Here is a 288,358-nt window from a genome sequence, read left to right on the forward strand (position 1 = left end):
TGTCTAATCAATGCGTCACATCCTGGCTGCCCCGTTCAGACTAATGTATTATTACTTCCTTCCTCCATCCATTAAACAAAAAAGGTATTAATAGTCAGAGAAAAGCCCTCACGACTCAGTTTCTTCAAGAAAATAAGAAGTCCAGAAATCAACCAGATCCCAGTGCTCAATTTTTTAATAGATTGGCTGAATATTGAGAGTGATAAAGGTGCATAATACTGGTTTCTCTGAAATAGTGAGACCATACAGGCGAGGAGGACGACAACACTATTGAGGTTAAGTGCGCATTTCCCGGCTCTGCAGCGCATCTTCAATCTTTACTTCTTTGTTATTCATTTCTATATCCCATTGTTATGCGATTTTCAGAAATCAACCAGATCTCAGTGCTGTTTTGTGTTTCATATATTGGTTGAACACATTGAGACATAAAGAGAGTGATAAAGGCGCAGCTACTAGCCTCAGGCCTGGTAGGTACCATGAGAAGAGGACCACAATATTAAAGTTAAGTGCGCATTCCCAAGCTCTGCAACACATCTTCAATCTTTACTTCATTGTTATTCATTTCTATAATATTCCATGGCTTCCTCCTCAACATCCACCTCACATAGCGTCAACAACGACTATGTATATGATATTTTTTTAAATCATAGGGGTCCCGACGTCAAAAAAACCTTTGCCACCGATCTGTACAACAGCCTTTGCAAACATGAGTTGCAGGTATTTTTAGATGACCCGGAATTGCGCCCGGGAGATGGTATAAGCCCTCAACTTGAAAGCGCCATCAAAACATCCTCTGTGCATATAGCGATCCTGTCTCCTGGCTATGCGGATTCAAAATGGTGCCTCGATGAACTGGTACTGATGGTGGAATGTATGTCAAAGTATAAGTCCACCATCATCCCCGTCTTCTACGGTGTCAAGCCTGAAGAACTACGATGGGTGAAGGCCGGAAAGGGCGTCTACGGTCAAGCCCTACGAAAGCTTCAAGAGAAAAAAAATAATGATGGTCGACGACGACACGACATGGATACTATTGAAAAATGGAAGAATGCTCTCGCTGAAGTTGCGGGTATATCAGGTTTTGACAGAAACAAGTATAAAAGGTGAGTAGAACATGACCATCCTTTCATGTAAATCTTGACATTTAATTCCTTGAGTTGATAACTAGATGGCACCATATATAGACATTTCTGCGTTGTGAAAGAGGCTGACTTAGAGTCATTTATTATTATTGGTTTGTACTTCATTTTCAAAGGGTTATGAGAGAGGTGAAGATGATTTTCGTTTAAATGGTGGCAATACGCACTTCTATAATAAAAGATCAATAAAATCTTTGTTCTCTTGGAAAGATAAATAACAAACCAACAAAGATGAAATTTAGAAAATTGTCAGAGTTATACTGATATGGTAGCCAAAGCATGGTAGGATACTGATAACCTGAACGGCCAAAACTGCATAGCTTCTGGCTTCAATTAGTTACTAACCTTCCATGCTTTATGAAGGAGAGGCAATCGGGAGATTTCGTGATTAAAACTTCTAAGGGTTGCAGATGGCCCATGGATATACGCAGCTTCATTTATTTCTAATTAGGGCTAATGACGTAAATTCAATTGTTTATAAATTCTTCTTCCGTTCATGCCTCCCTTGGTTTTCACAGTGCTTGCATTTTCTTTTTTTAGATTTTTAGCTCTGCCCTTTTAGTTGAATGTGACTATCCTTTGCTAAATCACTGTTTATATTTGGTTTCTTTTATTGTTTAAGTGGGAAGACAGGTGTCTTGCAGTGCCTTGAGGCGGTCTTTGAACTCTGCAACCTTCCCTTCGTATTCAAAGAAGAACAGCTCCTCGAAGACGTCGTGGAAGCAGTGCTGAAAAAAGTTAAAATAACGCTGCATGTGTCAGAATATCCAACAGGCTTGCAAGAAAAATTAAAAGATTTTGAAACCACAATACCATTGCAGCAGGGCGTTGGGAAGGTTATAGTTACCGGAATTGTCGGCCTTGGAGGGGTTGGCAAAACCACCCTAGCGAAAGAATTATTTAATATTCAAAGATCAAAATACAAGCGATTTTGCATTTTAGAAGATATCAGAGCCAATCCTTTAACTACCTTGCAGAAATACCTTCTAAAGGACTTAACCCAGAAGAAGGACGAGGAAATACGCAGCATTAATCAAGGTAAAGGAAAGCTCCGAAGGCTTCTTCCATCTTCTGATTGTCTCATTATTTTAGATGATGTAGATAATATTGAGCAGCTGGAGGCATTACTTTATCCAGCGAAGGATGCCCTTAAAAGCAGTAGCTTAATTTTAGTGACATCTCGCAATAAGGATGTTCTCACAGGATCAGACATCCCCGAGTCCTCCATTTACACGCTAAGAGGTCTGGATCCACAGCACTCCAAACAGCTCTTTTGCTTGCATGCATTCCGCCAGCATCATCCTACTGCGGGATTTGACATAGTGGTTAACAAGTGTTTGGATTCCTGCCGTGGATTACCATTATCTATTAAAGTGCTTGCCTCGCTTTTTCGTGGAAAAATTGATTTAAATCATTGGGAAGCACAATTACGCAAAATATCCTACATGCTTCCTGATGATATACAAGGCAGGCTAAAAATTAGCTACGACGGTCTGGATGAAGAGGAAAAGAAGATGTTCTTAGACATTGCCTGCTTCTTCAGAGGAGAAGACAGAGACAGAGTCATTACAATATGGAATGGATCTGGCTGGGAACGGTCGCTGGGTCTTTGGAAGCTGGAAAAGAGATGCTTGGTGGAAGTGGACAGTGAAAACTGTTTGAGAATGCATGACCACGTTAGAGATATGGGTAGATCTCTGGCGGCGAAGGAACCTCCTGATGGTGAGCTTCGGCTTTGGAACCCAACTGACAACCTTTTTCATAAGCTTTCCGGCCAATTACCTGTAAGTATTTTGAAGTGTTTTCGACAGATTTCCAATTAGCGTCCTGTTATCAAAATTCTGTCTGCTTAGTTTTGAATTCCTAAAACTTTGCAAGAATGAATCTTGTTTCTAACAGCTCCTAACAGCTCCTAGTGAACAATTCAGGTTCGTGGAATTAACCTGGTTGGTGAAAATGAGGATGAACCATCTGTCGAAAACTTCGAACAATCTTTCGAAAACCTTGCAGAGCCTGCTCGCACTCGTTTATTGAGTAATATGAGCGGGTTGCAGTTGCTTAAGGCCCAAGGGTGAAGGTTATTCTGTTGAACGCCTATTCAATGTTTGCCACCAGTTACCAAACCTAATATATTTGGACTGGCTGAACTGTCCCTACTCCTCCTTCCCTTCCTCGATTTCAACAAAGAATTTAAGAGTTTTACGTATTATTGGAAATTCTTTGGAAACACTATGGCAACACGAATCTCAGGTATTCTTCTTAAATTTCTATTTCTTGTTTTTTCTTCAAATTGTAAATATTTACTGCATTTAAGAATTGTCTTCCTCTTAACACACTGCCTGTGACATTTACAGTATTTGACGTACTTTAATAATGTATGTGAACAATGCAGGTACCTCTGCAGCTGAGGGGATTGTGGATTCACGCTCCCCTTCTAAATGTTCCAGATTTCATTGGGAAACTGCAGCATCTGGAAATATTTGTAGTGTCCTACAGTCTTCTTCTTGAAAGTTTGCCAGATTCGGTTGGGAACCTCGCAGGCCTCCAATATCTGGGCTTGACGGGCTGCTCCGCTCTGCAGACTCTTCCGGACTCGGTTGGGAACTTAGCAGGCCTCCAACATCTGGAATTGCACAGCTGCTCCGCTCTGCAGACTCTTCCGGACTCGTTTGGGAACCTAGCAGGCCTCCAACATCTGGACTTGCACGGCTGCTCCGCTCTGCACACTCTTCTGGACTCGTTTGGGAACCTAGCAGGCCTCCAACATCTGGACTTGAGCTGGTGTCACGCTCTCCAGACGCTTCCGGACTCTGTTGGGAACCTAGCAGGCCTCCAACATCTTCGCTTGACCAAGTGCCACCCTCTGCAGACGCTTCCGGACTCGGTTGGGAACCTAGCAGGCCTCCAACATCTGGATTTGAGCTGGTGCCTCGCTCTACAGACGCTTCCGGACTCGGTTGGGAACCTAGCAGGCCTCCAACATCTGGATTTGAGCTGGTGCCAAGCTCTGCAGACGCTTCCGGACTCGGTTGGGAACCTAGTAGGCCTCCAACATCTGGATTTGAGCTGGTGCTTCGCTCTGCAGACGCTTCCGGACTCGGTTGGGAACCTACCAGGCCTCCAACATCTGGATTTGAGCTGGTGCCAAGCTCTGGAGACGCTTCCGGACTCGGTTGGGAACCTAACAGGCCTCCAACATCTGCGCTTGACCTCTGCAGAGGCTTCCGGACTCGGTTGGGAACCTAGCAGGCCTCCAACATCTGCGCTTGAGCTACTGCCACGCTCTGCAGACGCTTCCGGACTCTGTTGCGAACCTAGCAGGCCTCCAACATCTGGACTTGAGCTGGTGCCACGCTCTGCAGACTCTTCCGGACTGGGTTGGGAACCTAGCAGGCCTCCAACATCTGGACTTGAGCGGGTTCTGCAGACGCTTCCGGACTGGGTTGGGAACCTAGCAGGCCTCCAACATCTGGACTTGTACGGGTGCCACGCTCTGCAGACGCTTCCCGACTGGGTTGGGAACCTAGCAGGCCTCCAACATCTGAACTTGCGCGGGTGCTTCGCTCTGCGGACGCTTCCGGACTCGGTTGGAAACCTAGCAGGCCTCCAACATCTGGACATGAGCTGGTGTTCCATTCAGACGCTTCCGGACTCGGTTGGGAACCTAGCATGCCTCCAACATCTGGGCTTGAGGTACTGCGGCGCTCTGCAGACGCTTCCGGACTCAGTCGGGAATTTGAGAAGCCTCCGAAGTCTTGTCCTGTCTCACTGCTACGCTCTGCAAAGGCTCCCAGACTCGATTGGCAACCTAAGGAGCCTCCAAACTCTTCGGTTGGCCGGTTGTTCCAGTTTAGAGATGGTGCCCAATGTTGAGCATTTGGGTTCGTTGAAGTATCTTAATGTGTCTCGATGTTTCAATCTGCGATGGCATGGGAAAATAGTAAGGCAGCTGCGCCAACGCCTGGGAGAAGGCTCTGTTAAAAAAAGATTGCAAAAAGATTGGAGTGATGGAGAAGAAGAAGATTGGAGTGATGGAGAAGGATTTATTGAAGAAGGATGGCAAGAAGTTTCCAGTGATGGAGAAGGTTTCAATGAAGAAATAGATTTCAGTGAAGAAAGCGGGTATCCGGGAGACGAAAGGAGTGGTACAATATAACAGCACTTTCAGAATGACAATCGTGGTCTGGTGGCTACAGTGCAGTTTATATTATCAAAGAAATTTATAAGGTTTATATATCTGGAGAACAAAGTTTTTGATTAGAGATTTTTATCGAGGACGAATTATATATTTGCAGAACTAAATCTTTTTTAAAGGTTTAAAGATATAGAGTGATATTATAAAATTTCTTTGAATGAGTTTTATATTAAATTGATGTAAATTCATTTAACACAAATTTATCGAGACTTTTACATTAAATTTATGTAAATTCATTTAATAGAAATTTATGTTAAAATTTATTAAAGATTATTAAAAATACAGAAGAAGAAATTAATTTACTTTTAACTTCTTAAGTGTTTAAATTTTTTTAATATAAAATTAAAATATTTTTTTATATGTTTGATTTTTGTTTGATGAATAAATTTTATTTAAAAAATTTATTAAAATTATATATTTACTAAATTAATTTAAAAACAAAAACTATTAAAAAATTATATAAAAGCAATGAAATTTTATTATATTAAAATATTAAAAAAAGTTTAATAATTTAAAATTTTCCATCTTTAAAAATTTTAATTATACACTTACTAAAATATTATATAAAAATAATAAAATTCTATTATATTAAAATATTAAAAAAAATTAATAATTTGAAATTCCCAATCTTTAAAATTTTTAATTATACACTTACTAAAATATTATATAAAAATAATAAAATTCTATTATATTAAAATATTAAAAAAACTTAATAATTTGAAATTCTGAAAATTCTTAATCATATTCTAAGGGCTTATCATTTTAAAATTTAACTTTATTGTGTACATTTTTCAAATATAAAAAAAATAAAATCTAAAACATTTTAAGCTTCAAATTTTTCAAATATAAAAAAAATAAAATCTAAAACATTTTAGGCTTCAATACATTTTTATAAAATGTGTTTTATTTAAAAATTAATTTATTTTCATTTTGTAAATATAAAAGTCTATAATTGAAATATATATATATATATATATATATATATATATATATATATAAAGTTTTTTTTATGATTGATTCATTCATTAGTATATTTTTATTTTTATTTTACTTATTTATTTTTAATTTTTCTATTTTTTTAACTCTATATTCTAGACATTTATAAATAACATCTTTAACTTACATAAATCTATATACTTTTAGGCATTTACAACCCTCATCAAAAAGCATCTACATACAAATAACCATTAACCAACTAAATAATAATATTGCTATAAAGTAACCCTTCATTGCTTGTCATTTATACCTATTTTTATAAATAAGGAGAAACAAATTAGAGAGTGGGTATGCAAAATACTAAGGAAACTTTTTATTTTATATGCAATTTCTCACAAGTGGGAGTCATATTTGTTGATAGTCATTGAGAGTTGAATATTCTATAAATTCAAGTATTTTCAATTTTTTTATAAAAATATTGATGACAATAAATTTAATTAAATTTTTATTTTTATTTAATTAAACTCCATTTTTATATAAATATGTAGAGAAGCAAATTCATAAAATATCATATATAATTTATTATTTATTCATAAAATATTTAATAAAAATAGATTGTATAATAAAAAAATTATATTTAATTTCTCAATCTATCTTTCATTTTGTAAGTTTAATCTAATTAATTTTCAAAATTAAATTAATCATATTAATTTCATATATATATATATATATATATATATGCATGCATGCATGCATGCATGCTGTTAAAAATTGTGTTTACCTTGCACCTAGGGTTTCTTTTGCTGTCATGCTATTTTAGTCTAGTGAAGTTGTGAGTTGTGTTTGTAAATTATTAATTTCTTTATCCCAATTTCGTGAATGGATCTTTGAGCAATTTTGTCAACATCACTCCCATATATTATTGTGTGTTTACTTATGCCTTTCATTTCTCTAGGCTTGCACTTCATATTTGCTGATTTTTTTTGTTGGTGTGTTGTTAAACAATCTCAATGGTTGGGCCTTCCACATCAAATGTGGAAGCCCTTGGTTCAACAAGTGAGAAGAAATGCAAAATTGTCAAAAGGGCGAGTTCCAACTCCACTCTAGATATGAAACACTCTATGGAAAAATCGAACATCAAAAATTCGATGCAAAAAGGATTAATTAATGATTTCACTAGCCTTTGGTCTAGCCCCAATATTGTTCAAGAATTGACCCCTAAGAATTGCATCAATCAAAACTTTATTTCTATTATTACTGCAAAAAAAAACTTTTTTATATATTTTTTATCTATAAAATGCAGTGGATATTTCATTGAATAGTTCGTCTCAACATATTTGATAAAATATATTAAAATCGAAAATGTATACTATGAGGTTTTATTTTTCTTAGATTTCTAAATTTATTAATTTAATAAATCTAGAACAACGAAAAATACGGAAAATAGAGGACAGTGAAAAGTAAACATCAACAAACCACAATGAACATAAGATATGCTTTGGGAAATCCTTTTAGGAGAAAAATTAGTTGGAAGGTGAGGTTGCTTTGCTCTCTCTTCCTCTAAATGGAAATGGTGCAAATACAAAGTAGTGAGACCTACGGCCAGTGGGCTGCTACAAAACAAAACCCTCTGTTATGCGCTCTCTCTCTATCCACTCTTAGCAACTTTTTTCAACTATGGAACATAATGCACTTGAATAGAATGGAACCCTGTTTCCTCCTAGTGGCATGGTTATAACATAGCTTGGTAGCCAACTAGTGGTTAAGTTTGAGTGCTTTGAACTCTTAAGTAAAGTTACAATATCGACCCTTCTAGATTTCTCTTCATCATGTTCACGTGTCTAGTGCATTTTCTATGAATAATAGGGCTTGGTGTGGCATCCTCTCAAATTATGGTGGTTCATCATGATAGGTGAACTTTGGGAGGCATAACTCTTGCATGCAAACTCTAATTAACGACTTTTGTAGATAGTTGGAAACTTTTGTGTTGTATAATAACACTAGTGGATGGAGTGCTTAAGGGGAAAAGTTTTTCTCCACAAAAAACATCATTAAAGGCCTCACACTGGCCCTAGAAGGTTCAAGGCCCCAGTTCTCCAAATTGGGCCTTACCGCTAAAACTGCTCATGTAAGTTGATTTCTCTAATTTTCCACTCTATAAGCATTGAGATTGATAAAAACCAATGCAACGATCCAATCCACACCGATTTTTATTTGAAAATATAGAATAAAGGGACTCTATCTTTAGAACTCGTTCCTATTCTATGGGTTGCAGGGGAATAGGGGAATGTGTTTATTTCAATGGACTTTAGACTTTAACCCAGATATAGAAATCACGTTTGCTCCTATTTGGATCAAACTCCCACACCTCCCTATTAGCTTTGGGACCTCAATTCCTTCAAATTATTGGAGAGAAGTTGGGGTGTTATATAATTTACATTGAACCTATAGGAAATTTTTTTACATGTGCTAGAATTTGTGTGGAAATGGACTTTCAACCGAGAGTGTCTTAGGCTGAATTTGGATGACCAGAGTTACTACATGCCCTAATTATGAGCAAGTTAGTTTTAAATGTAACATGAGTGTGGACATTTTTTAAAATGTTACTTAAAATCCCAAGAAATTCACCATCCTTGAAGTAGAGTTCAAAAAAAATTTCAACCTCTCAAAATAATATTGAGCAAGGTGCACTCAAACAAGTAAGAAGAAAGCATAATTGACAATAGCCTTGGTGGGACTCAACTTGATAACCAATCTCATGTACACTTATCCAATCCCTCCAATAATGTATTTGGATCTCTGACAATGAAGAAGAGGTTGAGAAAGATCATTTAAAGAATAACTTAGAGCCTCGCTGAGGGTGTCTTTCAAAGGAACAAAAGATTTTAAAAATTGGAGCTTCTAATGATACCCATATTGAGCAATGTGCACCTTCTTAGGTGAAGGGATCTATTCCATAAATAGAGAGTATGGATCCACTTCTGAAGGATAATATAGTTACCAACTTAATGAGAATTTTTATCTCAAAATGAGAACACTAGGTCAACAAATCTAGATTAAAAAATCAAAATTGACTCTAAAATTGGCACTTGAAATTTATTTACTATTTTTTTATTTATAAATTTACTGAAAAAATAAATTAATAAAAAAAAAAGGAAAAAAATGATCTGACATTTCCTGATTCATCACAATATATTTTTTGGTTGACTTTTCGAGCTAGCCACTGTGGCTCATCATCAAGACATAGATAAGAAATATGGTCTAGTTTAGAAAGATAAATAGGAGAGAGATGCAAGGTCAAAGAGTGGAAAATACACGTTAGGTTAGATAAAAGTTAGAGATAAATTTAATTCATTAATAAAATTGTAAGAACATGATTCAAACGATCATATTTATTAAAAATTATAAAAAAAATAATATATATGTGTGTGTATATAGATATGGATTATATCAACAAATTGTAATCAAAAGTGTATATATATATAGATATAATAAAATAAAATGTGTAAAAATACATTAGTAATAATATCTTTAATATAAGGAGATCCATAAACAAAAGAAATTAAAATGGCCAAAAGTATATAATAATTAATAGAAGGATATATATATATATATATATATATATATATATATATATATATATATATATAATCAATTCTTACATTATAAAAGAAATAATTAAAGATATCAAGTTCAAAAGAAAATTAGTAACACTAGGGAATTATTATTACAATAATGAGGGTTACAAAAATAATAGGTAATATATATATATATATATAAATTTAGTTAATATAAATTTATGTTAAAATTCATTCAAGATTATTAAAAATACTCAAGAAGAAATTAAATAACTTTTAACTCTTTGGAAGTGTTAAAAATATTTTTTTTAATATAAAATTAAAATATTTTTTTATATGTTTGATTTTTTTGAATAAATTTAATTATTATTTTACAAATAAATTTTATTTTAAAAATTTACATAAAATTTATTAAAATTATATATTTACTAAATTAATTTAAAAACAAAAAATATTTAAATATTATATAAAAGCAATGAAATTCTATTATCTTAAAGTATTTAAAAAAAATTAATAATTTAAAATTCTCAATTTTTTAAAATTTTAATTATACACTTACTAAAATATTATATAAAAACAATAAAATTCTATTATATTAAAATATTAAAAAAACTTAATTATTTGAAATTCTCAAAATTCTTAATCATATTGGAAGTGCTTATCATTTTAAAATTTTAAACTTTAATGTGTACATTTTTCAAATATAAAAAAAATAAAATTGAAAGTATTTTAGGCTTCAATATGTTTATTGAAAGTATTTTAGACTTCAATATGTTTTCATAAAATGTGCTTTATTTAAAAATTAATTTATTATCATTTTGTAAATATAAAGTCTATAAAAGTCTATAATTGAAAGTCATATATATATTTATAAATAATTTTTTTTTATATATCAAATTATATATTTATTTATTGGAATTAAATACGTTTTCCATATATATATATATATATAATTTTTTTAAAGTATAAATATTATTTTTTTATATATAAAATTCTATATTTATTTATTATAATTAAATACATTTTTCAAATAAATATATAATTGTTTAATTTTTATTTTATTCATTCATGAGTATATTTTTATTTTTATTTATTTATTTTTAATTTTCTATTTATTTATTAATTTTATTTTATTTTATTTATTTTTTAACTTTATATTTTATACATTTATAAATAACATCTCTAAGTTACATAAATCAATATACTTCTAAGCATTTACAACACTCATCAAAGCATCTACATACAAATAACCCTTAACCAACTAAATAATAATATTGCTATAAAGTGACCCTTCATTGCTTGTCATTTATACCTATTTTTATAAATAAGGTGAAACAAAAGAAAGTGGGTATGCAAAATACTAAGGAAACTTTTATTTTATATGCAATTTCTCATGAGTAGGAGTCATATTTGTTGATAGTCATTGAGAGTTGAATATTCTATAAATTTATGTATTTTTAATTTTTAATTTTTTTTTTTTTTTAAATATTGATGACAATAAATTTAATTAAAATTTTATTTTTATTTAATTGAAATCCATTTCTATATAAATATGTAGAAAAAAAAGTCATAAAATATTATATATAAATTATTATTTATTCATACAATATTTAATAAAAATAGATTGTATAATAAAAAAATTATATTTAATTTCTCAATATATTTTTCATTTTGTAAGTTTAATTTGATTAATTTTTAAAACTAAATTAATCATATTAATCTCTCTCTCTCTCTCAGTATATATATATATATATATATATATATATATATATATATATATATATATATATATATATATATATATATATATATATATATATATATATATTGTTTATGTTGTATCTAAGGTTTCTCTTGTTGTTATGCTATTTTAGTCTAGTGAAATTGTGAGTTGCGTTTGTAAATTATTAATTTCTTCATCCTAATTTCATGAATGGATCTTTGAGCAATTTTGTCAACATCAAACTCTCATATATTATTGTGTGTTTACTTATGCCTTTCATTTCTCTAGGCTTGCACTTCATATTTGTCGCGATTTTTGTGTTGGTGTGTTGTTAAACAATCTCAATGGTTCAACAAGTGAAAAGAAATGCAAAATTGTCAAAAGGGCGAGTTCCAACTCCACTCTAGATATGAAACACTCCATGGAAAAGCTGAACATCAAAAATTCCATGGAGAGAGGATTAATTAATGATTTCACTAGCCTTTGGTCTAGCCCCAATATTGTTCAAGAATGGACCTTGAAGAAGTGCATCAATCAAAACATTATTTCTATTATTACTGCAAAAAAACCATATATATATATATATATATTTCATCTATAAAATGCAGTGGATATTCCATTGGATAGTTCGTCTCAACATATTTGATAAAATATATTAAAATTCGAAAATCTATACTATGAGGGTTTATTTTTCTTACATTTCTAAATTTATTAATTTAATAAATCTAAAACAACGAAAAATATGGAAAATAGAGGACAATGAAAAGTAAACATCAACAAACCACAATGAACATAAGATATGCTTTGGGAAATCCTTTTATGAGAAAAATTAGTTGGAAGGTGAGGTTGCTTTGCTCTGTCTTCCTCTAAATGGAAATGGTGCAAATACAAAGTAGTGAGACCTATGGCCCGTGGGATGCTACAAAACAAAACCCTCTATTATGCTCTCTCTCTTTATCCACTCTTAGCAACTCTTTTCAACTATGGAACAGAATGCACTTGAATAGAATGGAATCCTGTTTCCTCCTAGTGGCATGGTTATAACATAGCTTGGTAGCCAACTAGTGGTTAAGTTTGACTCCTTTGAACTCTTAAATAAAGTTACAATATCGACCCTTCTAGATTCCTCTTCATCGTGTTCACGTGTCTAGTGCCTTTTCTATGAATAATAGGGCATGGTGTGGCATCCTCTCGTTCATCCCGATAGGTGAACTTTGGGAGGCATAACTCTTGCATGCAAACTCTAATTAACGACTTTTGTAGATAGTTGGAAAGTTCTATGTTGTATAATAACACTAGTCGATGGAGTGCTTATGAGGAAAGTTTTACTCCCCAAAAAACATCATTAAAGGCCTCACACTAGCTCTAAAAGGTTCAAGGCCCCAATTCTCCAATTGGGCCTTACCACTAAAAATGCTCATGTAAGTTGATTTCTCTAATTTTCCACTATATAAGCATTGAGATGGATAAAAACCAATCTAACAATCTTACACTTTCTGGTTAATTATCATTAGTTTTCTTGAATTTTCAATGATTAAATATAATTTTGACATGATTTTCTAATGATGGTTTGGCTAATTTCATTTGTCACAGGGTTCCATTGCCGAAATTCCTCACAAGTCAATTAAACTAGCTACTACATGTTAAGTACGAAATGTAGAATTCTTGTAGGTGAAAATATCAAATTTGTCAAAATTCATCACCAACAAGAAGCTATGTTCAAACAATTTTAAGTACATAATTAGTGCCTGCGTAAGTAGAGAATCGTTGAACAGTTTCCGTTCTGGACGGTTTTGGGTCCACGTGGAGGAAAACGATTAGATGAATTTCTTTATGCTAAACATGGAAATGGTTCCTCCATCCATGCAATGATCAAGATGAACCCAACCATCACCCATTTGAAGGATGATCTCCAGAAGATTGCATGTGACCTCCTTTAGCATGCTGTTGTATTTTCTTTTTATAGTCAAATAGTTATGCTTTGTTTTCATTGATAACTCTATATAAAATTGATTTTCTCTGCATGAACGCTGGTGGCAACGGGTTGTAGCAATTAGAAGGGTTGTATGTAATATTGTTTACGTTATGAATACAATGGAAGTTGTGTTGAAGTTTGCTTAAATGCATGATTGTTGAACCATAACACAAAAATCTGATTCTGCACTCCATCTGCTGTAAGTATTAATGTGTTCCTGATTTTAAAAGAGTATTGCATTAATTTAAACTTTTTCCGAGAGTAGAAAAGGCCCAACACACCCTGGGAACAAGTTCTACAGTTAATATAGATAATAGGAATTACATTTGATCAATAGTTAGAAGTGTGAAGGTTGCTTAAGAAAGTTACTACTTAGATATCAGAATTAATATCTTTATTTTGTACTTAAAACCTCTACTATGTTTCGTAGATCTGAACCGAATGTGATAGATCTCATTCCTCAATCATCAAAAGACAAGCCAGGAGTGTATCGAGTGATGCTTTCTAATGCATGAATGATTCCATAGCCTAGAATGTTTGAGAATATCCTTAATCTAGAAACATACATGGGTTAATTACCATATCATAAGATTAACATCGAATTTGGTTTTGTGCTATGTTGTTTTCTATTCAAGATCGAGTTTTGTAACATTATGCCTATGTGAGGAATGCTCATGAGTAGTGAAATAAATATCAGTCGTAGTTGAGTTCGATGGTTCTGGAACTTAGCATGATTAGAATAAGATTGAATTGAAGTTGAAGTGTAAATATTTTTGTGAAAGGTTTCTTGAGTTTGGTTATAATAGCTTTCGTTTAGCATAGGGTTTGGATTTTTGAATTGAATATGTAACACAGTCAGCGTGGAAAATTGAATGAGGGTTGTGTGCTTAGATCTTTTAGAACGCTTGCAAAGTAGATTGTTTATTGATTGACTTCATATGACCTGGGATTTGGGCAAGATCTAAACGTAGGGATTTTTTTTTGAAAGCATTTGCTAATTAGATCTCATAATTCTGATTCTTTACTCAAGGATGTAATTTGTTTTCTTGAAATTAAATAGATGTATCATCTCCAACTCGTTGCAAGCTAATGAATGGTGTTGATCAATGATTTTATTGCATGAATAATCCCTTTGTTACAGGTTTACGATTGGAATACTTAAAGGTGCTTCTTAATTGGATAAACAAGAGATCGATAACTCTATTTATTTTAGATATGAGTTGAAATCAATTCCGAACCTTATTGATTCACTATTATTTCTTGTAACATTGTGTTTTGGAAATCAAGTATTTGAAAACAATGCAACGAGACCATTAAATCATTGTTTGGAGTTGTAGTTTAGTTTTGAAATTCATTATAATTGTAATTAGTTATTGGTAGAATCATTAGTCAATGTGCTTATGTTTGAATGATTTCTTGAGTTTGATTAAACTAATCTAAGGATAAAGTAGTTTCTTACTTTGCGGTCTTTTAGATATGAAAGCATGTCAATTAGAATCTTGGTTTACTTAGCTTCCTTTGAAGCAATTGCAGAGTGATGCCATAGAAGTTAGTTTGAATGTTTATTTGATTTGTTTTATGCATCCCGGGAATTAGATTAGTTGAAGTCTTGTTTGTCCATTGTCTTAGTTTAAGATCATTTGAATGAGAGTGAATTTTATTGGAATTAAGATTTAGCATAAGTTTGGTATCATTTTAAATTAATCTTGATTGATTTAAGATTCTTGTACTTAGATTAAATAGATCTTATTATTTAGATTGAGATTTCCATTTAGATTAAAATCATTTGAATAGTAATTTGTATTGCTTGGTTTATGATTAATTAGAGTTAGTTTCGTTTGAACAGTGATTGGTATTGCTTGAGCATGTTTTTATCAATGGATTAGTTTCAAATTAGGAATAGGAATTCTGTACTTAATTTAGGAATAGATTTCAAATTTCATGATGTTAGTTTAGATTAGACGAGGCGCTCTAATCCTGTGTTACATGCTCTTGTGCCTCGAAGCTTACGAGTCTCAGATTAATGATTTAATGTTGGAATTATAACAACATCTATCTCCCCAACACGTATGACATGCATGGCCAAACTAGTGAAGAAATCATACATGCAACTTGGTATAACTGCAAGAAAATCTGATGTAGTTGCTGATGCCAATGCCTTCTTGTGCTTTCCTATTCTTCCTTTGCCTTCTTGCTTCAAGAATCTAAGTATGCCACACCCTCCAAGAGTGCTCGAAGAGAACTCTAAGTATCCAAGAGTATGAGGAGAGAGAAAATGAGAGAGCTCCAACACTGAACTGACCAAGACTTAGCACTGACCAAGCTTGCCCACTAATCCTCAAAAGCATTTTTATTAATGAGGCCTCTATTTTCTTCATTTTCTATCATTTTCCATTATTTTCCTCCTCACATGCAACCTGTGACTGTCACGCGGAATCAGTCAATAGTGCGGACACAACCGACCTTCCTAGAAGTCTAAGACATTCTAATGACAAACAAAACAAACGAGAGCAATCCTTCTCTAAATATGTATTGCAATATGAGAAATCAAGTGTGTGGCTCTTACCTCTAACCAAACGCTGTTGTAGTAGCTCAGCTTCGTTGATCCGGATGAGCTCCTCCTTTTCTCCAAAACCTGCATTCACCAACAGTCAAACCATTAAATAGCACTTGATTATAACATAAAACAAAGCATATTCAACATATAGACCAAGGAGTACATGAAATAACTCATAAATAACAAGTTATTGAGAAGAATGGACTCATTTGCATTAATAGGTAACAGAAAGAACAATTACAACCTGAGCCTTGGTGTTGTGCAAGTTCCTTCCAGGGTCCTTCAAGAGTTCTCCTTTACTTTGACAAAGCTCACCCACTTCCAAATAGAACAAGCAAAGATGGCAATCTCTCCTCACAAGCTTCTAAATGGGAGTCCTAATTCCTGCAGCATCTACCCTTAGAAATGTGTAGCTTTCAACCTCTTCTCCTTCTGGCCCAATGCCTGTATTTATAGTGCTCAAGAGGAAGTTAATCAGGTCCACCATCAATGGGATAATCCCCTCTTTGGATGGGATAGCTCCCTTATTGATGGGATAAGTTCCTCTTTGGTAGGAGTGCATGAACCATCTGGAGGCGCTCAATACACGTCGAACAACATTCTAGAATGCTATAGAAATGACCACAAGTAACTTTTTAAAGATGAAACTTGCGCATTTTGACCTTTACAGGAGGATGCACCTGCCCCTTTACATACAGAGCGTCCAAAGACGCAGCTTTTGTGAACATTGGGTGCGTCCCCGCAGGTAAGGTTGAGAGAACCTGCGTCCCCAGAGATAAATACATTTATAAAGACTTTCTCTCTCTTTTGAAGTTTGACATGGAGAGCAGAGGCATAAGACTTGCCTAAGAGGACAGAATGATTGTTGATAGAGCCATACTAACTGTAAATAGTCATGGTGACATTTTTTAGTGTAACAGATTGCCCCCTAAAGTGCGAAGCCTGTAGTAGATTAGGGTTTTGTAAATCTAGGAAGGGTGAAGCGCTTTATCATTTCAAGGATTATCTCGTGGAGAGCCTGGTCAGAACCTGCAATTTTCAACACAAAATACATGTATAAGATTATATCATCACTGAGGTAGGCATTCCCATACTCAGATCAAAACTTTAACTAACAGACTAACTACTCTGATACAGGAATGATCTCGTAGTACATCATAATCATAGACTTTTGTAGACACAGTATGGGCGCAGCCATCTGTTTATGATTAGTCTACTTAGATAATGAATACAAAACTCCTCGCAGCCTGGATGGTGGAAACTAGATCCAGGGTCTTCATTTCTGCTTCTCGAATTGGTACGATTCTAGCCATGTGAATAAATGAGTTGATGTCGAACATGGTAGAAACCACTTGATTACCAGTCGATGATGTAAACTGTTAACAAGCGTGAGAGAGACCACCAGTAATGTCAATGGTTCTCAAAGTACCCAGTACAATCCATGAGATGTGAATGAATGAGTTGATGTCGAACATTTCACGGAATCCTTCGATCGAAAGTCGATGATGTAAACTGACGTCAAAGGCGAGAAACCTGCCATTGATGCATGCAGACTTCAAGGTACTGACGATTTCTAAGTCATCTCTCTAGATAATGTGCTGATGTCGATAGAAAGCGACTCGTTGCAGGCAAGCCTGCAACACGAAATCATTGTTCAAGTTGAAGAAATGTTGCTGTAAAGAATGACTCAGGGATGGTCAAATGGATGACAAGTATTTTGCAGATGAAAGTTTTGTTTGCAGACCTCTTGAACACATAACGACACGACAGATGGCTTGGTGATAAACGACTCAAAGTTAATCCCCGGAACCCGGCTGAAGACTTTCAAAGTGGTTTGATCAACTGTGAGGTAAAGGATTTCCCAACCCAGGTGAATGAAAAGTGTCGTGTCCAAGAGTGGTAATAAAGTTTCTTCTGAAACAAAAGATAACAAATGGGCTCATTCTTCTCTCTTTTCCCCCACCATTTCTGGCAAGTACCTCTTTATTTTTAACAAGCTTGAGGAGGATAACATATGCTTGATTATAAGCTCATCCTTCGGATGAGTCCAACCTAGTTTTGATTCGAACCCTAGGAAGGAGTGGTTCGTTCCTGTTTGTAATTGAACAGGTCCTTTACTGTGAAATTTTAACGAGTCCAGTATAGGGATAACTCGGCGTTTTTCAATTTTAGAGAGTCTGAAAAACTTAAGAAGACTCCAAGTTGAACTTTTTCGTAGATTTGTGTCCCTCAAGCCCGAAAAAGTATAAAATAATACCTGGGGGAACCGCTTGATCTTGCGACCAAGGAGTACTTTCATGATTAGTGCCACTGACCTGAAAAGTAAAAAGCGATCAAGGACACGTCGTTTTATTTCCATATCGAGTTTGAAACGACAAAAACCCGGCAATCTTTTCCTGATTTTACGGTCAGAAAAGAGCTATAAGGGGACCGTCTTTTAATTCCGTTTTAACGAGTGTAAAAGAAACGCTCGACAATCTTTTCATATTTTAGGAGTCAGAAAAGAGCTTAAAAGATGACTCTGATATTTTGGTTCGTGAAAAATGACAATTTTCCTTCTAAATCCCTTTGTCCTGCACAAAAACGACACATTACTCATACCTGTTTAAGATAGGCAAAAATGCATTGAAAAATATCCTTCCATGGTGAAAAATGAACAAACCTAGCATTCATCCATCCAAAAAACCTATAAAAAGACCTTTTACCATGTCATTTTTACCATTTCACTGTTGAGGTTGAACAAAGGGCTTTTGGCAAGAAACTTCCCGTGGTCGCTGCGGAGAATCCGACCGTCAGAATCGAACGCCGTCTCTTCCAGGTACTTTACAACATCCCCCTCTTCATTTTCATCCGTTTCAAAGTTTGTTTTAAGTTTTAATTTTGATTTTTGGGGGGTTTGGGGGTTTCAAAGTGCGCTCTGCGGGGGACGCAGGTGCCCTTCGGGTGACCTGCGTCCCCCGACTTTTTCCTGTACAGGAAAAAGGTCAGGGGACGCATCCCACCTTCAGGCCAGCTGCGTCCCGACGCTCTGTGTCCTGAACGCGGGGTGCGTCCCCCGTGCAAAGCGGAATTTTGAAACCCCAACTCCCCAACCAACCATTTAAAATTTCCCAAATGATTTCTAAACTTTGTTTGCTGGTGTGTAGGGCACTCACCATGTTGGATTGGAGAGAAAGAGAGCACGAGGACGTTGATTTAGCCGCAATTGAACATCAACCTTCCATTGATGCCCTAAAAGCATGCGGGTTATATAAATACTGGGCCATACCTGGCATGAGGGCTCAGGTGAGATTCTTGGAATGGCTGGTTGAGAGATGGAACGTTCACGAGCAATGCTTTTACATCGGAGGGCACCAGCTCGAGATAGAGCCCTCTGACATATACTTTCTCACTGGCTTGCCAAATAGAGGCGAGCAACTCAATCTAGCCGGGGCTAGGCCGGGTGGCCAATCCCTTGCTAGTCTCCGGGCAGATTGGTGCACACCCAATGCACACCATGCGAAAGGCGTGGAAATCAAACACATCTCTCTGCGTGAACTCAAAGTGATAGCTTTCACGGTTACCAGGATTTGCGGTGCAGCTGCTTTACATATTGCCTCCGGGTCCCAAATGCGGATGGCGATTGACTGTTACCAAGGCACCATTTTCAACTGGTGTGATGCTGTGTCGGCTAATATGAAGAGCCAACTAACTAAGGTAAAGAACGGACAACTAAAGACCTTTGGATATGGGCCTCTAGTTGTGAGCTTTTCCTTAGAGAGAGTTCCGATGCTGATCCCTCATCAACTCACTGTTGATATCTTGGGTCCTCGGGAGCCAAAGCTGATTCGATGGGTTACGGTGATGGCCCGGCATCCTGACGAGGGCGCGGCGGTTGTTCGATTCTCTGATAGTTATTTTCACTGGTTAGAGGACCAGGTTTTTTCGATCCAGGACTTTCCGTATGCCGGAGTAGATTTTCGAGGTGATCCGGACATGGTTCTTCCACAGGGAGAACAATGGGATGACATAGGTACTTTATTTTTCACGAATTTTCAAATTATATGTATTTTTTTTTTGTTTTTTATATATATCGTCTTAAAACTGACAATACAAATGTTTAAAATGCAGATGTTGGTCCACAGCGCCCAGCCAACCTCCGGCCTTTTGAGAGGAGACATCCAGTTGCACCGGTACCGGCTCCACAGGATGCGGCTGCAGAGTCACTAGCTGAGTTGGAGCATGATCTAGAGCGTCTGACGGCGGATATGCCTGAGACTACTATAGATGATATTCCTATCAGACTTCAGCGTTTTGTAGTTGCAGTCCCTGGGCCGTTTAGGAGATTTTTGTGTAAGGTAGCCCATGCAGTGGTGTCGTATAGGGAGCACCACCAGTGATTGGCTAGTCACTTTGTAGACACATGTGACATTTTTGACTTTTTGTACTTATCATTTTGCTGATCATAAGGTGTTTTTCAACCTATGATCGAAGACGATGTATATTTTTTGACACACTTCTATCTATATATATATCACTATTACCGGCTTATCTTGTTTAACATATGTGATGAAATGTTTTTAAATTTACTTGCATGATTATTGTAAATGTCTGTCCAACATTCGAGAAGCAATTGCATCTGCTAATGTATTTAAAGACCTTGGAATATGCTGATATTCAATGTAATCAAATTCACGTTCCAAAAGACGCACTCTCAAAAATAACCTTAATAACACAGGATTTCTAATGGCATATACTCTATTAAGCTGTAATACAACAAGTTCAGAATCTAACCTCACTATCAAACGTCGAATTCCAAATGAAATAGATTCGGATAATAATTCAACCACTGCACTGTATTCTGCAATGTTGTTCGTTGTTTGACCGAGGCTTACCCCATGCATAGAAACTAACTCGTCAGAGGGCGAATAGATAACCCAAGCTGCGGAAGAGATATTCCGTGTACTACGACAAGCACCATCAGCAAATCCGATGTATGTTTGGAGAGGCGTCGACATCTGCAATATCAAGAGTAAAACCAAGATAAGCCAGAATAACGACGAAACACACTCTCTAAGCTAAGCACACTGACTAAACTAACAAACATACTAGCTAGAAAGAAAACCTAACCTAACTAAAAATTCTCCATACCCATCATTTAAGCATAATACCTCTTTAGGTAAAGTCCATTTCTGGGTTTACCCAAAGAGTCCCCATCAAAATCAACCAGCTCATAAGCCCCTTTTGCTAGCTTTCGCTTTACAATGTAGGGTCCATGCCACATAGGAACGAATTTTCCAGCACCTAGCTTATCGTTAGCTTGATCATATAATAGCACTAGGTCTCCCTCCGAAAAACTTCGAGGAGTCACATTTCTATCATACTGAGCTTTCATTCGGTTTGCGTGAGTCTCGATTGCCAATGCAGCGTCACGTCGAGTCTCATCTAATTTAGCTAAGTATAATAAACGTTTCTCCTCTTCGGAAGTAGCTGGAAGTAATTCGACAGCCATTTGAAGTGATGGGATTTCGCATTCAATGGGTAACATAGCTTCCAAGCCATAAACTAGCTGGAAAGGAGTGAACCCTGTTGAAGTTTTCACTGAAGTTCGATATGCCCATAGCGCTGAAAATAACATGTTGTGCCAATTCGACCGATGAATGCCAATGATTCGTCGGATCATGATAACGAGAACTTTGTTGATAGACTCAACCAAACCGTTGGCTTGTGGATAATAAGGAGTAGAGCTATCGTGGCGCAAACCAAGCTGGCTTGTAAGCTCAGTCATCATGATGTTTCGAAAATGGCTCCCATGGTCAGTAATGATTGCTTGTGGGACACCAAACCTAGTTATAATATGATTGAATACGAAAACTGCAGCTGTTTTGCCGCTTGCGTCGAATGTAGGCATCGCCTCGGCCCATTTAGTAAAATAATCAACCGCGAGGATGATATACGCATGCCCCCCGGCCGAGTGAGGGTTACAAGTAATAAAATCGATACCCCATTTGGCGAATGGACCAACGGCAATTATAGGGTGGAGAGGAGCAGGTGGTGCGCGCATCTTTCGATCAAACACTTGGCAGTTGTGGCACTTCCGGACTGCAATGATACAATCTTTAAACATAGATGGCCAGAAGTAACCAGCGCGCAACACCTTCTGAGCTGTGGCATACCCAGACATATGACCGCCACATGCTCCAGAGTGACAATCATTCAAAACCCTCTCAGCCTCTTCATGAGTTAAACAACGTCGAAAAACTAAGTCTGCCCCCCGGCGATAAAGTGTATCTCCAATAATTTTGTATTGCTGGGATTGAAACCGAATTTTTCGACGTTCCGTCTTTGAAGCTTCAGGCCGAAAGGTTTGGGTTTGGAGATAGATGATTATATCCCCGTACCACGGATCTAAAGTGCTGATAAGAAACAAAGATTCGTCCGCAATGGGCTCCTCTGCCACAGTTTCTGTGTCAGCACACGGGAAATCACACATCAATTCCGCAAAAACTAAGGATTTCTTAGACTTGGACTTCTCGAACTCTTGCAGGATAACGATCCATTTAGAGTACTTGCCCCCTAGCAATTGTTTTGTCAAAATGTAAATCATAGGGTTGCAATCCGAAATGACTGTAGTTTTACGGAGAAGAATGTAGTGACGAAAACGCTGGACAGCTTGAACGGCTGCCAGGGCCAATTTCTCCACATGCGAATATTTTAGCTCAGTGGGATTTAAGGTCCTACTAAGATAATATATCACATGTTCCGCTCCGAATTCATCTTCTTGAACTAACACCATTCCAATGGTGGAATGCGAAGCTGCGAGGTATAAGAAGTAGTCCTGGTTGTAGTTGGGAGGATGCAACAACGGTGCATGGGTCAACGCGTGTTTAAGTGCATCAAAAGATTGTTGGGCAATCTCGTCCCAAAAGAATTGAGCGTTCTGTTTCAACAACCGTGTAAAACCTTTAGTGACCTCGGCGTAGTTTGGGATGAATCGGCGTAAAAAGTTCGCTTTCCCTTGCAAACTTTGGAGTTGGCGCAAACTCGAAGGAGGAGGCAATTTGATGATAGCTTCAACCTTCGAGGGATCGACACGAATGCCGGCTTTTGAAACAACAAATCCCAGCAATCGACCTGTCTCTATACAGAAAACACACTTGTGGGGATTCAACCGAATACGATAATGCCTACACCTCATGAAGATTGCTCGTAAGTGGACAAGGTGATCAGCTCGATGTAAGGAATGAGCAGGCAAATCATCGAGATACGGTTGCACAATGTGCTTGATGTCATGAAATGCGTAAGACATCGCCCGTTGAAAAGTGGCTCCGGCATTCTTAAGCCCAAAAGGTAATTTGCAATAAGCAAATGTCCCCCATGGACAAATGAATGTCGTTTTTGGTTGGTCAGCAGGTAGAATATTGATTTGATTATAGCCCGAAAAACCATCCATAAAGGAAAACATTTCACTTCCAGCACAATCATCAATAATTTGATCGATATAAGGCGTAGGATAGTTGTCTTTTGGACAAGCTCGATTTATATCCCTATAGTCGATACAGATTCTTATTGTTCCTTGTTTCTTGTTGACCGGAACAATATTCGATACCCAATCCGTTAACGGGATCAGATAAATGAAACCTGCTTTCAACAGCTTTTCGACTTCTGCTTTAATCGCAGCCGCTTTCCGAGGGTGAATCTGGCGCAACCGTTGCCGGACGGGTTTAGCATCCGGGTAGGTCTTTATTTCATGAACAACAATGGCAGGTCGATTCCCGGCATTTCCTCGTAAGACCAGGCAAACACATCGCGGAATTCTTGGAATAGGGCCTTGTAAGTTTGGATTTCATCTTCTATACATGCGGCACCTATATGAATGTTCTCCTCAATTCCGGGCTTCACTGAAATATCAATGGGAATAGTAAGAGAAATATTCCCTAAATTCAACTCTGAATCAGAATGTTTCGTTGGATCCTGAGCGTCCTTGACATATTCAGCGGTAAAGATAGATGAAAAATCATTTTCAAAAGCATCATCCTTAGGTAAAAACGAAGATCTGTGATGGAGATCTTCCCATGGTAGATCGTCTACACTTAGAATTTCGCGAAGTTGTTCGTCAGATGACACGACTTCGGGAAACGCTATCCGTTCTAAGGTTGATGTGAAAAGTGATTCTCCACTGACCACATTCATTTGGTCGACCTTGGTTGAACGCGAGTCGGTAAAAGACATGACAGCTTCATAAGCAATTTCATATGGACTCAAAGGCATAGCATCACCGAATGAGTCTATCTCAGATTCAGATGGAACGATCCAAGGATCATCATAAATAGTGTTTTCTGATGTAATCATATGAATTGATGCAAACGAAGGGTCCGCGTTGATTGGAGGGAAAGGAAAAGTTCCCAGTAAACCGGAATCTTTAACTAAACCTACACCAACATCCCTATAAGGGATTGTCGTCTTACCGACATGCTGGATACTCTCTGAAGAGGCTGGGTCGGATGAAAAGTATGTCAGCTGATCAATCGTCACGATCTTACCGTTATGTGGAAACTTGATTACTCTGAAGACCGATGACATCACCGCTGTCATAGCATATGACCAACTTCGACCCAAAAGAAGGTTGTAGTCTAGAGGGGCATCAACCACTTCCACATCCAGACTAACGGTTTTACCTTCTACCCCTATAGGAAATTCCTGTAGAATACCAAACGGACGGAACCCACGGCCATCAAAGGCCTTAAGGATGGTCGGGGATTGGTTCAGTGAAGGAGAACCAAGCGATCTCCAACACTGAATTGACATAATACACGTAGAAGCTCCTTCATCAATCACAATCCGATGAATAGGTCTGTTTTTGACTATCACTGGAATCTGGAAAGCCATCTGATGAGGGAGACGCGGTGTACTATTTTCTAGATCGAAGATCATTAGGTTCGGGTCCTGAATATCAACAGCTCCTATAGCCGACAAAAGTAATTTTCGTTGTGCTGGGCATGACTGCAGCACTTCTAAAGCCGACATTGCTGAGGGTGAAACAGCTAAATCCTCAACAATGTTGTAATTCTGGGCTGCTCTCGCATGTGGATTGAAAGCAGACCTTCGAAGTACACCCTTGGCGGGCGGTTTGATTACTAAGTCCGGGTTAGGTTTTTCGATCTGTAGCAGATCGGGACCAGGAGCTGAGGTTGACGGAATAGAATGAGAAGATTCTGCTTCCTTACCATCAACAGGAGCCTTACTACCATAATCTTGCGATCGAGTCGCAATCCTTACATGAGACACCATCAAAATGGGTTCTTCACTGGCAGTCGAGGAAGAACCTATCATCTTACTCTCCTGCTTTGGAAAAGGATCTTTCAATACGGCAGGAGCGGAAGAACCTTTGACTATTTTCGCAACCTCGGCCCGATGCGGGCAATCTCTTGTAAAATGATCTTCTTCACAAATAAGACAAGGATATCGAGGTTTGCGTTTTTCGTCATTGGTTTCCGACTTTTCTGTTTTCTCCTTTGGAGTCTTATCAGCTTTAGCCTTCTTCTTTCCTTTCTTCTTTCCACCGTTTTTGGATTTGGCCGTAGATGACTCCACGGCATGAATATCGGCGGAAAGTTCAGGAGAAGACTCTCCTGTCGGGGAATCGGGCAAGGTGATTATAGGAGTAGTAGAATTCTTGGAAGATTTCTTCTTACTCTTTGTGTTCACCGTACCAATCATACCATCAGCAGCATGAGATCCCGAAGGAGCAGCAACGATTTGATTTGATTTTGGAAGATCTGGAATCTTCTCGTGTAACGTACCCGATTGAGTATAAACTAAGTCAAGATACTGGGCTTGAGCAATGACTTGCTCCTCAGTAACTACTCCGGCCTTAGCTACATCTTCAGTAATCTTCGGCAATAATGATTTGACAAACCATTCAGCTAAGATTTGGTCCGGAATAAAAACTTTCACTAGCCTTCTTCGACGTCTCCACTCATGAATGTGATCAGAAATATACGTGGACGTCGATTGTTTTAGTGAAGTTAATAACTCTGTGCCGTTATCGTATCTGACCGGCAACTGAAAGTGAGTTAAGAACGAGGTGGCTAACTGGCTAAAATTGTAAAAAGAGGCCCGTGGTAACTCAATGTACCACTTGGCCGCGAGACCAATGAGTGTACGCTGGAAAAGATGTAAACGGATCGAATCATCCAAGATAGAATTTGAAGCACACCAGAGGTGGTAAGTCATCACGTGATTTGATGGATCCTCTCCAGACTTACCTTCGAACTTGGGTATATCGCTGGGCAACTTATTGGGCATTGGCGGCCAGAGCGAAAGATAATTTATTGGATCGTTCGTTAGGCGCGTCAAGTCGGGTAAATCCAAAGTTGCAATAAACGGCAATTGCCGGTTAGGATCTCTAAAACTCTGAGTCACAAGACCAGCTCCAGGAGGAGGATACCCAGGATAACTTGGAACAGGAATCGCATTCAGGATATTATATCCTCCTGGAAAACCAGGATTAACCGGACCGTACTGGGGTTGCTGAGGTTGTTGATAAGTATACCCAGGATACGGTTGATACTGGTAAACCGGTTGTTGGACAGCAGGCCCGTATTGGTACTGTCCCTGGTTCTGTTGATACGTATACTGTGGTTGAGTTGTTACAACAGTACTTAAACCAGGTTTCCCTACAGGCATCTGGACCGTGGTTTGAACCGTGGATCCAGACAACGGTACGGATGTCTGAGGGGTGGTTGCAGGTACAGTAGAAACCGGAGCTGTCGATACTCCAGAAGTAAGCGTGGTAGATGTTGCGGTAGTTGCAGCAGCCATTTGAGATGGAGTACTAGGTGCGATTGGCAGCTGAGTAACTACCGAAGTTACAGAAGTTTGAACGCTTGACTGGACAGGTTGCGGTTGCTGGGGTTGACCAGAAACTACAGGTTGTCCAGTTTGAGGTAACGACTGTATACTTGGCTGCAACACCGGTTGACCTTGCGAAGGATTCCACACTATCATTCCGGGATATTGACCCATAACAGGTTGAGGATACTGAGATCCATAACCGGATTGAGGATAGGATTGATAATTGAAAGGTGCAGTTCCCATACCTTGAACATATGACTGACCGTGAGGCGGTTGATAACCTTGACTCGAGTATTGACCTTGAGGTTGATAACCTGGAGGTAAATACTGATACTGGGGTTGACCTTGACCTTGAGGTTGATACCCTTGAGGTTGATACCCTTGGGGTTGATACCCTTGAGGTACATACTGATACTGAGGTTGACCTTGGGGCACATATTGAGGCTGGGGTTGGCCTTGAGGCATGTATTGCACCATAGGTACATACTAACCTTGAGGCTGCCCCCCAGACGCAATTTGTGTACCTTGAGGTTGCCCCCCAGGTGTTAATTGAGGCTGCCCCCCAGGCGGAAATTGACCACCTTGAGGTTGGGAAACGGGAACTGAACCTGACATCATGTAAATGTCTCCTACACCCAATGGTATATTACCATTGTTTCCAGCTAATAACCCATGATCAATGGGTTGAGGAGATGCTCCCGCAAAGGTACCAGAAAGTGATTGATACCCAGTAGGAACAGAAGGACCACCATACAAGAAAATTTCAGGAGATGGAGTAGACACGGACGACGAACTAGACATATTTACAGGAGTATAAATACCTCCGGATGGATAAGGAGTACGAGGTGGAGAAAAACCTATCACTGAGTTGTCTAAATAACTGGTTAACGAAAGGTACCAAGTAGTACTCCTAGGTGGACTGTAAAAGATAGATTCACGCTCTCTTAAGTCAAGAGTAGGTTGATCTTCAAGATCAGGGCCTACTTCCTCTTCTGGAATAAGCTCTTCAATAGCTATCAAACCAGAAGGAAGATTTTCGGTTATGACTCTTTCAATCCTAGGTGAATCAGGAACACTAGAAGTCGGAGTAACAGGCTCAGATATTTCAGGTTGTTCGCCTAAATCACTGGTAGACGAAAAACTACCAACCAGTTCAGAAACTGCAACAGCTTCAGGATTGTAACCTGTCTCTAAACCTTGGTAATCCGGATGGACTACCAATGAAGACTCTCCTTCTTCAGGTGAACCTACTCTACTGCCACTAGGAGGAGTTACAAGGACTTTTAAACCTTCTAGATTACTGGGCTCGTCTCGAGGAGGTTCACCCCGAAGTCTACGGGATCTTCTCAACAATTCGGCCACAGAAACAACTTCAGGAGACTGGCCCCGAAGTCTACGGGACTGTCTCGGTAATTCCGCCACAGCTAAAAACTTTTAACTACTACACACGAAAACAAAGTTAAATTTCAAATCAAACCTCCTAAAGTCTCTAAAGAACCAAACAAATTTGAATCACACGCCTAAAGAATCTAGGGCGTCAAACCAAGCACAAACAGTAGCCTTCCAGACCGAAAGCGCTAGTTGGTGATGAAACCCAACATCGCCGGATTCAGTACAGAAGTGGCGGGTGGAACAGTTACCCCGGCAACCTGCTTAATGAATAGACCGGCACAAGTTCCTCCACTTTAACCGTCTCGAGTGAAGTGAACCCCCCGGAAAATCCAAGTGAGTCTAGCCGACGTCTGCTCCAGGTACAGTGGGATCTTCCCTCCACCATCACCTCGGTAGAATCCTAAAGATAATGGTCACTAAGGTTACCAACCGCAACAAATGCACCTGGGGGAACAGTCTAAACTCCGACAGCACGCAAGGGCAGAGTATCAAGCTCAATCCCCTTGCCGGTTCCTTGACAACAATCCAAGGTTTACCGACAAGTGACCCCTGGCTCCTCGACAATGGTTAATCCGAGGTTTACCGTTTGTAATACGTGCGTGTCTAGCGTCGTTCCCAACGAGGGAGGATTGATCCCCTCACTGGTTCGGACACGAGCTCGTGCTTCTCCTTTAAGAGGAGCTTTCCCAGAGTACAAATGAGACAATTGGATTTATTCTATCACAAGATAAGCTACTTGTTTGGTTTTGTTGTCTTGGAGAGTTAATTACTCTCCTACTCCAAGACACTAGCCTGATCTAAATTGGTGTTTCAGAGCCCTAGTAAATAAAAGTTACTACGTTGATTTTACTTTAAGCGTTAATTTTATGGTTTTTCCTTAAAGACAAAAGGTAGCGGAAGTGAAACCAATGGTGTGTAGACTCGACTCAATCCACTACAAAAATGCACTTAAGATGATTTACACTACTTTCCTTTTTCAATGAAATTCCTAACTAAGAGAGTTGAGAGATGCAAATTTTATAAAAAACAACTTTCTTAGTAAAGACAATCAAAGAAACAATTCTCTTTTCTTTCCAAGCATACAAACATGACCACTCCTTACGTGCACGAAAAACTCTTTTTCTTTCAAAACTCTTCAATGCTACTTGAAACAAAACTTTTCAAAGGAGATGTTTTTGTATTTTCTCTTTTTAATAAAGCATATAAACCTATTTTAACAAAAATCAATCTCAAAAGCTATGAAATCTATGAAAACTTGACTCACAAGCAAATCAAAAGGGAAATTACTCTAAGCAAACCTAACAAGGCAAAAGCTCACAAAGATGATTCTAGGTTGTTTTACTTGACCAAAATCAAATCAAGGACCAGCTAATGCAGAATCAAAAGACTAGTCAAAACAAAACTCAAATCTTTTTGTTCTTTTTGTAAAATGGAATTCAAGACTTAATCAACAAGCACTTCGAAATTTGCCCAAAGAGACAATTCAATGGTAAGCTGCTCTCACAGGAAGACTTTATGACAGGTTTGACTTCTAAGAAGGCTGACAAAACCAGAGAGATCTAAGGCTTGACAACCTCTACCGCCAAAGTCACTACAAGACCTTCTCAAAAATCAAACCCTAGGGCTTAAACTTCTATGAAATCCACTAAAACACTCAATGCTATCAAAACAAGTTCAGGTGAAGATCTTTGACAAGAGACCAATGGATCTGGGCAGTAAAAACTAAGAAAAAGCAAAATCTAAGAGAAAAAATGCAAAAAATGGAATTTTTTCAAATTTTAGCAGGGGACGCAGGCGACCCGTTAAGACAGGTGCGGGCCCGCTCTGTGCACACAGCGACAGTGCGTCCAGGGACGCACTGTGCAATACTCAGAGGGTGCGTCCTACTGGAAAATTCAAGAAAAACCAAAATAAATCTAACCCTAAGCTAACCCACCCAAAGACAAAGTCACAGAGCCAAAGACCAGAAAAATAAAGCAATTTTCTCAGAGCAAAGTTCATACAAAGGAAAAGACTTTCACATCAATGGATTCCCCAGCGGAGTCGCCAATTTGTCACACGGAATCAGTCAATAGTGCGGACACAACCGACCTTCCTAGAAGTCTAAGACATTCTAATGACAAACAAAACAAACGAGAGCAATCCTTCTCTAAATATGTATTGCAATATGAGAAATCAAGTGTGTGGCTCTTACCTCTAACCAAACGCTGTTGTAGTAGCTCAACTTCGTTGATCCGGATGAGCTCCTCCTTTTCTCCAAAACCTGCATTCACCAACAGTCAAACCATTAAATAGCACCTGATTATAACATAAAACAAAGCATATTCAACATATAGACCAAGGAGTACATGAAATAACTCATAAATAACAAGTTATTGAGAAGAATGGACTCATTTGCATTAATAGGTAACAGAAAGAACAATTACAACCTGAGCCTTGGTGTTGTGCAAGTTCCTTCCAGGGTCCTTCAAGAGTTCTCCTTTACTTTGACAAAGCTCACCCACTTCCAAATAGAACAAGCAAAGATGGCAATCTCTCCTCACAAGCTTCTAAATGGGAGTCCTAATTCCTGCAGCATCTACCCTTAGAAATGTGTAGCTTTCAACCTCTTCTCCTTCTGGCCCAATGCCTGTATTTATAGTGCTCAAGAGGAAGTTAATCAGGTCCACCATCAATGGGATAATCCCCTCTTTGGATGGGATAGCTCCCTTATTGATGGGATAAGTTCCTCTTTCGTAGGAGTGCATGAACCATCTGGAGGCGCTCAATACACGTCGAACAACCTTCTAGAATGCTCTAGAAATGACCACAAGTAACTTTTTAAAGATGAAACTTGCGCATTTTGACCTTTACAGGAGGACGCACCTGCCCCTTTACATACAGAGCGTCCAAAGACGCAGCTTTTGTGAACATTGGGTGCGTCCTCGCAGGTAAGGTTGAGAGAACCTGCGTCCCCAGAGATAAATACATTTATAAAGACTTTCTCTCTCTTTTGAAGTTTGACATGGAGAGCAGAGGCATAAGACTTGCCTAAGAGGACAGCATGACTGTTGATAGAGCCATACTAACTGTAAATAGTCATGGTGACATTTTTTAGTGTAACAGTGACCTTTCACCTTTCTTTTCTCCTAATTTCCATTATTTTCATAAATAAAATGCTAATAAATGCCTAATGCCTTTCCATTAGGGTGTCACTTTATCTAGCTCAACTCACATTTCTCGACAAACGTTTCTACCCTAACAAGGGTCTCAACTTTTCTTTACATTTTTTTAGTGTGTAGTGTTATTCATCCTTAATACAACATCTTTGGTTTATATACCAAACAACAACTTTGTCCCCATTATTGTCAATCCTCCTCAATCTCAACATTTGCTCCAATTTAGGTTGCATTTTTTATGTGGTGTCTTTGACTTATGCTAGTAATATTTCATTCATGTTAGATTTTATGGCTTGGACATTGAACCAACTAGCTTGCAACAACATCATTGATTATATTTTTACAAAATCATACCAAGAAACATCCATTCTCACTTGTAATTTCATGAATATAATAGATGATCCATCAATTTCCTTCCATTTGATCATGTTTGAAAACCTCTATAACTCCTAAACATACTCCACATACAATGCATTCAATTCTTCATACTAATACAATCATTTCCTTGTAAAATTTTCAATGAATCATTTCTTTATACAAATCTACCTCTTTAATTAATTTTTAAGAAAATAAATTACATTACAACTACATTGTCAAAATATAAAACGAAATTAATAAATTACATTATAACTACAATGTCAATTTTCTCCAAACTTGTTAGTCATCTCATTTACAAAAGGTTAATGCCCAAACCTATCTATGAAACACCACTATAAATTTCAATTGTAACATACATCAAAGGCATCATAAGACACACACACATATATTCAATTGTAACATATATCAAAAGCTACAATCAAAAGCATCATAAGACAACACACACACACACACACATATATAATCCTCAAAAACATATATGAGGTTTATCCTTGAAAATTGGGTGAAAAACATATATGATGTTTATCCTCGAAAAGTGGGTGATTAAAATACCCGTTTGACATAGAGGAAAGGACTTGGAAACGAAGTTGTTTTTAGTGCGACTTTTTGGATTTTCCGGTGCTGGAATCTCGCGGAAAAATTTGAGTTGAAATCTTGATTTGTGTTATTTAAACTCGTTTTTTGACTGTATATATGGATTCAACACCCTGAAAAACCCTTAGGGCACATCGATTGTGCAGGGGCTACCCATCAAACTTGTGATTTCGATAAATTCCTGGGAGATTTTAGAGAAATTAGATGGGAAAAACCTACTGGAAAGGCTTCCAAAAAATAGCACTAAAAACAACTGACTTGGGAACCACTTTGGCTTTAAATACGAATAAAGGTTCTCTTGGTTAATTGAGAATAGAAGTTTACCCTTTATGAGTTATTTTTTAAAATATGTTTTAATTTTAAAAAAGGTAGTTTTTTTAATAATTTAAAATGTAATTGTTTTTTTAAATAATATATATATTATTTTTCCCGGATGCGGGTGTTGACATGGCGCGGTAGGCAGGTGTCGGAAGGGGCTCGTCACATGGGCAGATGTAAGCCCAGACGAGCCACGACACACCATCGCGCAGAGGCATTAAATGTGATGGGAGGCTCCGCAAACTCAGCTTCAATGCTGGTTTTATGGCTGGTTCAGAGGGCATTCATTGTGCAGCTCAGTTCGAGGCAAATGGCGCTCGTTATCTACGCTCCCCTGGTCGCCTGGATTCATTCCTGCAAGAATTCCGAGCAGACGTTGGCAGAGGAGGAACATTCCCTGGTTCAGAGCACAAATTCTCAGTGGGATTCTGGTCCGAAGGTTAATTTGACGATGCAACGTGAGAGGCTCAGGATGAGCAGTCGCAGGGGAGGTTCTAGGGGCCGCTCTGCCACCCAGCGCCCAAGCAATTCGCCCTCCTCCTCGGCAGAAATTGCTTATGAGCATATCAGAGGCTCAAATAGACCTGTTGGACGCGGAACTGTGCAAGGATGGGGAGAAATTCCCGAGTGCGGGCATCTGGAGCATCCGGCTGTTCGTTATCGAATTCCTTGCACGCTGGAAAATAATACTCTTATCGTTTCAGTCATGGTAGAACATTGCAATAATCACAGAGGACCTCTGGACAATTTGGGCGTGCCCGTGGTTGATATGCAGGTTCCAGCAGTCGATATGAGGAGGCCTACCAGAGCTGACTCACCCCCAGCAACTCCAGCGGAGGAAGCTGGCCCTAGTGAGTCGGTTCAGCGGACGCTGTGCTCAGAAATGGGGGTCTCGCAAAAGCTCAAAGGGCAAGCGAAGGATGTGGAGGTCTCGCAGAAGCTCAAAGGACCGGCGAAGGAGGAGCCCCATACGACTGATGAGGACTAATTCCGCTGTCAATCTGTCTACCGTTGCCAGGAAAGCAATTCTCTGTTTGCCTCTCAAGTTCTCTGTCTATTTACAGCTCTCTTTGTCAATCTGTCTAAGTGTTATCCATGTCGGATTATGTGTCCACCGTGTCAGTCAATGCGTCCATTGTGTCGGTTTGTCAATCCACCGTGTCAGTTCACATGTCCATTGTGGCGGTTTACAAGCTTACTGTGTCGATCCAATTTTGTAATGATGCTACTCAGAAGGGTCTTTCATGGAGACAATCTTGCTGGAAATGTAGGGCCACGGCCCTGGTGTAATTTTGGATGTAATTTTTGTTTTTTGTAATATAAATTAGCCTAGTCTTACAGAGAAAAATATATATATATATATATATATATATATATATATATTATTTTAAAATAACATTATTTATTTAACAAATTATTTAAATTGATTATAATTTTAAATTATTATTATTATGTACTAGAAGCGCATTTCAACTTAATATAGATTAGATGTTGTAATATCATGTCTTGTAAATATTTTCACTTGGTCAAATTATAGACAAATAAAAATAAAATAAAATAAAATAATAAAAAACACAAATCAATGCATAATTAGAAGTATAAAAATAAAAAAATAAAATCAATAATTATAATTTTAACACATAAAATTTATAATGTTAAATTACACTGTTGAATTCTTTAAAATTTTATGGCTTTTCTCATAGTATTTTCCTTTAATGTAGCCTATTTAAAAGCATAAAAGTCTAATAAATTTTCCAATAAAAATAATTAGTGTCCTTAAAATTCCTCAAAATATAATGATTTGCTTTATTTTCTTTAAATCTTATATATAATTTCATTTACATTATGAAATTATTATAGAATTTTATAATTTGCAAATGATATTGTTTATCCATTTTTTTCCACGCTATTATATTTGTTGTCTATTGTATAAATGGTTATGGCAGGGCCTAACATTTTTCTATGGAGTGTGCTAAGATCTTCTAAACTATGTTATTCAAACATAAAGTTCAAAAATCATAAAAAAAATAAGAAAATCAGATTGTTTTATATTGCAAGTTTTCTTTAAATATCTGTGTAAAATTCTTACCAAATTTTTTCCATTAACGTTTGCTAATATTATTTTACAAGCTGCTCTCTCCAACCATTTGCATTGTAAGGTGAGTAGCATTAATCACAATTCGTTGAATCAAAATTTGGTAAAAAAAAATTGTAAATCGTTTTAGTTTTGGGATAATTTTTTAAGGTAATTATGTAGAGTGTTTCACAGTGTAATATGGATTAGATATTGTAGTGGTTCTTTAGAGTTAAATCAGGCAATATTAAATATAAAAAATTAATAACACTTATAAAGAGATGTTATCATGAAATGTTAAGATATAATGTTAGTTAAATTATAAAAGTTAAATAAAGAGTTAAATGGGTTGGTTGTAGGCTTTAGGTTTTCAAAATCAAGTTTGATTAAGGATCAAGACCTTTGGCATATCTAGAAGCAGTGTGAATATTCATTTTATGAGTATTATCACTATCACAATTTATACATAGAACAAATAATACAGGCTAAAAGGCCTTAATTTTTTGTATAAACACTTCACATAAAAGATGCATTGAATCCTACCATCCATATGTAGTTTTTTCATCAATTTTTGTAGTAATATTATCTATATAGCTTTTTTTGAAAATTCTAAAGTAAAGTAGGAAAAATATATTAAGAAGAAGCATGCTAGCTCAAAGCATAGTCACTCAAAACTTTCTCTTGAAATACACCTTAAGGGTGTATATGCATAATGTAATTTTGAATCATTTTATAAATGAATGAAAATTAAAGTTTTAAGAAAAAAATATTTAAAAGAAGCTAAAAATAATAATAAAAAAAGAAAGCTAAATTTAATTTGTTATATTTGTTTTTATGAATAAAATTACATTTTTAAAAAATAAATAAATAAAAAATTTAATCAAATTGAAAACAATTTAAATAATAATTTTCAACTTTATTTTTAAATTTAATTAATAACCATATACAAATTTAATACTTTACACACACACATATATATATGTTAGGTATGTCAAGTAGTGAAATTCTTAGCAAAATTGATTTTGTATGACTCAGAGGCCCAAAACCCAGAAGCATTTTAGTTGGAGTGAGAGGTTGTCTCTTTAGAGACCACTAGTTTGTCATTCAAAGTGACACTAGTCTAGATTCATTTTAACTCTTGATCTACTAAAAACTAAAAATAATCAAAGTGTATTGAGATGCAAATCTCTTTTAAAATGAAAATAGATTTGATTTAAAGTTGATCCCTCTATACATCTACAAATTTAATGATAACTAAAAATATAATAACATTTTTTTAGAAAAGTCATTAAAATTTTATTTGTTGACTTTTGACATCGTAATATTAAATGACTTGTGAACATGGAAGTATGTCCAAATACATGATGACAAGATAGGTCAAATCGGTGTGACTCTCTTCTTTTTCCAGGAAAATGAAACCACTTTCTTTACAACTTGTGAACATTGTGGCATCCAAGAACGTGAAGCTATCATTACATTATTGGAGTGACAAGGAAATTACTAAGAACTATCATTACTGCATTGACTAAGAAAATGCCCATGAAATTTGCTCAATTCTTTATGTATAATCACAATGCATCCGTATATGGTTGGTGGCAAGATTCGTAGATATCTGGGCGGTGACATTATTAAAAATTTATTTAATTATTTAAAAATGGAGGGGGAGGAGGAATTATTTTGATGGTCAAAAATGCGGTAATTTTTTTTTTTTAAATCTTGTAGAGAAAGTTCTTGAATCGTGTTTTTGATGGTGGAAATGGATTTAGCACCATAAAAAACCTTTCAGACACCTAAAATTTTGAAATTTAACAACTATAACTTGGATTGACAAAAATCGTTGCCAAATTTTCCCTAAATATACCAAGAATTTCTATAACCTTCTTAGCAATTCCTCCTGCTAAACTACGGCCTTAAAAATTGCCCACAACTTAGACTAAATGCATTATATCTAATCAATGTGTCATACCTGGTAGTGGAAAGAATTGAAAATGCATCGGGAAGTAGTTGCCTAAGAATTTATGCTAAATGCTTTATGTTAAATCACAATACATCAGTAGTATGTGGTTGGTAAAGATTTGATAATAAATAAGGAGAAATTGCCCGGAACTTCTGCTAAATGCTTTACGTCTAATCAATGCATCACATCCAAGACTCGAAAAAGCAGTGGCCAAGGACTCTTGGCTGCCCCGTTCAGACTAATGTATTATTACTTCCTTCCTTCCATCCATTAAACAAAAAAGGGTATTAATAGTCAGAGAAAAGCCCTCACGACTCAGTGTCTTCAAGAAAATAAGAAGTCCAGAAATCAACCAGATCCCAGTGCTCAATTTTTTAATAGATTGGCTAAATATTGGCCGAATATTGAAAGTGATAAAGGTGCATAATACTATATCCATGTAGCCTCAAATTCCTGGTAGTGTATCTCAATCCATAGTCGATTGTGCCACAAAGATATCTCAAGAGATTCTTAGCAGCAATCCAATGTATCTGATGAGGCTCGACCATAAATTGACTCAACGTATTCGCTGCGAAGCATATGTCAGGATGAGAGTTTACCATGAACATCAGGGCCCCCACAAGTTGTCTATATTTGGAAGGTTTTCCGATTCGGGCCCAACAACACTTCCACATAGCTTCTTGAAGTTGAGTTCCATCGGAGTAGACACAAACTTGCAATCCACCATCCCACATCTCTCGAGCAACTTCACAATGTATTTTCCTTGAGAAAGGAAAATCTGGCTTAGCTTTTGCCAAACTTCTAAGCCTAGGAAGTAGTGCATCAGACCTAGGTCCTTCATCTCGAACTCGGAAGCCAACCCCCTCTTGCATTGATAAATGAGAGGGTTTGCACCTCTTAGAAAGAGATCATCTACATAAAGGACCAGAATGAGAGGCACATCCTTTTCAACTTTGAAATATAGGTTAGGATCAACTTCGCTCCTTGTATATCCTAGCTTCATAAGATAGCTATCAATCCTCTCATACCTAGCCCTGGGGGCTTGCTTCAACCCATAGAGGGCTTTCTTCAACCTGCACACATGTGTCCTTCGATCTTGTACTTCAAATCCCTTAGGTTGTTCTACGTAGACTTCCTCCTTAAGCGAACCATGCAAGAAAGTACTCTTAACATCCATTTGGTGTAGGCTCCATCCTTGAGAGGCAACAAGGGCAAAAATGGATCAGATAGTGGTATATCGGGCAACAGGTGCAAATATCTCGTCATAGTCCACTCCTTATTTTTAAGAAAATCCCCAAGCAATGAACCTGGCCTTGTATTTTTCAACACTCCCATTAGCTCCATGTTTGATTTTGTAAAGCCATTTCGAAGTGACCACAAACTTGTCCTTGGGTCAAGGAACCACATCCCAGACATCATTCTTCATTATTGATTCGTACTCCTCATTCATCGCATCCTTCCATACTTGGTGTTTCACGGCTTCTTCGAACGTACAAGGCTCAGATTGAACAATGGTACTCATAGCAGCTAAGTACCCTTGATACCTTCTCGACTTCCTACTTTCAAGAAATGTCCCTCTTGGAGCAATTTGTCTTTCAACATCTTCGAGAGTGTCTTTGAGCCACAAATGTCTTTTCCTTGAGGTAGAGGGTTCACCAGGAGGTGGATCAATGGGATCCATCAGGCCTTCAACATTGGGCATCGGTTCATCTGTCGGATATTCATCTTGCTCTCCTGCAACATCATCATTATCCTTCCTTGGGATAGGGAGATCTCTTGCTTTCCCAAGGGAAGAATCTTCATTGAAAGTGACATCATGGCTTATTTCAACTTCTCTTTGACCAGGAACATAGATTCTATATGCCTTCGAATTTTCACCGTAGCCTACAAATGTTCCTTTCTTCCCAGATGCTTCTAACTTGTTTCTTTTCTCTTTAGGCACATGAAAATACACGGGACAACCAAATATTAAAAAATTAGAAACATCAGGTATCATACGATTGAAAACTTCTTCAGATGTCTTGAAATCCAATGCTTGATGTCGGCTTCTATTTTGAACATATACGACAGTGTTGGCAGCTTCTCACCATAAGAACTTTGGTAGGCCTTGGTCATGAAGCATGGCATGGGTGGCTTCTATGATGGTTCATTTCTTCCTTTCAACAACTCCATTTTTCTCAGGAGTATATGGAGTGGTGGTCTCCCTCTTAATGCCAGCCTCTCTACAAAAGTCATTGAAATCATTTGATTCATATTCAGTTCCATTATCGGTCCTCAATATTTTGATCTTTTTCCCTGTTTGATTTTCAACCAAGGCTTTGAAGGAATTGAACCATTTGAACATTTCATCCTTCGTCAAGAAATAGATCCATGTTTTGCAAGAGAAGTCATCCACAAAAATTGCATAGTATAAGTATCCTCCTAATGATGTTACGGGCAACATACCAGATAGATCAGAATGGACCAATTGAAGAATGTCAGTAGTTTGACTTTCACTTGAAGGGAATGGTCCCCTTTTAAGTTTCCCAGTTGCACAACCCTGACAAACACCTTCATGATCTATGTTGAAATTGGGCATACCTGTGACCATCTTCCTTCATTACCCGTGACCGAAGATTTGTTCACCTTCATTACAAAGGTGAGATTTGTAAGGCATTGTAATGAAGGTGAGAAAATATTCGGTGCCATAATTTGGATTGAAGAGAAGTATCACAAGTCAAAGCTCCCAAAGGACTTCCTCCAACTTGATAGAGACCTTCAACCCTAAATCCAAGTGTAAATGCATCTTTTGGGTTTCTTTGCCAAATACATACCTTTCCTTCAATGAATGCTACCTTGAAGCCTTTATCTTCCATTGCAAAAATAGACACCAAGTTCTTCTTCAAATCGGATACATACAATACTTCTTGTAGATGAAGAGTTTGACCTTGATTTAAGTGAAGAGTGACAGTCCCTATTCCTTTCATGGGGTGGGTGGCATTGTCTCCAAGTGTGATCTCCAAATTAGTCCTCTTTTCAATCAAATTTGAGAGGGCCTCCTTGTACCCAGTGAAGTGCCTTGAGGCTCCACCATCAATCAACCAATGATCCAAAGTATCCGTAGGGTGGAAATAAGATTAAAATTTCTTTTATTTTTCTACAACATTAGTTTCCTCATACTTGGAATTCCTTGTCCTTTTGGGAGGTCGACCATTACCATATCCAGTAGTGGGAGCATTCCTCTTTCCTTTATTTTTGAACATGTTGTTCCTTTGATTGCCATTGCCTTTGAAATTGTTGTGATTGTTGTTGTTGTTTTCGTCATCCTGTGGAGTATCCTTCTTGTGAGGACACTCTCTAGCATAGTGGCCAAACCTATTGCAATTGTAGCACCTTCCTTTTCTTCATTCTTTTAATCTCAACTTGAATCCTTGACTTTGTCTCTTTGGCTCGATCGAGGTTGGATGCCCCTTGGGAAGTTTAATTCCCCCAAAGTGGCTTCCATCCTCAACCCCTCCCCATGAGGTTTGAACTTGTGACCTGGAGGGAAATAAATCCCACTGAAACTAACTAGTCTACATGTGACAACCCCAAATTATTCTTTTCACCATATAAGATTGTAAAATTTGAAAGATAAAAATACAGAGGCAAAGGGAAACTGATTCCAGGGTGGGGGGGGTGTTAGGGGAATAATTGATTTCTTCTATCAAGCCATGAATATTGACACATGAAAAGCAAAAAGGACAGGTTATATGGTGATGATTGGATTACAAGATTGGGTAGGCCAACCAATGATGACAAGGCTAACAACCTTAAAAGAAAATATGAAACTATACTATAATTTGGCCTCATATGATTGGTGGAAAATTTTCTGGGCCAGCAAGGAAAAAACCAACCAAAAAGGATGACAAAAAGACAAATAAACAAAAGGGAGACGGGTTGAGGAAAGGCCAGAGAAGAGAAGACATAAAGAAGGGGAGGGAGTTTCCATTCGAAAAGAAGGAACTCTAGTTACCAGAACTCTGGAATTCGGCTGCTCGGTCTTTTCCCTTGAGTAGTCCTCGCAAGCTTGGGAATTAGGCTCAGGGGTGATGGTTGGGAGGAAAAACTTAGACCCGACTTCCACTGCCATTTTTGTATTGCGATAAGTATCCCTTTGGTTTGTCACAATTGTAAATCTAGGTATTCTCTATAGTGCATCAAATGTGTAAGTTTCCAGTTAGTAACAATATGTTGCTTGCAACCTCCTGCACCTATCAAATTTAGAGGAAACGGATCTCTATCATTGCATTGTAAATTGTGTTCTCTGCGCGTTCCACATTCGCCAACTTTTATTGATTGTGCGTTCACTTTGATTGTTACCCTTTTGATTAATATGCATCATGCACACAACTATCTAGAACATTTGTCCCTATGTCACACAGGGTAATTTCCTGTGGCTATCAACTAAAATTCTTATCATATAGGAATCTAAAATCCTATGATTTGTTTCCTCCCAAATTTTTTTATTGATTTTTAACCAATGAACCTGTGGAGGGAGCTGCGTTTCTAGAGAAACCAGACATAGACCGATAGGTCAAATACAAAATGATAGGGCCATTCTTTTGATTTGAATGAACAATGGCCATTAGCATTCAAATTTAACTTGGTTAATATGGAATCCTTAATGTGGATTCCCTTGGGCAAGCATATCGTGGCAAAGTAAGGAGCAACTGGTATCAAGAGTCAACAATGCTCATGTTTTTCCCTCACTTCTTCTTCTACCCTCAGGAGCATGCAAATGAGGGTCGTTTAGAGTCAACAATGCTCATGTTTTTCCTACGGGCCATGTGACTACATACCCTCACAGCGGCAGTTGAACCTCTTTCTTCTCATCTTGCTTCATCATCAAATTATGTGAAATTTGTGGAGATGTCCAAGAATGGCAACTTGATACCACTCTACCGCTGCATATTTTCAGATCACCTAAAACTAGTGCTTGCTTATTGGTGCTTGGTAAGCCAAGATGGTAGAGACACCCCGAATTTATTATTCGAGTTTATGGGGCAAGGGTAGTTGGGTGCCAATGTGGTACAATTTCTACGTTTGCATTTTCTTCTTTACCGCATTCCTATACACCTAGTTGAAAATTGGATAAGATAGAAATGAAACCATAACCTAGCCCTGGCCATTGGGATTTTCTACTAATAAGCCACATGGCAGGGCACCCATAAGGCTCCGGTGTAGAAGCGTAGATCGCCACATTCAACACAATCCCTTATGTAGGCTTTTACCGACGCTTGGTGTGATACCTTGATAGGCTAGGAGTGGAACATAGGATGTCGTTGTTACCACATTTGTCATCTTATCATGTTTGTGAAGCTGTTGTGAGAGCATCTCATGTGAAGCATATGATTTGTTATTATTGAAAGTCTAGGATCTGCACCAACATTTGGAATGTGCTTTTCAATTCCAAAGGTGATTTGTGATTATTTAGCCCTATTTTATTTGGTCGGTGAGATTGTTATTTCTTCTAGCTATATGAATGTGACTTAGAAAAAGGACACAAGAATCACATATTTCCTGAACCTCAGAAAAAGTTACGGAAGTTTCTCTAAATCTGATTTAAAGTTTTATCCAACTATTGGGTGTTAACTCGAGTGCTTTTTGGATGGGTATATTATTTGTGCCATTGAGTTAAAATGGTGTTTGAAGCTTTATAAGAAGCTAATGTACATATTGCCATTTACACAATATGGGTGTAGGTGTCATAAATGATTAAAATATTTGTTTTCAAGCGATTTTTGCTTTCAAAATTTGAGTAGAAAAAGGTTAAATGTGTAATCGAACGCAACGCATGCCTAACTTGCTATGGTTATGTTAACATGACATCTACAAAGGATTTGACTTAAGTTATAACAAGACATTTTAGTTTGATTTGCTGACATGAATGGACTTGCTATGGTTATGATAACATGCCATCTAAGGAGGATTTGAATTAAGTTATAACAACACATTTTAGTTTGATTTGCTGGCATGAATGCTCCCGCTCTTAGTCAAGTTGGCTCTTTTGAGAAATCAATGCAAGTAGATTAGGGTTTGATTCCTCTTTCTTGATAATTACTTGTGAGTTATGTTGGCTTATTTACTCTTTTATTATCTTATCTTTCATCAAGCAATTACCATATTATGTGTGTATGAAGATCACAAAAACACGAGACACAAGATGTAGGCACTATGCTAGGGCAAAACCCCTCTCAAGGGGAAAACCCAATCAAAAATTATTTTCCTTCAATAGTTTTTCTTTGAGACTCTTCAACCTAGACAAAAACCAAACCTTCCCTCCACACAAAGTCAACCCTTCCAGATATTCGACCCCTTTGCAACAACACTTCCACCCCAGCAGCTTCGACTATGCAAAAACTTATGACATCAGGCAACAACTGGCAACAACAACACTTGGAAGACTTCGATATCCCAAAATAGGGCACGAAAGAGAGAGTAGCACCAAAACTTTGATTTCTTCCTTCTCCTTAGCCTTGACCCAACTCACACTTCCTTTGACTTCCTTGACCCACTTCGCACTTTTCCCAGCTTCACTAGAGATATCGAACTTGCTTGAGATGAGATGCTGCAAATGAATTCAATCTCCTTCTATTTATAGGCTCTAGGTGAGGTCGAATTGGTGTCCCTTAGACCGACTTGATCTCCTTTAGGCCGACTTGACATAAATCATATTTGACTCAATAATAAACCTTTTTACATGATTTCAAAGCCCAAGAAGGGTCTCTTTAAATGTACAATGAATCTATTGACTTAATATTAATCCTTGGAGTCCACAATGGGGACTTTGACTAATATAATGATGACCCAAGCATGAAACCATGCTTTAGTAAGTCATTGATACAATATTTTTTTTCTTTATTCTTTTGATAAGTACATTACATGATGACTCGAATACATTAATTAAGATCGAATCTAGCTACATTTTCCAACACTCCCTCTTAACTAGGGAGATATTCCTAATATACAAATATAATGGAAGATCTAAAACTATCTGAACAATGAAGAGTTTAGGCATTGCAATGCCATTGACTAGATTCCTCACCATGGCAATTTATCCATTGGTCTCTCAACAATTTAGGCACCGCAATGGCATGAACTAGATTCCTGACCAGGGCAATCTATCCAAGTGGGACTAAGGTGGATTAAAGCTTTTAACCTCTCTAGGTACCATCAGGCTTACCTGCCACCCACCAATCCAGTGACCTAGGTGCGTATTCGAGGTCAGAGCTCTATGACCAACGACCCTCCCTACTTTGGGACCTAGACATCAACACAAAGTGTCGACCAAATGTCCTCCCAGGCAATGCTACACTTGCAAAGCCTCAACAAATCTCCTCCAATCTCTTATCATTAATATAATCAACAATATCTACTAGACCAAGCATGTTTCTTAGATATTCAAACTCCTTTTTAGGAAGAGACTTTTTTAGTATGTCTGCTACCTATTCATCTGTTGAGACATCATCCAACTTCACGATCCCATCATGCACCAAGTTCCTATTAAAGTGGAACTTATTTTTGATATGCTTCGTTCTAGCATGAAACATGGGATCTCCAGACATTTAAATACAACTTTGATTATCACAATTAATCATTGTAGCACCCAAAGACTTCTCGAACAAATCTGTGAGAAGCTTCCTTAACCAAACAACCTCCTTTCCCTACTTCACATGCAACCACATATTTCGCCTCAGCGCTACTTAAAGCAATGGGATCTTACTTTCTACTCATCCATGAGATCATAGCAGCTCCCAGACTAAAACATCCTCTGGTAGTGCTCCTTCCATTGGTCTCACTGCCACCCCAGTCAAAATTTGTGAAGCCAATTAGCTTGACTTCCTTACTATCATAATTCAAGCAGTGATGTATAGTGCCATGAAGATACCTCAATATATGTTTAGCAGCTGCTATCTAGTAATCATGACGAGGCTCTAACTAAAATTTATTAAGAATGTTTACTGCTAAACATATATTTGGCCTAGTATTTATTAGATACATTAGGGAGCCCACCAATTGACGATAGGAGGTAGGATCCACGAGACTTGAGTCAGAGCCCCTCAACTGCTTGAGATTGTTGATCATAGGAGTAGTCATAGGCTTGGAATCCATCATCCCAAATTTCTGCAACAACTCGATGATGTACTTTCCTTGCCCCAAATATATCTCCCCACGTTTCTGCCATACTTATAGAACCATGGAGTAGTGCATCAATCCTAGATCCTTCATCTCAAATTCAGCTGCCAACATCTTCTTGCATTCTTGAATTCTTATCTCCACACCTGTGATGAATAGATCATCCACATATAGTAGAATAATGATGGGCTTATTATTCATGACCTTGATGTAGAGATTTGGATCAACATAACTTTTTACAAACCCAATTCTAAGGAGATATGCATTCGTTTTTGCATACCATGCCCTACGTGCTTGCTTCAAACTATATAGGGCCTTCTTGAGTCTACAAACATGAGGTCCTTGCTATTAACTTCAAAGCCTTCGAGTTGTTCGATATGCACTTCCTCATTAATGGTACCATTTAGAAATGCGGTCTTCACATCCATTTGATGGATATTCCAACCCGTTGTAGCAACCAATGAAACCAAAGATCTAATGGTAGTGTTCCTTGCTGTGGGTGCAAAGGTTTCTTCATAATCAATGCCTTCCTTTTGAGAGAAACCGCTTGCAACGAATCTAGCTTTGTACTTGTCTAGACTTCCATCAATAGCATGTTTGATCTTATAGATCCATTTGGAGGTGACAACTGATTTGTGACTAGGTCTAGGAACGATTTCCCAAACCCCATTCTTCATAATGGATTGATACTCTTCTTGCATCACTTTCTTCCAAACCTCTTGATGAGCAACTTCCTTGAATGTAGATGGTTCAACTTCAATTAACTTTGTCATATATGCAACATAACCAGAATATCTCTTCGGTCTTTTACTTTCCCTGAAGGTTCCTTTTGCAGCTTCATGTCCTTCAACGTCTTCTAATGTAGCTTTTAACCAATTTTGCCTTTTCCTTGTGGTTGGGAAATGACCACAGGTTGAATAGGCTCACTTGGTCCTTCTTCTTCTTCTTCTTGACTTGTAGTAGGGTTTTCATGATGATCTTCTTCTTCTTCAAATATTGGAATTTCTTCGTCATCAAAATCAATAGGAATATCCTTTGATTTCTTGTAGGTTTGATTTTCATCGAATATGACATCCCTGCTTACTTCAATATGTCCTTCCTTCTTTACTATAGATACTATATGCTTTTGAGGAGAGACTATATCCAAGGAATATTCCCTTGATACTTGTGGAATCCAACTTCTTTCGCTTGTCCTTTGGAATATGGATGTATGCTGGACTTCCAAAGATTTGGAGGTGATCCACATTTGGTTTCTTTCTCATGAATACTTCTTCTGGTGTTATGTTATGAAGACTTCTATGATGAATTATGTTTTGAATGTACACGACTGTCAGCGCTGCTTCTGCCCATAAGAATTTTGGTAGGTCTTGATCAAGGAGCATTATTCGAATGCCTTCTTCAATTGACTTGTTCTTCCTTTTTTACTGTAGATACTATATGCTTTTGAGGAGAGACTATATCCAAGGAATATTCCCTTGATACTTGTGGAATCCAACTTCTTTCGCTTGCCCTTTGGAATATGGATGTATGCTGGACTTCCAAAGATTCGAAGGTGATCCAAATTTGGTTTCTTTCCCGTGAATACTTCTTTAGGTGTTATGTTATTAAGACTTCTATGATGACTTCTGTTTTGTATGTACATGGTTGTCATTGCTGCTTCTCCCCATAAGAATTTCGGTAGGTCTTAATCAAGGAGCATTGTTCGAATGCCTTCTTCAATTGACTTGTTCTTCCTTTCAGCCCCTCCATTTTGTTTAGGATAATAGGGAACAATGAGCTCCCTCCTTATTCCTGCTTCCTTACAATATGCAATCAATTCTTTTGAAGTGTATTTCCCACCATTGGCAGACCTTAGAGTTTTTATCTTTCTTTCGGTTAGGGTTTCCACTTTGGATCTAAACTCCTTGAACTTTTCAAAAACTCCATCTTTCGTTTTGAGAAGGTAGAGCCATGTCTTTCTAGAATGGTCATCAATGAATGTTACATAGTAGAGATCAATGTTGCACTAATCGTTATTGGGATAATATCCGCGCGAGGAAAAAATCGTAATAATTGGGAAAAAATCGGTAATAATCAGGAAAAAATCATTTGGTACAAAAATATTCATTTTTCTTCAATTTTTTTAATATCTAAACCATCTACAACATAAAATAAATACATTGACACATAAATATGATAAAATAACTAATATATAAGATGTTTAATATCATTTCTACTGCTAAAATAACACATAACAGTGAATCATGTCCTGAATAGTAAGCCCTGACTCCTAAGTCCCAAATCAACCTCAAAATATCAACAAAAAATATAATAATGTATCTCATATCATGAGTCATAATGTCATATACAATGAAATGAACCAAATAACTAAAGTCTAATACTACTGATTTCCTTTGCCCCTCTAGATGTAGATGTCGGTGGAGTTGGCAGGCCGTAGTAGACTATGGAGTCTGCTGTGCTCTAGAAGCTGAAGAACTAGGAGCTACAGGAGGTAGACCACGTCCTCTACTTGTGACAGGGGTAGCTTGGGTCACCTCCTCCTCCTCAAATATTTATTTATTTATTTTTATTTTTCCACGATTTTTTCGAAAAAATTGCCTATAAAAAAGGTCCGAGTACTACTCGCGATTTTATCTTTTTGCTGAAAAAATCGCAAAAAAACGATAATATTGCGATTTTAACAACACTGGTAGAGATGACCTCCAAGTGATTTGTCAGACATGCGCCCACACACATCAGAATGAATGAGGTCTAATATCTCTTTAGACCTAGTTTCACTATTTAGAAATGGCTTTCTTGTATGTTTTCCCAAAGAGCATCCCTTACACACACCTTCATGATCTAAATTCATATTGGGGATGCCACGAACCATTTGACTAAGAGTAGGGATAACCTTGTAATGTAGATGACCATACATCCTATGCCATAGCTCAATGGGATTGATCTCCATGTGAACCAAAGCTTGAGGAGGTGGTGTAATAACTCTATAAAGGCTTCCTTCACGAACTCTATTAACCCTAGCTTTATCAATACTAGAGTATTTTCCCCAAACCAATACTTTTACATCAACAAAAGCAACTCTATCCCCTTTATCTTCTAAGAAATAAATAGGAAGCAAATTCTTTTTCAGACCTCGAACATATAGTATGTTGTTGAGGTGCAACTTCGATCCATTTTCTAGCTTCAACGATGTTGATCCCAGGCCTCTAACATCATAGCTTTTGTTGTCACCCAATTCCATTGCATGAGAAGATGGATCCTTTGATAGTGTATGAAGTTGTTTACTTTATCCTCTCATGTGCCTTGATGCTTCACTATCAATGGTCCATGCATTGTCATCACTAAGAGAACTTGTAAGAACAATGAACAACCCTTGACTTTTGACCTTGTTGAATAAGTAGTGGATGACCTTCTTGATCCAGCTTCCAGCAGTGTTGATACCCATTCTCGTGTAGTTTATCAAAGAGGGAGAATCCATGTTCATTCCTTTTGAGCCAACAAAGTGATTTTTCAACCTTTCTTGACCTTAGCTCTGATTCCATGTTGAGAAACCAATGCAAGTAGATTAGGGTTTGATTCCTCTTTCTTGATAACTACTTGTGAGTTATTTTGGCTTCTTTTACTACTTTATTATCTTATCTTTCATCAAACAATTACCATATTATGTGTGTATGAAGATCACAAAAACAAAAGAAACAAGATACAAGCATTATGCCAGAGCAAAACCCCTCTCAAGGGGAAAACCCAGTCAAAAATTCTCTTCCTTCAATATTTTTTCTTTGAGACTCTTCAACCTAGACAAAGACCAAACCTTCCATCCATACCAAGTCATCCCTTCTAGATCTTCGACCCCTTTGCAGCAACACTTCTACCCTAGCAACTTCGACTATGTAGCAACTTATGACATCAGGCAGCAATTGGCAGCAACAACACTTGGAATACTTCGATCTCCCAAACTAGGGCACGAGAGAGAGGGAGTAGCACTAAAAATTCAATTTCTTCCTTCTCCTTAGCTTTGACCCAACTCGCACTTCCTTTGACTTCCTTGATCCACTTCGCACTTTTCCCAGCTTCATTAGAGATATCGAACTTGCTTGAGATGAGATGATCCAAATGAATTTGATCTCCTTCTATTTATAGGCTCCAGATGAGGTCGAATTGGTGTCCCTTAGGCCAACTTGATCTCCTTTAGGCTGACTTGATGTGGAGGTTACATAAATCATATTTGAATCAATAATAAACTTGTTTACATGATTTCAAAGCCCAAGAAGGGTCCCTTTAAATATACAATGACTCTATTGACTCAATATGAATCCTAGGAGTCCATAATGGGGACTTTGTCTAATATAATGATGACCCAATCATGAAACCCATGCTTTAATAAGTCATTGATACAATATTTTTTTTTCTTTATTCTTTTGATAAGTACATTACAAGATTACTCAAATACATTAATGAAGACCTAACCTACTTACATTTTCCAACAGGATCGTCCATAATTATGTCTGGTATTGAGTTCATGCATTCAACAGGCCTCTCATGCAGTGGATTCTTGTGTGGGCTTTGGCAGGCAACCCTTGGACAATTCTATGGGTATTGTGGTTTCCCTAACTCCAAGAATGTTCCTGGAGCTTAGATGGGTTCCTTGAATGCTGCTCTAATGAAACTATTAAGTGTTGTAGGAATATCCTTTCTTCTGCTCTGGTTTGTGTGCCCTTGGCTACTTTAACCAAAGATTGATGTCAATTGCAATTAGGTACTTGGCGTCCTGGTGCCATTCATGCATTGCCTTCACAAATTTGTTCTGGGTTGCCAATTGGACCTCCAGTTGTGTTGTATTAATTGCTTGCTCATATTTTGGCTCTTGAGTCAAGTGCATTGATTCAGTGTGCTTTAGTGACTGGAAGTGTGCAGGGTTGGGCTGCTTTGAAGAATGATCAATTGTTGTAGAAAACTCAGTTAGTTGGTTTAAGCATTGTTATAGCTTTTATTATAAAACATAATATATATATATATATATATATATATATATATATATAGATATATATATATATATATATATATATATATATTTCACTGGCTTGACAGGGAAATTTTGTTGGTTTGAATATCAAGTAGCAAAGGTGCATTCTCTGAGTATGTTGATGACATAGGCAGACTATGGCAGTGTTGCACTTATTGAAATCCATTAGACTTAACAGTTTTAGGATTTCAGGATTGGTAGGGTTGCAGCATTTCCTCTTGATTCTATGATGCATGATTGTATAAAAATGACATTTAAGAATATATTAAAAAAAATAAAAAATTTCAAGAGGGTGTGTTACAAGTGGTATCAGAGCTCTCAGGTTCAACACTTGGGCCTAATGGGTTCTATTGGGAAAATAGATGACCAAGACCAGTGATATACCAAAGTTTCGTACCCCAAGGTGTAGTCACTGCCATTGTCAGGTATGGGTCTACCTTGTTCAAGCTTTCTCGTTGCCAAACCAAATTTGATTTAAAATTGTTTTGTCATGTAGACAAAAAAAGGAAAAAAAATTCCTACTGCCAATTTACTAAGAAACATGGGAAAATGCCCTTGTTACAGTTGCATTTTAGGTGAATTTAGACACTTTTAACCCTCCATAGGATAGGGTCTTGCATTAAATTTTTCCATTTCTCCTATTCGTAATAATTGTTTATCTTGCAAACCATGATTTCTTCTTTTCCTTAGTTATCATTATTGTAACATTCGTCTAGGATGGAAATTCCAAGAAAGCACTATGCAAAGCTATTGTTCAAGGTTTTGGATGATGTGGTCAAGAGAATGGCCAAGCGTGGGAAGATGAAGGAAATTCTTAAGGGCAGGAAGGTCAATGGAAGAATCAGAATGGTCACTAGTCTGAAAGGACGAAATGAAATCTAGTTCCTTGATCTATACATTAGAATCTACAAGGGAATCACTATCAATATTAATATCATTACGATCATTAAATTCTAGAATGAAATCCCAAAATGTAGGTTCTATACATTCCTCTTGGATCATGGATTTGACAAATTGATCCAGCAGATGCATGGTTTTGGGCTGACTTCTCATTTGGACACTTTATGTCTGATCCCAAAATTTGATACAAATAAAACAATGACTCTTCTTGTGTGGAGAAGATCTCTTTTGAAAAAAGCCATAATTTCTTTTAGAAAATGATCTTTGTTCCTGGAAAGTCTTATAACAATGACAATCTTGATAACCTTTCTTTTTCTAGGGCTTGGGATGCGAATGGCAACAATAGTTATAGGATTCTGGCATAATATTATAGGGAGTAAGCGTAAACCATTTATTTTGCTTTTTCAAGACTTTCTGTAATCAATGATCTTTACGCATTTCTAGCAAAAATGTTTAAATTTTTAGATGTACCATAGCAAGAGGCATACTACCAATGTCAAGGCCTTTATGTTACAACCTTGCTTCCATGAGATCCAGAATACGGTAGGGCCAGGATTTCAGATATCTTAATATACAGAGTCGGAAGGATCTTGAATTTCATACAACAAATTTTGCATTATGCATATGTGTATTTGAATTGCAAGTTACATAATCACTGAATAAGAAACATGTTCAAAGCATGCGATTTATTATCATTTTCTATTATGTATAATTCACTGCTAACTACATTGATCAAATCCCTACAAGGATGTGAATTGGTTAGTATAAATAATCTACTCAAATCTCCTAACTTAAACCACCAGTTGGTTAGGTAGGACCATGGGCAACAAATTCCTTAGTGAATCTCAGAATTTCCTCTTGTATTGATAATCTATCATGAGATGAAGCTTGTTGAGTTTTGGCTCTTTACCCAGACTTCCCATCCATTCAAGGTTTTCTTGATTTCTTGGTGACTTCTGCAATCAAGGTCAGTTATCGGACAAGCATCAGAGGGGAAGTTATAGTGGTCTCTAGTGGAGTTCTAGGACAATTTTGACAACCAAATTACCGGCAGCAACAGGATATGATATAGTTCTGGATATTCTTTCTTCTTACTGCTTTTAGCATCTTGAACAACTATAATTATATTTATCTCTTTTTTAATGGCCTCATATGTAGAGGAATTGATTCATATTCTCTCTTTTATTTCATTTATTATTCTTTTCAATTTGTTAGTTACTCCCTAGAGCATTACTCCGACCTTCTATTCTTTGAAAGCACTGAAGGAAATTGCCTCTAATGTATCCAGATACAAAGATTTATGCTCTACTATCTTCCTTTTTCCTTTTCATCATAAGAGGTGGGTTTCTTAGTCATGAGGGGTTTATTTGGATTATGGAGAGAAGGATTAAAAAATAACAGTGGGAAAATTTCCAAGAGTCTTATGTACAGTCAAAAGGTTATGTTACATTACTTGTATTAAACCAAAATACCGAGTTTGATCAGTCCATGGTTGACAACAAGATAGTGGTCGCTAGTCTTGCCTAAGATACTTCATCCCTTCCATGATGGGTTTCTAAAAGTCCTTTCAAAATTCAGTAGTAATGGATTATGTACAATTGATTTACATATCACATTACAAGATTTCATCTACAATCTTGTCATCAAGCATGAAGATGTTTTTTTGATGCATTTTTGGTGTAATCCTTAGAAGGGGATGCTAGATCTTGGTCCAACAATTTGTCCACCAACATCATCTCTACTTGGCAACAATCTCATGATTTGTTCCTATATCACTGAGGAGAGGAAGGATCCTTTTTAGTGATTGATGGATTTTAGTTCTTTGAAAAAGGAACAGAACCAAACAGTCTTTAGATGCTTCTTCTTTGAAAATAATTCTTGAACCAGTAGGACTCCTTCAAGCTGCTCCCTATTCCTCTGAAAGGGATAGTCTCTTAGCATCACTGGACAACATTTGCACATGAAATGTCTCATAACTCTTGTAAAGGTGTCATCTCAAGCTTCCAGATCTTGGATGTCCCTTGAACTATTGGACAACAATCCCCACATGCGTGTCTTGTAACAAGTGGTATCAGGTGCATATGGTCCACTCTCTCATTTGATGCACCTTTCTATCTAGTCTACCTATCAAAAAATAAAAAAAAACTGGATAATTTCTGAAGAAAGCACCAAGGATAAGGTCTTAAAAAAGTACAATAGGTGAGATGTTTTTATTCACAAATACCTCCTCGAGTAGGGTGCCATCTATGGCAACTAGAAAAGAGGGAAATTAATGGAAATAGTTTCCTCATGCTAGGTGCCCCAACTGGTCAATAATAGAAACTTGCTTGGTGGTCAAGCAATCTCTAAATACCCAAAATAGAAGTGCTTTTGTCATAAAAGAGCACTTAATGGGTATATGGGTGCCTTCTTGTTGCTATTTTTAGGTGTGAAGACCTGATTTTGACCCGATTTTACACTTTCTTGAAATCATTTGAAATTACTAGGTTTTATTTTCCATCATTCTATGACCCTCTCTGTGTATATCACTTCTAATAATGGGAAGTCTAAAAATAAAGTTTATTTGTGCACAACCAAAAATTACACCAATGATCTTCTCCAAAGAGGGCACTTGAATGGTGAAGCAAATGTGGATTTTTATCTGGAGTATCGAATTTCAAGCAAGGGTTTTACCCTTTTCGCTGTTTTGGCAAAGGTTCAATGGCCATGCTTTCACAGTCCAATTGTCCAAGTTTTCCTATTTTGGTCTTTTATAAAGATCAATTTAATATTCTTTAAAAAAGAGGATGTAAACTTTGATCAATAGCGAAGACATATCAGAACAGGCAAAGCTCATATCCTATCACAAGTATATTTATGTACAACATTGCAGGTGCAAAAATAAAAATAAAAGATTTGAACGAGGGCAAAAAAACTAAAACTCTAGAGTCTTTCTTTATGGTGTGATTTGAAAATGGCCATGTTCCAAGAGAAGTGATAGGGTGCCTTCTTAGGAGACAACAAAAGTTGTCATGTCATTTTATTGGAGACACTTGAATTAATGCTCTTTTGATCATGGTTGGATCTGATCTAAGTGAGATTTATTGTTATCATTTTATGAACACCTTGGTTTGGTGTTTTGGTGAACTAGGATTTATATTACATGTAAAAAAAGTGTTAAGTCTTATCAAGATTAGGCCACCAGGTGCTGTGAAAAACCTAGTACTGTAAGAGACCTCATGATATCAGGGAGGAAAATTCCCTTAGTGCCTCAAATGCAATATATGAGTGACAAGAAGAATGTCTAGCTAGAGTGACTCTGCTTGTTTATGAGATATTAAATTGGTTGTGGTTTACTATTACTCTGTTCTGGGCAATTTTCCTTGCTTAAGCTCCATTAACATATGTTATTACAGTGGTTAGTATAGCTCTGCCCGTGGTATTCCCTTATTTCATTCTAGTAAGTTATGCCCTCTCTAACCACTGTGTAAGACTGTGACTATTGGAAAGAAGATGCTACAATAAGTATATTTTGGCTTTCTTACCTGGATAGTAAGAGGAAATTGTGACAACATAGCTTCCCTTAATGTTGCACCGTCATAATGTATAACCTGTGTGTGAGTGTTTAATACCATGTGCCATATTACCATGACATTTGGGTAATTGGGACTTATTATTTCGTTACAGTGAATTACCACACACTGTGGACATGCAAGCTCAAATGCTGTCTCATCTTAATCTGTTGTTACTTCATCATGATACACTTTCGGTTGTGTTGTCCTTGCATTGAGCATGAAGTCATGTGTAATTCTAATGTTGGGCATAGAATTCTGTTGGAGATGGGTTGTCCTTGATTATTAGCAGTCCTTATTTTACTAACAGGCATAACGAATTGTCACAGTGGTGTGTTGGTTAAAAAAAGAAAGTGTAAATGGAATATGATATGACATCATAGTAGGCTAATTGAGTCCATAGAAATGATGGACAACAAAATGGTTTTGTTAGGAGTCATTCTTGTAGCAGAATGATGGAGACACGTGGTATAATGAGGAAAAGATACATAGGTGGAGCAAGTGCTTTGGACTCTTGTCGTGCATCAGGTGAAGCTCAAACAGAGTTCCAAAGTCCGGTATCGATTTGGGGGTGGAGGTATACACCTCTGGATGCCCTTATCCTTTATGTGTGCATGCATATGTCATACTTGTGCAAATGTGTATACGTGTCATGTGTGTTTGCGCGGTGTAAGTGGCATCATGTTATGTGTATGTGGTATTTGTATATGTGTTTGTTACTTGTCTGGGCTCGTAAATTATATATGTTTCTAGGTGGAGGTGGGATCTCTAGATCCCCAATATTTTTGCCGACAAAACACTATTTGGGTTGCTAGTGACTACTTGGTTTGGTAGTGCCCATAGTCGCAAATGGGGCTTTCAGGTTGGAGACATAAGTCTTTGGATTCCCTTGAGGGTGGAGGTGTCGACCTTTGTATTCCCTCGTCGCTGATTTGAGGGTGGAGGTGAGCCTTTGGATTCCCTTATTGTTGATTTCATGGTGGAGACATAAGTCTCTGGATTTGCTTGAGGGTGGAGGTGTCGACCTTTGGATTCCCTTGTTGATGATTTGAGGGTGGAGGTGTCAACTTTTGGATTCCCTTCTTGTTGATTTCAGGGTGGAGACATAAGTCTTTGGATTCCCTTGAGGGTGGAGGTGTCAACCTTTGGATTCCCTTGTTGCTGTAAAATATATATGTTTCTAGGTGGAGGTGGGATCTCTGGATCCCCAATATTTTTGTCGACAAAAAACTACCTGGGTTGCTAGTGACTACCTAGTTTGGTAGTGCCCATAGTCACGAATGGGCTTTCAGGGTGGAGACATAAGTCTTTGGATTCCCTTGAGGGTGGAGGTGTCGACCTTTGTATTCCCTCGTCGCCGATTTGAGGGTGGAGGTGAGCCTTTGGATTCCCTTATTGTTGATTTCATGGTGGAGACATAAGTCTCTGGATTCGCTTGACGGTGGAGGTGTCGACCTTTGGATTCCCTTGTTGCTGATTTGAGGGTGGAGGTGTCAACTTTTGGATTCCCTTCTTGTTGATTTCAAGGTGGAGACATATGTCTTTGGATTCCCTTGAGGGTGGAGGTGTCAACCTCTGGATTCCCTTATTGCTGTTTTGAGGGTGGAGGTGTCAACCTCTAGATTCCCTTCTTGTTGATTTCATGGTGGAGACTTAAGTCTTTGGATTCCCTTGAGGGTGGAGGTGTCGACCTGTGGATGCTCTTGTTGCTGATTTGAGGGTTGATGTGTCAACCTCTGGATTCCCTTATTGATTTTAGGGTGGAGATACAAGTCTTCGGATTCCCTTGAGGGTGGAGGTGTTAATCTTTGGATTCCCTTGTTGTTGATTTAAGGTGGAGGTGTCAACCTATGGATTCCCTTATTGCTGATTCAGATGATTGATCCGGGGTGGAGGTGAAAGCCTTTGGATTCCATTGTTTTGGTAGAAGGTGGAGGTGGGACACCTCTGGACTCTCTCGACAGACTGATGGATTAGAAAAAAAGGTATAATCTAAAATTTTGGCAATTTCCTATGATGAATCTCATGAGAGGTTGTATGCCATGTTATAGGAAAGTATGGGAAATTGCCCAGACCAGATGGAATCACAACAACATGCAAAAGCCAAAGGTTTTAGGAACATGGCCATTGTGGGACACCAACATCAATGGTGCCAACTGATTTCAATAATCATACGATCAATGGTTGATGGTATTGAGTTTGGGATATGCCTTAGTTTTGAGATCCCCCTGATGGTATTGAGGTAGGGATATGCCTTAGTTTTGAGATCCCCTTGATGCAAGGAAGCACAGAAGGAGGGGTGATTGGATTGCCCAAAGTAGAGAAGGGAAGGTCGGAAAATAAATTGGTTTTGGTCATGAGCATAGCTGGGTGGGATCAGAAGCACATTGGAGGTGTACCCATAAACAATGAGCTAGGAATTGTTCGTTGAAGGAACAAATACAAGATGAATTGAAGTGCAAAATGGGGCCATTGGAAATATGGCTGAATTTATAAAATGATTACTGAGTGGCTGGGTGAACCATGATGCATGTAACATGTGATGTAAAGTTGGAATGAACAATATATATAAAGTTCCATATTAACTATATTGTTTTTACTAAACAAGTCCTTTATATATGGTCATTGAACATCGAAGACGGTGTTCCCCCAAGGGGGAGGGGTTTGTGACAACCCCAAATTATTCTTTTTCCACCATATAAGATCGTAAAATTTGAAAGTTAAAAATATAGGCATAAGGGCTAAGGCAAGGGACACTGATTCCAGAGCTGAGGCGGGGTGCTAGGGGAATAATTGATTTCTTCTATCAAGCCATGAATATTGACACATGGCAAGCAAAAAGGGCAGGTTGTATGATGATGATTGGCTTACAAGATTGGGCAGACGAACCAATGACGACAAGGCTAACAAACTTAAAAGAAAATCTGAAACTAAACTATAATTTTGGCTTCATATGATTGGTGGAAAAAATTCTGGGCTAGCAAGGCAAAAACCAACCAAAAAGGATGACAAGAAAACAACTAAAAAAAGGGAGAGGTTGAGGAGAGCCCAGGGAAGAGAACACGTAAAGAAGGGGAGGGAGTTTCCATTTGGAAAGAAGAAACTCCAGTTACCAGAACTCAAGAATTCTGCCACTGGGTCTTTTCCCTTGAGTAGACCTTGCAAGCCCGGGAATTAGGCAGGGGGTGACGGTTGGGTTGCAACCATCTATGGTTGGGAGTAAAACCTTAGTCTCGACTTTAGTTGCCATTTTTGTATTAAGATAAGTATTCCTTTGCTTTGTTGCAACTATAAATCTAGGTATTGTCCGTAGTGCGTCAGATGTGTAAGTTTCCAGTTAGTAATAATATGTTACCTGCAACCTCCTGCACCTGTTAAAGTTAGAGGAAACTGATATCTATTATTGCATTGTAAATTTTGTTCTCTGCACGATCCACATGTGCTAACTTTTATTGATCGTGCATCCACTTCGATTGTTACCATTTTGATTGAATATGCATCATGCACACAACTGTCTAGAACATCCGTCCCTATGTCACACAGGATAATTTCCTGTGGTTGTCAACTAAAATTCTTATCATATAGGAATCTGCAATCCTATGATTTGTTTCCTCCCAAATTTTGTTACTGATTTTTAACCAACGAACCCGTGGAGGGAGTTGCGTTTCCAGAGAAACCAGACATAGACCGACAGGCGAAATACAAAATGATAGGGCCATTCTTTTGATTTGAATGAACAGTGGCCATTAGCATTCACATTTAACCTGGTTAATATGGAATGCTTAATGTAGATTCCCCTGGGCAAGCATATCATGGCAGAGTAAGGAGCAGCAGTATCAAATCTCTTTTTCCCTTCACTTCTTCTTCTTCCACCCTTAGGAGCAGGCAAATGAAGGTCGTTTAGAGTCAACAATGCTCATGTTTTTCCTAAGGGCCATGTGACCGCATACCCTCACAACGACGGCTGAACCTCTTTCTTCTCATGTTGCTTCATTATCAAATTATGTGAAATTTGTGGAGATGTCTAAGAATGGGAATCTAATACCACTCTCCCGCTGCATATTTTCGGATCACCTAACACTAGTGCTTGCTTATCGGTGCTTGGTAAGCTATAATATGGTAGAGACGCCTCGAGTTTCTTATTCGAGTCTATGGGGCAAGGGCAGATGGGTGCCAATGTGGTACAATTTCTACGTTTTCATTTTCTTCTTTACCACATTCATATACACCTAGTTGAAAACTGGATAAGATAGGAATGAAACCAATAACCTAGCCCTGGCCATTGGGCTTTTCTACCATTCAGCCACATGGTAGGGCACTCATAAGGCTCCAGTGTAAAAGCGTAGATCACCACATCCAACACAGTCCCTCATGCAGGCTTTGACCAATGCCTGGCATGATACCTTGATAGGTTAAGAGTGGAACATAGGATGTCGTTGTTACCACATTTGTCATCTCATCATGTTTTTGAAGCTGTTGTGGGAGCATCTCATGTGAAGCATATGATTTGTTATTATTGAAAGTCTAGAATCTGCACCAACATTTGGAATGTGCTTTTCAACTCCAAAGGTGATTTGTGATGATTTAGCCCTCTTTTATTTGGTTGGTGACACTGTTATTTCTTTTAGCTATATGAATGTGACTTATAGGAACAAGGACACAAGAATCACATATTTCCTGAACCTTAGAAAAAATTCTGGAAGTTTATCTAAATCCGATTTAAAGTTTTATCCAACTATTAGGTGCTAACTCGAGTGCTTTCTGGATGGGTATATGATTTGTGCCATTGAGCTAAAATGGTGTTTGAAGCTTTATGAGAAGCTATTATAGATATCGCCATTTACACAATATGAGTGAAAATGTCATAAATGATTAAAATATTTGTTTTCAAGTGATTTTTTGTTTTTTGTTTTTTGTTTTTTGTTTTGTTTGTTTGTTTTTATTTATTTATTTTTATTTTGTTTAGAATTTGAGTAGAAAAGGTTAAATATGTAATCAAACGCAGTGCAAACCTAACTTGCTATGGGTATGTTAACATGACACCTATGGAGGATTTGAATTAAGTTATAAAGGTTAAATATGTAATCAAACGCAGCGCATGCCTAACTTGCTATGGTTATGTTAACATGACATCTATGGAGGATTTGACTTAAGTTATAACAACGCGTTTTAGTTTGATTTGCTGGCATGAATGGACTTGCTATGGTTATGCTAACATGACATCTAAAGAGGATTTGACTTAAGTTATAACAACACATTTTAGTTTGATTTGCTAGCATGAATGGACTTGCTATGAATATGCTAACATGACATCTAAAGAGGATTTGACTTAAGTTATAACAACACATTTTAGTTTGATTTGTTGGCATGAATGCTCCTGCTCTTAGTCAAGTTGGCTCCTCCATAATTATGTCTGGCATTGAGTTCGTGCATTCAGCGAGCCTCTCATGCAGTGGATTTTTGTGTGGGCTTTGACAGGCAACCCCTGGACAATTATATGGCTATTGTGGTTTCCTTGACTCCTAGAATGTTCCTGGAGCTTAGCTGGGTTCCTTGAATGCTGCTCTAATGAAACTATTAAGTGTTGTGGGAATATCCTTTCTTCTACACTGGTTTGTGTGCCCTTGGCTACTTTAACCAAAGTTTGATGTCAATTGCAATCGGGTACCTAGTGTCTTGGTGCAATTAATGCATTGACTTCCCAAATTTGTTCTCGGTTTCCAATTAGACCTCCCTGCTCATATTTTGGCTCTTGAATCAAGTGCATTGATTCAGTCTACTTTAGTCAATGGAATTGTGCAGGGGTGGGCTGCTCTGAAGAATGATCAATTGCAATAGAAAACTTTGTTAGTTGGTTTAAGCACGGTTATAGCTTATATATACATATACATATACATATACATATACATATACATATATATATACATATATATATATATATATATATATATATATATATATATATATATATATATATATATATATATATATATATATATATATATATATATATAGATATATACATGTATATATACATGTATATATATACATGTATATATACATGTATATATACATGTATATATATACATGTATATATACATGTAGATATACATGTATATATAGATATACATATATATATACATATACATATACATATAGATACATATATATATATATATATATATATATATATATATATATATATATATATACATATATACATATATACATATATATATATATATATATATCTATATATATATATATATATATATATATATATATATATATATATTTCACTGGCTTGATAGGGAAATTTTGTTGGTTTGAATATCAAGTGGCAATGGTGAATTCTTATAGTATGTTGATAACATAGGCAAACTATGGCAGTGTTGCACTTATTGAAATCCATTAGACTTAATAGTTTTAGGATTTCAGTATTGGTAGGGTTGCAACATTTCCACTTGATTCTGTGATGCATGATGATGATTGTATAAATCTGACATTTAAGAATAATTTTTTTTCAAGAGGGTGTGTTACACTACACCTAATGGGTAAGAGGATATATCATTAAGCATGTCAATAGGATAGACATTGGTCATACCCATTCTAACCAAACTCAAATACGCATAATGTTAAGGGTAGATAATTGCTCAATTGCCCATTTAAGCTTAACATTACCACACATGACCTATATATTAAAGGAGTGATTACCACCTTGCAAAGCAAGGCTAAGAAGATCAAATAGGTACAATAAAAGATAGGTCTCTAATGGAGGAGTATAGGACATCTAAAAAGATTACTCCATGGCATGTCACTTAATTGGAGCCATATTTTTTGTTTTTTTTTATCTCTCTGCTCTTAATTCAAAATCACAACTCTGACACATTCCTGAAAAGCATACTTGTCCATATAATAACGTAAAAGAAACTGCAAACTATATTTGCATAGTGTTGTGTAGGGGGGTGGGGGGAATGTGTTTAAAATCCAAACCTTGCAACCTTTAGAATAAAATATTAGAAACCCTCGATTGATTAAGGAAGGGAAAGCATAAGTGGCTCTTTAACCACCAAAATGGGTAACCATTAGGAGAAATCTTTTCTCTAATTCCTGAGAGATAGCTGGCCATCCCTCTGACAACCACCCCTAGTCAATGACATGGCATTATATCTCAACCACTTGCATCAGCCCTATGTTTCTCACCCATCCAACGAGAGCACATGGATGAATGTGGGCTTCCTCTCAAAATGTACTTCAATCATCTTGCAATAGAGTGCTTATGCTTATTTGTTTTTGGAAATTTGATATGGATTATTGGGTGATCTCAAAGAAGGAAGGGTTTTGACCATGATCTTGTTCTCTTACCTTAAACGGGGGGTAAATCTTTGATCCTAGTTTAGTGGGACCTCTCTTAATGGCCTAGTGGGTATAGAAGGGGCCCCTTCATCCATCTATCTCTATGGCATACATGTCACTTTCCATCATAGATTACAAGCTCTTATCTCACCTCCATTCTTCGGGTTCAACTAACCATTGGTTCTTTGGGATTTGGCATCCCATACATCCACATACTTGGGTAGGGTCTGGAAACTTTGCCCTAGGATGTTGATGTAGCTAAAATAAATGGAAAGAGCATATCACGACCACCACAAACTAAAGGAAATAAAATCAAAATGCAAAAGGTGCCTTGGGACATACAACTTAGCATGTGGGTAAGAGCATGGCATGAGCTCTATCTCACTCATATGGCCCTTACTTGGTTCTTGAACACATGTTTGCCCCATTACATCAAAAGAAGGAACCCTTGCATGTCCCAACTTCGATGAATGATGAGTTTCCTCATCATTAAGGGGTAATGCAACTGTTATATCATTCAAAGCAAGCTCTAACCCTTGAGCTATGAGCAATAATGCAAAAAAAAATCATGAAAAAGTAAAAGGCACACAAGAGGGGTGGAAAAACAAAGGCCGAGTTGGTAGCTCATGCATCCATGATTGCTCCCTCCTCACATCTATACACTCAGGATGTGGATTATCCATTAGTCGGTCCCTTTAAGCATGACACTTGGCCATGAAGTAATGTCCTCTCTTTCTAACACCTATCAATTGAAGGGTGGACTGAGGAAACATTACTTCCCTTTAGGGGCTGGAAACTCTTAATAGGGTTGTTCTTTAGGCACTCCTACCTAGGGAGAAAACACCACTGCGAGTTCAAAGCTCTGATTTTGGAAGGGGATCTTTATATGAAGTACTAAGTAGCCCATGACACTCAAGCTTGGTTCACTTAGATGCAATAACGATCATTGTCTTTGATGACTAGTTGCTTTCACTAGACTCTTTGTTGTGTTTGCCACGTGGTTCAACCCATGTCCTAGGCACCTTACCCATGGGTACCCAGGCTATTAAAGAGGCATATTGGCACTATCAAGTGAAGCATTGAGACTCCTCGACCTCCCAACAACACCAACATATCACTCATGTATGCTATGCCACTTTGCACTGGATTTGATGTTTCTTTAGGATGTCACACTTGGACCCAGCATGCCCCCAGGTTGGCCTTAGCACCTTATGAGGGATGGTAGTTGATTCAGGGCCTAGATGAGGATGCTCTCACCTTCAAAGACTTTGGAGGGCTAGTAGCACCTAGAAATCCCTCAATGTTAGAGCAGAGATGGACACTTTTGACTGTTGGAGATCCATCGAGATCATTTTGTGGTGCCCCAGCTGGATTTTGGGACCACAGGGAGCCATTGGGGCGGATTTGAGGGCCAACCCTTAAATCATGATTTTCACATGCTTCTACATGGCAATTGGCACCTCCTAGCACTAGAACATGGCATTTGGTGACCTTTCTATACATGAATTCAAACCTAGAAAGCTAACAACTCACATGTGTGGGCTCGTTTTTGCACTTTCTATCGAAAATCTAGTGCATTGGCTTGTAACCGAAGGATTTCTTATGATTTAACTTGTTTGTAGGGGCTTTTAGGCTAATATTATGATTCATCCTCCTAAAAATAGAGGAGAGTACTTTCCATTTCAATCATCATCACTTGGACTAATTCAACTTCTATTGGAGAATTTCGACCTCTTTGTATCTTGGCAAGATGTGATCTACAGAATACTTTGTATATTGGAGCTATTTTCTAATTTCTTGTCTTTGGAGAAGTTATCTTGGATCAATGATGGATTATTCATGCATTTCATGATGCAAATGAGCTTTGTTGTTGAAGAATATTTCATTTAAAGTCTAATGTATGGAATGTAATGGTTATCAAGGGTTTTTCTATTGCACCATTGATTATTGAAGATAAATTGCATAGAATCTAGATAGCCTCTTTACATGCATTACTCATATATGGAATGTGAATGGTAATCCCCTCGGTAAACTCTTGTTGTAGCTTTCCCAATTGCCTTTGATCCCTCATAAAGATAATAGTTAGGATTTTGTTGCTAGGGCATCAAAATATCCTTATTCCTTTGCAAGATCTAGCTAATATTAAGCATCCATAGACTCACCATCAACCTAAGCACTCGGCAGTAGCCTTGTCTAGTTGGCGATCAACTTAAATTTTATCCACTAATTGAATTTTGTCTTCTCTCTCTTCTTAAATTCGACCCTCTTAAGGATAAGCGACCTCAGCTAGGGCTTAGTGCGAATTGTTCTAGGAAGGAAAATTTTGGCATTGGAAGGATTCAACATCAAGAGTAAAAGTGGTTGCCTTAAAATCATTCCTCTTGGTGGCTAAGCTCTCCTTGTTTCTCCATAATTTCTTTTTCCCTAGCTATTTTTCCATAGGAAAAACCCTAGTTTGGCTAAGCTTCAACTTGAGGGCTTCTTGAAGGTTTCATGCATCTTTCCCTTGATATTATTCATTGTTGGAAACTTTTTCTTAGCACCTTGACCTTGGGCCATTCCATTTCATGTGCTATCACCCAAGCCCTAGGTCTAGTGTGCCCTAATTAGGCTTTTCTAGAGGATGTGAATTGCCTTATGACCCTTGTTTGTGCCCTATTCCTAAGTGGGAAGCCTATTGTGTTGCCTTGCACCTCTAAACTTAGAATAGCCCTTAGGTGACCTATATACTAGGACTCCTCCCATTGGTGAAAATCCATAAAGAGTAGGGGGTATTGGCTGTGGTGACAGAGGGCCTTTACCCCATTGTTGTCACTTGGTCTAGTGTTTGTCTTATTGGGTGCCCCTCTACAAGACTTGCTAGATTTTGTTGCAACATGGCCTAACTACAAAAAGAGAGGAGGAAGGGAGTAAACTTGCTCTTTGGTTATTCAAGCAAGCAAGAGCCAAGTGAAGAAAAGGAAGAAGACACTAGGGTACTTGTCAAAATATGAGTTTAATATTATCTAGGAAAAAAATTCAAGCTTAATACATCTAGGTAAATGAAATAACAATTAGATAAGTCAAAAAAATTTCCACCCAATTATACTATGTGATGTAGATAAAATCTCAATGAATCAAAACAAAAGGAAGAAAAGGTCATGATAGAGAAGCTACTTGAGAAAAGTCGGAATGGTAACACCTATTGAAGACTTGCAATCATTGAGCCTCCCACCATGCTCCAAAGCAAGGTTTTTTTGGTAGATTACTTGCAAAGTGATTCCAGATAATTTCAATATGAGCAATAACAAGTTATGTCTATCAAACAATTAAGAAAACAACATTACCAAAAGATATATAAAGTTGGCCCTCAACTATGAGATGACCCCTATACATCAATGGTAAATATAAATAGCCTATGAAAGAAAAAAACAAACATAACTACTAAATGCCATTAGTATAAAAACCAAAAAAAAAGTGACAAAATTGTGAACTAGTAGCAAGAGGTAAAGGGTGTGATACCTACATTCAATTATACACATCATGAGGGAAAAATATGTTGCCTTCACATTGGCCATGTGTTGGCCACATCAAGGTGAACTTGCAACTAAGAATTCCAAAGATTATGCATAGAAAATGTGCAAATCCCTTGAGCATAAAAGATAAGAGGCTTTAATGTCCACTTCTTAAGTAGGAGAGGGTAGATAAGGTGAAAGAGAGAAAAGACAAAATATGAGGAAGAACCATGAGACAAGGAGAGGGGTGATGTTGGCATGGCCACACAAGGTATCCATAGAGCCACAGTTCTACAAGACATTTTAACCAAGTCCATTATTTGGGAAAGTGATAAAGGAGAGATGATGATGAGTGATCACTGTTGGAACTGTTACCCCTCATTTCAGAAGGGGTGCATATGCACGATTTTTTTTTGGCAGCAACATTTTAAGCCCAAGGAATGCAAGTCTAAAACTCTGTAAATCCCTATGGGATGATGACTATGTGAGAGTGTGTCTGATATCCCCGATGGTGGATGGTCATGGCCGGTCCTCTTGGCCTCATATTCATGGTACTTGGTTTTGGTGGGTGGTAACTCCTTGCCTTGATGGACATTTTATTGTTCAATGCTGCTATAGAGTTATTATAGAGGTGGACCCATTAGGACTCGTGATTTATTGGAACACTTAATGTCTGGTGTTGTAAAGGTGTTCCCTTATTGTACTTTTACTCTCATTTCCCCTTAATCTCAATGCACCTATTTGTTCCCCACATGGTTCTCTTAGACTCTTATGGAGTCTATAGGAATTTTTTGGCCATGGTGTATTCATCATGTCATAATTTTTCAGCATGGCGGTCTCACATTTTCCAATATCTTGTGTTTCCCAAAGTATTTTACGAATCCCAATTCATAGGTTCTTGAGGGTCAATCCCATTGAACGAATGACAACAAAACTTGAAGGATGGATGTGAAATTAGGGGAATGATGAAGAGTGGTAAGTATGGAGTGGTTATGGACATGCTACTTTAATCTAAGTTTCCAAGTAGCATCTCTCCTATAACCCTAAGCTATTAGAAAGGGTCCCATTGGATTAGGGTTAAAAAAATCCCCCTGGTAAGGTGAGAGAACAAGCTTATTGTCAAGATTTGTCAATCATCCATATCACCCCTTTATCCATGTTAGAATGCCCAAAATATTAAGTAAAAGCACATGACTGCAAAATGGTTAAAATACTAGGTGAGTGGCGACCCATTCTCCTTCAAGAGGAATGTTGTATGGTGAGAGGTGTCTAGCCAGTGCAAATGGTGGAGGAATATGGCATATCACTAGGCTAGATCCATCTTAACTTTGAATCTGTCAAACATTGAGAGGGATCAAATCTCTCGAGGTGCAAACCTTTCCTCAAGTTTTGCACTCAAAAAAGTCATTTGCACGTTGAGAGATTTGATCCTGCTCGACGCTTGATAGAACCGAAGTTAAGATGGATCTAGGCTGCTTTAATTACTCTCTATTATTAATCCCTATTCCACTAATAATCCCTATCCCACACAGATTATAGTTTTGTTTTTGCACAAAAGTCAATAAGTTTTGACTTTAAATTAATTTGTTTTCCTTTCAAAACATAGTCAAAATTTGGTTAAATATATGGATTATTCCAAATTTTTTTCATACTAAAAAATATTTTTGTAAATTTATAATTTTACTCATTAAATTTTGAATTGGTTAAGAATATTGTGATGTGAATTTATTTCCTTGGTGTGGGCCAATTTATTTTCATTCTTTATAATAATTAAAAATTAATTTAAACAAGCAAATTGCTACAGATTATATTACCTACTAGTGTAGACAGTGCAGATCATAGCAAACACCATAGATTGTCAAAGTTACTACAGTAGATGCATCAACTACAGATTGTTGGGTCACTGCAATCGATGCATCATCTTGCCTCTAGCGTGACAATGGAGTGGCAACTTGCATGCACATGTTTAAATCACATCCTTCTATAACCCAAGGTTCCACGTCATCTTTTCGTTCCCAATGGATTTGAATTATAAACCCAACATTCGTGCTGCTGCTGCCAACTGCATCTGCACTGCAACTCTGCTCCAACTACTGCTGCTACCTTCTGCAACAACTGCAACAGAAAAACATCCAAAATATTGAACCAACTGTGTTTTGTATGATGCATCTGTCGTTTGAGTGCTGACTGCTGCTAGCCTTTGCATTGTCACTGAAGTCCCTACACTGCTGTTGACTCTGCTTTGTGCCAACTGCACTGTTACCAACACTAGCTCTGCGCTGCTCAGTATCTGACTGCTACTAGCCATTGCATCTGTCACTCTGGCACCTGACTGCACCACCTGACACTGGTCCATCTTGCTATTGCCGACTATGGGCTCCCGTAGCAATGTCTTGATCTAAGAGCTGGACTCCTCAAGGATCTTGCGCATCTGTGGTTCTTTTGAACTACAATACTAGATCACCCGAACTCTCCCCTTGAGGTATCTGGACAATCATGGAAAACTCCTCCTCGATCTTTGCGGTTGCAGCTTGTGGATCATGTTTCTCGTCCTTGTCCTTCTTGAGAGGACAATGCATAGCATAGTGACCAAATTCACCGCATCAGAAACATTTGATCTTTGAGACGTCCTTCTTCTGCCTTCGCTACTCCTGCTGCCCCTTAGATGCAAGGGTTGCATTCTCCTCCTCCTCCTTGGGCTTCGTCCCACTGCTGCTACTGCCATCAAGTTTGCACTTGACTAAGTCTCGCCTCATCTCTTCCTGTTGAAGAGCGGCCCACATCCCTTCCCAATCCGACAATTTCTCTCTTCCCATGATACTTTGGAATATAATTTTAACGTAAGGTTTTCGTCTATACTGTCCGGACGTATCAATTGAACTTAAGATATTAAGTGCTATGACTATAGTTATGTGGTCAACATTTGACTATCACATTGTTTTTCGGGTTATTCAACGGTTTTGTCAATGGTGCCCGATGTAGAAGCCAACAACAGCAATGCAACAAGACCTTTGCTATAGTCCCCCCATACCGGTGTAGTGAACGACCACAATTGTATAGTCTATGAAGGTCAAGGTGAAGATACCCTGGACGATTGCTGAGCCATATTTTTTTCCTACGTAACAATATTGTCCTTTAATCGACTGAAATATTTGTTTCGAATCGATTTATCCTTTTTTCACGTCTTCAAGGTAGTATGATCTTGTTAATGGGTGTGAGGTTTTAGACTTCCCAAGAACTTTGACACAGAATAAAGGGAAATGTTATATTGAGGTTCACAATTTTAGGGTTTATTATTCATGGTTGTTGCTGCTATAAAATTAACCAAGGGCGAACATGTATGTGTATGATTAATTTGTTGCCCTGTATATTTGTTATTCATTTCCTCTCATGGTTTATTTGTGATCTGATATATAATATTACTTTGTGCAGTGAATGAATATAGTTGTAGTGTCTAAGATGGTGCAACGTATGTGTTGTTGCTCCACATCACAAGCACACCCCCACACAATGTGCCTTGTAGAGGAGGTGCATAAGGCCGAGCAGACTAGCATACTGACCCTTCAACCAATCAACCATCGTGCTAACATACACCATTATTGCGTTACAGACACTGGGATTTTGAGGGTTCAATATGTTTAGACATGCTTAGATTCCTTTTCCAAAAAATTTACATCTTATGAAAATATTTCTTGTATTACTCATAGTAGAAATACATCTAGTTTATAAAATTTATATTTTTTTGAGATATAGCAGAGAATATAACATGACTCGAACTAAGTTGCATGACAGGCTCATACCTTCAAACTCTCTAGTTTAAATTCTATTAGAAATCTAATATTATATTGTATATGTAGTGCAAGCAACTTGTTCCATTGAGCATGAATACATGAAATACAAAATGGACTCTCCACTTTTATATAATAGTGTTAAGGAAAGGTGTATTTCTTATGGCGATTAATTATTGCGTTCGACTCCTTAGTTTAATTGATATAATTATTCTAATACCTTATTTTGTATCTGTTGTAGATGGCTTGTTTTGATGAGCACGAACAAGTGGAATACAAAAGAGGGTGTCCATTGTTATAAATCAAACTCCAGGAGAGGTGCGTTTTCTATTATGAATAATTATTGGTTTTGAAATATGTTTACCATTATTAATTGTGTGTATATTTTAACCTTATTCAACCCACTTTTTTTCCTTTCAGCTGAAGACAACACATTGTAGGAGAGATGATGTGCAAAGGGGATATTTGCAATTTTTCTTTGTTCTCGGCTAGATGTTTTGTTTCCTGAGTTTGAGCATGGCCATGCTTTCAGTTGTGCTTATTTTCCTTTGTTTTTTCTTTTTGGCTCATTTTTTGTAGTTTGGTCTTGGTTTCATTTGTTGGGTTTGTTGTACTCGCTATCCTTTTATTTCCTTTTTTTTTTTTACGTTTTTTGTAGTTTGGTTTTGGTTTCATTTGTTGGGTGTGCAAAAGGAAATGAAGGAAGCAGACAGAGAAAGAAAAGAAGGAAGCAAATAGAGAAAATGGAGGCTATTGTTCAAAAATGAAGGTGAGTTAACATACCTATATGCAGTGCATTTCACTTAAAAGTATGTTTTTCTAATTTTTGGCTCCACTTGTTTGTTATTCAATTTATTACGTGTTATCTATGCTCTCATAATAAACTATAATTATCTTCTTTATGTAGTGAACGATTGCAATTGTTTGAGTCTAAAATCTCGAACACAAACACACTCAAATATGACAACACTTCTACTTTGCACAATGAAATAACATACGTCAATGAATCAACTAGTGCACATGGCAATTTTTTACTTTTTAAACCCTCTAGTTGTCATATTACAAACTATAATACAACAGTCTTAGGGCTTACGTACTAGGGATCATGGCCCTTACATACAACCCTGATGTAAGGACACAACTAGGGCTTGGTGTCAACTACTATGACCACCAATGTAGCCTAAACAAAGTACACTAGACCTACTCGTTGACAACACACACTATAGCCCTTTCAGTGCTCGTACCTTGAACACATCTGGCGGGTCCTGTTGCCTCCCAATTTGCTGATCAATGCACTTGCATCTTCAGTTTCCACTATCAGTAATCACAATTCCTTTTGTGTCACTGAAGTTTAGCTCACGGATCTGCCCACTAGTAGCCTTCTAGCTCGATTAAGAGGTTTGCTCCTTGGGTCTTCTGGATATGCCCTCTTGTCAACCATATGGCTCCTTTCTTAAACTGAATTAGTCCTCCACTACTTTGTCTCCTAACAGCCCATTGATTCCTTTCATGAACATTGTACTTGAGGTCTTCTAGACTACCCAATTGTCAACGTCCTGGATGCTCCAGGATGCTACTCGTAGGTCACCCCAGATGTAGCCCTCTTGATTGCCCTTTCATCCTTCAAATATCAACCCTTAGGGCTTCCAAAATTACCCATACACAATCAACACCATGAATAATCTAGGATTTCCAAGACAATTGTTTCTTTTGCAATTTGAGTCCTTAAATTTTTCATATCTAGGGCTATTCCAAACAACCCACCAACAGTGATAAGATGCATTCTAAAGGGATTCAAAAATTATCCATACACAGTGAACACCATGACTAATCTAGGACTTCCAAGAATTTCTTTTCTTTTGCAATTTGTCTCCTTGAGTTTTCCAAATCTAGGGCTATTCCAAACAACCCACCAACAATGATAAGATGCATTCTATATCACTGTTCTTAGGGCTAATTACAACTGTTGTTCAAACATTTGAACAAACCTTCCCTTTTCCTTTGCTACGTCACCCTTGTCATTGTCTTTCCTTCTCAAACTTCTACCCACAACAAAGTGTCATTTGCCTCCATTTCTAGGGTCTCGACCCACTTCATTCATCACAGATTTGGGCTATTCTTTCACCGAGATTTGGATAGACCATAGGATGGCTCTTTGCATAGGAAGAAGCCCTAACTGTGGCATGTCAAAATTGTTGTCCAAAACCTCATGGACAACCCTCCAACCTTAGCAATCTATCTCCTTGAGGATGATACCACTTAACCTTCAAGCAACCATGGTTTGGTCATTTTCTTGACTGATATCCTAAGCCTTGCTACAGATCTTTGCGACCGCAAATCTAGGGTTACCTTAGACCTGCGGTACCCTTCTTCCAGCCATGTACTTGTTGCATTGGTCATCTAAGGCATGCGACGTTACTCCAACTTTCCTCCAATCCTCATGACATACCAAAACAACCTTATTCTAGGTGTTTTGGCCCTCTAATAAGGTACAAGACTCTACGATTAGATCACAGAAGTACCTCTGCTATTAGCCTAGAAATTTCAACCCTTTTCCATAAGTCTCTTCCACTACTTGGATGCAAAAATGCCCATAGAAACCCTCACCAAACTTAGCCAACATCCTCCTTGAACCTAAAATAGAGCATGAGACAAAAAGACAAACATGAAACCCTTCTTCTTGCTCTTCATCTAGCTCAGCTTCCTGAGGTATGCGGCCTGCTTGGATCAATCCTCACTTGAGAAGAATTGCACTTGTTGAATAATCAAACGATTTTCACAACTTCCCTTCTTATAGTTTTCTTACGAGGGTATACTTTGCCGTCAAATGGTGTCTTTCCAAGCCTAGGTCGACTTGAAGCTTCTAGACAAACCCCAACTATCTTAAGGAAAATTAATTTCTTCATTTGATCAAGACCCTTCATCGTAGCCTTAGGTCACCCTTGCTCCTCTAAGGGTTTTCCACTTGCAACAATGAATAAATAATAATTCCTTTTCTTGATCTCACACCCACACCTTGGGTACAAATTCCCAATGCTTGGGTTCTTTGCCCAAAAAAGGGAAAACCCTTTTGTGGTGCAAACTCACACAAACCCAAGCATAGGTGGTCTGAGCGTGATGACTTCTCCATCAGTAGAGATCAAGTCTTGTAGAAGCATTTTCATATTAAATTATGTAATAATGGTAAATAATAAATTACACTTAGGCGTTTAACTTTATGTTATATTTTTGCTTTATGTCTTATTGATCAATCCCACATTCATAAAGTGTATTGACTCAGTGTTAATGAAACCTATATAACAAAGTGTTTGTTGTCTTATTATGTACACCGAATACAAAGAACTCTTTCGATTTATTTCTTGGCTTTCTCTATGCTCGTGTTTTCTTTATATGGTATTAATGCGAGGTTATCGAGCCATGGAACTATGAGAGTGTGAAGAGTCGAGGGACTCTTGCCGACAGTGAAGGATCGAGGGATCACCATCATAGCACCGTGGAGAACCAAAATATTTTTTGTCAATCGAGTGATTTTGAGGTTTTAAAACTAGTCATATGGAATTGTACGGAACAACAGTGAATTCTTGTGTTGTTATTTTTTTTGTACAAATAGCTGCCATTTTCCTGCTATCAAACAGTTGCCGTACAACCATCAAACAACTGCGAAGCAGCCATACGGTCGTACAGTCTGTAATTTTTTAAACTGCTTGCTTTAGTTTTCAGAATTAAGGGTCATTTTCGAAATGAAGGTTAATTTTTGAAATTGAAGGTCAATTTTCGAAATTAAATCTGAATTGAGCTGTTTTTTTATTCGAAATTAGATTGTAATCTTCGAATTTTCACCGCAATTTGTCCAAATTGGGTATCAATTTTTTGAAAAAGAGTTAATTTTTGAAATTGAAGGTCAATTTTCGAAATTAAATCTGAATTGAGCTGTTTTTTATTCGAGATTAGATTGTAATCTTCGAATTTGCACCACAATTTGTCCAAATTAGGTATCAAGTTTTTGAAAAAGAGTCAGGTTGTCACATAACCACTCTTAGGTCTGGTAATGGTGGAGAATTTTGTTGCAAAGAATTCCAAATATTTTGTTCTAAGCATGGCATAAAGAGACAATACACCACACCCTACACTCTACAACATAATGTAGTAGTTGAAAGAAGAAATTGCACCATCGCGAAGATGGCCAGATATATGTTGTAGAACATGTATGTTCCACATAGGTTTTCGGCTGAAGCAGTATTCACATTAGTTTACTTGCTGAATAGATCTCCAACGATGCCGGTAAAGAAGACACCAAAGGAAGCATGGTCTGGTAGAAAGCCTAAAGTGAGTCATTTGGAAGTCTTGGATCTACTGTGTATAGTTGGATTTCAGCTCAGAAAAGAACCAAGTTAGATCCAAAGAGAAAGAAACTGGTGCTTACAGGGTAAGATGACACTCACAAGGCTTACAGGTTGGCTGATCTAGCCACTCATCAGGTGATCTTCAGCAAAGATGTTGTTATTGATTGTGGAAATTTCTAAATCTAGCAAATCAAAAATCCTACTGGAGTAAACTAATTTGCATTACCTACTTGTGTTATTCATTTTAACAAGTTATTTTCATAATTATTCAGAAAATATTAATGCAAATACACTGTAGCCTACACCAATATACAGATTAAGTACTGAAAAATAAATGAGACAACCACACAAAGGACACACTTATTTTTGGAGTAAATGTCCTCGAAAAAACCCAATACGGGAAAACCGGTGCAACAACTCTGAGGGTTTTCTATTATTAAGTAGTAGTTCTGAATACAAATGCTGGTTGCCCTCCTGGCAAACCAGTAACAAAGAAATACAATGGCAGAAAATCTAAGTGAGTTTTACCTCACTTTACCCGGTAGATTTCGGTTGATCCGACAACAAAACTGGGTAGCCCCGACTACTTCTGGGCTGGCCTTGCGTCAACCCAACAGGCTCTGTGTCAGCTCTTCTGCCCATTGCGTTAGCTTTCCTGGCTATTTTGACTGTTCCCGACAATTCTGACTTTTTGTGTGGAAGGCATCTTTCTCCTCTGCGCTGGCCCTTTTGGGTTTGCATCATGGCTGCGTGGGCCCAAACTGGTCCAACTTCAGTCCTCTTGGCTACTGCGCTGCCTCCACAAGCTTCTCTCCACCTCTCTGTCGGTTTTCTCGAACTATCCCTAACCCTCAGCTGCAAGATCTCCCCAATCGATTTTCCTTCTGACCTCAGAAAATTGATTTCCTCAATCTCTCTGTGTGTGTTCTCCAACTGACCCCAAGCCTTCCTTTATACTTTTCCTGTTGAGAAATCAACGGTCGTTATCTAATCTCTAATCAACGACTAAGATTAAATTAGACTTGATCCTCGTCACTTAGAAGATTCTCACCCATATTTACATTAATTCACTTTAATTATTTTAATTTCCTAAGTTTTAACTTAGACACAATTAAAAATAAATAATTAGCTGAATAACATGCACTCCGGGTGGAATTTCTCCAAACGATTTCTTGGTCTTGGAGATCTCATGTGTTCTAGCCCCTCCACAAAATTTCAGAGCTAGAGCACATCCGATGCTACAGAAAAATCAACATTGATGAAGATATTGGACCTTTCCAATCTTCTTCTGAGTCTCGAATTACCAAACACCTAGAGGTACCAACAGATTCAGGTATCAGGCTTCAGGCAGCTCCACCTGAAGGGGGGAAGATGAGACTCATAGTTCAGTGATTTCTACTCCTGACAGTTCGATTCATCATTCAGATGATATTCCTATAGGAAGCCCAAGTCATGGTGGCAATACTGATTTGGGTGGGGTAGATCCCAAGACAAGACCAAAATGGTGGCACAACACCATTGGTGATGTTCGGATGGGAGAAATGATCGAGGGAGGATCATCCAGAGGAAAGAGCATACAAAAACCATTTGTGGTTAACTTTTCTCTTATGGCTAACCTACAGGAAATCTATGAGCCACAACACTTTGAGGAGGAAAAAGGAAGACCTAAATGGGAGAAAGCCATGGCATCTGAACATGAGAGTTTGCTGAAAAATCAAACTTGGGATCCCACATCTCTTCCACCAGGGAAGAAACCCATAGGTTGCAAATGAGTCTACAAGGTCAAGTACAAAGCAAATGGTACACTTGACAAATACAAAGCACAATTGGTTGTAGAAGGATTCTCTCAGTGAGAAGGCATCGACTATGAGGAAACCTTTGCTCCCACAACAAAGATGAGGACCATTCATCTTGTTTTAGCCATGGCAGCACAGTTTGGCCGGAAATTCCATCAAATGGACGTGAAAAGTGCCTTCCCCAATGGAGATTTGCAAGAAGAAGTCTACATGCAACAACCACAAGGGTTTCAGGTTTCTAGAAAGGAGCATTTGGTCTGTCGACTGAAGAAGGCTCTATATGGCTTGAAGTAGACACCTCGAGTGTGGTACATTGAGATTGACAGATGTTTGGATGAACAGGGGTTCCAGCGGAGTCCTTTAGATTCCAACATGTATGTCAAAGAGTTGGTAATGATATCATCCTTCTGGTTATATATGTAGATGATATCATTGTCACAGGTAGTGAATAAAAGGCTATAGAGCAGATCAAAAATAATATAAGAAAAGCTTTTGACATGACTGATCTAGATCTCCTGCACTACTATTTAGGTGTAGAAGTCTGGCAAAAAGGTAGCAACATCTTCATATCATAATCAAAATATGCCACAGGTTTGTTGGATAAATTCAGAATGACAGATTGCAAAATCTCATCTACACCTATGGAGAAAGGGTTGAAACTTTTACCCCAAACAGACTCTAAGGAAGTTAATGAGTCCATATATAGGCAACTAGTGGGGAGCTTGATATATCTTACAACCACTAGACCTGACTTATGTTTTGCTGTGAGCTACATTTCCAGGTTCATGACAACGCCAAAAGTAGAACACTGGACCGCAACAAAACGAGTTCTGATATATGTGAAAGGGACACTTGACTTTGGCATTCTGTATAACAGAAGCAAATAATCTAGGTTGAGTGGACATACAGATTTAGATTAGGCAGGTTTTGTTGATGACAGAAAATCCACTTATGGATATGTCTTTAGCCTTGGCACAGGTGTAGTCACATGAACCTGCAAGAAATAACATGCAGTGGCCCTTTCCTTAATAGAAGCAGAATATCACGGAGCAGTGAAAGGAGCATGCAAGGTAGTTTGTCTTAGGAGGATGCTTTTAGATATGCACATGCAACAAACCGAGCCAACACCCCTCTTTCGCGACAATCAAGGGGTGATGAAACTTGCCAAAAATCCAGTCTTCCATGAGCGATCAAGACATATTGATATACACTGCCATTTCATCAGACAACTTGTGGAAGATGGATCAATTTAGCTGCAGTACTCTCCTACAAAAGATCAAACTGCAAACATTCTTACCAAGCCTTTGGGTCTTGAAAAATATGTAGAGTTTCGGGATAAGCTTGGTGTAGTTAGTAAATCGACCATTAAGGGAGGGTATTAAATTATGTAATAATGGTTAATAATAAATTAGACTTAGCCATTTAACATTATGTTATATTTTTGCTTTATGTCTTATTGATCAATCCCACATTCATAAAGTGGATTGACTCAGTGTTAATGTAACCTATATAAGAAAGTGTTTGCTCTCTTATTATGTGCACCGAATACAAAGAACTCTTTCGAGTAATTTCTTGGCTTTCTCTATGCTCGTGTTTTCTTTATATTTCGTTGCTAGAATGGATCTGAGATATGCTGAGAAGCTTCATTGATACTTTTCTCTCGAAGATCTCTTTGAGGTTGTCTCTGATTTCTGCAGTGAAACTTGCCAAAAATCCAGTCTTCCATGAGTGATCAAGACATATTGATATACACTGCCATTTGATCAGACAACTTGTAGAAGATGGATCAATTTAGCTGTAGTACTCTCCCACAAAAGGGCAAACTGCAAACATTCTTACCAAGCCTTTGGGTCTTGAAAAATATGTAGAGTTTCGGGATAATCTTGGTGCAGTTAGTAAATTGACCATTAAGCGAGGGTATTAAATTATGTAATAATGGTTAATAATAAATTAGACTTAGCCATTTAACTTTATGTTATATTTTTGCTTTATGTCTTATTGATCAATCCCACATTCATAAAGTGGATTGACTCAGTGTTAATGTAACCTATATATGAAAGTGTTTGCTCTCTTATTATGTACACCGAATACAAAGAACTCTTTCGAGTTATTTCTTGGCTTTCTCTATGCTCGTGTTTTCTTTATATTTCATTGCTGGAATGGATCTGAGATATGCTGAGAAGCTTCATTGATACTTTTCTCCCGAAGAACTCTTTGAGGTCGTCTCTGATTTCTGCAGTGAAATCATTTAAGTCCAAAACATTTTTCTATATCACCACAACCCCTTTAATTTTGTGTTGTGTAGATGTAAACATAATGATGTAACCGTTGATTTCTAGTAGCATCACATGTGCTCTATGTCTCAAATTTTGTAGGGAGGTTTGGGCACATGTATTCCAAAGAACTCAGAAATCGTTTTGGGAAATTCTGCCTAGAAACAGTTGTATTAAAATAATTAATTATTTTTAATGGGACCCTAAGTCTAAACTTAGGAAAATAAAATAATTTAAGGGTATTAATATAAACTGTGGGTGTAACTTCTAGAAGATGATGAGGATCAAGCATAAATGATCTTAGCCATTGATTAGCTACTAATATGGGCCGTTGAGTGTCAATGAGGAGATTATTTAAGGAGGCTTGAGGGTCACTTGGAAAGACACACAAAGAGTTTAGAGAATCAATTTTTTGAAGCAAAGCAGAGGAGTTGTTGGGAGAATTTCAATAGTGAGCTGTTGTAGTGAGGGGCAGGGATAGTTGGGTTGGAATATCTTCTCTAGGACCCAGGATACGCAGCAGAGAGAGGCATAGAGACACCAGAAGGGTTGACGGTGGGCCAGAAGGGCCCACACAGAGCTTGATGTTGAGCCAGAAGGGCTCACGCAGAGACAACGTAGTCATCTAGAGCAGAAGTCCGAGTTCTGAAGAGGAGCTGACATTTCTGAGTCGAGAGTGCCAGAAACTACTCCAGAAGGCAAGACATTTCCCAATTGAGCTGACGCAGAGCCAACGCAGAGATAGCTAGGGACAATTGGTTTAGCTGCCAGAACAACTGGGAATTGCCGGTTAGGGTGAGGTAATCTCACTAAATTTTTCTGCTATTTTATTATCTCTGTAATTGGATTGTCGCAAGGGCATCCAGAGTTGTATTCAGAAACTATTGCTTAATAATATAAAACCCTCAGAGCTGCTGCACTGGTTTTCGTGCATTGGGTTTTTCCGGGGACATATTGTCCAAAAAATACTGTGTCACTTTTGTGTATCTTTCTTTATTGTTCTGTTCTTGTTTTGGGCAAATTAATTAATTAAGTGAAGGCTATAGTTGTATTAGCTTCAATATTTGTTGTAGGAAGCAGTAAACAATTTGTTTCAGTAATTAACAAAAAGGAGAAGTCTAATCGGTTGTTGCAGTAGTAGATTCAAGTGGGATTCTCGAATTTTCACAGTAACCAAACAACTATGCGCTTTATGCATATGCCTGCTAGCAGAATGGAAGAGATTGTAGGTCAATGTCTGCATACAAATATAAAATGGAATTATTTTTATAGTTGTGGAATGAACAAATAAAGAAGTCATGATAGGTATGAGAAGACCACCTTTGTACTAGAATTATTTGAGCTAAAAACAATCACCAACCTAGAGTTTGTATAAGCGACATTAGCGTCGGGAAAAGCTTGTGAAGAAGATAACAATTTTCTTGTATGGAAACTCATTAACCAAAATATGCGCAAGTGTCCTATTTTATGAGATTCATTTTGTCTGATTTGGTAACTAGCAGTGTTAGCAAGGTGTACGAGAGCTATATTGCCAAGCAACATAAGGAAACCAATGTTTTCTGCAATGGTTCTCCTCACATGGATGGGTGGCCTAATCTTGTTGTAGGCTCCAAATATGGTTGAAATCACCACCCAACCTACCCACTGCTCCATGGTTCTTTTGTTTTCATCAGACACAACAAACCGTAAGTTACCATGATTGACAAAACTATTGTATATAGTTGTCAACCTGTCACTCCTATGTGACACTGCAAAAATATGTGTTGAATTCCTAGACCGAAAAGTGCAAAGAGTGATTGCTCTCATACCCAAAGGAATTTATTTCTTTTCAAATAATTTCCCTATGCTAATATTAAATATAAAGCTAAATATATATTCCCATCCAATCCACATAGGATCATCACCAATGGGATTTATATCAAACTCAATGACCAAATGTTTCTCCAATTTTCAGATAGACAATATTACACCTTTAGTGGCCAAAAGAACCTGAAGAACATTGTGAGTACAATTATAGAAAATATAGTGGGTACCAATGTTTTAAAACTCCGACTCTGACTCCGACTTGGCCAAGGGTCGACTCCGACTCCGACTCCGACTCGGTATCGACTCGGTTAGCTCGATTTCGATGACTCGGTCGTTGTAGAAAATACATTAAATATTTATTTTTTTATTATAAAAAACATAATTTTAAAGATTTTCATTCATGTTTCCAGACACACAGCATTAGAATATAGATAGAAGACAACATATGATCAAAGTAGGCTCATGAATATATCCATTATATTGAAATGGCACCTAGTGCACTGTCCAATACATACATGATGATGATATAGAGATCAAAACAAAAACACATAACCAAGGAGGCTAGAAATGGCGTTATCCTCCAAAATAGATTGTAAGTCGTCAAGGAACTAATACAAGGGTCCAAGAGTGTTCCTCACTCCAAGAAAGTCCCAAAGTACATGTGTACATCTTCAAAAGGTGCATGCTCCACCATGATTTCATCTCAGAGAGACCCTATGTCACCCTTTTCAAGCATGTGAGTGACATGGCACCCCTAAGGGTAAGCATTAACATCAAAGAGGGATGTGCTAGCCCTCCTAAGTCATCTCAATGATAACCATCCTCATCCGTGCTTTGGAAGAAGGCACCATCCACCAAAACAGGGTCAAGGCCAGCTAGGGGGCATCTTCAGTCCATTTGGGCATATCATCAAATAGTCCAACATCCAAGCTTTTAAGTTTAGTGTTTTAGCCTTTGGAGGCTCATCAAGGGGTGTAGCATCACATGGAATCAAGTCAAGGCTCGATGCTCATCTTTGGAGGGCCAAGGTTGGGGCCAAAAATTTAGGTTTGCTTTAAGAAAGGGGCGAAGAACCTATTGGAAGGTTTTGAAGAAGAATGAAGCTATCCCTTAAGGAATCTCTACTACATATGTGATAACACCTAAACAGACCTCTCAAGATCAAACGAGATAAACTTATTTAGGGACAAAAATCATTAAAGTATCATAGTGAAAACTTCGGAGTCCCCAAAAAGCAAAAAAAAAAAAAAAATCGTTGTTTTTTAGTTCACGGGCCGCTGTCATCCAACTCGGCTGAGTAGGCTCAGACTCGGCTGAGCTGACCGAGTTATTACTAATCCTGTCGAGTTGTTAGACAACTCGGCCGGCTCGGTAATAACCTAGCAGACCAAACCATTTCACTAAACTTATTTAGGGACAAGAAACCATTAAAGTATCATAGTGAAAACTTTGGAGTCCCCCAAAAGCAAAAAAATAAAAAAATTGTTGTTTTTTAGTTCACGGGCCGCTGTCATCCAACCCGGCCGAGTAGGCTCAGACTCGGCCGAGCTAGCCGAGTTATTACCGAGTCAGCCAAGTTGTTAGACAACTCGGTCGACTCGGTAATAACCTGGCCGACCAAACCAGTTGACTGGCCGAGTCGACCCGCTGAGTCCTTGACTCGGACCAACTCGGCTGAATTGGTTTCGAGCTAGCCGAATCTTAAAACATTGGTGGGTACTATCAAATATGACCAAATCTCCTTTTTTCCTAGTAGCTTTGTTGATGTGTGCTCATGATTGCAGATTGTAAGAGAAAACCCTCTTTAACTGCTCCAAAACAGGGAACACCTTGACCTTATTCTTGACTTTCATCTAAAATACATAAATTTGTTATCAGATCGATATTTACATATATTTCCAAAACTTCTACATGTGAGCTTGAAACTTCAAGCTACTGATGCAATATAATAAGTTAGATCTCCATGGCTTGACCTTATGTAAATGTGTTGTTGAAGTAACAAATGTTTTTCCTAGAAGTTCTAGCTTGAAACTAGTAACCCTTTACCCTTGACATATTACAGGCAATTGAAAATCCCTGAGATCACCTAGAAGTATCGAGCAATTGAAGAAGCCTTGAAATCACTTAGAGGGTATCAAGAACCATCTACAAACCATAAGCATTAGTGATAGTCATAAAATTGGGTTTGGCAGGCACTGCAATAACAAATTGTCTTGTCACTATGAATCTCTAAAACAAACAACCAAAATGTTGGCCTTCACACAAGTATGCAAAAGATTATTCATTCAAATGACTATGACATGACTATATTGAATTACTCTAAACAACTTGATAAATGGATAGCTTCAAGGCTAAGTTGCACGGAACGAGGAAACGGGTATGAGTTTCCGAAACGGGAAGCGATACGAAACGCGACCTCCCCAAATTTTGGAAACGGGGAAACGTGAATCTATATATATATATATATATATATATATATATATATGCAATCATAAAGCATAAATGATACATTATAATTTATTACACTTAAACATTAAGATTTAATTTACATCACATTTACTCATGAATGATCACATAATGAAAATAAAAATATCGGAATATCCAAAAGCAACCCTTATTATATATCCAAATCTCAAAATCAGCCTTTATTTATATTAATATATGAGGCTGCAAGTACAATAAAGACTATAAGGCTGCAAGAGAGAGATCCAAATCAGGATTTTCTGCATCCACGTCCCATTCTTTAGAAGGACCACTGTTGTATTGGGAGTCTCCTCCTACATAGTCGAACGACCTTAGTGCTCTTGATTAAATACAAGTTTCATACCCTAGTACCCTACATGATCTTGATTATTGGGAGTTTCCCCTGCATAGAGGGCTTGGTTCTCTTGATTAAATACAAGTTCCATACCCTAGTACATGATAAAATCCAATGGAAACATTGCAATCCCCCTAATCTTGAAATCCTAAAAAACAGATAAGTCTGCTGGATTTTGAGTGAGATCTAAAATTCTACTTTCTCCATATGAAATCCAGTGAGGGTGAAACCACTCTCAAACATCCTGAGTCATTTCATGGTAATGTTAAAAATTTAAGTAAAAGGATGAAAATGAAAAATAAAGGAGAATATCACTTTTGCTTTAAGAATTTAACATTACCATGAACTACATATGCCTCATACTTTCTGATGAACTGCATATCAACACTAGGGCAAAAATTCACTTTTATAACTTTAGACACGCATCTAGAAGCAACTAGAAGTCACCAACATACCCTAAAAATAAATAAAAATAAAAATAAAAAAAGACACAAGTTAATGAGGAAACGTGGGTTGTACGACCGTGAAACGCATTTTTGGCCATACTGGCCACGTTTCCATTTCGGGAAACGTGGCAGTACGACCAGAAACGTGTTTCACAGACGTACCAAATGCGTTTCCACGTTTTGTACCAGTTTCCGTACGGAAATGAACCTCTGTACCACGTTTCCTGCAACATAGCTTCAAGGCTATCTTAGCTAACCCTTGTGACAAGTTCTTAGAGTAAGTCCGCTTCATTTTCTATTTCAAAAGCTCTCTTTGGAGATAGGGCTCCCACCATGGGAATTCAATGTGTTGTGGTCAAAATGCTGACTAAAATAATTAAAGGCATTTGTTGAATTCAATGTGTTAAGGTATAAATATAGACTGAAACAATTAAAGCGCATTTGTTGGTGTGTAGTAAGTTATATTTACTACAATCCATCAAAATTATGGATACATGAAATACAAAATGGATTATCCCCCTTTATATAACAAAACTCAAAAAAAAGTATGTTTCATATTATGATTAATTATTGCATTCAATCCTCCAGTTTAAATTGTATATTGATTTTAATATCTTATTATGTATTTGTTGTAGATGTCTTGTTCTGGTGAGCACGAGTAAGTGGAATACAAAATAGATTATTTATCATTATATAACAAACTCTAGATGAGGTGTGTTTGCTATTATGAATAATTATTGGTTTTATAATATGCTCACCATTACTATCTATGTGTGGATTTTAATTTTATTCACCCCAATTTTTTTCCTTTCAATTGAGGAGAGGACACTGCAGTAAAGATAATGTGCAAAGGGGAAGTTTGTAATTTTTGTTTTTTATTGTCTACATGTTTTGTTTTTGTTGAGTTTGAGCATAGTCATGCTTTTTGTTGTACTCATTTAGCTTTGTTTTACATTTTTTTCTCATTTCTTGTAGTTTGTTCTTGGTTTTGTTTATTGGATGTGCAATAGGAAAGGAAGGCAACAAGGAGAGAAAATCAAAGAGATAAGATGGAGCTTATCATTCATAAATGAAGGTGAATCACCTTAACTATATGCAGTGCATTTCACTCACTGTTATCTTTCTCTCATTTGTGAATCCATTTGCTTGCTTTTCAATTTTTATTATGTTTTATATGTTGTCTCACACTCAACTATATCGATCTGCTTTGTGTAGTGAGTGACCATAATTGTATAGTATATGAAGGTCAAGGTGAAGATACCCTAGACATTCTACCAACGCAGCTTGGACTATTGGTAAGCCATAGCTTTTTCCTACATAAGAATATTGTCCTTTAATTGACTAAAATATTTTTTTTTTGTGAATCAATTTATCCTTTTGTAATGCCTTCAGGGTAGTATGATCTTGTTAATGGGTGTGAGGTTTGATATTTTCCAAGAACTTCGACACAAAATAAAGTGAAATGTTATATTGAGGTTCACAATTTCAAGGCTTATTGTTCATGGTTGTTGTTGCTATAACATTAGCCAAGGGCAAACAGGTATGTGTATGATTAATTTGTCATTTTGTATATTTGTTATTCATTTTCTCTCGTGGTTTATTTGTGATCTGATATATAATATTACTTTGCGCAGTGAGTGATTATAGTTGCAGTATCTAAGATGGTGCATCATATTTGTTCTTGCTCCACATTACATGCACACCTCCACGTAACGTGCCTTGTGGAGGAGGTGGGTAAGGACGAACAAACAAGCATACTGAACTTTCAACCAATCAACCATCGTGCTAACATACAACACTACTAGCTTGTGGACCTTGGGATTTTGGGTGTTCAATATGTTAAATATGCTTAGATTCCTTTTTCGAAAAATTTACATCTTATGAAAACATTGTTTGTATTACTTGTAGTAGAAGTAAATCTAGTTTATAAAATTTATATTTTTTTTCAGAGTTAGCACCAAATATAACTGGAATCGAACTATGTTGCATGACAAGCTCATACATTTAAACTCTCTAGTTTAAATTCTATTGGAAATCTAATATTTTATTGTATATCTAGTCCAAAGGGCTTGTTCCATTGAGGATGAATACATGAAATACAAAATGGACTCTCCCATTTTATATAATAGTCTTAAGGAAAGGTGTGTTTCTTATGACGATTGGTTATTGCATTCAACTCTTTAGTTTAACTTATATAATGATTCTAATATCTTATTTTGTATCTGTTGTAGATGGCTTGTTTTGATGAGCACGAACAAGTGGAATACAAAAGAGAGTGTCCATCGTTATAAAACAAACTCTAGGGGAGGTGCGTTTTCTATTATGAATAATTATTGGTTTTGAAATATGCTTACCATTACTAATTGTGTGTATATTTTAACATTATTCAACCCACTTTTTTTCCTTTCAGCAGAGGAGAGCACATTGTAGGAGAGATGATGTGCAAAGGGGATATTTGCAATTTTCTTTGTTCTTGTCTGCATGTTTTGTTTTCTGAGTTTGAGCATGGCCATGCTTTGAGTTGTACTTATTTTCCTTCTTTTTGTTGTCTCATTATTTGTAGTTTTGTTGTGGTTTCATTTGTTGGGTTTGTTGTCCTCGCTTTCCTTTGTTTTCTTTTTTTCACGTTTTTTGTAGTTTGGTCTTGGTTGCATTTGTTGGGTGTGCAAAAGGAAATAAAGGAAGCGAACAGAAAAAATTGAGGTTATTCTTCATAAATGAAGGTGAGTTAACATACCTATATGTAGTACATTTCACTTAAAAGTATCTTTTGCTAATTTGTGGCTCCACTTGTTTGTTATTCAATTTATTATGTGTTATCTATGCTCTCATAACCAACTATAATGATCTTATTTATCTAGTGAACGACTACAATTGTATAATCTACAAAGGTCAAGTGGTGAAGATACACTAGAAATTCTTCAAACTTGGCACAATGGATGAGTGAGCCATACCTTTCTCCTACAAAATACTATTGTCCTTTAATACACTGGAATATTTGCTTTTTCTACAACGATTTATGCTTTTGTTCTGGTGAGCACGAGTTGTGGAATACAAAATGGAGTGTTTATCATTATATAACAAACTCTAGAGGAGGTGTGTTCGCTATTATGAATAATTATTGTTTTTTTAAATATGCTTACCATTACTATCTATGTTTGGATTTTAATGTTACTCACCCCACTTTTTTTCCTTTCAGCTGAGGAGAGGATACTGCAGTCGAGATAATGTGCAAGGGGGAAATTTGATATTTTTGTTTGTTATTGTCTACATGTTTTTTTTTTGTTGAGTTTGAGCATAGTCATGCTTTTTGTTGTACTTGTTTAGCTTCGTTTTATATTTTTTTCTCATTTCTTGTAGTTTGGTATTGGTTTTGTTTATTGGATGTGCAATAGGAAAGGAAGGCAACAAGGAGAGAAAATAAAAGAGATAAGATGGAGCTTATCATTCATAAATGAAGGTGAATCACCTTAACTATATGCAATGCATTTCACTCATAATTATCTTTCGCTCATTTGTGAATCCATTTGCTTGCCTTTCAATTTATAATATGTTTTATATGTGGTCTCACACAACTATATCAATCTAAATTGTGTAGTGAGCCACCACAATTGTATAGTCTATGAAGGTCAAGGTGAAGATACCCTAGACATTCTACCAACACAACTTGGATGATTAGTAAGCCATATCTTTTTCCTACATAAGAATATTGTCCTTTAATCAACTGAAATATTTGTTTTTTGCGAGTCGATTTATCCTTTTGTCATGCCTTCAGGGTAGTAGGATCTTGTTAATGGGTGTGAGGTTTGAGATTTTCCAAGAACTTTGACACAAAAAGAGGGAAATGCTATATTGGGGTTCACAATTTCAAGGCTTATTGTTCATGGTTGTTGCTGATATAACATTAGCCAAGGGTGAACATGTATGTGTATGATTAATTTGTCGCTTTGTATATTTGTTATTCATTTTCTCTTGTGGTTTATTTGTGATCTCATATATAATATTACTTTGTGCAGTGAATGGCTATAGTTACAGTGTCTAAGATGGTGCAGCATATGTTTTCTTGCTCCACATCACATGCACACCCCCACACAACGTGCCTTGTAGAGGAGGTGGGTAAGGTTGAGCAGACAAGCATACTGACCCTTCAACCAATCAACCATCGTGCTAACATACAACACTACTGCCCTGTGGACCTTGGGATTCTTGACGTTCAATATGTTACGATATGTTTAAATTTGTTTCCCGAAAAATTTAAATCTTATGAAAACATTGTTTCTATTACTTGTAGTAGAAGTACATCTAGTTTATAAAATTTATATTTTTTTGAGATATAGCACAACATATAACTAGATTCGAACTAAGTTGCATGACAGACTCATACCTTCAAACTCTCTAGTTTAAATTCTATTAGAAATCTAATATGTTATTGTATATCTAGTGCAAATGGCTTGTTCCATTGAGCATGAATACATGAAATACAAAATGGACTCTCCCCTTCTATATAATATTCTTAAGGAAAGCTGTGTCTCTTATGAGGATTAATTATTACGTTTGACTCTTTAGTTAAACTTATATAATGTTTCTAATATCTTATTTTGTATTTGTTTTAGATGGCTTGTTTTGATGAGCATGAACAAGTGGAATACAAAAGAGAGTGGCGACCGTTATAAAACAAACTCTAGGGCAGGTGCGTTTTCTATTATGAATAATTATTTGTTTTGAAATATGTTTATCATTACTAATTGTGTGTATATTTTAAGCTTATTCAACCCACTTTCCTTTTAGCCGAGAGCAACACATTGTAGGAGAGGTGATGTGCAAAGGGGATATTTGCAAATTTTTTTTGTTCTTGGTTGAATGTTTTGTTTTCTGAGTTTGAGCATGGCCATGCTTTGAGTTATGGTATACATACAAATTGAAACAATTAAAGTGCATTTGTTGGTGTGTAGTAAGTTATATTTACTACCAATGTTGCACGAAGCGGGGGCGAAGCGGAAGCGTTTTTTTAGAAGCGGGGACACGGAAGCGTCATTTTCCAAAAATCTAGGAAGCGAAGCGTCCGCGGAAGCGTCTGCTATATATATATATATATTTATATTTATATTTTTTTGCATTTATACTCAAAACAAACATCCCAAATACCAAATTAATTGTAGAAGACATGAAAACATGCATATTTTCGCATAAATCAAGATAGATATAACATCCATTGTACATTAATGATTAATTATTCGAGCATCAACCATTTAGATGCATCAACCATCTAGAATCTAGATTCTTCTCCTCTTGTCTAGCCTTTGCCTCTACCTCGATTGTCTAGGGATATTAGTAAGCATTGCCCAATTTTGATCAAACTACCTAATTCAAGACTTAAAATATGGTAGAAAAAGCTTAACATGCTTGATCGATGATTTTGACTTGATTGAAAGGTAATTTTTTGCTAAGGGCGTGCCGCGTGACAAAGGAGTTCAACAATTAACACCACCAACACTAGGGTACATATAGGGCTTGGTGCTCTTGATTAAATGCTAATCGCATACCTTCATACTTGATATAATCTAATGAAATGCCACAATCCCATTGATCCTGATTTTCTGAAAACTGTTAAGTCTGCTGAATTTTGAATAGGTAATGAAATTCTATTTTCTGCATATGAAGTCCAATGAGGCTGGAACCACTCTCAAACATCCTGAGTCATTTCATGGTAATGTTAAAAATTTAAGTAAAATGATGAAAATGAAAAATAAAGGAGAATGCCACTTTTACTTTAAGAATTTAACATTACCATGAGGGAGCATCTGCTATATTTATATTTTTTTTTGCCTTCATTCGTCACCCTAACCCAAGGTGGACCCACCCCTAACAAGCAAACTCACCTAAAATAAAATAAAAAAATGAAAAAAAAAACTATTTTCTAAATGCTTTTCCGGAAGCATACAGAAGCGTACGGGAAGCGTACGCTTCCTCCTCCGAAGCGCCACGCTTCCGACGCCTGAAGCGCCGTACGAAGCACGCTTCGGCGCTTCAGAAGTGGCGCTTCTGTACCACGCTTCCGAATTTTCTAGGAAGCGGCAAAAAATTCGGAAGCAACGCTTCCGAATTTTGGAAGCGCGCTTCCGGCCAAGCTTCCTAGGCGCTTCTGTACGGGACGCGCTTCGGGGCTTGGAACCATGGGGTGGGGGGGGGGCGCGCTTCGTGCAACATTGTTCACTACAATCCATGAAAATTATGGATACATGAAATACAAAATGGATTATCCCCCTTTATATAAAAAAACTCAAAAACAAGTATGTTTCATATTATGATTAATTATTGCATTCAATTCTCCAGTTGAAATTGTATATTGATTTCAATATCTTATTATGTATTTGTTGTAGATATCTTGTTCTGGAGAGCACGAGTAAGTGGAATACAAAATGGAGTGTTTATCATTATATAACAAACTCTAGAGGGGGTGTGTTTACTATTAAGAATAATTATTGGTTTTTTAATATGCTTACCATTACTATCTATAATTGCATTTTAATGTTATTCACCCAAGTCGTTTTCCTTTTAGGTGAGAAGAGGACACTGCAGTAGAGATAATGTGCAAGGGCGAAGTTTGCAATTTTTGTTTGGTATTGTCTACATGTTTTGTTTTTGTTGAGTTTGAGCATAGTCATGCTTTTTGTTGTACTTGTTTAGCTTTGTTTTACATTTTTTTCTCATTTCTTGTAGTTTGGTCTTGGTTTTGTTTATTGGATGTGCAATAGGAAAGGAAGGCAACAAGGAGAGAAAATCAAAGAGATAAGATGGAGGTTATCATTCATAAATGAAGGTGAATCACCTTAACTATGTGCAATTCATTTCACCCACAATTATATTTCGCACATTTGTGAATCCATTTGCTTGCTTTTCATTTTATAATATGTTTTATATGTGGTCTCACACTCAACTATATCGATTTGGTTGTGTAGTGAGCGACCACAATTGTATAGTCTATGAAGGTCAAGGTGAAGATACCCTAGACATTCTGCCAACATAGCTTGGACGATTGGTAAGCCATATTTCTTTCCTACATAAGAATATTGTCCTTTAATCGACTGAAATATTTGTTTCTTGCGGATCGATTTATCCTTTTTTCATGTCTTCAGGGTAGTATGATTTGTTTAATGGGTGCGATGCTTGAGAGTTTCCAAGAACTTCGACATAGAATAAAGGAAATGCTATATTGAGGTTCATAATTTCAAGGCTTATTGTTCATGGTTGTTGCTGCTATAACATTAACCAAGGGCAAACAGGTACGCTTTGTATATTTTTTATTCATTTTCTCTTGTCGTTTATTTGTGATCTCATATATAATATTAGCTTGTCCAGTTAGTGACTATAGTTGCAGTGTCTAATATGGTGCAACATATGTGTCCTTGCTCCACATCATGTGCACACCCCCACCCAACGTGCCTTGTAGAGGAGGTGGGTAAGGTCAAGTAGACAAGCATATTGACCCTTCAACCATTCAACCATCGTGCTAACATGCAACTACTGCCTTGTGGACCTTGGGATTTTGGGTGTTCAATATGTTTAGATATGCTTAGATTCATTTTCCGAAAAATTTACATCTTATGAAAACATTGTTTGTATTACTTGTTGTAGAAGTACATCTAGTTTATAAAATTTATATTTTTTTGAGATATAATACATAATATAACTGGACTTGAACTAAGTTGCATGACAAGCTTCTACCTTCAAACTCTCTAGTTTAAATTCTATTAGAAATTTAATATTTTATTTCGTATCTAGTGAAAATGGCTTGTTCCATTGAGCATGATTACATGAAATACAAAATGGACTCTCCCCCTTTATATAATATTCTTAAGGGAAGGTATGTTTCTTATGACGATTAATTATTGCGTTCGACTCTTTAGTTTAACTTATATAACGATTCTAATATCTTATTTTGTATCTGTTATAGATGGCTTGTTTTGATGAGCACGAACAACTGAAATACAAAAGAGAGTGTCCATCGTTATAAAAGAACTCTAGGGGAGGTGTGTTTTCTATTATGAATAATTATTGGTTTTGAAATATGTTTACCATTACTAATTGTGTGTTTATTTTAACCTTATTCAACCCACTTTTTTTCCTTTCAGCAGAGGACAACACATTGTAGGAGAGATGATGTGCAATGGGGATATTTGCAATTTTTCTTTCTTCTTGTTTGGATGATTTGTTTTCTGAGTTTGAGCATGGCCATGCTTTGAGTTGTGGTTTTTTTCCTTTGTTTTTTTTTTGGCTCATTTTTTGTAGTTTGGTCTTGGTTTCATTTGTTGTACTCGCTTTCCTTTGTTTTCCTTTTTTTCTCCTTTTTTGTGTTTGGGCTTGGTTTCATTTGTTGGGTGTGCAAAAGGAAATGAAGGAAGCAGACAAAAAAAGAAATGAAGGAAGCAGATAGAGAAAATGGAGGTTATTGTTCATAAATGAAGGTGAGTTAACATACATATATGCAGTGCATTTCACTTAAAAGTATCTTTTGCTAATTTGTCGCTCCACTTTTTTGTTATTAAATTTATTATGTGTTATCTTATGCTTTTATAATCAACTATAATGATCTTCTTTATGTAGTGAACGATTACAATTGTATAATCTACAAAGGTCAAGTGGTGAAGATACACTAGAAATAATACAAACTTGGCACAAAGGATTAGTAAGCCATACTTTTCTCCTTCAAAATACTATTTTCCTTTAATACACTGAAATATTTGCTTTTTGCACAACTTTTATCCTTTTGTAAAGGTTTCGAGGTAGTATGATCTTATTCATGTGTGAGAGATTCAAGAATTTTTCCTAAAACTTTGATATGAAAAAAATAGAAAAGTTATACTTGAGGTTCACATTTTTAGTGCTTATTTTTCATGATTGTTGCTAGATATTATTAGCCAAGGGAGTACAGGTATGCGTATGCTTAATTCAAGTGTAAGCTTGTTGATTTTTCCACGACACCCAAGAATCTGGTTTTACTCTAAAATCACGAACACAAACACACTCAAATGCAACTACACTTCTAATTTGGATAATGAAATAACATACATCAGTGAATCAACTAGTGCGCACGACAATTTTTTACTTTGTGAACCCTCTACTTGTTATATTACAAACTATAATACAATTGTTTTAGGGCTCACATACTCGGGATTATGGCCCTTACATACAGCCTTGATATAAGGTAACAATTAGGGCTTGGTGTCAACTGTTATGACCACCAATCTACCCTAAACAAAGTACACTTGACCTACTTGTTGACAACACATACTATAGCCCTTTTAGTCCACGTACCTTGAACACAACTGGTAGATCCTGTTGCCGCCCAATCTACTGATCAGTGCACTTGCATCAAAAGTTTCCACTATGAATGATCACAATTCTTTTTGTGGTGCTGAACTTTGGCTCACGGATCTGCCCACTAGCAACCTTCTATCTCCATTAAGAGGTTTGCTCCTTGGGTATTCTGGATATGCCCTCTTGTAAACCACATGGTTCCTTTCATAAGCTGAAGTAGGTGTCCACTACTCTGCCTCGTAACAACCCATTGATTCCTTTCATGATCATTGTACTTGAGGTCTTCTAGACTACCCACTTGCCAACGTCCTAGATGCTCTAGAATGGTAGCCCTAGGCCACCCCAGATCTAGCCCTCTCAACTGCTTTTTCATCCTTCAAAGCTCAACCCTTAGGGCTTCCAAAATTACCCATACACACTCAACACCATGACTACTCTAGGACTTCCAAGATTGTCGTTTCTTCTGCAATTTGTCTCCTTAAATTGTCTAGATCTAGGGCTCTTCCAAACAACCCACCAAAAATGATAAAATGCATTCTAAAGGATTCAAAATTACCCATACCCAATGCACACCATGACTTGTCTAGGTTTTCCAACACTTTTGTTTCTTTTGCAATTTTGTCTCCTTAAATTGTCCAGATCTAGGGCTATTCCAAACAACCCATCAACAGTGATAAGATGCATTCTGTACCAATATTTTTAGGTCTAATTACAACTATTGTTCAAACATTTGAACAAACTGCAAAAATTCCTGAATCTAACACATTGGAAACCCCTATTGCAATTTTTGGTTTACTATCTCCTACTTGTTCTTTACATTAACAAGTTATTTAATTGCATAAACATCGAAGTAAACACAAATGTAACCTTCACAGATATACAGATCATGCACTAAAATAAACAGAGACAATCACAAAAGGGACTCCGTTATTTGGACAATCGTCCTCGGAAAAACCCGACACGGGAAAACTAGTGCAACATATAGAGGGTTTGTATTATTAAGAAAATTTGTGAATACAACTAGGGTGCCAAAATTGGATCAACCTTTAGAGAATATCCTTGGCAGTAGTTCCTCTCTCCGAAGACAGATATTCTAGCAAATCAGTGACTGGATGATCAACCCCACAGTGACTTTGACTGTTCCTTGTGCTGGATAGTGAAAGCTGCTCCGAGCACTGCTCTGGAACTTCGTCACCCTCTCCCGGCTCAGGATCTGCTGATCGACTTCCAGTATGTCCTGCATAATCTCCCAACGCTACCTCTGAGGCCTTCTACGTCCTCTGTTTTGGCTCCTTAAACCTCTGCGTCAACCCTTCTTGGGCATGTGCTAACTCTTCCGACACTCCACTGCCTCTCTGCTATGTATTCTTCAGCCTTGGATCGAAATCCCTTGTTGAACTGCCCCTCACTGCAACTGATCTCTAACTCGATTTCTTCAGCAAACCTAGCCCCAGAAAATCGAATTCTTGATCTCTCTTGGTGTATCTCTAACTAACCCTTAAGCCTCCTCTTATACTTTTCCTGTTGACGATTCAACGGTCGAGATTCAGTCCCTAATCAACGGCTAAGATTAGAACTGGCTTGATCCTCGTCACTTAGAACTTTCTCACCCATTTTATATTAATACACATTAATATTTTTATTCTCCCAAGTTTAGACTTAGGAACCTATTAAAAATATTAATTATTTTAATATCTCTTCATTTGGTTGGAATTTCTCCAAACGATTCTTGGGTCTTGGAGATTTCATGTGCCTTAGCCTCTCCACCAAATTTCATGGCTAGAGCACATCTGATGCTACCAAAAATCAACACTTCCTCTTAGCAAGGAATGTGCTCTAGTAATGATTCACCATAGAAGCATCACACTGATCCTCCACATCGGTCCTTTTCATTGATGCTAGGCCTGCGACGTCACATCCACTGCACTGCTGCTTTTTGTATTGCTGTCCGTGACACTGCCACTGCCACTGCTACATCTGTACTACAACTCCCTCTGAAAACGTTGCATCATGCTACCCATAACACTGCCACTGCTAACGATTGCACTACAACTCATTTACCAAGAAGTAAGTAACTGACTTCACCCAAAAATTGACAACCCGGTCAGTCTGGAAGCCTCTTGATGCTGATGCTACCTCTGCTGCTAACATGTGCTCCCTCTGCTGCAACATTTTCTATGCATCTCACATTGCTGCAACCTCCACTGCGCTGCTACAGAATTATGCACTCTAGTACTACCTTGTCGCTCCATCACACCCTGCTCTACTTGACACCTGTCATCATGCTACTGTCGTTAAGGGCTCCCGTCACCGTATGTGATCCAAAAGTTTGGGCAACTCAAGGATCCTGCCCCACTTCTGTAGTCCTCTCGACTACATCTCTATGTCTCCCCACCTCTTCTCTAGAGGTGCATTTGCACTCATGGCACAATTGTCATCAGTCTCGACATCCTTCTCCACCTTGGCTGCAGCAGCCTTTGAGTCGGAAGCTTCTCCCTTGCCTTTCTTCCTGGGGCATTGAGAGGCATAATGTTGTAACTCTCCATAGTTGAAGCACTTTACCTTGGAGATATCTTTCTTCTTCCTCTTCTGAATCCCTTGTTGTCTCGCATATGCTAAAGTTGCATCCTCCTCCTCTTTATTGATTCGAACTCCCTTATTGCAACTCCCTGCCTTGGTCAACCTCCTAATCTCTTCCTGTCAAAGAGTTGCCCACATCTCCTCCCAATTGCGGAGATTCACTCTGCCCAAAATGCTTTGGACAAACATCTTTGAGTCCTCAGAGACTGCATTCAGAGCAGTCCTGACCATAAACTCTGGATCCGGTGCAGACCCCACAGAAGTAAGCTGGTCGTGAACTCCTTGCAACCTAAGAATGAACATATCTATCTCCTCTCCTTTTTGCATCTGATATGACCTCAATTGATTCTCTAATAACATCTTCGGCTACATGGAAGAGCCCTAGTATAAGGTGGTCAGCGTCTGCCACATCTCCCTCGCTGTGTTCTTCTCAGCAATATGTGGTATGACATGATCCTTGACCTCTTCTAGAATCATGCATTTTGCCTTCTCCTCGGCCTTCTCATACTTCTCAATGCTCATTTGCATTAGGGCCAACTGGGACAACAACTGTTTTCAAGGCATAGACCTTGATGCAATGTTTATTTAGGATTGCCAGGATCCTGGCCTTCAAGATGACAAAATTGGAAGCCCCATCCAATCTGTCTTGATCCCTCAATCCGTTCACTACCATCTCTGCTCCTTTTCTCTAGACTCCCTCTGATTCTTGATTTCCCTCTTGGAAATCCTCTCGCCAACTGTCGAATCACTTCTCTCCAATCCTCCTCTGCCGTTGCAACCCGGATCTAGATTTCTTGGCTAGAAATTTGTCGAGGTAGTGCTTCAGTCTACCTTGGTTTAGTCTCCTTAGATACAGTTCTGCACTCATAGAAACATCGTCCCACCAGCTCCACAAATCAAAATCTGCTCAGCTCCCTTAGCCCTGACAACTGGAGAATCTGAGCCCTTCTGGCTCTGTGCAATCACAGTGAGAGCTGGATCAGGTACTCCTGGCCACTGCGTCAATACTTCTTGACTAAGAAGGATGACTTGGCACTACGTAGGCTTGATCTGCTCCCCCTTCGCCTCTGCGTTGGCCTAGATAGCTGACGCAAATACTGCGTGGGCTCCTCCCAGCTACTGCGTCACCCTTACCTGGCTCAGAGTGCTGACGCAAGAATTACGTAAGCCTCTGCGTCTCCTTCTTTGCACTGTGTCCCTCCTTCTTCGTTTCTCACTCTGGAACAACGCTGTCTCTCGTGACAGCTGCTTCTTTGTGACAAATTCTTGGATTTTCTCGGTTGATGTCTTCAGTCGCCTCTGATTTGCAATTTCTTTGATGCCATGTGAAAATTCCTTAATCTAACACATCAAAAACCCCTACTGTGATTTCTGGTTTGCTATCTCCTACTTGTTCTTTACATTAACAAATTATTTAATTGCATAAACATCAAAGTAAACACAAATGCAACATTCACAAATATACAGATCATGCACTGAAATAAACTGAGACAATCACACAAGGGACACCATTATTTTTGGACAATCATCCCTAGAAAAACTCAATGTAGGAAAACTAATGCAACATATAGAGGGTTTGTTTTATTAAGCAGATTCGTGAAAAAAACTAGGGTGGCAGAAATGGCTCACCCTTCAGAGAATATCCTTGGTAGTAGTACCTCTCTCCGGAGACAGATATTCTGGCAAATCAGCAACCGGATGATCAACCCCACAGTGACCGATCGTTCCTTGTGCTGGACAATGAAAGTTGCTCCAAGCACTCCTCTGGAATTGCGTCACCCTCTCCCGGCTCAGGAGTTGCTGATCAGCTCCCAGTCTGCCACATAGAATCTCCCAGCGCTGCCTCTATGGCTTCTGCGTCAGTCTTTATGGCTTCTGCGTCAGAATCTATGGGCCTCTCCGTCCTTTGCGTTGGCTCCTCAGGCCTTTGCATCAACCCTTCTTGGGGCTGCCTGAATCTTTCGACACTTCATTGCCTCTATGCTATGTATTCTTCAGCCTTGGATCGAAATCCCTTGCTGAAAAGCCCTAGACTGCAACTGATCTCTAACTCGATTTACTTAGATAACCAAGCCCTAGAAAATCAAATTCTTGATCTCTCTCGGTGTATCTCTAACTGACCCTCAAGCCTCCTCTTATACTTTTCATGTTGACGATGCAACGACTGAGATTAAGTCCCTAATCAACGACTAAGATTAGAACTGTCTTGATCCTCATCACTTAGAACTTTCTCACCCATTTTATATTAATACACATTAATATTTTTATTTTCCTAAGTTTGGACTTAGGAACCTATTAAAAATATTAATTATTTTAATATCCCTTCATTCGGGTGGAATATCTCCAAACTATTTCTGGGTCTCAGAGATCTCATGTGCCTTAGACTCTCCACCAAATTTCATGGCTAGAGCACATCCGATGCTACCAAAAATTGACACAAACCTTCTCTTTTCCTTTACTACATCACCCTTGTCATTGTCTTTCCATCTCAAACTTCTACCCACAAAGACTTATCTGCCTCCCTTTCTAGGGTCTTGACACTCTTCATTCATCACAGATCAGGGCTATTTTTTCATTGAGATTTGGACAGACCATAGGATGGCTCTCTGCATAGGAAGAAGCCCTAACTAGGGCATATCAAAATTGTTGTCCAAAACCTCATGTACAACCCTCCAACCTTAGTAATTTATCTTCTTAAAGACGGTACCACTTAGCCCCCAAGCAACCACAGTTTGGTCATTTTTTTAACTGATATCCTAAGACTTGCTACAGATCTTTGAGGCCCCAAGTCTAGGGTTACCTCAGACTTGTGGTACCCTTCTTCCAATCCTGTACTTGTTGCATTGGTCCTCTAAGTCATGCAATGTTACTCCAACTTTCCTTTTTGCCCAGTAGATATGTTGATGTGTGTTCATGACTGCAAACTATAAGAGAAAACCCTCTTTAATTGCTCCAAAACAGGGAACAACTTGACCTTATGCTTGACTTTCATCTAAAATATAGAAATTCGTTATAAGATCGATATTTACATATCTTTCCAAAACTTCTACATGTGAATTTGAAACGACTAGCTACTAATGCAATTTGATAAGTTATAAATCTCCATAGCTCGCCTTATGTACACAAATCCGCTATTTAAATAAGAAGTTTTTGTATCAACATACGTTTTTCCCAGAAGTTCTAGCTTGAAACTAGCAACCCTTTCCCCTTGACATATGACAGGGAATTGAAAAATCCCTAAGATCACGTAGATGTATTGAGCAATTGAAGAAGCCCTGAGATCACCTTGAAGGTATCAAGAACCATCCGCAAACCATAAGCATTAGTGATATTCATAGGATTTGGTTTGGCAGGCATTGCAATAACAAATCGTCTCCTCACTATGAATCTCTAAAACAAACAACGAAAATGCTAGCCTTCACACAAATACGCAAAAGATTATTCATTTAAATTACTATGACGTGTCTATATTGCATTACTCAAAACAATTTGATATATGGATAGCTTCAAGGCTATATTAGATAACCCTTGTCACAAGTTCTTAGAGTAAGTCTGCTTGATTTTCTGTTTCAAAATCCGTGTCTCTCTCGTCTCTGGAGAGAGGGCTACCACCATGGTAATTCAATGTGTTATGGCATAAATACAAACTGAAACAATTAAAGCGCATTTGTTGGTGTGTAGTAAATTATATTTACTACAATTCATCAAAATTATGGATACATGAAATACAAAATGGATTATCCCCCTTTATATAACAAAACTCAAAGACAAGTATGTTTCATATTATGATTAGTTATTGCATTCAATTCTCCAGTTTAAATTGTATATTGATTTTAATATCTTATTATATTTTTTTTGTAGATGTCTTGTTCTAGTGAGCACGAGTAAGTGGAATACAAAATGGAGTGTCCATCATTATATAACAAACTCTAGAGGAGGTGTGTTTGCTATTATGAATAATTATTGGTTTTTTAATATGCTTACCATTACTCTCTATGTTTGGATTTTAATGTTATTCACCCCACTTTTTTTCCTTTCAGGTGAGAAGAGGACATTGCAGTAGAGATAATGTGCAAGGGGGGAGTTTGCAATTTTTGTTTGTTATTGTCTACATGTTTTGTTTGTTGAGTTTGAGCATAGTCATGCTTTTTGTTGTACATGTTTAGCTTTGTTTTACATTTTTTTCTCATTTCTTGTAGTTTGGTCTTGGATTTGTTTATTGGATGTGCAATAGGAATGGAAAGCAACAAGGAGAGAAAATCAAAGAGATAAGATGGAGCATATCATTTCAAAGGCAGCAAGGAGAGAAAATCAAAGAGATAAGATGGATCTTATCATTTCATAAATGAAGGTCAATCACCTTAACTATATGCAATGTATTTTACTCACAATTATCTTTCGCTCATTTGTGAATCCATTTGCTTGCTTTTCAATTTATTATGTTTTATATGTGATCTCACACTCAATTATATCGATCTGCTTTGTGTAGTGAGCGACCACAATTGTAAAGTCTATGAAGGTCAAGGTGAAGGTACCCTAGACATTTTACCAACACAACTTGGACGATTTTCAAGCCATATTTCTTTCCTACATAAGAATATTGTCTTTTAATTGACTGAAATATTTGTTTTTTGCGGATTGATTTATCCTTTTGTCATGCCTTCAGGGTAGTATGATCTTGTAAATGGGTGTGAGGTTTGAGATTTTCCAAGGACTTTGACACACAATAAAGGGAAATGCGATATTGAGGTTCACAATTTCTGGGCTTATTTTTCATGGTTGTTGCTGCGATAACATTAGCTAACGCCGAACAGGTATGTGTATGATTATTTTGTCACTTTGTATATTTGTTATTCATTTTCTCTTGTGTTTTATTTGTGATCTCATATATAATATTACTTTGTGCAATGAGTGACTATAGTTTCAGTATCTCAGATGGTGTAGCGTATGTGTTCTTACTCCACATCACATGCACACCCCCACACAACGTGCCTTGTAGAGGAGGTGGGTAAGGTCGAGCAAACAAGTATACTAACCCTTCAACTTATTAACCATCGTGCTAACATACAATTATTGCTTTAGATATGCTTAGATTGCTATTCCGAAAAATTACATCTTATGAAAACATTGTTTTTACTACTTGTAGTAAAATTATATGTGGTTTATACAATTTATATTTTTTTGAGATAGAGCACAAAATATAACTGGACTCGAACTAAGTTGCATGACAAGCTCATACCTTCAAACTCTCTAGTTTAAATTCTTTTAGAAATCTAATATTTTATTGTATATCTAGTGCAAATGGCTTGTTCCATTGAGCATGAATACATGAAACAAAAAATGGACTCTCCCCTTTTATATTATAGTGTTAAGGAAATATGTGTTTCTTATGACGATTAATTATTGCGTTCGATTCTTTAGTTTAACTTATATAACAATTCTAATATCTTATTTTGTATCTATTGTAGATGGCTTTTTTTGATAAGCACGAACAAGTGGAATACAAAAGGGTGCCCATTGTTATAAAAAAAACTCTAGGGGAGGTGTGTTTTCTATTATGAATAATTTCTGGTTTTGAAATATGTTTACCATTACTAATTATGTGTATATTTTAACCTTATTCAACCCACTTTTTTTCCTTTCAGCAGAGGACAACACATTGTAGGAGAGATGATGTGCAAAGGGGATATTTGCAATTTTTTTTCTTGTTTTGTTTTCTGAGTTTGAGCATGGCCATGCTTTGAGTTGTGCTTTATTTTCCTTTGTTTTTTTTTTTTTTATCTCATTTTTTGTAGTTTGGTCTTGGTTTCATTTTTTGGGTTTGTTGTACTCGCTTTCCTTTGTTTTCCTTTGTTTTATCATTTCTTGTAGTTTGGTCTTGGTTTCATTTGTTGGGTGTGAAAAAGGAAATGAAGGAAGCAGACAGAGAAAATGGAGGTTATTGTTCATAAATAAAGGTGAGTTAACATACCTATATGCGGTGCATTTCACTTAAAAGTATCTTTTGCGAATTTGTGGCTCCACTTGTTTGTTATTCAATTTATTATGTGTTATCTATGTTTTCATAAACAATTATAATGATGTTATTTATGTAGTGAACCACTGCAATTTTATAATCTACAAAGGTCAAGTTGTGTATAAATTACAAAGGTCAAGTGGTGAAGATACACTAGAAATTCTACAAACTTGGCACAAAGGATGGGTGAGCCATACTTTTCTCTAAAAAATACTATTGTCCTTTAATACACTAGAATATTTTCTTTTTGCACAACGATTTATCCTTTTGTATTGGTTTTGAGGTAGTATGATCTTATTCATGTGTGTGAGATTCAAGAATTTTAACTAAAACTTTGATATGAAAGATATATAAAAGTTAAACTTGAGGTTCACATCTTTAGTGCTTATTTTTCATGATTGTTGCTAAGATAATATTAGCCAAGGGAGGGCAAGTATGTGTATGCTTAATTCAAGCGTAAGCTTGTTGATTTTTCCACTACACTCGAGAATCTAGTTTGACTCTAAGATCAGGAACACAAACACACTCAAATGTGACAACACTTCTACTTTGCACAATGAAATAATATAAATTAGTTAATCGTCTAGTGCGCATGACAATTTTTTACTTTCTAATCCCTCTACTTGTTTACAATCATGTTAGGGCTCACGTACTAGGGATCATGGCCCTTACATACAACCCTGATGTAAGGACGCAAATAGGCATTGGTGTCAACTGCTATGAACACCAATCCACCCTAAACAATGTACACTTGACCTACTTGTTGACAACATGCACTATAGCCCTTTTTTTCCACATACCTTGAATACATCTGGCAGATACTGTTGCCGCCAAATTTGATGATCAGTGCACTTGCATCTTCAGTTGCAACTATGAATGATCACAACTCCTTGTGTCATTGAACTTTGGATCACAGATCTGCCCACTAGCAGTTGTCTAGCTCCATTAAGAGGTTTGCTCCTTAGGTCTTCTAGATATGCCCTCTTGTCAACCATATGGCTCCTTTCATAAGCTGAACTAGGTGTCCACTACTCTGCCTCCTAACAACCATTGATTCCTTTCATGAACATTGAACTTCCAATCTTCTAGACTACCCAATTGTCAAAGTCTTGGATGCTGCAGAATGGTACTCCTAGGCCACCCCAGATCTAGCCCTCTCGGCTGCCCTTTCATCCTTCAAAGCTCAACACTTAGGGCTTCCAAGATTTTTGTTTCTTCTGCAATTTGTCTCAAATTTTCTAGATCTAGGGCTATTCCAAACAAGCTACAGACAGTGATAACATGCATTCTAAAGGGATCCCAAAATTACCCATACACAGTGAACACCATGACTAATCTAGGGCTTCCAAGACTTTTGTTTCTTTTGCAATTTGTCTCCTTAAAGTGTCCAAATCTAGGGCTATTCCAAACAACCCACCAATAGTGATAGAATGCATTATATATTACTGTTCTTAGGGCTAATTACCATTGTTGTTCAAACATTTTAACAAACCTTCTCATTTGCTTTACTACATCACCCTTGTCGTTGTCTTTCCATCTCAAACTTGTACCCACAACAAAGAGTTATATGCTCCCTTTCTAGGGTCTCAACACTCTTTATTCATCACAGATCGAGGTTATTCTTTCACTGAGATTTGGATAGACTGCAGGATGGCTCTCTACATAGGAAGAAACCCTAACTAGGGCATATCAAAATTGTTGTCCAAAACCTCATGGACAACCCTCCAACCTTAGCAATCTATCTTCTTGAGGACGCTACCACTTAGTCCCAAAGCACCCATAATTTGGTAATTTTTTTCACTGATATCCTAAGCCTTGCTACAGATCTCTGAGGCCCCAAATCTAGGGTTACCTCAGACTTGCGATACCCTTCTTCCGGCCCTGTACTTGTTGCATTGGTCCTCTAAGGCATGCGGTGTTACTCCAAATTTCATCCAATCCTCACGACATACTAAAACAACCTTATTCTAGGTGTTTTGGCCCTCTAATGAGGTACATGACTTTGTGGCTAGATCATAGAAGTACAACTGCTATTAGCCCAAAAATTTCAACCCTTTTCCACAAGTCTCTTCCACTACTTGGATGCACAGACTTGCCCATTGGAACCATCACCAAACTCAGCCAAAATCCTCCTTGAACCTAAAGCAGAGCATGAAACAAAAAAACAAACACGAAACCCTTCTTCTTGCTCTTTATCTAGCTCTGCTTCCTTAGGTATGCAACCTCCTTGGATCAATCCTCACTTGAGAAGAATTTTAGTTATTTGATAATCAAATGAGTTTCACAACTTCCCTTCTTATTGTTTTCTCATGAGGGTAGACTTTGCCCTCAAATGGTGCCTTTCCAAGCCTATGCCGACTTGAAGCTTCTAGAAAAATCCCAACTAACTTAAGGAAAATTAATTTCTTTATTTGATCAAGACCCTCCATCGTAGCCTTAGTTTACCCTTTCTCCTCTAAGGGTTCTCCACTTGCAACAATGAATGAATAATAATTCCTTTTCTTGATTTCACACCTACACCTTGGGTACAAAATCCCAATGCTTGGGTTATTTGCTTAATAAAGGGCAAACCCTTTTGTGGTGCAAATTCACACAAACCCAATCATAGGTGGTCTGACAGCGATGACTCCTCCATCAATAGAGATCCAGTCTTATAGAAGCACATTTCACTTAACTTTGCACTTTCATTACTGGAATGGATCTGAGATATGCTGAGAAGCTTCATTGATACTTTTCTCCCAAAGAACTCTTTGAGATTGTCTCCAATGTCTGCAGTGAAATCACTTAAATCCAAAAATTTTTCTATATCACCGCAACCCCTTTAATTTTGTGTCATGTAGATGTAAACATAATGTTGTAGCCAAACCACTGTGCGGCCTTATATATTGTTGGGTGTTTCAATCGCTTATGCCTGCTAGCAAAATTGAAGAGATTGGAGGTCAATGTCTGCATACAAATATAAAACAAAATGATTTTTATAGTCGTGGAACGAACAAAGAAAGAAGTCTCGATAGGTATGAAAAGACCACCTTTTTACTGGAGTTATTTAAGCTAAAAACAATCACCAGCCCAGAGTTTGTATAAGCGACATTAGCGTCGGGAAAAACTTGTGAAGAAGATAACAATTTTCTTGTATCTGAACTCATTGACCAAAACTAAGTGAGAAAGTCCTATTTTATGAGATTCATTTTGTTTGATTTGATAACTAGAAAGGTTAGCAAGGTGTACGAGAGCTATATTTCTCACAAAAATAAGGGAAACAATGTTTTCTACAATAATTCTCCTCACATGCATGGCTGGCCTAATCTTCTTGTAGGCTGCAAATATCGTTGAAATCGCCACCCAACCTATGCACTGCTCCATGGCCCTTTTGTTTTAATTAGACACAACAAACCGTAAGTTACCATGATTGGCAAAGCTATTGTATATAGTTGTTAGCCTGTCACTCCTATGTGACACTGCAAAAAATATGGGTTGAATTCTTCGACCGAAAGTGCGAAGACTAATTGCTTTCATACCCAAAGGAATTTATTTCTTTTTAAACTATTTTCCCTCTTCTCATATTAAATATAAAGCTAAATATATCCCCATCCAATCCACATAGGGTCATCACCATTGGGATTTATATCAAACTCAATGACCAAATGTTTCTTTTTAAACTATTTTCCCTCTGCTCATATTAAATATAAAGCTAAATATATGCCCATCCAATCCACATATGATCATCACCATTGGTATTTATATCAAAATGAATGACCAAATGTTTCTCCAATTTCCAGGTCAACAATATTAACTGTTCAGTGGCCAAAAATTCCTAAAGAACATTGTGTCTATGATTATAAAAAATCCAGATGGTACTATCAAATATGAGTAAATCTCTTTTTTGCCCAGTGGATTTGTTGATGCGTGCTCATGACTACAGACTATAAAAGAAACCCTCTTTAACTACTCCAAAACATGGAACAACTTGACCTTATGCTTGACTTTCATTTAAAATACAAAAATTCGTTATAAGATCGATATTTACATATCTTTCCAAAATTTTGAATGTGAGCTTGAAACGACTAGCTACTGATGCAATTTGATAAGTTATAAATCTCCATATCCCAACATTATATACACAAATCCGCTATTTAAATAAGAAGTTTTTGAAGCAACAGATGTTTTTCCTAGAAGTTCTAGCTTGAAACTAACAACCCTTTCCCCTTGACATATGACAGGCAATTGAGAAATCCCTAAGATCACATAGATGTATCGAGCAATTGAAGAAGCATTGAGATCACCTTGAAGGTATCAAGGACCATCCGCAAATCATAAGCATTAGTGATAGTCATAGAATTGGGTTTGGTAGATACTGCAATAAGAAATCGTCTCCTCACTAAAAATCTCTAAAACAAACAGCCAAAATGTTGGCCTTCACACAAATACACAAAAGATTATTCATTCAAATTACTATGACATGAGTATATTGCATTAGTCAAAACAATTTGATATATGGATACCTTCAAGCCTATCTTAGCTAACCCTTGTCAAAAGTACTTAGAGTAAGTCTGCCTGATTTTCTGTTTCAAAAGTCCTCTCTCTCTCTCCTCTCTGGAGAGAGGGCTCCCACAATGGGAATTCAATGTGTTATGTATAAATACAAACTGAAACAATTAAAGTGCATTTGTTGGTGTGTAGTAAGTTATATTTACTACAATACATCAAAATTATGGATACATGAAATACAAAATGGATTATCCCCCTTTATATAGAAAAACTCAATGACAAGTATGTTTCATATCATCATTAATTATTGCATTCAATTCTCTAGTTTAAATTGTATATTGATTTTAATATCTTATTATGTATTTTTTGTAGATGTCTTGTTCTCGTGAGCACAAGTAAGTGGAATAAAAAATGGAGTGTTTATCATTATATAACAAACTCTAGAGCAGGTGTGTTTGCTATTATGAATAATTATTGGTTTTTTTAATCTGCTTACCATTACTATCTATGTTTGGATTTTAATGTTATTCACCCCACTTTTTCCTTTCAGGTGAGGAGAGGACACTACAATAGAGATAATGTGCAAAGGGGAAGTTTGCAATTTTTGTTTGTTATTGTCTACATGTTTTGTTTTGTTGAGTTTGAGGATAGTCATGCTTTTTGTTGTACATGTTTAGCTTTGTTTTACATTTGTTTCTCATTTCTTGTAGTTTGGTCTTGGAATTGTTTATTGGATGTGCAATAGGAAAGGAAGGAAACAAGGAGAGAAAATCAAAGATATAAGATGGAGCATATCATTTCATAGGCAACAAGGAGAGAAAATCAAAGAGATAAGATGGAGCTTATCATTCATAAATGAAGGTGAATCACCTTAACTATATGCAATGCATTTCACTCACAATTATCTTTCACTCATTTGTGAATCCATTTGCTTGCTTTTCAATTTATTATGTTTTATATGTGGTCTCACACTCAACTATATCAATTTTCTTTTTGTAGTGAGTGACCACAATTGTATAGTCTATGAAGGTCAAGGTGAAGATACCCTAGACATTCAACCAACACTGTATAGTCAATGAAGGTCAAGGTGAAGATACCCTAGACATTCTACCAACACAACTTGGACGATTGGTGAGCCATATTTTTTTCCTACATAAGAATATTGTCCTTTAATCGACTGAAATATTTGTTTTTTGCGAATCGATTTATCCTTTTGTCATGGCTTTAGGGTAGTATGATCTTGTTAATGGGTGTGAGGTTTGAGATTTTCCAATAACTTTGACATAGAATAAAGGGAAATGTTATATTGAGGTTCATAATTTCAGGGCTTATTGTTCATGGTTGTTGCTGCTATAACATTAGCCAAGGGCGAACAGGTATGTGTATGATTAATTTATCACTCTGTATATTTGTTATTCATTTTCTCTCGTGGTTTATTTGTGATCTCATATATAATATTACTTTGTGCAGTGAGTGACTATAGTTGCAATGTCTAAGATGGTGTAGCGTATGTGTTCTTGCTCCACATCACATGCACACCCCCACACAACGTGCCTTGTAGAGGAGGTGGGTAAGGTTGAGCAGACAAGTATACTAACCCTTCAACCAATCAACCATCGTGCTAACATAAAATTATTGCCTTGTGGACCCTGGGATTTTGGGTGTTCAATATGTTTAGATATGCTTAGATTGCTTTCCTGAAAAAATTACATCTTATGAAAACATTGTTTTTATTACTTGTAGTAAAAGTATATCTGGTTTATAAATTTTATATTTTTTTGAGATAGAGCACAAAATATAACTGAACTCGAACTAAGTCGCATGACAAGCTCATACCTTCAAACTCTCTAGTTTAAATTTTATTAGAAATCTAATATTTTGTTGTATATCTAGTGCAAAGGGCTTGTTCCCTTGAGCATGAATACATGAAATACAAAATGGACTCTCCCCTTTTATATAGTAGTCTTAAGGAAAGGTGTGTTTCTTATGACAATTAATTATTGCGTTTGACTCTTTAGTTTAACTTATATAACGATTCTAATATCTTATTTTGTATATGTTGTAGATGGCTTGTTTTGATGAGTACGAACAAGTGGGGAATACAAAAGAGTGTAATTGGTATGAAACAAACTCTAGGGGAGGTGCGTTTTCTATTATGAATAATTTTTTGTTTTGAAATGTGTTTACCATTATTAATTGTGTGTGTATTTTAACCTTATTCAACCCACTTTTTTTCCTTTCAGCAGAGGACAACACATTACAGGAGAGATGGCCTGCAAAGGGGATATTAGCAATTTTTATTTCTTCTTGTTTGGATGTTTTGTTTTCTGAGTTTGAGCATGGCCATGCTTTGAGTTGTGCTTTTTTTCCTTTGTATTTTTTTTAGCTCATTTTTTGTAGTTTGGTCTTGGTTTTATTTGTTGGGTTTGTTGTATTAGCTTTCCTTTGTTTTCTCATTTTTTGTAGTTTGGTCTTGGTTTCATTTGTTGGGTGTGCAAAAGGAAATGAAGGAAGTAGACAAAGAAAGAAATGAAGGAAGCAGACATAGAAAATGGAGGTTATTGTTCATAAATGAAGGTGAGTTAACATACCTATATGTAATGCATTTCACTTGAAAGTATCTTTTGCTAATTTGTGGCTCCACCTGTTTTTTATTTAGTTTATTATGTGTTATCTATGCTCTCATAATCAACTATAATGATCTTATTTATGTAGTGAACCACTACAATTGTATAATCTACAAAGGTCAAGTGGTGAAGATACACTAGAAATTCTACAAACTTGGCACAAAGGATGGGTGAGCCATACTTTTCTCCTACAAAATACAATTATCCTTTAATACACTGGAACATTTGCTTTTTGCACAACGATTTATCCTTTGGTAATGGTTTCAAGGTAGTATTATCTTATTCATGTGTGTGAGATTCACGATTTTTTCCTAAATCTTTGATATGAACGAAATAGAAAAGTTATACTTGAGGTCCACATCTTTAGTGCTTATTTTTCATGATTGTTGCCAAGATAATATTAGCCAAGGAAGGGCAGGTATATGTATGCTTAATTCAAGCGTAAGGTTGTTGATTTTTCCACGACACTCGAGAATCTTGTTTGATTCTAAAATCACGAACATAAACACACTCAAATGTGACAACACTTCTACTTTGCACAATGAAATTACATACATCAGTGAATCAACTAGTGCACATGACAATTTTTTACTTTTTAAACCCTCTACTATCAATGATCTCAACTCCTTTTGTGTCACTGAACTTTGGCTCATTGATCTACCCACTAGCAGCGTTCGAGCTCCATTAAGAGGTTTTCTCCCTTGGTCTTCTGGATATGCCTGCTTGTCAACCATATGACTCCTTTCATAGGTTGAACTAGGGCTCCACTACTCTGCCTCCTAACGACCAATCGATTCCTTTCATGAACATTGTACTTGAGGTCTTCTAGACTACCCACTTGTCAACGTTCTGGATGCTCCAGAATGCTACTCCTAGGTCACCCTAGATCTAGCCGTCTCAACTGCCCTTTCATCCTTCAAAGCTTAACCCTTAGGGTTGTTGAAAAATGTGTAACTAGGTTTGGTCTTCTTTAATATTAAATGTATTCTTGTGAAATATAAAATGAAATTTTTTTATTATTGAAGCATGGATTTCATGCTCAAGTCCTTTTATTTTATAGGTCAAGCACCCATTGAGTGTTTCTAGGGTTTAAGAGTCATTGTCATATATATTGAAGACCCAATGGGCACGTTGTTTCATGTAAAGAAAAATTGTTTTTGTCTTTAAAGTGTTGAAATTCCCTCAAAGATCAAGTCGGCCTACATGAAGAGCCACATCTACCCTTGAAGAGGGCTATATATAGAGACAAACTCGTCCTCCATTAAATACTCACTCACATCTCATTCTATGCGAAGAAGAGGACTAAGAGAAGTCGAAGAAGACAAATGAAAAGGAAGTCGAAGGAAGTCGAAGTGCTTGGGCTAGTTATATCTCTCCCACGTGAAAGTCGAAGCTAGGGTTGATACGCTAGAGCTATCTTTGGTTCGATCTTGAAGGAAAGAGAGAAAATAAGTGAAGCGAAGGTGTCTTAGGGTGTCTCACTAGCCCTAAGTCTCAAGAAGAGGCATGCGAAGGGAAGAGGAGTCTATACAAAGAAGATCGAAGTCTCTAAGAAGAGCAACAATAGTTGCAGCAGTTGCCGGGAGACAACATTTCGGATCTACAGTAGGAGGTCGAAGTTCTTGCAGTAGGAGGCTGAATTGATCTTGATCTTGGAGGGTATTTGTCTAAGTCACTAGGTCATGGTATTCATCAATTGAAGGATCTATAAGAAGAGAAAATATTTGAGGGTTTTCCCCTCAATAGGAGGGGTTGTTGCCCTGGCTTGCAGCCTATATACTGTGTCACTGTTCTTATTGTTTTTGTAGTTGTTTGATGTATCTCACATTGTGATAATAAGTAACAAAGCTAACAAGGTAAAACATAACACAAACAATTATCAATTTAAAAGAGAATTAACATACTCACTGCCCTATTGAATTCTCAACATGGTATCAAAGCTAAGGTCATCTAATGGCATCATGAAGATCTCCTCTACAACAAAGAAGTTCATCAAGAAGATTGCAAGCCATCTCAAGAAAGGTAAAAAGGAAGCATGGAGTTTTCTATTCTCTTTGGCACATTCCAAGATTAAGACATTTGGGTAATTGATAGTGGTTCATCAAGGCACATGAATAACCATTCCAATCAATTGAAGAACTTATCAAAAGGAAAATTTGCTTATTCAGTGGAAGTTGGAGATAACAAGAGCTATCTTGTGAAAGGCATTGGATCAACCTCCATAAAGCTAGAAGATGGAAGCAACATTCACCTCAACAACATTCTATTTGTCCCAGGTTTACACAAGAATTTACCTTCCCATTTCAAGTCTAGAAGAAAAGGGTGATAGAGTAGCTTTCATGGATGGTAAGGCCGTTGTATGGAGTAAAGACTTAAGTATAGATCAAGCTAAAGTCATTGGAATTCGAGAAGGAAGAATTTACAGACTAATGTCTCTTGTGGCCCAAGCCCTAGTTCACATTGAAATTAGCCCATGTGAACTTTGGCATAGAAGATTTGGGCATTTACATTTCAAAATCCTTCCAACTCTTAGTTCCAAAGTAGATGACATTTTGAATCTAAAATAAGATCATGAAGGAGTTTGTAAGCGATGTGCAATAGGCAAAAATACCAAGAGACCATTTGGAAGCAGTGCTTCACAGTCAAAAGAAATCTTGGATCTCATTCACTCCGATGTATGTGGCCCTATGACTCCTAAATCTCTTGGAGGTCATCTATATTATGTCACATTCATCGATGATCATTCAAGAAAAACCTGGGTTTACTTAATGAAAACCAAGGACGAAGTATTTCCAAAATTTCAAGAATTCAAAGCTGAAGTGGAAAACCTTACAGGAAAAATAATCAAGATATTAAGATCTGATAATGGAGGAGAATATACATCCAAAGAAATTATAGAATTCTATAAGGAGTCTGGGATTAAGAGGGAGTTGATAGTCCCATACAATCTCGAGAAAAATGGAGTTGCAGAATGGAAGAATAGATCCATTGAATAAAGTGTGAAAGCAATTTTACACGATCAAGATCTTCCTAAGTTCATGTGGTGAGAAGCCATGAAGACCGCTGTTTAAATTCAGAATCGAAGTCCCCACAGATCTCTAGACAACAAAACTTTGGAAGAAGTGTTCATTGAAAAGAAGCCATCTGTAGATCATCTTCGGATCTTTGGGTGTCCTGTATATATCCACATACCCAAGGATAAAAGAAAGAAGTTGGATCCTTCAAGAATGAAGGGAACATTTGTTGGGTACAACAACTCATCAAAAGCTTATAGGATCTACATGAAAGATGGACATCACATAGAAGTCAATCGTGATGTCATATTTGATGAAAGCATAGCTTTCAAGAAATCAAAGGAACTTTCCATAGACTCTGATGATGAAGAACTTCCCGTAATTGAAGAGGAAGTGGATATGGGAGAAGAAGAATCACACCATGAATAAGAAGGTCCTAGTGAACCCGTTCACACTGTGGTTATTCCTAAGACAAGAAAAAGACCTAATTGGTTAAAATCTACTCTACTTGATGCAGAATGTCATGAGGCAGCGAAAGGATCATTAAGAGAAAGTAAGAAACCCAAAAGATATTTTGGGTATGCTGCATACTTGACAAAACTAATAGAAGTAGAACCATCCACTTTTGAAGAGGCTATAAATAATAAAGAATGGAAGGATGCCGTGAATGAAGAGTATCAATCTATAATGAAGAATGGAGTCTGGGAGATTGTACTTAGGCCCGAAGAAAAATCTGTGGTTACTACCAAGTGGATCTATAAAATCAAACATGCAGCAGATGGAAGTATAGATAAATATAAAGTAAGATTTATGGCTAGAGGCTTCTCTCAACTTGAAGGCATCGACTATGAAGAGACATTTTCTCCAACAACAAGATATACAACGATTTGATCATTAGTCTCTCTGGCAGGATGGGATGGAACATCCACCAAATTGATGTCAACATTGTTTTTCTAAATGGCACAATAGATGAAGAAGTCTATATAGAACAACCCTTGGGATTCAAAGTTAAAGATAGGAAGGCATATGTTTGCAGATTGAAGAAAACATTATATGGCCTTAAGCAAGCACCAAGGGCATGGTATGCTAGAATGGATGCATACCTACAAAGAATAAGCTTCACAAAAGGTTCTGCTGATTCAAACCTTTATATTAAGGTTGTAGATGGAGAGCCTATAGTCATTCTTCTGTATGTAGATGATCTTCTCTTGATAGGTGTAGAAGGCTGAATTGAAGAATGTAAGAAGCAACTAGTAGCAGAATTTGATATGAAGGATCTTGGGCTGATGCATTAATATATGGGACTAGAAGTCTCGCAAGGATCTGATGAAGTCTATTTGGTTCAGGGGAAGTACATGATGAAGACGTTGAAAAGGTTTGACATGATGGATTGCAAACCTATGACCACTTCGATGATCACAAACTTGAAAAGACTAAGGAGTTCTGAATCTAGCCCTATGGATCCTTCCAAGTATAGACAACTTATTGGCTCATTGATGTACTTGGTGAATACTCGAATAGACATATGTTTTGTAGTAAATGTTCTCAGTCAATTCCAAGTGGAGCCGAAGCATGATCATTGGGTAGCAACAAAACATATTATGAGATATCTGTGAGGAACCATCCACTATTGTCTGAAGTATGATAGAAGGAATGACGTTCAACTGATTGGATATACAGATTGCGATTGGGGAGGCAGTGAGCAAGATGGAAGAAGCACTACGGGAGAATGTTTCAGTTTGGGATACTCCATGGTCTCATGGATGAGAAGAATGCAAGACACAGTTGCTTTGAGTAGTGCTGAGGCTGAATATGTTGCAGCTTGTGAAGTAAGCAGAGAAGCAATATGGTTGAGGAAGCTGTTATCTGACCTGTTTGAAGGACTAATGGACCCTACAATGATACTTTATGATGACACCAATTGTATATGTTTGTCTAAGGATCCATTGTTTCATGGAAAGACAAAGCATATAAACAACAAGTATCACTACATTTGAGAGTTAGTACAAAATGGTGTGCTGCAATTACAATATATCTCTACTAATGAGTAGGTAGCTGACATACTGACAAATTCACTTCCCAACAAGAAGCTTGTATACTTGAGAGACAAGCTTGGGTTGGTTGATGTATCATCCCTAATTGAGAGGGAGAGATAGCCACTATGTTCTTGTCTTCAATTGAGAAGAAAGAATGGAGGATTGGGTAACCATCTGACATTCGATACTCTTTGATAATGAGGTAGAGCATTTAAAATAAGAGTAGTCGTGAACCGATATTCTTTGAGGATTAGCTACCCAAGATAAGAATAGTCCAATGAAGGTCATACTCGTTGAACACCCGGGTGGAGTATGTTCCTTGAGAGATAAAGATTATGGTGTTTATACATCATTGGTCTTGCCAACATTGTGCTTTGATCTTGTGGAGAGATAAAGTTATTAGTCAAGGACTTGCTATGTTACAATGCTGGTTAAATATGATGCTAGATAGATGGGTTACCAATCCGAACCTTTTTATGAGATCTCTTCAGATTGAGAATGACCATGTACCTCTTATGAATACCTCCCTAGTTAAGAGGGAGTTGAAAAATGTGTAACTAGGTTCGGTCTTCATAAATATGAAATGTATTCTTGTAAAATATAAAATGAAAAGAAATTATATTGAAGCATGGGTTTCATGCTCAAGTCGTTTCATTTTATAGGTCAAGCACACATTGAGTGCTTCTAGGGTTTAAAAGTCATTGTCATATATATTGAAGACCCTATGGGTACATTGTATCATGTAAATAAATTTTATTTTTGTCCTTAAATGTCAAAATGCCCTCCAAGATCTAGTCGACCTAGAAGCTATCAAGTCGGCCTACATGAAGAGCCACATCTACCCTTGAAGAGGCCTATATATAGAGAGGAACTCATCCTCCATTAGACACTCACTCACATCTCATTCTATGAGAAGAAGAGGACCAAGAGAAGACAAAGAAGAAGGATGAAAAGGAAGTCGAAGTGCTTGGGCTAGTTCTCTCTCCCACGTGAAAGTCAAAGCTAGGGTTTCTGCGCTGGAGTTGTCTTTGGTTCAATCTTGAACGAAAGAGAAAAAAGAATTCAAGCGAATGTTTCTTATGGTGTCTCACTAGCCCTAAGTCTCAAGAAGAGGCGGCAAGCCAAGGAAAAAGGAGGCTATACGAAGAATATCGAAGTCTCTAAGAAGAGCAATAGTAGTTGTAGCAATTGTCAAGAGATAGAATTTCCTATCTACAGTAGGAGGTCAAAGATTTTGCAGTAGGAGGCCGAGTTGATATTGATCTTGGAGGGTATTTGTCTAAGTCACTAGGTCATGGTATTTGTTAATTGAAGGATTTATAAGAAGAGAAACGATTTAAGGGTTTTCCCCTCAAGAGGAGGGGTTTTGGCCTTGGCTTGCAGCCTATATACTATGTCACTCTTCTTATTGTTTTGGTAGTTGTTTGATGTATCTCACATTGTAATAATAAGTAACAAAGCTGACAAGGTAAAACATAACACAAACAATTATCAAGTTAAAAGAGAATTAACATACTCATCGCCCTATTGAATTCTCAACATGGGCTTCCAAAATTACCCATACGCACTCAACACCATGCCTAATCGAGGACTTCCAAGGTTGTAGTTTCTTCTGCAATTTGTCTCCTTAAATTGTCAAGATCTAGGGCAATTCCAAACAACCCACCAACAATGATAAGATGCATTCTAAAGGGATTCCAAAATTACGCGTACATAGTGAACACCATGACTAATCCTGGGCTTCCAAGACTTTTGTTTCTTCTGTAATTTGTCTCCTTAAATTGTCCAAATCTAGGGCTATTCCAAACAACCCACCAACAGTGATATGATGCATTCTATATCATTGTTCTTAGGGCTAATTACAATTGTTGTTCAAACCTTCTCTTTTCCTTTACTACATCACCCTTGTCATTCTCTTTCCATCTCAAACTTCTACCCACAACAAAGAGTTATATGCCTCCCTTTCTAGGGTCTCGACCCTCTTCATTCATCACAAATCTGGGCTATTCTTTCACTGAGATTTGGATAGACCATAGGATAGCTCTTTGCATAGGAAGAAGCCCTAACTAGGGCATATCAAAATTGTTGTCCAAAACCTCATGGATGACCCTCCAACCTTAGCAATCTATCTTATTGAGGACGCTGCCACTTAGCCTCCAAGCAACCACGGTTTGGTCATTTTCTTGACTGATATCCTAAGCCTTGGTACATATCTTTGCGGTCCCAAATCTAGGGTACCTCAGACCTGCAATACCCTTCTTCCAGCCCTGTACTTGTTGCATTGGTCCTCTAAGGCATGTGACGTTGCTCCACAAGTCTCTTCCACTACTTGGATGCACAGACTCGCCCACTGAAACCCTCACCAAACTCAACCAACATCCTCCTTGAAGCTAAATCAGAGCATGACACCAAAAGACAAACATGAAACCCTTCTTCTTGCTCTTTATCTAGATCAACTTCCTGAGGTTACACACTGCTCCATGGCCCTTTTAACACGAAACCCTTCTTGCTCTTTATCTAGATCGGCTTCCTGAGGTTACACACTGCTTCATCGCTATTTTGTTTTCATCAGACACAACAAACCGTAAGGTACTATCATTGGCAAAGTTGTTGCATACGTCTGTCACTCTTATGTGACACTGCAAAAATATATGCGTTGAATTCTCAGACCGAAAAGTGCGTAGACTGATTGCTTTCATACCCAAATGAATTTCTTTCTTATCAAATAATTTTGCCTCTGCTCATATTACATATAAAGCTAAATATATGCCCATCCAATCCACATAGGATAATCACCAATGGGATTTATATCAAACTCAATGACCAAATGTTTCTCCAATTTCCAGATAGACAATATTAACCCTTTAGTGGCCAAAATAACTTGAAGAACATTGTGACTACAATTATAGAAAATCCAGTGGACACTATCAAATATGACGAAATCTCCTTTTTGCGCAGTAGCTTTGTTGATGCGTGCTCATGATTGCAAACTGTAAGAGAAAACCCTCTTTAAATGCTCCAAAATAGGGAACAACTTGACCTTATGCTTGACTTTCATCTAAAATACAAAAGTTCGTTATAAGATCGATATTTACATATCTTTCCAAAACTTCTACATGTGAGCTTGAAACGACTAGCTACTGATGCAATTTAATAAGTTATAAATCTCCATAGCTCGACCTTATGTACACAAATCTGCTATCTAAATAAGAAGTTTTTGAAGCAACAAATGTTTTTCCCAAAAGTTCTAGCTTAAAACTAGTAACCCTTTCCCCTTGACATATGACAAGCAATTGAAAATCCCTGAGATCACCTAGAAGTATCGAGCAATTGAAGAAGCCCTGAGATCACCTAGAAGGTATCAAGAACCATCCGCAAACCATAAGCATTAGTGATAGTCATAGAATTGGGTTTGGCAGGCACTGCAATAACAAATCATCTCCTCACTATGAATCTCTAAAACAAACAACCAAAATGGTGGCATTTACATAAGTATGCAAAAGATTATTCATTCAAATTACTATGACATGACTATATTGAATTACTCAAACAATTTGATATATGGATAGCTTAAAGGCTAATTTAGCTAACGCTTATCACAAGTTCTTAGAGTAAGTTTGCTTGATTTTCTATTTCAAAAGCCCTCTCTCTCTAAAATAATTAAAGGCATTGGTTGAATTCAATGTGTTATGGTATAAATACAAACTGAAACAATTAAAGCACATTTGTTGGTGTGTAGTAAGTTATATTTGCTACAATCCATCAAAATTATGGATACATGAAATACAAAATGGATTATCCCCCTTTATATAACAAAACTCAAAAACAAGTATGTTTCATATTATGATTAATTATTGCATTCAATCCTCCAGTTTAAATTGTATATTGATTTTAATATCTTATTATGTATTTGTTGTAGATGTCTTGTTCTGGTGAGCACGAGTAAGTGGAATACAAAATAGATTATTTATCATTATATAACAAACTCTAGATGAGGTGTGTTTGCTATTATGAATAATTATTGGTTTTATAATATGCTCACCATTACTATCTATGTGTGGATTTTAATTTTATTCACCCCAATTTTTTTCCTTTCAATTGAGGAGAGGACACTACGATAGAGATAATGTGCAAAGGGGAAGTTTGCAATTTTTGTTTGTTATTGTCTACATGTTTTGTTTTCACTGAGTTTGAGCATAGTCAGGCTTTTTGTTGTACAAGTTTAGCTTTGTTTTACATTTTTTTCCTCATTTCTTGTAGTTTGGTCTTGGATTTGTTCATTGGTCGTGCAATAGGAAAGGAAGGCAGCAAGGAGAGAAAATCAAAGAGATGAAATGGAGCATATCATTTCAAAAGTAGCAAGGAGAGAAAATCAAAGAGATAAGATGGAGCTTATCATTTCATAAATGAAGGTCAATCACCTTAACTATATGCAATGCATTACACTCAAAATTATCTTTCGCTCATTTGTGAATCCATTTGCTTGCTTTTCAATTTATTTTGTTTTATATGTGGTCTCACACTCAACTATATCGGCTTGCTTTGTGTAGTGAGCGACCACAATTGTATAGCTTATGAAGGTCAAGGTGAGGATACCATAGACATTCTACCAACACAGCTTGTACGATTGGTAAGCCATATTTTTTCCTACATAAGAATATTGTCCTTTAATCCACTGAAATATTTGTTTTTTGTGGATCAATTTATAATCTTATCCTTTTGTCATGCCTTCAGGGTAATAGGATCTTGTTAATGGGTGTGAAGCTTGAGATTTTCCAAGAACTTCAACACAGAATAAAGGGAAATGCTATATTGAGGTTCACAATTTTAGGTCTTATTGTTCATGGTTGTTGCTACTATAACATTAGCCAAGGGTGAACATGTATGTGTATGATTAATTTGTCACTCTATATATTTGTTATTCGTTTTCTCTCGTGGTTTATTTGTGATCTGATATATAATATTACTTTGTGCAATGAGTGACTGTAGTTTCAGTATCTAAGATGGTGCAGCGTATGTGTTCTTGCTCCACATCACATGCACACCTCCACATAATGTGCCTTGTAGAGGAGGTGGGTAAGGTCGAGTAGAAAAGTATACTGACCCTTCAACCAATCAACCATCGTGCTAACATACAATTACTGCCTTGTTGACCCTAGGATTTTGGGTGTTCAATATGTTTAGATATGCTTAGATTGTTTTTCCGAAAAAAATTATATGTTATGAAAACATTGTTTTTATTACTTGTAGTAAAAGTATATATGGTTTATAAAATTTATATTTTTTTGAGATATAGCACAAAATATAGCTGGATTCGAACTAATTTGCATGACAAGATCATACCTTCAAACTCTCTAGTTTAAATTCTATTATAAATCTAATATTTTATTGTATATCTAGTGCAAATGGCTTGTTCCCTTGAGCATGAATACATGAAATACAAAATGGGCTCTCCACTTTTATATTATAGTCTTAAGGAAAGGTGTGTTTCTTATGACGATTAATTATTGTGTTCGACTCTTAAGTTTAACTTATATAACAATTCTAATATTTTTTTTTTTTTATCTTTTGTAGATGGCTTGTTTTGATGAGCACGAACAAGTGGAATACAAAAGAGTGTCCATCGTTATAAAACAAACTCTAGGGGAGGTGCGTTTTCTATTATGAATAATTATTGGTTTCAAATATGTTTACCATTACTATGTGTGTGTATATTTTAACCTTATTCAACCCACTTTTTTTCCTTTCAACATAGGACAACACATTGCAGGAGAGATGGTGTGCAAAGGGGATATTTGCAATTTTTCTTTCTACTTGTTTGGATGTTTTGTTTTCTCAGTTTGAGCATGGCCATGCTTTGAGTCGTGCTTTTTGACCTTTGTTTTTTTTGGGCTCATTTTTTGTAGTTTGGTCTTGGTTTCCTTTGTTGGGTGTGCAAAAGGAAATGAAGGAAGAAAACCGAGAAAGAAATGAAGGAAGCAAACATAGAACATGGAGGTTATTGTTCATAAATGAAGGTGAGTTAACATACCTATATGCAGAGCATTTCACTTAAAAGTATCTTTTGCTAATTTTTGGCTCCACTTGCTTGTTATTCAATTTATTTTGTGTTATCTATGCTTTCATAATCAACTATAATGATGTTATTTAGGTAATGAACCACTACAATTGTATAATCTACAAAGGTCAAGTGGTGAAGATACACTAGAAATTCTACAAACTTGGCGCAAAGAATGGGTGAGTGTTACACTAAAAAATGTCACCATGACTATTTACAGTTAGTATGGCTCAATCAACAGTCATGCTACCCTCTTAGGCAAGTCTTATGCCTCTGCTATCCATCTCAAACTCAAAGAAGAGAGAAAGTCTTGTAAAAAATGTGTTTATCTCTGGGGACGCAGGTTCTCTCAAGCCTTACCTGCGGGGACGCTCACAATGTTCACAAAAACTGCGTCCTTGGACGCTCTGTATGTTAAGGGACAGGTGCGTCCTTCTGTAAAAGGCAAAATGCGCAAGTTTCATCTTTAAAAAGTTACTTGTGGTTACTTCTAGAACTTTCTAGAGGTCGGTTTGATGAAATGGATGCGCCTCCAGTTGGTTCATGTATCCCTATTAAGGAGGAACTTATCCCATCAATAAGGGAGCTATCCCACCCAAAGAGGGGGATTATCCCATTGATGGTGGACCTCAATAACCTCTTTACAGCACTATAAATAAAGGCATTGAGCCAGAAGGAGGGGAGGTTGAAAGCTATAGATTTCTAAGGGTAAATGCTGTCGAAATAGAGACTCCCATTTAGAAGCTTGTGAGGAGAGATTGCCATCTTTACTTGTTCTACTTGGAAGTGGGGTGAGCTTTGTCAAAGTAGAGGAAAATCTTGAAGGACCCTTGGGAGGAACTTGCACAACACCAAGACACTCAGGTTGTAATTGTTTCTCTTGTTACCTTTAATGCAAATTAGTCCATTCTTCTCAATAACTTGTTGTTTATGAGTTATTTCATGTGTTTCTTGGTCTACATGTTGAATATGCTTTGTTTTATGTTATAATCAGGTGCTATTTAATGGTTTGACTGTTGGTGATTACAGGTTTTGGAGAAAAGGAGGAGCTCATCTGGATCAACAAAGCTTGGACTTCAACAACAGCGTTTGGACAAAGGTAAGAGCCACGTACTTGATATCTCATATAATAATGCATGTTTAGAGAAGGATAGCTCTACTTTGTTTTGTTTGTCACTAGAGAGTCTTAGGCTCCTAGGGAGGTTGATAGTGTCCGCATTGTTAACTTTTTCCGCCTGACAGTGAGCCATACTTTTCTCCTACAAAACACAATTGTCCTTTAATACACTGGAATATTTGCTTTTTGCACAACAATTTATCCTTTGGCAATGGTTTCAAGGTAGTATTATTCATTTTAGGAATAATACTATGCACGAAAGTCCTATTTTATGATATTTAAAAAATCCCAATGCTTGGGTTCTTTGTTTACGAAAGGACAAACCCTTTTGTGGTGCAAAATCACATAAACCCAAGCATAGGTGGTCTGACAATGATGACTCCTCCATCAGCAAAGATCTAGTCTTATAGAAGCACATTTCACTTAATTTTGCACTTTCATTGTTGGAATGGATCTGAGGTACGCCGAGAAGCTTAATTGATACTTTTCTCCCAAAGAACTCTTTGAGATCGTCTCTATTGTCTGCAGTGAAATCATTTAAATCCAAAACATTTTTATATATCACCGCAACCCCTTTAATTTTGTGTTGTGTAGATGCAAACATAATGTTGTAGCCAAACAATTGTGCAGCTTTAAATATCATTGGGTGTTTCAATCGCTTATGCGTGTTAGCAGAATTGAAGAGAATAGAGGTCAATGTTTGCATACAAATTTAAAACGGAATGATTTTTATAGTCGTGGAACTTGAAAAGAAAGAAGTCTCGATAGGTATGAGAAGACCACCTTTGTACTGGAGTTCTTTAAGCTAAACACAATCACTAGCCCAGAGTTTGTATAAGCAACATTAGTGTCGGGAAAAACTTGTGAAGAAGATAACAATTTTCTTGTATGGGAACTCATTGAGCAAAACTATGCGCGAAAGTCCTATTTTATGATATTCATTTTGTCTGATATGGTAACTAGCAAGGTTAGCAAGTTGTATGAGAGCTATATTTCCAACAAACATAAGGAAACCAATGTTTCTTGCAGTGATTCTCCTCACATGCATGGCTGGCCTAATCTTCTTGTAGGCTGCAAATATCGTTGAAATCACCACACAACCTACGCACTGCTCCATGGCCCTTTTGTTTTAATCAGACACAACAAACCATAAGTTACCATGATTGGCACAACTATTTTATATAGTTGTTAGCGTGTCACTCCTATGTGACACTGAAAAAATATGGGTTGAATTCTTAGACAGAAAAGTGCGAAGACTAATTGCTTTCATACCCAAAGGAATTTCTTTCTTTAACTATTTTCCCTCTGCTCATATTAAATATAAAGCTAAATATATGCCCATCCAATGCACATATGATCATTACCATTGGGATTTATATCAAACTCAATGACCAAATGTTTCTCCAATTTCCAAGTAGACAATATTAACCCTTCAGTGGCCAAAAATACCTAAAGAACATTGTGTCTACGATTATAAAAAATCCAGATGGTACTATCAAATATGACTAAATCTCCTTTTTTCCCAGTAGATATGTTGATGTGTGTTGATGACTGCAGACTATAAGAGAAAACCCTCTTTAATTGCTCCAAAACAGGGAACAACTTGACCTTATGCTTGACTTTCATCTAAAATACAGAAATTCATTATAAGATCGATATTTACATATCTTTCCAAAACTTCTACATGTGAATTTGAAACGACTAGCTACTGATGCAATTTGATAAGTTATAAATCTCCATAGCTCGACCTTATGTACACAAATCCTCTATTTAAATAAGAAGTTTTTGTAGCAACATATGTTTTACCCAGAAGTTCTCGCTTGAAACTAGCAACCCTTTCCCCTTGACATATGACAGGGAATTGAAAAATCCCTAAGATCACGTAGATGTATTGAGAAATTGAAGAAGCCCTGAGATCACCTTGAAGGTATCAAGAACCATCCGCAAACCATAAGCATTAGTGATAGTCATAGAATTTGGTTTGGCAGGCATTGCAATAACAAATCGTCTCCTCACTATGAATCTCTAAAACAAACAACGAAAATGCTGGGCTTCACACAAATACGCAGAAGATTATTCATTTAAATTACTATGACGTGTCTATATTGCATTATCAAAACAATTTGATATATGGATAGCTTCAAGGCTATATTAGATAACCCTTGTCACAAGTTCTTAGAGTAAGTCTGCTTGATTTTCTATTTCAAAATCCGTGTCTCTCTCGTCTCTAGAGAGAGGGCTACCACCATGGTAATTCAATGTGTTATGGCATAAATACAAACTGAAACAATTAAAGCGCATTTGTTGGTGTGTAGTAAATTATATTTACTACAATTCATCAAAATGATGGATACATGAAATACAAAATGGATTATCCCCCTTTATATAACAAAACTCAAAGACAAGTATGTTTCATATTATGATTAGTTATTGCATTCAATTCTCCAATTTAAATTGTATATTGATTTTAATATCTTATTATATATTTTTTGTAGATGTCTTGTGCTAGTGAGCACGAGTAAGTGGAATAAAAAATGGAGTGTTCAACATTATATAACAAACTCTAGAGGAGGTGTGTTTACTATTATGAATAATTATTGGTTTTTTAATATGCTTACCATTACTATCTATGTTTGGATTTTAATGTTATTCACCCCACTTTTTTTCCTTTCAGGTGAGGAGAGGACATTGCAGTAGAGATAATGTGCAAGGGGGAAGTTTGCAATTTTTGTTTGTTATTGTCTACATGTTTTGTTTGTTGAGTTTGAGCATATTCATGTTTTTTGTTGTACATGTTTAGCTTTGTTTTACATTTTTTTCTCATTTCTTGTAGTTTGGTCTTGGATTTGTTTATTGGATGTGCAATAGGAATGGAAGGCAACAAGGAGAGAAAATCAAAGAGATAAGATGGAGAATATCATTTCAAAGGCAGCAAGGAGAGAAAATCAAAGAGATAAGATGGAGCTTATCATTTCATAAATGAAGGTCAATCACCTTAACTATATGCAATGAATTTTACTCACAATTATCTTTCGCTCATTTGTGAATCCATTTGCTTGCTTTTCAATTTATTATGTTTTATATGTGATCTCACACTCAATTATATCGATCTGCTTTGTGTAGTGAGCGACCACAATTGTATAGTCTATGAAGTTCAAGGTGAAGGTACCCTAGACATTTTACCAACGCAGCTTGGATGATTGTCAAGCCATATTTCTTTCCTACATAAGAATATTGTCTTTTAATTAACTGAAATATTTGTTTTTTGCAGATTGATTTATCCTTTTGTCATGCCTTCAGGGTAGTATGATCTTGTAAATGGGTGTGAGGTTTGAGATTTTCCAAGGACTTCGACACACAATAAAGGGAAATGCGATATTGAGGTTCACAATTTCTGGGCTTATTTTTCATGGTTGTTGCTGCGATAACATTAGCTAACGCCGAACAGGTATGTGTATGATTATTTTGTCGCTATGTATATTTGTTATTCATTTTCTCTTGTGTTTTATTTGTGATCTCATATATAATATTACTTTGTGCAATGAGTGACTATAGTTGCAGTATCTCAGATGGTGTAGCGTATGTGTTCTTGCTCCACATCACATGCACATCCCCACACAACGTGCCTTGTAGAGGAGGTGGGTAAGGTTGAGCAGACAAGTATACTAACCCTTCAACTTATTAACCTTCGTGCTAACATATAATTATTGCTTTAGATATGCTTAGATTGCTATTCCGAAAAAATTACATCTTATGAAAACATTGTTTTTATTACTTGTAGTAAAATTATATGTGGTTTATAAAATTTCTATTTTTTGAGATAGAGCACAAAATATAACTGGACTCGAACTAAGTTGCATGACAAGCTCATACCTTCAAACTCTCTAGTTTAAATTCTGTTAGAAATCTAATATTTTATTGTATATCTAGTGCAAATGGCTTGTTCCATTGAGCATGAATACATGAAACACATAATGGACTCTCCCCTTTTATATAATAGTCTTAAGGAAAGGTGTGTTTCTTATGACGATTAATTATTGCGTTCGACTTTTTAGTTTAACTTATATAACTATTCTGATATCTTATTTTATATATGTTGTAGATGACTTGTTTTGATGAAAAGTCTTATACAAAAGAGTGTCCATCGTTATAAAACAAACTCTAGGGGAGGTGTGTTTTCTATTATGAATAATTATTGGTTTTGAAATATGTTTACCTTTACTAATTGTGTGTATATTTTAACCTTATTCAACCAACCTTTTTCCTTTTAGCAGAGGACAACACATTGTAGGAGAGATGGTGTGCAAAGGGGATATTTGCAATTTTTCTTCTTGTTTTGATGTTTGTTTTCTGAGTTTGAGCATGGACATGCTTTGAGTTTTGCTTTTTTTGCTTTTTTTTGGCTCATTTTTTGTAGTTTGGTCTTGGGTTCATTTGTTGGGTTTGTTGTACTCGATTTCCTTTGTTTCCCTTTTTTTCTCGTTTTTTGTAGTTTGGTCTTGGTTTCATTTTTTGGGTGTGCAAAAGGAAATGAAGGAAGCAGACAGAGAAAATGGAGGTTATTGTTCATAAATGAAGGTGAGTTAACATACCTATATGCAATGCATTTCACTTGAAAGTATATTTTGTTAATTTGTGGCTCCACCTATTTGTTATTCAATTTATTATGTGCTATCTATGTTCTCATAATCAGCTATAATCATCTTATTTATGTAGTGAACCAGTACAATTGTATAATCTACAAAGGTCAAGTGGTGAAGATACACTAGAAATTCTACAAACTTGGCACAAAGGATGGGTGAGCCATACTTTTCTCCTACAAAATACTATTGTCCTTTAATAAACAAGAATATTTGCTTTTTGCACAACAGTTTATCCTTTTGTAATGGTTTTGAGGTAGTTTAATCTTATTCATGTGTGTGAGATTCAAGATTTTTTCCTAAAACTTTGATATGAAAGAAATAGGAAAGTTATACTTGAGGTTCACATCTTTAGTGCTTATTTTTCATGATTGTTGCTAAGATAATATTAGCCAAGGGAGGGAAAGTATGTGTATGCTTAATTCAAGTGTAAGCTTGTTGATTTTTCCACTACACTCGAGACTCTGGTTTGACTCTAAAATCACGAAGACAAACACACTCAAATGCGAAAACACTTCTACTTTGCACTATGAAATAATATACATCAATGAATCAACTAGTGCGCGTGATAATTTTTTACTTTCTAAACCCTCTACTTGATTACAACGGTGTTAGGGCTCACATAATAAGGATCATGGCCCTTACATAAAACCTTGACATAAGGACACAACTAAGACTTGGTGTCAACTGCTATGACCACCAATCTACCCTAAACAAAGTACACTTGACCTACTTGTTGACAACACGCACTATAGCCCTTTTAGTCCACGTACCTTGAACACATCTGGCAGATCCTGTTGCCGCCCAATCTGTTGATCAGTGCACTTGCATCATTAGTTTCCACTATGAATGATCACAACTCGTTTTTTGTCATTCAACTTTGGCTCACGGATCTGCCCACTAGCAACCTTCTAGCTCCATTAAGACGTTTGCTCCTTGGATCTTCTAGATATGCCCTCTTGTCAACCATATGGCTCCTTTCATAAGCTGAACTAGGTGAACACTACTTTGCCTCCTAACAGCCCATTGATTCCTTTCATGAACATTGTACTTGGTCTTCTAGACTACCCACTTGTCAACGTCTTGGATGCTCGATAATGGTACTCCTAGGCCACCCCAGAACTAGCCCTTGGGGCTTCCAAGATTGTCGTTTCTTTTGCAATTTGTCTCCTTAAATTTTCCAGATCTAGGGCTATTCGAAACAACCCAACAATAGTGATAAGATGCTTTCTAAAGGGATTCCAAAATTACCCATATAGAGTGAACACCATGACTATGCTAGGGCTTCCAAGGCTTTTGTTTCTTTTGGAATTTGTCTCCTTAAATTGTCCAGATCTAGGGCTATTCCAAACAATCCATTAACAATGACAAGATGCATTCTATATCACTGTTCTTAGGACTAATTACAGCTATTGTTCAAACATTTGAACAATCCTTCTCTTTTCCTTTACTACATCACCATCGTCATTATCTTTCCATCTCAAACTTCTACCCACAACAAAGAGTTATCTGCTCCCTTTCTAGGGTCTTGACACTCTTCATTCATCACAGATCTGGGTTGTTCTTTCACTGAGATTTGGACAGACCATAGGATGGCTCTCTGCATAGAAAGAAACCCTAACTAGGGCATATCAAAATTGTTGTCCAAAACCTCATGGACAACCCTCCAACCTTAGCAATCTATCTTCTTGAGGACGCTACCACTTAGCGCCCAAGCAACCACAGTTTGGTCATTTTTTTTACTGATATCCTAAGCCTTGCTACAGATCTCTCAAGCCCCAAATCTAGGGTTACCTCAGACCTGCGGTACCCTTCTTCCATCCTTGTACTTGTTGCATTGGTCCTCTAAGGCATGTGTCATGGCTCCTTACTCCAACTTTCCTCCAATCCTCACGACATACCAAAACAACCTTATTCTAAGTGTTTTGGCCCCCTAATGAGCTACAGGACTGCGGCTAGATCGTAGAAGTATCACTGCTATTAGCCCAGAACTTTCGACCCTTTTCCATAAGTTCCTTCCACTACTTGGATGCACAGACTTGCCCATTGAAACCCTCAACAAACTCAACCAACATCCTCCTTGAACCTAAAGTAGAGCATGAGACAAAAAGACAAACACAAAACGCTTATTCTTGCTCTTTATCTAACTCTGCTTCCTAAGGTATGTAGGCTCCTTGGATCAATCCTCACTTGAGAAGAATTGCACTTATTGGATAATCAAATGAGTTTCACAACTTCCCTTCTTATTGTTTTCTCATGAGGGTAGAATTTGCCCTTAAATTGCATGTTTCCAAGCCTAGGCCGACTTGAAGCTTCTAGACAAACCCCAACTAACTTAAGGAAAATTAATTTCGTTATTTGATCAAGACCCTTCATCGTATCCTTAGGTCACCCTTTTTCCTCTAAGGGTTCTCCACTTGCAACAATGAATAAATAATAATTCCTTTTCTTGATTTCACACCCACACTTTGGGTACAAAATCCCAATGCTTGGGTTCTTTGCCCACAACAGGGCAAACCCTTTTGTGGTGCAAACTCACACAAACCCAAGCATAGGTGGTCTGACAGCGATGACTCCTCCATCAGTAGAGATCCAGTCTTATAGAATCACATTTCACTTAACTTTGCACTTTCATTGCTGGAATGGATCTGAGATACGCTAAGAAGCTTCATTGATACTTTTCTCCCAAAGAACTCTTTGAGATCTTCTCTAATGTTTGTAGTGAAATAATTTAAATCCAAAACATTTTTCTATATCACCGCAACCCCTTTAATTTGTGTTGTGTAGATGTAAACATAACGTTGTAGCCAAACAACTATGCTACTTTATATATTGTTGGCTGTTTCAATTGCTTATTATTCTAGCAGAATTGAAGAGATTGGAATATAAAATGGAATGATTTTTATAGTCATGGAATGAAAAAAGAAACAAGTCTCGATAGGTATGACAAGACCACTTTTGTATTGGAGTTATTTAAGCTAAACACAATCACCAACCCAGAATTTGTATAAGTGACATTAGCGTTGGGAAAAACTTGTCAAGAAGATAACAATTTTGTTGTATGGCAACTCATTGACCAAAACTATGTGCGAAAGTCCTATTTTATGAGATTCATTTTGGTTGGTTTGGTAACTATTAAGGTTAGCAAGATGTACGAAAGGTATATTTCCCACAAACATAAGGAAACCAATGTTTTCTGCAGTGATTCTCCTCACATGCATGGCTGGCCTAATCTTGTTGTAGGTTCCAAATATCGTTGAAATCACCACCCACCTATGCACTGCTCCATGGCCCTTTTGTTTTCATCAGACACAACAAAATGTAAGTTACCATGATTGGCAAAGTTATTGTATATAGTTGTTACCTTGTCACTATTATGTGACACTCCAAATAATATGGGTTGAATACCTAGACTGAAAAGTGCGAAGACTAATTGCTTTCATACCCAAAGGAATTTCTTTCTTTTCAAATTATTTTCTCTTTTCTCATATCAAATATGACGAAATCTCCTTTTTTCCTAGTAGATATGTTGATGTGTGCTCATGACTGCAGACTATAAGAGAAAACCCTATTTAACTGCTCCAAAACAGGGAACAACTTGACCTTACGCTTGACTTTCATCTAAAATATAGAAATTTGTTATAAGATCGATATTTACATATCTTTCCAAAACGTCTACATGTGAGCTTGAAATGACTAGCTACTGATGCAATTTGATAAGTTATAAATTTCCATAGCTCGACCTTATGTACACAAATCCGCTATTTAAATAAGAAGTTTTTGTAGCAACATATGGTTTTCCCAGAGGTTCTAGCTTGAAACTAGCAACCCTTTCCCCTCGACATATGACAGGGAATTGAAAAATCCCTAAGATCACGTGGATGTATTGAGCAATTGAAGAAGCCCTGAGATCACCTTGAAGGTATCAAGAACCATCCGCAAACCATAAGCCTTAGTGATAGTCATAGAATTGGGTTTGGCAGGCATTGCAATAACAAATCGTCTCCTTACTATGAATCTCTAAAACAAACAACGAAAATGTTGGCCTTCACACAAATACGTATAAGATTATTCATTCAAATTACTATAACGTGACTATATTGCATTACTCAAAACAATTTGATACATTGATAGCTTCAAGGCTATCTTAGCTAACCCTTGTCACAAGTTCTTAGAGTAAGTTTGCTTGATTTTCTGTTTCAAAAGCCCTCTCTCTCTCCTCTCACAAGAGAGAGCTCCCACCATGGGAATTTAATGTGTTATGGTATAAATACAAACTGAAACAATTAAAGCGCATTTTTTGGTGTGTAGTAAGTTATATTTACTACAATCCATCAAAATTATGGATACATGAAATACAAAATGGATTATCCCCCTTTATATAAAAAAACTCAAAGACAAGTATGTTTCATATTATGATTAATTATTGCATTCAATTCTCCAGTTTAAATTGTATATTGATTTTAATATCTTATTATGTATTTTTTGTGGATTTCTTGTTCTGGTGAGCACAAGTAAGTGGAATACAAAATGGAGTGTTTACCTTTATATAATAAACTCTAGAGGAGGTGTGTTTGTTATTATGACTAATTATTGGTTTTTTAATATGCTTACCATTACTATCTATGTTTGGATTTTAATGTTATTCACCCCACTTGTTTTCCTTTCAGGTGAGGAGAGGAGACTACAGTAGAGATAATGTGCAAAAGGGAAGTTTGCAATTTTTTTTGTTATTGTCTACATGTTTTGTTTTTGTTGAGTTTGAGCATAGTCATGCTTTTTGTTGTACATGTTTAGCTTTGTTTTACATTTTTTTTCTCATTTTTTTAGTTTGGTCTTGAATTTTTTTATTGGATGTGCAATAGGAAAGGAAGGCAACAAGGAGAGAAAATCAAAGAGATAAGATGGAGCATATCATTTCATAAGGCAGGAAGGAGAGAAAATCAAAGAGATAAGATGGAGCATATCATTTCATAGGCAACAAGGGGAGAAAATCAAAGAGATAAGATGGAGGTTATCATTTCATACATGAAGTTCAATCACCTTAACTATATGCAATTCATTTCACTCACAATTATCTTTCGCTTATTTGTGAATCCATTTGCTTTCTTTTCAATTTATTATGTTTTATATGTGGTCTCACGCTCAACTATATCGATCTGCTTTGTGTAGTGAGCGACCACAATTGTATAGTCTATGATGGTCAAGGTGAAAATACCCTAGACATTTTACCAACGCAGCTTGGACGATTAATAAGTCATATTTTTTTCCTACATAAGAATATTGTCCTTTAATCGACTAAAATATTTGTTTATTGCGATTTGATTTATCCTTTTGTCATGCCTTTAGGGTAGTATGATCTTGTTAATGGGTGTGAGGTTTGAGATTGTCTAGGAACTTTGACACAGAATAAAGGGAAATGCTATATTGAGGTTCACAATTTCAAGGCTTATTGTTCATGGTTGTTGCTGATATAACATTAGCCAAGGGCGAACAGGTATCTGTATGATTATTTGTTATTTTGTATATTTGTTATTCATTTTCTCTTGTGGTTTGTTTGTGATCTCATATATAATATTACTTTGTGTAGTGAGTGACTATAGTTGCAGTGTCTAAGATGGTGCAGCATATGTGTTCTTGCTCCACATCACATGCACACCCCCACACAACGTGCCTTGTAGAGGAGGTGGGTAAGGTCAAGCAGACAAGTATACTAACCCTTCAACCTATCAACCATTGTGTAACATACAATTACTGCCTTGTGGACTATGGGATTTTGTGTGTTCAATATGTTTAGATATGCTTAGATTGCTTTTCCGAAAAAATTACATCTTATGAAAACTTTGTTTTTATTACTTATAGTAGAAGTATATCTGGTTTATAAAATTTATATTCTTTTGACATATAGCACAAAATATAACTAGACTCGAACTTAAGTTGCATGACAAGCTCATACCTTCAAACCCTCTAGTTTAAATTCTATTATAAATCTAATATTTTATTGTATATCTAGTGCAAATGGCTTGTTCCATTGAGCATGAATACATGAAATACAAAATGGACTCTCCCCTTTTATATAATAGTCTTAAAGAAAGGTGTGTTTCTTATGACGATTAATTATTGCGTTCGACTCTTTATTTTCACTTATATAACGATTCTAATATCTTATTTTGTATCTATTGCAGTGGCTTGTTTTGATGAGCATGAACAAGTGGAATACAAAAGAGTGTCCATCGTTATTAACAAACTCTAGAAGAGGTGCGTTTTCTATTATGAATAATTATTGGTTTTGAAATATGTTTACCATTACTAATTGTGTGTATATTTTAACCTTATTCAAACCACTTTTTTCCTTTCAGCAAAGGACAATACATTTCCGGAGAGATGGTGTGCAAAGGGGATATTTACAATTTTTCCTTTTTTTTGGATGTTTTGTTTTCTGAGTTTGAGTATGGCCATGCTTTGAGTTGTTCTTTTTTTTCTTTTTCCTTTTTTCTTGGCTCATTTTTTTTAGTTTGGTCTTGGTTTCATTTGTTGGGTTTGTTGTACTCGCTTTCTTTTGTTTTCCTTTGTTTTCTCGTTTTTTGTAGTTTGGTCTTGGTTTCATTTGTTGGGTGCGCAAATGGAAATGAAGGATGCAGACAGAGAAAGAAATGAAGGAAGCAGACAGAGAAAATGGAGGTTATTCTTCATAAATGAAAGTGAGTTAACATACCTATATGCAATGCATTTCACTTAAAAGTATCTTTTGCTAATTTGTGGCTACACTTGTTTGTTATTCAATTTATTATGTGTTATCTATCCTCTCATAATCAACTATAATGATCTTATTTATGTAGTGAACCACTACAATTGTATAATCTACAAAGTGGTGAAGATACACTAGAAATTCTACAAACTTGGCACAAAGGATGGGTGAGCCATACTTTTCTCCTACAAAATACTATTGTCCTTTAATACACTGGAATATTTACTTTTTGCACAACGGTTTATCCTTTTGTAATGGTTTCAAGGTAGTATGATCTTATTCATGTGTGTGAGATTCAAGAATTTTTCCTAAAACTTTGGTATGAAAGAAATAGAAAAGTTAAACTGGAGGTTCACATCTTTAGTGCTTATTTTTCATGATTGTTGCTTAGATAATATTAGCCAAGGGAGGGCAGGTATGTGTATGCTTAATTCAAGCGTAAGCTTGTTGATTTTTCCACTACACTCAAGAATCTGGTTTGACTCTAAAATTAAGAACACAAACACACTATTTTAAGTTGCTATGAGAATATAATTCGAATTTAATTCACAGTTTAATTCAAGAACAAATTAAACTGAAATTTCATGTTGCCATTTCTCAACACTCCCTCTCAATAAGAAGGGGATTATCAACTACCTCGACCCTGTCTCTATGAAACTCGAATTTACATCTTGACAATGCCTTTGTCAAGATGTTAGCATCTTGCTCTTCTGTGGGAATGTAATCTAACGACATGATCCACCTCAATACACAACCTCTGAGATGATGATACCAGATATCAATATGCTTGGACAAATCATGAAAGACTGGATTTTCAGAGAGTTTGATACAACTTTGATTATCACAATAAATCACTGTCGGATCCATCTGCTGACCAAACAAACCAACTAGGATCTTCCTCATCCAGATAGCCTCACGTGTTACCTGACTTGTAGCCATGTACTCTTCCTCTGCCGAACTGAGTGCAACCGATCTCTGTTTCCTGCTATACCAAGAAACTGTCGCTGACCCAATACTGAAGATCCCTCCTGATGTGCTCTTCCTGTCGAATTGACTCCCTTCCCAATTTGCGTCGGTGAAGCCTCGAAGCTTCATTCCCTCTGCCCGTCTGTACCACAACCCAAATGAGTAGTACCTCTGAGGTATCTCAATACATGCTCTGTCGCCTTCCAAGAAAACTTGGTAGGCCTAACCATCGCTTGACTAAGTTGGTTAACTGCATAGCACATATCCAGTCGTGTGTTCGCTAAGTACATGAGTGAACTCGCAAGCTACATGTAAATAGTAGCTTCCACTACATCCTCTGAAGTAGCATCCTCCTTCCTCCAGTTACCAGTTAGAGGAGTCTCGATGGGTTTACTGCTCTCCATGCAGGATCTCTTGAGTATCTTGTTGGCATACTTGCCTTGAGATATAAACAAATCCCAATCTCCCTGCCTTGCCTCCATGCCAAGAAAGTAATGCATGAGCCCCATGTCCTTCATCTCAAACTCTCTTGCAAGGTCCTCCTTACAATATTTGATGAGCTTCTCATCACCTTTCAATGTATAATCATCTACATAAAGTACAGTGATCAACAACTTACCTTCCACCACTATGTGATATAGGTTCGCATTTGCTTCACTCTTCGTGAAGCCCAACCCAGTGAAGTAGCTATCAATCCTGGTGTACAAACCACGGGTTTCTTGTTTCAGCCCATACAACGCTCTCTTGAGTCGGAACACATGCGACTCATGGTCCAAAGTTTCAAAACCTTAGGGTTGTTCTATGTACACCTCTTCCTCAATCATGCCATTGTGGAAGGTAGTCTTCACATCCATCTAATGGATCTTCCAACCCATCTGTGCTGATAGTGCTAAAATAGATCTGATTGACGAGTACCTTGCAACAGGACAAAAGGTCTCATTATAGTCAATCCCCTCTACCTCTGAAAAGCCACAGGCCGCAAATCTGGCCTTATGCTTCTCCACACTACCATCTGCATCTTGCTTTACCTTGTAAAGCCAACGGGAGCTCACAACTAACTTGTCCTCTAGTCTCGGGAGCACATCTCAAACACTGTTTCGAACTATGGAGTCATACTCCTTCACCATCGGATCAACCCAAACCAGCTGCTGCAGTGCTTCCTAAAAGGAAGATGGCTCTGTCACAACACATGCACCCATAAGTGCCATGTATCCAATTTACCTCTCTAGGTGACCTCCTCTGTCTACGCTGAGAAGAGGGTGCTCCCACATTCTCTTGTGCATCATCCAACAATCTGTCAGCCTCTCTAGTGCACTTTCTTCCCTCTCTGGAAGACTCTACCTGAGTGGATGTCTCCACTCTCTGAACCTCTGCATGTGGCTGCTCCACATCAATCTGAGGTCCCTCAACCTTAGGAGCTAAAAGCTCCTCATCCGCATGTAGCTCAAGCTCCCTCTCAAGGGATACTCGCATGGCCTTCTCCTCATCGAACCTGATATCCCTGCGAACCACTGTCATCCAACTGGTTGGCATGTACACCCGATAGTTGTGGGGTGTATCAGTGTACCCCACAAAGATCCCCAACTCTGTTGTTGGCTCAAGCTTCTTCCGTGTATCTTTGGTCACATGGCAATAAACCGATGACCGAAAAATCCTGAAGTGACCAACATCTGGCCTCTTACAAGAATAAGCCTCCTCTGGTGTCTTCATCTCTAGTATCTGATGTGGGCTACGGTTCTGAACATAAACAGTGGTGTTGCATGCTTCAGCCCACAAGTGTAGTGGTAGGCCCTGATCATGCAACATCGACCTTTTTTCCCCTATTATGCTCCTGATCTTCTTCTTGACAACCCAATTTTGTTGAGGGTTATGGGGTGTCGTCAACTCTTGTTTAATCCCTTCCGCTGCACAGAAGTTCTTAAATTCATTGGAGACATACTCACCACCATTATCACTCCATATAGCTTTAACCTTCTTGCCAAATTCTTTCTTTACTAATGCTTTGAACTCACAAAACTTTATGAAAGTTTGATCCTTTTTTTGCATAAAAAATACCCAACATTTATGAGAATAGTCATAAACAAATATAACATAATGCCTGTGTTTGGTCGTGGATGCTGTTGAGAATGGTCCACACACATATGAATGGACCCTCTCCAGAATAGACTGTGCTTGTCTGTCTTCGTCTCCAAAGGAAGACTTGGTGTATTTTCCCAAAATACAACCCTTGCATGTATCAACTTGCTCAAGTATACCTTTGAGAAGACAGGTAGAGATTTGTTGCAATATCTTCAAAGCCCCATGATGCAAGTGGCCCAATCGCCTGTGCTACAACTCGCTGATGTCTCGGCTCCACATATTTTCCTCTTTTGAACTCAAAGCAACACAATCCTCTACTTATATCTTATAGAGATTCTAAACTCGAATCCCTATCTTCTTAACTTGACCCATGGCTATGTGTCGAAAGAACGCCTTTCTTTCCTTTCAAAAAGATCTCATCATAGCCTCTATCCTCAAGCATGGCAATGAATACCAAGTTCTTCGTCAATCCGAGTACATGCATAACATTATTCAAGGTGAGTGGAGTCATATGCTCCTTTTGAAAAGTAATAGTGCCCACACCAATAACACTATCCAGAAAAATAAGATGAAATTACAATGCTTGTTCTCTCTAGAGCATTCCCAACACTCAGCAATTTCAATCTCCAACTCATAAGCAAGCCCAAGGCCAAATCTTAGCCTCTTCACAAGCTCTCCAAGTCTCTATTCCAATCGTAATTCCTATGGAGGATAGCTTGTATTTAAAGGGAAATAAAGCCTCTAAAAATTGCACGATCCCTCAAGGATCAGTTCCTGAATGCATGCACTATCAGTGCAAATCAAAAAAATATAAAACAAATAGTACACTATCCCTGCACTTTAGTCTCAATTGGGTCTTTCTCAGAATCGACATGCATGAGTTTCTGATGAGTAAATATTTAGTTTATTAGAGTAGCACTAGTGGAGTTCATTAGTGACACCATTGATTGTTAACTCACTATTAGTTCTCTCAATCAGTTTGAGAACTAATTTAACTGAACTGACTCATGAAACTAAGTCTTCTATTTTACAACTTACAATTAACTCATAACTGATTCCTACTAAGTAGGGAGAACATACACATGACGACAGAAAGACTTCCAACTCGAATTTCCTATGTTAAGTTTATTAAACTTAATTTAACTATTTTAAGTTGCTATGAGAATAGAATTCGAATTTAATTCACAATTTAATTCAAAGACAAATTAAACTGGAATTTCTTGTTGCCATTTCTCAACACGTACCTTGAACACATCTAGCAGATCTTGTTGCCGCCCAATCTGTTGATCAATGCACTTGCATCTCCAGTTGCCACTATCAATGATCACAACTCCTTTTGTTTCATTGAACTTTAGCTCACAGATCTTCCCACTAACAGCCTTCTAGCTCAATTAAGAGGTTTGCTCCTTGGGTCTTCTATATATGCCCTCTTGTCAACCATATGGCTCCCTTCATAAGTTGAACTAGGTGTCCACTACTCTGCTTCCTAACAGCCCATTGATTACTTTCATGAACATTGTACTTGAGGTCTTCTAGACTACCCACTTGTCAACATCTTGGATGCTTCAGAATGGTACTCCTAGGCCACCCCAGATCTAGCCCTCTCGGCTGCCCTTTCATCCTTCAAAGCTCAACCCTTAGGGCTTCCAAGATTGTTGTTTCTTCTGCAATTTGTCTCCTTAAATTTTCCAGATCTAGGTTTATTCCAAACAACCCACCAACAATGATAAGATGCATTCTAAAGGGATTCCAAAATTACCCATACACAGTGAACACCATTTCTAATCTAGGGCTTCCAAGACTTTCGTTTCTTTTGCAATTTTTTCCTTAAATTGTCGAGATCTAGGGCTATTCCAAACAACCCATCAACAGTGATAAGATGCATTCGATATCACTATTCTTAGGGCTAATTACAATTGTTGTTTAAACATTTGAACAAGCCTTCTCTTTTCCTTTACTACATCACCCTTGTCATTGTCTTTCCATCTCAAACTTCTAACCGCAACAAAGAGTTATCTGCTCCATTATTATGGTCTCGATACTCTTCATTCATCACAGATCTGGGTTATTCATTCACTGAGATTTGGACAGACCATAGGATGGCTCTCTACATAGGAAGAAACCCTAACTAGGGCATATCAAAATTGTTGTCCAAAACCTCATGGACAACCGTCCAACCTTAATAATCTATCTTCTTGAGGATGCTACCACTTAGCCCCCAAGCAAAAACAGTTTGGTCATTTTTTTCACTGATATCCTAAGCCTTGCTACAGACCTCTGAGGCCCCAAATCTAGGGTCACCTCAGACCTGCGGTACCCTTCTTCCAGCCCTGTACCTGTTGCATTGGTCCTTTAAGGCATGCGGCGTTACTCCAACTTTCCTCCAATCCTCACGGCATACCAAAACAACCTTATTCTAGGCATTTTGGCCCTCTAATAAGGTACAAGACTTTGCAGGTGGATCATAGAAGTACCACTGCCATTAGCCTAGAACTTTCGACCCTTTTCCACAAGTCTCTTCCACTACTTGGATGCATAGACTTCCCCACTAAAACCCTCACCAAACTCAACCAACATCCTCCTTGAACCTAAAGCAGAGCATGAGACAAAAATATAAACACGGAACCCTTCTTCTTGCTCTTTATCTAGCTCGGCTTCCTGAGGTATGCAGCCTCCTTGGATCAATCCTCACTTGAGAAGACTTGCACTTGTTGGATAATCAAATGAGTTTCACAACTTCCCTTCTTATTGTTTTCTCATGAGGGTAGACTTTGCCCTCAAAAGGCGTCTCTCCAAGCCTAGGCCGACTTGAAGCTTCTAGACAAACCCTTGCTCCTCTAAGGGTTCTCCACTTGCAACAATGAATAAATAATAATTCCTTTTCTTGATTTCACACCCACACCCTGGGTACAAAATCTCAATGCTTGGGTTCTTTGCCCACATGGTGCAAACTCACACAAACCCAAGCATAGGTGGTTTGATAGTGGTGACTCCTCCATCAATAGAGATCCAGTCTTGTAGAAGCACATTTCACTTAACTTTGCACTTTCATTGTTGGAATGGATTTGAGATATGTTGAGAAGCTTCATTGATACTTTTCTCCCAAAGAACTCTTTGAGATCATCTCTTATGTCTTCAGTGAAATCATTTAAATCCAAAACATTTTTCGATATCACCGCAACCCCTTTAATTTTGTGTTGTGTAGATGTAAACATGATGTTGTAGGCAAACAACTGTGCGACTTTATACATTGTTGGGTGTTTCAATCGCTTATGCCTGCTAGCATAATGGAAGAGATTGGAGGTCAATGTCTGCATACAAATATAAAACGGAATGATTTTTATAGTCGTGGAACGAACAAAGAAAGAAGTCACGATAGGTATGAGAAGACCACCTTTGTACTGGAGTTCTTTAAACTAAAAACAATCACCAGCCCAAAGTTTGTACAAGCGACATTAGAGTTTGGAAAACTTGTGAAGAAGATAATAGTTTTCTTGTATGGCAACTCATTGACCAAAACTATGCACGAAAGTCCTATTTTATGAGATTCATTTTGTCTAATTTGGTAACTAGCAAGGTTAGCAATGTGTACGAGAGCTATATTTCCCACAAACATAAGGAAATCAATATTTTCTGCATTGATTCTCCTAACATGCATTGTTTGCCTAATCTTGTTGTAGGCTCCAAATATCGTTGAAAGCACCACCTCGTGTGTGCAATGCTCCATGGCCCTTTTGTTTCCATCAGACACAACAAACCGTAAGTTACCTTGATTGGAAAAGCTATTGTATATAGTTGTCACCCTATCACTTCTATATGATGCTACAAAAAATATGCGTTGAATTCCTTGACCGAAAAGTGCGAAGACTAATTGCTTTCATACCCAAAGGAATTTCTTTCTTATCAAATCATTTCCGTCTGCTCATATTAAATATAAAGTTAAATATATGCCCATCCAATCCACATAGGATCATCACCAATGGGATTTATATCAAACTCAATGACCAAATGTTTCTCCAATTTCCAGATAGACAATATTACCCCTTCAGTGGCCAAAAGAACTTAAAGAACATTGTGACTACAATTATAGAAAATCCAATGGGTACTATCAAATATGACCAAATCTCCTTTTTGCCCAGTAGCTTTGTTGATTCGTGCTCATTACTATAGACTTCAAGAGAAAACCTTCTTTAATTGCTCCAAAGCAGGAAACAACTTGACCTTATGCTTGACTTTCATCTAAAATACAAAAGTTCGTTATAAGATTGATATTTACATATCTTTCCAAAACTTCTACATGTGAGCTTGAAATGACTAGCTACTGATGCAATTTAATAAGTTATAAATCTCCATAGCTCGACCTTATGTACACAAATCCGTTATCTAAATAAGTTGTTGAAGCAACAGATGTTTTTCCCAGAAGTTCTAGGTTGAAACTAGTAACCCTTTCCCCTTGACATATGACAGGCAATTGAAAAATCCTCGGGATCACCTAGAAGTATCAAGCAATTGAAGAAGCCTTGAGATCACCTTCAAGGTGTCAAGAACCATCTGCAAACCATAAGCATTAGTGATAATCATAGAATTAGGTTTGGCAGGCACTGCAATAAAAAATTGTCTCCTCACTATGAATATCTAAAACAAACAACCAAAATGTTGGCCTTCACACAAGTACGCAGAAGATTATTCATTCAAATTACTATGACATGACTATATTGAATTACTCTAAACAATTTGATATGTGGATAGCTTCAAGGCTATCTTAGCTAACCCTTGTCACAAGTTCTTAGAGTAAGTCTGCTTGATTTTCTATTTCAAAAGCCCTCTCTCTGGAGAGAGGGCTCCCATCATGGGAATTCAATGTGTTATGGTCGAATTTCTGACTAAAATAATTAAAGGCATCTGTTGAATTCAATGTGTTATGGTGTAAATACAGACTGAAACAATTAAATTGCATTTGTTGATGTGTAGTAAGTTATATTTACTACAATCCATCAAAATTGTGGATACATGAAATACAAAATGGATTATCCCCCTTTATATAACAAAACTCAAAGCCAAGTATGTTTCATATTATGATTAATTATTGCATTCAATCCTCCAGTTTAAATTGTATATTGATTTTAATATCTTATTATGTATTTGTTATAGATGTCTTGTTGTGGTGAGCACGAGTAAGTGGAATACAAAATAGATTATTTATCATTATATAACAAACTCTAGATGAGATGTGTTTGCTATTATGAATAATCATTGGTTTTTTAATATGCTTACCATTTCTATCTTGGTTTGGATTTTAATGTTATTCACCCCACTTTTTTTCGTTTCAGGTGAGGAGAGGACACCACAGTAGAGATAATGTGCAAAGGGGAAGTTTGCATTTTTTGTTTGTTATTGTCTACATGTTTTGTTTTTGTTGAGTTTGAGCATAGGCATGCTTTTTGTTGTACTCCTTTAGCTTTGTTTTACATTTTTTTCTCATTTCTTGTAGTTTGGTCTTCTATTTGTTTATTGGATGTGCAATAGGAAAGGACGGCAACAAGTAGAGAAATCAAAGAGATAATATGGAGCTTCTCATTCCATAAATGAAGGTGAATCACCCTAACTATATGCAATGCATTTAACTCACAATTATCTTTCGCTCATTTGTGAATCCATTTGCTTGCTTTTCAATTTATTATATGTTTTATATGTGGTCTCACACTCAACTATATCGATCTGCTTTGTGTAGTGAGCGACCACAACTGTGTAGTCTATGAAGGTCAAGGTGAAGATATCCTAGACATTCTACTAATGCAGCTTGGATGATTGGTAAGCCATATTTTTTCCTACATAAGAATATTGTCCTTTAATCGACTAAAATATTTGTTTTTTGTGAATCAATTTATCCTTTTGTCATGCCTTCAAGGTAGTATGATCTTGTTAATGGATGTGGGGTTTGAGATTTTCCAAGGACATTGACACAGAATGATTATAGTTGTAGTGTCTCAGATGGTGCAGTGTATGTGTTCTTTCTCCACGTCACATGCACACCCCCAGACAACATGCCTTGTAGAGGAGGTGGGTAAGGTCGAGAAGACAAGTATACTAACCCTTCAACCAATCAACCATCGTGCTAACATATAATCACTGCCTTGTGGACCCGGGGATTTTGGGTGTTCAATATGTTTAGATATGCTTAGATTCCTTTTCTGAAAAATTTACATCTTATGAAAATATTGTTTGTATTACTTGTAGTAGTACATTTAGATTATAAAAATTATATTTTTTTGAGATATAGCACAGAATATAACTAGACTTGAACTAAGTTGCATGACAAGCTCATACCTTCAAACTTGCTACTTTAAATTCTATTAGAAATCTAATATTTTATTTTATATCTAGTGCAAATGGCTTGTTCCATTGAGCATGAATACATGAAATACAAAATTGACTCTCCCCTTTTATATAATAGTCTTAAGGAAAGGTGTGTTTCTTATGACGATTAATTATTGCATTTGACTCTTTAGTTTAACTTATATAATGATTCTAATATCTTATTTTGTATTTGTTGTAGATGGCTTGTTTTGATGAGCACGAACAAGTGGAATACAAAAGAGAGTGTCCATAGTTATAAAACAAATCTAGGGCAGGTGCGTTTTCTTTTATGAATAATTATTGGTTTTGAAATATGTTTACCATTACTAATTGTATGCATATTTTAACCTTATTCAACCCACTTTTTTTCCTTTCAGCAGAGGACAACACATTATAAGAGAGATGATGTGCAAAGGGGATATTTGCAAAAAGAATTTGTTCTTATTTGGATGTTTTGTTTTCTGAGTTTGAGCATGGCCATGCTTTGAGTTGTACTTTTTTTTTTCCGTTGTTTTTTTTGGCTCAAGTTTTGTAGTTTGGTCTTGGTTTCATTTGTTGGGTGTGCAAAAGGAAATGAAGGAAGCAGACAGAGAAAATGGAGGTTATTGTTCATAAATGAAGGTGAGTTAACATACCTATATGCAATGCATTTCACTTAAAAGTATCTTTTGCTAATTTGTGGCTCCACTTGTTTGTTATTTTATTTATTATGTGTTATCTATGCTCTCATAATCAACTATAATGATCTTCTTAATGTAGTGAACGACTACAATTGTATAATCTACAAAGGTCAACTAGTGAAGATACACTAGAAATTCTACAAACTTGACAAAAAGGATGGGTGAGCCATACTTTTATCCTACAAAATACTATTGTCCTTTAATGCACTAGAATATTTGCCTTTTGCACAACGATTTATCCTAAAACTTTGATATGAAATAAATAGAAAAGTTATACTTGAGGTTCTCATCCTTATTGCTTATTTTTCATGATTGTGGCTAAGATAATATTAGCCAAGGGAGGTTAGGTATGTGTATGCTTAATTCAAGCGTAAGCTTGTTGATTTTTTCACGACACTCAAGAATTTGGTTTGAGTCTAAAATCACGAACAAAAACACACTCAAATGCGACAACACTTCTACTTTGCATAATGAAATAAAACACATCAGTGAATCAACTAGTGTGCATGATAATTTTTAACTTTTTAAACCCTCTACTTGTTATATTACAAACTATAATACAACAATCTTAGGGCTCTCGTACTAGGGATCATGGCCCTTAAATACAACCCTGATACAAGGACACAACTAAGGCTTGGTGTCAACTACTATGACCACCAATCTACCCTAAACAAAGTATGCTTGAACTACTTGTTGACAAAACACTCTATAGCCCTTCCTGTCCATGTACCTTGAACACATTTGGTGGGTCCTTTTTGCCTCCCAATTTGTTGATCACTGCACTAGCATCTTTAGCTACCACTGTCAATGATCACAACTCCTTTTGTGTCACCGAACTTTGGCTCACGGATATGCCCACTAGCAGCCTTCTAGCTCCATTAAGAAGTCTGCTCCTTGGGTCTTTTGGATATGCCTTCTTGTCAACCATATGGCTCCTTTCATAAGTTGAACTAGGGCTCCATTACTCTGCCTCCTAACAGCCCATTGATTTCTATCACGAACACAGTACTTGAGGTCTTCTAGACTACCCACTTGTCAACGTCCTAGATGCTCCAGAATGCTACACCTAGGTCACACCAGATCTAGCTCTCTTGGCTGCCCTTTCATCCTTCAAAGCTCAACCCTTATGGCTTCCAAAAATACCCATACACAGTCAACACCATGACTAATCTAGGGCTTCCATGACTACTCTGGGGCTTCCAAGACTGCCCTTTCTTCTACAATTTGTCTCCTTAAATTGTTTAGATCTAGGGCTATTCCAAACAACCCACCAAAAGTGATAAGATGCTTTTTAAAAGGATTCCAAAATTACCCATACATAGTCAACACCATGACTAATCTAGGGCTTCTAAGACAACCCTTTCTTCTGCAATTTGTCTCCTTCAATTTTCGAGATCTAGGGCTTTTCCAAACAAGCCACCAATAGTGATAATGTGTGTTCTATATCCATGTTCTTAGGGCTAATTACAATTGTTTTTCAAACCTTTGAACAAACCTTCTCTTTTCCTTTACTACATCACCCTTTTCGTTGTCCTTACATCTCAAACTTCTACCCTCAACAAAGAGTCATTTGCCTCCCTTCCTAGGGTCTCGACCCTCTTCATTCAGCACAGATTTGGGTTATTCTTTCACTGAGATTTGGACAGACCATAGGATGGCTCTCTGCATAGGAAGAAACCCTAACTAGGGCATATCAAAATTGTTGTCCAAAACCTCATGGACAACCCTCCAACCTTAGAAATCTATCTTCTTGAGGACGCTACCACTTAGCCCCCAAGCAACCATAATTTGGTCATTTTTTTCACTGATATCCTAAGCCTTGCTACAGATCTTTGAGGCCCCAAATCTAGGGTTACTTCAGAGCTGCAATACCCTTCTTCCAGCCATGTACTTTTGCATTGGTCCTTTAAGGCAAGCAGTGTTACTCCAACTTTCCTCCAATCATCACGACATACCAAAACAACCTTATTCTAGGTGTTTTGGCCCTCTAATAAGGTACAAGACTTTATGGTTAGATCACAGATGTGCCACTGCTATTAGCCCAGAACTTTCGGCCCTTTTCCACAAGTCTCTTCCACTACTTGGATGCATAGACTTTCCCATTGAAACCCTCACCAAACTCAGCCAACATCCTCCTTGAAATTTTCCTCCAATCCTCACGACATACCAAAACAACCTTATTCTAGGTGTTTTGGCCCTCTAATAAGGTACAGTACTTTATGGTTAGATCACAGATGTGCCACTGCTATTAGCCCAGAACTTTCGGCCCTTTTCCACAAGTCTCTTCCAGTACTTGGATGCATAGACTTTCCCATTGAAACCCTCACCAAACTCAACCAACATCCTCCTTGAACTTGAACCAGAGCATGAGAAAAAAAGACAAACGACTCCCTGAGGTATGCGGCCTCCTTGGATCCATCCTCACTTGAGAAGAATTGCAATTGTTGGATAATCAAATGAGTTTCACAACTTCCTTTCTTATAGTTTTCTCATGAGGTTAGAATTTGCTCTCAAATCGTGTCTTTCCAAGCCTAGGCCGACTTGAAGTTTCTAGACAAACCCCAACTAACTTAAGGAAAATTAATTTCTTCATTTGATCAAGACCCTTCATCGTAGCCTTAGGTCGTTCGCCACAATGAATAAATAATAATTTCTTTTCTTGATTTCACACTCACACCTTGGGTACAAAATCCCAATGCTTGGGTTCTTTGCCCACAAAAGGGCAAACCCTTTTCTGGTGAAAACTCACACAAACCCAAGCATAGGTGGTCTGACAGTGATGACTCCTTCATCTGTAGAGATCTAGTCTTGTAGAAGCACATTTCACTTAACTTTGCACTTCCATTGCTGGAACATATCTTAGATATGTTGAGAAGCTTCAATGATACTTTTCTCCCAAAGGACTCTTTGAGATCGTTTCTGATGTAAATCCAAAACATTTTTCTATATCACCGCAACCCCTTTAATTTTGTATTGTGTATATGTAAACATGATGTTGCAGCCAAACAACTGTGCGGATTTATACATCATTAGGTGTTTCAATCGCTTATTCCTGCTAGCGGAATGGAAGAGATTGGAGGTCAATGTCGTCATACAAATATTAAACTAGATGATTTTTATAGTTGTGTAGTGAACAAAGAAAGAAATCACGATAGGTAACAGAAGACCACCTTTGTATTGGAGTTCTTTAAGCTAAAAACAATCTCAAGTGAAAAATAATCACCAACACATAGTTTGTATAAGCGACATTAGCGTTAGGAAAAAATTGTGAAGAAGATAACAATTTTTTTGTATGAACTCATGGACCAAAACTATGCGCCAAAGTCCTATTTTATGAGATTCATTTTGTCTGATTTGGTAACTAGCAAGGTGTACAAGAGCTATTGCACCCACAAACATAAGGAAACCAATGTTTTCTGCAGTGATTCTCCTCACATGCATGGGTGGCCTTATCTTGTTGTAGGCTCCAAATATCGTTGAAATCACCACAATTATAGCCTCATGCAAAAATGAAACCAAAATGTTGGGAAACTTATAGCCAGATTTGCTTTTTCTCTTACTCAAGTTTAAATTAAAGGTTGAATGTTGGTTTTTCTCAAAACAATGGTGGGCGTGTACTTGCCAAATGACTAGTATTGGTCTTGCAAATGTAGTCTTGGGAGGATCCCAATTCTCTTTCAACATTTTTCTTCATCATTTCCATCTTTTTGTCCATCTATTTTATGCTTGATTTACTCTATCAACAATTGGTGGTGGATGTTGAGAGCAGTTGCATTTTCTTCAATTTTTTAGTTGTAGTACTCTCTATGTTAGCATCCAAGTAGACCCATAAACCTTCCACAACCCTCTCAAAACAATGGTGGGCTTGTACTTGCCAAATGACTAGTATTGTTCTTGCAATTGCAGTCTTGGGAGGATCCCAATTCTCTTTCAACATTTTTCTTCATCCTTTCCATCTTTTTGTCCATCTATTTTATGCTTGATTTACTCTATCAACAATTAGTGGTGGATGTTGAGAGCAGTTGCAATTTCTTCAATTTTTGAGTTGTAGTACTCTCTATATTAGCATCCAAGTAGACCCATAAACCTTCCAAAACCCTCTCTCGAGTCTTGAGGTTTTGGACATCCCAAAGAAGGCTTAAATGCGTTGATAGTCTTTTTGGAGGCATAAGTGTTGAAGTGAAAAGAAAAATTTTTCAAACACCAAGCAAAATTGTGCCAAAATCAAACTTGGCCTAGAGAATGTTGACAAAGACATTGTTGGTGGGAAGTGGCCTCTGATTCATGTAGAATCAAAGGAAAATTTCTAATACAGAATAGCAAGATAAAAAGGAAAGAAAAAAGAGCTAAAGCAAATTAGCAAATACCCTTATCAAACTTAAAGGTGCTTGAAGATATTTCGTTGTATGTGATACATGGAAAACATCTTGGATGAAAGCCATCATCCTTCACGATGGCCATGATAATCCAAACTAGTCAATTTATTGCTCGTGTCATGTTATGAGGGCTCAGATGCCCTAAGCAATAAAGTTTGAGTATCTAGCGTAATTTGCTAATTGACCTCAACATTATAACCTTGGGCCATTTGAGTAAATATTGTATGATCAAAGAAAATTAATTGATACTTTTCATCCCCTGATAATATAATGTAATTTGCTAATTGAACTCAACATTTTAACCTTGGACCACTTAGAGTAAATATTATAATCAAAGAAAATTAACAAGGCCTTGCATCTTTGAGTTGCTTGGAATGTTTAATGTTTTTAGGTATAACATTGTTATTAGTTGGCATTTTTACATATTGCCCTCTTCATTTTTGAGTGGGGCAAGAACTCTCAATCAGGGTTCAAATGTTATGAGCATGGGTTTCCATCCTCTGTTGCTAATTGAACTAAACATTATAACCTTGGGCCACTTGAGTAAATATTATATAATCAAAGAAAATTAACAAGGCCTTGCATCTTTGAGTAGCTTGGAATGTTTAATGTTTTTAGGTATAATATTGTTATTAGTTGGCATTTTTACATATTTCCCTCTTCATTTTCGATTGAGAGGCAAGAACTCTCAATCAGTGTTCAATTGTTATGAGCATGGGTTTCCATCCTCTGGCAGCGAACAATCCTGCCAGGTGATTTCAAATTCCATTCAATACAATTCTTTATTTAAATAAATTCCTGAAGTTAATTTGGAAGATGTACCTTTTATCTTTATATATATGAGGTTCAAATAATTTAAATAAATTGAGTTAATTTGGAAGATGTACCTTCTATCTTTATAAATATGTTTACACTAACTAGTGGTTCAAATTTGGATCGCTTGCTTTGTCAGTTAGTTGGAACAAATGTTGGTGACATTGCAATTTGGGGAGTGGCATCTCAGCAAAAATTAGCCTGCAGGACCTTTAAGGGTTGGGAAATTTTTGCCTGTTTGATTCCCATGCAGGTAGATGTTTTTTTCATAAATTAGTTCTCTACAATTTGGGTAGTGGCATCTCAACAAAAATTATCCTGCAGGACCTTTATGAATTGATCATGAAAAGATTTTAGAATCTTTACTAGAGTTGATCATTAGCATTGGCCTTAGGTAAACTCTTATACATATTTTGTTATGTTTTCTTAAGTTGCTCTTGTGAAAAATCCAGTTGGGCCTTAGGTAAACTCTTAATATATATTTGGTTATGTTTTATTAAGTTGCTCTTCTGAAAAATCCAGTTGTATCAATGAATTGTTGTATTTTAGCCAAAATTGGGCCGTCCTGGCTAACTTAATCTATACTCTATATTCATTAATAAGATGTTTTGATATCATTTCCTTCTTTATACAACAATGTGAATGATTTGTAATAATGCCATCTACAAATGCCTCTGGCCTCTTTGCATTTTTTATTAGGCTCTTTTCTGAAATATATAATCATTTGTATTTTTTATTAGGCTCTTCTCCTGTGGAACAAGTAAAGTTGGTGATTTATACTTGGTTGAGTGAAATGAAAGTGAGGGAACAATCAAGCGGACATATTCTAGTTTTAGGAAGCGTTCCTTAGGTGTTGTGCAATTTGATACAACCAAGAATAGATTCTTGGCAGTTGATGATGAATTTCAAATAATGTTTTGGGACATGGATAACACCAATATCCTCAACAATTGATGTTGAGGGCAGTTTGGTAAGAAGTTATTTTTGAAGACGAGGATGGTTTTTTTTCAAAGTTTGAGAGAGTGATTTTCAGAGAGAGAAAGAAAGAAAAAAAAAAAATCTCATCAAGTTTTCTTGATCACGTCTCAATGCATAATCTTTGCTTTATTTCCAAAAAGCTCCAGGCTAGTCCTCACCTTCGTTTCAGTTAAGATGGTTCCCTGTTGGCAGTCACAACGAATGACAATGGCATAAAGATCTTAGCCAACGCAGAGGGATTTCGCTTAATTTGCATGCTGGAGAGTAGATCCTTTGAGGGAACGAGGGTGCCACCAGAGACAATGGAAACAAAGGTAAATTGCTTCTTCCATGCACATTTACTATGTACATGAACTGCTAATTAATGGCAAAGTTGGAAAAGTTTAAACTCTAACTAGATCATTTTTACTATGCAGACTTCAATTGTGAATGCCATGCCTCCTGCAGTCACTGCCCCTGGTTCTCTTAGCAGTGCTATAGAACGTTCGGGCAAACTTCCAGCTGCATTGTCAAATGACCTATTTTGTATAAGAGCTTTCTCCTATAATTGTTTCTTTAGAATCTAGCGTATTTGTCTAGCCAAGCCATATTCAGTTTAGTTGGTTACATATATCTTATCATTTTCTAAACTTTCACTCCAGAGTCCAGATATTGTTGCTTTCAACTTTCCATATAGCATAGGATTTTGTTCTTTTCCCCTTTCAAATGTTCTATTAGCCATTATTTTGGCATATCTTTAATAGGAATAGGATGATATGATCAATGAATTCTAACAATTATCTGACCCTCTAGACAACATGTGTGCAGAGTAGTTAGGAGTATAGACAGCAGTCGGACCCCAGATCTTCTAGAGGAGGTCACAGACAAGAGAAAGAACTGGAAATTGACTGAAATCACTGATTCGGGTCAGTGCAGGTCTCTCAGGTTGCCTGACACAATGCATGCGAGCAAGGTATGCAATCGTCCTTTTATTATTAAAAAAAAAAAAACATTAAAGGCTGACATTACAACTTTATGTGCTACAAATTCTGTCCATACTGATCGAAACAAGTAGTGTGCTATTTCTTGCAGGTGGTAAAATTGATATACACCAATTCCGGTGTTGTTGTTCTAGCTCTGACATCCAATACTCTCCATAAGCTATGGAAATGCCCGCGGAGTGACGGGAATCCATCCAGAAAGGTGGGGTTCTTTAGTAGTTTTTGTTTGTTTCCTTTTTATTTTAGCTTGTTTTATTTATTTATTTGTTTATTGTAATTTGGATATATAATTTGCAGCTTTATTTTTTATGTTGTAATGGGGTTCTTTAGTAGTTTTTTGTTTGTTTCCTTTTTATTTTAGCTTGTTTTATTTATTTATTTGTTTATTATAATTTGGATATATAATTTGCAGCTGTATTTTTTTATGTAGTAATGGGGTTCTTTAGTAGTTGTTGTTTGTTTTCTTTTTATTTTAGCTTGTTTTAATTATTTATTTGTTTATTATAATTTTGGATATATAATTTGCAGCTCTATTTTTTATGTAGTAATGGGGTTCTTTAGTAGTTGTTGTTTGTTTCCTTTTTATTTTAGCTTGTTTTATTTATTTATTTATTATAATTTTGGATATATAATTTGCAGATGTATTTTTATGTAGTAATGATTGACGAGTAACTGAGAGCTAGTATTTTGTTCCACCGTCTACTGCGAGTATTCCACCCCAAGCAGCCAGCTATTGTGATTGTCATGACATTGGCCATACAAATCCAGAAGAAGACGCCGCTTGTATAGCTTAGAATGATTCCTTTATGATGTCTACTTCCGGTGGCAAGGTCTCCTTATTCAATATGATGACATTTAAGGTAAGAGAGCCTTTTACGTAAAGAGCAGTTTCATTTCAATGTTTCCGATGATATATATAATTTCAGTTTTGATATTTTGGTCTGCTTAGGGTTTATTATCTAATGTCTCACCTTTAACTTTCAAATTATGGGCGTAACGGGTTAACTTCAGGATCACTCTAGGTTCTTGTGTAATGTTCCTCGCTATAGGTTAAGAATTCAAAGGCTCCCAATTTATCTAAATCACTGGTTTCATGGGATACTAATTAATGATTCATTGCAGGTCATGACAACTTAGCCACATTTATGGCTGTCCACCCTCAGCACCTGCACAATAACATCATTGCAATTGGCATGGAGGATTCATCAATTCAAATATACGATGTTTGAGTTGATGAGGTGCTGCCTGTGAATGTATCTTTGAATTTAAAATACTTATATTTTTCTTCATTGTGTCGTTTTATCAAAAATGACCTAAGTGGCATGCTTTGAACTTGCTGCAATTTTTATAGGTAACAACAAAGCTCAAAGGCCACCGAAAGAAAATCAGGCCTGACTTTTTCACATGTTTTGAATGTGTTGGTATCTTTTGGAGCTGATGCCCAGGTATATGGTTTCTCTTATTATTATATGTAGTCTGACTCCGTGATGTTCACTTTAAAGTTCACATAAATTTACCGAGTAGAAATGTTCATGTACTCACAACCACGTCTTTTGGCAGTTATGGGGCATAGATGGTGGGACAAGCGAAAGTCAAAAGTTGTACCAGTACAGCCAGGAAGATCATCACTACCAGTGGGGATACAAGAGTACAGTTTCATAACATCAAATTCATTTGCTGGTTGTGCAAGAGAGCCAGATTGCAATATATACTGCTTCCAAGTTGGAGCGCTTGAGCTATGTAATTACTTGTAAGCGGTGTTGAATTCAAACATAGACAGTTATATAATGTCACCTACCTTATGCATCTGATTGGATGACCTTGTTACATGGTTGCATTGCAGTGGTCTCCTCATGATTCCCTATCTGTTCTTATTTCAAAGTGCTATATACTCATGTGACAACGTCCTAGTTTATGTGAGCTTCTGTGATGGTGCAGTTGGAGTATTTGATGCAGAAAGCTTGAGGCTTCACTGTGGCATTGCACCCGCTGCATATTATTCATTTACCATCGGGAATGAACAGGTAAATGAGCTCCTTCATTCTGTCATGGTTGATACATCTGTTTTTCAGATTTGACTTTTGACAAGGCATATTATGATTTAATTTATTGTTTGGTTATTCATGCAGTAGTAATGCCTATCCTCTAGTCGCTGCATCATTGCATCAGATCCGAACCGAATCGATTTTCTCTTAGAATAAGAGATGGAGGAGTTCTTGTTATTGAGCCTTCAGAGTAAGAAGGGAAGTGGGGTGTTAGTGATAATGGAACTGTCGGGTCAAATCCAACATTAATTAACCAAGGTTCGGAACCCCACCCGCAAGGTAGTTCAATGGAAACATAAGAACAATTTGAAGTACACTGTACTACTTCGTGTCTATCGACTCTTTATTTACAAGAATACCATGAATCATGGTAGGGTCTTGCCAGTGAAATGCCTCACTTGTGTTCAGTTGTTGAGGCATTCTACCAAGATTGTAATTTTCATCCGATATTGTTCAGCACTGTAGATGGAGGTTAAGCAATTGTAAATGATACCTAAATGAGTATCTAGGTGCAATCCTGGTCAGTATATTCTTTATAGGTCGTGTAAAAATTTTGAAGTCTGTCATTAGAGCATAATTCATGAATGTTCTTTCCGAGGGTTTCTCAGTGTCTATCTTTGAAACCCTTTTTTGAACCATATGAGTTTTTTTCATCTGTTCATGTGCATTCGGACCAACGTGGTTTATGCGGAAGCTTTGTCATTGTCTATTTCCTTTCAGACCACTCTATCTGGAAAAAGAAACCACTCCCATCAGCCCACCAACCCGCTAGCGATAAAAGCAGCACGAGGTACAGGAGACATATGATCAGCCCAGCAATCGAAAGAGGTCAATAGGTCGGGCAGCTATAGGTCTTCACGATATTATATGATCCTACAACTAGGCTTATAGCGATACATTTTCATCACCTGTGCAAGCCTGATTAGCCAACCAGGCTCACGAGGTTTCATTTTGGTGAACAATCAGACCAGCAGTATGGGTTGCTGGTGGTTCTCGATCTTGAACTGTAGGTGTGCTGCCTGCGGGAATATTATATTTATTAACAGAATCAGCATTTTAGCATTTTTGGGTTGAATGCCATTGGAACTCAGATTGAAGTAATGAAAACATTAATTATGCACGAGTTTCTGCAATGGACTTAACGAACTTTTTTCTTGTTTGATGACTATTGTTTACTATTGTTTAAACATATTGCTTTTGTAATTGACTCAACGAACTCTCTTGTTTGATGACTATTGTTTAATCATATTTACACATATCTACGGAAAGCAGGAATCTTTCAGGTGATGGGATAATGCTCATATAGCAAGAATCTTTCAGTTGATGGGATAATGCTAATATTTTTCATTGTTACAGCCTTTGTGTTTAGATAGCAAGAATCTTTCAGTTGATGGGATAATGCTAATATTTTTCATTGTTGCAGCCTTTGTGTTTAGTTTTTGATGGACTCTCTGAGGGGAGAGATCCTTCGCAAGTTGTAATGTGTCTTGTAATATCTCACATTTTGGATAAATTGTAAAAGTTGTAATGTGTCTTGTAATATCTCACATAGAGATCCTTCCTTCGCAAGTTGTAATGTGTCTTATAATATCTCACAATTTGGATATCAGTTTAATAGGAGGCTTCATTTATACCAATGCCATTGGTAGTTGGGTTTTATCTTACTTGCATGCGCATGCGCTTTTCAGTTGATGGGATAATGTTCATATTTTTCATTGTTGCAGTCTTTGTGTTTTGCTTTTGATGGACTCTCCAAAGGGAAAGATCCTTCCTTCGCAAGTTGTAATGTGTCTTGTAATATCTCACATTTTGGATATCACTTTAATAGGAGGCTTTTTGGATATCACTGGATATCACTTTAATAGGAGGCTTCATTTAAGCCGATGCCATTGGTAGTTTGGGTTTTATCTTATTGATATCAGTTTAATAGGAGGCTTCATTTAAGCCGACGCCATTGGTAGTTTGGGTTTTATCTTATTTACCAGTCTTGACAATAGTTTGGGTTATCACTTTAATAGGAGGCTTTTTGGATATCACTGGATATCACTTTAATAGGAGGCTTCATTTAAGCCGATGCCATTGGTAGTTTGGGTTTTATCTTATTGATATCAGTTTAATAGGAGGCTTCATTTAAGCCGACGCCATTGGTAGTTTGGGTTTTATCTTATTTACCAGTCTTGACAATAGTTTGGGTTTTATCTTATTTACCAGTCTTGACAAAAGTTACTTTCAAATTTAAAAGTCGTTCCAACTTGAAGCTTTAATTCCCTGCATGTTTCATTGTTTCCTCTTCGAAGTTGTAATGTGTCTTGTAATATCTCACATTTTGGATATCAGTTTAGTTCGGAGTACAAAGGACTCGAAGTAGAAGGTGGCTCGGCTAAGAATAAGCAGAATAAGGTGAAGCAGGGCTATGCTGGATATCCGGGTTCGACGATTGATGCTCGGACCGATCCCCCAGTGGGAGTCATGGAATGAAATAACTCTCTTCCTTGCCTGGCTATGAAACTAGTTACTTGAACTGCTGCTTTTTCATTGGTCTAGCCCATCTCCAACTACCTGGTTCAGGATGGCACGAGGAGATGCTGGTTAAGCTAGTTTGCTCTCCGCGCTGGGGCTTGCTGGTTAAGCTCCTTGCGGATGGATAACTATAGTCGACGGATGCTGGCCTAACTTTCGAAAGGCTGTTTGGAGACAGGATTGATGCTCGGACCGTGGGTGCCATCCTTGATAACTACTTGACCGGGATGAGAGTCAAACCCTAAAAGGGTTACAAGGTTCAAAATCCATTGGCATAAAAAATCAATATGGAAGGGGAAAAGGCATTTCGGGCCCTGCCAAAAAACTTGATCCAAGCAAGACTGATGACATCCTGTAGCTGATTCAAGATTCTATGGCGTCCCAAACACGCGACGAATGAATGGGATCTTGCTAAAGACGCAGCGGGTCAGGCAACACAGGGTCTGCCTCATCTTTCCATAATGGCGACTGAAAATTGTGAAATAAATAACCCCTTTTGATGCTCTGGAGTTCATTATGACACGGTAAGCACCTTATTGAAGGCCCGCTAAGTTCAAAATCCACTTGGAAACCTGCCGATGAACATCATTAAAGGATATCATCATCAGTCTATGCAGATGGGTTCAGCCATTACTGTATCATGATTAGCAGGCTTGCTGACCTTCTATAGAGAAAGGTTCAAATCACATCGTATAAGACGGAATGACGTTGAGGATAGGAGTTGAGGATAGGAGGCTTCATTTATGCCAATGCAATTATCTTATTCACAAGACTCGACAAATGCATGAATTCTAGTCGCTTTAAAATTTAAAAGTCGTTCCAACTTGAAGCTTTAATACCATCTTGCACGTTTAAAAGTCGTTCCAACTTGAAGCTTTAATACCATCTTGCATGTTTGTTATGGGACATTGTTTCTTCTAGAAGTTGTAATTTGTAATGTGTCTTGTAATATCCCATATTTTGGATCAGTTTAATAGGATCAGTTTAATTGGAGGCTTCATTTATGCCAATGCCATTGGTCGTTGGGTTTTATCTTATCCACAATACTTCACAAATTTATGAATTCTAGTTGCTTTAAAATTTAAGAGTCGTTCCAACTTTGAAGCTTTAATACCATTTGCATGTTAAAAGTCGCTCCTTAAGTTTTAATACCATCAATATAGGTTTGGTAATACCATCAATATAGGTTTGATAGGAGGTTTCATTTATGCCAATGCCATTGGTAGTTGTGTTTTATCTTATCCACAATACTTCACAAATTTATGAGTTTTATCTTATCCAACTTTCCAACTTTGAAGCTTTAATACCATTTGCATGCTAAAAGTCGCTCCCTGAAGTTTTAATACCATCAATATCAAAGTTTTAATACCATCAATATAGGTTTGATAGGAGGCTTCATTTATGCCAATGCCATTGGTAGTTGGGTTTTATCTTATCCACAATACTTCACAAATTTATGGGTTTTATCTTATTCACAATACTTCACAAATTTATGAATTCTAGTTGCTTTAAAATTTAAGAGTCGTTCCAACTTTGAAGCTTTAATACCATTTGCATGTTAAAAGTCGCTCCTTGAATCGAGATGTTGCAGGTAATATCATATCCTCTCAATATTCTCCAGAACAAGAGGCTATAAAAAATTTCAAGAGCCATTATATGGACCGAGACCATGACTTACTTTCTCAGTCAGCATTTATCTCTCACATTCCAAAGATGTTTTTGGTGGGGGATAATGATATTTTGGGTCGGCCCATCACTAAAGAGGAGCTGATAGAGACTATGAGAGAAAGTGCTCAAGACAAGAGCCTTTTAATACCATCAATCGTTCCAACTTTGAAGCTTTAATACCATTTGCATGTTAAAAGTCGCTCCTTGAAGTTTTAATACCATCAATAGGTTTGCTATGGGACATTGTTTCTTCTTCAAAGTTGTAATGTGTCTTGTACTATCTCACATTTTCTTCAAAGTTGTAATGTGTCTTGTAATATCTCACATTTTCAAAGTTAGTTGTAATGTGTCTTGTAATATCTCACATTTTCAAAGTTAGTTGTAATGTGTCTTGTAATATCTCACATTTTGGATATCAATAGGAGTAATATATCTATAATTGCAGAGTTGAAGTAGATCCAAACGTTGCAGAGGGTATCTCGAAAGTAGATTCGAATTGAGGTTCATAAGATTAATGTAATAACTTTTGACCATAGTTTCTAGTATGAATACTGGATCCAATATGATGATCCCTATGATTTATAGTGAAATATTTTATTCTTTCCTTGTTGGAGTTCGGGCCTCATATATCCATCGAACTATCTTTTCTTTTCTTTCACGAAGTTTTGTTATAGCATCTATAATAGCCTCTGGTTCAGGTGGGCAATCTGGCGAATAGACAACCACAGGAATTAACTTATCTACTTTGCGAACGGTACTATAATAATCTGTACCAAACATTTCTCTGTGATAGTACATGCTCTAGGGCAACTACATATTTTGGTTCAACATTTGAAATCTCACTACAGAAGGATCCTTTTTCATGGTCATAGTCCCCGCTGTTATAATGAGGTAAGCTCGTCTAGGTCCAGATCTTGGTACCGGACCGTAACGATCGGAGTCGAATCACGAATCTATTAATGAAGCGAATTTGATGAAACCACAATTAATACTGTAAAGGAGTGTTCATAAACTGGAGAGTCTGGCCCAATTCATTCGACAGATCGTTTGGGGTAGTTTAAATATCTGGATTCAAAATTGTTTGATTGAGTAAAGGTAACTTCATAGGATTCATCATTGGCTTTATGTCATTTTGTACTTCCCTCCCCCACTCGGAAATTAAGGACCATTCCAATGTTCCTCTTCGCCACGCATGGACTGAACCAACGATGAAAATAAGCACGAGAATTGAAGCTCCTATAAATGCAGATATACCCTGTATACTAGAACTCATAGCCCATAGAGAAAGGGAGACTGTTCCAACATCAAGAACAACAAGAACTGGAGCGAACATATAATGATCTTAGATCGGATCCAAGTATCTTCCCTTTGGTTCGATACTTGATTCGTAACTAGTAGTCTGGTTCTTGACCAATGGGAGCCAAAGCTCTGGAAATAAAGGATGCAAGAATAGGTACGAATTATCCAGCCAGAAAACCCTTTTTAAATTTGAATCAATTTTTACTTACAGTCATAATTTATTCAAGAATGAATTTGGAGATCAAATCATTAGACAGCCAGGGCTTATTCACTTACGATATTTGGCCACTTATCAAAAAGGTCTAATTAATCACGGGTTCAATCCATTTTGTTTAGCAGAAAGATGGGTATTCCTTGCTTTTTGTCAGAAGATTACCTCTTCACAAATATTGTGTCAAACCAACCCCACATTTCATGGAAAACCTTTCTCACTCCACTCAGGATCATTACTTTCCAAAGGGATTTTACTGATAGGTCCTATGGGAACTGGCCGATCCTATTTGGTCAAAAGTCTAGCAGCAGACTCATATGTTCCTTTAATAAGATCCCAGGATATATGTGCGTGGATATTAGTGACTGCTAATATCTCACATTTTGGATATCAGTTTAATAAGAAGCATTTATGCCAATGCCATTCGTAGTTGGGTTTTATGTTATTCACGAATTCTAGCTGCTTTAAAATTTAAAATTCTTTCCAACTTGAAGCTATGGGACGTTGTTTCTTCTTCTCCACTTGTTAAACCGCTTTATATCATGATACACGAAATAATGTCAAAATTTTAAAAACCACTTTATATCATGATACACGAAATAATGTCAAAAATTTAAAAACCACTTTATATCATGATACACGAAATAATGTCAAAAATTTAAAAACCATTCAAATGGGAGATTTTGATTTACTACATTGTTTCTTTTTCTTCACTTGTCAAGCCCTGCCTTATAGCATACTCAACTTTGTTTCTTGACACTCACAATAGAAATAATGTCTTTTTGCTTCACTTGTCAAGCCCTGCCTTATAGCATACTCAACTTTGTTTCTTGACACTGACAATAGAAATAATGTCTTTTTGCTTCACTTGTCAAGCCCTGCCTTATAGCATACTCAACTTTGTTTCTTGACACTCACAATAGAAATAATGTCTTTTTGCTTCACTTGTCAAGCCCTGCCTTATAGCATACTCAACTTTGTTTCTTGACTCTTTGTTTCTTGACACTTACAATAGAAATAATGTCCTTTGCTTAGTGACCCCTTTAGTGGGTAGATGCACACGTAATCTTAATCCACTTTGTTTTTTGACACACTCCAAATGGAAAAATTTCCTTGTGCTTAGTCAGTGAATTGTGCTTAGTCAGTCAACCCCTTTAGTGGGTGGATGTTCTAAGAGATTTAGACACGTAATCTTAATCAACTTTGTTTCTTGAAACACTCCAAATGGAAATAATGTCCTTGTGCTCAGTAACCCGCTGTGCTCAGTCAATCACCCCTTTAGTGGGTGGATGTTCTAAGAGATTTAGACACATAATCTTAATTTCTTAACACACTCCAAATGGAAATAATGTCCTTGTGCTCAGTAACCCCTTTAGCAGGTGGATGTTCTAAGAGATTTAGATACGTAATCTTAATCAACTTTGTTTTTTGACACTCCAAATGGAATGTCCTTGTGCTCAGTCACCCTCCCTTTAGTTGGTGGATGTTGTAAGAGATTTAGACATGATTTTAATTGATGAAAAATTGATTATTTATTGATATGAAGTCTTAATAGATTAAACATTGATTACTTATTTATAGAGTTTATCAAGGTTTTTTATTGCTCATAAAATTCCTCTGAAATATGGAAAAGCAAAAGAAAAGCTCAATTTCATCATGAATTACAACTCATATTTAATGAACATTGATTTTTATTTCATTGGGATTTTATTCACAACCCTAAGGGCTACATTCTTGTCTTTTTTAATCATTTTTTCACATGTACCTTCAATAGTATTCAAATAATGTCATGCAAGTTTTTAGAATATTTAGAGTTGATGTTTTTAGAATATTTAGAGTGGATGTGCTAGTGTTATAATTAATTTTTATGAAGCAAAAATTTTGTGAAGATAGCGAGAGATGCTTATAGAAATTGGAAAATTTGTTTTAAATCCCTTCTTCCAATGTAAAGAAGGGATTGCAAACTTGTTTTACATAATGGATAGAGCAATGCATAACAAAATGATAAAATCGTCGATGTTCACTTTGTCTTTCTTGTTATGCGGACACATTTTTCCATAACAATTTTCAACATGATAAAATTGTCAATGTTCGCTTTCTCTTTCTTGTTATGCACACACATTTTTTCATTGTTTTTACAAATTGTTTGTCTAATTAAAACCAACTTTCTATGCCTATCAAGACATATCAAGACATCTTTAAATAACAAAAAGATATATCTCTTTTAATATCTCATTTACTGTCCAAAAATTCAATTATAATTATATATGAAATTTATAGATTTATGCCTATCAAGACATATCAAGACATCTTTAAATAACAAAAAGATATATCTCTTTTAATATCTCATTTACTGTCCAAAAATTCAATTATAATTGTATATGAAATTTATAGATTTATGCCTATCAAGACATATCAAGACATCTTTAAATAACAAAAAGATGTATCTCTTTTAATATCTCATTTACTATCCAAAAATTCAATTATAATTATATATGAAATTTATAGATTTAAACCATTATAAGACATTTTTAAATAATAAAAATATATAATATTTCGTCTATTGGTCCAAAAATTCAATTATAATTATATATAAAATTTATAGATTTAAAACATTATAACAATTTATAAAAGGTACAATATCTACTTTTTATATAATATCTCATTTCATCCTTAAATAATATAAAGATATAATAAAAATTCGATTATAATTATATATAAAATTTATAGTTTTAAAACATTATAACAATTTATAAAAAGTATAATATCTACCTTTTTATATAATATCTTGTTTCATCTTTAAATAAAATATCTCGTTTCATCTTTCATCTTTAAATAATAGAAAGATATAATAACTTATTTCATCTTTAAATAATAGAAAGATACAATATCTTGTTTTATCTCTAAATAATAGAAAGATTTAATATCTCTTTTCATCATTAAATAAGAGAAAAAATCATCAAGAGTTTAAAAGTTCATAAAATCATGTCTCTTTTCATACAAATAAAATGAAATGTAGAATTTATGAAATGTATAAAAAGTATGTCTCTTTTCATACATCTTTAAATAATAATAGAAAGAAATCATCAAGAGTTTAAAAGTTCATAAAATCATGTCTCTTTTTATACAAATAAAATCAAATGTAGAATTTATGAAATGTATAAAAAGTATGTCTCTTTTCATACATCTTTAAATAATAGAAAGATATAATATCTTGTTGCATCCTAAAACGTAACAATAATATTGTAATTGAGACATAATATTAGTTCTTTTCTTCTTTTATTACTTAGAATTACTTCATACTTGTATTATAAAATTAAACATTCAATTGCAATGTTTTAATTTGTCATAAAATTAAACATTCAATTGCAACGTTTTAATTTGTCATAATGTTTTGCAATGTTTTAATTTGTCATCTTTTTTTATTGCTTGTATCCTGAAACCTAGCAATAATATTATAATTGAGACATAATATTAGTTCCTTTTTTCCTTTTTTCTTTTATTACTTAGAACTACTTTATACTTGTATTATAAAATTAAACTATAATTGAGACATAATATTAATCCTTTTTTCCTTTTTTCTTTTAATAGTTAGAATTACTTCATACTTGTATTATAAAATTAAATCTTCAATTGCAATGTTTTAATTCGTCATAATGTTTAACATATAATAAAGAGCATCTTATGTGTATTATAAAATTAAACCTTCAATTGCAATGTTTTAATTCGTCATAATGTTTAACATATAATAAAGAGCATCTTACTTGAAAGAATCAAGTCTATAGATATCAAGTCTATAGATTATATTATTAGACTTGAATTGAGCTATCAAGTCAACACTATGCTTAGACTTGAATAGAAGTAGAATTATAAAAATGGACATTTCATTTCTTCAAAAGAAAATTCAACTAATATTATTAGACCTGTTATATTATTATTTTATTAGACTTGAATGGAAGTAAAATTATAAAAATGGAAATTTCATTTCTTCAAAGGAAAATTCAAGTTAATAATTTTTATTGAGGTGTTAATAATTTTTATTGAGGTGACATTTTCATATATGCACTTTGTGGATGCTAAAAAATTGTTTTTATATGCAAAATAATCACCCATTCACAAAACAAAAATTGGGTTGTAAAAGCCCATATTATTTCATTTCTTCAAAGGAAAGTTCAAGTTAATAATTTTCATTAGGTAAAAATTACATTTTTACATATTTACATTGTGGATGCTTTAAAATTTGTTTTTATATGCAAAATAATCACCCATTCACAAAACAAAAATTTTAAAAAGTCCACAAAATAAACATATATCATCTCATAAATAATACATCATCAAAATCCAACTATTTGGAACATCAAAATTTCACTGAGAATGTAACCAAAAAAACTAATAATATTAAGAAGCTTGAGAAGCCAGAAGTATTTTATGTATGTTTACTAGTACTTTGTGTCTTTGCTAATTGCTCTTAGATCTTCAAGTCCCCATCTCCTATTCAGCACCAACTTTGGAAAAAGCATCTACAATAGATAGTATGTCTACTAGTATTTTGTGTCTACTAATTGCTATTAGATCTTCCAAGTCCCCATCTCCTATTTAGTACCAACCTTGGAAAACACATTTGCAGTAGATAGAGTACTTTCTACATCTCCTATTTAGCACCAACCTTGGAAAACACATTTGCAATAGATAGAGTACTTTCTCTGTAGAAAAGAGCACATGAAATTTAATCAAAAGAAAGCTTTAACCTAAAAAATAAGCAACAATCTGTGAATGTGACATTTCAAGTATTTTGTGTCTACTAATTGCTCTTAGATCTTCCAAGTTCCCATCTCCTATTCAGCACCAACCTTGGAAAAAGCATTTGCAATAGATAGAGTACTTTCTCTGTAGAAATGAGCACGTGAAATTTAATCAAAAGAAAGATTTAACCTCAAAATTTCCTCAAAATAAGCAACAATTTGTGAGTGTGACATTTCAATGTTAACACTATTAATATTTTAATTTCAAAAATTTATATTTATTAAAATAAAAATAATAATAAAAAAATATAATGAATCTAATTTATATAATTAATCTTAAAATTAAAATAAAAAAGTGAATTGAAGCACATATAATTTATATAATTAATCTTAATATTAAAATGTTACATTAAATTTTAAAATGTTTACAACACTATTGACATTTGTAATCTCAAAAATTTTACAATAACGATTACTTATTAATCAAAATTAATCTTGGTATTAAAGTAAAATAGGGTGGATTGAAGCCGCCTCTAATTTATATAATTAATTTTAATATTAAAATAAAAAGGTCAATTGAACAACATATAATTTATATAATTATAAATTTCGTAAAGTTCAATATTTGAGGAAATAAGTTTCATAAAATCATAAAATAGGATAAGAATGATAATCGACTGGATTAGCGGGAAAATGGGGTATTGAATTGTTGTATATCTGCGTAATAAAACTAATCTCCTCTATTTTTGTACGTGTGCGGCCCGTACTGCGCCGCCGACGGTATGGAAGTCTCGAAACCCTCCCAGCACCCGCCGGCCAAGCTCCTCCCTTAGATTTTTGTGAGCAGGATACATAATGGTGCAGTTATTAGCCCGTAAATTTGTTTCTCAGTCAAAACATTATGTCCCATCTCATATTTGTGATGAATTACATGGTATCTGGTTGCGCTCACCAGCAGCCACCGGAATCGATCTGAAATGCATGCGCTGACGAGTTGGAACGGATTTGAGATGTGCCATGCTGCAGTCTCAAATTTTCCCACATGGTGCATCTTCCACCGATGTGGCACATCCCGTGGAGCCATAGCCGATGTGGCGCCTTCGTGTGGATCCTTAACCACTGCCTCGACCAGATCTGACGATCTACATTTAGCGAGATCCGACGGTCAGTATTTGGAGAGATTCGACTGCACAGATCTGCCGCATCCTACGGTCCAGATCTGACTAGATCTGACGGCCCAGATCTTCAATATCTAACGGTTCAGATTGGACGAGATCCAACGGCTCAGATCTGTCGAAATCTGACGGCCCAAATTTTCCAGATCCAATGGACCATATTTATCAGATCCGACGGACCAGATCTGGTGTGATTCGATGGCTCAGATCTTTCCAAATCTGACGGCTCAAATCTTTCGAAATCTAACGGCCCAAATTTTCAAGATCCAACGGACCATATTTATCAGATCCGACGGACCAGATCTGGCGTGATTCGATGGCTCAGATCTTTCGAAATCTAACGGCCCAAATTGTCCAGATCCAATGGACCATATTTATCAGATATGGCGTGGTTCGATGGCTCAGATCTTTCGAAATCTAACGGTCTAGATTTGTCGAGATCCGACAGCCCAGATCTGGTGTTATTCGACGGCTCATATCTTCCATATCTAACGGTCTAGATTTTCCGAGATTCGACAGTTCAGATCTTCCATATCTAACGGTCTAGATTTTCCGAGATTCGACGGCCCAGATTGGCCGATATCTGACGGTCCAGATCTGACAATATCCGACGACTCAGATATGACTAAATCGGACGGCCCAGATCTATCTAGATCCGACGGTCCAGATTGGCAAAATCCGACAGCCCAGATTGGCGAAATCCGATGGCCCAAATTTGGTTAGATCGACGGCTGAGATATGTCAAATCCGACGGCCCAGATCTGGCGAGATTTGACGGTTCAGATCTCCCAGATCTAACGGCCTATATAGGCTGAGATCAAATGGTCCAGATTTTCCAGATCTAACGGCTGGAATATGTTAGATCCGACGGCCCAAATCTGCCAGATCTAACGGTCTAGATTGGCTGTCAGATCCGACGGCCCAGATTGGCCCAGATTCGCCAGATCTAACGGCCCAGATTGGCTGAGATCCGACGGCCCAAATCCGCCAGATCTAACGGTCCAGATTGGCTGAGATCCAACGGCCCAAATCCGCCAGACCTAACAACCCAGATTCGCTGAGATCCGATGGCCCAAATCTGCCAGATCTAATGGCCCAGATTGGCTGAGATCCAACGGCCCAAATCCGCCAGATCTAACGGCCCAGATTGGCTGAGATCCAACGGCCCAAATCCGCTAGATCTAACGGCCCAGATTGGCTGAGATCCGACAGCCCAAATCCGGCAGATCTAACGGCCCAGATTGGCTGAGATCCGACGGCCCAGATCTGCCAGATCTAACGACCCAGATTGACCGAGATCCAACGGCCTAGATCTGTCAAGATCTTACGGCTTAGATTTTCCAGATCTAACAGATATAAATAAGTTATGCGCTGAAAGATTATCATCCAATAAGTTATCAACGGATAGGTTCTCATCCTATAAGTTATCATCCAGAGCTTATCGTATTATAACTTCTCAACTTATCTTCAGAGAACTTATCGTATTATAACTTCTAGAAGTTATCGGCAGATAACCTATCAGATTATAACTTATCGTATTATAACTTTTAGAACTTATCGGAAGATAAGTTATCAAATTAGAACTTATCGTATTATAACTTCTAAAACTTATTGGCAGATAACTTATCGTATTATAACTTCTAAGACTTATCGGAAGATAAGTTATCTGATTATAACTTATCGTATATAGTTTCTCTAACTTATCTGAAGATAAGTTATCAAATTATAACTTATCGTATTATAACTTCAGTAACTTATCGGAAAATAAGCTATCAGCTGATAAGAGATGTAAAGACAGGTTATTGGGAGATACGTTATCTATTGAGACCTTATCATATGATAATTTAATAACTGGTCGGTAGATAATCTATCAGCTGATAATTGCTACACGGATAGATAAGTTATTGGTAGACGCGTTATCTGTCTATAGGCTATCATCACATAAGTGCTCGAAAATAAGTTATCGCAAATAAGTAATCCAGAGGAGTTATCTGCCTGTAAGTTCTGTACGGATAAATTATGAGATACCACATCGCATTCCACCTTTCACAAGCATTAAGTTATTAACATTACAGCGAACCTTTACTTACGCCAGGTTGGGAGACGATCGGCCCTTGATCCAACGGATATATCCGCCTGTCCTGTGCACACTGGGCCATTCGATCTGTGCCAACTGGGCCATTGTTACTCTGCCACTTGGCAGTGCATGGACATGGAATCTGGCCATTCTACTGCGCACATCTGGGCATTCATCACACTGCAATCCATATGAAGTGACCTCGTCCATGCCAAAGCACTCCCTACCAAGGCACCTGGGTTGTCGCAACTTACTTTGACAAGTCAACGGAAGTCCATCAACAATATCCGCATCCCACCACTCAACATAATGTTGCGCACTGAGTTCTCCACCTGAATTCCCATTTTTCCACCCCAAGCTACAATAATCCACAACTCCTTCTCTGAACATTTTTCTCCATGTCTTATAAGGCATACCTAGCCAACTCTCTTGGCAACAAAGTTGCTTCCTGTAATATCTTCACAACTCCCTCTTAGAGTTGACACGTGTGCATCTCAGATCCAACTTCTCTTCGAAGTAGCTCTGACACCATGTTAGATATCCACGCACCCTAGGTATGGTTTATGCCTTAGCTAGGAAACATAAACACACTAGCAGTTCCTAACTTTAAACAATTTTGCATAGCAAAATATACTAGCAATTAGATCAATGATAGTACACTATTTTATGCAAAAAACTTGTTTCTTACAATTCCATTGACAAGAAAACTCATGGGGCTCTTCTACCAAAGACAATGGCCCTCTATATCACAATACAATGCCAAATATGATGTCAAGTCCTTTTGACCAATAACCTAGGGCTAAGATTATCCTCTAAGCCTTTCCTTCCCTCATAAAGACACCTATAATACTCTAGATACTTAGTTGTAGCAAAGTAGGGCTTTTACCAACCCACATTAGATTACTCAAACACAAATCAGCTTACCTGGGCATGATCCTTTAGCCCATGGTCCTCTTGTTGTAGCTTTCTTGGGCCCTATGCCAACTCCCTTAGGCCTTTGACCCCTTTACTAGCATATTGCCTACTCCTTAACCTTCAACTAACCCTATTCCCTGCTACAACGGCCTTAATTAGCTCATTTTATACCTTAGCCTCCTATTTTTACCTTACACAAACCAGTGGATGCCTCCCTGAGCCCAACAAGTTGCTACAATGGCCCTCCTCCTTGTGTGTTATTGCTGGTTTGTTTAGACCTGCAACCTATCCCTTGGTTGCGGCCTCACTTCAAGTTGCCAGCGGTCTACACAAAACTTTTGTCTAGCCATTTCCAACCAACATAACCTTAAGCAAAGTGGGCCTTGTCCACAAATCTATCCTTCTTCAGTTGTAGCTCCTTTTGTTGCCTTGGCTAAGCCACTGGTAGCCTTAATCCTTATAAGAAGAATGCTCCTTCAGCCCCATTGCCTTTGTATTTATACTTTTCCAAGTAATGTCTCTTGGCCTTACTAGCTGACCTGTGCCAACTTGACACCTCAAGCTGATAATAATTAAATTATGGCTATAAATGTTTTCCTCGGGTTCAAAGCCCACTCACTTTGGGTCCAAAACCCCCAACTTGGGTGCAAAGCCCATTAAGCAAACCAGAATTTCCTTGAGGGCTTTTACAACCGGAAATACCTTTCGAACTACCAATATTACAACATGGATAAGACCAACCTAGTCAATATTCATGATTTATTTCTAGGTTTGGTTAAGGCTCGCTTAGTTGGTTCATAATCCCACTTGGGTAAAACACAATACTATTGTGTATATATACATAGCTCTCATTTGTGATTTCACAAATCTTGTGACCATTCTTTATAAAAGTGATTTGGCCAATGGGCACCATAAAATGTTTCCCCCTCTTGTGATTGGGTTATTTCTCTTTATCTCATGCTGCTCTTGGGTTATTTTTCTCTCTAGCCAGTGCTGCTTTTCTTTCTCTTTACTCCAGATTTACCATTTAGTGCTTGCTTCCATTCAATCCTTTCTCACTCCTATGAATTATCCGCTGGGACACCACAATCATAGTTTGAATTTAAAATAGATAAGCATGGAACTTAGCTATGTTCACTTGCTGTCTATTTCTAACCACAGTAATATATGGTCAATTTTTAACTGACATTAACTGTGATCAAGAGTAGGGATATATACAAGTACATATACACATACCATTTTTAGAATTCTTTGTAACAAGGTGCATATATTTATTCTCTTTATATATTTTAACATTCACACAGGCATACATATAGGAATATGTGCCTATACCAACACATAACACTCAAGAAAGGAAACCACCAAATTACCAAAAAAATTGAAACTGCTCTGCTTAGATCACAGAATATTCTCAAATTTTAGACTGCATTTTTAAACAGGAAGGACTTGAATAAGTAGCTAATCTCCAGAAATTGGTCAAGAATTCTGCTTGGATGCATTGTTCTTGGATTCATTCTACTCATAGCTCTGGTGTTCAACGAGAAATGACTTATTCTCGTGCAGATTCCTAAATTTCTATTCACCTGAATTATATCTTTAAGGATCTTTTTGTTGTTCTAAGAGTTGTACCATACAGACTGAATAGTTTGATGTTGCTCAAGCAATGTCACAACTTGCCAGAATAAGCTGGGTTATACATTTAGGAATCCACACAAATAAACCCTTAGTTGTCGAAGTGTCTTTAAGATCCCGCTTATTCATTTAAACTAAATAACTTAACTATTACTATTATTATTATGAACAAAATTTAGAGAGTTAAAGCTTACAAAGCCTTGCTTCAATCAAGCTCTGATATGAGCTGCACATCCTTTAAGAAGAAACAACATTGCCCTAGGGTTGTCCATCTTCCAAAACCCGTTTATTAGTTCACATCATTTATATGAAAAAGTTATCTACATTCCTATGATCAAGAGTAAGATCATTTATATTCTGAAGAGGCAAACAATTGAACTCTGAATAGTCCCGTTATGAACCTCCCTAAGGTATGTATATTGATGTATTCACGTTAAAGTTCTTATGCATTTTGCTATAACGTTCATGTAGTATCTTTTCAGGAACTTAAAGATTTAGTTATGTTCCACTCTTTTTCAGCAGGCCTCTAATGATTTTGTCAAGGATTAGGTGAGGTCGATGCCATCAAGGAAGATTTGCAAGTTCAAGGAGAAAGGAAAGCAAAAATTCATGCCCAAAAGTGCATGCACATTCCTCATGAGAATCATTTAAAAACCTGAGGAAAAGAAGGCCAACCCTTGTCAGCATGAGCATTCCCACTAAGATAACAAAGGTCATCTTCGTCCTGTAATATATTTTCTAGGTAAAATTCTCACGAATGCATTCTATAAAGTTCAGACTTCAGACACAGATCTTGTTAAGTCTGAAAAGTAATTACCATGGCATAAGATAGTCGATTTATCAACCTGGGTGCCAAAATAATGTGTTAGATTTAAATTATGTGTGAAAAATTTAACTGCAGTTCATCATGATCTTTTTTCTATCAAAGATTATATACAACTTTAACAACAATCAGTTTCAATCAATCACGATCAACTTTCAGCTGTAGTTAAAGTCAACATGGTTAACATATACCATATGGTCAATTAGTTAACTGCAGTTCAACAGAAGTAGAAGTGCATGTGTATGGATGCCTTTTTCTTTATGGCATGATGTATTTTGGATATATTTTTATACATTTATACAAAGATATCTACACACACACACACACACACACACACACACATATATATATCGAGAGAGAGAGGGGGAGAGAGAGATTACAACCATGATATTTTTTGGTTTGCTAATTTGTCTGTGACTTGCAGGACTGGCCTTTGACTGAAAAACCACGACCCAAGGGTATTTAAGCCATCAAAACCCCTGGGGATTGCACCCATCCTGGGCCAGACCAACCCTTGAATGGCTGGATTATTTGTACCCACGGGGTTTCAAACCCGTGACCTTAACACAAGGAGTGCCTTAATAAAACACCATCACCAACTATTCTACATCTTAGGGATATAATGATGATGCACGTCATGGGAAAAGAAAACATCAAATTACGGAAAATTTTGGAAGAAATTCTTCTTGGATTGGAGAGCATTACCATTGATCAAATGTTAGACTTCATTACCAAATCCTTAGAAATTGAACAAGAGTTCTGCTTGGACATCTTGCCATTCTTGCAATATATACAAGTCACTTATAGCGCTGAATTTGAAGGAGAAAGTGCTTGTGCACTTCCACAAACTTTTTTCTCCCAAGTTCAATTTTTTCAGGAACTGCTTATTGTTTTGATAGGTCACCATACCAAATAAATGAATTGATGTGGACAAGCCACATTACAACTTAACATAGCAAGTTGAGCAATATCTTTAAGCACAACCATAACAACAAGGAGAAAGTGCTTGTGCACTTCCACAAACTTTTTTCTCCCAAGTTCAATTTTTTCAGGAACTGCTATTTGTTCTGATAGGTCACCAAACCAAATAAATGAATTGATGTGGACAAGCCACATTACAACTTAACATAGCAAGTTGAGCAATATCTTTAAGCACAACCATAACAACCAGTTGTTTTATGTCATTAAATACCACAATTTTTTCAATTAAAATCCAAAGTACAGTTAGCTATTACTATTTAGTATTAACTTTCAGTTTTCCAATTCATAAATTTTAGAATGTTACGCACAATAGGCTTCACCTGAATCAAGATTTAATATGACCTTGTCAAATACCAGAACTCCTGAACAGGTTGCTGTTCTTGGGATTTACGTCACTCATAGCTCTGTGTTTGAAGGAGAGACTATGAACTTCCACAAACTTTTTTTCACCTGAGTTCAATCTTTTAGAAACTGTTTAATTGTTCTAAGAGTTGATCGCACGAAATACATGACTTGCCCTCTAAGTGTGCACATCATTTTCACAGGAATCACGAGTCAAACTCATCGACTCATGAGTTCAACTTGGACTGGGCTGGAAAAGAGTTAGACTCACGAGTCAAACTATCCTCCCCAATTGCTTTCCTGAGTTTTTTCCAATACAGTATCTTGTGCTTGTGTACTTCTTTATAGTTGTGTATGTGTGTTCCTTACTATTTGTGTCCTTGTTAGGTTTCTCCCGAGCTTTTGCAAAGTTTTTCCAGATCTGAGTTAAACTCTTGACTCTTCTGCCTCACCGAGTTCTTCCTGACTCCAAGTTTGGTAACTTTCATGCACAAGTCTGCATGTGCTACATGTAAAACACATCAATATTGTACACTTGGTACTGACGCATTACATTGAGATGCCCAGGTTCATGGGTGCATCAAAACACAAACATGCACATCAAAGTTGCATGGAATCTCTAGTATGGGGGCATTCTAGTATCAAGGGTACTAGAAATGTCTAGTACCCCAGGTTCATGGGTGCATCAAAACAAACACATGCAAATCAAAGTTGCATGGAGTCTCTTGTATGGGAACATTTCTAGTACCCGAGTACTAGACATTTCTAGAGATGGGGTACCTTGTACAAACCTCCAAAATAGGCTATGCCAAGTGCAGGTATGTACATCAACATTTTACACTTAATGGTGCAATGAATCTCAATTGACCAAACTCATGGTTGCATCAAAACACACACACAAACACATCAAACTTGCAATGAATCTCAGGTATGGAGGACATCTTTAGTACAAGAACTACCAAGTACAAACCCTGAAAAATAGAGCATGCCAAGAGTGGGTGTTTTTGTGTGTGCACACACACATGTTAGCTTGGTTGGTTTGTTAACATATGCCAAAGATGCAGTCTGATATGAGATCACAAGATCCATTCCCATCCAAGTCCTCTGAGATTACCATCTGCTCATTCGAGCTACTGGTTAAAACTTAATACCAACCTCCATCTAGGACTCTGGGGAAGTGGCTGAAATTCTGTGAGCTTATTTCTTTGGTTATATATATATATATATATATATATATAAAATGAAGCTTGAAATGAATGCCAACAACAAGACAATGGTTTGTGTTACATAAAATCATTGTAGGTTGCGAGAATATGGTACCTACAACAGAAAGCTGCCCAAAACTAAAAATTGAAGCCCATGGCAGCGAAATGGTGCCCACATACCAAAATGTAGATACCCACTGCATACAATCACTGTCCACAACAAGAAGATGAAGCTACATGACAAAAAAGGGATGGAAACAGAAAGAAAATGGTGTCCATGCTGTCCACAACAAGGAGCCAGAACAGAAACTAACTAGTTCTTGCAATTGCAAATAAGCACCCCAAGCTCCAAATTGGGGCCCAGAAGTGGTTTTCACCAGTCACCAAATGACAAACAATGTTGCTGCATTTTTCATCTCCATGCTTTGAGATCAACACAAAAATATTTTGGGCCTTGTTAACCATCATATTTGCTCCATGCAAACTAGAGGGTTAATATTTGCTTGAAAGGATTGGTGTACTTATACAAGGTTGGTTCCTTGTAAAAATTAATTTATTTGAAAAGGTTGGAGCCTGATTTTGTAAAAGACGACTGGAATCTACACTATTGTTTTCAATAATAAAATTACTTTTTCTTTTGGCATAAATTATGCTTCTAAATAAGGAAAATCTTAACTGGCTAATAAACAATTGAAAAAAATATTGATTCACACCCCCCCCCTCAAGAGTCGATTCCTTCAAGCATAGCTTAATAGTTGGAAGGTAGATCCTAGAAACACAAATGGCAAAGTCAAAAAGGAAAACCTCCAAACCCTTTGAATATATATCCTCCTCAATAATGCAATCAAATGTCAATCAGGTTGGCAAAGCTCCCTTGTTCGATGGAACAAACTATGTGTCATGGAGCAAAAGAATGTAGTTCTATGTGGGTCAATGTTCTTCGGCCAAAAACCTCTGGGAAAAGCTACATAAGCTTTATGGAGAATTTGTCTTTATGACTGTTGATCCAAAACCAAAGTATGTGGAACAAGAACAAAAAAAATGATTAGGAATCAAAGGAGATAGATGAAAACACCAAAAGCATAAGAGACTAAGTAGAAAACAAATTCATAAAATATTATATATAAATTATTATTTATTCATACAATATTTAATAAAAATAGATTGTATAATAAAAAAATTATATTTAATTTCTCAATATATTTTTCATTTTGTAAGTTTAATTTGATTAATTTTTAAAACTAAATTAATCATATTAATCTCTCTCTCTCTCTCTCTCTCTCTCTCTCTCTCTCTCTCTCTCTATATATATATATATATATATATATAGTTTATGTTGTATCTAAGGTTTCTTTTGTTGTTATGCTATTTTAGTCTAGTGAAATTGTGAGTTGTGTTTGTAAATTATTAATTTCTTCATCCTAATTTCATGAATGGATCTTTGAGCAATTTTGTCAACATCAGACTCTCATATATTATTGTGTGTTTACTTATGCCTTTCATTTCTCTAGGCTTGCACTTCATATTTGTCACGATTTTTGTGTTGGTGTGTTGTTAAACAATCTCAATGATTCAACAAGTGAAAAGAAATGCAAAATTTTCAAAAGGGCGAGTTCCAACTCCACTCTAGATATGAAACACTCTATGGAAAAGTTGAACATAAAAAATTCCATGGAGAGAGGATTAATTAATGATTTCACTAGCCTCTGGTCTAGCCCCAATATTGTTCAAGAATGGACCTTGAAGAATTGCATCAATCAAAACTTTATTTCTATTATTACTGCAAAAAAACATTTATGTATATTTTTTATCTATAAAATGCGGTGGATATTCCATTGGATAGTTCGTCTCAACATATTTGATAAAATATATTAAAATTCGAAAATCTATACTATGAGGGTTTATTTTTCTTACATTTCTAAATTTATTAATTTAATAAATCTAGAATAACGAAAAATACGGAAAATAGAGGACAATGAAAAGTAAACATCAACAAACCACAATGAACATAAGATATGCTTTGGGAAATCCTTTTATGAGAAAAATTAGTTGGAAGGTGAGGTTGCTTTGCTCTGTCTTCCTCTAAATGGAAATGGTGCAAATACAAAGTAGTGAGACCTATGGCCCGTGGGATGCTACAAAACAAAACCCTCTATTATGCTCTCTCTCTTGATCCACTCTTGGCAACTCTTTTCAACTATGGAACAGAATGCACTTGAATAGAATGGAACCCTGTTTCCTCCTAGTGGCATGGTTATAACATAGCTTGGTAGCCAACTAGTGGTTAAGTTTGACTCCTTTGAACTCTTAAATAAAGTTACAATATCGACCCTTCTAGATTCCTCTTCATCGTGTTCACGTGTCTAGTGCCTTTTCTATGAATAATAGGGCATGGTGTGGCACCCTCTCGAATTATGGTGGTTCATCCCGATAGGTGAACTTTGGGAGGCATAACTCTTGCATGCAAACTCTAATTAACGACTTTTGTAGATAGTTGGAAAGTTCTATGTTGTATAATAACACTAGTGGATGGAGTGCTTATGAGGAAAGTTTTACTCCCCAAAAAACATCATTGAAGGCCTCACACTAGCCCTAAAAGGTTCAAGGCCCCAATTCTCCAATTGGGCCTTACCAATAAAAGTGCTCATGTAAGTTGATTTCTCTAATTTTCCACTATATAAGCATTGAGATGGATAAAAACCAATCTAACAATCTTACACTTTTTGGTTAATTATCATTAGTTTTCTTGAATTTTCAATGATTAAATATAATTTTGACATGATTTTCTAATGATGGTTTGGCTAATTTCATTTGTCATAGGGTTCCATTGCCGAAATTCCTCACAAGTAAATTAAACTAGCTACTACATGCTAAGTATGAAATGTAGAATTCTTGTAGGTGAAAATATCAAATTTGTCAAAATTCATCACCAACAAGAAGTTATGTTCAAACAATTTTAAGTACATAATTAGTGCCTGCGTAAGTAGAGAATCGTTGAACGGTTTCGGTTCTGGACGGTTTTGGGTCCACGTGGAGGAAAACGATTTGATGAATTTATTTATGCTAAACATGGAAATAGTTCCTCCATCCATGCAATGATCAAGATGAACCCAACCATCACCCATTTGAAGGATCTCCAGAAGATTGCATGTGACCTCCTTTAGCATGCTGTTGTATTTTCTTTTTATAGTCAAATAGTTATGCTTTGTTTTCATTGATAACTCTATATAAAATTGATTTTCTCTGCATGAACGTTGGTGGCAACGGGTTGTAGCAATTAGAAGGGTTGTATGTAATATTGTTTATGTTATGAATACAATGGAAGTTGTGTTGAAGTTTGCTTAAATGCATGATTGTTGAACCATAACACAAAACTCTGATTCTGCACTCCATCTGCTGTAAGTATTAATGTGTTCCTGATTTTAAAAGAGTATTGCATTAATTTAAACTTTTTCCGAGAGTAGAAAAGGCCCAACACACCCTGGGAACAAGTTCTGCGGTTAATATAGATAATAGGAATTACATTTGATCAATAGTTAGAAGTGTGAAGGTTGCTTAAGAAAGTTACTACTTAGATATCACAATTAATATCTTTATTTTGTACATAAAACCTCTACTATGTTTCGTAGATCTAAACCGAATGTGATAGATCTCATTCCTCAATCATCAAAAGACAAGCAAGGAGTGTATCGAGTGATGCTTTCTAATGCATGAATGATTCCATAGCCTAGAATGTTTGAGAATATCCTTAATCTAGAAACATACATGGGTTAATTACCATATGATAAGATTAACATCGAATTTGGTTTTGTGCTATGTTGTTTTCTATTCAAGATCGAGTTTTGTAACATTATGCCTATGTGAGGAATGCTCAGGAGTAGTGAAATAAATATCAGTTGTAGTTGAGTTCGATGGTTCTGGAACTTAGCATGATTAGAATAAGATTGAATTGAAGTTGAAGTGTAAATCTTTTTGTGAAAGGTTTCTTGAGTTTGGTTATAATAGCTTTCGTTTAGCATAGGGTTTGGATTTTTGAATTGAATATGTAACACAGTCAGCGTGGAAAATTGAATGAGGGTTGTGTGCTTAGATCTTTTAGAACGCTTGCAAAGTAGATTGTTTATTAATTGACTTCATATGACCTGGGATTTGGGCAAGCTCTAAACGTAGGGATTTTATTTTGAAAGCATTTGCTAATTAGATCTCATAATTCTGATTCTTTACTCAAGGATGTAATTTGTTTTCTTGAAATTAAATAGATGTATCATCTCCAACTCGTTGTGAGCTAATGAATGGTGTTGATTAATGATTTTATTTCACGAATAATCCCTCTATTACAGGTTTACGATTGTAATACTTAAAGGTGCTTCTTAATTGGATAAACAAGAGATCGATAACTCTATTTATTTTAGATATGAATTGAAATCAATTCCGAACCTTATTGATTCACTATTATTTCTTGTAACATTGTGTTTTGGAAATCAAGTATTTGAAAACAATGCAACGAGACCATTAAATCGTTGTTTGGAGTTGTAGTTTAGTTTTGAAATTCATTATAATTGTAATTAGTTATTGGTAGAATCATTAGTCAATGTGCTTATGTTTGAATGATTTCTTGAGTTTGATTAAACTAATCTAAGGATAAAGTAGTTTCTTACTTTGCAGTCTTTTAGATATGAAAGCATGTCAATTAGAATCTTGGTTTAGTTAGCTTCCTTTGAAGCAATTGCAGAGTGATGCCATAGAAGTTAGATTGAATGTTTATTTGATTTGTTTTATGCATCCCGGAATTAGATTAGTTGAAGTCTTGTTTGTCCATTGTCTTAGTTTAAGATCATTTGAATGAGAGTGAATTTTGTTGGAATTAAGATATAGCATAAGTTTGGTATCATTTTAAATTAATCTTGATTGATTTAAGATTCTTCTACTTAGATTAAATAGATCTTATTATTTAGATTGAGATTTCCATTTAGATTAAAATCGTTTGAATAGTAATTTGTATCGCTTGATTTATGATTAATTAGAGTTAGTTTCGTTTGAACAGTGATTGGTATTGCTTGATCATGTTTTTATCAATGGATTAGTTTCAAATTAGGAATAGGAATTCTGTACTTAATTTAGGAATAGATTTCAAATTTCATGATGTTAGTTTAGATTAGACGAGGCGCTCTAATCCTGCGTTACATGCTCTTGTGCCTTGAAGCTTACGAGTCTCGGATTAATGATTTAATGTTGGAATTATAACAACATCTATCTCCCCAACACATATGCCATGCATGGCCAAACTAGTGAAGAAATCATACATGCAACTTGGTATAACTGCAAGAAAATCTGATGTAGTTGCTGATGCCAATGCCTTTTTGTGCTTTCTTATTCTTCCTTTGCCTTCTTGCTTCAAGAATCTAAGTATGCCACACCCTCCAAGAGTGCTCGAAGAGAACTCTAAGTATCCAAGAGTATGAGGAGAGAGAAAATGAGAGAGCTCCAACACTGAACTGACCAAGACTTAGCACTGACCAAGCTTTCCCACTAATCCTCAAAAGCATTTTTATTAATGAGGCCTCTATTTTCTTCATTTTCTATCATTTTACATTATTTTCCTCCTCACATGCAACATGTGACCTTTCACCTTTCTTTTCTCCTAATTTCCATTATTTTCATAAATAAAATGCTAATAAATGCCTAATGCCTTTCCATTAGGGTGTCACTTTATCTAGCTCAACTCACATTTCTCGACAAACGTTTCTACCCTAACAAGGGTCTCAACTTTTCTTTAAATTTTTAGAGAGTGTAGTGTTGTTCATCCTTAATTCAACATCTTTGGTTTACATACCAAACAACAACTTTGTCTGCATTATTGTCAATCCTCCTCAATCTCATCATTTTCTTCAATTTAGGTTGCATTTTTTATGTGGTGTCTTTGACTTATGCTAGTAATATTTCATTCATGTTAGACTTTATGGCTTGGACATTGAACCAACTAGCTTGCAACATCATTGATTATATTTTTAGAAAATCATACCAAGAAACATCCATTCTCACTTGTAATTTCATGAATATAATAGATGATCCATCAATTTCCTTCCATTTGATCATGTTTGAAAACCTCTATAACTCCTAAACATACTCCACATACAATGCATTCAATTCTTCATACTAATACAATCATTTCCTTTCAAAATTTTCAATGAATCATCTATTTATACAAATCTACCTCTTTAAATAATTTTTAAGAAAATAAATTACATTGCAACTACATTGTCAAAATATAAAACGAAATTAATAAATTACGTTATAACTACAATGTCAATTTTCTCCAAACTTGTTAGTCGTCTCATTTACAAAAGGTTAATGCCCAAACCTATCTATGAAACACCACTATAAATTTCAATTGTAACATACATCAAATGCATCATAAGACACACACACATATATTCAATTGTAACATATATCAAAAGCTACAATCAAAAGCATCATAAGACAACACACACACACACATATATAATCCTCAAAAACATATATGAGGTTTATCCTTGAAAATTGGGTGAAAAACATATATGATGTTTATCCTCGAAAAGTGGGTGATTAAAATACCCGTTTGACATAGAGGAAAGGACTAGGAAACGAAGTTGTTTTTAGTGCGACTTTTTGGATTCTCTGGTGTTGGAATCTAGCGGGAAAATTTGAGTTGAAATCTTGATTTGTGTTATTTAAACTGGTTTTTTGACTGTATATATGGATTCAACACCCTGAAAAGCCCTTAGGGCACATCGATTGTGCAGGGGCTACCTATCAAACTTGTGATTTCGATAAATTCCTGCGAGATTTTAGAGAAATTAGACGGGAAAAACCTACTGGAAAGGCTTCCAAAAAATAGCACTAAAAACAACTGACTTGGGAACCACTTTGGCTTTAAATACGAATAAAGGTTCTCCTGGTTAATTGAGAATAGAAGTTTACCCTTTATGAGTTAGTTTTTAAAATATGTTTTAATTTTAAAAAGGTAGTTTTTTTAATAATTTAAAATGTAATTGTTTTTTTAAATAATATATATATTATTTTAAAATAACATTGTTTATTTAACAAATTATTTAAATTGATTATAATTTTAAATTATTGTTATCTACTAGAAGCTCATTTCAACTTAATATAGATTAGATGTTGTAGTATCATGTCTTGTAAATATTTTCACTTGGTCAAATTATAGACAAATAAAAATAAAATAAAATAAAATAATAAAAAAACACAAATCAATGCATAATTAGAAGTATAAAAAAAAAAATAAAAAATTAATAATTATAATTTTAACACATAAAATTTATAATGTTAAATTACATTATTGAATTCTTTAAAATTTTATGGCTTTTCTCATAGTATTTTTCTTTAATGTAGCCTATTTAAAAGCATAAAAGTCTAATAAATTTTCCAATAAAAATAATTAGTGTCCTTAAAATTCCTCAAAATATAATGATTTGCTTTATTTTCTTTAAATCTTATATATAATTTCATTTACATTATGAAATTATTATAGAATTTTATAATTTGCAAATGATATTGTTTATCCATTTTTTTCCACGCTATTATATTTGTTGTCTATTGTATCAATGGTTTGCTTTATTTTCTTTAAATCTTATATATAATTTCATTTACATTATGAAATTATTATAGAATTTTATAATTTGCAAATGATATTGTTTATCCATTTTTTTCCACGCTATTATATTTGTTGTCTATTGTATCAATGGTTATGGCAGGGCCTAACATTTTTCTATGGAGTGTGTTAAGATCTTCTAAACTATGTTATTCAAACATAAAGTTCAAAAATCATAAAAAAAAATAAGAAAATCAGATTGTTTTATATTGCAAGTTTTCTTTAAATATCTGTGTAAAATTCTTACCAAATTCTTTCCATTAATGTTGGCTAATATTATTTTACAAGCTGCTCTCTCCAGCCATTTGCATTGTAAGGTGAGTAGCATTAATCACAATTTGTTGAATCAAAATTTGGTAAAAAAAAATTGTAAATCGTTTTAGTTTTGGGATAATTTTTTAAGGTAATTATGTAGAGGGTTTCACACTTTAATATGGATTAGATATTGTAGTGGTTCTTTAGAGTTAAATCAGGCAATATTAAATATAAAAATTAATAACACTTATAAAGAGATGTTATCATGAAATGTTAAGATATAATGTTAGTTAAATTATAAAAGTTAAATAAAGAGTTAAATGGGTTGGTTGTAGGTTTTAGGCTTTCAAAATCAAGTTTGATTAAGGATCAAGACCTTTGGCATATCTAGAAGTAGTGTGAATATTCTTTGTATGAGTATTATTACTATCACAGTTTATACTAGAACAAATAATACAGGCTAAAAGGCCTTAATGTTTTGTATAAACACTTCACATAAAAGATGCATTGAATCCTACAATCCATATGCAGTTTTTCATCAATTTTTGTAGTAATATTATCTATATAGTTTTTTTTTTCTGAAAATTCTAAAGTAAAGTAGGAAAAATATATTAAGAAGAAGCATGCTAGGTCAAAGTATAGTCACTCAAAACTTTTCTTGAAATAAGCCTTAAGGGTGTATATGCATAATGTAATTTTGAATTATTTTATAAATGAATGAGAATTAGGGTTTTAAGAAAAAAATATTTTGAAAAAGCTAAAAATAATAAAAAAGAAAGCCAAATTTAATTTGTTATATTTGTTTTTATGAATAAAATTACATTTTTAAAAAATAAATAAATAAAAAATTTAATCAAATTGAAAACAATTTAAATAATAATTTTCAAAACTTTATTTTTAAATTTAATTAATAACCATATACAAATTTAATACTTTACACACACACATATATATGTTATGTATGTTAAGTAGTGAAATTCTTAGTAAAATTGATTTTGTATGACGAGGCATTTTAGTTGGAGTGAGAGGTTGTCTCTTTAGCACCACTAGCGTGTCATTCAAAGTGACACTAGTCTAGATTCATTTTAACTCTTGATCTACTAAAAACTAAAATTGACACTAGTCTAGATTCATTTTAACTCTTGATCTACTAAAAACCAAAAATAATCAAAGTCTATTAAGATGCAATTTTTTTTAAAAATAAAAAGAAATTTGATTTAAATTTGATTCCTCTATATTTTAAAAGAGATTTGATTTAAATTAGATTCGTCTATACATTCACAAATTTAAAATTAAAGAGATTTGATTTAAATTTGATTCGTCTATACATTCACAAATTTAAAATTAACAATGTTCAATAGTAACTTAAAAATAAAATAACATTTTTTTTTTAAATCATTAAAATTTTATTTGCTGACTTTTTGCATCATAGCACTCAGTGACTTGTGAACATGAAAATCCCATAGCTTTTGTGAACATTCAAGTATGTCCACATACGACAAATACATGATGACACGATAGGTCAAATCGATGTGACTGTTCTTTTTCCAGGAAAATGAAACCACTTTCTTTACCACTTGTGACCATTGGGCATCCAAGAACGTGAAGCTATCATTACATTATTGGAGTGACAAAGAAATTACTAAGAACTATCAGTACTGCACTGACTAAGAAATTGCCCACGAAATTTGCTCAATGCTTTATGTTTAATCACAATGCATCCGTATATGGTTGGTGGCAAGATTCGTAGATATCTGGGCGGTGGCATGATTAAAAAATTATTTAATTATTAAAGAATTGCCAACAACTTGGACTAAATGCTTTATGTCTAATCAATGCGCCATACCTGGTAGTGGGAGGAATTGAAAATGCATTCGGGAAGAAGTTGCGTAAGAATTTCTCTAAATGCTTTATGTTTAATTCAGTGTTCCACGGGGACTAAATGCTTTATATCTAATCAATGCGTCATACCTGGTAGTGGAAAGAGTTGAAAATGCGTTGGGAAGTAGTTGCCTAAGAATTTCTGCTAAATGCTTTATGTTAAATCACAATACATCAGTGGTATGTGGTTGGTAAAGATTTGATAATAAATAAGGACAAATTGCCCGGAACTTCTGCTAAATGCTTTACGTCTAATCAATGCGTCACATCCAAGACTCGAAAAAACAGTGGCCAAGGACTCCTGGCTGCCCCGTTCAGACTAATGTATTATTACTTCCTTCCTTCCATCCATTAAACAAAAAAGGTATTAATAGTCAGAGAAAAGCCCTCACGACTCAGTTTCTTCGAGAAAATAAGAAGTCCAGATTGCTCAATTTTTTAATAGATTGGCTGAATATTGAGAGTGATAAAGGTGCATGATACTGGTTTCTGAAATAGTGAGACCATACAGGCGAGGAGGACGACAACACTATTGAGGTTAAGTGCGCATTTCCCGGCTCTGCAGCGCATCTTCAATCTTTACTTCTTTGTTATTCATTTCTATATCCCATTGTTATGCGATTTTCAGAAATCAACCAGATCTCAGTGCTGTTTTGTGTTTCATATTGGTTGAACACATTGAAGTATTGAGACATAAAGAGAGTGATAAAGGCGCAGCTACTAGCCTGGTAGGTACTATGAGAAGAGGACCACAATATTAAGGTTAAGTGCGCATTCCCAAGCTCTGCAACACATCTTCAATCTTTACTTCATTGTTATTCATTTCTATAATATCCCATGGCTTCCTCCTCAACATCCACCTCACATAGCGTCAACAACGACTATGTATATGATATTTTTTTAAATCATAGGGGTCCCGACGTCAAAAAAACCTTTGCCACCGATCTGTACAACAGCCTTTGCAAACATGAGTTGCAGGTATTTTTAGATGACCCGGAATTGCGCCCGGGAGATAGTATAAACCCTCAACTTGAAAGCGCCATCAAAACATCCTCTGTGCATATAGCGATCCTGTCTCCTGGCTATGCGGATTCAAAATGGTGCCTCGATGAACTGGTAATGATGGTGGAATGTATGTTAAAGCATAAGTCCACCATCATCCCGGTCTTCTACGGTGTCAAGCCTGAAGAAGTACGATGGGTGAAGGCCGGAAAGGGCGTCTACGGTCAAGCCCTACTAAAGCTTCAAGAGAAAAAAAATAATGATGGTCGACAACGACACGACATGGATACTATTGAAAAATGGAAGAATGCTCTCGCTGAAGTTGCGGGTATATCAGGTTTTGACAGAAAGAAGTATAACAGGTGAGTAGAACATGACCATCCTTTCATGTAAATCTTGACATTTAATTCCTTGAATTGATAACTAGATGGCACCATATATAGACATTTCTGCGTTGTGAAAGAGGCCGACTTAGAGTCATTTATTATTATTGGTTTGTACTTCATTTTCAAAGGGTTATGAGAGAGGTGAAGATGATTTTCGTTTAAATGGTGGCAATACGCACTTCTATAATAAGATCAATAAAATCTTTGTTCTCTTGGAAAGATAAATAACAAACCACCAAAGATGAAATTTAGAAAATTGTCAGAGTTATACTGATATGGTAGCCAAAGCATGGTAGGATACTGATAACCTGAAAGGCCAAAACTGCATAGCTTCTGGCTTCAATTAGTTACTAACCTTCCATGCTTTATGAAGGAGAGGCAATCGGGAGATTTCGTGATTAAAACTTCTAAGGGTTGCAGATGGCCCATGGATATACGCAGCTTCATTTATTTCTAATTAGGGCTAATGACGTAAATTCAATTGTTTATAAATTCTTCTTTCCGTTCATGCCTCCCTTGGTTTTCACAGTGCTTGCATTTTCTTTTTTTAGATTTTTAGCTCTGCCCTTTTGGTTGAATGTGACTATCCTTTGCTAAATCACTGTTTATATTTGGTTTCTTTTATTGTTTAAGTGGGAAGACAGGTGTCTTGCAGTGCCTTGAGGCGGTCTTTGAGGCGGGTTGTAGCAATTAGAAGGGTTGTATGTAATATTGTTTACGTTATGAATGCAATGGAAGTTGTGTTGAAGTTTGCTTAAATGCATGATTGTTGAACCATAACACAAAAATCTGATTCTGCACTCCATCTGCTGTAAGTATTAATGTGTTCCTGATTTTAAAAGAGTATTGCATTAATTTAAACTTTTTCCGAGAGTAGAAAAGGCCCAACACACCCTGGGAACAAGTTCTGCAGTTAATATAGATAATAGGAATTACATTTGATCAATAGTTAGAAGTGTGAAGGTTGCTTAAGAAAGTTACTACTTAGATATCAGAATTAATATCTTTATTTTGTACTTAAAACCTCTACTATGTTTCGTAGATCTAAACCGAATGTGATAGATCTCATTCCTCAATCATCAAAAGACAAGCAAGGAGTGTTTCGAGTGATGCTTTCTAATGCATGAATGATTCCATAGCCTAGAATGTTTGAGAATATCCTTAATCTAGAAACATACATGGGTTAATTACCATAACATAAGATTAACATCGAATTTGGTTTTGTGCTATGTTGTTTTCTATTCAAGATCGAGTTTTGTAACATTATGCCTATGTGAGGAATGCTCAGGAGTAGTGAAATAAATATCAGTTGTAGTTGAGTTCGATGGTTCTGGGATTTAGCATGATTAGAATAAGATTGAATTGAAGTTGAAGTGTAAATCTTTTTTGTGAAAGGTTTCTTGAGTTTGGTTATAATAGCTTTCGTTTAGCATAGGGTTTGGATTTTTGAATTGAATATGTAACACAGTCAGCGTGGAAAATTGAATGAGGGTTGTGTGCTTAGATCTTTTAGAACGCTTGTAAAGTAGATTGTTTATTGATTGACTTCATATGACCTGGGATTTGGGCAAGATCTAAACGTAGGGATTTTATTTTGAAAGCATTTGATAATTAGATCTCATAATTCTGATTCTTTACTCAAGGACGTAATTTGTTTTCTTGAAATTAAATAGATGTATCATCTCCAACTCGTTGCGAGCTAATGAATGGTGTTGATCAATGATTTTATTGCACGAATAATCCCTTTATTACATGTTTACGATTGTAATACTTAAAGGTGCTTCTTAATTGGATAAACAAGAGATCGATAACTCTATTTATTTTAGATATGAATTGAAATCAATTCCGAACCTTATTGATTCACTATTATTTCTTGTAACATTGTGTTGTGGAAATCAAGTATTTGAAAACAATGCAACGAGACCTTTAAATCATTGTTTGCAGTTGTAGTTTAGTTTTGAAATTCATTATAATTGTAATTAGTTATTGGTAGAATCATTAGTCAATGTGCTTATGTTTGAATGATTTCTTGAGTTTGATTAAACTAATCTAAGGATAAAGTAGTTTCTTACTTTGCAGTCTTTTAGATATGAAAGCATGTCAATTAGAATCTTGGTTTACTTAGCTTCCTTTGAAGCAATTGCAGAGTGATGCCATAGAAGTTAGATTGAATGTTTATTTGATTTGTTTTATGCATCCCGGGAATTAGATTAGTTGAAGTCTTGTTTGTCCATTGTCTTAGTTTAAGATCATTTGAATGAGAGTGAATTTTGTTGGAATTAAGATATAGCATAAGTTTGGTATCATTTTAAATTAATCTTGATTGATTTAAGATTCTTCTACTTAGATTAAATAGATCTTATTATTTAGATTGAGATTTCCATTTAGATTAAAATCGTTTGAATAGTAATTTGTATCGCTTGATTTATGATTAATTAGAGTTAGTTTCGTTTGAACAGTGATTGGTATTGCTTGAGCATGTTTTTATCAATGGATTAGTTTCAAATTAGGAATAGGAATTCTGTACTTAATTTAGGAATAGATTTCAAATTTCATGATGTTAGTTTAGATTAGACGAGGCGCTCTGATCCTGCGTTACATGCTCTTGTGCCTTCTTACGAGTCTCAGCTTAATGATTTAATGTTGGAATTATAACAACATCTATCTCCCCAACACATATGCCATGCATGGCCAAACTAGTGAAGAAATCATACATGCAACTTGGTATAACTGCAAGAAAATCTGATGTAGTTGCTGATGCCAATGCCTTTTTGTGCTTTCCTATTCTTCCTTTGCCTTCTTGCTTCAAGAATCTAAGTATGCCACACCCTCCAAGAGTGCTCGAAGAGAACTCTAAGTATCCAAGAGTATGAGGAGAGAGAAAATGAGAGAGCTCCAACACTGAACTGACCAAGACTTAGCACTGACCAAGCTTGCCCACTAATCCTCAAAAGCATTTTTATTAATGAGGCCTCTATTTTCTTCATTTTCTATCATTTTACATTATTTTCCTCCTCACATGCAACCTGTGACCTTTCACCTTTCTTTTCTCCTAATTTCCATTATTTTCATAAATAAAATGCTAATAAATGCCTAATGCCTTTCCATTAGGGTGTCACTTTATCTAGCTCAACTCACATTTCTCGACAAACGTTTCTACCCTAACAAGGGTCTCAACTTTTCTTTAAATTTTTAGAGAGTGTAGTGTTGTTCATCCTTAATTCAACATCTTTGGTTTACATACCAAACAACAACTTTGTCTGCATTATTGTCAATCCTCCTCAATCTCAACATTTTCTTCAATTTAGGTTGCATTTTTTATGTGGTGTCTTTGACTTATGCTAGTAATATTTCATTCATGTTAGACTTTATGGCTTGGACATTGAACCAACTAGCTTGCAACATCATTGATTATATTTTTAGAAAATCATACCAAGAAACATCCATTCTTGTTGGAAATACTACTGAGAGGGAGAGGGGGGGGGGGGGGGGGGGGGGGGGGGAAATCTTTTTCATTTCCATATTCAGATTCATATATGCTACTTCCACAACTTCTTATGATTCAGTTAGTGGATCCTTAATAAGTGCATTAGAACATTATCAACCATATTAACAGTAAACAAGTGCAGTGAAATAGAACAAATCATCACAGATAAGCCACACACATGAACACCATGATATAAGGTGGAAACCCAATGTGGGAGAAAACCACCTGCTGCAAGTCATCTTAGTCTTCTTCTTAATAAGAAAATCTTTTTACAATATTTCTGTACTGGTGCAGTCTTATACTAGTACGCAGGCTTCTATCTGCAGAGAGCTACAACCCCCATAGTTCTTGTACTAGTTCTTGTATAAACACTTCATATAAAAGATGCAGTGAATCCTACAATCCATATGCAGTTTTTTCATCAATTTTTGTAGTAATATTATCTAAAATATATTAAGAAGAAGCATGCTAGGTCAAAGTACAGTCACTCAAAACTTTATCTTGAAATAGGCCTTAAGGGTGTATATGCATAATGTAATTTTGAATAATTTTATAAATGAACGAAAATTAGGGTTTTAAGAAAAAAATATTTAAAAAAAGCTAAAAATAATAAAAAAGAAAGCTAAATTTAATTTGTTATATTTGTTTTTATGAATAAAATTACATTTTTAAAAAATAAATAAATAAAAATTTAATCAAATTGAAAACAATTTAAATAATAATTTTCAAAACTTTAATTCTAAATTTAATTAATAACCATATACAAATTTAATACTTTACACACACATATATGTTATGTATGTTAAGTAGTGAAATTCTTATCAAAATTGATTTTGTATGACTCAGAGGCCCAGACCCAGAGGCATTTTAGTTGGAGTGAGAGATTGTCTCTTTAGGGACCACTAGCGTGTCATTCAAAGTGACACTAGTCTAGATTTATTTTAACTCTTGATCTACTAAAAACTAAAAATAATCAAAGTCTATTAAGATGCAATTTTTTTTTTAAATGAAAAAAAATTTGATTTAAATTTGATCCCTCTATATTGAGATTTGATTTGATTTAAATTTGATCTATCTATACATTCACAAATTTAAGAGATTTGATTTAAATTTGATCCGTCTATACATTCCCAAATTTAAAATTAACAATGTTCAATAATAATTTAAAAAAATAATTTTTCCAGGAAAATAAAACTACTTTCTTTACAACTTGCGACCATTGTGGCATCCAAGAACGTGAAGCTATCATTACTATCATTACTGCACTGATAAGAAAGTGCCCACGAAATTTGCTCAATGCTTTATGTTTAATCACAATGCATCCCTATATGGTTGGTGGCAAGATTCGTAGATATCTTGACATTTAATTATAGACATTTCTGCGTTGTGAAAGAGGCTGACTTAGAGTCATTTATTATTATTGGTTTGTACTTCATTTTCAAAGGGTTATGAGAGAGGTGAAGATGATTTTCGTTTAAATGGTGGCAATACGCACTTCCTGTAATAAGATCAATAAAATCTTTGTTCTCTTGGAAAGATAAATAACAAACACACAAAGATGAAATTTAGAAAATTGTCAGAGTTATGCTGATATGGTAGCCAAAGCATGGTAGGATACTGATAACCTGAAAGGCCAAAACTGCATAGCTTCTGGCTTCAATTAGTTACTAACCTTCCATGCTTTAAGAAGGAGAGGCAATCTGGAGATTTCGTGATTAAAACTTCTAAGTGTTGCAGATGGCCCATGGATATACGCAGCTTCATTTATTAAATTATTTCTAATTAGGGCTAATGACGTAAATTCAATTGTTTATAAGTTCTTCTTTTCGTTCATGCCTCCCTTGGTTTTCACAGTGCTTGCATTTTCTTTTTTTAGATTTTTAGCTCTGCCCTTTTAATTGAATGTGACTATCCTTTGCTAAATCACTGTTTATATTTGGTTTCTTTTATTGTTTAAGTGGGAAGACAGGTGTCTTGCAGTGCCTTGAGGCGGTCTTTGAACTCTGCAACCCTCCCTTCGTATTCAAAGAAGAACAGCTCCTCGAAGACGTCGTGGAAGCAGTGCTGAAAAAAGTTAAAATAACGCTGCATGTGTCAGAATATCCAACAGGCTTGCAAGAAAAATTAAAAGATTTTGGTACCACAATACCATTGCAGCAGGACGTTGGGAAGGTTATAGTTACCGGAATTGTCGGCCTTGGAGGGGTTGGCAAAACCACCCTAGCGAAAGAGTTCTTTAATAGTCAAAGATCAAAATACAAGCGATTTTGCATTTTAGAAGATATCAGAGACAATCCTTTAACTACCTTGCAGAAATACCTTCTAAAGGACTTAACCCAGAAGAAGGACGAGGAAATACGCAGCATTAATGAAGGTAAAGGAAAGCTCCGAAGGCTTCTTCCATCTTCTGATTGTCTCATTATTTTAGATGATGTAGATAATATTGAGCAGCTGGAGGCACTACTTTATCCAGCGAAGGATGCCCTTAAAAGCAGTAGCTTAATTTTAGTGACATCTCGCAATAAGGATGTTCTCGCAGGATCAGACATCCCCGAGTCCTCCATTTACACGCTAAGAGGTCTGGATCCACAGCATTCCAAACAGCTCTTTTGCTTGCATGCATTCCGCCAGCATCATCCTCCTGCGGGATTTGACATAGTGGTTAACAAGTGTTTGGATTCCTGCCTTGGATTACCATTATCTATTAAAGTGCTTGCCTCGCTTTTTCGTGGAAACAATGATTTAAATCATTGGGAAGCACAATTACGCAAAATCTCCTACATGCTTCCTGATGATATACAAGGCAGGCTAAAAATTAGCTACGACGGTCTGGATGAAGAGGAAAAGAAGATATTCTTAGACATTGCCTGCTTCTTCAGAGGAGAAGACAGAGACAGAGTCATTAGAATATGGAATGGATCTCGCTGGGAAGGGTCGCTAGGTCTTTGGAAGCTGGAAAAGAGATGCTTGGTGGAAGTGGACAGTGAAAACCGTTTGAGAATGCATGACCACGTTAGAGATATGGGTAGATCTCTGGCGGCGAAGGAACCTCCTGATGGTGAGCTTCGGCTTTGGAACCCAACTGACAACCTTTTTCATAAGCTTTCCGGCCAATTCCCTGTAAGTATTTTGAAGTGTTTTCGACAGATTTCCAATTAGCGTCCTGTTATCAAAATTGTGTCTGGTTAGTTTTGAATTCCTAAAACTTTGCAAGAATGAATCTTGTTTCTAACAGCTCCTAACAGCTCCTAGTGAACAATTCAGGTTCGTGGAATTAACCTGGTTGATGAAAATGAGGATGAACCATCTGTCGAAAACTTCGAACAATCTTTCGAAAACCTTGCAGAGCCTGCTCGCACTCGTTTATTGAGTAATATGAGCGGGTTGCAGTTGCTTAAGGCTAAAGGTTATTCTGTTGAACGCCTATTCAATGTTTGCCACCAGTTACCAAACCTAATATATTTGGACTGGCTGAACTGTCCCTACTCCTCCTTCCCTTCCTCGATTTCAACAAAGAATTTAAGAGTTTTACATATTATTGGAAATTTTTTGAAAACACTATGGCAACACGAATCTCAGGTATTCTTCTTAAATTTCTATTTCTTGTTTTTTCTTCAAATTGTAAATATTTACTGCATTTAAGAATTGTCTTCCTCTAACACACTGCCTGTGACATTTACAGTCTTTGACGTCCTTTAATAATGTATGTGAACAATGCAGGTACCTCTGCAGCTGAGGGAATTGTGGATTAAGGCTCCCCTTCTAAATGTTCCAGATTTCATTGGGAACCTGCAGCATCTGGAAATATTTGTAGTGTCCCAGAGTCGTCATCTTGAAAGTTTGCCAGATTCGGTTGGGAACCTAGCAGGCCTCCAACATCTGGGCTTGATGCGCTGCTCCGCTCTGCAGACTCTTCCGGACTCGGTTGGGAACCTAGCAGGCCTCCAACATCTGGCCTTGAGGGGCTGCTCCGCACTGCAGACGCTTCCGGACTCGGTTGGAAACCTAGCAGGCCTCCAACATCTGGACTTGCACGGCTGCTCCGCTCTGCACACTCTTCCGGACTCGTTTGGGAACCTAGCAGGCCTCCAACATCTGGACTTGAGCTGGTGTCACGCTCTCCAGACGCTTCCGGACTCTGTTGGGAACCTAGCAGGCCTCCAACATCTGGACCTGAGCTGGTGGGGCGCTCTGCAGAAGCTTCCGGACTCGGTTGGGAACCTAGCAGGCCTCCAACATCTGGACTTGAGCTGGTGCGACGCTCTGCAGACGCTTCCGGACTCGGTTGGGAACCTAGCAGGCCTCCAACATCTGGCCTTGCGCGGGTGCCACGCTCTGCAGACGCTTCCGGACTCGGTTGGGAACCTAGCAGGCCTCCAACATCTGGACTTGAGCCAGTGCACGGCTCTGCAGACGCTTCCGGACTCGGTTGGGAACCTAGCAGGCCTCCAACATCTGGACTTGAGCCGGTGCCACGCTCTGCAGATGCTTCCTGACTCGGTTGGGAACCTAGCAGGGCTCCATAATCTGTACTTGGGCGGTTGCCACGCTCTGCGGACGCTTCCGGACTCGGTTGGGAACCTAGCAGGGCTCCAACTTCTGGACTTGGGCGGGTGCCACGCTCTGCGGACGCTTCCGGACTCGGTTGGGAACCTAACAGGCCTCCAACATCTGGACTTGAAGGCCTGCTCCGCTCTGCAGACGCTTCCCGACTCAGTCGGGAAGTTGAGAAGCCTCCAAAGTCTTGTCCTGTCTCAGTGCTCCGCTCTGCAAAGGCTCCCAGACTCGATTGGCAACCTAACGAGCCTCCAAATTCTTCTGTTGGCCGGTTGTTCCAATTTAGAGATGGTGCCCAATGTTGAGCATTTAGGTTCGTTGATGTATCTTGATGTATCTCAATGTTCCAAACTGCAATGGGATGCGGAAATAGTAGAGCAGCTGCGCCAACGCCTGGGAGAAGGCTCTGTTAAAGAATGATTGCAAGAAGATTGCAGTGATGGAGAAGGATTTATTGAAGAAGGATGGCAAGAAGTTTCCAGTGATGGATAAGGTTCCAATGAAGAAATAGATTTCAGTGAAGAAAGATTGCAAGAAGATTGCGGTGATGGAGAAGGTTCCAATGAAGAAATAGATTTTCAGTGAAGAAAGATTGCAGTGATGGAGAAGAAGGATTTATTGAAGAAGGATGGCAAGAAGTTTCCAGTGATGGAGAAGGTTTCAATGAAATAATAGATTTCAGTGACGAAAGCGGGTATCCGGGAGACGAAAGGAGTGGTACAATATAACAGCACTTTCAGAATGTCAATCGTGGTCTGGTGGCTACAGTGCAGTTTATATTATCAAAGAAATTTATTAAGGTTTATATATCTGGAGAACAAAGTTTTTGATTAAAGATTATTATCGAGGACGAATTATGTATTTGGAGAACTAAACCTTTTTTAAAGGTTTAAAGATATAAAGTGATATTATAAAATTTCTTTGAATGAGTTTTATATTAAATTGATGTAAATTCATTTAACACAAATTTATTGAGACTTTTACATTAAATTTATGTAAATTCATTTAATAGAAATTTATGTTAAAAATTATTAAAGATTATTAAAAATACAGAAGAAGAAATTAATTTACTTTTAACTTTTTGGAAGTGTTTAAAATATTTTTTTAATATAAAATTAAAATAATTTTTTTATATGTTTGATTTTTCTTTGATAAATAAATTTTATTTAAAAAATTTATTAAAATTATATATTTACTGAATTAATTTAAAAACAAAAACTATTTAAAAATTATATAAAAGAAATGAAATTTTATTATATTAAAATATTAAAAAAATTAATAATTTAAAATTTTCCATCTTTAAAATTTTTAATTATACACTTACTAAAATATTATATAAAAATAAAAAAATTCTATTATATTAAAATATTAAAAAAAATTAATAATTTGAAATTCTCAATCTTTAAAATTTTTAATTATACACTTACTAAAATATTATATAAAAATAATAAAATTTTATTATATTAAAATATTAAAAAAACTTAATAATTTGAAATTCTGAAAATTCTTAATCATATTTTAAGTGCTTATCATTTTAAAATTTAAACTTTATTGTGTACATTTTTCAAAAAAAAAAAAAAACTAAAGCATGTTAGGCTTCAATATATTTTATAAAATATGTTTTGTTTAAAAATTAATTTATTTTCATTTTGCAAATATAAAAGTTTATAATTGAAAGCTATATATATATATATATATATCTATCAATAAAGTTTTTTTATGATTGATTCATTCATTACCATATTTTTATTTTTATTTTATTTATTTATTTTTAATTTTTCTATTTTTTTTAACTTTATATTCTAGACATTTATAAATAACATCTTTAACTTACATAAACAAATCAATATACTTCTAGGCATTTACAACCCTATATATATCTATCAATAAAGTTTTTTTTGATGATTGATTCATTCATTAGTATATTTTTATTTTTATTTTATTTATTTATTTTTAATTTTTCTATTTTTTTTTAACTTTATATTCTAGACATTTATAAATAACATCTTTAACTTACATAAATAAATCAATATACTTCTAGGCATTTACAACCCTCATCAAAGCATCTACATACAAATAACCATTAACCAACTAAATAATAATATTGCTATAAAGTAACCCTTCATTGCTTGTCATTTATACCTATTTTTATAAATAAGGAGAAACAAATTAGAGGGTGGGTATGCAAAATACTAAGGAAACTTTTTATTTTATATGCAATTTCTCACAAGTGGGAATCATATTTGTTGATAGTCATTGAGAGTTGAATTTCTATAAATTCAAGTATTTTCAATTTTTTTTATAAAAATATTGATGACAATAAATTTAATTAAATTTTTATTTTTATTTAATTAAACTCCATTTTTATATAAATATGTAGAGAAGCAAATTCCATAAAATATCATATATAATTTATTATTTATTCATAAAATATTTAATAAAAGTAGATTGTATAATAAAAAAAAATTATATTTAATTTCTCAATATATCTTTCATTTTGTAGTTTAATCTAATTAATTTTCAAAATTAAATTAATCATATTAATTTCAATTTTATATATATATGCGGTTAAAAATTGTGTTTAAGTTGCACCTAGGGTTTCTTTTGTTGTCATGCTATTTTAGTCTAGTGAAGTTGTGAGTTGTGTTTGTAAATTATTAATTTCTTTATCCCAATTTCATGAATGGATCTTTGAGCAATTTTGTCAACATCACTCCCATATATTATTTTGTGTTTACTTATGCCTTTCATTTCTCTAGGCTTGCACTTCATATTTGCTGAGTTTTTTTGTTGGTGTGTTGTTAAACAATCTCAATGGTTGGGCCTTCCACATCAAATGTGGAAGCCCTTGGTTCAACAAGTGAGAAGAAATGCTTTTATTTAAAAATTATATAAAAGCAATGAAATTTTATTATATTAAAATATTAAAAATAACTTAATAATTTAAAATTTTCCATCTTTAAAATTTTTAATTATACACTTACTAAAATATTATATAAAAATAATAAAATTCTATTATATTATATTAAAATATTAAAAAAATTAATAATTTGAAATTCCCAACTTTAAAATTTTTTAATTACACACTTACTAAAATATTATATAAAAATAATAAAATTCTATTATATTAAAATATTAAAAAAACTTACTAAAATATTATATAAAAATAATAAAATTCTATTATATTAAAATATTAAAAAAACTTAATAATTTGAAATTCTGAAAATTCTTAATCATATTCTAAGTGTTTATCATTTTAAAATTTAAACTTTTTTGTGTACACTTTTCAAATATAAAAAAAAAATAAAATCTAAAGAATTTTAGGCTTCAATATGTTTTTATAAAATGTGTTTTATTTAAAAATTAATTTATTTTCATTTTACAAATATAAAAGTCTATAATTGAAAGTTATATATATATATATCTATCAATAAAGGTTTTTTATAATTGATTCATTAATAGAGTTCAGGCTTCTGTGATCCATATCAAGTTAAGAAAGATTCTTCGGCGAAAATCACATGGAATATCATTTGTCGACGCGTTTCGAACCAACTAGTGTGGTTCATCGTCAGGACAAGTTGAAGAAACAGATCCAGCTTAGCATGATAAATAGTCTGAGTTAAACTTTTTTGTGTACACTTTTCAAATATAAAAAAAAAAATAAAATCTAAAGAATTTTAGGCTTCAATATGTTTTTATAAAATGTGTTTTATTTAAAAATTAATTTATTTTCATTTTACAAATATAAAAGTCTATAATTGAAAGCTATATATATATTTATCAATAAAGTTTTTTTATAATTGATTCATTAATAGAGCTCAGGCTTCTGTGATCCATATCAAGTTAAGAAAGATTCTTCTGCGAAAATCACATGGAATATCATTTGTCGACGCGTTTCGAACCAACTATTGTGGTTCATCGTCAGAACAAGTTGAAGCTAAGCTTACGTAAATCAATATACTTCTATGCATTTACAACCCTCATCAAAGCATCTACATACAAATAACCATTAACCAACTAAATAATAACATTGCTATAAAGTAACCCTTCATTGCTTGTCCTTTATACCTATTTTTATAAATAAGGAGAAACAAATTAGAGAGTGGGTATGCAAAATACTAAGGAAACTTTTTATTTTATATGCAATTTCCCACAAATGGGAGTCATATTTGTTGATAGTCATTGAGAGTTGAATATTCTATAAATTCAAGTATTTTCAATTTTTTTTATAAAAATATCGATGATAATAAATTTAATTAAAATTTTATTTTTATTTAATTAAACTCCATTTTTATATAAATATGTAGAGAAGCAAATTCATAAAATATCATATATAATTTATTCATAAAATATTTAATAAAAATAGATTGTATAATAAAAAAATTATATTTAATTTCTCAATATATCTTTCATTTTGTAAGTTTAATCTAATTAATTTTCAAAATTAAATTAATCATATTAATTTCATATATATATATATATATATATATATATATATATATATATATATATGCGGTTAGAAATTGTGTTTACGTTGCACCTAGGGTTTCTTTTGTTGTCATGCTATTTTAGTCTAGTGAAGTTGTGAGTTGTGTTTGCAAATTATTAATTTCTTTATCCCAATTTCATGAATGGATCTTTGAGCAATTTTGTCAACATCACTCCCATATATTATTGTGTGTTTACTTATGCCTTTCATTTCTCTAGGCTTGCACTTCATATTTGCTGAGTTTTTTTGTTGGTGTGTTGTTAAACAATCTCAATGGTTGGGCCTTCCACATCAAATGTGGAAGCCCTTGGTTTAACAAGTGAGAAGAAATGCAAATTGTCAAAAGGGCGAGTTCCAACTCCACTCTAGATATGAAACACTCTATGGAAAAATCAAACATCAAAAATTCGATGCAAAAATGATTAATTAATGATTTCACTAGCCTTTGGTCTAGCTCCAATATTGTTCAGGAATTGACCCCTAAGAATTGCATCAATCAAAACTTTATTTCTATTATTACTGCAATATATATATATATATATATATATATATATTTTATCTATAAAATGCAGTGGATATTTCATTGAATAGTTCGTCTCAACATATTTGATAAAATATATTAAAATCGAAAATGTATACTATGAGGTTTTATTTTTCATAGATTTCTAAATTTATTAATTTAATAAATCTAGAACAACGAAAAATACGAAAAATAGAGGACAGTGAAAAGTAAACATGGACAAACCACAATGAACATAAGATATGCTTTGGGAAATCCTTTTAGGAGAAAAATTAGTTGGAAGGTGAGATTGCTTTGCTCTTTCTTCTTCTAAATGGAAATGGTGCAAATACAAAGTAGTGAGACCTACGGCCAGTGGGCTGCTACAAAACAAAACCCTCTGTTATGCTCTCTCTCTCTATCCACTCTTAGTAACTTTTTTCAACTATGGAACAAATGCACTTGAATAGAATGGAACCCTGTTTCCTCCTAGTGGCATGGTTATAACATAGCTTGGTAGCCTACTAGTGGTTAAGTTTGAGTGCTTTGAACTCTTAAGTAAAGTTACAATATCGACCCTTCTAGATTTCTCTTCATCATGTTCACGTGTCTAGTGCCTTTTCTATGAATAATAGGGCTTGGTGTGGCATCCTCTCAAATTATGGTGGTTCATCACGATAGGTGAATTTTGGGAGGCATAACTCTTGCATGCAAACTCTAATTAACGACTTTTGTAGATAGTTGGAAACTTCTGTGTTGTATAATAACACTAGTGGATGGAGTGCTTAAGGGGAAAAGTTTTACTCCACAAAAAACATCATTAAAGGCCTCACACTGGCCCTAGAAGGTTCAAGGCCCCAATTCTCCAAATTGGGCCTTACCGCTAAAACTGCTCATGTAAGTTGATTTCTCTAATTTTCCACTCTATAAGCATTGAGATTGATAAAAACCAATGCAACGATCCAATCCACATCGATTTTTATTTGAAAATATAGAATAAAGGGACTCTATCTTTAGAACTCGTTCCTATTCTATGGGTTGCAGGGGAATAGGGGAATGTATTTATTTCAATGGACTTTAGACTTTAACCCAGATATAGAAATCACGTTTGCTCCTATTTGGATCAAACTCCCACACCTCCCTACTATCTTTGGGACCTTGATTCCTTCAAATTATTGGAGACAAGTTGGGGTGTTACATAATTTACATTGAACCTATGGGAATTTTTTTTACATGTGCTAGAATTTGTGTGGAAATGGACTTTCAACCGAGAGTGTCTGAGGCAATTTAACTGAATTTGGATGACCAGAGTTATCTACAGGCCCTAATTATGAGCAAGTTATTTTTAAATGTAACATGAGTGTGGACATTTTTTAAAATGTTACTTAAAATCCCAAGAAATTCACCATCCTTGAAGTAGAGTTCAAAAAAAATTTCAACCTCACAAAATAATATTGAGCAAGGTGCACTCAAACAAGTAAGAAGAAAGCATAATTGACAATAGCCTTGGTGGGACTCAACCTGATAACCAATCTCATGTACACTTATCCAATCCCTCCAATAATATATTTGGATCTCTGACAATGAAGAAGAGGTTGAGAAAGATCATTTAAAGAATAACTTAGAGCCTAGTTGAGGGTGTCTTTCAAAGGAACAAAAGATTTTAAAAATTGTAGCTTCTAATGATACCCATATTGAGCAATGTGCACCTTCTTAGGTGAAGGGATCTATTCCATAAATAGAGTATGGATTCACTTCTGAAGGATAATATAGTTACCAACTTAATGAGAATTTTTATCTCAAAATGAGAACACTAGGTCAACAAATCTAGATTAAAAAATCAAAATTGACTCTAAAATTAGCACTTGAAATTTATTTACTATTTTTTTTTATAAATTTATTGAAAAATAAATTAATAAAAAAAAAAGGAAAAAAATGATCTGATATTTTCTGATTCATCACAATATATTTTCTGGTTGACGTTTCGAGCTAGCAACTGTGGCTCATCATCAAGACATAGATAAGAAATATGGTCTAGTTTAGAAAGATAAATAGGAGAGAGATGCAAGGTCAAAGAGTGGAAAATAGACGTTAGGTTAGATAAAAGTTAGAGATAAATTTAATTCATTAATAAAATTGTAAGAACATGATTCAAATGATCATATTTATTAAAAATTATAAAAAAAATAATGTATATGTGTGTGTATATAGATATGGATTATATCAACAAATTGTAATCAAAAGTGTATATATATATATATATATATATATATAATAAAATAAAATGTGTAAAAATACATTAGTAATAATATCTTTAATATAAAGAGATCGAGAAACAAAAAAAATTAAAATGGCCAAAAGTATATAATAATTAATATATATATATATATATATATATATATATATATATAAATAAAAAAATCAATTTTTACATTATAAAAGAAATAATTAAAGATATTAAGTTCAAAAGAAAATTAGTAACACTAGGGAATTATTATTACAATAATGAGGGTTACAAAAATAATAGGTAATATATATATATATATATATATATATATATATATTAAAATTCATTTAATATAAATTTATGTTAAAATTCATTCAAGATTATTAAAAATACACAAGAAGAAATCAAATAACTTGGAAGTGTTAAAAATATTTTTTTAATATAAAATTAGAATATTTTTTTATATGTTTGATTTTTTTAATAAATTTAATTATTATTTTACAAATAAATTTTATTTTAAAAATTTACATAAAATTTATTAAAATGATATATTTACTAAATTAATTTAAAAACAAAAAATATTTAAAAATTATATAAAAGCAATGAAATTCTATTATCTTAAAGTATTTAAAAAAAATTAATAATTTAAAATTCCCAATTTTTAAAAATTTTAATTATACACTTACTAAAATATTATATAAAAACAATAAAATTCTATTATATTAAAATATTAAAAAAACTTAATAATTTGAAATTCTCAAAATTCTTAATCATATTGGAAGTGCTTATCATTTTAAAATTTAAACTTTAATGTGTACATTTTTCAAATATAAAAAAATAAAATTGAAAGTATTTTAGGCTTCAATATGTTTTCATAAAATGTGTTTTATTTAAAAATTAATTTATTATCATTTTGTAAATATAAAAGTCTATAATTCAAAGCCATATATATATATATATATATATATATAAATAAATTTATATATATATCAAATTATATATTTATTTATTGGAATTAAATACGTTTTCCCCATATATATATAATTTTTTTAAAATATAAATATTATTTTTTATATATAAAATTTTATATTTATTTATTATAATTAAGTACATTTTTCAAATAAATATATAATTGTTTGATTGTTATTTTATTCATTCATCGGTGTATTTTTATTTTTATTTATTTATTTTTAATTTTTCTATTTATTTATTAATTTTATTTTATTTTAACTTTATATTGTATACATTTATAAATAACAACTCTAACTTACATAAATCAATATACTTCTAAGCATTTACAACACTCTTCAAAGCATCTACATACAAATAACCCTTAACTAACTAAATAATAATATTGCTATAAAGTGACCCTTCATTGCTTGTTATTTATACCTATTTTTATAAATAAGGTGAAACAAAAGAGAGTGGGTATGCAAAATACTAAGGAAACTTTTATTTTATATGCAATTTCTCATGAGTAGGAGTCATATTTGTTGATAGTCATTGAGAGTTGAATATTCTATAAATTTAAGTATTTTGAATTTATTTATTTATTTTTTAAAATATTGATGACAATAAATTTAATTAAAATTTCATTTTCATTTAGTTGAAATTCATTTCTATATAAATATGTAGAAAACAAATTCATAAAATATTATATATAAATTATTATTTATTCATAAAATATTTAATAAAAATAGATTGTATAATAAAAAAATTATATTTATTTCTCAATATATTTTTCATTTTGTAAGTTTAATCTGATTAATTTTTAAAACTAAATTAATCACATAAATATATATATATATATATATATATATATATATATATATATATATATATATATATATATATATATATAGTTAGTTAGTTAGTTTATGTTGTATCTAAGGTTTCTTTTGTTGTTATGCTATTTTAGTCTAGTGAAATTGTGAGTTGCGTTTGTAAATTATTAATTTCTTCATCCTAATTTCATGAATGGATCTTTGAGCAATTTTGTCAACATCAGACTCCCATATATTATTGTGTGTTTACTTATGCCTTTCATTTCTCTAGGCTTGCACTTCATATTTGTTGCGATTTTTGTGTTGGTGTGTTGTTAAACAATCTCAATGGTTCAACAAGTGAAAAGAAATGCAAAATTGTCAAAAGGGCAAGTTCCAACTCCACTCTAGATATGAAACACTCTATGGAAAAGTTGAACATAAAAAATTCCATGGAGAGAGGATTAATTAATGATTTCACTAGCCTTTGGTCTAGCCCCAATATTGTTCAAGAATGGACCCTGAAGAATTGCATCAATCAAAACTTTATTTCTATTATTACTGCAAAAAAAAACATTTATATATATATTTTTTATCTATAAAATGCAGTGGATATTTCATTGGATAGTTCGTCTCAACATATTTGATAAAATATATTAAAATTCGAAAATCTATACTATGATGGTTTATTTTTCTTACATTTCTAAATTTATTAATTTAATAAATCTAGAACAACAAAAAATACGGAAAATAGAGGACAATGAAAAGTAAACATCAACAAACCACAATGAACATACGATATGCTTTGGGAAATCCTTTTATGAGAAAAATTAGTTGGAAGGTGAGGTTGCTTTGCTCTCTCTTCCTCTAAATGGAAATGGTGCAAATACAAAGTAGTGATCGACTTATGGCCCGTGGGACGCTGCAAAACAAAACCCTCTATTATGCTCTCTCTCTTTATCCACTCTTAGCAACTCTTTTCAACTATGGAACAGAATGCACTTGAATAGAATGGAACCCTGTTTCCTCCTAGTGGCATGGTTATAACATAGCTTGGTAGCCAACTAGTGGTTAAGTTTGACTCCTTTGAACTCTTAAGTAAAGTTACAATATCGACCCTTATAGATTCCTCTTCATCGTGTTCACGTGTCTAGTGCCTTTTCTATGAATAATAGGGCATGGTGTGGCATCCTCTCGAATTATGGTGGTTCATCCCAATAGGTGAACTTTGGGAGGCATAACTCTTGCATGCAAACTCTAATTAACGACTTTTGTAGATAGTTGGAAAGTTCTATGTTGTATAATAACACTAGTGGATGGAGTGCTTATGAGGAAAGATTTACTCCCCAAAAAACATCATTAAAGGCCTCACACTGGCCCTAAAAGTTTCAAGGCCCCAATTCTCCAAATTGGGCCTTACCACTAAAAATGCTCATGTAAGTTGATTTCTCTAATTTTCCACTATATAAGCATTGAGATGGATAAAAACAAATCTAACAATCTTACACTTTGTGGTTAATTATCATTAGTCTTCTTGAATTTTCAATGATTAAATATAATTTTGACATGATTTTCTAATGATGGTTTGGCTAAGTTCATTTGTCACAGGGTTCCATTGTCGAAATTCCTCACAAGTCAATTAAACTAGCTACTACAAGTTAAGTACGAAATGTAGAATTCTTGTAGGTGAAAATATCAAATTTGTGATCAAATGGGAAAGAATCTTGAAATTCTAAGACTTGGAGCTTGTTCAAAATACCCTCATTCATGTAACCCGAAAACCGTTTGTCAAAATTCATCACCAACAAGAAGTTATGTTCAAAACAATTTTAAGTACATAATTAGTGCCTGCGTAAGTAGAGAATCGTTGAACGGTTTTGGGTCCACGTGGAGGAAAACGATTTGATGAATTTCTTTATGCTAAACATGGAAACGGTTCCTCCATCCATGCAATGATCAAGATGAACCCAACCATCACCCATTTGAAGGATCTCTAGAAGATTGCATGCGACCTCCTTTAGCCTGTTGTTGTATTTTCTTTTTATAGTCAAATAGTTATGCTTTGTTTTCATCGACAGCTCTGTATAAAATCGATTCTCTCTGCATGAACGCTGGTGGCAATAGGCTGTAGCAATCAGAAGGATTGTATGTAATATTGTTTATGTTATGAATACAATGGAAGTTGTGTTGAAGTTTGCTTAAATGCATGATTGTTGAACCATAACACAAAACTCTGATTCTGCACTCAATCTGCTGTAAGTATTAATGTGTTCCTGATTTTTAAAAGAGTATTGCATTAATTTAAACTTGTTCCGAGAGTAGAAAAGGCCCAATACACCCTGGGAACAAGTTTTGCAGTTAATATAGATAATAGGAATTACATTTGATCAATAGTTAGAAGTGTGAAGGTTGCTTAAGAAAGTTACTACTTAGATCTCAGAATCATTATCTTTATTTTGTACTTAAAACCTCTACTATGTTTCGTAGATCTGAACCAAATGTGATAGATCTCATTCCTCAATCATCAAAAGACCAGCAAGGATTGTATTGAGTGATGCTTTCTAATGCATGAATGATTTCATAGCGTAGAATGTTTGAGAATATCCTTAATCTGGAAACATACAGGGGTTAATTACCATATCATAAGATTAACATCGAAATTGGTTTTATGCTATGTTGTTTTCTATTCAAGACCGAGTTTTGTAACATTATGCCTATGTGAGGAATGCTCAGGAGTAGTGAAATAAATATTGGTTGTAGTTGAGTTCGATGGTTCTGGAACTTAGCATGATTAGAATAAGATTGAATTGAAGTTGAAGTGTAATTCTTTTTGTGAAAGGTTTCTTGAGTTTGGTTATAATAGCTTTTGTTTAGCACAGGGTTTGGATTTTTGAATTGAATATGTAACACAGTTAGTGTGGAAAATTGAATGAGGGTTGTGTGCTTAGATCTTTTAGAATGCTTGCAAAGTAGATTGATTATTGATTGACTTCATATGAACTGGGATATAGGCAAGATCTAAAAGTAGGGATTTTATTTTGGAAGCATTTGCTAATTAGATCTCATAATTCTGATTCTTTACTCAAGGATGTAATTTGTTTTCTTGAAATTAAATAGACGTATCATCTCCAACTCGTTACAAGCTAATGAATGGGGTTGATCAATGATTTTATTGCATGAATAATCCCTTTATTACAGGTTTACGATTGTAACACTTAAAGGTGCTTCTTAATTGGATAAACAAGAGATAGATAACTATATTTATTTTAGATATGAATTGAAATCAATTCCGTACCTTATGGATTCACTATTATTTCTCATAATATTGTGTTTTGGAAATCAAGTATTTGAAAACAATGCAAGGAGACCATCAAATCATTGTTTGGAGTTGTAGTTTAGTTTTGAAATTCATTATAATTGTAATTAGTTATTGGTAGAATCATTAGTCAATGTGCTTATGTTTGAATGATTTCTTGAGTTTGATTAAACTAATCTAAGGATAAAGTAGTTTCTTACTTTGCAGTCTTTTAGATATGAAAGCATGTCAATTAGAATCTTGGTTTACTTAGCCTCCTTTGAAGCAATTGTAGAGTGATGCCATAGAAGTCAGTTTGAATGTTTATTTGATTTGTTTTATGCATCCCGGGAATTAGATTAGTTGAAGTCTTGTTTGTCCATTGTCTTAGTTTAAGATCATTTGAATGAGAGTGAATTTTGTTGGAATTAAGATTTAGCATAAGTTTGGTATCATTTTAAATTAATCTTGATTGATTTAAGATTCTTGTACTTAGATTAAATAGATCTTATTATTTAGATTGAGATTTCCATTTAGATTAAAATCGTTTGAATAGTAATTTGTATCACTTGATTTATGATTAATTAGAGTTAGTTTCGTTTGAACAATGATTGGTATTGCTTGAGCATGTTTTTATCAATGGATTAGTTTCAAATTAGGAATATATTTCAGATTTCATGATGTTAGTTTAGATTAGACGCTCTGATCCTGCGTTACATGCGCTTGTGCCTCGAAGCTTACGAGTCTTGGATTAATGGTTTAATGTTGGAATTATAACACATATCTATCTCCCCAACACATATGCCATGCATGTCCAAACTAGTGAAGAAATCATACATGCAACTTGGTACCTGCAAGAAAATCTGATGTAGTTGCTGATGCCAATGCCTTCTTGTGGTTTCCCACTCTTCCTTTGCCTTCTTGCTTCAAGAATCTAAGTATGCCACACCCTCCAAGAGTGCTCAAAGAGAACTCTAAGTATGCAAGAGTAAGAGAGAGAGAAAATGAGAGAGCTCCAACACTGAACTGACCAAGACTTAGCACTGACCAAGCTTGCCCACTAATCCTCAAAAGCCTTTTTATTAATGATGCCTCTATTTTCTTCATTTTCTATCATTTTCCATTATTTTCCTTCATTTTCCTCCTCACATGCAACCTGTGACCTTTCACCTTCCTTTTCTCCTAATTTCCATTATTTTCATAAATAAAATGCTAATAAATGCCTAATGCCTTTCCATTAGGGTGTCACTTTATCTAGCTCAACTCACATTTCTCGACAAATGTTTCTACCCTAACAAGGGTCTCAACTTTTCTTTAAATTTTTAGAGTGTGTAGTGTTGTTCATCCTTAATGCAACATCTTTGGTTTACATACCAAACAACAACTTTTTCTGCATTATCGTCAATCCTCCTCAATCTCAACATTTTCTCCAATTTAGGTTGCATTTTTTATGTGGTGTCTTTGACTTATGCTAGTAATATTTCATTCATGTTAGATTTTATGGCTTGGACATTGAACCAACTAACTTGCAACATCATTGATTATATTTTTACAAAATCATACCAAGAAACATCCATTCTCACTTGTAATTTCATGAATATAATAGATGATCCATCAATTTCCTTCCATTTGATCATGTTTGAAAACCTCTATAACTCCTAAACATACTCCACATACAATGCATTCAATTCTTCATACTAATACAATCATTTCCTTGCAAAATTTTCAATGAATCATCTATTTATACAAATCTACCTCTTTAATTATTTTTTAAGAAAATAAATTACATTACAACTACATTGTCCAAATATAAAACGAAATTAATAAATTACGTTATAACTACAATGTCAATTTTCTCCAAACTTGTTAGTCGTCTCATTTACAAAAGGTTAATGCCCAAACCTATCTATGAAACACCACTATGAATTTCAATTGTAACATACATCAAATGCATCATAAGACACACACACATATATTCAATTGTAACATATATCAAAAGCTACAATCAAAAGCATCATAAGACAACACACACACACACACACATATTCAATTGTCACATATATCAAAAGCTACAATCAAAAGCATCATAAGACAACACACACACACACACACATATATAATCCTCAAAAACATATATGAGGTTTATCCTTGAAAATTGAGTGAAAAACATATATGATGTTTATCCTCGAAAAGTGGGTGATTAAAATACCTGTTTGACATAGAGGAAAGGACTTGGAAACTAAGTTGTTTTTAGTACGAATTTTTGGATTTTCCGGTGCTGGAATCTCGCGGAAAAATTTGAGGTGAAATCTTGATTTGTGTTATTTAAACTGGTTTTTTGACTGTATATATGGATTCAGCCCCCTGAAAAACCCTTAGGGCACATCGATTGTGCAGGGGCTACCTATCAAACTTGTGATTTTGTGATTTCGGTAAATTCATGCGAGATTTTAAAGAAATTAGATGGGAAAAACCTACTGGAAAATCTTCCAAAAAATCGCACTAAAAACAACTGACTTGGGAACCACTTTGGCTTTAAATACGAATAAAGGTTCTCTTGGTTAATTGAGAATAGAAGTTTACCCTTTATTTGTAAAGTCGTTAAGTTTATTGTATGAGTTAGTTTTTAAAATATGGTTTAATTTTAAAAAAGGTAGTTTTCTACTAACTTAAAATGCAATTGTTTTTTTAAATAATATATATATATATATATATATATATATATATATATATATATATATATATATATATATATATATATATTTTAAAATTAAATTATTTATTTAATAAATTATTTAAATTGATTATAATTTTAAATTACTACTATTATGTACTAGAAGCGCATTTCAACTTAGTATAGATTAGATGTTGTAATATCATGTCTTGTAAATATTTTCACTGGGTCAAATTATAGACAAATAAAAATAAAATAAAATAAAATAATAAAAAAAAACAAATCAATGAATAATTAAAAGTATAAAAATAAAAAAATAAAATTAATAATTATAATTTTAACATATAAAATTTATAAAGTTAAATTACACTGTTGAATTCTTTAAAATTTTATGGCTTTTCTCATAGTATTCTTCTTTGATGTAACCTATTTAAAAGCATAAAAATCTAATAAATTTTCCAATAAAAATAATTAGTGTCTTTAAAATTCCTCAAAATATAATGATTTTCTTTATTTTCTTTAAAATCTTATATATGATTTCGTTTACATTATGAAATTATTATAGAATTTTATAATTTCCAAATGATATTGTTTATCTATTTTTTTCCACGCTATTATGTTTGTTGTCTATTATATCAATAGTTATGGCAGGGCCTAACGTTTTTCTATGGAGTGTGCTAAGATCTTCTAAACTATGTTATTCAAACATAAAGTTCAAAAATCATCCAAAAAAATAAGAAAATCAGATTGTTTTATATTGCAAGTTCTCTTTAAATATCTGTGTAAAATTCTTACCAAATTCTTTCTATTAACGTATGCTAATATTATTTTACAAGCTGCTCTCTCGAAACATTTGCATTGTAAGGTGAGTAGCATTAATCACAATTTGTTGAATCAAAATTTGGTAAAAAAAATTGTAAATCGTTTTAGTTTTGGGATAATTTTTTAAGGTAATTATGTAGAGTGTTTCACAGTTTAATATGGATTAGATATTGTAGTGGTTTTCTAGAGTTAAATCAGGCAATATTAAATATAAAAAATTAATAACACCTATAAAAAGATGTTATCATGAAATGTCAAGATATAATGTTAGTTAAATTATAAAAGTTAAATAAAGAGTTAAATGGGTTGGTTGTAGGCTTTAGGCTTTCAAAATCAAGTTTGATTATGGATCAAGACCTTTGGCATATCTAGAAGTAGTGTGAATATTCTTCGTATGAGTATTATTACTATCACAGTTTATACTAGAACAAATAATATAGGCTAAAAGGCCTTAATTTTTTTTTATAAACACTTCACATAAAAGATGCATTGAATCCTACAATCCATATGTAGTTTTTTCATCAATTTTTGTAGTAATATTATCTATATAGCTTTTTTTGAAAATTCTAAAGTAAAGTAGGAAAAATATATTAAGAAGAAGCATGCTAGCTCAAAGCACAATCACTCAAAACTTTCTCTTGAAATACACCTTAAGGGTGTATATGCATAATTGAATTATTTTATAAATGAATGAAAATTAAAGTTTTAAGAAAAAATATTTAAAAGAAGCTAAAAATAATAATAAAAAAAGAAAGCTAAATTTAATTTGTTATATTTGTTTTTATGAATAAAATTACATTTTTAAAAAATAAATAAATAAAAAATTTAATCAAATTGAAAACAATTTAAATAATATTTTTCAAAACTTTATTTTTAAATTTAATTAATAACCATATACAAATTTAATACTTTACACACACACATATATATATGTTAGGTATGTCAAGTAGTGAAATTCTTAGCAAAATTGATTTTGTATGACTCAGAGGCCCAAAACCCAAAAGCATTTTAGTTGGAGTGAGAGGTTGTCTCTTTAGAGACCACTAGTTTGTCATTCAAAGTGACACTAGTCTAGATTCATTTTAACTCTTGATCTACTAAAAACTAAAAAAAATCAAATCTATTGAGATGCAAATCTCTTTTAAAATGAAAAGAGATTTGATTTAAATTTGATCCCTCTATACATCTACAAATTTAATGATAACTAAAAATATAATAACATTTTTTTTAAAAAGTCATTAAAATTTTATTTGCTGACTTTTGACATCGTAATATTCAATGACTTGTGAACATGGAAGTATGTCCAAATACATGATGACAAGATAGGTCAAATCGGTGTGACTCTCTTCTTTTTCCAGGAAAATGAAACCACTTTCTTTACAACTTGTGAACATTGTGGCATCCAAGAACGTGAAGCTATCATTACATTATTGGAGTGACAAGGAAATTACTAAGAACTATCATTACTGCATTGACTAAGAAAATGCCCAGGAAATTTGCTCAATGCTTTATGTTTAATCACAATGCATCCGTATATGGTTGGTGGCAAGATTCGTAGATATCTCAGCGGTGACATTATTAAAAATTTATTTAATTATTTAAAAATGGAGGGGGAGGAGGAATTATTTTGATGGTAAAAAATGCGGTATTTTTTTTTTTTTAAATCTTGTAGAGAAATTTCTTGAATCGTGTTTTTGATGGTGGAAATGGATTCAACACCATAAAAAACCTTTAAGACACTTAAAATTTTGAAATTTAACAACTATAATTTGGATTTACAAAAATCGTTGCCAAATTTTCCCTAAATATACCAAGAATTTCCATAACCTTCTTAGCAATTCCTCTTGCTAAACTACGGCCTTAAAAATTGCCCACAACTTAGACTAAATGCTTTATATCTAATCAATGCGTCATACCTGGTAGTGGAAAGAATTGAAAATGCATCGGGAAGTAGTTGCCTAAGAATTTCTGCTAAATGCTTTATGTTAAATCACAATACATCAGTAGTATGTGGTTGGTAAAGATTTGATAATAAATAAGGAGAAATTTCCCGGAACTTCTGCTAAATGCTTTACGTCTAATCAATGCATCACATCCAAGACTCGAAAAAGCAGTGGCCAAGGACTCCTGGCTGCCCCGTTCAGACTAATGTATTATTACTTCCTTCCTTCCATCCATTAAACAAAAAAGGGTATTAATAGTGAGAGAAAAGCCCTCACGACTCAGTTTCTTCAAGAAAATAAGAAGTCCAGAAATCAACCAGATCCCAGTGCTCAATTTTTTAATAGATTGGCTAAATATTGGCCGAATATTGAAAGTGATAAAGGTGCATAATACTATATCCATGTAGCCTCAAATTCCTGGTAGTGTATCTCAGTCCATAGTCGATTGTGCCACAAAGATATCTCAAGAGATTCTTAGCAGCAATGCAATGTATCTGATGAGGCTCGACCATAAATTGACTCAACGTATTCGCTGCGAAGCATATGTCAGGATGAGAGTTTACCATGAACATCAGGGCCCCCACAAGTTGTCTATATTTGGAAGGTTTTCCGATTCGGGCCCAACAACACTTCCACATAGCTTCTTGAATTTGAGTTCCATCGGAGTAGACACAAACTTGCAATCCACCATCCCACATCTCGCGAGCAACTTCACAATGTATTTTCCTTGAGAAAGGAAAATATGGCTTAGCTTTTGCCAAACTTCTAAGCCTAGGAAGTAGTGCATCAGACCTAGGTCCTTCATCTCGAACTCGGAAGCCAACCCCCTCTTGCATTGATAAATGAGAGGGTTTGCACCTCTCAGAAAGAGATCATCTACATAAAGGACTAGAATGAGAGGTACATCCTTTTCAACTTTGAAATATAGGTTAGGATCAACTTCGCTCCTTGTATATCCTAGCTTCATAAGATAGCTATCACTCCTCTCATACCTAGCCCTAGGGGCTTGCTTCAACCCATAGAGGGCTTTCTTCAACCCATAGAGGGCTTTCTTCAACCTGCACACATGTGTCCTTCAATCTTGTACTTCGAATCCCTTAGGTTGTTCTACGTAGACTTCCTCCTTAAGCGAACCATGCAAGAAAGTACTCTTAACATCTATTTGGTGTAGGCTCCATCCTTGAGAGGCAACAAGGGCAACAATGGATCGGATAGTGGTATATCAGGCAACAGGTGCAAATATCTTGTCATAGTCCACTCCTTCTTTTTTAGAAAAGCCCCGAGCAATGAACCTGGCCTTGTATTTTTCAACACTCCCATTAGCTCCATGTTTGATTTTGTAAAGCCATTTCGAAGTGACCACAAACTTGTCCTTGGGTCAAGGAACCACATCCCAGACATCATTCTTCATTATTGATTCGTACTCCTCATTCATCGCATCCTTCCATACTTGGTGTTTCACGGCTTCTTTGAACATACAAGGCTCAAATTGAACAATGGTACTCATAGCAGCTAAGTACCCTTGATACCTGCTCGACTTCCTACTTTCAAGAAATGTCCCTCTTGGAGCAGTTTGTCTTTCAACATCTTCGAGAGTGTCTTTGAGCCACAAATGTCTTTTCCTTGAGGTAGAGGGTTCACCAGGAGGTGGATCAATGGGATCCATCAGGCCTTCAACATTGGGCATCGGTTCATCTGTCGGATATTCATCTTGCTCTCTTGGAACATCATCATTATCCTTCCTTGGGATAGGGAGATCTCTGGCTTTCCCAAGGGCAGAATCTTCATTGAAAGTGACATCATGGCTTATTTCAACCTCTCTTTGACCAGGAACATAGATTCTATATGCCTTCGAATTTTCACTGTAGCCTACAAATGTTCCTTTCTTCCCAGATGCTTCTAACTTGTTTCTTTTCTCTTTAGGCACATGAAAATACACGGGGCAACCAAATATTGAAAAATGAGAAACATCAGGTATCATACGATTGAAAACTTCTTCAGGTGTCTTGAAATCCAATGCTTGGTGTCGGCTTCTATTTTGAACATATACGGCAGTGTTGGCAGCTTCTCCCCATAAGAACTTTGGTAGGCCTTGGTCATGAAGCATGGCATGGGTGGCTTCTATGATGGTTCGTTTCTTCCTTTCAACAACTCCATTTTTCTTAGGAGTATATGGAGTGGTGGTCTCCCTCTTAATGCCAGCCTCTCTACAAAAGTCATTGAAATCATTTGATTCATATTCAGTTCCATTATCGGTCCTCAATATTTTGATCTTCTTCCCTGTTTGATTTTCAACCAAGGCTTTGAAGGAATTGAACCATTTGAACATTTCATCCTTCGTCAAGAAATAGATCCACGTTTTGCAAGAGAATTCATCCACAAAAATTGCATAGTATAAGTATCCTCCTAATGATGTTACGGGCAACATACCAGATAGATTAGAATAGACCAATTGAAGAATGTCAGTAGTTTGACTTTCACTTGAAGGGAATGGTCCCCTTTTAAGTTTCCCAGTTGCACAACCCTGACAAACACCTTCATGATCTATGTTGAACTTGGGAATACCTGTGACCATCTTCCTTCATTACCCGTGACCGAAGATTTGTTCACCTTCATTACAAAGGTGAGCTTTGTAAGGCTTTGTAATGAAGGTGAGCAAATCTTCAGTGCCATAATTTGGATTGAAGAGAAGTATCACAAGTCAAAGCTCCCAAAGGACTTCCTCCAACTTGATAGAGACCTTCAACCCTAAATCCAAGTGTAAATGCATATTTTGGGTTTCTTTGCCAAATACATACCTTTCCTTCAATGAATGCTACCTTGAAGCCTTTATCTTCCATTGCAAAAATAGACACCAAGTTCTTCTTCAAATCGGATACATACAATACTTCTTGTAGATGAAGAGTTTGACCTTGATTTAAGTGAAGAGTGACAGTCCCTATTCCTTTCACGGGGTGGGTGGCATTGTCTCCAAGTGTGATCTCCAAATTAGTCCTCTTTTCAATCAAATTTGAGAGGGCCTCCTTGTACCCAGTGAAGTGCCTTGAGGCTCCACCATCAATCAACCAATGATCCAAAGTATCCGTAGGGTGGAAATAAGATTAAATTTTTTTTTTTTTTTTCTACAACATTAGTTTCCTCATACTTGGAATTCCTTGTCCTTTTGGGAGGTCGACCATTACCATATCCAGTAGTGGGAGCATTCCTCTTTCCTTTATTGTTGAAAATGTTGTTCCTTTGATTGCCATTGCCTTTGAAATTGTTGTGATTGTTGTTGTTGTTTTCGTCATCCTGTGGAGTATCCTTCTTGTGAGGACACTCTCTAGCATAGTGGCCAAACCTATTGCAATTGTAGTACCTTCCTTTTCTTCCTTCTTTTAATCTCAACTTGAATCCTTGACTTTGTCTCTTTGGCTCGATCGAGGTTGGATGCCCCTTGGAAAGTTTAATTCCCCCAAAGTGGCTTCCATCCTCAACCCCTCCCCATGAGGTTTGAACTTGTGACCTGGAGGGAAATAAATCCCACTGAAACTAACTAGTCTACATGTGACAACCCCAAATTATTCTTTTCACCATATAAGATTGTAAAATTTGAAAGATAAAAATATAGGCATAGGGGCTGAGGCAAAGGGACATTGATTCCAGGGTGGGTGGGGTGTTAGGGGAATAATTTATTTCTTCTATCAAGCCATGAATATTGACACATGGCAAGCAAAAAGGATAGGTTGTATGGTGATGATTGGATTACAAGATTGGGTAGGCCAACCAATGATGACAAGGCTAACAACCTTAAAAGAAAATATGAAACTATACTATAATTTGGCTTCATATGATTGGTGGAAAATTTTCTGGGCCAGCAAGGCAAAAACCAACCAAAAAGGATGACAAAACGACAAATAAACAAAAGAGAGACGGGTTGAGGAAAGGCCAGAGAAGAGAAGACATAAAGAAGGGGAGGGAGTTTCCATTCGAAAAGAAGGAACTCTAGTTACCAGAACTCTGGAATTCGGTTGCTCGGTATTTGCCCTTGAGTAGTCCTCACAAGCTTGGGAATTAGGCTCGGGGGTGATGGTTGGGAGGAAAAGCTTAGACTCGACTTCCACTGCCATTTTTGTATTGCGATAAGTATCCCTTTGGTTTTTCATAATTGTAAATCTAGGTATTTTCTGTAGTACATCAAATGTGTAAGTTTCCAGTTAGTAACAATATGTTGCTTGCAACCTCCTGCACCTATCAAATTTAGAGGAAACTGATCTCTATCATTGCATTGTAAATTTTGTTCTCTGCGCGTTCCACATTCGCCAACTTTTATTGATCTTGTGTTCACTTTGATTGTTACCCTTTTGATTGAATATGCATCATGCACACAACTATCTAGAACATTTGTCCCTATGTCACACAGGGTAATTTCCTGTGGCTATCAACTAATTTTTTTATCATATAGGAATCTAAAATCCTATGATTTGTTTCCTCCCAAATTTTGTTATTGATTTTTAACCAATGAACCTGTGGAGGGAGCTGCGTTTCTAGAGAAACCAGACATAGACCGATAGGTCAAATACAAAATGATAGGGCCATTCTTTTGATTTGAATGAACAATGGCCATTAGCATTCAAATTTAACTTGGTTAATATGGAATCCTTAATGTGGATTCCCTTGGGCAAGCATATCGTGGCAGAGTAAGGAGCAACTGGTATCAAGAGTCAACAATGCTCATGTTTTTCCCTCGCTTCTTCTTCTACCCTCAGGAGCATGCAAATGAGGGTCGTTTAGAGTAAAAATGCTCATGTTTTTCCTACGGACCATGTGACTGCATACCCTCACAGCGGCAGTTGAACCTCTTTCTTCTCATCTTGCTTCATCATCAAATTATGTGAAATTTGTGGAGATGTCCAAGAATGGCAACTTGATACCACTCTACCGCTGCATATTTTCGGATCACCTAAAACTAGTGCTTGCTTATTGGTGCTTGGTAAGCCAAGATGGTAGAGATGCCCCGAATTTCTTATTCGAGTCTATGGGGCAAGGGTAGTTGGGTGCCAATGTGGTACAATTTCTACGCTTGAATTTTCTTCTTTACCGCATTCCTATACACCTAGTTGAAAATTGGATAAGATAGAAATGAAACTATAACCTAGCCCTAGCCATTGGGATTTTCTACTAATAAGCCACATGGGAAGGCACCCATAAGGCTCCGGTGTAGAAGCGTAGATCGCCACATTCAACACAATCCCTTATGTAGGCTTTTACCGATGCTTGGCGTGATACCTTGATAGGCTAGGAGTGGAACATAGGATGTCATTGTTACCACATTTGTCATCTTATCATGTTTGTGAAGCTGTTGTGAGAGCATCTCATGTGAAGCATATGATTTGTTATTATTGAAAGTCTAGGATCTGCACCAACATTTGGAATGTGCTTTTCAATTCCAAAGGTGATTTGTGATTATTTAGCCCTATTTTATTTGGTCGGTGAGATTGTTATTTCTTCTAGCTATATGAACGTGACTTAGAACAAGGACACAAGAATCACATATTTCCTGAACCTTAGAAAAAGTTATGGAAGTTTCTCTAAATCTGATTTAAATTTTATCCAACTATTGGGTGTTAACTTGAGTGCTTTTTGGATGGGTATATTATTTGTGCCAATGAGTTAAAATGGTGTTTGAAGCTTTATAAGAAGCTAATGTACATATTTCCATTTACACAATATGAGTGCAGGTGTCATAAATGATTAAAATATTTGTTTTCAAGCGATTTTTGCTTTCAAAATTTGAGTAGAAAAGGTTAAATGTGTAATCGAACGCAACGCATGCCTAACTTGCTATGGTTATGTTAACATGACATTTACAAAGGATTTGACTTAAGTTATAACAACACATTTTAGTTTGATTTGCTGACATGAATGGACTTGCTATGGTTATGCTAACATGCCATCTAAGGAGGATTTGAATTAAGTTATAACAACACATTTTAGTTTGATTTGCTGGCATGAATGCTCCTGCTCTTAGTCAAGTTGGCTCTTTTGAGAAATCAATGCAAGTAGATTAGGGTTTGATTCCTCTTTCTTGATAATTACTTGTGAGTTATGTTGGCTTCTTTACTCTTTTATTATCTTATCTTTCATCAAGCAATTACCATATTATGTGTGTATGAAGATCATAAAAACACGAGACACAAGATGTAGGCACTATGCTAGGGCAAAACCCCTCTCAAGGGGAAAACCCAATCAAAAATTCTTTTCCTTCAATAGTTTTTCTTTGAGACTCTTCAACCTAGACAAAGACCAAACCTTCCCTCCACACAAAGTCAACCCTTCCAGATCTTCGACCCCTTTGCAGCAACACTTCCACCCTAGCAACTTTGACTATGCAACAACTTATGACATCAGGCAACAACTGGCAACAACAACACTTGGAAGACTTCGATCTCCCAAACTAGGGCATGAAAGAGAGAGAGAGAGTAGCACCAAAACTTTGATTTCTTCCTTCTCCTTAGCCTTGACCCAACTCACACTTCCTTTGACTTCCTTGACCCACTTCGCACTTTTCCCAGCTTCACTAGAGATATCAAACTTGCTTGAGATGAGATGCTCCAAATGAATTCAATCTCCTTCTATTTATAGGCTCTAGGTGAGGTCGAATTGGTGTCCCTTAGACCGACTTGATCTCCTTTAGGCCGACTTGACATAAATCATATTTGACTCAATAATAAACCTTTTTACATGATTTCAAAGCCTAAGAAGGGTCTCTTTAAATGTACAATGACTCTATTGACTTAATATTAATCCTAGGAGTCCACAATGGGGACTTTGACTAATATAATGATGAACCAAGCATGAAACCCATGATTTAGTAAGTCATTGATACAATATTTTTTTTTCTTTATTCTTTTGATAAGTACATTACATGATGACTCAAATACATTAATGAAGACCGAATCTAGCTACATTTTCCAACACTCCCTCTTAACTAGGGAGGTATTCATAATATACAAATATAATGGAAGATCTAAAACTATATGAACAATGAAGAGTTTAGGCACTGCAATGCCATTGACTAGATTCCTCACCATGGAAATCTATCCATTGGTCTCTCAACAATTTAGGCACCGCAATGGCATGAACTAGATTCCTGACCAGGGCAATCTATCAAAGTGGGACTAAGGTGGATTCAAGCTTTCAGCCTCTCTAGGTACCATCAGGCTTACCTACCACCCACCAATCTAGTGGCCTAGGTGCGTATTCGAGGTCAGAGCTCTATGACCAACGACCCTCCCTACTTTGGGATCTAGACATCAACACAAAGTGTCGACCAAATGTCCTCCCAGGCAATGCTACACTTGCAAAGCCTCAACAAATCTCCTCCAATCTCTTATCATTAATATAATCAACAATATATACTAAACCAAGCATGTTTCTTAGATATTCAAACTCCTTTTTAGGAAGAGACTTTTTTAGTATGGCTGCTACCTATTCATCTGTTGAGACATCCTCCAACTTCACGATCCCATCATGCACCAAGTTCCTATTAAAGTGGAACTTATTTTTGATATGCTTTGTTCTAGCATGAAACATGGGATCTCCAGACATTTAAATACAACTTTGATTATCACAATTAATCATTGTAGGACCCAAATACTTCTCAAACAAACATGTCAGAAGCTTCCTTAACCAAACAACCTCCTTCCCTACTTCACATGCAACCACATATTTCGCCTCAGCGCTACTTAAAGCAATGGGATCTTACTTTCTACTCATCCATGAGATCATAGCAGCTCCCAGACTAAAACATCCTCTGGTAGTGCTCCTTCCATTGGTCTCACTGCCACCCCAATCAAAATTTGTGAAGCCAATTAGCTTGACTTCCTTACTATCATACTTCAAGCAGTGATGTATAGTGCCACGAAGATACCTCAATATATATTTAGCAGCTGCTATCCAGTAATCATGACGAGGCTCTAACTAAAATTTATTAAGAATGTTTACTCCTAAACATATATTTGGCCTAGTATTTATTAGATACATTAGGGAGCCCACCAATTGACGATAGGAGGTAGGATCCACAAGACTTGAGTCAGAGCCCTCAACTGCTTGAGATTGTTGATCATAGGAGTAGTCATAGGCTTCGAATCCATCATCCCAAATTTCTGCAACAACTTGATGATGTACTTCCCTTGCCCCAAATATATCTCCCCACATTTTTGCCATACTTATAGACCCAGGGAGTAGTGCATCAGTCCTAGATCCTTCATCTCAAATTCAGCTGCCAACATCTTCTTGCATTCTTGAATTCTTATCTCCACACCTGTGATGAATAGATCATCCACATATAGTAGAATAATGATGGGCTTATTATTCACGACCTTGATGTAGAGATTTGGATCAACATAACTTTTTACGAACCCAATTCTAAGGAGATATGCATTCGTTTTTTCATACCATGCCCTACGTGCTTGCTTCAAACTATATAGGGCCTTCTTGAGTCTACAAACATGAGGTCCTTGCTGTTAACTTCAAAGCCTTCGAGTTGTTCGATATGCACTTCCTCATTAATGGTACCATTTAGAAATGCGGTCTTCACATCCATTTGATGGATATTCCAACCCCTTGTAGCAACCAATGAAACCAAAGATCTAATGGTAGTGTACCTTGCTGTGGGTGCAAAGGTTTCTTAATAATCAATGCCTTCCTTTTTAGAGAAACCGCTTGCAACGAATCTAGCTTTGTACTTGTCTAGACTTCCATCAATGGCGTATTTGATCTTATAGATCCGTTTGGAGGTGATAACTCATTTGTGACTAGGTCTAGGAACAATTTCCCAAACCCCATTCTTCATAATGGATTGATACTCTTCTTGCATCACTTTCTTCCAAACCTCTTGATGAGCAACTTCCTTGAATGTAGATGGTTCAACTTCAATGAACTTTGTTATATATGCAACATAACCAGAATATCTCTTCGGTCTTTTACTTTCCTCGAAGGTTCCTTTTGCAGCTTCATGTCCTTCAGCGTCTTCTAATGTAGCTTTGAACCAATTTTGCCTTTTCCTTGTGGTTGGGAGATGACCACAAGTTGAATAGGCTCACTTGGTCCTTCTTCTTCTTCTTGATTTGTAGTAGGGTTTTCATGATGATCTTCTTCTTCTTCAAATATTGGAATTTCTTCGTCATCAAAATCAATAGGAATATCCTTTGATTTCTTGTAGGTTTGATTTTCATCAAATATGACATCCCTGCTTACTTCAATATGTCCTTCCTTCTTTACTATAGATACTATATGCTTTTGAGGAGAGACTATATCCAAGGAATATTCCCTCGATACTTGTGGAATCCAACTTCTTTCACTTGTCCTTTGGAATATGGATGTATGCTGGACTTCCAAAGATTTGGAGGTGATCCACATTTGGTTTCTTTCTCATGAATACTTCTTCGGGTGCTATGTTATGAAGACTTCTATGATGACTTCTGTTTTGAATGTACACGACTGTCATCGCTGCTTATCCCCATAAGAATTTTGGTAGGTCTTGATCAAGGAGCATTGTTCGAATGCCTTCTTCAGTTGACTTGTTCTTCCTTTTTTACTGTAGATACTATATGATTTTGAGGAGAGACTATAACCAAGGAATATTCCCTTGATACTTGTGGAATCCAACTTCTTTCGCTTGCCCTTTGGAATATGGATGTATGCTGGACTTCCAAAGATTTGAAGGTGATCCACATTTGGTTTCTTTCCCGTGAATACTTCTTTAGGTGTTATGTTATTAAGACTTCTATGATGACTTCTGTTTTGAATGTACACGGCTGTCATTGCTGCTTCTCCTCATAAGAATTTTGGTAGGTCTTGATCAAGGAGCATTGTTTGAATGCCTTCTTCAATTGACTTGTTCTTCCTTTCAGCCCCTCCATTTTGTTTAGGATAATAGGGAATAATGAGCTCCCTCCTAATTCCTGCTTCCTTACAATATGCAATCAATTCTTTTGAAGTGTATTCCCCACCATTGGCAGACCTTAGAGTTTTTATCTTTCTTTCGGTTAGGGTTTCCACTTTGGATCTAAACTCCTTGAACTTTTCAAATACTTCATCTTTCGTTTTGAGAAGGTAGAGCCATGTCTTTCTAGAATGGTCATCAATGAATGTTACATAGTAGAGATCAATGTTGCACTAATCGTTATTGGGATAATATCCGCGTGAGGAAAAAATCGTAATAATTGGGAAAAAATCGGTAATAATCGGGAAAAAATAATTTGGTACAAAAATATTCATTTTTCTTCAATTTTTTTAATATCTAAACCATCTACAACATAAAATAAATACATTGACACATAAATATGATAAAATAACTAATATATAAGATGTTTAATATCATTTCTAGTGCTAAAATAACACATAACAGTGAATCATCTCCTGAATAGTAAGCCCTGACTCCTGAGTCCCAACTCAACCTCAAAATATCAACAAAAAATATAATAATTTATCTCATATCATGAGTCATAATGTCATATACAATGAAATGAACCAAATAACTAAAGTCTAATACTACTGATTTCCTTTGCCCCTCTAGATGTAGATGTCGGTGGAGTTGGCAGGCGGTAGTAGACTATGGAGTCTGTTGTGCTCTAGAAGCTGAAGAACTAGGAGCTACAGAAGGTAGACCACGTCCTCTACTTGTGACAGGGGTAGCTTGGGTCACCTCCTCCTCCTCAAATATTTATTTATTTATTTTTATTTTTCCACGATTTTTTCGAAAAAATGCCTATAAGAAAAAGGTCCGAGTACTACTAGCGATTTTATCTTTTTGCTGAAAAAATCGCGAAAAAACGATAATATTGCGATTTTAACAACACTGGTAGAGATGACCTCCAAGTGATTTGTCAGACATGCGCCCACACACATCAGAATGAATGAGGTCTAATATCTCTTTAGACCTAGTTTCACTATTTAGAAATGGCTTTCTTGTATGTTTTCCCAAAGAGCATCCCTTACACACACCTTCATGATCTAAATTCATATTGGGGATGCCATGAACCATTTGACTAAGAGTAGGGATAACCTTGTAATGTAGATGACCATACATCCTATGCCATAACTCAATGGGATTGATCTCCATGTGAACCAAAGCTTGAGGAGGTGGTGTAATAACTCTATAAAGGCTTCCTTCACGAACTCTATTAGCCCTAGCTTTATCAATGCTAGAGTCTTTTCCCCAAACCAATACTTTTACATCAACAAAAGCAACTCTATCCCCTTTATCTTCTAAGAAAGAAATAGGAAGCAAATTCTTTTTCAGACCTGGAACATATAGTATGTTGTTGAGGTGCAACTTCGATCCATTTTCTAGCTTCAACGATGTTGATCCCAGGCCTCTAACATCATAGCTTTTGTTGTCACCCAATTCCATTGCATGAGAAGATGGCTCCTTTGATAGTGTATGAAGTTGTTTAGTTTATCTTGTCATGTGCCTTGATTCTTCACTATCAATGGTCCATGCATTGTCATCACTAAGAGAACTTGTAAGAACAATCAACAACCCTTGACTTTTGACCTTGTTGAATAAGTAGTGGATGACCTTCTTGATCCAGCTTCCAGCAATGTTGATACCCATTCTCGTGTAGTTTATCAAAGAGGGAGAATCCATGTTCATTCCTTTTGAGCCAACAAAGTGATTTTTCAACCTTTCTTGACCTTAGCTCTGATTCCATGTTGAGAAACCAATGCAAGTAGATTAGGGTTTGATTCCTCTTTCTTGATAACTACTTGTGAGTTATTTTGGGTTCTTTTACTACTTTATTATCTTATATTTCATCAAACAATTACCATATTATGTGTGTATGAAGATCACAAAAACACAAGAAACAAGATACAAGCATTATGCCAGAGCAAAACCCCTCTCAAGGGGAAAACCCAGTCAAAAATTCTCTTCCTTCAATATTTTTTCTTTGAGACTCTTCAACCTAGACAAAGACCAAACCTTCCATCCATACCAAGTCATCCCTTCTAGATCTTCGACCCCTTTGCAGCAACACTTCCACCCTAGCAACTTCGACTATGTAGCAACTTACGACATCAGGCAGCAATTGGCAGCAACAACACTTGGAAGACTTCGAGCTCCCAAACTAGGGCATAAGAGAGAGGGAGTAGCACCAAAAATTCAATTTCTTCCTTCTCCTTAGCCTTGACCCAACTCGCACTTCCTTTGACTTCCTTGATCCACTTCGCACTTTTCCCAGCTTCACTAGAGATATCGAACTTGCTTGAGATGAGATGCTCCAAATGAATTTGATCTCCTTCTATTTATAGGCTCCAGGTGAGGTCGAATTGGTGTCCCTTAGGCCAACTTGATCTCCTTTAGGCTGACTTGATGTGGAGGTTACATAAATCATATTTGAATCAATAATAAACTTGTTTACATGATTTCAAAGCCCAAGAAGGGTCCCTTTAAATGTACAATGACTCCATTGACTCAATATTAATCCTAGGAGTCCACAATGGGGACTTTGTCTAATATAATGATGACCCAAGCATGAAACCCATGCTTTAATAAGTCATTGATACAATATTTTTTTTTCTTTATTCTTTTGATAAATACATTACAAGATTACTCAAATACATTAATGAAGACTGAACCTACTTACATTTTCCAACAGGATCCTCCATAATTATGTCTGGTATTGAGTTCATGCATTCAACAGGCCTCTCATGCAGTGGATTCTTGTGTGGGCTTTTGCAGGCAGCCCCTCGACAATTCTATGGGTACTGTGGTTTCCCTGACTCCAAGAATGTTCCTGGAGCTTAGATGGGTTCCTTGAATGCTACTCTAATGAAACTATTAAGTGTTGTAGGAATATCCTTTCTTCTGCACTGGTTTGTGTGCCCTTGGCTACTTTAACCAAAGATTGATGTCAATTGCAATCAGGTACTTGGCATCCTGGTGCCATTCATGCATTGCCTTCACAAATTTGTTCTAGGTTGCCAATTGGACCTCCAGTTGTGGTGTATTAATTGCTTGCTCATATTTTGGCTCTTGAGTCAAGTGCATTGATTCAGTGTGCTTTAGTGACTGGAAGTGTGCAGGGGTGGGCTGCTCTGAAGAATGATCAATTGCTGTAGCAAACTCAGTTAATTGGTTTAAGCATTGTTATAGCTTTTATTATAAATCATAATATATATATATATATATATATATATATATATATATATATATATATATATATATATATATATATATATATATTTCACTGGCTTGACAGGGAATTTTTGTTGATTTGAATATCAAGTAGCAAAGGTGCATTCTCTGAGTATGTTGATGTCATAGGCAGACTATGGAAATGTTGCACTTATTGATATCCATTAGACTTAACAGTTTTAGGATTTCAAGATTGGTATGGTTGTAGCATTTCCTCTTGACTATGTGACGCATGATTGTATAAAAATGACATTTAAGAATATATTAAAAAAAATAAAAAATATAAATTCAAGAGGGTGTGTTACAAGTGGTATCAGAGCTCTCAGGTTCAACACTTGGGCCTAATGGGCTCTATTGGGAAAATAGATGACCAAGACCAGTGATATACCGAAGTTTCGTACCCCAAGGTGCAATCATTGCCATTGTTAGGTATGGGTCTACCTTGTTCAAGCTTTCTCGCTGCCAAACCAAATTTGATTTAAAACTGTTTTATCATGTAGACAAAAAAAGGAAAAAAAATTCCTACTGCCAATTTACTAAGAAACATGGGAAAATGTCCTTGTTATAGTTGCATTTCAGGTGAATTTAGACACTTTTAACCATCCATAGGATAGGGTCTTGCATTAACTTTTTCCATTTCTCCTATTCGTAAGAATTGTTTATCTTGCAAACCATGATTTGTTCTTTTCCTTAATTATCATTATTGTAACATTCGTCTAGGATGGAAATTCCAAGAAAGCACTATGCAAAGCTGTTGTTCAAGGTTTTGGATGATGTGGTCAAGAGAATGGCCAAGCGTGGGAAGATGAAGGAAATTCTTAAGGGCAGGAAGATCAGTGGAAGAATCAGAATGGTCACTAGTCTGAAAGGACGAAATGAAATCTAGTTCCTTGATCTATACATTAGAATCTACAGGGGAATCACTATCAATATTAATATCATTACAATCATTAGATTCTAGAATGAAATCCCAAAATGTAGGTTCTATACATTCCTCTTGGATCATGGCTTTGACAAATTGATCCAGCAGATGCATGGTTTTGGGCTGACTTCTCATTTGGACACTTTATGTCTGATCCCCAAAATTTGATACAAATAAAACAATGACTCTTCTTGTGTGGAGAAGATATCTTTTGAAAAAAGCCATAATTTCTTTTAGAAAATGATCTTTGTTCCTAGAAAGTCTTATAACAATGACAATCTTGATAACTTTTCTTCTTCTAGGGCTTGGGATGCGAATGGAAACAATAGTTATAGGATTCTGGCATAATATTATAGGGAGTAAGCGTAAACCATTTATTTTGCTTTTTCAAGACTTTCTGTAATCAATGATCTTTACGCATTTCTAGCAAAAATGTTTAAATTTTTAGATGTACCATAGCAAGAGGCATACTACCAATGTCAAGGCCTTTTTGTTACAACCTTGCTTCCATGAGATCCAGAATACGGTAGGGCCAGGATTTTAGATATCTTAATATACAGAGTCGGAAGGATCTTGAATTTCATACAACAAATTGGTTAGTATAAATAATCTACTCAAATCTCCTAACTTAAACCACCAGTTGGTTAGGTGGACCATGGGCAACAAATTCCTTAGTGAATCTCAGGATTTCCTCTTGTATTGATAATCTGTCATGAGATGAAGCTTCTTGAGTTTTGGCTCTTTACCCAGACTTCCCATCCATTCAAGGTTTTCTTGATTTCTTGGTGACTTCTGCAATCAAGGTCAGTTATCGGACAATCATCAGAGGGGAAGTTATAGTGGTATCTAGTGGAGTTCTAGGACAATTTTGACAACCAAATTACTGGCAGCAGTAGGATATGATATAGTTATGGATATTCTTTCTTCTTACTTCTTTTAGCATCTTTCACAACTATAATTATATTTATCTCTTTTTTAATGGCCTCATATGTAGAGGAACTGATTCATATTCTCTCTTTTATTTCATTTATTATTCTTTTCAATTTGTTAGTTACTCCCTAGAGCATTACTCCGAACTTCTATTCTTTGAAAGCACTGAAGGAAATTGTCTCTAATGTATCCAAATACAAAGATTTATGCTCTACTATCTTCCTTTTTCCTTTTCATCATAAGAGGTGGGTTTCTTAGTCATGAGGGGTTTATTGGGATTATGGAGAGAAGGATTAAAAAATAACAGTGGGAAAATTTCCAAGAGTCTTATGTACAGTCAAAAGGTTATGTTACATTACTTGTATTAAACCAAAATACCGAGTTTCATCAGTCCATGGTTGACAACAAGATAGTGGTCCCTAGTCTTGCCTAAGATACTTCATCCCTTCCATGATGGGTTTCTAAAAGTCCTTTCAAAATTTAGTAGTAATGGATTATGTACAATTGATTTACATATCTCATTACAAGATTTCATCTACAATCTTGTCATCAAGCATGAAGATGCTTTTTTAATGCATTTTTGGTGTAATCCTTAGAAGGAGATGCTATATCTTGGTCCAACAATTTGTCTACCAACATCATCTCTACTTGGCAACAATCTCATGATCTGTTCCTATATCACTGAGGAGAGGAAGGATCCTTTTTAGTGATTGATGGATTTTAGTTCTTTGAAAAAGAAACATAACTAAACAGTCTTTAGATGCTTCTTCTTTGAAAATAATCCTTGAACCAGTAGGACTCCTTCAAGCTGCTCCCTATTCCTCTGAAAGGGATAGTCTCTTAGCATCACTGGACAACATTTGCACATGAAATGTCTCATAACTCTTGTAAAGGTATCATCTCAAGCTTCCAGATCTTGGATGTCCCTTGAACTATTGGACAACAATCCCCACATGCGTGTCTTGTAACAAGTGGTATCAGGTGCATATGGTCCACTCTCTCATTTGATGCACCTCTCTATCTAGTCTACCTATCAAAAAATAAAAAAAACTGGATAATTTCTGAAGAAAGCACCAAGGATAAGGTCTTTAAAAAGTACAACAGATGAGATGTTGTTATTCACAAATACCTCCTCTAGTAGGGTGCCCTCCCTGTTCAAAGATGGCAACTAGAAAAGAGGGAAATTAATGTAAATAGTTTCCTCATGCTAGGTGCCCCAACTGGTCAATAATAGAAACTTGCTTGGTGGTCAAGCAATCTCTAAATACCCAAAATAGAAGTGCTTTTGTCATGAAAGAGCACTTAATGAGTATATAGGTGCTTTCTTGTTGCTATTTTTAGGTGTGAAGACCTGATTTTGACCCGATTTTACACTTTCTTGAAATCATTTGAAATTACTAGGTTTTATTTTCCAACATTCTATGACCCTCTCTGTGTATATTACTTCTAATAATGGGAAATCTAAAAATAAACTTTATTTGTGCACAACCAAAAATTACACCCATGATCTTCTCCAAAGAGGGCACTTGGATGGTGAAGCAAATGTGGATTTTTATCTGGAGTATCGAATTTCAAGCAAGGGTTTTACCCTTTTCGCTGTTTTGGCAAAGGTTCAATGGCCATGCTTTCACAGTCCAATTGTCCAAGTTGTCCTATTTTGGTCTTTTATAAAGATCAATTTAATATTCTTTAAAAAAAAGGAGGTAAACTTTGATCAATAGCGAAGACATATCAGAACAGGCAAAGCTCATATTCTATCTCAAGTAGATTTATGTACAACAGTGCATGTGCAAAAATAAAAATAAAAAATTTGAACGAGGGCAACAAAATTAAAACTGTAGAGTCTTTCTTTATGGTGTGATTTGAAAATTGCCATGTTCCAAGAGAAGTGATAGGATGCCTTCTTAGGGTACAACAGAATAGTCATGTCAATTTATTGGAGACACTTGAATTAATGCTCTTTTGATCATGGTTGGATCTTATCTAAGTGTGATGTGTTGTTATCATTTTATGAACACCTTGGTTTTGTGTTTTGGTGAACTAGGATTTATATTACATGTAAAAAAAGTGTATTAAGTCTTATCAAGATTAGGCCACCAGGTGCTGTAAAAAACCTAGTACTGTAAGAGACCTCATGATATCAGGGAGGAAAATTCCCTTAGTGCCTCAAATGCAATATATGAGTGACAAGAAGAATGTCTAGCTAGAGTGACTCTGCTTGTTTATGAGATATTAAATTGGTTGTGGTTTACTATTACTCTGTTCTGGGCAATTGTCCTTGCTTAAGCTCCATTAACATATCTTATTACAGTGGTTAGTATAGCTCTGCCCGTGGTATTCCCTTATTTCATTCTAGTAAGTTATGCCCTCTCTAACCACTGTGTAAGACTGTGAGTATTGGAAAGAAGAAGCTACAATAAGTATATTTTGGCTTTCTTACCTGGATAGTAAGAGGAAATTGTGACAGCATAGCTTCCCTTAATGTTGCACCGTCATAATGTATAACATGTGTGTGAGTGTTTAATACCATGTGCCATCTTACCATGACATTTGGGTAATTGGGACTTATTATTTCATTACAGTGAATTACCACACACTGTGGACATGCAAGCTCAAATGCTGTCTCATCTTAATCTGTTGTTACTTCATCATGATACACTTTCGGTTGTGTTGTCCTTGCATTGAGCATGAAGTCTGCGTAATTTTAATGCTGGGCATAGAATTTTGTTGGAGATGGGTTGTCCTTGATTATTAGCAGTCCTTATTTTACTAACAGGCATAACGCATTGTCACAGTGGTGTGTTGGTTAAAAAAAGAAAGTAAATGGAATATGATATGACATCCCAGTAGGCTAATTGAGTCCATAGAAATGATGGACAACAAAATGGTTTTGTTAGGAGTCATTCTTGTGGTAGAATGATGGAGACACATGGTACAATGAGGAAAAGACACATAGGTGGAGCAAGTGCTCTAGACTCTTGTCGTGCATCAGGTGAAGCTCAAACAGAGTTCCGGAGTCCGGTATCGATTTGGGGGTGGAGGTATACACCTCTGGATGCCCTTATCCTTTGTGTGTGCGTGCATGTGTCATACTTGTGCAAATGTGTATACGTGTCATATGTGTGTTTGCGCTGTGTAAGTGGCATCATGTTATGTGTATGTGGTATTTGTATATGTGTTTGTTACTTGTCTGGGCTCGTAAATTATATATGTTTCTAGGTGGAGGTGGGATCTCTGGATCCCCAATATTTTTGTCGACAAAACACTACCTGGGTTGCTAGTGACTACTTGGTTTGGTAGTGCCCATAGTCGCGAATGGGCTTTCAGGGTGGAGACATAAGTCTTTGGATTACCTTGAGGGTGGAGGTGTCGACCTTTGTATTCCCTCGTCGCTGATTTGAGGGTGGAGGTGAGCCTTTGGATTCCCTTATTGCTGATTTCATGGTGGAGACATAAGTCTCTGGATTCGCTTGAGGGTGGAGGTGTCGACCTTTGGATTCCCTTGTTGCTGATTTGAGGGTGGAGGTGTCAACTTTTGGATTCCCTTCTTGTTGATTTCAGGGTGGAGACATAAGTCTTTGGATTCCCTTGAGGGTGGAGGTGTCAACCTCTGGATTCCCTTGTTGTTGTAAAATATATATGTTTCTAGGTGGAGGTGGGATCTCTGGATCCCCAATATTTTTGTCGACAAAACACTACCTGGGTTGCTAGTGACTACCTAGTTTGGTAGTGCCCATAGTCGCGAATGGGATTTTAGGGTGGAGACATAAGTATTTGGATTCCCTTGAGGGTGGAGGTGTCGACCTTTGTATTCCCTCGTCGCTGATTTGAGGGTGGAGGTGAGCCTTTGGATTCCCTTATTGCTGATTTCATGGTGGAGACATAAGTCTCTGGATTTGCTTGAGGGTGGAGGTGTCGACCTTTGGATTCCCTTGTTGCTGATTTGAGGGTGGAGGTGTCAACTTTTAGATTCCCTTCTTGTTGATTTTAGGTTGGAGACATAAGTCTTTGGATTCCCTTGAGGGTGGAGGTGTCAACCTCTAGATTCCCTTGTTGCTGTTTTGAGGGTGGAGGTGTCAACCTCTAGATTCCCTTCTTGTTGATTTCATGGTGGAGACATAAGTCTTTGGATTCCCTTGAGGGTGGAGGTGTCGACCTGTGGATGCTCTTGTTGCTGATTTGAGGGTTGAGGTGTCAACCTCTGGATTCCCTTATTGATTTTAGGGTGGAGACACAAGTCTTCGGATTCCCTTGAGGGTGGAGGTGTTAATCTTTGGATTCCTTTGTTGTTGATTTAAGGTGGAGGTGTCAACCTATGGATTCCCTTATTGCTGATTCAGATGATTGATCCGGGGTGGAGGTGAAAGCCTTTGGATTCCCTTGTTTTGGTAGAAGGTGGAGGTGGGACACCTCTAGACTCTCTCGATGGACTGATGGATTAGAAGAAAAGGTATAATCTAAAATTTTGGCAATTTCCTATGATGAATCTCATGAGAGGTTGTATGCCATGTTATAGGAAAGTATGGGAAATTGCCCAGACCAGATGGAATCACAACAACATGCAAAAGCCAAAGGTTTTAGGAACATGGCCATTGTGGGACACCAACATCAATGGTGCCAACTGATTTCAATAATCATATGATGACTGGTTGATGGTATTGAGTTTGGGATATGCCTTAGTTTTGAGATCCCCCTGATGGTATTGAGGTAGGGATATGCCTTAGTTTTGAGATCCCCTTGATGCAAGGAAGCACAGAAGGAGGGGTGATTGGATTGCCCAAAGTAGAGAAGGGAAGGTCGGAAAATAAATTGGTTTTGGTCATGAGCATAGCTGGGTGGGATCAGAAGCACATTGGAGGTGTACCCAGAAACAATGAGCTAGGAATTGTTCGTTGAAGGAACAAATACAAGATGAATTGAAGCGCAAAATGGGGCCATTGGAAATATGGCTGAATTTATAAAATGATTACTGAGTGGCTGGGTGAGCCACGATGCATGTAACATGTGATGTAAAGCTGAAATGAACAATATATATAAAGCTCCATATTAACTATATTGTTTTTTCTAAACAAGTCCTTTATATATGGTCATTGAACATCAAATACGGTGTTCCCCCAAGGGGGAGGGGTTTGTGACAACCACAAATTATTCTTTTTCCACCATATAAGATCGTAAAATTTGAAAGTTAAAAATATAGGCGTAAGGGCTAAGGCAAGGGACACTGGTTCCAGAGCTGAGGCGGGGTGCTAGGGGAATAATTGATTTCTTCTATCAAGCCATGAATATTGACACATGGAAAGCAAAAAGGGCAGGTTGTATGATGATGATTGGCTTACAAGATTGGGCAGACCAACCAATGATGACAAGGCTAACAAACTTAAAATAAAATCTGAAACTAAACTATAATTTTGGCTTCATATGATTGGTGGAAAAAATTCTGGGCTAGCAAGGCAAAAACTAACCAAAAAGGATGACAAGAAAACAAATAAAAAAAGGGAGAGGTTGAGGAGAGCCCAGGGAAGAGAACACGTAAATAAGGGGAGGGAGTTTCCATTTGGAAAGAAGGAACTCCAGTTACCAGAACTCAAGAATTCTGCCACTGGGTCTTTTCCCTTGAGTAGACCTTGCAAGCCCGGGAATTAGGCAGGGGGGTGATGGTTGGGTTGCAACCATCTATGGTTGGGAGGAAAACCTTAGTCTCGACTTTAGTTGCCATTTTTGTATTGAGATAAGTATTCCTTTGCTTTGTTGCAACTATAAATCTAGGTATTGTCCGTAGTGCGTCAGATGTGTAAGTTTCCAGTTAGTAATAATATGTTACCTGCAACCTCCTACACATGTTAAAGTTAGAGGAAACTGATCTCTATTATTGCATTGTAAATTTTGTTCTCTGCACGATCCACATGTGCTAACTTTTATTGATCGTGCGTCCACTTCGATTGTTACCATTTTGATTGAATATGCATCATGCACATAACTGTCTAGAACATCCGTCCCTATGTCACATAGGATATTTTCCTGTGGCTGTCAACTAAAATTCTTATCATATAGGAATCTGCAATCCTATGATTTGTTTCCTCCCAAATTTCGTTACTGATTTTTAACCAACGAACCGGTGGAGGGAGTTGTGTTTCCAGAGAAATCTAAAGAGGATTTGAATTAAGTTATAGCAACACATTTTAGTTTGATTTTCTGGCATGAATGGACTTGCTATGGTTATTCTAACATGACATCTAAAGAGGATTTGACTTAAGTTATAACAACACATTTTAGTTTGATTTTCTGGCATGAATGCTCCTGCTCTTAGTCAAGTTGGCTCCTCCATAATTATGTCTGGCATTGAGTTCGTGCATTCAGCGAGCCTCTCATGCAGTGGATTTTTGTGTGGGCTTTGACAGGCAACCCCTGGACAATTATATGGCTATTGTGGTTTCCTTGACTCCTAGAATGTTCCTGGAGCTTAGCTGGGTTCCTTGAATGCTGCTCTAATGAAACTATTAAGTGTTGTGGGAATATCCTTTCTTCTACACTGGTTTGTGTGCCCTTGGCTACTTTAACCAAAGATTGATGTCAATTGCAATTGGGTACCTAGTGTCTTGGTGCAATTAATGCATTGTCTTCCCAAATTTGTTCTGGGTTTCCAATTGGACCTCCCTCCTCATATTTTGGCTCTTGAATCAAGTGCATTGATTCAGTCTACTTTAGTCAATGGAATTGTGCAGGGGTGGGTTGCTTTGAAGAATGATAAATTGCAATAGCAAACTTTGTTAGTTGGTTTAAGCACGGTTATAGCTTATATATATATATATATATATTTCACTGGCTTGATAGGGAAATTTTGTTGGTTTGAATATCAAGTGGCAATGGTGAATTCTTATAGTATGTTGATAACATAGGCAAACTATGGCAGTGTTGCACTTATTGAAATCCATTAGACTTAATAGTTTTAGGATTTCAGTATTGGTAGGGTTGCAACATTTCCACTTGATTCTGTGATGCATGATGATGATTGTATAAATCTGACATTTAAGAATAATTTTTTTTCAAGAGGGTGTGTTACACTACACCTAATGGGTAAGAGGATATATCATTAAGCTTCAAAAAGATATCAAGAGTTAACATGTTGATCAAGTTTCCTTCTTATTCATTAAAACCTTGACAAGTAATGTCAATAGGATAGACATTGGTCATACCCATTCTAACCAAACTCAAATACGCATAATGTTAAGGGTAGATAATTGCTCAATTGCCCATTTAAGCTTAACATTATCACACATGACCTATATATTAAAGGAGTGATTACCACCTTGCAAAGCAAGGTTAAGAAGATCAAATAGGTACAATAAAATATAGGTCTCTAATGGAGGAGTATAAGACAGCTAAAAAGATTACTCCATGGCACGTCACTTAATTGGAGCCATATTTTTTGTTTTTTTATCTCTCTGCTCTTAATTCAAAATCACAACTCTGACACATTCCTGAAAAGCATACTTTCCATATAATAACGTAAAAGAAACTGCAAACCATATTTGCATAGTGTAGGGGGGTTGGGGGGAATGTGTTTAAAATCCAAACCTTGCAACCTTTAGAATAAAATATTAGAAACCCTCGATTGATTAAGGAAGGGAAAGCATAAGTGGCTCTTTACCCACCAAAATGGGTAACCATTAGGAGAAAACTTTTCTCTAATTCCTGAGAGACAGCTGGCCACCCAATAGCCTCTGACAACCACCCCTAGTCAATGACATGGCATTATATCTCAACCACTTGCATCAACCCTATGTTTCTCACCCATCCAACAAGAGCACATGGATGAAAGTGGGCTTCCTCTCAAAAGGTACTTCAATCATTTTGCAATCGAGTGCTTATGCTTATTTGTTTTTGGGAATTTGATATGGATTATTGGGTGATCTCGAAGAAGGAAGGGTTTTGACCGTGATCTTGTTCTCTCACCTTAAACGGGGGGTTAATCTTCAATCCTAGTTTAGTGGGACCTCCCTTAATGGCCTAATGGGTATAGAAGGGGCACTACTTGGGAAGCCCCTTCATCCATCTATCTCTATGTCATACATGTCACTTTCCATCATACATTACAAGCTCTTATCTCACCTCCATTCTTCGGGTTCAACTAACCATTGGTTCTTTGGGATTTGGCATCCCATACATCCACATACTTGGGTAGGGTCTGGAAACTTTGCCCTAGGATGTTGATGTAGCTAAAATAAATGGAAAGAGCATATCACGACCACCACAAACTAAAGGAATGAAAATTAAAATGCAAAAGGTGCCTTGGGACATACAATTTAGCATGTGGGTAAGAGCATGGCATGAGCTCTATCTCACTCATATGGCCCTTACTTGGTTCTTGAACACATGTTTGCCCCATTACATCAAAAGAAGGAACCCTTGCATGTCCCAACTTCGATGAATGATGAGTTGCCTCATCATTAAGGGGTAATGCAACTGTTATATCATTCAAAGCAAGCTCTAACCCTTGAGCTATGAGCAATAATACAAAGAAAAATCATGAAAAAGTAAAAGGCACACAAGAGGGGTGGAAAAACAAAGGCCGAGTTGGTATCTCATGCATCCACGATTGCTCCCTCCTCACATCTATACACTCAGGATGTGGATTATCCATTAGTAGGTCCCTTTAAGCATGGCACTTGGCCATGAAGTAATGTCCTCTCTCACTAACACTTATCAATTGAAGGGTGGACTGAGGAAACATTACTTCCCTTTAGGGGCTGGAAACTCTTAATAGGGTTGTTCTTTAGGCACTCCTACCTAGGGAGAAAACACCACTGCGAGTTCAAAGCTCTGATTTTGGAAATGGATCTTTATATGAAGTACTAAGTAGCCCATGACACTCAAGCTTGGTTCACTTAGATGCAATAACGATCATTGTCTTTGATGACTAGTTGCTTTCACTAGACTCTTTATTGTGTTTGTCATGTGGTTCAGCCCATGTCCTAGGCACCTTACCCATGGGTACCCAGGCTATTAAAGAGGCATATTGGCCCTATCAAGTGAAGCATTGAGACAACTCGACCTCCCAACAACACCAACATATCACTCATGTACTAGGGCACTCCTTGCACCTAGGATGCTATGCCAATTTGCACTGGATTTTATGTTTCTTTAAGATGTCACACTTGGACCCAGCATGCCCCCAGCTTGGCCTTAGCACCTTATGAGGGATGGTAGTTGATTCAAGGCCTAGATGAGGATGCTCTAACCTTCAAAGACTTTGGAGGGCTAGTAGCACCTAGAAAGCCCTCAATGTTAGAGCAGAGAAGGACACTTTTGACTGTTGGAGATCCATCGAGATCATTTTGTGGTGCCCCAGCTGGATTTTGGGACCACAGGGAGCCATTGGGGCGGATTTGAGGGCCAATCCTTAAATCATGATTTTTACATGCTTCTACATGGCAATTGGCACCTCCTAGCGCTAGAACATGGCACGTGGTGACCTTTCTATACATGAATTCAAACCTAGAAAGCTAACAACTCACATGCGTGGGCTTGTTTTTGCACTTTCTATCAAAAATCTAGTGCATTGGCTTGTAACCCAACGATTTCTTATGATTTAAATTGTTTGTAGGGGCTTTTAGGCTAATATTATGATTCATCCTCCTAAAAATAGAGGAGAGTACTTTTCATTTCAATCATCATCACTTGGACTAATTCAACTTCTCTTGGAGAATTTCGACCTCTTTGTATCTTGGCAAGATGTGATCTATAGAGTACTTTGTATATTGGAGCTATTTTCTAATTTCTTGTCTTTGGAGAAGTTATCTTGGATCAATGATGGATTATTCATGCATTTCATCTTGTAAGTGAGCTTTGTTGTTGAAGAATATTTCATTTAATGTCTAATGTATGGAATGTAATGGTTATCTAGGGTTTTTCTATTGCACCATTGATTATTGAAGATAAATTGCATAGAATCTAGATAGCCTCTTTGCATGCATTACTCATATATGGAATGTGAATGGTAATCCCCTCGGTGAACTCTTGTTGTAGCTTTCCCAAGTGCCTTTGATCCCTCATAAAGATAATAGTTAGGATTTTGTTGCTAGGGCATCAAAATATCCTTATTCCTTTGCAAGATCTAGCTAATCTTAAGCATCCATAGACTCTCCATCAACCTAAGCACTCGGTAGTAGCCTTGTCTAGTTGGTGATCAACTTAAATTTTATCCACTAATTGAATTTTGTCTTCTCTCTCTTCTTAAATTCGACCCTCTTAAGGATAAGCGACCTCAACTAGGGCTTAGTGCGAATTGTTCTAGGAAGGAAAATTTTGGCATTGGAAGGATTCAACATCAAGAGTAAAAGTGGTTGCCTTAAAATCATTCCTCTTGGTGGCTAATCTCTCCATTTTTCTCCATAATTTCTTTTGCCCTAGCTATTTTGCCATAGGAAAAACCCTAGTTTGGCTAAGCTTCAACTTGAGGGCTTCTTGAAGGTTTCATGCATCTTTTCCTTGATATTATTCATTGTTGGAAACCTTTTCTTAGCACCTTGACCTTGGGCCATTCCATTTCATATGCTATCACTCAAGCCCTAGGTCTAGTGTGCCCTAATTAGGCTTTTCTAGAGGATGTGAATTGCCTTATGACCCTTGTTTGTGCCCTATTCCTAAGTGGGAAGCCTATTGTGTTGCCTTGCACCTCTAAACTTAGAATAGCCCTTAGGTGACCTATATACTAGGAATCCTCCCATTGGAGAAAATCCATAAAGAGTAGGGGGTATTGGTTGTGGTGACAGAGGGCCTTCACCCCATTGTTGTCACTTAGTCTAGTGTTTGTCTTATTGGGTGCCCCTCTACAAGACTTGATAGATTTTGTTGCAACATGGCCTAACTACAAAAAGAGAGGAGGAAGGGAGTAAACTTGCCCTTTGGTTATTCAAGCAAGCAAGAGCCAAGTGAAGAAAAGGAAGAAGAAACTAGGGTGCTTGTCAAAATATGAGTTTTATATTATCTAAGAAAAAAATTCAAGCTTAATACATCTAGGTAAATGAAATAACAATTAGATAAGTCAAAAAAATTTCCACCCAATTATACTATGTGATGTAAATAAAATCTCAATGAATCAAAACAAAGGGAAGGAAATGGCATGGTAGAGAAGCTACTTGAGAAAGGTAGGATTGGTAACACCTATTGAAGACTTGCAATCATTGAGCCTCCCACCATGCTCCAAAGCAAGGTTTTTTTGGTAGATTACTTGCAAAGTGATTCCAAATCAATTCCAATATGAGCAATAACAAGTTAAGTCTATCAAACAATTAAGAAAACAACATTACCAAAAGATATATAAAGTTGGCCCTCAACTATGAGATGACCACTAGACATCAATGGTAAATATAACTAGCCTATGAAAGCAAAAAACAAATCTAACTACTAAATGTCATTAGTAGAAAAACCAAAAACAAAGTGACAAAATTGTGAACTAGTAGCAAGAGGTAAAGGGTGTGATACCTACATTTAATTATACACATCATGAGGGAAAAATATGTTGCCTTCACATTGGCCATGTGCTGGCCACATCAAGGTGAACTTGCAACTAAGCATTCCAAAGATTATGCATAGAAAATGTGCAAATCCCTTGAGCATAAAAGATAAGAGGCTTTAATGTCCACTTCTTAAGTAGGAGAGGGTAGATAAGGCGAAAGAGAGAAAATACAAAATATGAGGAAGAACCGTGAGACAAGGAGAGGGGTGACGTTGGCATGGCCACACAAGGTATCCATAGAGCCACAATTCTACAAAGGCATTTTAACCAAGTCCATTATTTGGGAAAGTGATAAAGGAGAGATGATAATGAGTGATCACTGTTGGAACTGTTACCCCTCATTTCAGAAGGGGTACATATGCACAATCTTTTTTTTTTGGCAACAACATTTTAAGCCCAAGGAATGCAAGTCTAAAACTCTGTAAATCCCTATGGGATGATGACTATGTGAGAGGGTGTCTGATATCCTCAATGGTGGATGGTCATGGCCGGTCCTCTTGGCCTCATATTCATGGTACTTGGTTTTGGTAGGTGGTAACTCCTTGCCTTGATGGACATTTTATTGTTCAATGGTGGTATAGAGTTATTATAGAGGTGGACCCATTAGGACTCATGATTTATTGGAACACTTAATGTCTGGTGTTGTAAAGGTGTTCGCTTATTGTACTTTTCCCCTCATTTCCCCTTAATCTCGATGCACCTATTTGTTCCCCACATGGTTCTCTTAGACTCTTATGGAGTCTATATGCATTTTTTGGCCATGGTGTATTCATCATGTCATAGTTCTTCAACATGGCGGTCTCACATTTTCCAATAGCTTGTGTTTCCCAAAGTAGTTTACGGATCCCAATTCATAGGTTCTCGAGGGTCAATCCCAATGAACGAATGACAACAAAACTTGAAGGATGGATGTGAAATTAGGGGAATGATGAAGAGTGGTAAGTATGGAGTGGTTATGGACATGCTACTTCAATCCAAGTTTCCAAGTAGTGCCTCTCCTATAACCCTAAGCTATTAGAGGAGGTCCCATTGGACTAGGGTTAAAAAATCCCCCTGGTAAGGTGAGAGAACAAGTTTATTGTCAAGATTGGTCAATCATCCATATCACCCCTTTATCCATGTTAGAATGCCCAAAACATTAAGTAAAAGCACATGACTGCAAAATGGTTAAAATACTAGGTGAGTGGCGACCCATTCTCCTTCAAGAGGAATGTTGTATAGTGAGAGGTGTCTAGCTAGTGCAAATGGTGGAGGAATGTGGCATATCACTACGCTAGATCCATCTTAACTTCGAATCTGTCAAACATTGAGAGGGATCAAATCTCTCGAGGTGCAAACCTTTCCTCAAGTTTTGCACTCAAAAAAGTCATTTGCACGTTGAGAGATTTGATCCTGCTCGACGCTTGATAGATCCAAAGTTAAGATGGATCTAGGCTACTTTAATTATTCCCTATTATTAATCCCTATTCCACTAATAATCCCTATCCCACACAGATTATAGTTCTGTTTTTGCACAAAAGTCAATAAGTTTTGACTTTAAATTAATTTGTTTTCCTTTCAAAACATAGTCAAAATTTGGTTAAATATATGGATTATTCTAAATTTTTTTCATACTAAAAAATATTTTTGTAATTTTATAATTTTACTCATTAAATTTTGAATTGGTTAAGAATATTGTGATGTGAATTTATTTCCTTGGTGTGGGCCAATTTATTTTCATTCTTTATCATAATTAAAAATTAATTTAAACAAGCAAATTGCTACAGATTATATTACCTACTAGTGTAGACACCGCAGATCATAGCAAACACCATAGATTGTCAAAGTTACTACAGTAGATGCATCAACTACAGATTATTGGGTCACTGCAATCGATGCATCATCTTACCTCTAGCGTGACAATGGAGTGGCAACTTTCATGCACATGTTTAAATCGCATCCTTCTATAACCCACGGTTCCACGTCATCTTTTCGATCCCAATGGATTTGAATTATAAACCCCGCGGTGGAACACAACGACCAAAATGGATCAAGTCCTTTGAAGGAATCATGGGAAGAGAGTAGATATTTCCACTCTTTGCAGACAATCCTCATTTTGCCAAGAACCCTCACGGTCAAACTTGCTAAAATCATATCCAACAAGTCGTTTGGGAGCCTTCACCATGTTTCTCCCTCCATTGCTACAATATTTCTTTTCATGGAAAATATAAGAAATACTTTTATTCTTGTTGATGCCACAACGACTTTTTCTAAGGCCCTCCCCAATGGTGGTGCTCAGTTCGATCTGTCCTAGGATCCAACCTTGCCCGAAGGCTTGAAGATGTAATATTCCTAATTAGCCATGGCTAATTGGAATATTCAATTTTGCTCAATTTTTGCCTTATATAGTTATTTATAAATAAAAAGGTGAGAAAAGGGGACATAACTCACTTTTAGAATAAAATTCACTTCCTAGTAGCACAACGTTGTGACTTAAAAGGGAGCCAAGGTGGCCAAAGGGGGACGCAGAGATGGAGCCCATGCAGACACTTGGAGGGACTGCGCAGAAGGGAAGAAACATGTGGCAAGAAAGGAATTACGTTGGCAGAGGTGAGCCTTGGGATTGAGAGAGGCAAAGGCTATAAAGGAGAGAGAAGCCCCCTCATTTTGATCATCCGATTATGTGCATTTGAGCTAGTCACTTCGACTTAGAGCAAGCTGGTTGTTTAGCTAGTCTGCAGCACTGTTTAGTGCATTGAGTGTCTCCGTTCGGAGATCTCACCCTTAGCCCCGGGGGACTTCGAGTGCCTGCTCGGGCAAGGTATTTCCATCAAAATTTTTGCAGTAGTTTCAGTAGCATTTTGACAGAAGGATTGAGCATCTTGGATGACTGCGCAGCACTGAGAGGGATGACGTAGTTCTTTCTGGCAGGAGCTTTGGATTGGGGTTTTGCAAGAGGATTTGTGCTGGGTGATTGAGCAGGGGACCAACCCTTGCATATTGGAGGGTTTTTGGCAGAGTTTCAGGCAGAGTTCTGGAGGGGTTTATTTAGTGACAACACAGAGCATTGAGGGACTGCGTAGAACCCCATGGGGGTGATTTTCGGAGGTCGGCCATTTCAGAAAATATTTCTGGGTTTTTCCGGGTTTCTTGAGTAGAGTCTGATTCCAAATTTTCAGCCTTTTCTGAGGAGGGGATCATCCCCAAATCCTCATTTGATTTCTAGTAGCAGTAACAGCACTGCAGATCTCCAGCAGCTTGGACGCAGTTCAGAGAGGAGCCATTTCTTTGCTATTCTGAGTATATTTCTCTACTTGCCTTGAGAAAGTCGAGGTGCCGTATTTTTAATCACCTCTGTACTCATTCCTTTACTCAGTATAATAAAATGGCTTAGCATTTCTCGCTGCATTTCTTGTGTATCTGTTTATATTTCATATATATATTATTGTTGCTGCACTACTGTCATTATATCTCTGTGATTTCCTCAGCTACTATACCATTGTGCGTTTTTCCAGTTGAGATTTTACTGGGGTTTGAGGAATATTCCGAGTTAGGAATATTACAGAAGAAGTGCTTTTGTTCACTATATGTATTATGTCTAGTTAACCATAAAATATAAAATAATTGAATCTCAAGCTTAATTTATATTATTTCATAACTAATTCAGATAAGAGGGGACTAGCATTTTTTACTATCAAGGTTCACTTATAACGGGTTCTCCAACAATGTGTTGTTGGGAACATAGAAAGGTACCTTCTTTAATTAAGATATTTTGGAAGTTGTCTCTGTGAAAATTTGGAATCCCCGAATCACTATTGCAACAACCGATTATATTTTTCCTACTGAAACAAGTTCTTTACAGTATTATACTGTAAACATCGAAATAAATACAACTGTAGTCTTCACAACTTAAATAATATGCGGAAACAAGAACTGAGCAAGAAGAAAATAGCACACACAAGTGACACTGTTGTTTTTGGACAAATGTCCCCAGAAAAACCCAATGTGGGAAAACTAGTGCAGCAGTTGAGGGTTTGTATTATTATGCAGTAATTTCTGAGTACAATTCTTCGGATGCCCAAACTGGTAATCCTATACAGAGATTTAATTGGACAAAAAGATAGTGAGATGTTCTCACCCTGTCACTGGGAAATCGGCACTGATATGCATTGGAGATGAGCCTCTGTGCTGTCTCCGTGTAGTACTGCATCACACCCACGCAGTTACTATGTCATTTCTGCTGGGATTGCGCTACACCTCCTCTTGATGCTCTGCTCGTTGGAAACTTCAATGCTCTGGCCTCTTGGTCTCACACCCCAACTCCGGCATTAGATCCTGACTGTTTCCCAACAGAAATACGAACTCCCTCTGAAGCTCTGTGTTGCCACAACGTAGCTCTACGCTGCATCTGTGTGGCCCAGCGCTGCCTCTTTGGACTACTCTCTGCCCTCTCTTCCTTGCACTCTCCAGATTAGGAAAACTTCCTCAGGAAAATTATTCTTGGCCCTCATTGCAAGAAATCTCCTCGATCACCTTCTTCGGCAACTGCTGCGTTGCTCTCTTGAGAAAATCGATTTTTGATCTCTCACTTGATGTGTTTTCCAAATTCCCATCGAGCCTCTTCTTATAATCCTCTTGTTGATCAATCAACGAACCAGATTAGATTCTAATCAATGGCTCAGATCATTTTGACTTGATCCTCATCTTCTTTTAGAAGTTCTAGAAGTTTCACCCCTAGTTTAATTAATACCCTTTAATTATTTTAATTTCATAAATTTAGACTTAGGCATCCATTAAAAATAATTAATTATTTTAATAAAACTGACTCCGGGTGGAATTTCCCAAAACGATTCTGTGTATTTTGGAATACATGTGTCCTTGCGTCCCTACAAATTTTGAGGCTTAGAGCACATCTGATGCTACCAGAAATCAACACTCCCTCTTAGCAAGGAATGTGCTCTAGTAATGCAACCTGCGGAAGCATCACCATGACTCTGTAACATCTCGCTCTGCGCTATTGATGTCTTACATCACTGCCCACGAACTACTATGCAAATGCTACATTCGTGCTGTTGCTGCCAACTGCATCTGCACTGCAACTCTGCTCCAACTGCTGCTGCTACCTTCTGCAACAACTGCAACGGAAAAACATCCAAAATATTGAACCAACTGTGTTTTGTATGATGCATCTGTCGTCCGAGTGCTGACTGCTGCTAGCCTTTGCATTGTCACTGAAGTCCCTACACTGTTGTTGACTCTGCTTTGTGCCAACTGCACTGTTGCCAACACTAGCTCTGTGCTACTCAGTATCTGACTGCTACTAGCCATTGCATCTGTCACTCTGGCACCTGAATGCACCACCTGACACTGGTCCATCTTGCTATTGTCGACTATGGGCTCCCGTAGCAATGTCTTGATCTAAGAGCTGGACTCCTCAAGGATCCTGCCCATCTGTGGTTCTTTTGAACTACAATATTAGATCACCCCAACTCTCCCCTCGAGGTATCTGGACAATCATAGCAAACTCCTCCTCGATATTTGCGGTTGCAGCTTGTGGATCATGTTTCTCGTCCTTGTCCTTCTTCTTGAGAGGACAGTGCATAGCATAGTGACCAAATTCACCGCATCAGAAACATTTGATCTTTGAGACGTCCTTCTTCTACTTTCACTACTCTTGCTGCCCCTTAGATGCAAGGGTTGCATTCTCCTCATCCTCCTTGGGCTTCGTCCCACTGCTGCTATTGCCATCAAGTTTGCACTTGACTAAGTCTCGCCTCATCTCTTCCTGTTGAAGAGCGGCCCACATCCCTTCCCAATCCGACAATTTCTCTCTTCCCATGATACTTTGGAATATAATTTTAACGTAAGGTTTTCGTCTATACTGTCCGGACGTATCAATTGAACTTAACATATTAAGTGCTATGACTATAGTTATGTGGTCAACATTTGACTGTCACGTTGTTTTTTGGGTTATTCAGCGGTTTTGTCAATGGTGCCCGATGCAGAAGCCAACAACAGCAATGCAACAGGACCTTTGCTATAGTCCCCCCATACCGGTGTAGTGAGCGACCACAATTGTATAGTCTATGAAGGTCAAGGTGAAGATACCCTGGACGATTGCTGAGCCATATTTTTTTCCTACGTAAAAATATTGTCCTTTAATCGACTGAAATATTTGTTTCGAATTGATTTATCCTTTTTTCACGTCTTCAAGGTAGTATGATCTTGTAAATGGGTGTGAGGTTTTAGACTTCCCAAGAACTTTGACACAAAATAAAGGGAAATGTTATATTGAGGTTCACAATTTTAGGGTTTATTATTCATGGTTGTTGCTGCTATAAAATTAACCAAGGGCGAACATGTATGTGTATGATTAATTTGTTGCCCTGTATATTTGTTATTCATTTTCTCTCATGGTTTATTTGTGATATGATATATAATATTACTTTGTGCAGTGAATGAATATAGCTGTAGTGTCTAAGATGGTGCAACGTATGTGTTGTTGCTCCACATCACAAGCACACCCCCACACAATGTGCCTTGTAGAGGAGGTGCATAAGGCCGAGCAGACTAGCATACTGACCCTTCAACCAATCAACCATCGTGCTAACATACACCATTATTGTGTTATAGACACTGGGATTTTGAGGGTTCAATATGTTTAGACATGCTTAGATTCCTTTTCCGAAAAATTTACATCTTATGAAAATATTTCTTGTATTACTCATAGTAGAAATACGTCTAGTTTATAAAATTTATATTTTTTTGAGATATAGTAGAGAATATAACATGACTCGAACTAAGTTGCATGACAAGCTCATACCTTCAAACTCTCTAGTTTAAATTCTATTAGAAATCTAATATTATATTGTATATGTAGTGCAAGCAACTTGTTCCATTGAGCATGAATACATGAAATACAAAATGGACTCTCCACTTTTATATAATAGTGTTAAGGAAAGGTGTGTTTCTTATGGCGATTAATTATTGCGTTCGACTCTTTAGTTTAATTGATATAATTATTCTAATACCTTATTTTGTATCTGTTGTAGATGGATTGTTTTGATGAGCACGAACAAGTGGAATACAAAAGAGGGTGTCCATTGTTATAAATCAAACTCCAGGAGAGGTGCGTTTTCTATTATGAATAATTATTGGTTTTGAAATATGTTTACCATTATTAATTGTGTGTATATTTTAACCTTATTCAACCCACTCTTTTTCCTTTCAACTGAAGACAACACATTGTAGGAGAGATGATGTGCAAAGGGGATATTTGCAATTTTTCTTTGTTCTTGGCTAGATGTTTTGTTTCCTGAGTTTGAGCATGGCCATGCTTTGAGTTGTGCTTATTTTCCTTTGTTTTTTCTTTTTGGCTCATTTTTTGTAGTTTGGTCTTGGTTTCATTTGTTGGGTTTGTTGTACTCGCTATCCTTTTATTTCCTTTTTTTTTTTTACGTTTTTTGTAGTTTGGTTTTGGTTTCATTTGTTGGGTGTGCAAAAGGAAATGAAGGAAGCAGACAGAGAAAGAAAAGAAGGAAGCAAATAGAGAAAATGGAGGCTATTGTTCATAAATGAAGGTGAGTTAACATACCTATATGCAGTACATTTCGCTTAAAAGTATATTTTTCTAATTTTTGGCTCCACTTGTTTGTTATTCAATTTATTACGTGTTATCTATGCTCTCATAATAAACTATAATTATATTCTTTATGTAGTGAACGATTGCAATTGTTTGAGTCTAAAATCTCGAACACAAACACACTCAAATGCGACAACACTTCTACTTTGCACAATGAAATAACATACGTCAATGAATCAACTAGTGCACATGGCAATTTTTTTACTTTTTAAACCCTCTAGTTGTTATATTACGAACTATAATACAATAGTCTTAGGGCTTATGTACTAGGGATCATGGCCCTTACATACAACCCTGATGTAAGGACACAACTAGGGCTTGGTGTCAACTACTATGACCACTAATGTACCCTAAACAAAGTACACTTGACCTACTCGTTGACAACACACACTATAGCCCTTTCAGTGCTCGTACCTTGAACACATCTGGCGGGTCCTGTTGCCTCCCAATTTGCTAATCAATGCACTTGCATCTTCAGTTTCCACTATCAGTGATCACAATTCCTTTTGTGTCACTGAAGTTTAGCTCACGGATCTGCCCACTAGTAGCCTTCTAGCTCGATTAAGAGGTTTGCTCCTTGGGTCTTCTGGATATGCCCTCTTGTCAACCATATGGCTCCTTTCATAAACTGAATTAGTCCTCCACTACTTTGTCTCCTAACAGCCCATTGATTCCTTTCATGAACATTGTACTTGAGGTCTTCTAGACTACCCAATTGTCAACGTCTTGGATGCTCCAAGATGCTACTCCTAGGTCACCCCAGATGTAGCCCTCTTGATTGCCCTTTCATCCTTCAAATATCAACCCTTAGGCTTCCAAAATTACCCATACACAATCAACACCATGAATAATCTAGGATTTCCAAGACAATTGTTTTTTCTGCAATTTGAGTCCTTAACTTTTTCATATCTAGGGCTATTCGAAACAACCCACCAACAATGATAAGATGCATTCTAAATGGATTCAAAAATTACCCATACACAGTGAACACCATGACTAATCTAGGACTTCCAATAATTTCGTTTCTTTTGCAATTTGTCTCCTTGAGTTGTCCAAATCTAGGGCTTTTCCAAACAACCCACCAACAATGATAAGATGCATTCTATATCACTGTTCTTAGGGCTAATTACAATTGTTCTTCAAACCTTTGAACAAACCTTCCCTTTTCCTTTGCTACATCACCCTTGTCATTGTCTTTCCTTCTCAAACTTCTACCCACAACAAAGAGTCATTTGCCTCCCTTTCTATGGTCTCGACCCGCTTCATTCATCACAGATTTGGGCTATTCTTTCACTGAGATTTGGACAGACCATAGGATGGCTCTTTGCATAGGAAGAAGCCCTAACTATGGCATGTCAAAATTGTTGTCCAAAACCTCATGGACAACCCTCCAACCTTAGCAATCTATCTCCTTGAGGATGATACCACTTAGCCTTCAAGCAACCATGGTTTGGGCATTTTCTTGACTAATATCCTAAGCCTTGCTACAGATCTTTGCGACCGCAAATCTAGGGTTACCTTAGACCTGTGGTACCCTTCTTCCAGCCATGTACCTGTTGCATTGGTCATCTAAGGCATGCGGCGTTACTCCAACTTTCCTCCAATCCTCATGACATACTAAAACAACCTTATTCTAGGTGTTTTGGCCCTCTAATAAGGTACAAGACTCTACGATTAGATCACAGAAGTACCTTTGCTATTAGCCCAAAAATTTCGACCCTTTTCCATAAGTCTCTTCCACTACTTGGATGCATAAACTTGCCCACAGAAACCCTCACCAAACTTAGCCAACATCCTTCTTGAACCTAAAATAGAGCATGAGACAAAAAGACAAACATGAAACCCTTCTTCTTGCTCTTCATCTAGCTCAGCTTCCTGAGGTATGCGGCCTTCTTGGATCAATCCTCACTTGAGAAGAATTGCACTTGTTGAATAATCGAATGATTTTCACAACTTCCCTTCTTATAGTTTTCTTACGAGGGTATACTTTGCCGTCAAATGGTGTCTTTCCAAGCCTAGGTCGACTTGAAGTTTCTAGACAAACCCCAACTAACTTAAGGAAAATTAATTTCTTCATTTGATCAAGACCCTTCATCGTAGCCTTAGGTCACCCTTGCTCCTCTAAGGGTTTTCCACTTGCAACAATGAATAAATAATAATTCCTTTTCTTGATTTCACACCCACACCTTGGGTACAAAATCCCAATGCTTGGGTTCTTTGCCCACAAAAGGGAAAACCCTTTTGTGGTGCAAACTCACACAAACCCAAGCATAGGTGGTCTGAGAGTGATGACTCCTCCATCAATAGAGATCAAGTCTTGTAGAAGCATTTTCATATTAAATTATGTAATAATGGTAAATAATAAATTACACTTGCGCGTTTAACTTTATGTTATATTTTTGCTTTATGTCTTATTGATCAATCCCACATTCATAAAGTGTATTGACTCAGTGTTAATGAAACCTATATAACAAAGTGTTTATTGTCTTATTATGTACACCGAATACAAAGAACTCTTTCGATTTATTTCTTGGCTTTCTCTATGCTCGTGTTTTCTTTATATGGTATCAATGCGAGGCTATCGAGCCATGGAACTATGAGAGTGTGAAGAGTCAAGGGACTCTTGCCGACAGTGAAGGATCGAGGGATCACCATCATAGCACTGTGGAGAACCAAAAGATTTTTGAGTCAATCGAGTGATTTTGAGGTTTTAAAACTAGTCATATGGAATTGTACGGAACAACAGTGAATTCTTGTGTTGTTATTTTTTTTTGTACAAATAGCTGCCATTTTCCTGCTATCAAACAGTTGCCGTACAACCGTCAAACAACTGCGAAGCAGCCATATGGTCGTACAGTCTGTAATTTTTTAAACTGCTTTCTTTAGTTTTCAGAATTAAGGGTCTAATTTCGAAATTGAAGGTTAATTTTTGAAATTGAAGGTCAATTTTCGAAATTAAATTTGAATTGAGCTATTTTTTATTCGAAATTGGATTGTAATCTTCAAATTTGCACCACAATTTGTTCAAATTGGGTATCAATTTTTTGAAAAAGAGTCAGGTTGTCACATAACCACTCTTAGGTCTGGTAATGGTGGAGAATTTTGTTGCAAAGAATTCCAAAAATTTTGTTCTAAGCATGGCATAAAGAGACAATACACCACACCCTACACTCTACAACATAATGTAGTAGTTCAAAGCAGAAACTGCACCATCACGGAGATGGCCAGATGTATGCTGTAGAACATGTATGTTCCACATAGGTTTTGGGCTGAAGCAGTATTCACATTAGTTTACTTGCTGAATAGATCTCCAACGATGTCGGTAAAGAAGACACCAAAGGAAGCATGGTCTGGTAGAAAGCCTAAAGTGAGTCATCTGGAAGTCTTGGATCTACTGTGTATACTTGGATTCTAGCTCAGAAAAGAACCAAGTTAGATCCAAAGAGAAAGAAACTGATGCTTACAGGGTACAATGACACTCACAAGGCTTACAGGTTGGTTGATCCAGCCACTCATTAGGTGATCTTCAACAAAGATGTTGTTGTTGATATCATCCTTCTGGTTATATATGTAGATGATATCATTGTCACAGGTAGTGAAGAAAAGGCTATAGAGCAGATCAAAAATAATATAAGAAAAGCTTTTGACATGACTTATCTAGATCTCCTACACTACTATTTAGGTGTAGAAGTCTGGCAAACAGGTAGCAACATCTTCATATCATAATCAAAATATGCCAGAGGTTTGTTGGATAGATTCAGAATGACAGATTGCAAAATCTCATCTACACCTATGGAGAAAGGGTTGAAACTTTCAGCCCAGACAGACTCTAAGGAAGTTAATGAGTCCATATATAGGCAACTAGTGGGGAGCTTGATATATCTTACAACCTTATGTTTTGTTTTGAGCTACATTTCCAAGTTCATGACAACGCCAAAAGTAGAACACTGGACCGCAACAAAATGAGTTCTGATATATGTGAAAGGGACACTTGACTTTGGCATTTTGTATAACAAAAGAAAAGAATCTAGGTTGAGTGGACATAAAGATTTAGATTAGGTAGGTTTTGTTGATGACAGAAAATCCACTTCTGGATATGTCTTTAGCCTTGGCACAGGTGTAGTCACATGAACCTGCAAGAAATAACATGCAGTGGCCCTTTCCTTAATAGAAGCAGAATGTCACGGGGCAGTGAAAGGAGCATGCAAGGCAGTTTGTCTCAGGAGGATGCTTTTAGATATGCACATGCAACAAACCGAGCCAACACCCCTCTTTCGCGACAATCAAGGGGTGATGAAACTTGCCAAAAATCCAGTCTTCCATGAGCAATCAAGACATATTGATATACACTGCCATTTCATCAGACAACTTGTGGAAGATGGATCAATTTAGCTGTAGTACTCTCCTACAAAAGATCAAACTGCAAACATTCTTACCAAGCCTTTGGGTCTTGAAAAATATGTAGAGTTTTGGGATAAGCTTGGTGTAGTTAGTAAATCGACCATTAAGGGAGGGTATTAAATTATGTAATAATGGTTAATAATAAATTAGACTTAGCCATTTAACTTTATGTTATATTTTTGCTTTATGTCTTATTGATCAATCCCACATTCATAAAGTGGATTGACTCAGTGTTAATGTAACCTATATAAGAAAGTGTTTGCTCTCTTATTATGTGCACCGAATACAAAGAACTCTTTCGAGTTATTTCTTGGCTTTCTCTATGCTCGTGTTTTCTTTATATTTCGTTTCTAGAATGGATCTGAGATATGCTGAGAAGCTTCATTGATACTTTTCTCTCGAAGATCTCTTTGAGGTTGTCTCTGATTTCTGCAGTGAAAACTTGCCAAAAATCTAGTCTTCCATGAGTGATCAAGACATATTGATATACACTGCCATTTCATCAGACAACTTGTAGAAGATGGATCAATTTAGCTGTAGTACTCTCCCACAAAAGATCAAACTGCAAACATTCTTACCAAGCCTTTGGGTCTTGAAAAATATGCAGAGTTTCGGGATAATCTTGGTGCAGTTAGTAAATTGACCATTAAGGGACGGTATTAAATTATGTAATAATGGTTAATAATAAATTAGACTTAGCCATTTAACTTTATGATATATTTTTGCTTTATGTCTTATTGATCAATCCCACATTCATAAAGTGGATTGACTCAGTGTTAATGTAACCTATATAAGAAAGTGTTTGCTCTCTTATTATGTACACCGAATACAAAGAACTCTTTCGAGTTATTTCTTTTCTTTCTCTATGCTCGTGTTTTCTTTATATTTCATTGCTGGAATGGATCTGAGATATGCTGAGAAGCTTCATTGATACTTTTCTCCCGAAGAACTCTTTGAGGTCGTCTCTGATTTCTGCAGTGAAATCATTTAAGTCCAAAACATTTTTCTATATCACCACAACCCCTTTAATTTTGTGTTGTGTAGATGTAAACATAATGATGTAACCGTTGATTTCTAGTAGCATCACATGTGCTCTATGTCTCAAATTTTGTAGGGAGGTTTGGGCACATGTATTCCAAAGAACTCAGAAAGTGTTTTGGGAAATTCTGCCTAGAAACAGTTGTATTAACATAATTAATTATTTTTAATGGGACCGTAAGTCTAAACTTAGGAAAATAAAATAATTTAAGGGTATTAATATAAACTGTGGGTGTAACTTCTAGAAGATGATGAGGATCAAGCATAAATGATCTTAGCCATTGATTAGCTACTAATCTGGGCCGTTGAGTGTCAATGAGGAGATTATTTAAGGAGGCTTGAGGGTCACTTGGAAAGACACACAAAGAGTTTAGAGAATCAAGTTTTTGAAGCAAAGCAGAGGAGTTGCTGGGAGAACTTCAATAGTGAGCTGTTGTAGTGAGGGGCAGGGATAGTTGGGTTGGAGTATCTTCTCCAGGACCCAGGATATGCAGCAGAGAGAGGCATAGAGACACCAGAAGGGTTGACGGTGGGCCATAAGGGCCCACACAGAGCTTGATGTTGATCCAGAAGGGCTCACGCAGAGACAACGTAGTCATCTAGAGCAGAAGTCCGAGTTTTGCAGAGGAGCTGACATTTCTGAGTCGAGAGTGCCAGAAACTGCTCCATAAGGCAAGACGTTTCCCAATTGAGCTGACGCAGAGCCAACGCAGAGATAGCCAGGGACAATTGGTTTAGCTGCCGGAACAACTGGGAATTGCCGGTTAGGGTGAGGTATTCTCACTAAATTTTTCTGCTAGTTTATTATCTTTGTAATTGGATTGTCGCAAGGGCATCCAGAGTTGTATCAAAAACTATTGCTTAATAATATAAAACCCTCAGAGCTGCTGCACTAGTTTTCCTGCATTTGGTTTTTCCGGGGACATATTGTCCAAAAAATACTGTGTCACTTGTGTGTATCTTTCTTTATTGTTATGTTCTTGTTTTGGGCAAATTAATTAATTAAGTGAAGGCTATAGTTGTATTAGCTTCAATATTTGTTGTAGGAAGCAGTAAACAATTTGTTTCAGTAATTAACAAAAAGGAGAAGTCTAATCGGTTGGTGCAGTAGTAGATTCAAGTGGGATTCTCGAATTTTCACAGTAACTAAACAACTATGCGCTTTATGCATATGCCTGCTAGCAGAATGGAAGAGATTGTAGGTCAATGTCTGCATACAAATATAAAATGGAATTATTTTTATATTTGTGGAACGAACAAAGAAAGAAGTCATGATAGGTATGAGAAGACCACCTTTGTACTAGAATTCTTTGAGCTAAAAACAATCACCAACCTAGAGTTTGTATAAGCGACATTAGCGTCGGGAAAAGCTTGTGAAGAAGATAACAATTTTCTTGTATGGAAACTCATTGACCAAAACTATGCGCAAGTGTCCTATTTTATGAGATTCATTTTGTCTGATTTGGTAACTAGCAGTGTTAGCAAGGTGTACGAGAGCTATATTGCCAAGCAACATAAGGAAACCAATGTTTTATGCAATGGTTCTCCTCACATGGATGGGTGGCCTAATCTTATTGTAGGCTCCAAATATGGTTGAAATCACCACCCAACCTATCCACTGCTCCATGGCTCTTTTGTTTTCATCAGACACAACAAACCGTAAGTTACCGTGATTGACAAAAACTGTTGTATATAGTTGTCAACTTGTCACTCCTATGTGACACTGCAAAAATATGTGTTGAATTCCTAGACCGAAAAGTGCGAAGAGTGATTGCTCTCATACCCAAAGGAATTTCTTTCTTTTCAAATAATTTCCCTCTGCTCATATTAAATATAAAGCTAAATATATATTCCCATCCAATCCACATAGGATCATCACCAATGGGATTTATATCAAATTCAATGACCAAATGTTTCTCCAATTTTCAGATAGACAATATTACACCTTTAGTGGCCAAAAGAACCTGAAGAACATTGTGAGTACAATTATAGAAAGTCTAGTGGGTACCAATGTTTTAAAACTCCGACTTGGCCGAGGGTCGACTCTGACTCCGACTCCGACTCGGTATCGACTTGGTCAGCTCGATTTCGATGACTCAGTCATTGTACAAAATACATTAAATATTTATTTTTTTATTATAAAAAACATAATTTTAAAGATTTTCATTCATGTTTCTAGACACACAACATTAGAATATAGATAGAAGAAAAGATATGATCAAAGTAGGCTCATGAATATATCCATTATATCGAAATGGCAACTAGTGCACTGTCCAATACATACATGATGATGATATAGAGATCAAAACAAAAACACATAACCAAGGAGGCTAGAAATGGCGTTATCCTCCAAAATAGATTGTAAGTCGTCAAGGAACTAATACAAGGGTCCAAGAGTGTTCATCACTCCAAGAAAGTCCCAAAGTGCATGTGTACATCTTCAAAAGGTGCATGCTCCACCATGATTTCATCTAAGAGAGACCCTATATCACCCTTTTCAAGCATGTGAGTGACATGGAACCCGTAAGGGTAAGCATTAACATCAAAGAGGGATGTGCTAGCCCTCCTAAGTCATCTCAATGATAACCATCCTCATCTGTGCTTTGGAAGAAGGCACCATCCACCAAAACAGGGTCAAGGCCAGCTAGGGGGCATCTTCAGTCCATTTGGGCATATCATCAAATAGTCCAACATCCAAGCTTTTAAGTTTAGTGTTTTAGCATTTGGAGGCTCATCAAGGGGTGTAGCATCACGTGGAATCAAGTCAAGGCTCGATGCTCATCTTTGGAGGGCCAATGTTGGGGCCACAAAGTTAGGTTTGCTTTAAGAAAGGGGCGTAGAACCTATTGGAAGGTTTTGAAGAAGAATGAAGCTATCCCTTAAGGAATCTCTACTACATATGTGATAACACCTAAACAAACCTCTCAAGATCAAACGAGATAAACTTATTTAGGGACAAAAAATCATTAAAGTATCATAGTGAAAACTTTGGAGTCCCCCAAAAGAAAAGAAAAAAAAAAAATCGTTGTTTTTTAGTTCACGGGCCGCTGTCATCCAACTCGGCTGAGTAGGCTCAGACTCGGCTGAGTTGACCGAGTTATTACTGAGCTTGCCGAGTTGTTAGACAACTCGGCCGGCTCGGTAATAACCTAGCCGACCAAACCATTTCACTAAAATTATTTAGGGACAAGAAACCACTAAAGTATCATAGTGAAAACTTTGGAGTCCCCCAAAAGCAAAACAATAAAAAAAATCGTTGTTTTTTAGTTCACGGGCCGCTGTCATCCAACCCGACCGAGTAGGCTCAGACTCGGCCGAGCTAGCCAAGTTATTACCGAGTCAGCCGAGTTGTTAGACAACTCGGCCGACTCGGTAATAACCTGGCCGACCAAGCCAGTTGACTGGCCGAGTCGACCCGATGAGTCCTTAACTCGGACCAACTCGGCCGAATTGGTTTCGAGCCAGCCGAATCTTAAAACATTGGTGGGTACTATCAAATATGACCAAATCTCCTTTTTTCCTAGTAGCTTTTTTGATGTGTGTTCATGATTGCAGACTGTAAAAGAAAACCCTCTTTAACTGCTCCAAAACAGGGAACACCTTGACCTTATTCTTGACTTTCATCTAAAATACATAAATTTGTTATAAGATCGATATTTACATATATTTCCAAAACTTCTACATGTGAGCTTGAAACGTCAAGCTACTGATGCAATATAATAAGTTAGAAATCTCCATGGCTTGACCTTATGTAAATGTGTTGTTGAAGTAACAAATGTTTTTCCTAGAAGTTCTAGCTTGAAACTAGTAACCCTTTACCCTTGACATATTACAGGCAATTGAAAAATCCCTGAGATCACCTAGAAGTATCGAGCAATTGAAGAAGCCTTGAGATCACTTAGAGGGTATCAAGAACCATCTACAAACCATAAGCATTAGTGATAGTCATAAAATTGGGTTTGGCAGGCACTGCAATAACAAATCGTCTTGTCACTATGAATCTCTAAAACAAACAACCAAAATGTTGGCCTTCACATAAGTATGTAGAAGATTATTCATTCAAATGACTATGACATGACTATATTGAATTACTCTAAACAACTTGATAAATGGATAGCTTCAAGGCTAAGTTGCACGAAACGAGGAAACGGGTACGAGTTTCCGAAACGGGAAGCGATACGAAATGCGACCTCCCCAAATTTTGGAAATGGGGAAACGTGAATAGATATATCTATATATATCTATATATATATATATATATATATATATGTGCAATCATAAAGCATAAATGATACATTATAATTTATTACACTTAAACATTAAGATTTAATTTACATCACATTTACTCATGAATGATCACATAATGAAAATAAAAATATCGGAATATCCAAAAGCAACCTTTATTATATATCCAAATCTCAAAATCAGTCTTTATTTATATTAATATATGAGGCTGCAAGTACAATAAAGACTATAAGGCTGCAAGAGAGAGATCCAAATCAGGATTTTCTGCATCCACATCCCATTCTTTAGAAGGACCACTGTTGTATTGGGAGTCTCCTCCTACATAGTCGAACGACCTTAGTGCTCTTGATTAAATACAAGTTTCATACCCTAGTACCCTACATGATCTTGATTATTGGGAGTTTCCCCTGCATAGAGGGCTTGGTTCTCTTGATTAAATACAAGTTCCATACCCTAGTACATGATAAAACCCAATGGAAACATTGCAATCCCCCCAATCTTGAAATCCTAAAAAACAGATAAGTCTGCTGGATTTTGAGTGAGATCTAAAATTCTACTTTCTCCATATGAAATCCAGTGAGGGTGAAACCACTCTCAAACATCCTGAGTCATTTCATGGTAATGTTAAAAATTTAAGTAAAAGGATGAAAATGAAAAATAAAGGAGAATATCACTTTTGCTTTAAGAATTTAACATTACCATGAACTGCATATGCCTGATACTTTCTGATGAATTGCATATCAACACTAGGGCAAAAATTCACTTTTATAACTTTAGACACGCATCTAGACGCAACTAGAAGTCACTAACATACCCTAAAAATAAATTAAAAAAAAAAACACAAGTTAATGAGGAAACGTGGGTTGTACGGCCGTGAAACGCATTTCTGGCCATACTAGCCACGTTTCCGTTTCGGGAAACGTGGCAGCACGGCTGGAAACGGGTTTCACGGCCGTACCAAATGTGTTTCCGTGTTTTGTACCAGTTTCCGTACGGAAACGGACCTCTGTACCATGTTTCCTACAACATAGCTTCAAGGCTATCTTAGCTAACCCTTGTCACAAGTTCTTAGAGTAAGTCCGCTTCATTTTCTATTTCAAAAGCTCCCTTTGGAGATAGGGCTCCCACCATGGGAAGTCAATGTGTTGTGGTCAAAATGCTGACTAAAATAATTAAAGGCATTTGTTGAATTCAATGTGTTAAGGTATAAATATAGACTGAAACAAATTAAAGCGCATTTGTTGGTGTGTAGTAAGTTATATTTACTACAATCCATCAAAATTATGGATACATGAAATACAAAATGGATTATCCCCCTTTATATAACAAAACTAAAAGACAAATATGTTTCATATTATGATTAATTATTGCATTCAATCCTCTAGTTTAAATTGTATATTGATTTTAATATCTTATTATGTATTTGTTGTAGATGTCTTGTTCTGGTGAGCACGAGTAAGTGGAATACAAAATAGATTATTTATCATTATGTAACAAACTCTAGATGAGGTGTGTTTGCTATTATGAATAATTATTGGTTTTATAATATGCTTACCATTACTATCTATGTGTGGATTTTAATTTTATTCACCCCAATTTTTTTCCTTTCAGTTGAGGAGAGGACACTGCAGTAAAGATAATGTGCAAAGGGGAAGTTTGTAATTTTTGTTTTTTATTGTCTACATCTTTTGTTTTTGTTGAGTTTGAGCATAGTCATGCTTTTTGTTGTACTCGTTTAGCTTTGTTTTACATTTTTTTCTCATTTCTTGTAGTTTGTTCTTGGTTTTGTTTATTGGATGTGCAATAGGAAAGGAAGGAAACAAGGAGAGAAAATCAAAGAGATAAGATGGAGCTTATCATTTCATAAGTGAAGGTGAATCACCTTAACTATATGCAGTGCATTTCACTCACTGTTATCTTTCTCTCATTTGTGAATCCATTTGCTTGCTTTTCAATTTTTATTATGTTTTATATGTGGTCTCACACTCAACTATATCGATCTGCTTTGTGTAGTGAGTGACCACAATTGTATAGTCTATGAAGGTCAAGGTGAAGATACCCTAGACATTCTACCAACACAGCTTGGATGATTGGTAAGCCATATATTTTTCCTACATAAGAATATTGTCCTTTAATTGACTGAAATATTTGTTTTTTGTGAATCGATTTATCCTTTTGTAATGCCTTCAGGGTAGTATGATCTTGTTAATGGGTGTGAGGTTTGAGATTTTCCAAGAACTTCGACATAGAATAAAGTGAAATGTTATATTGAGGTTCACAATTTCAAGGCTTATTGTTCATGGTTGTTGTTGCTATAACATTAGCCAAGGGCAAACAGGTATGTGTATGATTAATTTGTCGTTCTGTATATTTGTTATTCATTTTCTCTCGTGGTTTATTTGTGATCTGATATATAATATTACTTTGTGCAGTGAGTGATTATAGTTGCAGTATCTAAGATGGTGCATCGTATTTGTTCTTGCTCCACATTACATGCACACCTCCACGCAACGTGCCTTGTGGAGGAGGTAGGTAAGGACGAACAAACAAGCATACTGACCTTTCAACCAATCAACCATCGTGCTAACATACAACACTACTAGCTTGTGGACCTTGGGATTTTGGGTGTTCAATATGTTAAATATGCTTAGATCCCTTTTTCGAAAAATTTACGTCTTATGAAAACATTGTTTGTATTACTTGTAGTAGAAGTAAATCTAGTTTATAAAATTATATTTTTTTCAGAGTTAGCACAAAATATAACTGGAATCGAACTATGTTGCATGACAAGCTCATACATTCAAACTCTCTAGTTTAAATTCTATTAGAAATCTAATATTTTATTGTATATCTAGTCCAAATGGCTTATTCCATTGAGGATGAATACACGAAATACAAAATGGACTCTCCCATTTTATATAATAGTCTTAAGGAAAGGTGTGTTTCTTATGACGATTGGTTATTGCATTCGACTCTTTAGTTTAACTTTGATAATGATTCTAATATCTTATTTTGTATCTGTTGTAGATGGCTTGTTTTGATGAGCACGAACAAGTGGAATACAAAAGAGAGTGTCCATCGTTATAAAACAAACTCTAGGGGAGGTGCGTTTTCTATTATGAATAATTATTGGTTTTGAAATATGTTTACCATTACTAATTGTGTGTATATTTTAACATTATTCAACCCACTTTTTTTCCTTTCAGCAGAGGACAGCACATTGTAGGAGAGATGATGTGCAAAGGGGATATTTGCAATTTTCTTTGTTCTTGTCTGGATGTTTTATTTTCTGAGTTTGAGCATGGCCATGCTTTGAGTTGTACTTATTTTCCTTCTTTTTGTTGTCTCATTATTTGTAGTTTTGTCGTGGTTTCATTTGTTGGGTTTGTTGTCCTCGCTTTCCTTTGTTTTCTTTTTTTCATGTTTTTTGTAGTTTGGTCTTGGTTGCATTTGTTGGGTGTGCAAAAGGAAATAAAAGAAGCAGACAGAAAAATTTGAGGTTATTCTTCATAAATGAAGGTGAGTTAACATACCTATATGTAGTACATTTCACTTAAAAATATCTTTTGCTAATTTGTGGCTCCACTTGTTTGTTATTCAATTTATTATGTGTTATCTATGCTCTCATAACCAACTATAATGATCTTATTTATCTAGTGAACGACTACATTTGTATAATCTACAAAGGTCAAGTGGTGAAGATACACTAGAAATTCTTCAAACTTGGCATAATGGATGAGTGAGCGATACCTTTCTCCTACAAAATACTATTGTCCTTTAATACACTGGAATATTTTCTTTTTGCACAACGATTTATGCTTTTGTTCTGGTGAGCACGAGTTGTGGAATACAAAATGGAGTGTTTATCATTATATAACAAACTCTAGAGGAGGTGTGTTCGCTATTATGAATAATTATTGGTTTTTTTAATATGCTTACCATTAATATCTATGTTTGGATTTTAATGTTACTCACCCCACTTTTTTTCCTTTCAGCTGAGGAGAGGATACTACAGTCGAGATAATGTGCAAGGGGGAAATTTGATATTTTTGTTTGTTATTGTCTACATGTTTTTTTTTGTTGAGTTTGAGCATAGTCATGCTTTTTGTTGTACTTGTTTAGCTTCGTTTTATATTTTTTTCTCATTTCTTGTAGTTTGGTCTTGGTTTTGTTTATTGGATGTGCAATAGGAAAGGAAGGCAACAAGGAGAGAAAATGAAAGAGATAAGATGGAGGTTATCATTCATAAATGAAGGTGAATCACCTTAACTATATGCAATGCATTTCACTCACAATTATCTTTCGCTCATTTGTGAATCCATTTGCTTGCTTTTCAATTTATTATATGTTTTATATGTGGTCTCACACAACTATATCAATCTAAATTGTGTAGTGAGCAACCACAATTGTATAGTCTATGAAGGTCAAGGTGAAGATACCCTAGACATTCTACCAACACAACTTGGATGATTGGTGAGCCATATTTTTTTCCTACATAAGAATATTGTCCTTTAATCAACTGAAATATTTGTTTTTTGCGAATCGATTTATCCTTTTGTCATGCCTTCAGGGTAGTAGGATCTTGTTAATGGGTGTGAGGTTTGAGATTTTCCAAGAACTTCAACACAAAAAGAGGGAAATTCTATATTGGGGTTCACAATTTCAAGGCTTATTGTTCATGGTTGTTGCTGATATAACATTAGCCAAGGGCGAACAAGTATGTGTATGATTAATTTATCACTTTGTATATTTGTTATTCATTTTCTCTTGTGGTTTATTTGTGATCTCATATATAATATTACTTTGTGCAGTGAGTGACTATAGTTGTAGTGTCTAGGATGGTGCAGCATATGTTTTCTTGCTCCACATCACATGCACACCCCCACACAACGTGCCTTGTAGAGGAGGTGGGTAAGGTCGAGCAGACAAGCATACTGACCCTTCAACCAATCAACCATCGTGCTAACATACAACACTACTGCCTTGTGGACCTTGGGATTCTAAACGTTCAATATGTTACGATATGTTTAGATATGCTTAGATTTGTTTCCCGAAAAATTTACATCTTATGAAAACATTGTTTCTATTACTTGTAGTAGAAGTACATCTAGTTTATAAAATTTATATTTTTTTGAGATATAGCACAACATATAACTAGATTCGAACTAAGTTGCATGATAGACTCATACCTTCAAACTCTCTATTTAAATTCTATTAGAAATCTAATATTTTATTGTATATCTAGTGCAAATGGCTTGTTCCATTGAGCATGAATACATGAAATACAAAATGGACTCTCCCCTTTTATATAATATTCTTAAGGAAAGTTGTGTCTCTTATGAGGATTAATTATTACATTTGACTCTTTAGTTTAACTTATATAATGTTTCTAATATCTTATTTTGTATTTGTTGTAGATGGCTCGTTTTGATGAGCATGAACAAGTGGAATACAAAAGAGAGTGGCGATCGTTATAAAACAAACTCTAGGGCAGGTGCGTTTTCTATTATGAATAATTATTTGTTTTGAAATATGTTTATCATTACTAATTGTGTGTATATTTTAAGCTTATTCAATTGAAATATGTTTATCATTACTAATTGTGCATATATTTTAAGCTTATTCAACCCACATTTTTTCCTTTTAGCCGAGAACAACACATTGTAGGAGAGGTGATGTGCAAAGGGGATATTTGCAAATTTTCTTTGTTCTTGGTTGAATGTTTTGTTTTCTGAGTTTGAGCATGGCCATGCTTTGAGTTATGGTATACATACAAATTGAAACAATTAAAGTGCATTTGTTGGTGTGTAGTAAGTTATATTTACTACCAATGTTGCACGAAGCGGGGGCGCGCAAGCGTCATTTTCCAAAAATCTAGGAATCGAAGCGTCCGCGGAAGCGTCTTCTATATATATATATATTTATATTTTTTTGCATTTATACTCAAAACAAACATCCCAAATACCAAATTAATTGTAGAAGACATGAAAACATGCATATTTTTGCATAAATCAACATAGATATAACATCCATTGTACATTAATGATTAATTATTCGAGCATCAACCATTTAGATGCATCAACCATCTAGAATCTAGATTCTTCTCCTCTTGTCTAGCCTTTGCCTCTACCTTGATTGTCTAGGGATATTAGTCAACATTGCCCAATTTTGATCAAACTACCTAATTCAAGACTTAAAATATGGTAGAAAAAGCTTAACATGCTTGATCGATGATTTTGACTTGATTGAAAGGTAATTTTTTGCTAAGGGTGTGCCGCGTGACAAAGGATTTCAACAATTAACACCACCAACACTAGGGTACATATAGGGCTTGGTGCTCTTGATTAAATGCTAATCGCATACCTTCATACTTGATATAATATAATGAAATGCCACAATCCCATTGATCCTGATTTCCTGAAAACTGTTAAGTCTGCTGAATTTTGAATAGGATATGAAATTCTATTTTCTCCATATGAAGTCCAATGAGCCTGGAACCACTCTCAAACATCCTGAGTCATTTCATGGTAATGTTAAAAATTTAAGTAAAAGGATGAAAATGAAAAATAAAGGAGAATGTCACTTTTACTTTAAGAATTTAACATTACCATGAGGGAGCATCTGCTATATTTATATTTTTTTTGCCTTCATTCGTCACCCTAACCTAAGGTGGACCCACCCCTAACAAGCAAACTCACCTAAAAAAAAAAAAAAAAATTGAAAAAAAAAATTTCTAAACGCTTTTTCGGAAGCGTGCAGAAGCGTATGGGAAGCGTACGCTTCCTCCTCCGAAGCGCCACGCTTCCGACGCCTGAAGCACTGTACGAAGCGCGCTTCGGCACTTCTGTACCACGCTTCCGAATTTTCCAGGAAGTGGAAAATTTTTTGGAAGCAACGCTTCCGAATTTCGGAAGCGCGCTTCCGGCCAAGCTTCCTAGGCGCTTCCGTACGAGACGCCCCTCGGGGCTTGGAACCATGGGGTGGGGGGGGGGGGGGGGGGCGCGCTTCGTGCAACATTGTTTACTATAATCCATAAAAATTATGGATACATGAAATACAAAATGGATTATCCTCCTTTATATAACAAAACTCTAAAACAAGTATGTTTCATATTATGATTAATTATTGCATTCAATTCTCCAGTTGAAATTGTTTATTGATTTTAATATCTTATTATGTATTTGTTGTAGATATCTTGTTCTGGTGAGCATGAGTAAGTGGAATACAAAATGGAGTGTTTATCATTATATAACAAACTCTAGAGGTGGTGTGTTTACTATTAAGAATAATTATTGGTTTTTTAATATGCTTACCATTACTATCTATAATTGCATTTTAATGTTATTCACCCAAGTCATTTTCATTTTAGGTGAGAAGAGGACACTGCAGTAGAGATAATGTGAAAGGGTGAAGTTTGCAATTTTTGTTTGGTATTGTCTACATGTTTTGTTTTTGTTTAGTTTGAGCATAGTCATGCTTTTTGTTGTACTTGTTTAGCTTTGTTTTACATTTTTTTCTCATTTCTTGTAGTTTGGTCTTGGTTTTGTTTATTGGATGTGCAATAGGCAAGGAAGGCAACAAGGAGATAAAATCAAAGAGATAATATGGAGCTTATCATTTCATAAATTAAGGTGAATCACCTTAACTATGTGCAATTCATTTCACCCACAATTATCTTTCGCACATTTGTGAATCCATTTGCTTGCTTTTCATTTTATAATATGTTTTATATGTGGTCTCACACTCAACTATATCGATTTGCTTTGTGTAGTGAGCGACCACAATTGTATAGTCTATGAAGGTCAAGGTGAAGATACCCTAGACATTCTGCCAACATAGCTTGGACGATTGGTAAGCCATATTTCTTTCCTACATAAGAATATTGTCCTTTAATCGACTAAAATATTTGTTTCTTGCGGATCGATTTATCCTTTTTTCATGTCTTCAGGGTAGTATGATTTGTTTAATGGGTGCGATGTTTGAGAGTTTCCAAGAACTTCGACATAGAATAAAGGAAATGCTATATTGAGGTTCATAATTTCAGGGCTTATTGTTCATGGTTGTTGCTGCTATAACATTAACCAAGGGAAAATAGGTACGCTCTGTATGTTTTTTATTCATTTTCTCTTGTCGTTTATTTGTGATCTCATATATAATATTAGTTTGTCTAGTGAGTGACTATAGTTGCAGTGTCTAAGATGGTGCAACATATGTGTCCTTGCTCCACATCACGTGCACACCCCCACCCAACGTGCCTTGTAGAGGAGGTGGGTAAGGTCAAGCAGACAAGCATACTGACCCTTCAACCATTCAACCATCATGCTAACATACAACTACTGCCTTGTGGACCTTGGGATTTTGGGTGTTCAATATGTTTAGATATGCTTAGATTCATTTTCCGAAAAATTTACATCTTAAGAAAACATTGTTTGTATTACTTGTTGTAGAAGTACATCTAGTTTATAAAATTTATACTTTTTTGAGATATAACACATAATACAACTGGACTTGAACTAAGTTGCATGACAAGCTTATACCTTCAAACTCTCTAATTTAAATTCTATTAGAAATTTAATATTTTATTTCGTATCTAGTGCAAATGGCTTGTTCCATTGAGCATGATTACATGAAATACAAAATGGACTCTCCCCCTTTATATAATATTCTTAAGGGAAGGTATGTTTCTTATGACGATTAATTATTGCGTTCGACTCTTTAGTTTAACTTATATAACGATTCTAATATCTTATTTTGTATCTATTATAGATGGCTTGTTTTGATGAGCGCGAACAAGTGAAATACAAAAGAGAGTGTCCATCGTTATAAAAGAACTCTAGGGGAGGTGCGTTTTCTATTATGAATAATTATTGGTTTTGAAATATGTTTACCATTACTAATTGTGTGTTTATTTTAACCTTATTCAACCCACTTTTTTCCTTTCAGCAGAGGACAACACATTGCAGGAGAGATGATGTGCAATGGGGATATTTGCAATTTTTCTTTCTTCTTGTTTGGATGATTTGTTTTCTGAGTTTGAGCATGGCCATGCTTTGAGTTGTGCTTTTTTTTCCTTTGTTTTTTTTTGGCTCATTTTTTGTAGTTTGGTCTTGGTTTCATTTGTTGTACTCGCTTTCCTTTGGTTTCCTTTTTTTCTCCTTTTTTGTGTTTGGTCTTGGTTTCTTTTGTTGGGTGTGCAAAAGGAAATGAAGGAAGCAGACAAAAAAAGAAATGAAGGAAGTAGATAGAGAAAATGGAGGTTATTGTTCATAAATGAAGGTGAGTTAACATACATATATGCAGTGCATTTCACTTAAAAGTATCTTTTGCTAATTTGTCGCTCCACTTTTTTGTTATTAAATTTATTATATGTTATCTTATGCTTTTATAATCAACTATAATGATCTTCTTTATGTAGTGAATGATTACAATTGTATAATCTACAAAGGTCAAGTGGTGAAGATACACTAGAAATAATACAAACTTGGCACAAAGGATTGGTAAGCCATACTTTTCTCCTTCAAAATACTATTTTCCTTTAATACACTGAAATATTTGCTTTTTGCACAACATTTATCCTTTTGTAAAGGTTTCGAGGTAGTATGATCTTATTCATGTGTGAGAGATTCAAGAATTTTTCCTAAAACTTTGATATGAAAAAAATAGAAAAGTTATACTTGAGGTTCACATTTTTAGTGCTTATTTTTCATGATTGTTGCTAGATATTATTAGCCAAGGGAGTACAAGTATGCATATGCTTAATTCAAGTGTAAGCTTGTTGATTTTTCCACGACACCCAAGAATCCGGTTTGACTCTAAAATCACGAACACAAACACACTCAAATGCAACTACACTTCTAATTTGGATAATGAAATAACATACATCAGTGAATCAACTAGTGCACACGACAATGTTTTACTTTGTGAACCCTCTACTTGTTATATTACAAACTATAATACAATTTTTTTAGGGCTCACATACTCAGGATTGTGGCCCTTACATACAACCCTGATATAAGGTAACAATTAGGGCTTGGTGTCAACTGTTATGACCACCAATCTACCCTAAACAAAGTACACTTGACCTACTTTTTGACAACACATACTATAGCCCTTTTAGTCCACATACCTTGAACACAACTAGTAGATCATGTTGCCGCCCAATCTACTGATCAGTGCACTTGCATCAAAAGTTTCCACTATGAATGATCACAATTCTTTTTGTGGCGCTGAACTTTGGCTCACGGATCTACCCACTAGCAACCTTCTATCTCCATTAAGAGGTTTGCTCCTTGGGTATTCTGGATATGCCCTCTTGTCAACCACATGCTTCCTTTCATAAGCTGAAGTAGGTGTCCACTACTCTGCCTCGTAACAACCCATTGATTCCTTTCATGATCATTGTACTTGAGGTCTTCTAGACTACCCACTTGCCAACGTCTTGGATGCTCTAGAATGGTAGTCCTAGGCCGCCCCAGATCTAGCCCTCTCAACTGCCCTTTCATCCTTCAAAGCTCAACCCTTAGGGCTTCCAAAATTGCCCATACACACTCAACACCATGACTACTCTAGGACTTCCAAGATTGTCGTTTCTTTTGCAATTTGTCTCCTTAAATTGTCTAGATCTAGGGCTCTTCCAAACAACCCACCAACAGTGATAAAATGCATTCTAAAGGATTCAAAATTACCCATACCCAATGCACACCATGACTTGTCTAGGTTTTCCAACACTTTTGTTTCTTTTGCAATTTATCTCCTTAAATTTTCCAGACCTAGGGCTATTCCAAACAACCCATCAACAGTGATAAGATGCATTCTATACCACTATTTTTAGGGCTAATTACAACTATTGTTCAAACATTTGAACAAACTGTGAAAATTCCTGAATCTAACACATTAGAAACCCCTACTGCAATTTTTGGTTTACTATCTCCTACTTGTTCTTTACATTAACAAGTTATTTAATTGCATAAACATCGAAGTAAACACAAATGTAACCTTCACAGATATACAGATCATGCACTGAAATAAACTGAGACAATCACACAAGGGACTCCGTTATTTGGACAATCGTCCTCGGAAAAACCCAACGCGGGAAAACTAGTGCAACATATAGAGGGTTTGTATTATTAAGAAAATTCGTGAATACAACTAGGGTGCCAGAATTGGCTCAACCTTCAGAGAATATCCTTGGTGTCAGGCGGAAAGAGTTGACAATGCGGACACAATCAACCTCCCTAGGAGCCTAAGACTCTCTAGTGACAAACAAAACAAAGTAGAGCTATCCTTCTCTAAACATGCATTATTATATGAGAAATCAAGTACGTGGCTCTTACCTTTGTCCAAACGCTGTTGTAGAAGTCCAAGCTTTGTTGATCCGGATGAGCTCCTCCTTTTCTCCAAAACCTGCAATCACCAACAGTCAAACCATTAAATAGCACCTGATTATAACATAAAACAAAGCATATTCAACATGTAGACCAAGGAACACATGAAACAACTCATAAACAACAAGTTATTGAGAAGAATGGACTAATTTGCATTAAAGGTAACAAAAGGAACAATTACAACCTGAGCGCCTTGGTGTTGTGCAAGTTCCTCCCAAGGGTCCTTCAAGATTTTCCTCTACTTTGACAAAGCTCACCCCACTTCCAAGTAGAACAAGTAAAGATGGCAATCTCTCCTCACAAGCTTCTAAATGGGAGTCTCTATTTTGACAGCATTTACCCTTAGAAATCTATAGCTTTCAACCTCCCCTCCTTCTGGCCCAAGGCCTTTATTTATAGTGCTCAGGAAGAAGTTATTCAGGTCCACCATCAATGGGATAAGTCCCTCTTTGGGTGGGATAGTTCCCCTCTTGATGGGATAAGTTCCTCCTTCATAGGGATACATGAACCATCTGGAGGCGCTCAATACACGTCGAACAACCTTCTAGAATGCTCTAGAAATGACCACAAGTAACTTTTTAAAGATGAAACTTGCGCATTTTGACTTTTACAGGGGGACGCACCTGTCCCTTTACATACAGAGCGTCCAAGGACGCAGCTTTTGTGAACATTGGGTGCGTCCCCACAGGCAAAGCTGAGAGAACCTGCGTACCCAGAGATAAACACTTTTACAAAGACTTTCTCTCATTTTGGAGTTTGACATGACAAGCAGAGGCATAAGACTTGCCCAGGAGGATAGCATGACTGTTGATAGAGCCATACTAACTGTTCATGACCATGGTGACATTTTTTAGTGTAACACTTGGCAGTAGTACCTCTCTCCGAAGACAGATATTCTGGAAAATCAGTGACCGGATGATCAAACCCACAGTGACTTTGACTATTCCTTGTGCTGGATAGTGAAAGCTGCTCCTAGCACTGCTCTGGAACTGTGTCACCCTCTCCCAACTCAGGATTTGCTGATCAACTTCCAGTCTGTACCGCATAATCTCCCAGCACTGCCTCTTAGGCCTTCTTCGTCCTCTGTTTTGGCTCCTTAGGCCTCTGCATCAACCCGTCTTGGGCATGTGCTAACTCTTCCGACACTTCACTACCTCTCTGCTATGTATTCTTCAGCCTTGGATCGAAATCCCTTGCTGAACTGCCCCTCACTGCAACTGATCTCTAACTCGATTTCTTCAGCAAACCTAGCCCCAGAAAATCGAATTCTTGATCTCTCTTGGTGTATCTCTAACTGACCCTCAAGCCTCCTCTTATACTTTTCCTGTTGACGATTCAACGGTCGAGATTTAGTCCCTAATCAAAGGCTAAGATTAGAACTGGCTTGATCCTGGTCACTTAGAACTTTCTCACCCATTTTATATTAATACACATTAATATTTTTATTCTCCCAAGTTTAGACTTAGGAACCTATTAAAAATATTAATTATTTTAATATCTCTTCATTCGGGTGGAATTTCTCCAAACGATTCTTGGGTCTTGGAGATTTCATGTGCCTTAGCCTCTCCACCAAATTTCATGACTAGAGCACATCCGATGCTACCAAAAATCAACACTTCCTCTTAGCGAGGAATGTTCTCTAGTAATGATTCACCATAGAAGCATCACACTGATCCTCTGCATCGGTCCTTTGCGTTGATGCTAGGCCTGCGACCTCACATCCACTGTACTGTTGCTTTCTGTATTGCTGCCCGTGACACCGCCACTGCCACTGCTACATCTGTACTGCAACTCCCTCTGAAACCGCTGCATCATGCTACCCATAACACTGCCACTGCTAACGATTGCACTACAACTCATTTACCAAGAAGTAAGTAACTGACTTCACCCAAACATTGACAACCCGGTCAGTCTGGAAGCCTCCTGATGCTGAAGCTACTTCTGCTGCTAACCTGTGCTCCCTCTGCTGCCACTGCGCTGCTGCAACCTTTTCTGTGCATCTCACATTGCTGCAACCTCCACTGCGCTTCTACAGAATTATGCACTCTAGTACTACCTTGTCGCTCCATCACACCCTGCTCTACCTGACACCTATCATCATGCTACTGTCGTTAAGGGCTCCCGTCACTGTATGTGATCCAAAAGTTTGGGCAACTCAAGGATCCTGACCCACTTCTGTAGTCCTCTCGACTACAACTCTATGTCTCCCCACCTCTTCTCTAGAGGCCCATGAGCACTCATGGCACAATCGTCATTAGTCTCGACATCCTTCTCCACCTTGGCTGCAGCAGCCTTTGAGTCGGAAGCTTCTCCCTTGCCTTTCTTCCTGGGGCATTGAGAGGCATAATGTTGCAACTCCCCACAGTTGAAGCAATTGACCTTGGAGATATCTTTCTTCTTCCTCTTCTGAATCCCTTGTTGTCCCGCATATGCTAAAGTTGCATCCTCCTCCTCTTTCTTGATTCGAACTCCCTTACTGCAACTCCCCGCCTTGGTCAACCTCCTAATCTCTTCCTATCAAAGAGTTTCCCACATCTCCTCCCAACTGGGGAGAGTCGCTCTGCCCAAAATGCTTTGGACAAACATCTCCGAGTCCTCAGAGACTACATTCAGAGCAGTCCTGACCATAAACTCTGGATCCGGTGTAGACCCCACGGAAGTAAGCTGGTCATGAACTCCTTGCAACCTAAGAATGAACATATCTATCTCCTCTCCTTTCTGCATTTGATATGACCTCAATTGATTCTCTAATAACATCTTCGGCTACATGGAAGAGCCCTAGTATAAGGTGGTCAGCATCTGCCACATCTCCCTTGCTGTGTTCTTCTCAGCAATATGTGGTATGACATGATCCTTGACCTCTTCTAGAATCATGCATTTCGCCTTCGCCTCGGCCTTCTCATAATTCTCAATGCTCATTTGCATTAGGGCCAACTGGGACAACAACTGTTTTCAAGGCATAGACCTTGATGCAATGTTTATCTAGGATTGCCAGGATCCTGGCCTTCAAGATGACAAAATTGGAAGCCCCATCCAATCTGTCTTGATCCCTCAATCCGTTCACTACCATCTCTGCTCCTTTTCTCTAGATTCCCTCTGAGTCTTGATTTCCCTCTCGGAAATCCTCTCGCCAACTGTCGAATCACTTCTCTCCAATCCTCCTTTGCCGCTGCAACCCGGATCTAGATTTCTTGGCTAGAAATTTGTCGAGGTAGTGCTTCACTCTACCTTGGTTTAGTCTCCTTAGACACAGTTCTGCACTCACAGAAACATCGTCCCACTAGCTCCACAAATCAAAATCTGCTCAGCTCCCTTAGCCCTGACAACTGGAGAATTTGAGCCCTTCTGGCTCTGTGCAATCACAGTGAGAGCTGGATCAGTTACTCCTGGCCACTGCGTCAATACTTCTTGACTAAGAAGGATGACTTGGCACTATGTAGGCTTGATCTGCTCCCCCTTTGCCTCTGCGTTGGCCTAGATAGCTGACGCAACTACTGCGTGGGCTCCTCCCAGCTACTGCATCACCTTTACCTGTCTCAGAGTGCTGACGTAAGCATTACGTAAGCCTCTGCGTCTCCTTCTTTGCACTGCGTCCCTCCTTTTGCGTTTCTCGCTCTGGAACAACGTTGTCTCTCGTGACAGCTGCTTATTTGCGACAAATTCTCAGATTTTCTCGGTTGATGTCTTCAGTCGCCTCTGATTTGCAATTTCTCTGATGCCATGTGAAAATTCCTGAATCTAACACATCAGAAACCCCTACTGTGATTTCTGGTTTGCTATCTCCTACTTGTTCTTTACATTAAAAAATTATTTAATTGCATAAACATCGAAGTAAACACAAATGCAACATTCACAAATATACAGATCATGCACTGAAATTAACTGAGACAATCACACAAGGGACACCATTATTTTTGGACAATCATCCCTAGAAAAACTCAATGCAGGAAAACCAGTGCAACATATAGAGGGTTTGTTTTATTAAGCAGATTCGTGAATACAACTAGGATGCTAGAAATGGCTCACCCTTCAGAGAATATCCTTGGTAGTAGTACCTCTCTCCGGCGACAGATATTCCGGCAAATCAGCAACCAGATGATCAACCCCACACTGACCGACCGTTCCTTGTGCTGGACAACAAAAGTTGCTCCAAGCACTCCTCTGGAATTGCGTCACCCTCTCCCGGCTCAGGATTTGCTGATCAGCTCCCAGTCTGCCACACAGAATCTCCCAGCGCTGCCTCTATGGCTTCTGCGTCAGTCTTTATGGCTTCTGTGTCAGACTCTACGGGCCTATGCGTCCTTTGGGTTGGCTCCTCAGGCCTTTGCATCAACCCTTCTTGGGGCTGCCTGAATCTTTCGACACTTCATTGCCTCTCTGCTATGTATTCTTCAGCCTTGGATCGAAATCCCTTACTGAAAAGCCCTATACTGCAACTGATCTCTAACTCGATTTCCTTAGATAACTGAGCCCCAGAAAATCAAATTCTTGATCTCTCTCAGTGTATCTCTAACTAACCCTCAAGCCTCCTCTTATACTTTTCATGTTGACGATGCAACGACTGAGATTAAGTCGCTAATCAATGACTAAGATTAGAACTGTCTTGATCCTCATCACTTAGAACTTTCTCACCAATTTTATATTAATACACATTAATATTTTTACTTTCCTAAGTTTGGACTTAGGAACCCATTAAAAATATTAATTATTTTAATATCCCTTCATTCGGGTGGAATATCTCCAAACTATTTCTGGGTCTCAGAGATCTCATGTGCCTTAGACTCTCCACCAAATTTCATGGCTAGAGCACATCCGACACTACCAAAAATTGACACAAACCTTCTCTTTTCCTTTACTACATCACCCTTGTTGTTGTCTTTCCATCTCAAACTTCTACCCACAAAGACTTATCTGCCTCCCTTTCTAGGGTCTCGACACTCTTCATTCATCACAGATCTGGGCTATTCTTTCACTGAGATTTGGACAGACCATAGGATGGCTCTCTGCATAGGAAGAAGCCCTAACTAGGGCATATCAAAATTGTTGTCCAAAACCTCATGTACAACCCTCCAACCTTAGCAATTTATCTTCTTAAAGACGCTACCACTTAGCCCCCAAGAAACCAAAGTTTGGTCATTTTTTTAACTGATATCCTAAGCCTTGCTAAAGATCTTTGAGGCCCCAAGTCTAGGGTTACCTCAGACTTGTGGTACCCTTCTTCCAGTCCTATACTTGTTGCACTAGTCCTCTAAGGCATGCGACGTTACTCCAACTTTCCTTTTTGCCGAGTAGATATGTTGATGTGTGCTCATGACTGCAGACTATAAGAGAAAACCCTCTTTAATTGCTCCAAAACAGGGAACAACTTTACCTTATGCATGACTTTCATCTAAAATACAGAAATTCGTTATAAGATCGATATTTACATATCTTTCCAAAACTTCTACATGTGAATTTGAAACGACTAGCTACTGATGCAATTTGATAAGTTATAAATCTCCATAGCTCGACCTTATGTACACAAATCCGCTATTTAAATAAGAAGTTTTGTAGCAACATATGTTTTTCCCAGAAGTTCTAGCTTGAAACTAGCAACCCTTTCCCCTTGACATATGACAGGGAATTGAAAAATCCCTAAGATCGCATAGATGTATTGAGCAATTGAAGAAGCCCTGAGATCACCTTGAAGGTATCAATAACCATCCGCAAACCATAAGCATTAGTGATAGTCATAGAATTTGGTTTGGCAGGCATTGCAATAACAAATCGTCTCCTCACTATGAATCTGTAAAACAAACAACGAAAATGTTGGCCTTTACACAAATACGCAAAAGATTATTCATTTAAATTACTATGACGTGTCTATATTGCATTACTCAAAACAATTTGATATATGGATAGCTTCAAGGCTATATTAGATAACCCTTGTCACAAGTTCTTAGAGTAAGTCTGCTTGATTTTCTGTTTCAAAATCCGTGTCTCTCTCGTCTCTGGAGAGAGGGCTACCACCATGGTAATTCAATGTGTTATGGCATAAATACAAACTGAAACAATTAAAGCGCATTTGTTGGTGTGTAGTAAATTATATTTACTACAATTCATCAAAATTATGGATACATGAAATACAAAATGGATTATCCCCCTTTATATAACAAAACTCAAAGACAAGTATGTTTCATATTATGATTAGTTATTGCATTCAATTCTCCAGTTTAAATTGTATATCGATTTTAATATCTTATTATATATTTTTTGTAGATGTCTTGTTCTAGTGAGCACGAGTAAGTGGAATATAGAATGGAGTGTTCATCATTATATAACAAACTCCAGAGGAGGTGTGTTTGCTATTATGAATAATTATTGGTTTTTTAATATGCTTACCATTACTATCTATGTTTGGATTTTAATGTTATTCACCCCACTTTTTTTCCTTTCAGGTGAGGAGAGGACATTGCAGTAGAGATAATGTGCAAGGGGGGAGTTTGCAATTTTTGTTTGTTATTGTCTACATGTTTTGTTTGTTGAGTTTGAGCATAGTCATGCTTTTTGTTGTACATGTTTAGCTTTGTTTTACATTTTTTTCTCATTTCTTGTAGTTTGGTCTTGGATTTGTTTATTGGATGTGCAATAGGAATGGAAGGCAACAAGGAGAGAAAATCAAAGAGATAAGATGGAGCATATCATTTCAAAGGCAGCAAGGAGAGAAAATCAAAGAGATAAGATGGAGCTTATCATTTCATAAATGAAGGTCAATCACCTTAACTATATGCAATGCATTTTACTCACAATTATCTTTCGCTCATTTGTGAATCCATTTGCTTGCTTTTCAATTTATTATGTTTTATATGTGATCTCGCACTCAACTATATCAATCTGCTTTGTGTAGTGAGTGACCACAATTGTATAGTCTATGAAGGTCAAGGTGAAGGTACCCTAGACATTTTACCAACGCAGCTTGGACGATTGTCAAGCCATATTTCTTTCCTACATAAGAATATTGTCTTTTAATTGACTGAAATATTTGTTTTTTGCGGATTGATTTATCCTTTTGTCATGCCTTCAGGGTAGTATGATCTTGTAAATGGGTGTGAGGTTTGAGATTTTCCAAGTACTTCGACACACAATAAAGGGAAATGCGATATTGAGGTTCACAATTTCTGGGCTTATTTTTCATGGTTGTTGCTGCGATAACATTAGCTAATGCCGAACAGGTATGTGTATGATTATTTTGTCACTCTGTATATTTGTTATTCATTTTCTCTTGTGTTTTATTTGTGATCTCATATATAATATTACTTTGTCCAATGAGTGACTATAGTTGCAGTATCTCAGATGGTGTAGCGTATGTGTTCTTGCTCCACATCACATGCACACCCCCACACAACGTGCCTTGTAGAGGAGGTGGGTAAGGTTGAGCAGACAAGTATACTAACCCTTCAACTTATTAACCATCATGCTAACATACAATTATTGCTTTAGATATGCTTAGATTTCTATTCCGAAAAAATTACATCTTATGAAAACATTGTTTTTATTACTTGTAGTAAAATTATATGTGGTTTATAAAATTTATATTTTTTTGAGATAGAGCACAAAATATAACTGGACTCGAACTAAGTTGCATGACAAGCTCATACCTTCCAACTCTCTAGTTTAAATTCTGTTAGAAATCTAATATTTTATTGTATATCTAGTGCAAATGGCTTGTTCCATTAAGCATGAATACATGAAACACAAAATGGACTCTCCCCTTTTATATTATAGTGTTAAAGAAATATGTGTTTCTTATGACGATTAATTATTGCGTTCGATTCTTTAGTTTAACTTATATAACGATTCTAATATCTTATTTTGTATCTATTGTAGATGGCTTGTTTTGATAAGCACGAACAAGTGGAATACAAAAGGGTGCCCATTGTTATAAAAAAAACTCTAGGGGAGGTGTGTTTTCTATTATGAATAATTTCTGGTTTTGAAATATGTTTACCATTACAAATTATGTGTATATTTTAACCTTATTCAACCCACTTTTTTTCCTTTTAGCAGAGGACAACATATTGCAGGAGAGATGGTGTGCAAAGGGGATATTTGCAATTTTTTTTCTTGTTTTGTTTTCTGAGTTTGAGCATGGCCATGCTTTGAGTTGTGCTTTATTTTCCTTTGTTTTTTTTTATCTCATTTTTTGTAGTTTGGTCTTGGTTTCATTTGTTGGGTTTGTTGTACTCACTTTCCTTTGTTTTCTCATTTCTTGTAGTTTGGTCTTGGTTTCATTTGTTGGGTGTGAAAAAGGAAATGAAGGAAGCAGACATAGAAAGAAATGAAGGAAGCAGACAGAGAAAGAAATGAAGGAAGCAGACAGAGAAAATGGAGGTTATTGTTCATAAATAAAGGTGAGTTAACATACCTATATGCGGTGCATTTCACTTAAAAGTATCTTTTGCGAATTTGTGGCTACACTTGTTTGTTATTCAATTTATTATGTGTTATCTATGTTTTCATAAACAATTATAATGATGTTATTTATGTAGTGAACCACTACAATTGTATAATCTAAAAAGGTCAAGTTGTGTATAAATTACAAAGGTCAAGTGGTGAATATACACTAGAAATTCTACAAACTTGGCACAAAGGATGGGTGAGCCATACTTTTCTCTACAAAATACTATTGTCCTTTAATACACTGGAATATTTGCTTTTTGCACAACGATTTATCCTTTTGTATTGGTTTTGAGGTAGTATGATCTTATTCATGTGTGTGAGATTCAAGAATTTTAACTAAAACTTTGATATGAAAGATATATAAAAGTTCAACTTGAGGTTCACATCTTTAGTGCTTATTTTTCATGATTGTTGCTAAGATAATATTAGCCAAGGGAGGGCAAGTATGTGTATGCTTAATTCAAGCGTAAGCTTGTTGATTTTTCCACTACACTCGAGAATCTGGTTTGACTCTAAGATCAGGAACACAAACACACTCAAATGTGACAACACTTCTACTTTGCACAATGAAATAATATACATTAGTTAATCGTCTAGTGCGCATGACAATTTTTTACTTTCTAATCCCTCTACTTGTTTACAACCGTGTTAGGGCTCACGTACTAGAGATCATGGCCCTTACATACAACCCTGATGTAAGGACACAAATAGGCATTGGTGTCAACTGCTATGAACACCAATCCACCCTAAACAATGTACACTTGACCTACTTGTTGACAACATGCACTATAGCCCTTTTGTCCACGTACCTTGAACACATCTGGCAGATACTGTTGCCACCAAATTTGATGATCATCGCACTTGCATCTTCAGTTGCAACTATGAATGATCACAACTCCTTGTGTCATTGAACTTTGGATGACAGATCTGCCCACTAGCAGTTGTCTAGCTCCATTAAGAGGTTTGCTCCTTAGGTCTTCTAGATATGCCTTCTTGTCAACCATATGGCTCCTTTCATAAGCTGAACTAGGTGTCCACTACTCTGCCTCCTAACAACCATTGATTCCTTTCATGAACATTGAACTTCCAATCTTCTAGACTACCCAACTGTCAAAGTCTTAGATGCTCCAGAATGGTACTCCTAGGCCACCCCAGATCTAGCCCTCTCGGCTGCTCTTTCATCCTTCAAAGCTCAACACTTAGGGCTTCCAAGATTGTTGTTTCTTCTGCAATTTGTCTTAAATTTTCTAGATCTAGGGCTATTCCAAACAAGCTACAGATAGTGATAACATGCATTCTAAAGGGATTCCAAAATTACCCATACACAGTGAACACCATGACTAATCTAGGGCTTCCAAGACTTTTGTTTATTTTGCAATTTGTCTCCTTAAAGTGTCCACATCTAGGGCTATTCCAAACAACCCACCAACAGTGATAGGATGCATTCTATATTACTGTTCTTAGGGCTAATTACCACTGTTGTTCAAACATTTGAACAAACCTTCTCATTTGCTTTACTACATCACCCTTGTCATTGTCTTTCCATCTCAAACTTCTACCCACAACAAAGAGTTATCTACTCCTTTTCTAGGGTCTCGATACTCTTTATTCATCACAGATCGAGGTTATTCTTTCACTGAGATTTGGATAGACTGTAGGATGGCTCTCTGCATAGGAAGAAACCCTAACTAGGGCATATCAAAATTGTTGTCCAAAACCTCATGGACAACCCTCCAACCTTAGCAATCTATCTTCTTGAGGATGCTACCACTTAGTCCCCAAGTACACATAATTTGGTCATTTTTTTCACTGATATCCTAAGCCTTGCTACAGATCTTTGAGGCCCCAAATCTAGGGTTACCTCAAACTTGCGATACCCTTCTTCCTGCCATGTACTTGTTGCATTGGTCCTCTAAGGCATGCGATGTTACTCCAAATTTCATCCAATCCTCATGACATACCAAAACAACCTTATTCTAGGTGTTTTGGCCCTCTATTGAGGTACATGACTCTGTGGCTAGATCATAGAAGTACAACTGCTATTAGCCTAGAAATTTCGACCCTTTTCCAAAAGTCTCTTCCACTACTTGGATGCACAGACTTGCCCATTGAAACCATCACCAAACTCAGCCAACATCCTCCTTGAACCTAAAGCAGAGCATGAAACAAAAAGACCAACATGAAACCCTTCTTCTTGCTCTTTATCTAGCTCTGCTTCCTTAGGTATGCAACCTCCTTGGATCAATCCTCACTTGAGAAGAATTTCACTTGTTTGATAATCAAATGAGTTTCACAACTTCCCTTCTTATTGTTTTCTCATGAGGGTAGACTTTGCCCTCAAATGGTGCCTTTCCAAGCCTAGGCTGACTTGAAGCTTCTAGAAAAATCCCAAATAACTTAAGGAAAATTAATTTCTTTATTTGATCAAGACCCTCCATTGTAGCCTTAGTTTACCGTTTCTCCTCTAAGGGTTCTCCACTTGCAACAATGAATGAATAATAATTCCTTTTCTTGATTTCACACCTACACCTTGGGTACAAAATCCCAATGCTTGGGTTATTTGCTTAATAAAGGGCAAACCCTTTTGTGGTGCAAATTCACACAAACCCAATCATAGGTGGTCTGACAACGATGACTCCTCCATCAGTAGAGATCCAGTCTTATAGAAGCACATTTCACTTAACTTTCCACTTTCATTGCTGGAATGGATCTGAGATATGCTGAGAAGCTTCATTGATACTTTTCTCCCAAAGAACTCTTTGAGATTGTCTCCAATGTCTGCAGTGAAATCACTTAAATCAAAAAAAAATTCTATATCACCGCAACCCCTTTAATTTTGTGTCATGTAGATGTAAACATAATGTTGTAGCCAAACCACTGTGCGACCTTATATATCATTGGGTGTTTCAATCGCTTATGCCTGCTAGCAAAATTGAAGACATTGGAGGTCAATGTCTGCATACAAATATAAAACGGAATGATTTTTATAATCGTGGAACGAACAAAGAAAGTAGTCTCGATAGGTATGAAAAGACCACCTTTGTACTGGAGTTCTTTAAGCTAAAAACAATCACCAGCCCAGAGTTTGTATAAGCGAGATTAGCGTCGGGAAAAACTTGTGAAGAAGATAACAATTTTCTTGTATCTGAACTCATTGACCAAAACTAAGCGAGAAAGTCCTATTTTATGAGATTCATTTTGTTTGATTTGGTAACTAGAAAGGTTAGCAAGGTGTACAAGAGCTATATTTCTCACAAAAATAAGGGAAACAATGTTTTCTACAATAATTCTCCTCACATGCATGGCTGGCCTAATCTTCTTGTAGGCTGCAAATATCGTTGAAATCGCCACCCAACCTACGCACTGCTCCATGGCCCTTTTGTTTTAATCAGACACAACAAACTGTAAGTTACCATGATTGGCAAAGCTATTGTGTATAGTTGTTAGCCTATCACTCCTATGTGACACTGCAAAAAATATGGGTTGAATTCTTAGACTGAAAGTGCGAAGACTAATTGCTTTCATACCCAAAGGAATTTATTTATTTTTAAACTATTTTCCCTCTGCTCATATTAAATATAAAGCTAAATATATCCCCATCCAATCCACATAGGGTCATCACCATTGGGATTTACATCAAACTCAATGACCAAATGTTTCTTTTTAAACTATTTTCCCTCTGCTCATATTAAATATAAAGCTAAATATATGCCCATCCAATCCACATATGATCATCACCATTGGTATTTATATCAAACTCAATGACCAAATGTTTCTCCAATTTCCAGGTAGACAATATTAACCGTTCAGTGGCCAAAAATACCTAAAGAACATTGTGTCTATAATTATAAAAAATCCAGATGGTACTATCAAATATGACTAAATCTCTTTTTTGCCCAATGGATTTGTTGATGCATGCTCATGACTACAGACTATAAAAGAAACCCTCTTTAACTGCTCCAAAATAGGGAACAACTTGACCTTATGCTTGACTTTCATTTAAAATACAGAAATTCGTTATAAGATCAATATTTACATATCTTTCCAAAATTTTGAATGTGAGCTTGAAACGACTAGCTACTAATGCAATTTGATAAGTTATAAATCTCCATAGCCCAACATTATATACACAAATCCGCTATTTAAATAAGAAGTTTTTAAAGCAACAGATGTTTTTCCCAGAAGTTCTAGCTTGAAACTAACAACCCTTTCCCCTTGACATATGACAGGCAATTGAGAAATCCCTAATATCACATAGATGTATTGAGCAATTGAAGAAGCATTGAGATCACCTTAAAGGTATCAAGGACCATCCGCAAATCATAAGCATTAGTGATAGTCATAGAATTAGGTTTGGTAGATACTGCAATAAGAAATCATCTCCTTACTATGAATCTCTAAAACAAACAACCAAAATGTTGGCCTTCACACAAATACACAAAAGATTATTCATTCAAATTACTATGACATGAGTATATTGCATTAGTCAAAACAATTTGATATATGGATAGCTTTAAGCCTATCTTAGCTAACCCTTGTCAAAAGTACTTCGAGTAAGTCTGCTTGATTTTCTGTTTCAAAAGTCCTCTCTCTCTCCTCTCTAGAGAGAGGGCTCCCACAATGGGAATTTAATGTGTTATGGTATAAATACAAACTGAAACAATTAAAGCACATTTGTTGGTGTGTAGTAAGTTATATTTACTACAATTCATCAAAATTATGGATACATGAAATACAAAATGGATTATCCCCCTTTATATAACAAAACTCAATGACAAGTATGTTTCATATTATGATTAATTATTGCATTCAATTCTCTAGTTTAAATTGTATATTGATTTTAATATCTTATTATGTATTTTTTGTAGATGTCTTGTTCTCGTGAGCACGAGTAAGTGGAATACATAATGGAGTGTTTATCATTATATAACAAACTCTAGAGGAGGTGTGTTTGCTATTATGAATAATTATTGGTTTTTTAATATGCTTACCATTACTATCTATGTTTGGATTTTAATGTTATTCACCCCCCTTTTTCCTTTCAGGTGAGGAGAGGACACTACAATAGAGATAATGTGTAAAGGGGAAGTTTGCAATTTTTGTTTGTTATTGTCTACATGTTTTGTTTTGTTGAGTTTGAGGATAGTCATGCTTTTTGTTGTACACGTTTAGCTTTGTTTTACATTTGTTTCTCATTTCTTGTAGTTTGGTCTTGGAATTGTTTATTGGATGTGCAATAGGAAAGGAAGGCAACAAGGAGAGAAAATCAAAGAGATAAGATGGAGCATATCATTTCATAGGCAGTAAGGAGAGAAAATCAAAGAGATAAGATGGAGCTTATCATTTCATAAATGACGGTCAATCACCTTAACTATATGCAATGCATTTCACTCACAATTATCTTTCACTCATTTGTGAATCCATTTGCTTGCTTTTCAATTTATTATGTTTTATATGTGGTCTCACACTCAACTATATCAATTTGCTTTGTGTAGTGAGCGACCACAATTGTATAGTCTATGAAGGTCAAGGTGAAGATACCCTAGACATTCTACCAACACTGTATAGTCTATGAAGGTCAAGGTGAAGATACCCTAGACATTCTACCAACACAGCTTGGACGATTGGTGAGCCATATTTTTTTCCTACATAAGAATATTGTCCTTTAATCGACTGAAATATTTGTTTTTTGCGAATCGATTTATCCTTTTGTCATGGCTTCAGGGTAGTATGATCTTGTTAATGGGTGTGAGGTTTGAGATTTTCCAAGAACTTTGATATAGAATAAAGGGAAATGTTATATTGAGGTTCACAATTTCAGGGCTTATTGTTCATGGTTGTTGCTGCTATAACATTAGCCAAGGGCGAACAGGTATGTGTATGATTAATTTATCGCTTTGTATATTTGTTATTCATTTTCTCTCGTGGTTTATTTGTGATCTCATATATAATATTACTTTGTGCAGTGAGTGACTATAGTTGCAGTGTCTAGGATGGTGTAGCGTATGTTTTCTTGCTCCACATCACATGCACACCCCCACACAATGTGCCTTGTAGAGGAGGTGGGTAAGGTTGAGTAGACAAGTATACTAACCCTTCAGCCAATCAACCATCATGATAACATAAAATTATTGCCTTGTGGACCCTGGGATTTTGGGTGTTCAATATGTTTAGATATGCTTAGATTGCTTTTATGAAAAAATTACATCTTATGAAAACATTGTTTTTATTACTTGTAGTAAAAGTATATCTGGTTTATAAAATTTATATTTTTTTGAGATATAGCACAAAATATAACTGAACTCTAACTAAGTTGCATGACAAGTTCATACCTTCAAACTCTCTAGTTTAAATTTTATTAGAAATCTAATATTTTGTTGTATATCTAGTGCAAAGGGCTTGTTCCCTTGAGCATGAATACATGAAATACAAAATGGACTCTCCCCTTTTATATAGTAGTCTTAAGGAAAGGTGTGTTTCTTATGACAATTAATTATTGCGTTTGACTCTTTAGTTTAAATTATATAACGATTCTAATATCTTATTTTGTATTTTTTGTAGATGGCTTGTTTTGATGAGTACGAACAAGTGGGGAATACAAAAGAGTGTAATCGGTATGAAACAAACTCTAGGGGAGGTGCGTTTTCTATTATGAATAATTTTTTGTTTTGAAATATGTTTACCATTACTAATTGTGTGTGTATTTTAACCTTATTCAACCCACTTTTTTTCCTTTCAGCAGAGGACAACACATTGTAGGAGAGATGGCGTGCAAAGGGGATATTAGCAATTTTTATTTCTTCTTGTTTGGATGTTTTGTTTTTTGAGTTTGAGCATGGCCATGCTTTGAGTTGTGCTTTTTTTCCTTTGTATTTTTTTTAGCTCATTTTTTGTAGTTTGGTCTTGGTTTTATTTGTTGGGTTTGTTGTACTAGCTTTCCTTTGTTTTCTCATTTTTTGTAGTTTGGTCTTGGTTTCATTTGTTGGGTGTGAAAAAGGAAATGAAGGAAGTAGACAAAGAAAGAAATGAAGGAAGAAAACATAGAAAATGGAGGTTATTGTTCATATATGAAGGTGAGTTAACATACCTATATGTAATGCATTTCACTTGAAAGTATCTTTTGCTAATTTGTGGCTCCACTTGTTTTTTTTATTCAGTTTATTATGTGTTATCTATGCTCTCATAATCAACTATAATGATCTTATTTATGTAGTGAACCACTACAATTGTATAATCTACAAAGGTCAAGTGGTGAAGATACACTAGAAATTCTACAAACTTGGCACAAAGGATGGGTGAGCCATACTTTTCTCCTACAAAATACAATTGTCCTTTAATACACTGGAACATTTGCTTTTTGCACAACGATTTATCCTTTGGTAATGGTTTCAAGGTAGTATTATCTTATTCATGTGTGTGAGATTCATGATTTTTTCCTAAATCTTTGATATGAACGAAATAGAAAAGTTATACTTGAGGTTCACATCTTTAGTGCTTATTTTTCATGATTGTTGCTAAGATAATATTAGCCAAGGGAGGGCAGGTATATGTATGCTTAATTCAAGCGTAAGGTTGTTGATTTTTCCACGACACTCGAGAATCTTGTTTGATTCTAAAATCACAAACACAAACACACTCAAATGTGACAACACTTCTACTTTGCACAATGAAATTACATACATCAGTGAATCAACTAGTGCACATGACAATTTTTTACTTTTTAAACCCTCTACTATCAATGATCTCAACTCATTTTGTGTCACTGAACTTTGGCTCACGGATCTACCCACTAGCAGCGTTCGAGCTCCATTAAGAGGTTTTCTCCCTTGGTCTTCTGGATATGCCTGCTTGTCAACCATATGACTCCTTTCATAAGTTGAACTAGGGCTCCACTACTTTGCCTCCTAATGACCCATCAATTCCTTTCATGAACATTGTACTTGAGGTCTTCTAGACTACCCACTTGTCAACGTTTTGGATGCTCCAGAATGTTACTCCTAGGTCACCCTAGATCTAGCCGTCTCAACTGCCCTTTCATCCTTCAAAGCTTAACCCTTAGGGTTGTTGAAAAATGTGTAACTAGGTTTGGTCTTCTTTAATATTAAATGTATTCTTGTGAAATATAAAATGAAAAAAAATTATTATTGAAGCATGGATTTCATGCTCAAGTCCTTTTATTTTATAGGTCAAGCACCCATTGAGTGTTTCTAGGGTTTAAGAGTCATTGTCATATATATTGAAGACCCAATGGGCACGTTATTTCATGTAAAGAAAAATTGTTTTTGTCTTTAAAGTGTTGAAGTTCCCTCAAAGATCAAGTCGGCCTACATGAAGAGCCACATCTACCCTTGAAGAGGGCTATATATAGAGACAAACTCGTCCTCCATTAGATACTCACTCACATCTCATTCTATGCGAAGAAGAGGACCAAGAGAAGTTGAAGAAGACAAATGAAAAGGAAATCAAAGGAAGTCGAAGTGCTTGGGCTAGTTATATCTCTCCCACGTGAAAGTCGAAGCTAGGGTTGATACGCTAGAGCTGTCTTTGGTTCGATCTTGAAGGAAAGAGAGAAAATAAGTGAAGCGAAGGTGTCTTAGGGTGTCTCACTAGCCCTAAGTCTCAAGAAGAGGCATGCGAAGGGAAGAGGAGGCTATACGAAGAAGATCGAAGTCTCTAAGAAGAGCAAGAATAGTTGCAGCAGTTGCCGGGAGACAACATTTCGGATCTACAGTAGGAGGTCGAAGTTCTTCTAGTAGGAGGCTTAATTGATCTTGATCTTGGAGGGTATTTGTCTAAGTCACTAGGTCATGGTATTCATCAATTGAAGGATCTATAAGAAGGGAAAATATTTGAGGGTTTTCCCCTCAATAGGAGGGGTTTTTGCCCTGGCTTGCAGCCTATATACTGTGTCACTGTTCTTATTGTTTTTGTAGTTGTTTGATGTATCTCACACTGTGATAATAAGTAACAAAACTAACAAGGTAAAATATAACACAAACAATTATCAATTTAAAAGAGAATTAACATACTCACTGCCCTATTGAATTATCAACATGGTATCAAAGCTAAGGTCATCTAAGGGCATCATGAAGATCTCCTCTACAACAAAGAAGTTCATCAAGAAGATTGCAAGCCATCTCAAGAAAGGTAAAAAGGAAGCATGGAGTTTTCTATTCTCTTTGGCACATTCCAAGATTAAGACATTTGGGTAATTGATAGTCGTTCATCAAGGCACATGAATAACCATTCCAATCAATTGAAGAACTTATCAAAAGGAAAATTTGCTTATTCAGTGGAAGTTGGAGATAACAAGAGCTATCTTGTGAAAGGCATTGGATCAACCTCCATAAAGCTAGAACATGGAAGCAACATTCACCTCAACAACATTCTATTTGTCCCAGGTTTGCACAAGAATTTACCTTCCCATTTCAAGTCTAGAAGAAAAGGGTGATAGAGTAGCTTTCATGGATGGTAAGGCCGTTGTATGGAGTAAAGACTCAAGTATAGATCAAGCTAAAGTCATTGGCATTCGAGAAGGAAGAATTTACAGACTAATGTCTCTTGTGGCCCAAGCCCTAGTTCACATTGAAATTAACCCATGTGAACTCTGGCATAGAAGATTTGGGCATTTACATTTCAAAATCCTTCCAACTCTTAGTTCCATAGTGGATGACATTTTGAATCTAAAAGAAGATCATGAAGGAGTTTGTAAGGGATGTGCATTAGGCAAAAATACCAAGAGACCATTTGGAAGCAGTGCTTCACGGTCAAAAGAAATCTTGGATCTCATTCACTTCGATGTATGTGGCCCTATGACTCCTAAATCTCTTGGAGGTCATCTATATTATGTCACATTCATCGATGATCATTCAAGAAAAACCTGGGTTTACTTAATGAAAACCAAGGACGAAGTATTTCCAAAATTTCAAGAATTCAAAGCTAAAGTGGAAAACCTTATAGGAAAAAGAATCAAGATATTAAGATCTGATAATGGAGGAGAATATACATCCAAAGAAATTATAGCATTCTATAAGGAGTCTGGGATTAAGAGGCAGTTGATAGTCCCATACAATCTCGAGAAAAAAGGAGTTGCAGAATGGAAGAATAGATCCATTGAATAAAGTGTGAAAGCAATTTTACACAATCAAGATCTTCCTAAGTTCATGTGGTGAGAATCCATGAAGACCGCTGTCTACATTCAGAATCGAAGTCCCCACAGATCTCTAGACAACAAAACTTTGGAAGAAGTGTTCACTGGAAAGAAGCCATCTGTAGATCATCTTCGGATCTTTGGGTGTCCTGTATATATCCACATACCCAAGGATAAAAGAAAGAAGTTGGATCCTTCAGGAATGAAGGGAACATTTGTTGGGTACAACAACTCATCAAAAGCTTATAGGATCTACATGAAATATGGACATCACATAGAAGTCAGTCGTGATGTCATATTTGATGAAAGCATAGCTTTCAAGAAATCAAAGGAACTTTCCATAGACTCTGATGATGAAGAACTTCCCGTATTTGAAGAGGAAGTGGATAAGGGAGAAGAAGAATCACACCATGAAGAAGAAGGTCCTAGTGAGCCCGTTCAACCTGTGGTTATTCCTAAGACAAGAAAAATACCTAATTGGTTAAAATCTACTCTACTTGATGCAGAATGTCATGAGGCAGCGAAAGGATCATTAAGAGAAAGTAAGAAGCCCAAAAGATATTTTGGGTATGCTGCATACTTGACAAAACTAATAGAAGCATAACCATCCACTTTTGAAGAGGCTATAAATAATAAAGAATGGAAGGATGCCATGAATGAAGAGTATTAATTATAATGAAGAATGGAGTCTGGGAGATCATACTTAGGCCCGAAGACAAATCTGTGGTTACTACCAAGTGGATCTATAAAATCAAACATGCAGCATATGGAAATATAGATAAATATAAAGTAAGATTTGTGGCTAGAGGCTTCTCTCAACTTGAAGGCATCGACTATGAAGAGACATTTGCTCCAACAACAAGATATACAACGATTTGATCATTAGTCTCTCTGGCAGGATGGGATGGAACATCCACCAAATTGATGTCAACATTATTTTTGTGAATGGCACAATAGATGAAGAAGTCTATATAGAACAACCCTTGGGATTCAAAGTTAAAGATAGGAAGGCATATGTTTGCAGATTGAAGAAAACATTATATGGCCTTAAGCAAGCACCAAGGGCATGGTATGCTAGAATGGATGCATACCTACAAAGAATAGGCTTCACAAAAGGTTCTGCTGATTCAAACCTTTATATTAAGGTTGTAGATGGAGAGCCTGTAGTCATTCTTCTGTATGTAGATGATCTTCTCTTGATAGGTGTAGAAGGCTGAATTGAAGAATGTAAGAAGCAACTAGTAGCAGAATTTGATATGAAGGATCTTGGGCTGATGCATTAATATATGGGACTAGAAGTCTTGCAAGGATCTGATGAAGTCTATTTGGTTCAGGGGAAGTACATGATGAAGATGTTGAAAAGGTTTGACATGATGGATTGCAAACCTATGACCACTTCGATGATCACAAACTTGAAAAGACTAAGGAGTTCTGAATCTAGCCCTGTGGATCCTTCCAAGTATAGACAACTTATTGGCTCATTGATGTACTTGGTGAATACTCGACTAGACATATGTTTTGTAGTAAATGTTCTCAGTCAATTCCAAGTGGAGCCGAAGCATGATCATTGGGTAGCAACAAAACATATTATGAGATATTTGCGAGGAACCATCCACTATTGTCTGAAGTATGATAGAAGGAATGACGTTCAACTGATTGGATATACAGATTTTGATTGGGGAGGCAGTGAGCAAGATGAAAGAAGCACTACGGGAGAATGTTTTAGTTTGGGATCCTCCATGGTCTCATGGATGAGCAGAATGCAAGACACAGTTGCTTTGAGTAGTGCTGAGGCTGAATATGTTGCAGCTTGTGAAGTAAGCAGAGAAGCAGTATGGTTGAGGAAGCTGCTATCTGACCTATTTGAAGGACTAATTGACCCTACAGTGATACTTTATGATGACACCAATTGTATACGTTTGTCTAAGGATCCATTGTTTCATGGAAAGACAAAGCATATAAACAACAAGTATCACTACATTTGAGAGCTAGTACAAAATGGTGTGCTGCAACTACAATATATCTCTACTAATGAGCAGGTAGCTGACATACTGACAAATTCACTTCCCAACAAGAAGCTTGTATACTTGAGAGACAAGCTTGGGTTGGTTGATGTTATCGTCCCTAATTGAGAGGGAGAGATAGCCACTATTTTCTTGTCTTCACTTGAGAAGAAAGAATGGAGGATTGGGTAACCATCTGACATTCGATACTCTTTGATAATGAGGTAGAGAATTTAAAATAAGAGTAGTCGTGAACCGATATTCTTTGAGGATTAGCTACCCAAGATAAGAATCGGCCAATGAAGGTCATACTCGTTGAACACCCGGGTGGAGTATGTTCCTTGAGAGATAAAGATTATGGTGTTTATACATCATTGGTCTTGCCAACATTGTGCTTTGATCTTGTGGAGAGATAAAGTTATTAGTCAAGGACTTGCTATGTTACAATGCTGGTTAAATATGATGCTAGATAGATGGGTTACCAATCCGAACCTTTTTACGAGATCTCTTCAGATTGAGAATGACCATGTACCTCTTATGAATACCTCCCTAGTTAAGAGGGAGTTGAAAATTGTGTAACTAGGTTCGGTCTTCATAAATATGAAATGTATTCTTGTAAAATATAAAATGAAAAGAAATTATATTGAAGCATGGGTTTCATGCTCAAGTCCTTTTATTTTATAGGTCAAACACACATTGAGTGCTTCTAGGGTTTAAAAGTCATTGTCATATATATTGAAGACCCTATGGGTACATTGTATCATGTAAAGAAATTTTATTTTTGTCCTTAAATGTCAAAATGCCCTCCAAGATCAAGTCGACCTAGAAGCTATCAAGTCGGCCTACATGAAGAGCCACATCTACCCTTGAAGAGGCCTATATATAGAGAGGAACTCGTCCTCCATTAGACACTCACTCACATCTCATTCTATGAGAAGAATAGGACCAAGAGAAGACAAAGAAGAAGGACGAAAAGGAAGTCGAAGTGCTTGGGCTAGTTCTCTCTCCCACGTGAAAGTCAAAGCTAGGGTTTCTGCGCTGGAGTTGCCTTTGGTTCAATCTTGAACGAAAGAGAAAGAAGAAGTCAAGCGAAGGTTTCTTACCGTGTCTCACTAGCCCTAAGTCTCAAGAAGAGGCAGCAAGCCAAGGAAAAAGGAGGCTATACGAAGAAGATCGAAGTCTCTAAGAAGAGAAATAGTAGTTGCAGCAGTTGTCAAGAGATAGAATTTCCGATCTACAGTAGGAGGTCAAAGATTTTGCAGTAGGAGGCCGAGTTGATCTTGATCTTGGAGGGTATTTGTCTAAGTCACTAGGTCATGGTATTCGTTAATTGAAGGATCTATAAGAAGAGAAACGATTTAAGGGTTTTCCCCTCAAGAGGAGGGGTTGTGGCCTTGGCTTGCAGCCTATATATTATGTCACTCTTCTTATTGTTTTGGTAGTTGTTTGATGTATCTCACATTGTAATAATAAGTAACAAAGCTGACAAGGTAAAACATAACACAAACAATTATCAAGTTAAAAGAGAATTAACATACTCATCGCCCTATTGAATTCTCAACATGGGCTTCCAAAATTACCCATATGCACTCAACACCATGACTAATCTAGGACTTCCAAGGATGTAGTTTCTTCTGCAATTTGTCTCCTTAAGTTGTTCAGATCTAGGGCAATTCCAAACAACCCACCAACAATGATAAGATGCATTCTAAAGGGATTCCAAAATTACACGTACATAGTGAACACCATGACTAATCCTAGGCTTCCAAGACTTTTGTTTCTTCTGTAATTTGTCTCCTTAAATTGTCCAAATCTAGGGCTATTCCAAAAAACCCACCAACAATGATAAGATGCATTCTATATCACTGTTCTTAGGGCTAATTACAATTGTTGTTCAAACCTTTGAACAAACCTTCTCTTTTCCTTTACTACATCACCCTTGTCGTTCTCTTTCCATCTCAAACTTCTACCCACAACAAAGAGTTATCTGCCTCCCTTTCTAGGGTCTCGATCCTCTTCATTCATCACAAATCTGGGCTATTCTTTCACTGAGTTTTGGATAGACCATAGGATAGCTCTTTGCATAGGAAGAAGCCCTAACTAGGGTATATCAAAATTGTTGTCCAAAACCTCATGGATGACCCTCCAACCTTAGCAATCTATCTTATTGAGGACGCTGCCACTTAGCCTCCAAGCAACCACGGTTTGGTCATTTTCTTGACTGATATCCTAAGCCTTGGTACATATCTTTGCGGTCCCAAATCTAGGGTTACCTCAGACCTGCAATACCCTTCTTCCAGCCCTGTACTTGTTGCATTGGTCCTCTAAGGCATGCGACGTTACTCCACAAGTCTCTTCCATTACCTGGATGCACGGACTCGCCCACTGAAACCCTCGCCAATCTCAACCAACATCCTCCTTGAAGCTAAAGCAGAGCATGAGACCAAAAGACAAACACGAAACCCTTCTTCTTGCTCTTTATCTAGATCGGCTTCCTGAGGTTACACACTGCTCCATGGCCCTTTTAACACGAATCCCTTCTTGCTCTTTATCTAGATCGGCTTCCTGAGGTTACACACTGCTCCATGGCTATTTTGTTTTCATCAGACACAACAAACCGTAAGGTACCATGAGTGGCAAAGTTGTTGCATACGTCTGTCACTCTTATGTGACACTGCAAAAAAATATGCGTTGAATTCTCAGACCGAATAGTGCGAAGACTGATTGCTTTCATACCCAAATGAATTTCTTTCTTATCAAATAATTTTGCCTTTGCTCATATTATATATAAAGCTAAATATATGCCCATCCAATCCACATAGGATAATCACCAATGGGATTTATATCAAACTCAATGACCAAATGTTTCTCCAATTTCCAGATAGACAATATTAACCCTTTAGTAGTCAAAATAACTTGAAGAACATTGTGACTACAATTATAGAAAATCCAGTGGATACTATCAAATATGACCAAATCTCCTTTTTGCGTAGTAGCTTTGTTGATGTGTGCTCATGACTGCAGACTGTAAGAGAAAACCCTCTTTAACTGCTCCAAAACAGGGAACAAGTTGACGTTATTATTGACTTTCATCTAAAATACATAAATTCGTTATAAGATCGATATTTACATATCTTTCCAAAAGTTCTACATGTGAGCTTGAAACGACAAGCTACTGATGCAATTTAATAAGTCATAAATCTCCATAGCTCGACCTTATGTACACAAATCTGCTATCTAAATAAGAAGTCTTTGAAGCAACAAATGTTTCTCCCAAAAGTTCTAGCTTAAAACTAGTAACCCTTTCCCCTTGACATATGACAAGCAATTCAAAAATCCCTGAGATCACCTAGAAGTATCGAGCAATTGAAGAAGCCCTAAGATCACCTAGAAGGTATCAAGAACCATCCGCAAACCATAAGCATTAGTGATAGTCATAGAATTAGGTTTGGTAGACACTGCAATAACAAATCATCTCCTCACTATGAATCTCTAAAACAAACAACCAAAATGGTGGCGTTCACATAAGTATGCAAAAGATTATTCATTCAAATTACTATGACATGACTATATTGAATTACTCAAACAATTTGATATATGGATAGCTTAAAGGCTAATTTAGCTAACACTTATCACAAGTTCTTAGAGTAAGTCTGCTTGATTTTCTATTTCAAAAGCCCTCTCTCTCTAAAATAATTAAAGGCATTGGTTGAATTCAATGTGTTATGGTATAAATACAAACTGAAACAATTAAAGCACATTTGTTGGTGTGTAGTAAGTTATATTTACTACAATCCATCAAAATTATGGATACATGAAATACAAAATGGATTATCCCCCTTTATATAACAAAACTCGGAGACAAGTATGTTTCATATTATGATTAATTATTGCATTCAATTCTCATGTTTAAATTGTATATTGATATGAATATCCTATTATGTATTTTTTGTAGATGTCTTGTGCTAGTGAGCACGAGTACATGGAATACAAAATGGAGTGTTTATCATTATATAACAAACTCTAGAGGAGGTGTGTTTGCTATTATGAATAATTATTGGTTTTTTAATATGCTTACCAGTACTATCTATGTTTGGATTTTAATGTTATTCATCCCACTTTTTTTCCTTTCAGGTGAGGAAAGGACACTACGATAGAGATAATGTGCAAAGGGGAAGTTTGCAATTTTTGTTTGTTATTGTCTACATGTTTTGTTTTCACTGAGTTTGAGCATAGTCATGCTTTTTGTTGTACAAGTTTAGCTTTGTTTTACATTTTTTCCTCATTTCTTGTAGTTTGGTCTTGGATTTGTTCATTGGTCGTGAAATAGGAAAGGAAGGCAGCGAGGAGAGAAAATCAAAGAGATAAGATGGAGCATATCATTTCAAAAGTAGCAAGGAGAGAAAATCAAAGAGATAAGATGGAGCTTATCATTTCATAAATGAAGGTCAATCACCTTAACTATATGCAATGCATTACACTCACAATTATCTTTCGCTCATTTGTGAATCCATTTTCTTGCTTTTCAATTTATTATGTTTTATATGTGGTCTCACACTCAACTATATCGGCTTGCTTTGTGTAGTGAGCGACCACAATTGTATAGCCTGTTATCACTCAGGTTGTCCCTTTTGACTCCTAAAGGGATACGGCCGAGGTAACCACAAACCAACTTTGGACTGCAGGTTCTAGCCAACCTGCAATCAGAGAGGGCTCTCTCTTTATGATTTAGCTTTGTTGAAAGGGATGATTTTAGGCTAGATATGAAGCACAAGGGTTTTGATTGAGTTTTGGTGGGAAAACTGACACTTTCAGGTAGAGAGGCAGAGTATAGTCTGAATCTTTCAAGCCATTGGGCGTGGAGTCGAGGAGGGGAAGTGCTCGTGCGTTTCCTTAATAATAGTGAGGGAACATGGAGCAAGATAGCTGAGGTTGAAGCAATTTTCAGGTTTAAGGGATGAAATGAATGCTAGAGAAAGAGAGGCAGTTAAGAATCTCTCCAACAGATTAGCAGAGAAAACAACAGGGCGCTACCTAGGGGCAGTTAAGAATCCCTAGATAATTGGCCAACACAGGTGAATTGGGGTAAACATGAGCCAGGAGGAATTCAATGTTCATAACCAATTCTTTTAGAGGAAAACATCAAGAAACAACAGAGATTGAGCATAGAGAGTATTTAAACTAATTCTAGGCTATTCTTTTTTTCTGCTATTTAGATAATGGCAAACACATAAACAGAGATAAGAGGCACTTATTGCTTCAGGCCACAGCGCAGGAATTCCATCTTCAACTCTTCAAAACATTCATCAACAACAGACAGTTCGCTCTCCAAGCTTTAAGCAATCTTTGATTACAGAAAAGTTCAGGTATACACAGCGAGTCTCTAGTGAAAATTCTCAATTAACCAACCCTTAAAACTATACAGAGGGTGGTATATATAGGGCAAAAACTCTCTGCAGAGTTCCTTTATTACATCTTGACCTAATTAGGTCATAAAAATGACTACTTAACCTAATCCTATCCAGA

General features: G+C 36.4%; 1 protein-coding gene and 2 pseudogenes across 5 annotated transcripts; all 3 read left to right on the top strand.

The window, feature by feature from the left end:
- The first annotated feature begins 94 nt into the window (after positions 1–94).
- LOC149140020 (TMV resistance protein N-like) lies at positions 95–5,392 on the top strand (annotated as a pseudogene). Its single transcript, XR_016264725.1, has 4 exons — positions 95–1,103; positions 1,762–2,923; positions 3,068–3,389; positions 3,532–5,392. The product of XR_016264725.1 is annotated as a TMV resistance protein N-like (transcript).
- A 28,482-nt stretch (positions 5,393–33,874) lies between these two features.
- Positions 33,875–151,612, top strand: LOC149140021 (protein TOPLESS-RELATED PROTEIN 2-like; annotated as a pseudogene). Its single transcript, XR_016265058.1, has 11 exons — positions 33,875–34,046; positions 147,645–147,766; positions 147,869–147,960; positions 148,260–148,404; positions 148,524–148,634; positions 149,116–149,215; positions 149,555–149,670; positions 149,784–149,857; positions 149,981–150,172; positions 150,276–150,483; positions 150,582–151,612. The product of XR_016265058.1 is annotated as a protein TOPLESS-RELATED PROTEIN 2-like (transcript).
- Positions 151,613–180,248: 28,636 nt separating this feature from the next.
- Positions 180,249–190,190, top strand: LOC149140022 (disease resistance protein Roq1-like). Of its 3 annotated transcripts, none has more exons than XR_016264193.1 (5): positions 180,249–181,218; positions 186,688–187,849; positions 187,994–188,308; positions 188,450–189,842; positions 189,896–190,190. XR_016264193.1 is itself a non-coding variant. In XM_089447335.1 (4 exons), exons 1-4 carry the CDS (start codon positions 180,692–180,694, stop codon positions 189,704–189,706), a joined length of 3,261 nt encoding a protein of 1,086 aa, XP_089303461.1. In that variant the 5' UTR covers positions 180,249–180,691; the 3' UTR covers positions 189,707–190,190. The 3 variants fall into 3 exon arrangements, 1 of the variants encoding a protein (XP_089303461.1); XR_016264194.1 differs by having other exon boundaries at positions 189,899–190,190; XM_089447335.1 differs by having other exon boundaries at positions 188,450–190,190.
- The last annotated feature ends 98,168 nt before the right edge of the window (positions 190,191–288,358 follow it).

This window comes from Pinus tabuliformis, chromosome X (assembly GCF_031772625.1).
Source record: "Pinus tabuliformis cultivar Carrire ecotype Pingquan chromosome X, CPIR1, whole genome shotgun sequence".
NCBI classification, from domain to species: Eukaryota; Viridiplantae; Streptophyta; class Pinopsida; order Pinales; family Pinaceae; genus Pinus; species Pinus tabuliformis.

What these genes read in the sequence shown, in the direction of transcription:
- LOC149140022 (XM_089447335.1), top strand. Translation starts at nt 180,692, where the DNA reads ATGGCTTCCTCCTCAACATCCACCTCACATAGCGTCAACAACGACTAT. An exon ending in GACAGAAAGAAGTATAACAG is followed by an intron (nt 181,219 to 186,687) that starts GTGAGTAGAACA and finishes TTATTGTTTAAG; the next exon opens with TGGGAAGACAGGTGTCTTGC. An exon ending in TATGGCAACACGAATCTCAG is followed by an intron (nt 188,309 to 188,449) that starts GTATTCTTCTTA and finishes TGAACAATGCAG; the next exon opens with GTACCTCTGCAGCTGAGGGA.